Genomic DNA, 288,358 nt, shown 5'->3' with positions numbered 1-288,358 from the left:
CTTCAAAACCTGAGGTGCTTCTGGTTGGTCGGGACCCCCATAAATGGGACGACCAGTGGTGGCCCGCTGAACTGGACACTCCACCCCACCTGAAAAGTGCAGTTAAGAATCTAGGGGTCCTGATGGACAATTCCCTCTCGTTGTTGCTCCATGCCAAAAAAGTGGCAGGTACGTGCTTTGGCCACCTATGCGGTCTGAAACCCATTCTGATTTTTTTTTACTCTTCTATCCGTCAAATGATCATTCAATCTGTGGTTCTGTCACGTCTTGACTACTGTAACCGACTGCTACTGGGCGTTAATAAAATTGTCACAAAGAGACTTTAAAGGGTGCAGAATGCGGCTGCCCGTATTCTTTTTTCCCCTCCCTAAGCATTTTCATACATCCCATATCCTGTACCGCCTACACTGGCTGCCTATCGAACAGAGAATTCAGTTCAAGAATCTTTGCACCATTCACAAAATCTTACATGGTCAGGGCCCACAAATACTGCAGGGGCTCTGCACATCATTCGACCCAATGCGTGTTCTGCGCTCCGCAGAACTACATCTGGCATGCACTCCTAGGGTGCAAAGGAGCAGAGTGGGGGTCGCTCATTTAGGTCCCTGGCCACAGCCTTATGGAACTCTATTCCAATCACAGTGCGCAACACACAAGATCACTGGGCATTCCGAAAATAGATCAAAACCTGGCTGTTTTCATCCATCCAGCACCTGATTGGTGGCTTGCTGCGCTCTTGTCCCCTAGGCCTTTAGAAACAGTTAATACCTGGCTGGCTTCCATCTGGCTAGCGACACTTCACCCTGGTTACCCGTCTGTGAGCATTGGGACGCCCGGTTGCTGGGGCAGCCATGCACTATACAAGTACTCTTAACATAGCATAACATACTCAGATGCTGAAAAGTTAAGAAAATCCCGACATTATTCAACTGGCCCAAGATAATAAAACGAGAGTCACACAGGCACCTTAAATAGCTGCCCTGAAATGACCTGGTTAAGTTGGGATTGTTCCCAAAGGATGTATGTTGATGGTGCAACGAGACATGTCAGATCATGTCATGCACTGAAGGTGTCTTGAAGCTAGTACAGTTTAAAATGTGGCAATCAGACCCTTATGAGTCACACAGGCACCTTAAATAGCTGCCCTGAAATGACCTGGTTAAGTTGGGATTGTTCCCAAAGGATGTATGTTGATGGTACAACGAGACATGTCAGATCATGTCATGCACTGAAGGTGTCTTGAAGCTAGTACAGTTTAAAATGTGGCAATCAGACCCTTATCAAGGATGATCATCTGTGGGAGGATCTGGTACTCCGGAATAAGCGCGCCTAATCCCAAAGCCCTGCCTGAGAACTGCAGAGTCTAAAAATAAATGTTGACTGAAAATAAAGCTGAAGTGATGGTAATGCTACCCAGCCCTCGATAGGAGGAAGTTCAAGGTATTTTGCCACACAATGGGTTTTTGGGTTGACACTACAGTACGCAAGCACTGGCTGCAAGACACGCTGTAATCAATAAACTGACTATATTCCCTCCTGCCCCTTACCATTCGTTCATTCATGCGTCGCTCATTATTGCTCTTTTTGCTGCCACCTAAGTGGTTCAGGCAGCCCATACCTCACTTATATTACAGGCCCAGGGGGACCGGCAGAGTACAGTTTAATTATACTTACATTTTCCATCTGTAGTTTTGGGAAAATCTTTTGTTGCAATGTTCCTTTGCAAGCTGTCACTGATGTTTTTTTAGTTGCTTGTGTCTTTGGTGCGGAGCCTGCTTGTGTCAGTGATGCAGAGCCAGATTGTGTTTTTGTCTATGGTGCAGAGCCTGCTGGTGTCTTCAGTGCAGAGCTCTTTGTCTTTCCTGGGGCCTCATTTATGAGAAATGACGCATTGCTGCATGAAAGCAGCGATGCGTCACTTCTGAGTGCGCCCTCCTTGTGACATTCCTGGTGCATCATATTTAATGTATGACGCATCATGTCGCAAGGAGTTACAGATACGTCAGTATTTCTGACATATCTGTAAGCGCAAAAGTGACGCATTGCTGGAGTGTGTCACAAAAGTGACGCAACTCCAGCAATGCGTCCTTTCGCATGGGGCAAGCCCCATGTGAAAGGGCCTGTGTTAGTCTTACGCCTGCTGTGAGGCAAGCGCAAGATTTTGACGCAATGGTGTCCTAAAAGTGACTCAGTGAAATCATAGATTTCACTGCATCACTTCTACGACCCTTCCTTGCGTCAATACGTCCCCCTTGCATACATTATACCTGGCGCAGGTATAATGTCGTGCAGGGGTTTACAAAGTGACGCATCTACCTAGATGCGTCACTTTGTAAATATGGCGCAACAAGGCGCATTTTTTACGCCACTGGTGCGTCACAAAAAGTAAAGCACCGGCGGCGTAAAAGTGACACACAGCCTCATAAATGAGGCCCCTTGTACTTAGCGCAATGCTAGCGGCTGTCTTTTTTTAAAAAAACATAGTTTGCAATTTTTCACAAACGTTACTGGTTTTAATCCAGAATTCCATCATAAGGTTTGTGAAATCACTAAACCATAGTATATATGTTTCTAAACTCTTCCCCGGTCCCTCCATCCCGCTGTCTCTTTTCGGGCCCCCCTGTTATTCCAATCTGCCAGCCGACTCCAGCCTGTACCGATGTTACAGCAGAGCAGCAGAGCAAGGTGGACGAAGAAGGAGAGCTGTACTAGAGTGAAAACACAGCAACCTTCTGCCACCAACCGAGCATTCCCCCAAAAAACAGTCAGTTTTCACTGGAAAAATTTGATGTGCCCACGTTGAGTTTTGAGCCGTTTTCTGTCACGGGTACTAGGCCTACCCACATAAGTGAGGTACCATTTTCATTGGGAGACTTGGGGGAATACTGGGAGTGTGGAAGTTTGTGGATCCACACATATTCCAGAACTTTCTATAACAAAAATGTGAGTAAAATGTTTTTTTACAATGTTTGATGTTTGCAAGGGATTCTGGGTGATAGAACTTGGAGAGAGCCACACAATTCACCACAACCTGAATTTCCTTGGGCGTCTAGTTTAAAAACAAATGTATAGGTTTGCTGGGTTTCCCTAGGTGCTGGCAGAGCTAGAGTCCAAAATCCACAGCTAGGCTCATTGCAAAAGGTTTTGTTTAGTTTCAGGATGCTTCCTGTTGCTGGCACTAAGCGAACCCACAAAAATGAGGTACAATTTTTATCGGGAGACTGTGGGGAATGCGGAGTGATTGGACAATTGTGCCAACATGGTGATTCCAGACAGATTTTGTCAGCTAAATTTGAGGTTTGCTGGGGATTCGGGGTAGGAAAATATTGGGGGATCCACTCAAGCCATAACTTCCTGAACTCTCCTGGGCGTGTAGTTTTCAGAAATGTCTGGGTTTTGGTAGGTTTTCCTAGATGGCCATCAAACCCAAGACTAAAAAGGTAGGTGGCCCCCTTGCAAAACCAGGTAGTTGTGTGATAGATAATTTTTAATGTCTCCACAATATGTTTTGGGCCCTTCCCTGCCAGGGCATATCCACAGAAGTGAGGTACCATTTTTAACGGGAGACCTGGGGAAATGCTGGGTGGTAGGAAATTTGCATCAGACCAGTGATCCTACTACTTTTCCACACAGAAATGTTGTAAAATGTGTTTTTTTCCTGCTAAATTTGAGGTTTACAGGGGATAATGGGTATGAAAACGTTGGGGGATCCATGCAAGTCCCACCTCTCTAGACTCCTCTGATTGTCTAGTTTTTAGAAATGTCTGGAATTTGTAGGTTCCACCTTGGTGGCTGCAGAGCCTATAATTAAAGACGCAGATGACTCGCTCACAAAACAAGGTCTTTTTGTAATTGATACTTTTTCAGTCCCCACAGTACCTTTTGGGACATTCCCTGTTGCAGGAACTAGGACTACCCACACAAGTGAGGTACCATTTTTATAAGGAGACTTTGGGAAATGCTGGGTGGGTGGAAGTTGGTGGATTCACACAGATTCCATAACTTTCCATCAAAGAAATGTTAGAAAAATGTACACTTTTTACAAAGTTTGAAGTTTGCCAGGGATTCTGGATAAGAGATCCTGGTGAAAGCCTTACAAGTCACCATATCCTAGATTCCTCTGGGATGTTTAATTTTAAAAAATGTATAGGTTTGCTAGGTTTCCCTAGGTGTCAGCAGAGCTAGGGTCGAAAATCCACAGCTAGGCACATTGTGAAAAAAGGGTCGGTTTTCACCGGACAAACGGGATGTGTCCACATTGTGTTTTGGGCCTTTTCCTGCTGTGGGTACTAGGCCTACCCACAAAAGTGAAGTACTATTGTAATTGGGAGACTTTGGGGAATGCTGGGTGGGTGTAAGTTTGTGCCTCCTGGCAGATTCCAGAACTTTGCATCACAGAAAAATGAGGAAAATATACGTTTGCAGAGGACTTTCGGTAACAGAACAAACTGAGAACCACACAAGTTACCCCATCCTAGATTTCCCTGGATGTCTAATGTTCAACAATCTATAGGTTTGCTAGGTTTCCATAGGTACCAAATGAGTTAGGGTCCAAAATTCATAGATTGGCACATTTCAAAAAGGGGTTACGTGAAAGTCAATTGCAACTCACTCAGTATTCAATTCAGCGTCCAAAAAAGATAAGGAGTTCACAGGATCTGTTGTTCTGTTATCCGAGTCAGGGAGAGTACTCCTCACAACATCCGATCTGCGTTCAGTTCCCCTTAGGAAAATCTTCATCCGGAAAAAATGTGTTTTTGGTATATTTTGGAATTGGAGAAATATCCTGATAACCCTGAAGAAGTCAGAGATGCGGAGGCATCATTATTGACGAAACACGTGTTGGCTTTGGATGAATTGGCTTTGGATGATTTGAAGATTGCCATATATGATTGATAAGAAGATTTTATCAGATTTGAAGAATAACATCAACAGAAAAGAAGATTGATTGGACTTCTTTATACTCGATGCGAAGTTGTGCTCAGGACATTGTTTCTGAATTTTAGTTTGCTGCTGAAAACATGGCAGCTTTCAGAGTGTCAAAAGCCTTTTGACACTCTGGGGTCCAAAAACCTTTCTTGGGCCTCTTTTTAAAAATGAGTTCTGTTAGGGGCCCCACAATGGGCCCATCATTTTGAACAACCCTTCTATAGTACCCTGTCAGTCCAAGGAATGCCCTGACCTGAGTCTTGGTAACATGATCTGTCTAATACAAAACAGTATGAATTTTCACTTGGAGAGGATGTACATGGCCCACACCCACCAGGTAGCCCAGGTACACCACAGAACTCTTCCCTATTTGGCACTTGCTTGCCTTAATAGTCAGGCCTGCCTGCTGCATGGCCTGAAGCGCTTCCCTTAGGTGGCTTATGTGATCACCCCAGGTAGAACTGAATGCAGCTATATCATCCAGGTAAGCTGCACTGAACTGTTCCAACCCAGACAAGACCCTGTTTGCCAACCTTTGGAAGGTGGCAGGTACATTCTTTAAGCCAAAGGGCATTGCCTTGAACTGATAATGTCCCTCTGATGTGGAGAATGCTGACCTCTCCTTTGCTCCATCAGTGAGGGCAATCTGCCAGTAACCTGGATTCAAATCAAATGTACTCGGGTACTTAGCAGCCACTAGCCTATCAATGAGCTCATTAGCTCTAGTTATAGGGTGAGCATCAGTCTTTGTGACTGCATTCAATCCTCTGTAGTTCACACAGAGCCTTAATTCCTTGGGTCCCCCCTGAGGATTAGGTTTAGGTACAAGCTCCCCTGGATTGGCCCATGGACTCTCAGATGGTTCAATTACCCCCAGATCCAGCATTTTAGCAACCTCAGCTTTAATGCCGGCTCTGACATGGTCAGACAACCTGTACAGTTTATTTTTGACAGGTAGGCTGCCACCAGTGTCAATGTGGTGCATACACCACTCAGTGATGCATGGGGTCGAAGAGAACAGGCCAGCAAACTGCTCCAGCACTTGCTTACAGTGTCTGTGCTGCTGGTCTGTCAACTTGGGAGAGAACACAACTCCCTCCACTGACCCATCTTGCACCTTAGTGGAGAGTAGGTCGGGCCTAGGCTCAGTTTCCTCCTCCACACCCCCATCAGTGGCCAGTAATATGATCATGTCTGCCCTGTCATGGTGGGGTTTCAATCTATCCACAAGCAGTACCTGTTGAGGGTTCCTGGGGGTGCAGAGGTCAACCAAATAGGTAACCTCACCCTTCTTTTCTAAGATTGGATAGGGTCCACTCCACTTGTCATGGAGGGACACCACAGGCTCCAACACCCACACCACTTGTCCCGGAGTATACTCAAGCAAAGAGCCTTTTGATCATACCAGTGCTTAATGAGCTCCTGGCTGGCCTCCAGTTTCCTGGTTGTCTTGTACTCTGCCATTCTAGATCTCAGGCCTAGCACATATTTATTTATTTATTTTATTTACGTAATTTTTATAGCGCAACAAATACCCTGGGGTGTCTCGGCGCTGTGGAGCTACTGGGGTCAGTCATCCTCTCACTGGTTAAATAACCACGTTTTTAAGAGCCTGCGGAAGCTCATCAGGTTCGGGGCAGTTTTGATGGAATGTGGCAGAAGATTCCAGAGTTTTGGGGTGGCCACCAAGAAACGTCTATCTCCCCAGGTGGCCGTTCTTGTGCGTGGCACAGTGAGGAGGTTGGTATTGGCCGATCTTAATTGCCGTCTAGGAGTGTATGGCTGAAAGGCTTCCGTCAGGAACCTGGGTCCTATGCCGTGTACTGCCCTATATGCAATGCAGAGGGCCTTGAATTTAATGCGGCTCTCTACTCTCAGCCAGTGGAGTTGACGAATGCCAAGAGTGGTGGAGTTGCGGCGAGGAATGCTCAGGAGAATCCTGGCTGCCGCATTCTGGATGGATTGCAGCTTTGTTATAACACGCTTCTGGGTATGGAGAAAGAGAGCGTTTCCATAATCCATTTTGGAGAAGACTAAGGTAGAGACCAGAGTCTTCCCAGCTGAGGGAGGGAGATAAGGCAGCAGCTTCTTAATCTTTTTCAGAATAAAGAAAGAAGACGACACAACCTTGTTTGTATGAAGGTCAAATACCAACTTGCTGTCAAAAATGATTCCCAGGTTTCTGGCTTTTTCCACTGGGACAGGTGGATAGCCGAGCTTTTCCGGCCACCAGTTAGAAGACCATTCTGGAGAGAGTTTTCCAAAGGTCATAACCTCGGTCTTGTCCGAGTTGAGCCTAAGACAATTAGAGGCCATCCAGGTACTGACCTCAAGCATAGCTCTCTGGAAGTTGGCTGCCACAGCGCAGCCGGCCTTATGGATGCCCAGGACCAGCTGGGTATCATCTGCATAAGATGTTAGCCGTACTCCATGTGCCTTTATTACCCTCGCTAAGTCTGCTACATAAATGTTAAATAGCATGGGACTTAGCGAGGAACCTTGTGGGACTCCACAGGGGAGTACAGAGGTGGGTGAGTAGAAATCTCCCAGCCTTACAGTCTGGGTACGGTCTGCCAGGAAAGATGAAATGAGATCCTTGGCCAGATCGCTTATGCCCAGAGCTGTGACACGGTCGACTAGGATGACATGGTCGACCGTGTCAAAGGCCGCTGACAAATCCAAAAGGATGAGGACAGCCGCCCCCCCCCCCCACATAGTCAAGCACATTGTCATTTGCTTCTTTAAGAAGCTTCTCTAAAGACTCCCTCAATAGGCTCAATACCCCCCTCACACAGTGTCCAACACTAGCTCAAAGGAACTGAAAGAAAGCCGTTTCTCTTGCCCCTCCCTGTATGCAAACAGTAATCATAGGAGGCGAACATCCCATCTCCTTCTGCGTTTCTCTAACAACCCATTTTTCATGCCCTTCAGGGTTTTGTTGAATCTCTCAACAAGACCATTTGCTTGTGGGTGATAGGGGGTGGTGAACTTGTAGTTGACACCACACTCATCCCACATAGCAGTCAGATAACTGGACAGGAAGTTTGTGCGCCTATCTGACACCCCCTCGTTTGAAAAACCAACTCTGGTGAACACACCAAGCAGTGCTCTAGCCACCACAGGAGCATCAATGGTTCTAAGAGGTATGGCTTCAGGGTACCTAGTGGCATGGTCAACTACCACTAAGATATACCTATTCCCTGATGCAGTTGGTGGGTCCAGCATACCAACAATGTCCATCCCCACCCTTTCAAAAGGAACCCCCACCACTGGCAATGGTATTAGGGGAGCCTAGGTCTTGCACCAGCCTTGCCAATGGCCTGACAGGTGACACAGGAGCTGCAAAACTCCTTTTCCCTTTTCTGACATATGGTAGAAATTCAGTAGATATTCAGTAGAAATGGGTCACCAACCGGTTCCATGTCTTTGTCTGTCCCAAATGTCCTGTCAAGGGGCTATCATGACCCAAAGTCAGGATGAACTCTGTACTTCTTGGGCACCACCAACCTCCTGGTGGCCCCCTCCTTGAGGTTTTCGGCCTCAATATAAAGCAGGCCATCTTACCAGTAGAGTTTGTGAAACCCACTGTTATCCCCCTCCTCTTGCTTAGAAGCAATCCTCCTCAAGCCCTCAAGGGTGGGACAGTCCCGCTGTCCCTGACTGAACTCCTCTCTGGAGGGTCCACCTGCTCCTGTCAGTTCTGCCAAATCTGACAACTCTGGCAGGGATGGAGTATCTCCCTCAGAGGCCAGATCCTCCCCAGCAGGTTTAGATTCTTCCTGTACCTCCGGAGTTCCCTGGGCTGGCTTACCAGGCCCAGTACCTTTGTCCTTGGATGCTTGTACGTTTGTTGCAGGGTCCAAGTGTCAAGCCCCTCCCTTCTGGCTAGTCTGTGACCTAGTCACAGCACATACCCACGCAGGGAGAACCAATATTTTCATATGGAGTCCTTTCTCCACCTCAGACCACACAGAGGCTTCAAGATGATTGCCCAGTAAACACTGGACTGGGAGCATCTTTGACACAGCTACTTTCATAGGGCCTGTCACACCTTTCCATTCCAAATCCACCACAGCCATAGGATGGAGTTTGATAGTGTTGTCTGCATAAGTCACCTGATGAAACTCACCAGGTAACAACCTCTCTGAAGGCCCCATTTCATCCAGGACCATAGTTACACTAGCCCCAGTGTCTCTGATAGCCTCAACCTCAGTCCCATTTCCTGTCCAGTTATCTGACTGCTATGTGGGATGAGTGTGGTGTCAACTACAAGTTCACCACCCCCTATCACCCACAAGCAAATGGTCTTGTTGAGAGATTCAACAAAACCCTGAAGGGCATGAAAAACGGGTTGTTAGAGAAACTCAGAAGGAGATGGGATGTTCTCCTCCTATGATTACTGTTTGCATACAGGGAGGCCTCTGCCTATACTTGTCCATGTCTGGAGGTAAGGCAGCAAGGGTTGCAATATTCACCCCACCCAGGGACACTAAGGTTGCTTCCACCACCTGACTACCCCTCTCCGGGTCACCACTCTCCACTCCTACACTGACACTGGCAATCACTGTGGATGGCCCCTTAGGGGGGAGATTCTTGGCACAGACAGCATCTCCCTGCTTATGTCCTGGCTGGTTACAGTTAAAGCACTAACCCAACTTTGAGGGGTCAAAGAACCTACCAGGCCTTCCCTGATTCTCCCTCCATTTGAATTTTGGTTGGCTTGGGCCCCTCCATCCTTGTGCAGTTTTGTTTTGGGTCTTTGGAGGACTCCTTCTGGTTTTTACCTTTTTTTTCCTGGGCTTTACCCTGGGGAGGGACCTGTCCTCCTTTCTTCTGGTCACCCCCCTGGTGCTGAATGGAAACCTGGGTTCTCACCCACTCATCAGCTGCTTCTCCCAGCTCTATGGAGCCTGTCAGCTTAGAGTCCACTAGATACTGTTGTAACTTCTCTTCTGGACAATTAGTCAAACTATGTTCTTTCAAAAACAAATTATATAATCCCTCATATTTGTCAACTTTGTTACCACCAATCCAGCCTTCTAGTGCCTTTACTGAAATGACCATGAAGTCTACCACAATTTCTGGGTGCCTCTAAACTTCACCCTGTACTGCTCTGGAGTCAGACCAAATCTCTTGACTAAGCATGCCTTCATCTGCTGGTATGATTCTGCATCCTCTTCCTTCAGGGTAAGGAGCCTATCCCTCCCAGCTACTAGAATCGGTACACAGTCAAAATATCGAGTATTAAATATCGACCTACCAAAATATCGTGTTAGAAATTTCGAAGGTGCAGAATATCGATGTCAAGAATATCGTTGGACAGAATATCGACCCTAAGGTAAGTAATATCGAAATTCTTTATATCGATATAAGTAATATCGAAGTTAGTAATATCGATAGCATATATATCGATGTTACTAATTTCGATGACACTAATATCGATATTTGTATTATTTTTTAGTTTTTTATTATGTATGTGTTATATGTTTTACTTAAGTATTTAAAATAATTAATATTATATGTGTATTAATTATATATATTAATACATTTATTTATAAGCAAATTATATGTTTTAGTACTGGAGCGGGTTGTGGGTTTATAGGGGAATAGGGTGGGAAGTAATATAATTAGGTTAAATTAATTAATAATTAGTAGTTAATAATAATTAATTTTAAATAATTGGTAATTACATTTAATTAATTGGTAATTCATTTTAATTAATTGATTAATTGATAAATATGTTCTGTAGTAGCGGGTTGTGGGTTTATAGGGGAATAGGGTGGGAAGTAATTTAATTATGTTAAATAAAAAATTATTTAGTAGTTATTATTAAATAATTTTAAATAATTGGTAAATAAATTTAATTAATTTGTTTTTTATTTTAATAAATTGATTAATTGATATATATTTTCTGTAGCGGGTTGTGGGTTTATAGGGGAATAGGGTGGGAAGTTATTTAATTATGTTTAATTAATTATTAATTAGTAGGAAATATAAATTAATTTTAATTAATTGGTAATTAATTTGAATTAATTGGTAATTAATTTTAATTGATTGGTGTTGGACCTGCGATGGGCAAGCCTAGCACAAAGGGGGGTAGCTTGGCTTGAGTGACAAGGCGGTAGAAGGCTGTTGTGTTAAGCCGGCTATGACCAAATAATAACTCCCTGCACACCACACAAAAAGAAGGACACCACACCACTGTTATAGAAAAATACGTTTCGTTTATGTAAAAGTTCTCTGGGTTTGAAGGAAGTTCACTTAGGTAATCACATTCACATTTCTTACATGGGTTTGATTAGCTGTGTACTGGTTTCTCAGGAATAAATAGTTGGACTCTAATAAATAAATATACTGGATAAATATCAGGATTCAATACATTAGAATAAATATCAGCAATGACTGGAATAAATATCAGCAATGACTGGGATAAATATCAGCAATGACTGGAATAAATATCAGCAATGACTGGAATAAATATCAGCAATGACTGGAATAAATATCAGCGATGCAGTACAGTTTCCTAGCAGGTTAGATACTGATTGTTTCACATAAATATCACAGGGTCATTCTGGTATCGCTGCCACCAATTAATCACTTTCAGGGTAAACACATTACGTTTGTCATTCAATGCGGAATGTGCGCTCTTACAGTTTTTGAAGTGTTCACGGGTTCGGGCTCTCTGGGCACAAGATACGCGTGATAATCCCTTAGTTGCACTCACAACTCATTGCGCGTATATCTGGAAGATAAAGGCATAAAATGACTACGGCAATTACACTCCGCGGCCAGCCGGTTCAATGCTACTGCTGCCAGAGGAGTCTGTGCGCTTCTGTCAGCGCAGGCGGGGTTTCTGAGGGCGGCTCCAGTTCACGAGTCTTGGGACCGTCGAACGGGCTGCCGGAGGGGCCAAAACACCTGCGCGCACAGTTCAAAATGAGGCCGCATCACAGTTCCACAACAACGCGGCAACTTCAGGGGAAGAGACGGCCCACCTCACTTCGGCGGCGCCGGTAAGTGCTCCAGTCAGTATGGCACTTCTCCCAAGGGCGAAGGGGGGTTCCAGCGGCTCCGCGATCCTCCCTCCGAGCTCACTCACGGGGGGGGGCTCCCGCCCACACACCAGCTCCCAAGTCACTCGGGCAGGGCAGAGACAGTAATCTCGCCCAAATGAAGGCCAGCCTTTCCCCGCCCCAGCGCAGCACCTCACCTTCTATCCACAAACAGCGCGTCGACGGCGGTGGGTTCGGAGACGTCCGAACGCCCGCCAGGAGGCACTTAAGTTGAAGGGGGCACTTTTAAGAGTTGCAGTCGCGATCTCACCACTGGGGGGGCGGGGAGGCTCTAACTATGGCCAAAGTCTCTGAGGGGCAATTGGGCACTCGCTGACCAGGCGCTGAAGGCGAGAGGTCACTGCTCACGCTTCTGACTGGAACGCCAGTCAGGGTCCACGCCAGCAACCTCTGCTGCTCTTCTGCCTGCGCTATCAGCTGCCTCAGGGGGTTAACAGGGCAGGTGTCAATCTGGGGTCAAGTCCTCTTCTTCTTGGTGTTCTTTGATCATTCTAAAATGGCCGCCAGGGACTGGGCCTTTTATAGCCAGTGCCCTAGGATGCCAGCACAAACCAGAAGGTTCTAGCACATTCCCTGGCTATGTCAATGACATGGCCCTTTCAAGGTATCTTTTTGGTCATTAGGAGCCACCGTACAGGGCTTCCTAAGGCAGACATTTTGTGTACTTGTAACTCCTGAGGGGATTCCTGTCAGGTTTGCAGGTTACACAAAGTGCGCCAAAAGCTTCAAAGGGTCAGAGGTCAGAGGGGCTCCAATGGGAGTCACTCTCATAGGGGACAATGGTGTCCACCATTTTAGGGTTGACAACCCCAGTTTGTTATGCCACCGGTTCCGTCAGGCGCCTTGTACATAGGTGCCAGGAACTTGGTGAGCAACTGGGCATCAAGGAGCATCTAGCCCCATGGGACAACACACAAAAAGGTCCTGGTAGACAAAGAAAAAGCGACAAATTTTAGGAGGCACGGGGGAACAAAATAAATCATAGTGTGAGGGGACTCTCAGAAGCAGACAGGTCTACCAATTGGTAAATAATTTTAATTATTAATAAATAGATAAAAGTGTTATGTTGTGGGTAGTGGGTTTATAGGGGAATAGGGTGGGAAGTAATTTTAATTTAATTAAGTAATAATGTTTTTAAATTAATTGTTTTGTTAATAATATAATTGTTAAATAAATATTAATTGGTAATTAAATATTATAAAATGGTATTTTTTATATTTATTTTTGGTTAAATATATTTAGCTAATCATGTTTTTTATAATTATGTATAGGTATTGTATATGGTTTATATTTATTTAATAGTTTATATTTTTATAATTAAAAAAAGCTTTTATTTATAAGTATGTTATTTTAACCCCACGCTATCCATCACTTTCCCTACTGTTGCACTCTCTGGAGTTGGAATAGTAATTGTTACCCCTACGCTATCCAACACTTTCCCTACTGTGGCACTCTCTGGAGTTGGAATAGTAATTGTTACCCCTACGCTATCCAACACTTTCCCTACTGTTGCACTCTCAGGAGTGGGAATAGTAATTGTTACCCCTATGCTATCCAACACTTTCTATACTGTTGCACTCTTAGGAGTGGGAATAGTAATTTATACTCCTACGCTATCCAACGCTTTCCCTACTGTTGCACTCTCTGGAGTGGGAATAGTAATTTTTACCCATACGCTATCTAAAGCTTTCCCTACTGTTGCACTCTCTGGGGTGGGAATAGTAATTTTTACCCCTACGCTATCCAACGCTTTCCCTACTGTTGTACTCTCTGGAGTGGGAATAGTAATTTTTACTCCTATGCTATCCAACGCTTTCCCTACTGATGCACTCTCTGGAGTGGGAATAGTAATTTTTACTCCTACGCTATCCAACGCTTTCCCTACTGTTGCACTCTCTGGAGTGGGAATAGTAATTTTTACCCCTACGCTATCCAAAGCTTTCCCTACTGTTGCACTCTCTGGAGTGGGAATATTAATTTTTACCCCTACGCTATCCAACGCTTTCCCTACTGTTGCATTCTCTGGAGTGGGAATAGTAATTTTTTCTTCTACGCTATCCAACGCTTTCTTTACTGTTGCACTCTTTGGAGTGGGAATAGTCATTTTTACTCCTACGCTATCCAACGCTTTCCCTACTGTTGCACTCTCTGGAGTGGGAATAGTAATTTTTACCCCTATGCTATCCAACGCTTTCCCTACTGTTGCACTCTCTGGAGTGGGAATAGTAATTTTTACTCCTACGCTATCCAACGCTTTCCCTACTGTTGCACTCTCTGGAGTGGGAATAGTAATTTTTACTCCTACGCTATCCAACGCTTTCCCTACTGTTGCACTCTCTGGAGTGGGAATAGTAATTTTTACTCCTACGCTATCCAACGCTTTCCCTACTGTTGCACTCTCTGGAGTGGTAATAGTAATTTATACTCCTACGCTATCCAACGCTTTCCCTACTGTTGCACTCTCTGGAGTGGGAATAGTAATTTTTACCCATACGCTATCTAAAGCTTTCCCTACTGTTGCACTCTCTGGGGTGGGAATAGTAATTTTTACCCCTACGCTATCCAACGCTTTCCCTACTGTTGTACTCTCTGGAGTGGGAATAGTAATTTTTACCCCTATGCTATCCAACGCATTCCCTACTGATGCACTCTCTGGAGTGGGAATAGTAATTTTTACTCCTACGCTATCCAACGCTTTCCCTACTGTTGCACTCTCTGGAGTGGGAATAGTAATTTTTACCCCTACGCTATCCAAACCTTTCCCTACTGTTGCACTCTCTGGAGTGGGAATAGTAATTTTTACCCCTACGCTATCCAACGCTTTCCCTACTGTTGCATTCTCTGGAGTGGGAATAGTAATTTTTTCTTCTACGCTATCGAACGCTTTCTCTACTGTTGCACTCTTTGGAGTGGGAATAGTCATTTTTACTCCTACGCTATCCAACGCTTTCCCTACTGTTGCACTCTCTGGAGTGGGAATAGTAATTTTTACCCCTATGCTATCCAACGCTTTCCCTACTGTTGCACTCTCTGGAGTGGGAATAGTAATTTTTACTCCTACTCTATCCAACGCTTTCCCTACTGTTGCACTCTCTGGAGTGGGAATAGTAATTTTTACTCCTACGCTATCCAACGCTTTCCCTACTGTTGCACTCTCTGGAGTGGGAATAGTAATTTTTACTCCTACGCTATCCAACGCTTTCCCTACTGTTGCACTCTCTGGAGTGGGAATAGTAATTTATACTCCTACGCTATCCAACGCTTTCCCTACTGTTGCACTCTCTGGAGTGGGAATAGTAATTTGTACCCATACGCTATCTAAAGCTTTCCCTACTGTTGCACTCTCTGGGGTGGGAATAGTAATTTTTACCCCTACGCTATCCAACGCTTTCCCTACTGTTGCACTCTCTGGAGTGGGAATAGTAATTTTTACTCCTACACTATCCAACGCTTTCCCTACTGTTGCACTCTCTGGAGTGGGAATAGTCATTTTTACCCCTACGCTATTCAAAGCTTTCCCTACTGTTGCACTCTCTGGAGTGGGAATAGTAATTTTTACCCTTACGCTATCCAACGTTTTATATAATTAATTGTAAAAATATTAAAGGTATATTTAATTTTTTATATTTTTTATATTTTATTTATGTTATTGTTTTACGTTTGTAAATGTATTTGTAATTTAGAATATACTTTATTAATTTATAAATTAGTAAAATAATTATTACAACTTATTGTTCAGCACATATATATTACATATTTACTGTATATATTTAATTTATGTATTATTATTATATATGTATTATTTAATAATTTTAGGTTTAAAGTATTTTATTAAGGCACAAAAACACGGGGAGGGGAGCAGGAGGTCAAGCAAACATACAGTACAAGAAGCGGGACGTTGCAGCGAGTCAGAAGAAAAGCAGGGAGGCAGGAAGCCCCAGAGGGTAACAAGGCAAAGACATAAGGCAATAAGGCATTGTGAACGACCCCCCTGTAGACCCCCACTCCCTAGGCAAGGCCGAGCCCGAATAGCACCCCGCAACACAGTAAAGGAGAAGCATACCGTTCCACCAACTCCCCGACCCCAGAAAAGAAGAAGAAAGAAAAGCAAAGGAGGAGAAGAAAGAAAACAATACCCCAACATCCCCGTCCAAAAGTCAGCATTAGAAGCATATAACCTCTCTTCCCGCCCCCAACCCCCGGCCCCCGATCCGCACATTCACTCCGCCGCAGCTGCCGGCGGCGTCAGCCTAAGGAGGCGCAAATACCGTGGACACGTGAGCTCGTGAAATTCCGTGGACAGCAGTGCCAAAAAGGGGTGCCAAAGCTCCTCAAACTGGTCAACATTCCCAGCCACCGTTAGCGACATCTTCTCCATGCCCAGTACCTGCCAGAGCCTATGCAGCCAACCAGTGATAGAGGGGGCAGTAGGGGTGCGCCAGAGTACCAGTATGTTCTGGACGGCGGAGCCTAGCGCAATCGCAATCTGCCTGCCCCTGCGGGATTTCAGCGGGTACATCAAGTCATTGGGGAGGCCTAGCAAGACATACGCGGGGAAGCGCGGAAGCTCGATCTCAAAGTGCCTATCCACCTCATCTAAGACTTCCTTCCAATAGGCCAACAGCACCGGGCACTCCCAGAGAATGTGCGTGAGGGTGCCCTCCTGTCCGCAGCCGCGCCAGCAACCTTTATCGCCGATTTTGCGCATCTCATAGAGCCGCTCCGGGGTGTAGTACCAATAGGTGGACACTTTAGTGAAGGTTTCCGTCAGCCCAGTGTGGTACGCAGAGTGCCTCGCCCGATACGCAATCCTGTCCCACTCCTTGTGACTTAGGGTCCTGCCCAGTTCCCTGTGCCAGCGCTCCCTCCCTGGGTTATGGTAATGAAACGGCGGGGGTTGGAGAAACGTATACAAATCAGTGATGAGCTTGGCGTCCGAGGTCCGGGTTACCAACCATCGCTCGTAGGGCGTAATCGAACGGGCAGCGACGTCGCGCACTGGGGGTTGAAGAGCCCAGTGGCGGACCTGCATGTAACGCAGTCTGTCCCCTTCCGTCAGGCCAAACTCCTGTCGGAGCTGCTGGAAGGGGAGCACGCCCTCCGGCCCGTAGATCTGGAAAAGCGCCCTGCAACCCGCGCTCACCCAGTGGGAAAAGGCTCCCTGCTCCAGACCCGGGGTAAAGTCCGGATTGCCAGCAATGGGAGTGAACGGCGATGGAAAAGTGGTGAGCTCACGCAGCTCACACCCCGCGTCCCACACTCTTAGCGGGACCCGGGTGATAAAGGAGGCGTAGAGATTAGGCGGGCGGTGAGTGCGCCGCAGGAACGGGACCTCCTGGAGGGTACGGCCTGCAACTGCCTGGTCTTGAAAGAGCCAGTGTTTGTCCGATTCCCACCGGCTCCACTCCACCAAATACCGGAGCTGCGCCGCCTGAAAGTACTTCCGGAGGTCCGGGACTCCGAGACCCCCCGCCTCCGGGGCAAGCATGGAGAGGACTCGCTTCATCCGAGGTTTACGGCCCTGCCACACAAAGCGGGAGATGTCTGCCTGCGTCTGCCGTATCCAACCCACGGGGGGCTGGAGAGGCAGAGCGCGGAAAAGATACAGGATCTGAGGCAGTATCGTCATCTTCACCGCCGCGATACGGCCCAACCACGAGAGTAGGCCCTTGTTCCATCGGCCGAGTTCCTCTTTGATCTTTTTGCCCAGAGAGGAATAGTTAGCTGCGACCATGGCAGGCAGGGAGGGAGCAAGCAAAATTCCCAGGTAAGGCACCGTGGAGGAGGACCACTGCAGAGGAAAGAGACTCTGAAGGTCCCGCCTGGTGTCGGCAGAGAGCGACACATCCAGTGCAGCCGACTTAGTCATATTCATTTTAAAGCCCGCCACACGGGCAAAAGCGTCCAGTTCCTGGACGCAGGCAGGGAGCGACCGCTTGGGTTCATCCAGGGTCAGCAAGACATCGTCCGCGTATAAGCTGACAGTGTGCGTGTATTGCCCCATCTTCACCCCAATAGCGTCCGGGTTATCGCGAATCCTCTGTGCAAACGGCTCCATATAAAGGGCAAAGAGGAGCGGCGAGAGGGGGCAACCCTGTCTCGTGCCGCGCTCAATGGCAAAGCTGTTGGAGCTGTGTCCATTGACACGCACTGACGCTGATGGTCTCCTATAGCAGTTAAAGACCATAGTGCGGAACTTCTCGCCGATCCCCAGTTTCCCAAGGACCAGCTCGAGATATGGCCAATGAACCCTATCAAAGGCCTTCTCCGCGTCGACCGATAGCAGCATCCGCTCCCCCGGGACGCGTGAGGCCTTTTCCAACACGTGCGTCACCCTCTTTGTGTTGTCGACCGTCTGCCTACCGGGTACAAAACCGGCCTGGTCCGCCTCCACCAAACCTGGTAGGTGTAGACCCAATCTGGCCGCCAAGATTCCGGTGTACAGCTTGAGGTCCACATTTAGGAGCGAGATGGGTCGGTACGAGCGGCACAGGGTCCGGTCCTTCCCCGGCTTGGGGATAACCGACACCGTCGCTGAGAGAAGGTCCGGTGGGATGGCTCCCGGCTCAGAGAAGGAGTTGAACAAGCGAGCCAATAGAGGCGCGACAGTGGGACAGAAGGTCTTGTAAAACAAGGCCGTATAGCCATCCGGGCCCGGGGCCTTACCATGCTTTAGCAGTGCAATCGCGGAGATGACCTCCTCCACGTGAATGTCCCTCTCTAGGTGGTCCGCCTGGGAGGGGTCCAGGGCCGGGAGGGTCACGGATTCCAAATAGGCCTCAGCCTCTCCCGGTGGGGAAGGCTCTGCAGCGTACAGCGCCTCGTAAAAGGAACGAAAGGTATCTGCCACCTCCGCGTCACCGGAAACCGGGATCCCATCCACTCCCACCAGCTCCTTCACCACATTGCGTTGCTGCGCAGCCCTGAGCCTATGGGCCAGGAGCTTACCGCACCTGTCTCCGCCGGTGTAAAAGGCATGCTTCAGGCGCAGCGCGGCATACTCCGCCCGATCTAGATCCAACGCAGAGAGGAGTTTCCGTGCCGCCTTCAGCTGCTTCCAGACACGAGGAGCCCCTGTTCGGCGGTGAACCTGCTCAAGCTCCCTAACCTGCGCTGTCAGTTCCTCCCTCTTGCGTTGGCGTTCCCTGTTTTCCGCCGAGGAAATGGAGATAAACTCCCCCCTGACGACCGCTTTCAAAGCCGCCCACTGCGTTGCCAGGGACGTGGCAGAGTTGTTATTGTGGGTTAGGTAGTCCTGGATGACCTCCTCCACTCGCTTCACAACCGATTTCTTATGGAGAAGCGTATCCCGAAGCCGCCACATCCCCCTAGAGGGGGTGGCCGCCGGCCAAGCAAAGATCCCGGAAACCGGTGCGTGGTCGGACAGGGACAAGACCCCGATGTCTACCGCTGTGGCGGCCGAACGAAGCGGTCTGCTCACCAAGAGGTAATCCAACCGTGAATACGTGCGGTGCGCGTGGGAGAAATAGGAGTAGTCCCTTTCGGTGGGGTGCATGGCGCGCCAGAGGTCATGCAGGTCCATTTCCGCAAGCTGGTCCTGTACCGCCCTAGAAAGCTCCCCTGTCTGCGGAAAGCGCTGGGCAGACCTATCCAGGGTGGAGTCGAAGACCATATTCAGGTCTCCCCCCAAGATGATATGGCGATCGGGCGAGGCAGTAACGTCCACCAAAACAGATTCCAGGAAACGATCCTGGTGGTCATTTGGGCTGTATACCGAACCAACCGTAAAGGCAACACCTCCCAGACGCATGCGATACACTAGAAGCCTCCCCTTCTGCTCAGCATGTTTATGTAACACCTCCCCCCTAAAGGAGCTGGCTAGAAGAATGGCCACCCCAGCAGTCTTAGTCGCAGCAGAGGAAAAGAGTTGCGTGGGGAACTTGGCAGAGCGCAACCTATGGCAATCTTTGGAAAGTAAATGGGTTTCCTGCAGGAGGCAGATATCCGCCTGCGACCCCTCCAACAAGGAAAGGATCGCCCTACGCTTCACTGGGTTATTCAGACCCTTAACATTAAGGGTCACCACTTTCAGGGGCGGCATCGCCTCCAGGGAAACAACGCGCTATGCAGCGAGCGAGGGATCAGTGGAGGGGGCGCGCGGGGCAGGGGCGCAGGGAAGGCCAGAGGCAACATCGCACATGTTCGGACAACTTCGGACGGGACCCCCCCCACACCAAACCAACAGTTAAACCCCCCCAGAGCCAACCCATGGCAACCAACCAAAACAAAGAAAAACAGGAAACAACACCCCATAGTCTCAGTCTAGCCCAAGTGGTCGAGTCTGCAGAAAACAGTCAAGTGGACGTCCAGCCACATACCTCCCCCTTCGCCCCCCCAGCCCCCAGCCCCAGCCCAGCATCGTTAAAGCTAAGAGTCTCTCCCCCCGGAGAAAAGTTAGGCCGTTAGGGCCACACCAGTAGCTTCAGGCAAGTTCCTGGCCGCAGTCCTCAGGGCCTCCGCCATGTCTGCTCTGATGGTGGGCGAGTCTGGACGACTCGCCGTCGCTGACGATTGGCGCCTCCTCGATCTCCGTCGGCCCCGCCGCTCGGGGCGCCGCCATGCGGGTGTAGCCCCTTCCTCCTCCGTAGCAGTAAGGCCCAGTACTCCACAAACATCTTGTAAAGAGCGCAGCTGATGCAGCACCCCGTTCCATCGAAAGATAAGACGGAAGGGGTGACCCCAGGAATAGGGTGTCTCATGCTCTCGCAGAAAGTCCGTAGCGATGCGGAAAGACCTGCGCTTCTGCAGTGTGATGGCGGACAGGTCCTGATAGAGCGCCACAGGTCTTTCTCGGAAGGTCAGCGGCTGCTTCCTGCGGGCCTCCGTCATGATGCGCTCTTTTAGGGGGAAATCCGGCAGGAATGCCAGGATATCAGGCGGGGGTGCCGATGACTGGCGCTGGCGGCCCACCCTGTGTGCTCTGTCAATGCGGATCGGGAAATCCGCTTCTTCCTCCAAGATGTCGCGGAACAGGTCCTGCAGATAGGCCACTAGGTCCGCACCTTCATCCGCGGATGGAACACCTCGCACCCGGATGTTATTCCGCCTGGACCTGTTCTCGAGATCCTCCGAGTGGGCCTGGAGCTCAACACATTGCTCCCGGAGGCGGAGGACGTCCTGCTGGAGCTGAGTTATCTCCTCATTGCGACGTTGGGCCGCCGTCTCCACAGTATCGACCCGCTCGCCCAGGCCCTCGACTTCCCTGCGCACTTCCCGGACCTCTCCAGCCACCTCGGTCTTAAGAGTCTGAAATTCCTCCTTGAGGGAGCTGAATAAGTCCTCCATGAAGGACCTCGTGACTGGTGGCTCGCCCACGGTAGCGTCCGTTGATGCCCGGGAGGCCCCCGGGGACGGCTGTGCCCTGTCGCGTAGTTGCTGGGACCTGCCGAGCATTTCCGGCAAAGTGCGATCTCCTCGTGCCGCCCCACGTCTCCCAGTCATCTTGGCCCCCGGTGAAGCCTAGGGTCAGTTGCTGTAGGCGAGCGCCACCGCTCGCGGGCACCAGATGTGAGGCCCTCGTCGGGGACAAGGGTAGTGCGTCACAGGCGACAAAATGGCAGCCCGGGCCTGGGCAAGACGACCCCCGGGCCAGCAGGGCAGGCAGCAACGTCCAAAGTGGAGGCCTCCAGCCTCGTACCCCCAGGGAGGGCAGCAGATGAGTCGGTGCCAGGACGAACCGAGGCTCCCGTGTGAGAAGGGTGCGGGCAAGGGTCACTGGGCTCAGCTACACAAAGACAAGATGGCGGGAGGGTGGAACCCAAGGAGGCAGCCCGGGCCAGCAAGTCCGTGGGCGACTCTCAAACAGCAACGGGTCCGGAAAGTGCGAAACAGATGTCCCCCTCCACCACCAGTTGATTTGCCCGGCTCGGGCACTGCTCGAACTCCGCCATCCAGTGCCTCCAGGCGCGGAGTTCGCAAGGCGTCACCCCTCGAAGCCCAGGGTAGGGGGAAGGTCGCCGGCGCAGGGCTGGGGTTCGTCGCCCCGCAATGGTGTTTGCCACCAGGGCACCGGTCAGGAAGCCTCCTCACTCCGCGGAGTCCGTCTATTCCGCTCCCTCGGGATCTCCGGCTTTCAGCTTTTCAGCACTCGGCCCAGCCGAGGCTCGCGGACAGCGCCGCCGTACGCTCCGCCTCCAGGCTCTTCTCCTCGGGGCGACCCGGGCTCCACTCCTCGGAGCGATCTCCGAATAAACTTTTCGGGGACTTCCCCCGGGGCCACAGAAGTCAAAGTGGTATCAAAATGTGCCCCACGAACTCCGGCACAGTTCTCTCACCCACAGTGCAGCCGCGGTGGGAGAGAAGCGCGGGGATCGGGGCTCGGGCTGAGCTGGGCCGGAGGAGCTACGGGAGGAAGCGTCCGCTCACCCCGCCATCTTGGCCACGCCCCCTATTTAATAATTTTAAACATTATTAGATACTTTTAACTATGTAGATTTTATTTATTAGTGTTATATACTTTATTTTACATTTATATTTTAAAAGAAAAAAAAAACGATATTTTTAACATCGATATTTTTAACATCTATATTATTTTTTCGATATTTTTGTACTTACCATGTTGTAGATAGGATGTCGATATTCTTGCCCTCGATATTTTTGACTCGATATTCCTGTAGGTCGATATTTTGGAGGTCGATATTCTGTCAGTGATCCACTAAAATCAACTCCCAAAGGAGTGCACCCCAATACCTAGAGGGGACACTACTCATTGTAGGGGCCCTCTCAAAAGCTGCTAACCACCTGTCAATGTCATCCCCCACAGTGTACTTGGGCACTATACCCTTGGGAAGTTTAGGTACAAATGCACCTCCCCTGGAAATCTCAAAATCTTCATCATTTTCACTGCCACCATTTCTTCTCAATGCCACCATCTCCCATCTCCTCTTAGCCAATTCCAATTTCTCCTGCTCTAAAGCTATCAAATCTAATTGAGCCTGAAGCTGTCTCTCTGCAAGGAACGGTAGTAGTTCCACTTCCACCATCTGGAATCACCTGGCTAACACTAGTAATGATGGAAGAGGTCTCATACTCACCCTCCTCTTGGGTGAGGTTGGGGGAACATCCTCCAGCCCCCCCTGGATTCTCCTCCGCTTCCCGGCCCAGGCTTTTAGGGACTCAAGCAACCCTGCCTTCCTCATATTCATGGCAGCAGCAGCCCCCTATGCCTCCACTGTTCCCTAAGCTCAGAAACCTTTAACAGTGACAGTTTAGCCAGGTCCAGCTCCATGGTTCCCTAGTTTTGGGTCACAAAAAACTAGGCACAACAGACTTAGAACAATTTGGAAAAATCAAAACAATGGATTAAAAACAATTTAGTACAAATTCCAAAACTCAAGTTCAAACATTTCTAAGGCAATTTAGAGGATTTTTATCATCTTTATTCACTTTACTGAAAGGTGTACTTTTTAAACACAAGTCCTCATTCCACCGCTACCACCAAATGTTGGAAAGTGGATTATTGGTAGGGGCAAATGTAGGTCTGACACTTGCAATAAGGCCACTAACACGTGGTAGGACTCAGCATAGGTCTTGGAAAATTATTCCCATGCTCAATCCTTGGTAGCTTGACTGCGAGCAGAGAGGCTTAACTTCAAAGACAGGTATGTAAAGCATTTAAAAACACAATTTCAGTGAATAATTAAGACACAACAAATAATACAAATACAACACGAATTTATAAACATAGGAGATATTTTTATCTTCAAAATGACACCAAAACAACAAAAATCTAATGTAGGATCCGGAGATATGAATTTTCAAAGATTTAATCAAATATAGCACTTAGAAGATTATAGCATCATATTGTGATACCTGCTTGTGATACACAGGGGCAAAGTCAAAGTTTCAGGCTGATCGCAATGGAGCACTGGGAGGCTACAGCTTGGGGCAGGTCCCCGTCTCAGTTTCTACCTTCACACTTAGAAACTTTGCTGGAGCTTTTCTTTCAGAGGGCCCTCAACGCTCCCGGACAGTCCAGATCCGCTAAGAGTTTACCGGCTTGACTTGTAATGAGGTCCCGGTCAACTTCCCTGGAGGGGACTTAGAACATTTCTCAAGATTGCTTCAGCGGGGCAACCCAGGAATCCATACGGCAATCGATGGAAGGCAGGCGGCTTGGCCCTCGTGGTTGCTCCCTGTCACCTCTCTACAATCGGACTTAAAAACTTTTCTGGAGCTTTTTCTTGCAGGGCATCTTGATGCTCCTCATGTAGCGGGTTCGCCAGCTTCAGTTTTATTCTAGTCCCAAACAAACTATGGAAGTTGAACCCATGGAGCTTTTAGCGGGACGAACCTGGTTGGCTTGGCCGGCTCGCAGTTGAAGGCAGGCGGTCTGGCTGGCCAGGTATTTTTTCAAAGTTGGTCTAAAGTTCTCCAAATTCCTTGAACTTTTTCCCGAAGTTCTTCCAAGGGCCCCAAACTGTCTCAAACTTACTCCAAGGGTCTGGAAGTTCCAGGATGGTCCTTGAAAGTTGAGAATGTCAGTTACCACAATCCACTGCTACAAAACCCTTAAAAATCCACCGATTGTTCTCCAAGGTGTAGCTTTAGTTGGTGATGTTCCAGATGATCTGTTTTAACCTGTAGCTTTCAGGGAGTCCACTCTTTGGTTCTTTTTTCAGCATGATAATTCACAGGGCTGTAGTTTCAGATAATGCAGTCTTCAGAGGTCAGGCCTTAGAAAGCTTTGCACAACAAAACTTCTCAATAGGGCACTTCTTGCTTCAGTAAGTTTCAAGCAACAGATCTGAGAGGCTCTGCCCCTCTCAGATACTTATTCTAAGTTCTCTGGGTCAGGCAGGAGGTCACTTCTGACCAATAGGAGCAGGGTAACTCCTCCAATATATGACCACATCCTGTGGAGTGTTGCATTATTTTGTCCCAGAGTGCATCAAATCTTCCAAATCCATAATGGCTGATTTTCCAGCAAGGAGGTAAGAGCTGGCTAAACACCCCCCTAGGATGGCTATTTTACTTAGACTCTCCCCCTGCATCTGCTCATACCTTCCTTAATACAATCATCAGCCTAAGGTGGAAAGTTCAGAGTTGTAACGAACATGGTTCTCTGCTCTCCTCTTTGAAGCACATAGATGACAACTCCTCCTCCTGGCCTGGAATTCCTATGGAACAGCACACTGCCCTGCCTGCAGAGGTGGTTAACCCCTGGGGCTCTTTATCACCTCTTCAAGGCAGGCTGGCTAATCCAATTAACTCTGACCAATCAGGGCAGACCACTGGAAAGCTGAATTTGGACTTACAAACACGAAAGTCTTATAACTTTTTCTATGTACACTTTAGGAGAAATTCAACAGTATGATATTGTTGTATTTATTAAAGCAATCCAGAGAAGTCTTTGAATGGCATTTTTAGCCCTCTCCTATCAAGAGTTATTAATCAATAACTTCCTACCATGTTATCCCATGTAACAGGGGGTTTGCAATGAGAAAAATGCCTTGGGCCATTTTTCCAGCATCAGGACTTACAAAAACATATTTTATAAGTACTTGTCTTATATCTTCAGGAACCCCACCCCATGTGCAACTAGGGGAGACTTAAGGGGTTCTGAATCTGTAGAAATATTGCAGATCCTCCCTTCACAGTGCTCCTAGCATCAAAGTCGAATTTGAGCAGCACTTTACCGCAATGTGTCGAGTGAAATGTAAAATTTTACTTTACCGAGGCATATAAAACTCATTTTATAAGGGTGTACCTTAAAAACACGACCCCCACCGCTGGCATACATAGGGGAGACCGAGGGTCCCTAATATGCCGAAAAATTGTAGGTTATCAGTTTATAAGTGCCCCAAACAGCACTTAAACTTTACCTTTTAAAAGCAGTCCTGGCACCCAGGGCTGGTTTTAAACTGACCTCAGGCTTCAGCAGTGCACACATGCAAGTACAGAAAAAAGGCTGCTGCCCTCTAAACTGCCATGTCCCAGGGTACTGGGGACTTCTAAGTAGTTTCACTCCACCTGCCCTATTATATGTTAGGGGTCTATCGGGGAGGTCATGCCAATCACAGGGGTACCCCTCCATACCATAGTGTACCCTAGGGTATGTAGGTGTTTTAACTACATTCTTATGTGTCTCTGTCAGCATAACGCTGGCCCTGGGCCTGGTTAGGCAGAGCCCAGGGTCATTCGGAGTCTGTTACCACCAGTATCCATCAGCAAAAGTTGGTGGGGTGCCCAGGGCACAGGATGACTTTGCAACAAAGCCCCTTCATGCAAAAAGGAAACGCCCCCCACGCACTGGTACACCCAGGAGTGACTTATCCCCCGGATACAGCTGCAGCCTGTATTAAAACTATTGGTTCAACCCCAATGATTGATGCTACCCAATCTGTTTACTACCAGACTGAAGCTATACCAGAAACAGAACTGCCCCTCTTTAACGCTTTTTGCTCTAGGTTTAGTGATACTGCTTTTTAGTATGGGACTTTGTGGATTTAATGGCTAAATTGGACCTAACCACTAATTATACAAAAGCTTTTATTATGGCCTGTCAGCTTAGGAAGTATAAACAGAACACCCTTTCTGCTGGTAATGAAAGTTTACTATGCACAACCACTCTTCCTTACTTGGGATTAGTTTTTGCTGCTAACAGCCAGTGGACGGGCCACATTGTTTACTGGAGAAATAAAGAAATATGTTCTCTAAATTCATTGATACAATTGAGGAGGGTGGGGGTTATTTGTCCTATTTTACAAATAATCAAGATTCAGTGCACACCTAGAAAAGCATATGGTGTTGAGGTTTGGTTGCATCTCTAATTGTTGCAATATTTAGAATGAAGGTTCTGTCGTAAGATCTTAGGGTCCCAATTTCCTCGCCTCTATGTGTGTGTCATAGGGAACTACACTATGTTGAAGACTATGTTAGAACCCACCATGCCTTGTTCTGGCTAGCTATATGGAAAATCAGGCGATGCCTCTTGCCAGAGACATTATAGTGGACTGCCTTAATTGTGATAAAGGTATGTACATCCTATGGTTAGCAGGGGTGAGAAATAGCTTGTGTTGGGGTTGCTATGGACACACTTTTGATAAACCAGAGGACTTTGAGACAGTAAGTAAAAAGGAGGTACGGGTAGCCCTATATAAGTGATATTGTGAGGACATCGTGGCCACAGAGGCCAGTAAACCAAGTGTGGCTCTATTTTTGAATATTGAGAATAATCACTTACTAGCTGGGTATTTGACTAAACCTATGAGCCACTGGGAGTGTGACTCCCTTTTTCGCCCTAGAGCAGGTACGGTCAAGTATTTATTGTGCTTTCCTCCGGACTTTCCTGCCTACCTTGATTCCTTTCCCTGCCCATGTGATAGGCGGTTTGGCAAATCCCTATTACTGTTATTTATTTTTCTGTGGATATTATGTGCAATATACAAAGTTATTTTTACTTCCCTTTGTTAAGAGGTGTTTTAATGTAGATTACAGAGAAGCGTACAGGACTCTTCTTGAACTGAGTGATGATGAGTTAAATATCTGTGTAGGGGCTTTTCTGAAAACTGCTGTTTGAGCTCGTAACTCGATGAATAGTGTATGACTGTATCTAAATAGCCTTTAAAGTATTGTATATTTGTATGTGCTCTCCTTTTTACTTATCGTGATTTTGTATGTTTTCTTGATGTATAATATTGTTATTTTATAGATATGTTCTATCCAAATAAAGTTATGAAAACAAATTAAAAAAAATGAAAATGTGACAAACATCAAGGGTGTCACTTGCTATTACCACTTAGATTGCAAAATGAGATTTGAATAGGTGTGTTGGTGGAGGGGTATTAACTATAATTACTAATCAACATCACTCCAGTGTGTGGACAAAAATTAAAAACATAAACTTACATATATGAGTGAGCTTAAGAGATCATTTTTTTAAAATTCTTTTTATTAGGTGTCAAAAAACAAATAAGGTACAACCATTCGCAAATGGAAATACAACATAAACCAGTACATTTCTGCATTCATTGTCCCATCTTGTATGAAATACGTAAAAAGACCAAGAGAAAATCGTTATTGTCAGTACAGTTTAGGTATAAGCATTGTACCATAGTACCCACGTCAGGATGTTTTTCACCTCCACAACGAAACACTTGGCATAATCAAATTTACAGTGTGTCGGTGACATCATTGTCTTGTAAATAAGATGTTAAATAAATCCAATAGTCTTTTGGTCGAGATCTGACCGGTAATTCCTCCTCGTAAGTCTGCAGTGTAGTTTTACAGTATGCCAAGTCCTGTAGCCATTGTCTCACGTTTGGAACCCTCGTACCTCCCCAACATAGTGACACTTGCATTTTGGCCAGAAGCAGTGACACACCACAGAACCTACGCCTCCCCGCCTTGTTCGTGGGCAGAAGACCTAGTATGCACACCTTTATAGAGCATTCGACCTCCACCCCTACCATTTTCTGAAGTACCGTAACAACTTTCCCCCAGAATTCCTGTATTTTTGGACATAACCATGCCAGATGTACAAAGTCTGCGTCCTGTTCCCCACAACGTTTACACCTAGCATCCTCTCTTAACCCGAATCTATGAAGGCGTGACGGTGTGTGGTACGTTTGATGTAGAATGCGTAATTTACCATTAGGAGTGAGCAATCTAATTAGTGCGCAGGACGCGTACCATTCTTTCTCGGATAGTGGGTCTGGTAACGCCTCATTCCAGCGTGTCCACGCTTTAGTAGAAGTGAACAGTATCTCACTCTGGGCTTTTTTATACAGACGTGAAACTAGATGTGAGGTGTTGAGGGATGTAATTATGTATTGTAGTATCTCTAGGCAAGGGGGTTCCGCTGGGTAGTTTGGGTAATGATCGCGGACGGCTCGTTGCAATCTATAGTAGGTGAAGCGAAATAGTGTGGTTTGATTGCTAATGTAGGACAGATCGTCCATGTGTCTGAAGGTACCCTCACAATAAAGATCTCCAAACGTGTCTATGCCTGCTTGTTGCAGTAGATCCATACCTACTTGTTCAGCAGTGACCGAGATCTGGGGGTGATGGTGCAGAGGCAGTGCTGGTGCGTAAAGTGGTGACTTGTGTGTTAATCTGGCCAGTGATCTCCAGGCGTCAGTAGTGGTGTCAATCGTGTTAATATCCTCTGAATGTAGTGGTGGGCGTTTATGTGTAATAATAGCCGTTAGTGGAATCGGAGAGGCGTCCCCCTCCTCGACCGCTGTATGCGTCAGATAAGGGACCTTGTGGTACCAGTATGTGGCATACCGCGCCTGTGCACAAAGGTAGTACAAATAGAAGTCTGGGACACAAAGACCACCTTTTTCATAAGGTAATGTCAGCGTGCGTAGGTCCATGCGTGCCTGCTTCCCGGCCCAGATGAGTTTCAGAACCAGTGAGGTTATGTTTTTGAACACTGCCTTCGGGGGCGTTATCGGTATATTGTTGAAAAGATACAGAAGTTTGGGGAAGACATTCATTTTAACAATGGCAATGCGATCTGCCAATGATAATGGTAATTGTATCTACCTGTCAATCTGTACTGCTATTTTATCCAATACCTTACCATAATTGGTTCGGATAACCTCCTCAGGGTCTCTACTGTACCACACTCCCAAATATCTAATAGAGTCGGTTTGCCAATCAAGCGGGAAGTCTGTGCCGTGGCGTGTCGTGGTGTCGGTGAGCGGGATTATGGAGGATTTGTCCCAATTAATCTGTAAGCCCAATTAAAACGTAGCCATTTACATGGACCCTGGTCATTGGATTAGTGTAGAGGAGAGTTACCCATGAGATGAACCTAGAGGGGAAGCCCATACGTTGGAGCATTGTGAGTAAATAGGACCATTCGATTGAATCGAAAGCCTTGGCGGCATCGAGCATGACTGCTACTGCTTTAGTGTTGGGTGTTAAATAATGGGAGACAGCAAACAGCGTCCTGGTGTTATGAGACGTTGCCCTTGTAGGTATGAACCCAGCCTGGTCTGGCAGAATGAGATTAGTCATTAGGGGTTGTAATCTGACCGCTAGTAGTTTGGCAAGTATTTTGGAGTCGACATTAAGTAAGGATAGAGGTCGGTAGGACTCACAGAGATCTGGGTCTTTATTAGGCTTTAAGAGTGTTATCAGCACGGCTTCGCGCAACAATGGGGGCAGTGTACCCTGATCAAAGGCATTGCCATACATGGCGACTAAATGTGGAGCCAGTATGTCTAAGTACGTCTTGTAAAACTCACAGGTATACCCATCAGGGCCAGGTGCTTTGCCGTTTGGGAGGGACTTGATGGTATCTGTTACCTCCTCTACTGTAATAGGCATGGCTAGGTATTCGCGCTGCTGATCTGAAAGCCAAGCAATTGCAATATCTCGCAGATATTCGAACGTTTCTTCTGGGGGCGGTGTGTGTTTGGATTCATACAGTGCGCTATAGTTGTCCACAAAACATCGGAGTATGTCCTCTGGTTGAGTCAGTATCGTGCCCCCATCATCCCGTATTTGTGTGATAAATTGTTGTTTCCTTCCCTCACAGATTTTCAGTGCAAGTACTCTACCGGGCCTGCCGCTCTCTCCAAATTGTCTAGCTAGAGGTCATTTAGTGATATATTTTAACTCATCAGAGGCATGTGTCTGATATTCGGTGTATACCTGCCTAAGATCACCTATGATATTAATGTTCTGCGTCCGTTCATATTCCCTCTCAAGCGTTCTCATTCTGGCTTCGAGTTTCGTGATCTGGTGCCTAATATCCTTCAATATTCCAACTGTAGTGCCAATACAAAACCCACGTAGAGTCACCTTAAACGCTTCCCAAAGTATACCCGGGTCATCTACAGAGTCGACATTCAATTGAAAGTATTCTTTGATTGCAGTGGCCACGGTGTCTGCATAAAGAGGGTCTAGGAGTGCCTTAGCGTTGAACCTCCAACTAAAAGGTGGTGGTGTGTAATGGGGTATCTGTAATTGCAGTGTGATTGGGTTATGGTCAGAGACCGTCCTCAATAGTGTTGTTAGTGTTTTCGTCCATAATAGAACATCATCAGACCCTAACCAATAGTCTATCCTAGACCAACTGCCGTGTGTCACATTAACATGAGTAGCTACAGTTTCTACCGGGTTCCTAACTCTCCAGAAGTCCTTGAGAGGAATGTTCTCCATTATGTCCCATATTTTCCCTCTAGCACGCCTGTGTGGCTCAATGGAGGCCTCAGATCGGTCTAGTGTATCGTCTTGTTGAAAATGACTAACTAGGTATACATAAGCGGCGTTCATTTATGTTCACCACAGCCGCTGTTGAAAGTAGAGTGAAAATCGCGAAACATTGGCCACGCCACCTTGCCAGCATAGGCCCTTTTTGCGCACACGTAAACGGCAACCATTTTGGGTGCCGTGGCCATCTCACGCTCTGCAAGCCATCTGTGATTCACCCTAGATCCTGCAACCATCCCCGAACCATCCCCGGTGTCCTGAGTCAACACGACCAAATGCACTGAGGTCGTAAAACCTGCCCGCCCGACGAAGCCCCAGAGTCACTTCCTACTCTAAACACGCATTTGTTCTTTCACCCCCTGCACATGAGCCGAGCCCTCCGATAACCCCCAACTGCACTTGGCCACTCGATCCGGTCCCAGGCTGTAAATCAGGCCCTGTGGACGCACCTTCCTGCCCCCACACTACAAGACTTGTTATACAAACAGAATTACTAGATCCTATCACCCAACCCTTTGGATCCTCTCCTTCCCACACACTTTCCTGCCCTAGAGGAATGTCCGGCTGTGAGGTGACAACTGTCTGTTACATTTGGGAGGGGGGACGACGTCTGTTAGATATGGGTGGGAACAGGCTTGAAGCAGGGATCTCGAGGATGTCTGACCGTACATCAAAGTGTTATCAAGGATGTGTTTCATGCAATAAAACCATAAAGCTGTGTATAAGAGGAGAGGCTGCAGAGAAATTGGCAGAGCACCTCCCGAAGACATTCTGTGTGTGTGTGTCCGAAATGACAGGCTCTCCTCATGAGAAATAAACCCTGTTCTTGCGTTCCAGCTTCCAGCGCCTGTCTCTTTATTTTGGTAACTATTTGCTACGGAAATCAGAGGCGTCTTGCGCCGACAGCCGGGGCATGGCAGAATAATTGGCTGTTTTTCCTCAATTGGCGTCCCAACGCGGGGCCCATCAGTGACATGTGGGTTCAGTAAGAGAGGTCCTGACGACGGGGTGAACGTCTAAACGATTGGAGTATACCTGCCTTGAGAGGACCCTCGTCTGGCTGCCGATTGAGTGAACTTCACCGACTCTGAACGGACCTCTCTCGAGTGACCTGCTGTCCTGACTGCTGCGGTAAAAATTGGAGTAAGAGGACGATCGGGCGCTGGAAGGGGAAGGCAAAGAACTGTCCACATGGTCCGGGTAAGGTCGTGTAACACGACAAATTGCGAAATGATTGTTTGATTGGTCAGAAAATACTAGTATTACTCTTCGAATTGTTGGTTCTCTTTTGGAGATTCTCTGCCTGCAAACGGAGAAGAAGAGAATAGGTTCTCTCTTCCTTTGCAGGTAGTGAAGGGTAGGTAACGCAGACTTTTGTCCCCGTTGTAATCCGTCGTGCCTACTTTTCTCCCCCACTGATTGATTGTTTGCCCAAACATTGTTTGTTCGAGGATTGTTCTCTTGAGATTCTCTCTGTCTACAAACGAGGAAGAATAGAAAGATTCTCTTCCTTTGCAGATAGTGAGGGGTAGGTAGCGCAGACTTTTGTCCCCGTTGTAATCCGTCGCGCCTATTTTTATCTCCCAACTGATTGATTGATTGTCCGAACATTGACTGTTCGATATTGGTTCTTTGGAGGTATTCTCTGCTTACAAATAATGAAGAATAGAGATATTCTGTCTAGTCTTTGCAAGCAGTGAAAAGATAGGTAGTGCAGACTCTTGTCCCCGTTGTAACCCGTCATGCCTATCTTCTCCCCACTTATTGGTAATTGGTTCTTTGGTTCTATCCGGACCGTTTTATTAGAAATAGATCCTCCGGCTCCACCGGAGGACACCCCTAATAAGAAGGACAGATATATAAAACACGGATTAGCCGCTGTATCTTTCTAGCAAACTATGGCATAAAAATCGCTGAGAAAAACAAAAAGGAATTGAACAAAATCAGTAGGCCACTGATAGGATCTTTTTGACCCTGCTAAAACAAGAAACACTAGGAAATAGCCCTTCGCGATAAATATGAAACTAGGGGGAGGAACCAAACTCGCGGTCGAGATGGCCACGAGGTAGCTCGGCTCTGTCGCTCTCGCTGCCTAAAACATGTCTGCCCTACCACCCACCCCGCCCAATAAACGACAAACCCTATACAAATGGAAGTCTACTGATACCCACCATCGGCGTCGCCAGATTGGGCTAGATCACGCACAATTGGGCTATGTCTTTTTCTGGTTATGCAGTAACATCTTTGTGCTCGTTGCCAGATTACAAATATATACAACGCTCCAACAAAGTAGTATGATTAAAACACTTTAATAACTTATAGATACATACAACACTCCAACGAAGCAAACACGGTAAAACACTCTTTTAAAAACAACTATTTACATGGCAGCCTGCTGCAACATCCATCCCAAAGCATTCACCGTCCACTTGATACTGTCCCTGTCCCTCCTTCCTCGGAGTAGCAACATTGGGCTGCTTTGGGCTGTCTTTTGGTCTGCTTTGGGCTATAATAAGCCTACAAAATCCATCGGTCTGTGAGGCAGCATCAGTAGCGGACCGTTGTGCGAATAGGCCGGAGGCAACACACCGCGCCGGGATCCGGACGGCACCGAGGTGGTGTCCAGCAAGTTATTGCACTGGTCTGGCCATCCTACAATGCGGCGCCGAAAAACGGCGTGGGGTGCCCTGGGGGGAGGCGACGCGAACGGGCCTTCCCCACCTCCCCAGGTGGAGGCTTCTCAGTGGCAGTAGGGGGCCCTTTGCGTTTCACTCGCCGGCCAGCTGCTGAAGTTCGCCCTTAGCGTTTCACTCACCGACCAGCTGCAGCAGGACAGCCATTAGCATCTCACATGCTGGACGGCTGCACCAAGATTGCCGTTTACGTCCCACTCAAGTGGGCCCCCACAGTTGGTTGGCCGGGGGACCCACTCCGGTGGCCGTGGTGGAAGACTGCTGCTGCCACAAGACTCTCAAAATGGCGGCCGGCTCTTCGGATTCGGGCCTGGTCCACTAAGATGGCTCTGGGCTACCCTGGAACTCGGAAGCTTGCCTGCTCGGGCCTGGGCCCCACCCTTGAAGACGTCCTTTCAGCTTTGCAGATTCTACGGGAGTCATTGGCCCTCGACTCCCGCGGACTTCCGGTGGGGGCAACCGCCACTATTGCTCGATCATTCCACACTGACTCGTCTTTGTCCCGGACGGCAGCCGCCTTGTCCCCATTTGGTACCGCGAGAGAGGCTGATTCAGGGCGTCGGCAGATGGACACGCCTGCTGCCCGCTCTCCGGAAGGACCACGGCGTCGCTGCGAGGTGGCGGTGCCCTCATGCTGACGCCGGCTTCTGTCTGAATTACCAAGAGACACTGTAGACTGCCAACTCGATCAAATTCCTGCGGGGTCTCAGCGTGACCCAGTAGGGAAGATTTTGCTTTCGTCACCTCTGAGTCACGGTTCATGCTACCTGTTCTTTCTTTTGGCAATAATGAACTTTTCTGAACTTCCGAAAAGGGTTCTGGTCCGGCCGCTGGTTACTGGAGGTATTTGGACTATACTCTGGACCCGCCCGGCCTCGCCCCCAAAATGGCGCCGAAATAGGCGGGACTTGCGACTCCTTATGACGTCCCGGTTACTTAGCCTTGATGTTATGGGACATACATGCGGTCTATGTGTACGTGCCGGGCAGGGAAGGGCACTGACTGGGCCTGCGGGCCACCCTATTTTTATGTTGGGTTTCTTACTCATTCACGATTACTGTATTATGGTAACCTCGAAGTGGTGTTACTTGTGATACTCGCCCACGATGTGCATATGGACGATTTTGCTTGTAAATTGATCCTGCTATGGTCATTCACACTCAGTTTTTTTGATTAAATGACTTGCCCGTTACGTATTATTTTCGTTATTTATTTATATACTACAGTGTAATCCTTACCTTATGCACTTCCGGTCAGCACCGTGGCCGGCCGGTATGGTTATAGGCCCGTATTTGTGCACTGACGTTTTTCCACAATAAAGGTTTTTTAAAAAAAAAATATATATATGGAATCGGTATCCTAACGGTCGCCTGGATTGGTAAGGTTTTAATTGATGGTAGTTATTTCCAAATAATAAAGGACAGAATTAAGCACTTTTATTATAAAAAGTAAAGGGATATGGTGTACAGAAAACGATGCGAAAAATAAGGATCTGTTGTATTTTGCACCTCTGCGGCATAAGTAATCGATGAGGACCCTGATACTTAGATGTATATACTTATGAAATAGGACAATAAGATCGAACTTTTAGAAGCCCCCTCGCGGGTCAAAATCGCCCCCCCCCCCATTTTCTCAAACCAGGGACCTCTGCCAAAAAGGCCAGGAACTGCATCCAGAGAGATAGTTCAGGTACGAGGTAAATAAAACACTTTCGTGTTTACGCGCGCTGATGTGCTTTGAACGTTGCCCCCCCCTCTTTTCTTTTTCTGCAGGTTACATCGGAATTTCAGCCGAAGTATGGAAGAAGACTTGAAACGCACCGTGTTCCAAGCAGAAATGAGCTAACCCTGGGAGATGGTACATCGTATACAGGGGCTATCTCTGGGAGCGTGAAAAATTGTAGGGTATGAATGTGCGCGTGTGCCCTGATATGTACGGTATGAATGCGTATGTGTGACGCACGTCTGGACGGTATGAATGCGTATGTGTGGCGAACGCCTGGACCGATAAAAGACTGCTTTTTGTATAACTGAAGCATGTACCAAACGATTAATAGAATGAGAAGAATAGACCCGAGCATGGTATCAGCATGTGACGGATGAACGAGAGTATAGCACGTTCCTTACTCAGAAACAACGGTCTCTCTCTCTCTCTCTCTCTCTCTCTGTCTCTCTCTCTCTGGAGCTAGTGAATGAGAAAATGGTCTACGTCAGAAACTTGAAGGATCATAGCAGTGCAACGAACCCGGCCGATATCTCAAATGTATGACCAAATGAATGCGCACCGGTGAATTAGTTTATGTACTGACTAAATAGAAAAGTTAAGAGAACTCCGGGATGGGGTTCGCCCAAAATCCGCCTCCGCCCAGAAATAAGGTATATTGTCATGTTTTAGATTTACCCCTTCTTCTTCCACCGTCATAGAAAATAGGAATTGTACCCGACACGTCCGGCTGACACCCCCCCCAAATGAATTAAGTAGAATACTGAAAATACGCAACACGCATGAAAAAGTCCCTTTCACCCAAAAATAGCTCTATGTTTTGCCCTAGTTTCTCGTACTTGATGTATGTACTGTCGTACCCTGTCTGGTGTTCGTGTGTATGTAAACGGTGAATTTACGTTTTCCCTCAGCTTGTGCTTTTATACGTAAAACTGACCCGTACTGTTCTATGTTGTGTGTGCACTGAATAGCCTATTATTGTACACGTTTTTCTCTCTCTCTCTTTATGTTGTATGTGTACTAAGTAGCCTATTTGATGCGCACGACGCTCTCTCCCTCCGAGGGATCCATTGCACACTTTTGAATAAACGATAACACTGTACCTCGCCGGTACATGTATAAATTGGCCTTAAACACGACAGTGTTTGAACAAATTGACAGAAACAAAACGATCGTATTCAGCCATATTACTACCTCTCCTTTCTGTAAAATGATGGAATTTAATTGGCTAAGAAAGAAAGGACAGGTGAGACGACTAATGCCCCCTAATCTGGTCCTTAAAAGGGAGCTGTATGTCAGTGGCTCTTTGTTCTAGCACTTTATTAACACCACCTCCACCGTTCAGATCACCCCGCCCATTGCACAAAAACAGAGTGTCCGAAACGCCCCCGTCTTTCCAGAATGGTCCCAGTTCTGTATTAGCCATCCCAGAAAATTTAAGAGATATAGCTGATGACGTAGTTGATAGATATCAGACTCCTTGCAGCGTTTTACGAGTGTAATAGGGATCAACACCTAATAGACGTAATGATGAAAATCCTTAGGTATACTTGCAAACCTGCACCACAGCAATGATTTATGAGTTAACAGCATACCCCGATGTAAGGATTAATAAGCATCCACCCTATCATAACCGATGAACGTTTCCCCAGCTACTTGGGGTTGGGAGAGAAATTGAAGTGTGTAAACGTCTTCCCCTGCCAGTCCTCTAAGACTTGTGTTTTTTTTTGTACTTGTAAGGATAGCGTGCAGTTGTCGGAGGAGAGGGGCCGGACGTGACTCACAGCCTGACGGCAGATCGCGGAGCATCTATGATCTCGACCAAGGCGGAGCCGCAGAGCAAAGAGATGCGGGACGAGGCACCATTCGCAACATGGAAAGAAAAAGAAAAAGACAGGGCTGCCCAGAAGCCCTGGTTTGTTGATCAACTCGTGCCGGAAGTCCCAGCCCATCGAGCCCGATTGATGGGCCCACTTGCTTGAAAATTTCTGCTCCCCTTGGTCTATCCAGATCTGACCCCACTCCACCCTCTCTTCCCTCGGCCTACCAAAGCACGCCCCCCCACCCCCCTTTTTCCGCATGGGGTTTTTCTTTGAACTTGACTTGAACACAACCCACAGGTAGAATAGGGTTTGTCTCGGAAGAAGAACGAACTGCGGGTACCCCACCTAAGGTACCTATGATAGATTGGTTAGGGAACAGGACAGACAGGACTGTGGTCCGAAAGCAAAGAATGGCCACACCCTGCAACGTGAAATATGGACTAGAGCTGGAAGCATAGCTCCACCGCCGGTGCTCAACAGTGCCAACGAAAGAAGACGAACAATGAGAGCCTACCAGTGATGGCTCACTGTAAATAGACACTGGAAAGAAGAACCCCCCTTTTTTGAACATTACCACCCCCCTGACTGGCACTTAGATTAAATTGAATTTCTCTCCCAACCACTTTGTATTGATTCTCACCCAACCGAGCTTCTCGAACCTTTACATCGGTCACTTTCAACGGCATATGAATGACTAAGAAAGCATTAACTCTGTACAATGATGATTGTAAGACACCAGTCATGCACCTGAACATGCTGTCTAGTTTTGATCCCCAGGGAGTCTAGATCTCAAGGTAATGTATTTTAATAACGCTTATTCTGCCGGAATATTTTTTTTGTTGTATGACATTATGTTTGTATTCGAACAACCTTCTTACATCATCTGAGTAATTTCCCCATCTCCAGGTCTAACGTATGACCCAGCTAATGTAATTTTGTATGCACTGCCTCCTCGCCTATCGCATTGACTGCCTATGGTTCTGTACGATTCTGTTAGCATTTATAGCAAATTTATTTTCATCTGCCTATGATACATATAGACTACCATAGACCTTAGACATGAACAGAAATTAACTAACTTATGATAAAGACTGGGGACTGTTGAAAATGACTAACTAGGTATACATAAGCGGCGTTCATTTATGTTCACCACAGCCGCTGTTGAAAGTAGAGTGAAAATCGCGAAACATTGGCCACGCCACCTTGCCAGCATAGGCCCTTTTTGCGCACACGTAAACGGCATCCATTTTGGGTGCCGTGGCCATCTCACGCTCTGCAAGCCATCTGTGATTCACCCTAGATCCTGCAACCATCCCCGAACCATCCCCGGTGTCCTGAGTCAACACGACCAAATGCACTGAGGTCGTAAACCCTGCCCGCCCGACGAAGCCCCAGAGTCACTTCCTACTCTAAACACACATTTGTTCTTTCATCCCCTGCACATGAGCCGAGCCCTCCGATAACCCCCAACTGCACCTGGCCACTCGATCCGGTCCCAGGCTGTAAATCAGGCCCTGTGGACGCACCTTCCTGCCCCCACACTACAAGACTTGTTATACAAACAGAATTACTAGATCCTATCACCCAACCCTTTGGATCCTATCCTTCCCACACACTTTCCTGCCCTAGTGGAATGTCCGGCTGTGTGGTGACAACTGTCTGTTACATTTGGGAGGGGGGACGACATCTGTTAGATATGGGTGGGAACAGGCTTGAAGCAGGGATCTCGAGGATGTCTGACCGTACATCAAAGTGTTATCAAGGATGTGTTTCATGCAATAAAACCATAAAGCTGTGTATAAGAGGAGAGGCTGCAGAGAAATTGGCAGAGCACCTCCCGAAGACATTCTGTGTGTGTGTGTCCGAAATGACAGGCTCTCCTCATGAGAAATAAACCCTGTTCTTGCGTTCCAGCTTCCAGCGCCTGTCTCTTTATTTTGGTAACTATTTGCTACGGAAATCAGAGGCGTCTTGCGCCGACAGCCGGGGCATGGCAGAATAATTGGCTGTTTTTCCTCAATCTAATGCCACGTTGAAGTCCCCCCCCCCATATAATGTTCGTTCCTACAAATTCAAGCATATGGTTCCAGATTTCCTGATAAAAGTCGGGGGAATCTATGTTCGGGCCGTACACATTTACCAACGTCAAGCGTTGGGCTCTCAGTTCTCCAGAGATGATTACATATCTACCATTGGGATCTAGGATGGATCTGCTTATTTTGTAGTTAGTGCCTTTCCTGACCAATGTCATCACCCCTCTGGAGTAAGATGAGTATGTTGAGGAGTGACAAGATTCAGCCCATTTAGCACCAATTTTCCTGCACATCGTAGGGGCTATATGAGTCTCCTGTAACAGGGCGATGTCTATGTTTTGTCTGTCAAACCTTGCAGAAATCTGTCTGGTCTTTTGGGGATTGGTGATGCCACGTACATTCCAAGACATTAAGGTTAAGTTGCCAGTGTTAGCCATATCTGTGGGTGTGCGGGTGATATAAGTGTGACATCTGTAACGAAGGAGCAAGTAACATAGTACATTTCACTGACAGTTTGGGTAAAGAAATATATTGTACTGGGTACTCAAGTAGGGATTTAGCAATGCGTCTTAAATGCCCTGGTGATGAAAGTTGAACAATACCCCAACTGTCCCAAAACCCACCCACATCAGCACCCCAACTGTGCCAAAGCCATATTCCCCAATTAACTTCTTCGAGAACTATAACTTTGTGGGGAACTCCCATGTGGAGGACCGCTGGGGAAGCACATACACCACCCTACCAAAAGGGCGGGGGCAGATCATATATAACAATGTAAGTAGTAGGTTGAAAGGTGAGTGAAATATCCAGCAGTACACAATCGAAACGAATCCCGCTCCATCCCACCCAGCAGTGGATTTCGAACATTTCTACATGGAAAGCAAATCGTGACAGTCTCTGAAGTTCTTCCTGCCATATATGTTCCGGAATGACCCCATGTTTACCCTCACATTATAATCATACTAGCAGCCCGTCCCGACCTTGTCCGGGAGCAATCAGGCTTCGCCGACCCCCGCCTGCCCCAACATTGTCCAGCAGCCCGGGGGACCGACCCCCGCCCACCCCGACATTGTCCAGCAGCCCGGGCCCCCGTCCGCCCCGTCCCCAGCCTGCCCCGTCCCCCCCCTGCCCCGACCCACGCCTGCCCCAACATTGTCTGTGGGTCCCCCGGAGCCTTACCTCAGCCGCCGCTCCTCCCCGCGCTCTTCAGTTCACCGCTCCGTGGGTCCCCCGGAGCCTTACCTCAGCCGCTGCTCCTCCCCGCGCTCCTCAGTTCACCGCTCTGCCGGTCTTTGCCGCTCGTCATCGCTCCTCCCGCCTGTCCGCCGGTCCTCACCGCCTGTCCGCCGCTGGTCACTGCTCCTCCCCCACGCCTTGTCCGCCGCTCCTCCTCGCGCTCCTGGACACCACTGCTCCCCACGCTCCTGACGTCAGCAGCAGGTCGCGGTCGGCGCTACTTCGAAGGGACTACTTTTTTTTTAAGGTACATTTTTTAAATAGCGCATATTTTTATAATTTATATAGCCTATGTCCATCTGCACACCCTGACGATTACAATGATGTATCGGGTGTGTGGATTGGCGCTGTGGTTCCAGAGTTTACCCGCCTCAAAGGTTCAAAGTTCTTGCTTTATAATAGTAGTATAGATATGGACCGCAATGTATACAGCAAGAGCGGTGTGGTCTAACACATAATAGCGCAGAGGTATGGACTGTTCATGCAGGGATAAGTCATTTACCCGCAAATGTCGAATGTACATAATCCTGCATGACTGTCACCTCGAAGCTAAGGAGAGGGGAGACCTCTATCCTGGATGCAGCATATCATAATTCGTCGACACCTTACCGTCAATCAGAGTCCTGTTGCCTCTCCCTGCCATTTGTTTTTTTACCCTTGGACGTGATTCTTTTGATGAAATCCATTGTAGCTTTAGGTGTTGTTAGAAAGACTGGTTTCTCTTCCCAAGTAACTCTGAGTCGTGCTGGGTAAAGCATGGCGTAGGGTATTTGCATTTCATGAAGTTTGGTCTTGGCATTCGCGAATTCCCTCCTCGCTTGCTGAACGGCATATGTGTAGTCCGGATAGAAGTCCAGTTTATTTCCTTGGTGATTGATATCGCCTTTTTCCCTCGCGAGTCGCAATATGGTGTCTCTGTCCCTGTAATTCAGGACACGCGCAACTATCGGTCTGGGAGTTGCGCCCACCGGAGGTTTTGGCGTTAGCGATCTGTGCGCACGTTCAATAATAAAAATGGGTAACATGGCATCTGCACCAAAGATGTCTTTGCATAGTCGTTCGACGTATGTCTCCATAAGCCCTGTGTTGGTAGTCTCCGGCAGGCCTGCGATGCGTATGTTGTTTCTACGCGATCGCGCTTCCAACTCCTCCGCCTTCGCCTTGATAACTTCTATACCTTCTCCATGCCAGTGCAGGTGGTAGTGTTGGAACGGGCGTCATCTTCCACCGTAGAGATTCGTTTCTCTGCCTCGTCCAGTCTCTCCCCATGCTTCTCAACCGTGGCAGACATCCGATCCATACGTCCCGTTAGGCCGTCTAGCTTTCCATTAATCTCCTGCAGATTGGTTTTGATGGCTTTGAGGATGTCCACCATATTACATTCCTCTGAGCCTCCCGCAGCCGTGTCCCCCTCTAGAGGTTCGGGTTGGCCTTTAGAGGTTTTACGCGTTTCAAAGTTTATTTTTGTCTGTTGTTTGTCTGGCTTACCCATGGTTGAAAGCGTGGGCTGGTATGACAAACGCTGTCTTCGCTCAAGTGAGGTACGTCGTTAATGCTGTAGGCTGACCGCCCACTGCTCACTGACCGGTGCTTACCGATGTATGTTGGAGAGGTCGGTTTTGGTGCGAGGGACAGAAGATCAGTAGACTGGGTTTAGGCACCCTCTGATGTCCTTACCGAGTCCCTATGAGGTCCGATCACAGAGTTTGTGTGCTTGAGTTGTCCTCAGTATCAGCAGGTGTGTAGGGGCTCGCTCCGTAGCATTTTCGCTATTTATGGGTGCCGCCATTTTGTATACGCCGTGGATAGCGAACATGTGCGCTGGTGATGGTCATAGTGCCCCCCAATTGTCTATTTTGTGCACATCTGCTTCAGTAGCGTAGCGTTAGTTGATCCGATAGTGGGCATTTAGCGCGTCTGTGTTTGTGGCCGATACCTGGCGATAGCGCGATCATGGGTCTGTGGGCGCCGCCATTTTGCGCATCAGGGATACGTCCCGGTGAAACCTGCAGTCCGGCTCTCAACCAATGCTGTACCAAGATCTACGGCGCGTGGATGGCTCACCTCACACCCTGGTCTTCCGGTTGTAATCAGCCAAGGCGCTCCCGTTACCACCCGGCATGTCGCGGGTAGTGGAGCTTCAGGGTTCGGGTGCGCATCCCGCCACCATGGTGCTGCGAGGCCGCGGCTGCCTTCCGAGGTTGATTAGTCTCTGGGGACAGCTTGTGGCGACTGTCCGAGCCTGGTCATCGATGCAACAGCTGTTCACATGTATTGCCGGTGGTCGTGAACATGTTCAGCTTGCGTTATAGCAACCTAAATCGCCAGGCTTGGATCTGCCCGGCAGAGTCGCTGGTTCAGGCAACCATCCCGCTGCGCGCCCCCTAGCGCCTCCCAGCTTAAGAGATCATTTAATAGTTCATAGTTGTCAACATTTCCTAGATCTATTATTCCACTGTGGCTTTAAAATAGTTCATGTGTTCCCAGGATACTTTTTGCACCCAGAGCGTTAATTTTAGAAATTAGGTAATTCTGAAACAATGAGTTATGCCAGTAATACGAATCACCCAAAATACTGTCCCATGTGAAGCTATTACCATCATTTAATCATATTAAAGTGACACAAGAAACATCCTTTTGTCGGGTATTACTGTTATTAAAATACCTGTATGCACAGTAGAATAAGCTCTATTGACACTGTGCATTGGAATAAAATCCCACCACACTTAGCCATAGACATGTTCATCTGAAAATATTAATACCAAGACACATCACACAAGATAGAGTACCAGAGAAGATTTACAAACAGTACAAGTTTCGTCACAGGCGACCTCATGATCCCTCCTAGAATACCCAGGATAGTCCTTGCCAGAAGGCTACAATCATGCCAGGTCTTGCCTTTTTCCAATCATTGTTTCAGGTGTGTTATTCCATTAGATTATTTTACAAATAAATGAACACAAATCACAGAATGCAAAATGTAGTTAATGAAAGCCAAGAACTTGAAACATAACATCCGACCAACATGGAGTGATGGCCCCAAGCCTAAGACTGCCATACACTGGCAGATCCCTTACAGCACAGAGCTAGTGCTGAGAAGCACTCTCGCCTTATTTCCGCCAGAGTGTCCCAGACTGTGATTTAACTGCAAATAACAGCAAAAGCATCATTTAGGCTGGTGGAGATCCTTCAGTGGTAAAGTGAGGTGATCGAAACCTATTGCTGTGCAGCCCACTCACCCTTCCCATCCCCAAAGCGAATTGTGATAAACATATATTAATAGGATAATGCAACTACAAGCCACTTGTTATTTATTCATTCTTGATAACATTTGAAAAATTTGGTCACTTAAAATGTTTTTTTTGACAGAGTTACATGTTAAATTGTACACATTTAACCTCAATAAAATTAGAATGATGACACTTAATTGTTTTCTGGATTATAGCACCTAACAGTTCTACAATTTTATGGCAGATTTATTAAACACCTTATAATAATAAACAAACGTAGGCAATGGAATCACAGAGCTAAATGGGTAAATAACATATTGTTAACCAGCAGTTCATCACCATATATTAGTACAGTGAGGGACAGTCAAAAAGATATGTTAGATTTAACATAAATTAATACCATGAAACAATATGGAAAGCCAAGGATCAGGAACTTTGGGATTTACCTCCGTATTTGACTTTGTCAATGAATAGTGTGAGATTGCGTGCAGTATTGTAGTCAGTGCGTCCTTTTGCACACTAAGGGGTATAATATCAAGGGGGTTTATCTCCGCTTTTTTGGCTTTAAAAGCCAAGAAAGCAGAGATAAAATGATCTCCCTATTACCTAGCTGTCGCTAACACCAGTTAGCGACAGCTAGTAGGAGATAGCGACCATCTTGGGCCCCACTTTGCAGGTCAGCGATATTTATCACTAATGACATGCAAAGTGGGCATGCCAAGATGTTAGCGACTGGAAACAGTCGCTAACATCGCTATCTCCTATTACCAACTTTTGGAGATATTTGCGCTAAGCGCGAATATCTCCAAAAGCTAACACCTGCCCTGAGCAGTTCTTATCCATGTTATCCAACGGGAGGTGGATAACATGGCTAATTGCATTAGCTTGCTAATGCATGAATATCGCTGACTTTTCAGCGATATTCATGCATTGCGGCCGTTTTTTATCGAATTTGCAATAAACCTTGGTAATACCAAGGTTTATCTGCGATAAAAATCGCCGCAGGTCGGCGATACATTTTTTTCTCTAACCAAGCAATAGCGATAATTATCGCTATTGCTTGGTAATATGCCCCTGTGTTTTTATATTGACTACTGGTAATTTGCTGCTGAGAATAAAGAACTTCTGTGGATCTATCTGATGTGTTTTAACCTTGTGCACTTGTCTGAAGTATTTAACTGAATCAGAGCAGTCTAACTAGCTACGCGACTCCCAGCAATACGTGTTGGCTATTCTTTGATGTATCAAAACGAATGTACAGATCAAAGTTACCTGACTTCTATCTTCAATACATCACAGAGTTAATGCATTTTCGAGAATCCTTACTTTATGAACTGACAGTTCTTTTCACTTCTATTGAGTGCTTGGGTAACTTTGTCTAAAATATAATCTATCTGACATGGTTTGTTTTTATACTAATATTTATTTTTCATCATAGTTAGAAGTTAGGAGAGAAACTCTTCTTTGCCAGTTATTTTGAAATACTTGCACATTTTAGATTGCAAAGAGTGATAATATGTTCATATAAATGTGTGTTGTTAAAACTTTAACATACTTTATTGAGCCTTCTTTAACACTCTCCTGCACCAAACAAAGAGTGCAGCCAAAAAATACAAAATATACAATAGTTGGTCTGAAAACGTTGTCTGGGTTTGACACTCTTTGCACATAGGGTAAGAGTGTTTGCTACTAATTTACTATTTGCACTCCATCAATACTATCTGTGGTGAACCAATCTGTGCGCACCACTTCTCCCAGCGCCCTTGTATTCTATTGTGCCAGGCAGATTAGGCTCATAGGAAAAAGTATTTCAAGCCACTTGCATACACTGCAATTTGCATTAAACTTGCTTTATTATAAACTATACTCCCATTGACGGATGCTACAAATGTCACCGACTTATGCTTAGGGTCGAACTGGCCATAGCGGGCATCAGGCGTTTCCCCGGAAGTCTGTAAGGGTGGAGGCCAGTGTTGACATTAGGGGCAGGTTTTTTAGTAAGGATGGGCGTAGTTCGCGAAGTAGCGCTACGCGAAGCTACGCGAAGTGCACTTCGCACTACGCAAACTTCACGTAGCACTACGCGAGCTGCGTAGTAGCATGTTCGCACTGTGCAAGATGCGTTTTCAATGATTGCACAGTGCGGACAAGCATCCGGCACTGTGCAATCATTGAAAACGGCATCTTGCACAGTGCGAGCTGTAGTTTTCTGCTGCTCGAGTAGATTATTACTCGAGCTGCAGCTTTCTCAACGCGAAATGGTAGTTTCTCATTGAGAGCGGTCGCGAGCATGCGCAACCACTCACAATGAGAAACCTTACCTCCCCGCGTTGAGAATCTCGCTCGCGGTCGCGAACATGACATTCAGGACCGCGAACAAGCAAAAAATGAGCGCTGCACTACGCTACGCTGCACTACGCGTGTTCGCACTGTGCTACGTGCAGCTCGCGTAGTGCGAAGTTGCGCAAACTTCGCAAACTCCGCGAGCGTAGCGTAGTGCTTCGTCCAGGGTTACTTTTTAGTAGTGCTGCAATTTCAACCCCCAGTAACAAAGGCAACACTGCTTTACACATGCTTGGCCCCCTGACCGCTCAGAGACTGGTCCGAAAAAATTGCCAGGGCTGCTTTGGATTCACAGTCCGGCCCAGCCTATGCTGGAGCATTTATGTGCCTTTTGACAAACATTGCATTTCCTTAAATAGCACGAAGTCATTATTAGGTTGGAAAACTCCACCACACTGGCGCCTACTTCATTGTTGCGATGTCGCGTGTAGCCAATTCATAAAGTGGAAAAATATATTTAAGCAAGCAATACAAATGCAAGGGAAAGATGGGCCTAGATTGGGGAGCCAGAGTACCCCTTTGCTCAGACTTGAAATTCTGCAACGAAACCCCAGAGGTCTGACCCTCCTGTGGAATGTAATCTTGCAAGGCAGATTACAGGGGGAAACAAAAGAACATTAAGGAATGGTAAATGTGAGTAAACGCAATTTGTTTGATTTAGATTAATGCCCAGTGTTTTCAGCGTGAGGCTAAATATTTATTTAATCAGAAAGACCAACACCTCAAAAATACACCACTCTGCCTCAGTCTATTTATTATGTTGATGTTGATTACAGAGAATATGTAAAGCAGTAAGATGCTGCAAAATTATCCTATAGTAACATTGCAACAATATTTTCTACATCCACCATTACTGCTACGCTTTACCCCTTGCAATAGGTACAGTAAATGTTATATAATAATAGCATTACTGCACTAGGCGCTTGATGGCTACCGACTTCCAGCAGCATGTATGAAGGGTGTGTCTGCATGCAAAACTCCCTCATGATTGGCAGAGTTAACCCTCAGTTCTGGACAAGAATCCAGATAAAGTACTTATGGCATGTGATGAGTGGAAAATTAAAATACATACTTCTGGGTGATAATGTCCAAACAAAACGACACAAATTGAAAGGCCAGGCGTCCATGTAGCAGGAAGTTGAACAAGCAGGGGGTATCGTGGTTTGGCTGTTGGCTGAGTTATGAATGCGCCTTGCATTTTAGTTTCACTTAGAGGCACTTGTAACATCTTTGACTGACTATAGAAGCCCCATGTTTCCCCTTTGAGGTTTGTAATGCTCACAGCAAGGATTTGTCATGGTGACTGTCTGAAACATGTCTATCAACCTGAACTTTAGAAGTTTCTTGGTGGAAGTAAATGTGAATAAGTTTTAAGATGTAAATGAAGTTTAGTGAGGAAGAAGCGCCGTGCACACCTTCAGTCAACGAGTCAAGGTGCAATCATGCATAGGGGGGGAACATAGAAACATCCTTAAACATCAAGTGCAGGAATGCCCTTTGTAGATAGTGAATGAGGTGACTGCGCAGAAGCACTGAGCAGACTGTAAGTCAGTAGAATGAGAGACCTGTGCAGACAATCCGTGGGCACCATGTGAGAAAGCCATTGTGTAGGAGTGAGGAGAGTTGAGAATAATCAATTCCTTTAGAGGGGTTGTATATAACGCTGTTGATCTAACTAATTCTACAGACGCTTTCCAAGAATATTCTTTAGGCTTTTTGGAGAATTTAGCCAGACAGGAATATGCTAGAGGTTTCTCGACAATTTAACCAGAGGCTCATGGATTTTTCAGCCAGCCAAGACAATACTGGAGGCGTACATATTGCATTCAGCGTGGCTGGACAATGCAAGATGCTTATATGATTTCTTTCTTTACCCAGGATAATGGCAGATGCTTATCGGTGAATTCTACCAGCCATGACAATTCGAGGAGCTTTGATGGAGCAATCAACCAACCAAAACAAGGCTGAAGCTTTTATGGTGAATTCAGCCTGCCAGGTTAATGGCATACACGTGTAAGGTGGATTCAGCCAGCCAAGACAACGCCGGACGCTTTTATGGAGAATTCAATAATAAGCCATGCCAATGTCTCAGATGTTTTTGGCGAATCCATCCAACCAGGCTAATGCAAGATGATGTTATGATAAATTACGAAGCCAGGCTAAAGTCTGAGGGGCATATTATCAAGGGGGTTTATCTCCGCTCTTTTGGCTTTAAAAGCCAAGAAAGCGGAGATAAAATTATCTCCCTATTACCTAGCTGTCGCTAACACCATTTAGCGACAGCTAGTAGGAGATAGCGACCATCTTGGGCCCCACTTTGCATGTCAGTGATATTTATCACTAATGACATGCAAAGTGGGCGTGTCAAGATGTTAGCGACTGGAACCAGTTCCTATGGCATTTTGCTGCAAGCCCTCATATCTTATCGATAGAGGGGTTTTCTCATTGGAAGCAATATCTATGGTGGCAAACAACTCCTGCGTTAAATCTTGTAGTTGTCTTCCCGGAATGAAACCCTTCTGATCGTTGTTTATTAAGAGCCCTGCTATTTTTCCCAGTCTCTTCGCCATAATCTGCGTGAAAATTTTATAGTCGCAATTAAGGATCGAGATAGGACGATATGACTCACATTTTCTTGGATTTTTGCCCTGTTTTAAAAGGATGGTAATTATGGCTTCATTCCAAGAATCGGGAAGATTAGCTTTATCTACGAATATTTTATTCAGCAGTGATGTTATAGGTGGGATCAAGACCTCACTTAATTTTGAGTAAAATTCATTGGGAAGGGCGTCTGGCCCAGCTGCTTTACCATTCTTAAGGTTTTTTAATACTTCCTCCACTTCCTGAGTTGAGATTTCCGCATTTAGTTCCTTTCTCAATTCAGGCGTTAAACTGGGAAGATTTAGGGGGTCTAGGAAGTGATCTATTTCTTTCAAATTAGGATGGCAATCTTCATTATATAGATCAGAAAAAAAGGAGAAGAATTCTTGTTTTATTACTATATCATCGGTCCCATTCTCTACAATGTTTCTAGGGTCGACACAAACGACTTTATTCCTAGTTTGTTCTGTCTTCGTTTTCCAGGCAAGAAGTTTGCCACATCCTTCTCCATATTCGTAGTGAGCTAGTTTGCTTGCTTCCCATTTTTCTCTCACTTTATTTTCTAAAATTTCAGCTATATTTTCTTTTTGGTTCATTCTGATCGCCTCTAGATGTTCTTTAAGAGCGGAAGATGCAGCTGCATCTATTTGTATATCCAGATTTTTAATCTTATCTTCCAAGATTGAAATCGATTGTTTTAGGCCCTTCGATTTGTGCACCGCCAAGTTACGAATATAGCCTCTTATTACAGCTTTATACGCATCCCAAGTGATCTGTGCAGAAGTACCTTCTTTATTTTCCTCAAAGAAAGTGTTAGTCCGTGATTTTAACTGGTCAATAATCTGGGAATCTAAGAGGATTGTGCGGTCCAGAGTCCATCTAAAGATGTCATTATTCGGCTCTAGTTTCATGGTGATCTGGACTGCTGAGTGATCTGAGAGATGGGCGGGGATGTGTTCTACGTTGACTGTTTTTTCAATCAGACTATGGTCCACAAGAAAAAAGTCAACTCTTGATTGTACTCCAAGTTTTTTGTTTTTAAAAGTAAAGTTGTTCTGATTGTCCCCTTTTAATTTCCAGATATCAACTAACCTCAAATCTCTTTTATAAACCCCCAGCCAGTCTCTCATTTTCGGCAAAGTTGTTTGTCTTCTTATGGGGAGTCGGTCTGTTTTTGGGTCAAGGATTATATTAAAGTCACCCCCTAAAACTATTGGGGCAGGAACCGAGAGTAAGTGAGAATATAGTGATTGTAGGGGGACCGGATCATCCGAGTTAGGGCCGTAATACCCCACCACTGTTAGGGCGTTGTTTCGAATCCTTACTTTAGCCAGGGCCCATCTCCCCTTTGGGTCCGCTTCAAAAGCTTCCACTTTGACATTCAGAGATTTTTTAAAAAGGATGGCAATGCCTTTGATAACACACTCCTGGTTGGTGCAGACATATGAATCAACCCAGTGAAGTTTTTTCACGATGTCTTCCCACTCTTTTTTTAATAAGTGAGTTTCTTGAAGTATTATTATCTCGCTGTCTACCGTTTTTAAGTATTCTAGTATTCTCCTTCTTCTACTCTTGATTCTTAGTCCATTGACGTTCCAGGAAATAATTTTAACTTGAGAATTATCTTTATTCATTTTATCAGGGTTTTTTTGTCTTTGTTTTTATCTTTTGGGCGCTCCGAGTTCTCCTTTTGTTCATTCTGTTACTGCTGAGGACTATTTTTTCTTTTTTTTCCCTAGTTTGCTCCCGTATCCCGTGCATATTTTTTATATTTTTGTTTCATTAAATCAATAGTGTACCTATAAAAACGAGGCATATTAAAAGAGTCCCCCCCCCCCCTGGGGAATCCTCCCTTTCTTCTTCTTTGGGCTTACTAAAGCCCTCTTTGAGCTCCGTGCTTGACAAACGTGAAAAGAAACATGAGGCGCCAACTAGTTCCTCATCTGATCTCGCAGTTGTTCTAAGAAATTTTCGGCTTCCTTGATGTCTTTTATGTTATGCATTTTGTTTCTCCACATTATCCGTAGAGATGCAGGAAATTTCATCTGGACTGAAGCGCCCAGAGCTTTCAGCTCCGGCATCAACTGCCCCAGCTCCCACTGCCTGTCTTGGGTAGCCTTGGAGATATCTGATCTGATCCTAAAGGACCAATCGTCTTTGTTGTGAGAACCACTTTTTATTGCTTCACTTAGTAGTCTTTCCTTGATGGAGTATGTTCGAAAGTTAATCAGAATTTTTCTCGGGTTCTTCCTCTCCTTACTTCTACCAAAGGGGTCTCTGTGAACCCGCTGTATGTCCTCCTCCAGTCCTAGGTCTTTGCACCAAGGGAAATACTCCTCTAGAAGTGCGATAATAAATTTTTTGATGTCCGTACTTTCTCTGCCTTCCGGAACATTTAAGACTCTCAGGTTATTACGTCTGGAGTGGTTTTCTAGCGTCTCCAACTTATCTGCAAAGATTTTATCAGCTTCTCTTAGCTTTCTTATTTCCTTTTGGTTGGAATCCACTCTCCTGCATAGTGAGACAACCTCCGCCTCCACTGCCGTGACTCTGTCTCCAAGGGCCTTTAGTTTTGTGTCTAAGAGATCACAGGCTACCTGTATCTTGCCTTGATTTCCCTCCGAGATCTCAAATCTGGACCTCATTTCAACCATCATTTTCTCTAAAAAGACTTCAGTGGGGGATTTTGTCGGGAGCTCAGAGTGAGACTGGTCTGAGGTTAAAATAGGGGTCTCTGATTGAGACTCAGTCTGAATGGAAGGAGGGACTTGGGAGATTAGAGGTTCATCTTCCGTTAAAGACGGAGGCAGAGTAGACATCGTCAGGCCGGCTAAGGTTTGGGGGGGGCTATAGTTGATACAAGGGGGGGCTCCGACCTTGGGCTCAGCTCCAGTAGACACTTGAATGAAGTTAAGCTCACCGTCCTTCTTTCTCTTTTCTTCCTGTTTCTGTTCTTGAATTTTAAAGAAGGATCTCAATGAGGGAGTCACTTTGATTTTAGGGGGGTCAACCCCCTCTCGTAGGTCAGTAGGACCCCCGGGTTTTTTGAATGTCTTCCCACCCTTGGCCTGTACTTTACAGGCTTTCCTGGTTTTCTTTTTAGTACTTCGAGGAGGAGGGGGAACTAGGGGTTTTGTACTTATGACAGGGTTGGATTTTAGAAATTGCCTGTTCCTTAGACAGTATGTTGATCTTCCTGAGCAATCAGAGGTCTGCCCCGTCACCTCCGGGACCTCCGGGATACCAGAAGATTTTTCTACAGCACCACGACCCCCCTCTTTGATTGAAGCACAGGGGGGCGCCCCGGTACCAGTATCAGAAGAGCAATCCCACTTATGTAACTTTTCAACGCTCTCACTTTCACAATTGCTGTTTGCTGTCTGTGCCTTATCGGGACCTTTTGCGCTGCACCCCGCCTTCAGGATCCCCCCCTCGGTACCAGTATCAGAAGAGCAATCCCACTTATGTAACTTTTCAACGCTCTCACTTTCACAATTGCTGTTTGCTGTCTGTGCCTTATCGGGACCTTTTGCGCTGCACCCCGCCTTCAGGATCCCCCCCTCGCTTACCCGGATCATATGTTGTGAAGAAGAGGTCTCTGTGTCCTTCCCCTCCGTGTCTGCAATCAGGAATGAATTCACAGAGAGCTCCGAGTCACGCCCCACTGCAGTCAGACCAAGCCTTACTACTGCGCACCCAAGCCCGGGACTCTTGCGGAGACCAGCAGCATTAGCATAGGGTGTGCTGCCTCCACCTCCCTTGCCCCGGAAGAAGACGGAGATTCTCCTTGCAGCCCTCCGGCAGTTTTCTGTAGCCTCAGAGGCCGCCTCCCACCGGCTAAGGAGAGACTGGAACACAGAGCTCGGCTGCAGCAGCGGTGCCCGGCTCACACGCGAGGCAGGTAAAGAAAACAGCGTCTCTGCTCGGCTACCCCCGGTCCCAATAATCATATCCGAGAGAGCTGAGGGGAGGAGGGAGGAAAGAGAAATCCGATATGTAAAGTGCGTTTTAGACGTGAAGAGACGTGGTGAGGCCGACTAGAGACCAAGCCCGAGTCCGAGTGCGGAAATAGTGGAGCCAGTGGAAAAGGGCTGCTGAGTTTAAAGCCAGATAGGCATGTTAGCAGTTAGCGATTTAGTGCGTTTTTTTAGGCAAGTTTTCAGTTCGCCAATGTGCCGATAGCTTTCCGAAGGATGAGGCTGAAACTGCTTACATTTTCTCAGGTCTGTAAGTTGAACGCGCCATAGTTTTTAGGAGGTCAGCACGGAGCTCCCGGCCGGACTCACAGACCGGCCGCCATCTTTCTCTCGATAATTACCATCGACGCCGCAAAGGCGTTCGACAGAGTTAACTGGGTATACCTAAACAGAGTTTTGGAAAGGTTTAATTTAGGGGGAAACATACTAAACGCGGTCTCTAAAATATATACTTCTCCGAGAGCCCAAATCCTAATAAATGGCAGTCTGACCCCAAACATCCAGATAAAGAGAGGAACTAGGCAGGGATGCCCCCTTTCGCCTCTCCTCTTTAATTTCTTTATAGAACCAATGGCGGAACGTCTTAGATCAGACCCCTTAATCTCTCCTTTTACTTTTCAAGACTGGTCTAAAAAAATCGCGCTTTACGCAGATGATCTTATGATCTTTACAGATAACCTTAGGGGGACACTAACTACAGCTGAGGAGTCATTGACCAGGTTCGGGAGTATTTCTGGCTATCAAGTCAATCAAGACAAGACTGAAACCATGACCTGGAACGACAACTTTATTAGCCCCATAACAAAGATAAAATTAGATATCTTGGTATAGACCTAGTCAAAGACTTAGACAAAGTCACCCATATAAATCTCCAAAGAATAGACAAGGACGTTAAAAGATTATTGAAAGTTTGGGGGGGTCTCCCTTTGTCGTTTCAAGGCAAATCGAACTTAATTAAAATGTCAATCCTGCCAAAATTTACATTCATCTTTGGTGCTATCCCCCTTGAATTTAATAAAATAACTCTAAAAAAAATCCAGAGCGAGATCACAAGCTTCATATGGTCTTCAAAAAATCCCAGAATTGCCTGGAACAAGTTAAGAAGGAAAAAAATCCAGGGGGGCATTGCAAGCCCTGATCTCTATGATTATTGTAGAGCTTTCCAATTTAAATCTAATAGAAAGCTCCTATGTGTTTTTAATTGCTACCCTTTGTATTTCCAGACTATTACCGGTAAAACCAGCCACTTTCTATATAAATTCGGACACCCGAAGTTCTTTAAAAAAATTAAACTAAAGATGTTGAAATCTGCGGCCAAACTGTGGTTTAGCATAAGATGCACTCTAAACATTCCCTATTATAGCGACCTGGCCCCCATCTGGGATTCTCCTGGCACCCCTGAGTGCCTTAAAGATAAACTAGCTCTCCCTATAAAAGCAGCTGGTCTAACCACGTGGGGTCAACTGATGTCTGGAAACAACCTTTTGGAGTGGAATACCCTATCCTCCAAGACTTTGGGCACACTTTCTAAATTCAAGTTCTATCAACTCTCAGGTTGATCGAAATCATTAAAAGAATCTAGAACTGGGAACCCTTCCCTGGAAAGTGAAATGCAGAAAACAGACACTATTCATAAAGAAATCGCACTTTGGTATTGGGCCTTGATTCTGGGAGGAGAGGAAGATTTCAGGATTCCGGAGAGAGTATGGGGGAAAGATCTGCCGACGCCGGAGTTAAACAACCAATGGCAAGTATCGATGAGTAAATGCTGGACAATCTTGTCTTCAGCTGCCTTAAAGAGAAACCATCTTTTCACCTCTCATAGAGCCTACTGGACCCCTAAAAAGTTATCGAAGTTTGCTGGGTCAACGGTGAAGGCCTGCCCCAAATGTGGGCTGGAAAGAGCCGACGATCTACACATGTTTCAGCAGTGCCCCCTTCTCGACAGCTTCTGGAATGATGTGGGTAAGACTTTGGATGGGGTGTTAGGAAGACATCTAAATGTAAGTACTGACTTAATTATCTTTGGGGTAAGGAGCTCAAATGCATTTGACAAGCTTTCTACTCTCCAGGAAAATCTCCTTTTTTAATTAATTTTGCTTGCAAGGAGAGAAATTTGTATAAATTGGGTAAGCTCTGCTCCTCCAACTCATAGTGATTGGTTAACTTCCATACTAAGAATTTATAGACTTGATAAAAGAAAGGCCCCCAGAAAAAAGTTCTGGGAAATCTGGGAAAATTACCAGCAAGGTGCAAATTAAATAATGGAGGTATCCAAGATGTAAAACTGGCTGTGTGATAGGTACGACAAACGTTTACATAAGTCCAATGATTATGTGTAAGCAATGGAAACGCAGGAGAAGGCCTGCATGAGTAGCCATGATGGCTAGCTCCACCCCCCCGTACTCAATCCTTCTACAAAGTATTGGAAACAAGGGGACCCTCCTCTCTCTTAATTGACGCTCCAGGGGAACTGTCCAGTCACACACACCCTATGTTAGGACAGTGAAGGGTAAGATTCAATGAGAGAAAGGGGCCCCGACAACTCCTTACTTCAAATATTGCACTTATGAGGACTAAAATAAATAAAAAAAAAAAATAAAAAAAAAAAGCCCTCATATCTTCCAATGCGCTTACGCCAGCTTTGACTAGCAAAATCAAGGAGGTGGTCCTTGAGAAGCCCTAAAGGCAGTATGTGACCTTGTTCCCAATCCCTCGAAGTCCCCATAATCTGTCTCAAAAAGGAGATTTGATCTCAACATTAATAATCAAAGAGCCAGGTGTCGAATGAGTAAATGCCAGAGGAAGTGGGAAGGAAATCTGATTTTGTGTATCATCATATTGCAGCTCGTCAGTGGTGGGATCATATCATTGGGCCTGGTGAGTTTTGTTTCCAACAGGGCACAATTCTCTAGTATAACACTCTCCAGAATGTAAGAAGTAGCCCTGCCTACAAATGCAGCCAGGGAAGCACCGCAGACTCCACCAGCAGGTGTTGTAGCCATCACATCTCGGCTGGCAGTTCACCCCACAGCTTCTGTAATCACTGTTCTCAGGACAGGAATCACATTTATCTTGTGGAACACAGTATTCAGAGTCTTCATATTCCAGCACCAGGCCCTCATTGCAGAAACATCCTGTAATGCAACCATCATCCTTGCACTTCACATCTTTATTCCAGTTCTTGCAGTTTTTTGGGCATGTGGTGCCACATTCCTCATAGTGTTTGAGCAGTCCACAGGAGCCTTCTGTTGAAAAGAAAACCAGATAAGATTATCAGCACAAAGAACCGTTTTTTAACCAACCTCATAAAAAAATCCCAATAAAGACTATGCAACTGTGCTGGATCTGAGAAAAGCTCATTCAAAGTTTGTGGGTCCACTTTTTAAGTATTAAAGTCTTAAATAATGGCTTAAAAGTGCTATTGAAAAGGGATGTATAGTTTGATTGACAAGGTATTCTACCAGTAACTTAGTGGATTACCCTCTCTGTCAAACTGAGGGTCTGCCCTCTCCATTTAGAGTTGGACAGTAGCATCATGTGTATGCCTGTGGGCTTTCCACTGACTCTGCCAGTGGAAACTTTATAACAGCAGTATTGGGGTCGACAGTATAGGTATATCAGATTGATCATCTGTGGAGTAGACAGTCTAATGTACTTTCTTTTCTGGACTGGTGGAAAAAGCCTGGTCAAAAAAACAAAAATAAACATTATCTCCACACTTTGGAAGAAAACTTCCATGCTCTCAAGATTATTCACTTGTTTCTGGTTTTACCAAAACAAACACTTATTTAGAAAATTTGATTTGGGAATACATAAGTTTCCAACTAGCAGTCATCTTCAGCACACAATAGGAAATATGGAGCAGTTGTTTTCTCTTCATGTTGTTGACTTGTACTACAGCCAGCTTTTGAATTAATACACAGTTATTTATGTACTAAAAGCTACCCAAATATCTCCATGAATGTTAAAATTGTTAGATCTGGGGGTCTCTAGTTGGCAATGGTTATTACCTTTGTTCAAATAGGGACCCTTACGTCTAAGTCAGGATAAGGGGATTAATAACCCCTGCTCACCCCCTTGGTAGCTTGGCACGAGCAGACAGGCTTATCTCAGGCATATCTCAGAGGCAGTGTGTTAAGCATTTGTGAATATACACAGTAATACAGTGATAACATTACAGATGGACACAACACAGGTTTTATAAAAATAAGTATTCTTTATATATACTTAAACACAAGACCACAAATGACAAAAATCTACAAAACTACACTTAAGATTACTTAAAAGATGATTACAATCTCTTAGTTCAAGTTGTTGGTAAATTCAACAAAATTCTCCACAAAGTACCTGGATGTGTAACGCACCGTGAACAAAAGGCTCGCAAAAGGGGAGATGCGTTGGTTCCGTGACCCGGGGGAACGATTGCATCCATACTCAATGCTTGCATAGAGTAGGGGACTCGTCGTGAGACTTACCGGTGTGGAGGTGGTGTGTAGATTTTCAGCCTGCGGGCCTGTTGCGGTGCGCAAGATGGCGTCTGGATGCGATGCGACGATTCGGTTGCGATGCGAGAAGATGGCGCCCTTGATGCGGCGATGCGATGACGATACGATGACGCCCTGGCAGCCTGGCGATGACTTTGTACTTTGGAGCCGTGACAGGCCCTGCGACGCTCTTCTCCGGTGATGCGATGGCGACTCTCACGATGGCGTCACGCTTCTCCGGTGATGCGACATCAGATAGCTTTGATGAAAACACGCTTCCAGGGAGATGCAACAAAGGCTTGCTTCTCCGGCATTGCAATAATTTCAGCTGCGGCGGCGACACGCTTCTTCTTGATCTGTCACGCTTCCAGCTCCCAGCGGCACGCAAGTGACTGGAGTCAGAATTCCCAGCAAGGAAATTCAGGAGGGAGCTGGAGGTGAAGTCTTTTCCCCCTGAGACTTCAGCAGGAGGCAAGCACAGTTCAAGGCCTTGGAGAATATTCTGTAGATGAAAGTCCTTACAAATTTCCTTCCTCTTTCTCTTGGCAATGAAGCAACCACTGCAGGCCAACCCAGCAAATAGCACACTGGCAGAGGGGCAGTCCAAACTCATGCAGCTTCCTTAGTTCTTCTCCTTGGCAGAAAGTTTTCTTGTTCCAGAAGTGATCTAATTTCTTGGGATCAGGGTCCCAATATTTATACCTCAAAATCATTTGTTCTCTGAAGGCAGAGAGGCCTCTGCCTAGTCCAAACCAGTTCCTGAGCACTTTGTTTACATGACTCTCTTCTTCCTTTCACTGTGCAGGGCAGAGACATCAGCTGCCCCACAGGAGGAGGAGCCAGTACAGGGGAGGAAAGATACATCTCTGGAGCACTCTGTTGACATGATTCCTCCTCTCTCTTCAAGGGCAGAGACATCAGACAAGCCACAAGGGGTGGAGCAAGCATTGTATAGGGAAGGCCCAGCCCTATTCAGGTCCCAGGTGCACTCCTCCCTCCTATCTGGATGTAAATCTCTCTTTTTACCACTGGGCTGTCCCAGCCTGTCTCCTGGAATTCCCCAGCCCTGCCACTCACAAACCCGGACAAGAAATACACAACTCAGCAGAGGCAGGCTCAACTGGTTAGGCAAGCAAATACTTGCTTTCTAAAAGCGGTATTTGTAAACACAGAATATTAAAATAAACTTTACTAAAAGATGTATTTCATTATTCTGGGTTCAGGCATACTAAACTCTAATTTCTACCATGTTCCCTGAGTCAGTTAGGATTATAAAAATGTAATATTCTAACTGCCCATTCTAGCGTATGAGAACAGGTAGCCTTCAATAGTGAAACACGAAAATGGCTGTAATTCACTATTAGAACATGCTACACACATCAGAGCATGTCCTACCTTATACTTACAATGCACCCTGCCCTTGGGCCTACCATAGGGGTGTCTAATATGAATCAAAGGGAATGTTTAGGGACTGGCAAGTGGGCGCACTGGGCCAAGTCGACATGGCAGTGCTAGACTGCATACAGGCCTTGCAATGGCAGGCCTGAGACACACTTTACAAGCTGCTTCTGTGGGTGGCAGAACCAGTGCTGCAATCCCACTAGCAGCACTGTAACTCTTTCCTTCCTCCTTCCACTTACCCTCCATCAATCAGACAACCAGGCCACCCTGGCTCCTCCTCACCTTCTCTGCTGACTCCTAGGAGGGAACATCTCCCTCCAGCTCAGCCCACCCACAGCCCCCCGCTCCTGAATCACTCAGGATCCGTCTCCGTTCACGAGGCAGCATCCCTGTCAATCAGACAGCCTGCCCATCCATGCCCCTCCTCCCCTCCTCTATTAACCCCCAAGTGGGAACATCATCTTCCAGCTCAGCCCACTCACACCCCTCCGTCCCCTCTTCACTCGGGACCTGTCACATGCCTTGAGGCAGCATTCCCCTCACCTTTGACTCATAATATAGATTATCCAGGCAGCCCCTTTCACAAGAATCAGACTCTCTTCCCTCATTAAACCACCTTCTGGTCAGAGACCCATGCCCCGTCATCAAGGGCAATGCGGCCTGTGACACCCTTTCTTACCCCTTGGTCCCTCCTCCCTTGGTCCCTTCTCCCTCATCCAAGATTACTACGGATTCAAACACCTATCCTGCCTACAGAGACAGCATGACACATCGCCTCTCCCTACTAGAAACTCAGCGGGAAATCCTGGTTCAAGGCTTGAGTGAAATTCTCTCCTCCCTAACCCTAACCCGAAAGTCCTCCTATCTACCCTCAGAGCAAGTCTATCTCATCCAACCTAGCCTAGGCAAGGAAACACCCCCCCCCCCCCCCAGAGAGCCACAATCCCACTCAGACCTAAAGTCGGGTCCCCTAGTAAAGGGGAGATCAGCTCCTTGGAAACACTCACAAGAACACCCTCCTCACTTTCCCCATAGGTAATGACACTCCCTGAGTCACCCTCCGACCTTCTGCTGAACTCTTCCCCAAAATCCACGATCCAAGTAATCACGAGATTCAGAAGCAAACACATTCCTCAGAGAGCCCCAAGACCCCGTTTCACCTTGCCCTCCTTCCAAAAGCCCAACCGAACGAATACAAAGAAGAACCCCCATCAGCTGAATGCTCATAAACTGCAGATCAGCCTCTAAACATACATCCAAACTAGGGGAAGCCTTACTCTCCCAAGACATAGACATAGCATTCATAACAGAAACCTGGCTCAAAAACCTCTCCTTCCCTATTATGGACATGTTAGTTTCCCCATGGATTCACGATGATCAACAAGGACAGGCAAGGGAATGGGGCATTGCAATCATCTACAAGAGCAACATCGCCATCACGGAAACCTCCTCTTGTGCTTACAGCTCCCTTGAATGCCTCTCAGTCAACATCAAAACTTAGGATTCCAGACCCACACTCTGCCATCTTCTATACCATCCCCCAGGCAATTCTTCTGAATTTGGGGTTCACCTTTCCGACTTGATTGGCCACTGCACACTAGGCAACTCTAACTACATAATTCTGGGCGACCTCAATCTAAGTTGGAATGAAACTAAGAACCCACTCATTCAAACCTTAAATAACCTACTCCTAGCGAACAATCTGACTCAACACTGCTTAGAAGAAACTCATCACAGAGGAGCTATCCTTGACGCCATTATAGCCGAAAGCAAGACTATCACCATCGATCACATCCTCCCCGCCGACTGGTCTGACCATCACATAGTCCTCTTTCACATCAACCTTTCAATCCTGACCAATATAATTCCAAAACAATTCACTCACAAACGGGTTAGGAACACAGCCCAAATTCCACGAGCGATCCTAGAAGAAAGAATCAGCTTGCTGCTCCCCTTCGCCACCGACCACCTCTCAACCAACGATAACACCTATCTCTACAACACTAATTTGACGCTTACCCTAGACCAAATTGCTCCCTTGAAATTAAAGAAAGCTAGGAACATTCCCTCTAGAACATGGTTCACTACTGACATCAATGAGGAAAGAAGACAATTAAGAGCCATAGAAAGAACCTGGAGGAACAATCCCTCAACCCTCCACCGTGATCAACTCCAAGCAGCCCACAGGATGTACAAAAATCACATCAAGAAAAAAAAGTCAGCTTTCTTCTGCTCAGCATTAGATAACGCAAAAAAACAACCCAAAGAACTTTTCAACATTATGAGGAATCAGACCTCCAAACCCATTCCTCCCTTAACTCAGGCATCCAAAGCTCGGTGCGACAGCTTCGCAACCTTTTTCAACGACAAATTTGTCAATATCGACCTCGCATTGGGATTAAACCCAATCTCTCTCAATGAGATCAATATGTCCAAAACCCTTGTCAACGCTTCCATGACATCTCCACAACAGTGGTCATCATTCATTCCCATCCAGGAAGCAGAGATAGTCAATCTAATCTCCAACGCCAAGCACTCAGCTCATGCCCTGAACCATCTACCACCTCTCCTGACCAAAGACCTAAAGCGAGTCCTAGCTCCAATATCTAAGATCATCAATAGCTCCTAGAGCTCTGGATCTGTTCCAGGTTGCCTCAAGGTAGGGCAAGTCACACCACTATTAAAAAAAAAAACGGTCTAGACACAGAAGATCTGAACAATTTCAGACCGGTCTCAAATCTTCCATTTTTGGCTAAAATCATGGAAAGATGTGTACTCCCTCAGCTAACCCTTCACATTGAAAACATCAAACTTCTAGATCTCCTCCAATCGGGATTCAGAAAGGGATGTAGTACTGAATCTGCAATCCTCAACATCATAGACGACCTACTCAAGTCACTCGACTCAGATCAATGCTGCGTTCTCATCCTCCTAGACCTATCGGCTGCATTCGATACAGTCAACCACAATCTGCTCCTAAGGGTTCTTCAAGATAGATCTGGTCTAAAAGAGACAGTCCTTCAATGGTTCTCTTCCTTTCTTCACAACCGATCACAGAGAATAAAAATCAAAAACTTTGAATCCGACCTTCGCCCAGTCATCAGAGGTGTTCCACAAGTGTCTGTACTCTCCCCACAGCTCTTCAACATCTACATCGAACCCCTCACCTCTCTACTCAGAAAATCCAACGTCCCCTTTCATCTTTATGCGGACGACACGCAGCTTTATCTGGAAATGACCTCAATTGATGACATCCAGAGACTAAACAACATGCTCAAGGAGGTACAAGACTGGCTCACAACCAATCACTTGAAACTAAACCAAGATAAAACAGAAATACTACTCATTTCTAACAAAGATGATAACCTTCAAATCAAAGAATGGCTCAAAGCCATCGATCCCCTCAATGGTAACCTCTCCCTAGCAGACTCAGTGAAATCTCTAGGGATCCCCCTAGACCCAAAACTTGACATGAAGAAACACATCTCAAGATCTGCTAAAAGTGCGAAGATTACAATACAAAATAAAACCCTTCCTCCTACCCAAGGACCTTCAACAAGCCACCCAAGCATTAGTCCTCTCCAGAATAGACTACGGGATCGCGACCCTGACAGGGACAGCAAAATCTCACCTTGCCCGCTTGAAGACGACACTCAACGCAGTAGCAAGCATGGTCTCCGGAATTAAGAAATTTGAGCACATCTCTCCAGCCCACAGAGAACACAGATGGCTCCCAGTGGAGTTGCAAGCCAGTTTCAGAGCAGCCTGCATCACCCACAAAGCCTTGCACACAGGCAAACCAGAATACCTGGCCGCCAAGCTCAACAGGGCAGGCCAGTCCAGGAACCTCAGGAGCTCCATCTCTCTACTGCGGATTGAGCGAAGTAGCGTATTTGTGTTTTCCTGAGGTGGAAGCCGGGAAAAAGAACGGCATATATTTTATTCTTTTAAACCTGCCTTTTTGCACATTGAAAACTTGTTCCCCTCACCTCCATACCGCGCTAGTCCCCCCTCCCACACAGACGATTGGAGCTGCTGTGGACGTCCTGTGTGCTGATTGCTAGGCACAGGACCCTGTCCTCACCGCTATATAAGCCGCGACCCTTCACGAACACAGGTTGATTGAGCGAAGTAGCGTATTTGTGTTTTCCTGAGGCGGAAGCCAGGAAAAATAACTGCATATATTTTATTCATTTAAACTTGCCTTTTTGCACATTGAAAACTTGTTCCCGTTGCCTCCATACCGCGCTAGTCCCTCCGCCCACACAGACGTTTGGTGCTGCTGTGGACGTCCTGTGTGCTGATTGCTATGCACAGGACCCCGCCCTCACCGCTATATAACCCGCGACCCTTCACGAACACAGGTTGATTGAACGAAGTAGCGTATTTGTGTTTTCCTGAGGCGGAAGCCAGGAAAAATAACTGCATATATTTTATTCATTTAAACTTGCCTTTTTGCACATTGAAAACCTGTTCCCGTTGCCTCCATACCGCGCTAGTCCCTCCGCCCACACAGACGTTTGGTGCTGCTGTGGACGTCCTGTGTGCTGATTGCTATGCACAGGACCCCGCCCTCACCGCTATATAACCCGCGACCCTTCACGAACACAGGTTGATTGAGCGAAGTAGCGTATTTGTGTTTTCCTGAGGCAGAAGCCAGGAAAAAGAACTGCATATATTTTATTCTTTTAAACTTGCCTTTTTGCACATTGAAAACTTGTTCCCCTCGCCTCCATACCGCGCTATTTCCCTTGCCCAAACAGACGATTGGAGCTGCTGTGGATGTCCTGTGTGCTGATTGGGAGACACCAGGGGTATGGACCAGTTGTTATCCTGATCCCGCCCACCTCTACGTACATATGGCAGCGTCATCTCGGCCGCGCAGCGGACGAGCGCAGCGGGCGTGCCAAAGGCAAGCCCGTCTGCGCCCAGACGGGGCCAGGGGCTAGCCCCCCTGCTCAACATATAAACACTGTGACTGGATACTCGAGGGCTCAATTAATTATCCTCAGACGAGCCTTGAAGGAAGCTTGTACTGTTTTCTTTCTGGATGACAGTGTCCCTAGAGCATGTCGAACGTGTCCTTTTGGATTAGATGCTGCATATCCTTGTATGAGCTGTGCGCCTCGTATTCGGCCTACACGCGACATGGTGTTTAAGTTCGGCAGCCTTAACTGCAGATCTCTAGCCAAGCACAGACGTGAGATCTTTGATCTTCTCATCGACCATTCTCCTGATGCACTATTCCTTACGGAAACTTGGCTGCACGACAGTTCCGGGCCTGACCTCGCCGAAGCCTTGCCAGCAAACTACATTATATCCAGGCAAGATAGGGTTAGTGGAAAAGGAGGAGGCATTGCAATTATCACCAAGAGCAATGTTCAATGTCTGCTCGAACCCGCAAAACTTAAAGATTGCGAGGCACTCCACTTTAAGCTTGAGCTCCATCCCAAATGTACTCTTTCTTGCCTGTTAATTTATCGCCCCCCTGGGCCAGCAAATGCATGGCCCACAATTATCAGATGTTAGAAACGGGACCCTGTACGGCCAAGACTCGCGTCGAGGTCAGTCAGGGATCGCCGTTTCTAAAGTCAGGGCAAGGGAGTTACACGCCAAGATAACCCCTACTCGCCCTCTAGGTAACGTGGCGCGAGCAGTCAAGGCTAAACTTGGAGGTGATGTAAGTTAAGTATCTGCGCACGCACCCCAGCAACAACACCCAAGGCCCACCACAAAGAAACACTCCACACAAGGTTATGTAAAAATAGCCTTTGTATTATAATAAATATACATCAGATAAAACACACATCTTGTTACACTGTGCCAACAGGCACGGGCGGAATTTACAAGGGATATTTGTACAGGACAGGGCCACCTGGGCCACTGTCAAGGGTATCAGCACTTTTAGAAATAACACTTTCAGAAAGTAAAATCAGTGTAGCACACAATATAAAAGTAGAGCATACAACCAGTAACCACTGGTAACAGGACCTCTCTAGCACCACCTGTACTAGGGAGAAAACAACCACCTACATGTCACACTACCTGTAGGGGTGTAAAAGCAAAACACATGATGCAATGCATGACATTCATTCAGAGGTGTAAAGGCACATGACGCATAAACAATACATTCAGAGGTGCAGAGAAAATACCATTGCGCCAAACTCACAAGTCACCACCTGTGACTGTCCCGGTGTCCCAATGTCAGGGCCTAAACGTGGCAGTTGCCCACAAAGTGCTGGGCAACTGAAGCAGGGCAAGTTAGGGCAACATTGGAGCCTCTCTGGGCTCGAAGAACCACCACTGTGGCACTGGTGAGCCTCTCTCAGGCTCTCAAACAAGGAAGGGTGCTGCTGAGCCTCTCAGGGCTCCAGCAACAAAAGGTGCAGCCTCGCTGGGCGGTGGGGTCCCTCTCTCTGGGGACCCAAAGCAATGATGCTTGCCAAGAGCCTCACTGGGCTCTAACTCAACTGGTGCCCCCGGGGCACCTCGTGGCTAAAAAGGAATGCTGAACGGGCTCCTCTCAGGGGAGCGGCCCTCCCTCACTGGGGCCACTCGCAGGACACACCGAACCCGCCCTCGCACTCACCGGCTGATCAGCTGGGCTGCGGGCGGGGCTCCTCTCCTCTCGTCCCGGTGTCCCAGGCATGACGTGGCAGGCTCTGCTCTTCGAGAGCTCCCGCTCCTCGGGACTCTCTGGACGCTTCTCCCTGGGCTCTCCCTCACTTTGGGAGCCTGGGGAGGGATCGGGAAGACGCCGGCTTCTCTCCTTCCACCGGAGCGCGGGGTGGCCTCCTGTCCGCTTCCGGTTGCTTCTCTGTCTTGCCCCCGGCCTGCCTGACTTCCGGGTCGCGGCAGCGGGGCGGGACTTCCGGTCGGCCTCTCCGAGGCCGCACTGTGATTGGTCGGCCTCCTCACCACTTCCGGGTCGGACAAAATACACCGCTCACAGCGCTCGGGCAAAATCCAGCGCTTCCAAGCGCTAGGCAGGGATTTCAGCGCTCCCAGCGCTGAAGGGCAGAGAGCAGCGCTCTCAGGCTGCAGGCAAAGAGTCCTCAGTGCTCCCCAGCACTGGTGGACAGGACAGGGCTCCAGCAGGGCTGGAGGCAGGCAGGGGGGCAAGGCTGGGCCAGAGCCAGCACACTGGGTCTCCAGATCTCAAGATCTGCTAAAAGTGCGAAGATTACTATACAAAATAAAACCCTTCCTCCTACCCAAGGACCTTCAACAAGCCACCCAAGCATTAGTCCTCTCCAGAATAGACTACGGGATCGCGACCCTGACAGGGACAGCAAAATCTCACCTTGCCCGCTTGAAGACGACACTCAACGCAGTAGCAAGCATGGTCTCCGGAATTAAGAAATTTGAGCACATCTCTCCAGCCCACAGAGAACACAGATGGCTCCCAGTGGAGTTGCAAGCCAGTTTCAGAGCAGCCTGCATCACCCACAAAGCCTTGCACACAGGCAAACCAGAATACCTGGCCGCCAAGCTCAACAGGGCAGGCCAGTCCAGGAACCTCAGGAGCTCCATCTCTCTACTGCGGATTGAGCGAAGTAGCGTATTTGTGTTTTCCTGAGGTGGAAGCCGGGAAAAAGAACGGCATATATTTTATTATTTTAAACCTGCCTTTTTGCACATTGAAAACTTGTTCCCCTCACCTCCATACCGCGCTAGTCCCCCCGCCCACACAGACGATTGGAGCTGCTGTGGACGTCCTGTGTGCTGATTGCTAGGCACAGGACCCTGTCCTCACCGCTATATAAGCCGCGACCCTTCACGAACACAGGTTGATTGAGCGAAGTAGCGTATTTGTGTTTTCCTGAGGCGGAAGCCAGGAAAAATAACTGCATATATTTTATTCATTTAAACTTGCCTTTTTGCACATTGAAAACTTGTTCCCGTTGCCTCCATACCGCGCTAGTCCCTCCGCCCACACAGACGTTTGGTGCTGCTGTGGACGTCCTGTGTGCTGATTGCTATGCACCGGACCCCGCCCTCACCGCTATATAACCCGCGACCCTTCATGAACACAGGTTGATTGAGCGAAGTAGCGTATTTGTGTTTTCCTGAGGCAGAAGCCAGGAAAAAGAACTGCATATATTTTATTCTTTTAAACTTGCCTTTTTGCACATTGAAAACTTGTTCCCCTCGCCTCCATACCGCGCTATTTCCCTTGCCCAAACAGACGATTGGAGCTGCTGTGGACGTCCTGTGTGCTGATTGGGAGACACCAGGGGTATGGACCAGTTGTTATCCTGATCCCGCCCACCTCTACGTACATATGGCAGCGTCATCTCGGCCGCGCAGCGGACGAGCGCAGCGGGCGTGCCAAAGGCAAGCCCGTCTGCGCCCAGACGGGGCCAGGGGCTAGCCCCCCTGCTCAACATATAAACACTGTGACTGGATACTCGAGGGCTCAATTAATTATCCTCAGACGAGCCTTGAAGGAAGCTTGTACTGTTTTCTTTCTGGATGACAGTGTCCCTAGAGCATGTCGAACGTGTCCTTTTGGATTAGATGCTGCATATCCTTGTATGAGCTGTGCGCCTCGTATTCGGCCTACACGCGACATGGTGTTTAAGTTCGGCAGCCTTAACTGCAGATCTCTAGCCAAGCACAGGCGTGAGATCTTTGATCTTCTCATCGACCATTCTCCTGATGCACTATTCCTTACGGAAACTTGGCTGCACGACAGTTCCGGGCCTGACCTCGCCGAAGCCTTGCCAGCAAACTACATTATATCCAGGCAAGATAGGGTTAGTGGAAAAGGAGGAGGCATTGCAATTATCACCAAGAGCAATGTTCAATGTCTGCTCGAACCCGCAAAACTTAAAGATTGCGAGGCACTCCACTTTAAGCTTGAGCTCCATCCCAAATGTACTCTTTCTTGCCTGTTAATTTATCGCCCCCCTGGGCCAGCAAATGCATGGCCCACAATTATCAGATGTTAGAAACGGGACCCTGTACGGCCAAGACTCGCGTCGAGGTCAGTCAGGGATCGCCATTTCTAAAGTCAGGGCAAGGGAGTTACACGCCAAGATAACCCCTACTCGCCCTCTAGGTAACGTGGCGCGAGCAGTCAAGGCTAAACTTGGAGGCGATGTAAGTTAAGTATCTGCGCACGCACCCCAGCAACAACACCCAAGGCCCACCACAAAGAAACACTCCACACAAGGTTATGTAAAAATAGCCTTTGTATTATAATAAATATACATCAGATAAAACACACATCTTGTTACACTGTGCCAACAGGCACGGGCGGAATTTACAAGGGATATTTGTACAGGACAGGGCCACCTGGGCCACTGTCAAGGGTATCAGCACTTTTAGAAATAACACTTTCAGAAAGTAAAATCAGTGTAGCACACAATATAAAAGTAGAGCATACAACCAGTAACCACTGGTAACAGGACCTCTCTAGCACCACCTGTACTAGGGAGAAAACAACCACCTACATGTCACACTACCTGTAGGGGTGTAAAAGCAAAACACATGATGCAATGCATGACATTCATTCAGAGGTGTAAAGGCACATGACGCATAAACAATACATTCAGAGGTGCAGAGAAAATACCATTGCGCCAAACTCACAAGTCACCACCTGTGACTGTCCCGGTGTCCCAATGTCAGGGCCTAAACGTGGCAGTTGCCCACAAAGTGCTGGGCAACTGAAGCAGGGCAAGTTAGGGCAACGTTGGAGCCTCTCTGGGCTCGAAGAACCACCACTGTGGCACTGGTGAGCCTCTCTCAGGCTCTCAAACAAGGAAGGGTGCTGCTGAGCCTCTCAGGGCTCCAGCAACAAAAGGTGCAGCCTCGCTGGGCGGTGGGGTCCCTCTCTCTGGGGACCCAAAGCAATGATGCTTGCCAAGAGCCTCACTGGGCTCTAACTCAACTGGTGCCCCCGGGGCACCTCGTGGCTAAAAAGGAATGCTGAACGGGCTCCTCTCAGGGGAGCGGCCCTCCCTCACTGGGGCCACTCGCAGGACACACCGAACCCGCCCTCGCACTCACCGGCTGATCAGCTGGGCTGCGGGCGGGGCTCCTCTCCTCTCGTCCCGGTGTCCCAGGCACGACGTGGCAGGCTCTGCTCTTCGAGAGCTCCCGCTCCTCGGGACTCTCTGGACGCTTCTCCCTGGGCTCTCCCTCACTTTGGGAGCCTGGGGAGGGATCGGGAAGACGCCGGCTTCTCTCCTTCCACCGGAGCGCGGGGTGGCCTCCTGTCCGCTTCCGGTTGCTTCTCTGTCTTGCCCCCGGCCTGCCTGACTTCCGGGTCGCGGCAGCGGGGCGGGACTTCCGGTCGGCCTCTCCAGGGCCGCGCTGTGATTGGTTGGCCTCCTCACCACTTCCGGGTCGGACAAAATACACCGCTCACAGCGCTCGGGCAAAATCCAGCGCTTCCAAGCGCTAGGCAGGGATTTCAGCGCTCCCAGCGCTGAAGGGCAGAGAGCAGCGCTCTCAGGCTGCAGGCAAAGAGTCCTCAGTGCTCCCCAGCACTGGTGGACAGGACAGGGCTCCAGCAGGGCTGGAGGCAGGCAGGGGGGCAAGGCTGGGCCAGAGCCAGCACACTGGGTCTCCAGACAGGGAGACTCCCCAAGTGGCGGTCCTCCTGGCCCCAGCAGCAGCAAAAGCCCCCTCTGGCAGGATTCAAAAGTAGAACCTTTTCCAAGGGGACACAGCCCCTTTTTATACAGTAAATCCTTTGTTACAATGTGCAGGGTGGGGGGAAAACCAGTCGCAGCTGGTTCTGGAGCACTCTTGATGGCCCAACCACCCATTTCATTCACTGGGGAGGCTAGGGTCGTTAGACACACCACAGTGGGGCGGAGCCAGCATTGTGTGGGGAAAACCCAGCCCAATCAGGACCCAGGTGCACTCCTCCCACACATCACTCATGCTAATCTCCCACTCACCACCGGGCAGACCCATCCAGACTTCCTGGAGCCTGGCATGCCAGCCAGCTCCAGCCAATCACGCTCCAGCACCCTCACTGCACACATATCTCAATGTCCAGAAGTAGCACTTCCCAACTAGACACACACATGCCGCAGACACCATCTTGCAGCATTCACTCTCACGAGTTTACACATACCAAACTCGAGCCTGTACTCCCAACGCATCAGGAACTACTAGGGACACACACATTCCCCATGCATTCCTATGGGAGGGCAGGCCAGCCACACTACACACACGCACTTTCACTCTGGGACTCAGGGGAAAGTGCGCAGAGACCCAAAAATCACTAACACAGGGTCATAAATAAGGCAAAAAGTCTAGGGGTGAACCTGCCCTGCGGGCCAAGTCCAACACAACCCCCTTCCAGCCAAAACGCAGGGGAGAACAATCATCACCGTGATGGACTTCCCTGCTTGGGGCGATAGAACACGGACACAGGCCCGCCAATGCCGGGACACCCTCCTGTTCTATGCCACGGTGAACCCCTAGGGTTCCTTCTAAAGCTACTGTAAGGACCAACTGGGCTACCCCACTGGTACTCCTCAGCTGTCCGCGGCCAGGACCAGGCCCTGGGCCACCCAGGTGCCACCGGTCCTTGCCAATTCACAGAGCGGGGGTAGTAACCCCTGGCACATAGTACCCATTCTCCACTCTCCCTGTCTGCAAGACAGGACTAGACTGCCACTGGTTCACCAGCCTTTGGTCTACAACCTCAGGCGGACCAGGAGTCTCAGGGAAGGCTCTCCTCCCCTTACCTCTTCTTCCAGGGTTCCTCCTCCTCCTGCGAGGGGTACCCTTACAACGCCACTCCAACCCAGGGTTTAACCCCTCAGGTTGCACCGGGGTCAGAGGTGGGCTTTCCCACCCTCTGCACCCCCTTCCAGAGGTCTGCCCTCTCCCAACTGGAGAAGTTCCTCTGGAAGAACCGGTCAGGACACTGGTTACAGTCGTCCTACCCTTCAGGTCAGGCAGAACCTGAACCTGGCCTCCCAACCTCCGGTCTAAAACCTTTGGTGGAATAATTGCCTGGCACTCCAGGACTTCTGGGGACTCACACGCAATCCCCCTGAGGCTGACACATGACCCATGTGTCGTGTGACCGTCTGTCTGGCACAGATCTCCCGCCTCATGTCCACCTGACAGTGCGCAAAGATCCCCCAGACCAGAAGTGGCGCCACCCGGGTCCACCCAAAAAGATCTAGCCCAACTGGCTAGTCTCTGGTCCACTGGTGCATCCACTGGGAAATTCATCCCCCAATCACTCCTCGCTTCGGACTTCTGTGCCCTCCCAACTGGAGCGACACTGCCGGACACTGGAACCCCTGGAGCTCTAGTTACAGACGCTCCAGGTTCCCTAGACACTAGGAGATCCTCCTCAAGTGTACTAACAGGACAGCCTAGGTCCCTAACCTGGTGTTCCCTCAAGGAACCACCCAAGTTCTGAGACAGGGCTTCGGGCCTCTGGGTGCTCTCAGCCACCCACTGACTCCTGCTCCACTGAGCCAGGCAGTCAGCCCTTCCACCCTTCTCACTATACTGGGACCTAGCTGGGCTACACTGAGCCTCTTCCACCACGCTGGGCTGGAAGCTCCCTGTACCACTACTGTTGGACTCACTCTCTAATGACTGTACAGCACCTCTGGCCCTCTCCCAGCGGTCTGCTTCCACTGCAAGCTCACATGGATCAAACAATCCACACCCCAAAAGGTGTTGCCGCAACCCTGGGGAACAACAACTGAGCAACTGCTCTCTGAGAAACATATCGAACAATATGTCCCAATCACATTTCGTGGGCTCCTGTACCCAATCACACAGGGCTCCACAACAGTCCTCCTCAAATTCCTCCCACGACTGGTGAGGCAGCTTCCTATTGCCCCTGAATTTCAACCTTTTCTCCTCCTCTGGAGAAACAGGAACCATACTCTGGGAACTGGGAGTGGGACTGTCAACACCAACACTTAAAAAGCTGCCACCACTGGACTCCACCCTCCCTGGGGAATCCAGAAAATTCTGACTGCGGTCAGGGGATAACCTACACTCTAGGGCTATTTTCTCCCTGGCCAAGGCCCTCTCAGCCTCTGCAATCCGCTCATTCACACCCAGCTGCGCCATCTTCCAGGCATGCTCTAACCTGAGCTTCTTCATGGCCAGCTGGTGCTCCCTCTCTTCTCTCCTATCCACCCACTCTTCTGGGGACAGGGAAAGGGCTGGGGGGCTACATCTGACCCGGGACCCAGCAAGGGACTCCCTATCTAGGGGGTACTCGCTCTCTGCTGGCGCCCATTCACTGTCAAACTCACTCTCCACATCAGACGCTTCAGGGCTCCCCTCATACCCACCACCCTCATGGTGTGCGGTCCGGTCCCTCTCCCTCTCACTGTGCTCACGCTCCCAGTCACTGTTCTGCCACAGGATCATGTTATCCCTAAGCTTGGACTGGGTGTCTGACTCACTCACTGGGATGTCTCTCTCCTTACATAACCGTACCAACTCATGCACACTGTACTTAGACAGGCCACACAGGTTAAAAGGAGATTCCATCTTGACAGGATGCTCACAGACACGTGCAACACAAGGGACCTAGCAATCTGAAGTAAAAGTACACAATTCCAAAACTTCCACTCTCCTTAAGAAAAGAACTCACTCATGCGTCCAGGGAAACACACCATTCATCCACACACACCCTCCCCTCGGATCGGTAAGGCAGTTTCTACCACCCCTGACTTCTCAACCTGACCACATGTGACACAGGTACCAAACTCTGGAAGCAGGGCGGGGGACAAATGTACTGAACACAATTATCAAATGGCACTCTTCAGGAGAAGCAATAATGGAACTTCACCAAAAACGCAATACTCCCCAAAAATGTGGTCATCTAAAATGCAGAGCTTTGAAGTGGCCTGTTGCCACTGTGGTACAACGCAAACACAAATTCTTATCCTCACCGCTTGCCGCCAATGTTAGAAACGGGACCCTGGCCGGCCAAGACTCGCGTCGAGGTCAGTCAGGGATCGCCATTTCTAAAGTCAGGGCAAGGGAGTTACACGCCAAGATAACCCCTACTCGCCATCTAGGTAACGTGGCGCGAGCAGTCAAGGCTAAACTTGGAGGCGATGTAAGTTAAGTATCTGCGCATGCACCCCAGCAACAACACCCAAGGCCCACCACAAAGAAACACTCCACACAAGGTTATGTAAAAATAGCCTTTGTATTATAATAAATATACATCAGATAAAACACACATCTTGTTACACTGTGCCAACAGGCACGGGCGAAATTTACAAGGGATATTTGTACAGGACAGGGCCACCTGGGCCACTGTCAAGGGTATCAGCACTTTTAGAAATAACACTTTCAGAAAGTAAAATCAGTGTAGCACACAATATAAAAGTAGAGCATACAACCAGTAACCACTGGTAAAAGGACCTCTCTAGCACCACCTGTACTAGGGAGAAAAGAACCACCTACATGTCACACTACCTGTAGGGGTGTAAAAGCAAAACACATGATGCAATGCATGGCATTCATTCAGAGGTGTAAAGGCACATGACGCATAAACAATACATTCAGAGGTGCAGAGAAAATACCATTGCGCCAAACTCACAAGTCATCACCTGTGACTGTCCCGGTGTCCCAATGTCAGGGCCTAAACGTGGCAGTTGCCCACAAAGTGCTGGGCAACTGAAGCAGGGCAAGTTAGGGCAACGTTGGAGCCTCTCTGGGCTCGAAGAACCACCACTGTGGCACTGGTGAGCCTCTCTCAGGCTCTCAAACAAGGAAGGGTGCTGCTGAGCCTCTCAGGGCTCCAGCAACAAAAGGTGCAGCCTCGCTGGGCGGTGGGGTCCCTCTCTCTGGGGACCCAAAGCAATGATGCTTGCCAAGAGCCTCACTGGGCTCTAACTCAACTGGTGCCCCCGGGGCACCTCGTGGCTAAAAAGGAATGCTGAACGGGCTCCTCTCAGGGGAGCGGCCCTCCCTCACTGGGGCCACTCGCAGGACACACCGAACCCGCCCTCGCACTCACCGGCTGATCAGCTGGGCTGCGGGCGGGGCTCCTCTCCTCTCGTCCCGGTGTCCCAGGCACGACGTGGCAGGCTCTGCTCTTCGAGAGCTCCCGCTCCTCGGGACTCTCTGGACGCTTCTCCCTGGGCTCTCCCTCACTTTGGGAGCCTGGGGAGGGATCGGGAAGACGCCGGCTTCTCTCCTTCCACCGGAGCGCGGGGTGGCCTCCCGTCCGCTTCCGGTTGCTTCTCTGTCTTGCCCCCGGCCTGCCTGACTTCCGGGTCGCGGCAGCGGGGCGGGACTTCCAGTCGGCCTCTCCGGGGCCGCGCTGTGATTGGTCGGCCGCCTCACCACTTCCGGGTCGGACAAAATACAGCGCTCACAGCGCTCGGGCAAAATCCAGCGCTTCCAAGCGCTAGGCAGGGATTTCAGCGCTCCCAGCGCTGAAGGGCAGAGAGCAGCGCTCTCAGGCTGCAGGCAAAGAGTCCTCAGTGCTCCCCAGCACTGGAGGACAGGACAGGGCTCCAGCAGGGCTGGAGGCAGGCAGGGGGGCAAGGCTGGGCCAGAGCCAGCACACTGGGTCTCCAGGCAGGGAGACTCCCCAAGTGGCGGTCCTCCTGGCCCCAGCAGCAGCAAAAGCCCCCTCTGGCAGGATTCAAAAGTAGAACCTTTTCCAAGGGGACACAGCCCCTTTTTATACAGTAAATCCTTTGTTACAATGTGCAGGGTGGGGGGAAAACCAGTCGCAGCTGGTTCTGGAGCACTCTTGATGGCCCAACCACCCATTTCATTCACTGGGGAGGCTAGGGTCGTTAGACACACCACAGGGGGGCGGAGCCAGCATTGTGTGGGGAAAACCCAGCCCATCCAGGACCCAGGTGCACTCCTCCCACACATCACTCATGCTAATCTCCCACTCACCACCGGGCAGACCCATCCAGACTTCCTGGAGCCTGGCATGCCAGCCAGCTCCAGCCAATCACGCTCCAGCACCCTCACTGCACACATATCTCAATGTCCAGAAGTAGCACTTCCCAACTAGACACACACATGCCGCAGACACCATCTTGCAGCATTCACTCTCACGAGTTTACACATACCAAACTCGAGCCTGTACTCCCAACGCATCAGGAACTACTAGGGACACACACATTCCCCATGCATTCCTATGGGAGGGCAGGCCAGCCATACTACACACACGCACTTTCACTCTGGGACTCAGGGGAAAGTGCGCAGAGACCCAAAAATCACTAACACAGGGTCATAAATAAGGCAAAAAGTCTAGGGGTGAACCTGCCCTGCGGGCCAAGTCCAACATCAGACTTTGTTGCCTCCACACTACTACACTCTAACAATTTGTTGATCCTGGGTGACCTCAACATCCATTTGGAAGATCCTACTTGCAGCGTCAGCACCAATCTATTGTCGGACCTGGAAACCCTAAATGTGATAATACACAATCAGGGCCCTACACACAAAGGGGGCCATTTATTGGACCCTATCTTCTCCAACTTGAACAATATACAATGCCATCCAGCACTTTTCACTGGTTCGATATTTTCTTAAGGGATCTCCAGGCTCAACCGCAATTCTCTACAACCACTTTAATGAGAAACTGGAAAAATCTTGATGCTGCCGCTTTTAAGCAGCATCTCAATTCCCATCTGCCCAAGGATAATACCCTCAGGGACAGGGTAGACACAGTAGCTGCTAGTACTAATTCCTGGCTCATCGAAGCCATTGATAGTTGCCTGACATCGTCCAGTAAAAAACAAATTATCCACAAACCTCCTGCCCCTTGGTTTAATGACCAATTAAAGACTCTAAAATCACATTGTAAATAATTAGAGAGAGTGTGGCGCAAGGATTATTCTCCCATTGCTGACTCGGCTTATAAAAAGGATCTAAAGAACTATCATAAAGCCTGACGTCAGGAAAGAACCATCTACGTTGCTAAAATAATAAACGACGCTACAAACAAATCAAAAGTGCTTTTTGGGTTAGTCAAGGACTTAGCAGGATCCGGCACAGTTGCTGGACCTCCACCACTAGATAGTTCCCAGTGTAAGGAGCTGGCCCAATACTTAACAACAAAGATAGAGAAAATCTATCTAAACATAGCTTAACAATGCCAAGATCAAAGGCCCCATTTTATTGACATCAGCGGGAGCCCTACGAGCTCGCTGCCGGTTTCATATGCCCTATTGGAGGAATGGCCGGACCTTAATCCTTCGTCGTTAGCGTTACATCTGGCTAAGATTAAATCAGGCTCCCCAAAGGACCCTCTACCAGTCCCTGTGCTCAGACTCTTGGAAGAGCCTCAACTTGGTAGAATTTGTTCCACTCTTAATGCCTCAATACATCAGGCCGGTGTCCTGGCAAGTTGGAAGCACGCCATGATTTCTCCCTTGCTAAAGAAACCTATGGCGGATCCGAAAATCCCTGCCAACTTCAGGCCGATTTTGTTACTCCCCATCTTTTCCAAAGTCTTGGAAAGGCATATTTACCAGCACCTGGCTGGATTCGTTGAGAATAACAACTTGCTGCACGATTCACAGTCAGGGTTTCGTCCAGGTTTCTCAACGGATACTACTTTCTTGGGTGTCACCGAGAATCTCACAGCCGCACTGATTCTATTAGATCTCAGTACGGCCTTCGATACCATCTCCCACGCCATTCTACATAGAGCATTGGGCTCTCTAGGTATCGGTGGAAAGTCCCTGAAATGGATTGAATCTTTCCTGACGGACAGGTCTTTCCAAGTTTTCTCCCATTCCTCGACATCTAAGGTCCACGTCTCTCCATTCGGAGTCCCTCAGGGCTCTATTCTCAGCCCTCTTCTTTTTAATCTGTATGTTACCCCGCTAGCTCTTATTGCGAAACGTGCTGGGCTCACGTTTTTTTCCTACGCAGATGATTCTCAGATAGTTTTTTCCCTCACACAATCAGATATGTCCCCCACCTCCCTTCTTCAATCAGGGCTCAGCGAAATTGCCTCCTGGATGAGCCAAAATCTGTTGAAACTCAACGGGGAAAAAACAGAGATTCTCATTCTTGGGAGCAAACCCGACCTGTGGGGCACTAAGCATTGGCCGGCGGAAATGGGGCCCATCCCTTCGGCATCAGCACACGTCCGCAACCTGGGGGTGATTATAGATCAGGGCCTTACAATGCAGACGCAAGTGACGAAAGTTGCGGCCAGCTGCTTTTCTATCTTGCGCTGGGTGCATAAGATATTGTGGATGCTGACACCGGATACTCAGAGGTCCATGGTCAACGCCCTGGTGGCCTCCCGGTTGGACTACGGCAATGTGCTCTACCTGGGGGTCGCTAAGGCGGTTACCCGTCGCCTTCAAATGGTCCAAAACGCTGCGGCGCGTCTACTCTGTGGCCGCAGGAGGAATGAACCCATGACACGACACCTCAGGGAACTACACTGGCTCCGAGTGGAGAATCGTGTGAAGTTCAAAGCTTTATGCTATATGCATAAGATAAAAGCAGGCACAGCGCCAAGATATTGTCAATCCTTGGTGTCGACGTACTCCCCAACCCGTATACTGAGATCATCCACCCAAGAATTTTTCTGTGTACCCAAGGTTAGACTAGCCAGGATGGGTGGGAGGTCCTTCGCCTTCATGGGTCCTAGGCTCTGGAACTCCCTCCCTCTAGTCATTGTTTCTGCTGTTTCAGGAAAGCAGTCAAGGCTTGGTTATTTGACCAATAATTTTCCTTCTACTATATGCTACGTTAGTCTTCATGTTAGCGCCGGGAAACCCTGTCTGGGTAGCTGTCGTGCTCTACAAGCTAAATAAATAAATAAATAAATAAATAAATAATGAATTCCTCCTAAAACTCGCAAGCACAGAACCATAGCCAAATCTTTTGCTGGTAACGCTCCTAAAATCTGGAACTCCATTCCATCCCACATTAGAACAATCCCCTCATTTTCAAAATTCAAGAGGCTACTCAAAGACCTCTTCCTCGACCGCACTCGAGGGAACTGAAGACCTCGGACTGCCCGCAACAGTCACTTATGCTTTACTAAAATTTGGAATCTGACAACACGCTCGCATCTCAAGATATCCTCTGGAGACAAACATTTTGATGACCGATTCTGTATGGTTGAATATCTGCTCACTATTGTATATGATGTATATGTTGTGAAGCGCTCTGCTACCCTTGGGTCTAGCTAGCGCTATACAAAACTACTAAAATAAAAAAATACAAAAATAAATACTGCAGACTATCATAATCTAAACCTAGGGGCAGGAGTGCTATGTGCATTGTTTTTATTAGAGAGGCCACAATGAGCTCCAAAGCTGTGGTTTATAAAGTGGAATATAGAGATGTTAGCCCCTAACACAATACATAAGACTCAATACCACTGTATCATTCACATATGGCCCAGGTGAAAGCACTAACAAATATAATATTTTTGTTGTTTTGTGAATAAATTAGTGACTGAGGAGAGAGACACTCCCCAACTCATGTAATAATATACTGTGGATTTAAATGTATGACGTTTGCCATTCTTTAAACTATACCAACAAAGACTGTGTCAGGTTATTTGATCTGAAAAGGTGCATATTAAGTACATTGGGATTTATGTTTTTAACTATTCCTGCCTGAAACTCATAAACAACGTCATGTCAGAATATTGAGCTAAAATATCATGCTACAAAATTTTTATAATCAAAATATTGACTACAACAATATTGTATAGGTAAGTATAGTTTTATTATTAACTCGACATCTGCACAACTTGAAAACATATTTGTATCATCAAACTGTATATGTAGGGAGTTAAGTATAGTAAATATATACTAACCGAGATATGCTTCCCTTCACTAATTTTGTGGATGTCAATATTTTGGCTACAATACTTTTCAAAGTATATTTTCGATTCAGGCTGTATATCATAATAAAAATACCAAAAATGTGTGGTAAAAATAATATCCTAACCAAAATAGTGGCTACACCACTGTTAAAATGATAAGAATGGATGGATCTACAACTCTTAACTCCATATCTATCAGTTGGTCTGTCTGTGGGTCAGTAGGTCATCTGTCTGTTCATCTGACAGTCTGTCTATCTTCTATCTACCTTACACTGTCCTTTTCACCTACTTTGTTTCTTATTAATATGCATATCACAGCATTAACATACTCTTGTACCATCATGGTTGACAACCAGTGCCTAAGCTTTGGTGATGATGTAGTCACCAACATTCTGAAGACACAATTCTTATTAGGGGCAGACGGCTGCACAGCAACGTGGAGCACTCAAGATGATTGAAATTCCATTACTTCTGTGAAGAAACAACAGGTCAAGATAGCTATGCTGCCCCGTCATGGCCGAGTAACTTAGAGGAAGCATGGCACCAAACGGGTTAACAGTAACTATGACACTGTGCTTTTTTCTGGAGGATATAGTATTCTGATGGGAATGGAGCCAGATGGCAACAAAGAGAAGGTATCCCCTTACACAAGGCAAGATTTCAGACCACCTTGTGGTGAATTTTCATCATATCAACTCAATCTCGTAGGACACACTACTCCTCAAGCAGCAATTTGAGCAATGACAGCTTGGGCAGTAACTACAGAAACCAAAGACTGGTTCACCCACCACCTATAAACGGGTATCAGATTCCTCATTTTCCAGACATACGCAGATGTGGCACCTCGGATTTCAGATGCCCCATCAACCACAACAGCCCTCCTTCCAGCAACCCCTTTCCACCTTTTTTAGGCAGAGGAAGAAGAGTCACACAAAAAACAGGTGCATTGGCAACAACAAAACACCCAGGGACAGAACTGACCTAACAGGACTGTAACTGCGTTCTGTTATTTGATAGTCACCATCCAAAATCTTAATGGGAGTATCTGCCATCTGGACAGTTTCTCTGCCTTCGACGGAGCTGCCATCTAAAGGATTGCGACACACAAACCAAGACACTTATCAGGAACTTATTAACCAGGAGCTATCAAACTAGAGTCATCCAATAAGCTGAGAAGAGAGCACTGAACAACCACCGGGATGACCTCCAGGATACCAATACAAGACCCACAGAGGATGTCATGACATGTGTAACTACCTTCACCCCAAACTCTAATAAAAATCAAACATATCATTATGAAACATTGGGGCATTCTGAACACTGGCTACATGCGGGCTTCATGGCTGGGGTTTGCCTTTAGGTGAACCCAAATCTGAAGAATCTCCTGGTGTATCCAGACTATGCACAAACAGGCCCACATGGAAAATCAATCAATCAATCAATCAATCAATCAATCAATCAATCAATCAGGGAACTTTTAAGGGCGCTACTCACCCATGAGAGTCTCAAGGCACTGAGGGAGGGTGGGAGCAGCTCCGGTCAGTCGAAGAGCCAGGTCTTGGTCTTCCTTCCAGGGCGGGGTGCGTCTGATGTCGATTGGCAGCTTGTTCCAAGTCTTGGCCCTGATGTCTGAGAAGGTTCTTCCACCTGTTCTTGGATTATGGATGCACGGTGATTTGGTGAGGGTGAGGTCTGCAGATCGGAGGTTCCTGTTGGGTACGTGGAAGGAGATTCTGTCATTGAGGTATTGAGGTCCGGTATTGTGGAGGCATTTGTAGGCATGGGTGAGTATATTGAAGGTTACTTGCTTCTCAATGGGGAGCCAGTGGAGGTTACGCAGGTTTTGGCTGATGTGTTAGCGTCGAGGGATGCCAAGGACGAGTCTGACTGCAGTGTTCTGTACGGTCTGGAGTTTGCGGAGCAACAACTTGTTGATCTAGGCCAGGGGCCTCCAAACCGGTCCTGGGTGGCCGGATCCATGCCAGATTTTTTGGATATCCCCATTGAGATACATGTAGGTATTTTAAAAATCTGGCAATGATCTGGCCCTCCAGGACCCGTTTGGAGACCCCTGATCTAGGTGTTTCCGTAGTTCAGTCTGCTGGTTTTGAGTGTGTGGGTGACAGTCTTCCTTAATTCGGGGGGATCCATTTTAAGGTTTTGCGGAGGATGTGGAGAGTTTTAAAGCAGGTGGATGCGATAGACTCGGCCTGTCGGGTCATGGAGTGGGAGGAGTCAATACAACGCTGAGGTTTTGGTTGTGGTCCATGGGGGAGGAGGGCGGCCGAGGGCGGTGGGCCACCGGGTGCTGTCCCATGCAGAGGGGGAGGGTCCAAGGACCAGTACCTCTGTGTTCTCCAAGTTGAGCTTCAGGCAGCTGCTGGTCATCCAGGATGCAACGTCTTTCATTCCTTCCTGGAAGTCGAGTCTGGTGGTGATTGTGCCCTTGGTGAGGGAGAGGATGAGCTGGGTGTCATTGGAATAAAATACAATGCTGAGTCCGTGCGGTCTGACGATGGCCTCGAGTGGGGCCAGGTAGACCTCGAAGAGCATTGGGCTGAGCGATGTTCCTTGGGTTACTCGGTATTTTATTTCCCGTAGTCCGGAGAGGAAAGGCGGCAGTCTGATTCTTCGGGTACTGCAGGCGAGGAAGGAGCAGAGCCAGTCTAGGACGGTTCCATGTACGTCCGCGTGGAGTCTGGTGGTGAGTGTGCAGTGGGAGAGGATGTTGAATGCTGCAGAGAAGTCGAGTAGGATTAGGGCCGTGGTGTCGAGGAGGATGCAAATTTAATCTGCGGCAGCGAGTAGAGTGGTCTTAGTGCTGTGGTTGCTGCAGAATCCGGATTTGGAGTGATCAAGTTTTCTACGATGAATTTTCTTAGTTGGGCATTGACGGTCTCTTCTGTGACTTTGGCCGCCAAGGGGAGGAGGGAGATGTGCCGGTAGTTCTTGAGGTCCGTGGGATCTGCTGAGGGCTTCTTGAGTATGGGTCTGACATCTGCACATTTCCAGTCGTCCGGAAAGATGCTGTTTTTGAACGTGGCATTGATGGTGTGTTGTAGTTTCAGAGCTACGGAGACTCGTGGGAATTGTGCAGGGGAAGGATTCTGTGGGGGCTTCTAAATGGATGCCTTTCATGATTGATGCAGTGTCTTCGGTGGTGACTGGGGTCCAGTAGGCGATAGTGGGCTGGCTGGTGTTGCTGGAGGAGGAAGAGGTGTCGGAGTCAGGTGTCTCGTCATTGAAGTTGTCTTAGAGGCCCTTGATTTTCAGATGGAAGTTGGAGCCAAGCTTGTCGCAGAGGTCCTGGGAGGGGATGTTGTCCATGGACTCACTGGGGGGTTTGGTGAATTCCTGAATGACGCTGAGAAGTTCTTTGGAGTTGCTGGAGTTTGTGAGGATCTTGTTCTAGATGAAGGTCCTTTTGGTGGATCTGATGCATTGGTGGTATCCCATCATGGCGATCCTGTAGGCGGTGCGATCTTCTGAGGATTTGCTGTTTCTCCAGTTCTTTTCGAGACATATACAGGTGGATCTGGATTCTTGGGGGTTGGCGGTGAACCAGGCTGCCTTCCTGGGCCCTGTCTGTCGGGGATGCATAGGGGTGCTAGCTCTTCTGTGCAGTTAGTGATCCATCTGTGGAGTCCTTTGGCTGCAAGGTTGGCATTGGTTAGGGTGGCGTGGGCATTGCGGATGAGGGTGGAGTTGAGTTGCCCCTCTGACTTTGCTCCAGTTTCTTTGTGGAGGGCGGTGTGCAGGTCTGGGCAGCATGGGTTTGCTGACGAGGAAGTGTGCACAGTGGTGGTCTGTCCATGGTGGTTGCATGGTGTGGATGAAGCAGGTGTTGTTCCTACCTGCGAAGATGGGGTCGAGGGTGTGTCCTGCCTTGCGGGTAGGGGCAGTGATGAGCTGCTTCAGTCTAATTTTAGTGAGGCTGTCCAGGAGGGTGGTGCAGTTGGTCGCTGGGGTTGTCGAAGTTGAAGTCAGGTCTCCGATGAGCATGTAGTCCATGGAGGCGATGGCGTGGGGTGCAATGAGGTCAGCGATGGTTGTGGCGAATATAAGCGCTAGTTCCTGGGTGTCTGTATGCGGAGGTGCCATGAAGTGTGGTTCTAGGGCTAGTCCAGATCTGGTAGTGAAGGTGTTCCTTGATGGAGAAGGGACCGATTGTGATGAAGGAAGAGGGTCAGAGGGAGCTCGATAGCGAGTCCTCCTCTGGGCGGTTGGGGCGGTCCTTCCTCTAGTTTTTGCATCCGTCATGGATGGCTGTGGCGATGTCTGGGGTGGAGGAGGCATTGTCCCGGTTTCTGTGAAGTAGGCGACGTCTGCAATAGGATGTCGAGGAGGTCCCAGATTTCAATGGCATGTCCGTGCAGGGAGCATACGTTGAGGAGGATGCACTTCAGGGCTTCGGTGGTGTTGGCATCCGTCATTGGGGGCAGCAGTTGTGATGGTGCGTGGGTGGTGAGGTTTCAGCAGCAGTGGCGGCAGGGGAACTGGCCATGGGTGGTTTTCAGTGTGGGTAGCTGGCAGTTGTTGTTCCTTCTGGGGTTGAGGGGGCGAGGAGGGTAGCTGAGTCATAGCGTTGAGTGGCCAGAGTCCCTGACCCTGGTCACTGTTGAGTCACGGACAAGCAGAGACGAGCGTGCCTTTGGCGCCCCCTTTGGCGCACCAGCCTCGCAGCAGCGCCATCAAATAGGAAAGGGGGAGGGAAGCGCAGCTGGAAGGCGGGAGCAGGGACTAGTTGAGGAGGGTCGGCGGGGGCAGCAGAGGCAGGAAAGATAAAACAGGAAGGATGCAAACTAAAGAAAACTAACAGGGAGTGACAAGGCCGCAAAAATGAGAAAACTGATTACCAATTCCAGAAGACAAGAAAAACAAGTACAATGACACAATAGCAAATACAGGGAAAAACGAATGAAAAGACCGGAAAATGACAGAAAGATAGTCACAATAGAGCACAAGCAGTGCTCGAACCCTCACCTGCTCAGAGTACTGCACAGAGCAGCGCCACTAACAGTGGAGCCCCAGGGGAGAGAGCTGGTCTTTGACCAGGGGGTCAGAGGTCTTGCTTGCACTCCCTCGCAGCAGCCGTCATTAAATAGGGAAGGGGGAGGGAAGTGCAGCTGGGAGTGGGGACTGGCAGCAGGGAGGGGCCGCAAGGGCAGCAGCAATGGGATAAGGTAAATGGGCAGAATGAAAACTAAAGAAAACTAACAGAGAGAGACAAGGCAACAAAACTGAGAAAAGAGAGGCTCCATCCCAGAAGACAAGAAAAAACAGGTAGAATGACACAATAGTAAATACAGAGCAAAACTGAATGGAAAATGGGCACAATAGCAAGACAGGAAAATGCTAGGAACGCAGGCACAAAGGAGCACTGGCAGCTTTCGAAATCCGCCTGCTTAGAGTACTGCACAGAAGAGCGGCACTAACAGCAGGGCTGCAGGGTAGAGGGCAGGACACTGTGGGCTCGTCCACCCTTCACAGAACCCTATGAATGTTGGTCCTGTGGCACGTGTCCATTCATCTAACATTCTAAAGAACTCAGATTGAACCCTTGTTTCACCTGGACACAGAAACATCACACTAACAGCAATAAAAAAACTGCATATAGCTGATCCAATGTCCATGCAGCCTCCATTGACCATGAGGGCAGTGAACATAAGGATTGTCCTTGTGAATACTGGAGAACAGTCCGCTGTGGACACAATGCCACTAAAATGTGCGAACATTTTAATGATCTAAAGCAATCTCCTAATGACCTAAGGTGGCTCAGACTGGAAGGTTACCACATAAGGAGTCCTGAGATTCTCTTCAGGAATCAGCAGCACTGTATTTTCCATCCTTGCACTAACAGCATGGGCCTAAACGATGAGATCCCATGGTGTGAAGTAGAACCCCATTACTCAGAATTTCTTGACACAGAGTTGAGTCAACCAGGGGTGTATTCAGAATCTCCCCCCACATGTGGGATCGTCTTATAGCATGGATGCAGTACCCCTTTCGGATGACCAACATGTATTTATTTCTCCCCTAAACACTTAAGGTTTCTCCATTTGATTGACACATGAGAGTGTCTACACTTTCTATCTTTACAAGAATCCATTCTCAATTTATGTGTCACCTTTGGCTATGACCATAAATAATCCTCTGATTTCACCTCAGGAGCATGTGTTTCTAGTGTATTTTCTACTAGGGAGACGCCTTGCTTCTTGTTGAGGCCTTACTTTAACCTCTGTCCCCTGGATTTTCAAGGTCTAATATGGTTGCCGCCCTAATATGATAACTGTACCACACTAACATGCGGTACTGTATTAGCATGTGGTACTCCCCTCAAACAACTTCGGTATGTTCTGTTTGAAGTCTCCCACTTTGAGCCAGGTCCACAAATTGCAGGGTCATTTCACAGTCTGAAGTCATAACACAACCTACTACACTAGCTATCAGCAACACTACTCATGCCACTTGTTGACAAGCAATATTAATAAATTACCTCTCTGTCTTGGTGCACCATACGTGTTTTCAATCAATCAGTGGCTTTTAAAGCATGAATACTCACCCATAAAGGTCGCAAGTCATGAGGGGCTGCTTTTTCAAGCACCACTACATGTCACATCATCACACATTGTATGTACGAGGGCCTGTGTAGCTTACATGCTCACTCAATGATAACAGAATCAGATGGCCTCCAATTGACGGATTGATTTGAATTGGATACTGCAGTTGATGCTAAACAGGATCTACCTCTGGTCCCATGACTGCATGAACTACCCAACCATGATCCCCCCTTTAGGCTGCACCCTCAACACCTTAGGACATTTTCACTATCAGCCGTCCTTTAAAAGCGGGGAGACAGCAACGAGGGTTTAGGCTTGAGCGAAGTAAGGCTACGCCAATATTATAGTAAACAAACAAGATGCCAGTACTGCGCAACTAATCAAGAACTAACAAGGAAAATGAGTTATAAATCTCTCATTCTCACAGACCACTCTTTCAGTCACGATGTTATCAAATCGAATGAGTTTATTTTTAAATGTTCACTTATTCTTTTGAGGAAAGATTTTTGTAGTTTGTAAAAGCCGGAACAGTAAATATGTGGCTTCACTTAGTCCAACATATGTATCATGAATAAAATTGGGGGATGAAGAAGGGACCTTTGTGCTAGAAATTTTTAACAAAAGCAGGAGTTATTTAGGAGCGAGGATGAGTGAGGAAAAAAGTAAGAGCTTTAGTCTGGGAATGTTCTATAAGGTGCGTGGGCGAGTAAAGTGTTCATACGTGCCGGTAGGTGAGTGTTATTGCTCCCAGGTGTGGAGGTTTCAGGGTGGAGGTGGATGCGCATAGTATGAGCGTGTGCAGCGTAGAATATTGGCATCCAGTTTCGTGTATGAGAGGACGAGTCAGATCCGCTCATTTGTGCCATATGGTCAGCACCATGTACCTTGGACATATCTTGTCTCTGGCTACTGGGATCAAAGTTCCCCCCTCAGGTGCGTTATTCTTCCCATCGTGTGGTGTCTTGTATTTTAAGCGTCTATGTGATTCCCTGTTCGAGGCATGCCTGGTGAAAGGATTTTAAAATATCATCCCAGGGCTATGCTATTGGAATGGCCCTGAGTCCTGCCGTCTCCTCCCTGCGTAGAGTGGCACCTTCTGCTACCGCCCAGTTATTAAAGGAGGTGCGCCAATGTTGCATGTGCGGTTGGTCTGTACCCTTCCAATGTTTGGTGATGAGCCTCTTGGCAGTGACCAGCCCTAGATCCCAAAACCTGGCATGTACTTAGTTGTGCTTCGTGCTTTTAAATAAGCCTAACAAACATGTCTCCCACGTATGTGGTAGCTCTGCACCAGTCCTCTGCACTAACAGTGATGTTATGTTGTGCCAGTATGCTGACAGTCTAGGGCAGGCCCAGAGCATATGTAGGAGGTTTGCATGCACTAGGGAGCATCTCGGGCACATTGACGTGTCAATTGTAAAATATTGATTTATTTTATCCGGTGACAAGTATGCTCTGTGTATTATGTAAAATTGAATGATTTTGAAACGCGAGTTGCGTGGAATGTTGGTGGGCCCTTCCAGTATCCTTTCCCATTCCTTGTCCATCCAGTCTCTGCCCCTGTCCATTGCTCATTTGTCTCTCAGTGGTTGGAGGGTGCAGGTCGTGTGTGACAATAGTGCTTGCGCTAACCAGTGGATCACATGTGACCCATTCCCCATAACGTGCAGATATTGCATTAATAAATAAGTCTGCGGTTCCTCAGTCATATCTCCCCAAGCCTTAGCATACGTGCGCATCATTGATGTGTGTAATAGAAATTGCCCCGCTGGCTGGTCAGTGGTTACTGCTAATCTATCAAATGGGAGCAGAGCACCGTCTGCGTACAGCTCAGCCATTGTTTCTATCCCGGCTTGCACCCATCTTTCCAGCATGAGCGTGGTTATTACTCCTCCATCTCTAGGAGTGCCCAGCAGTGGGAGTGCGGGGGCGTAGGGCGTCACCGTTCACGTGAGCTGCAGGCTACGTGTATAGCACTTGTGGGCTACCGCTAATTGTAGTTGTGTTGGGCGAGGGAGTTTGGCCAGGGGATGAAACAGTGTAAGTATCCGCGTATGGGTTAGAGTCATGGTATCCGAGGTGGTGTCAGTCAGGCACTTCCCGCTCAGCCATCCAACCACCCACTGCAGTTGCGCTGCCAGGTAGTATAATTCCTGGTTGGGAACCGCCAGACCTCCTGCGGCTACCGGTGCATATAGTTTTGTCAGCGCCACTCGGGGTCTACCAGCGTTCCAGATGAGAGCTCTGATCATGGATTCCAATTCTCGGAAGATGCGGTTTGGAACATAGACTGGTATGTTAGAGTAATAGTATAGTAGCCTTGGTAGCACAATCATTTTCGTCAGGGTTACTCGGCTGGGGACATTCAGGGGGAGCGTTTTCCAGAAGGTTATTTGCGCTTGTAGGAGGAGATGGCTCTGACCAGGTTACCCTCCAGCACATCCAAGGGGGATCGGTAAACATGGATACCTAGTAATAATGTAGCAGTGTGCCAGGCTAGCTGTACTCCGCCCATCCGCACCTCACACTCCGGCAGATCCGGGCTGAAGGAATACACCCCGGATTTACCCCATTTAACCCTGAGTCTTGAGTCTTGAATGGGCTGCAAAGGTACAAAAGGTGTCCGTTAGCATTTGTGGCACTTGAGTGAGGTCTTTAATGTACAGAAGCAGGTCGTCTGCATATAGGGAGACTGCGTGGATACCGTCCACCAGGGGGATACCCCAATCTGCACTTTGCCCTCGCAGCAGTTCTGCTAGTGGCTCTATTGCTAACGAGAAGAGCAGCGGCGACAGGGGGCAACCCTGTCTTGTGCCTCTCCGAACTCTGATGGCATCGGCCCGGAGGCCGCCGGTGCGGACCCACACTGTGGGCGTTTGATACAGTAGGTTGACCATAGCTATGAAGGCGTCTCCCAGGTCATATTTCTGTAACACGCTCTCAGGTAAGGCCACTCCACCGAATCGAAGGCTTTCTCTAGGTCTAGCACTAAGCACCCCGACCTTGGCCATTGTTGTACAGCATACTCCTGTACTCTGAACAGTCGGCGGCTATTATGGGAGGTGCTTCTCGTGGGTACAAAACCATTCTGATCGGCGTGTACTAGTGTAGGTGTGAAGGGGGCTAGTCTCTGCACTTAAGTGGATGCCATGAGCCTAATTGTTTGCCATCTCTGCCTGGTTTGGGGAGGGAGATAAGGGTGGCTTCATTGAGCGTGGGTGGGAGGGAGGAGTCCTCTATTGCCGCTTCATACATCCGGATCGGTTCCGGGATCAGCAGATCCGGGTAAACCTTATAAAATTCCGCCGGCAATCCATCTACACCTGGAGATTTGTAATTGGAAAGCACAGCTATGACCACACGGAGGTCCTCAGGCGTTATTGGTGCTTCCAGGTCTCAGTGCTGGTTTTCCCTCAATGACAATAAGGGTATGTGTGTGAGATGTTCGGCAGTGTCCAGAAGAAGAGTCCGCAGTTGGGAGCGGTACAGCGCTGAAGGCGTTGTGTATCTCGTTTTGTGTGTATAACATGTCGCCTCGGCCGTTACTTATCGCCGTTACCGGCTTCGTTCGGTCTTCTCGGCTGATCAACCATGTCAAAAGCTTGCCAGGTTTATCACCCTTTCTATGCGTGCGAGCTGAGTGGGCCGCATAGTTGAGGCATTGCAGTCTTTCCAGCAACCGCTCATGTTCCGCCCGGGACTCTAATTTGCTCTCATCCCCGTTTTCAGCCGGTCCCTGTTCTGTCTGCATGAGGGTAACCTCAAGCCATGTCAGATCTGTCTCTAACTGCCGTTGTATGTTGGCATGTGTACCCAGGCAGTGGCCTCTAATCAAAACTTTGAAAGCATCCCATTCTATTTGGGGGGCAGACGCCGTGCCTGTGTTGTCCTCAAAGTAGTGTACGATTTGTGCAAATAGTGAATCCCAGAATGGGGTGTCTAGAAGTAGATCAGGTTGCAATCTCCAGGTGGGGATAGGGGGATGTGTGTGTGTCCATGTAAGTTCCAAAATATGGGGATTGTGGTCTGAGTGCATACGGCCCATGTAATAGGTGTCAGTTACATGTGGGAGTAAGTCGCTAGTCAACATGTACCTTTCCAAGCATACGTGCAGATCATGGGCGCCTGAATAGAGTGAATAGATCCGGGCATCCGGGTTACGGAACCGCCATGCATCGCGCAGATCCCATTGTGTGGCCCAGGTGATAAGGGCTTTCATGGCTCTCATCATAGGTGCAACTGGTAAAGGTGGAAAGGAGCGATCCAGTGCGGTGTCAAGGATGCAATTATAATCGCCACCCACTATCCAAGGGAGCCCATGCCAGGGGGACAGGACGGCGGTGACCTGTGCAAGGAACCCCTGATTGTCTGTGTTAGGGGCATACATCGAGGCCAGTACTACTGGGCGCCCATCCAGTCGCCCTCTCATCACCACCAGCCTGCCTTCCCTCCCAATGTGGGAGTGTTCCACCTCAAAGGGAGTCCCCAGTCTCACCCATATTAAGGCGCCGCGGGCATAGGAGGAATAACCCGTGGCATAGAGCTGTCCACTCCACCTACGACGCAATGTGTGCACCTCTGTGTCATTTAAATGGGTCTCCTGCAGGAGCGCTATTTGGATCCGGTGCCTTTTCGGGTATGAATAAATTTGATATTTACGTGAGGGAGTATGGATTTCACATACATTCCATGTACAAAATTTGAGTGCCACCTTTACGTTAGTTTAGGCGATCCCCATCCCCCATCTCCCCGACTTTGCCATGCCAATTGTGACAGCATTGCCACCCAGCAGTTACCACACCTGTACATCAAACACCCTGTTATGGTTACCTGCACTGTAGGGGTATGAACACGAGGTAGCGATAAGCAATCCAGATAGCTCGTTAAACCTAAATAATAATCGACATGGGGATAATACCAAAAGGTTGGCTGCAAACCGTGCAGACGTCCAAACACTCTATCGAGATAGTCAACATTCAAGTCTATGGGGGTTGCTGCTTGCGAAGCAAGGTTGAACAGTCAAAGTCAATGGGTAAATGACATTGTATATTCTCCCTTCCGGGGAGTAAAATGCATAGACAGTGTGGCTTGTGATTCAGATGTTTTTATTACATGGCAACCTGTATGTAGTACACCCTCAGTGTGGCGTCCGCCAGTGCAAGCGATATAGTCTCATTAAGCCCATTGGACTAGAGGGCAGCCAGTCGGGCCGCGTCAGCTGGGGCAATGATCCGCCTATGTGTTTCTGACCACCTGCCATCAGCCATACAGACATGAGCGATACTCACTGTGTCTCTCGGTTGATAGCCAAGCTTCCCAGTAGCGGCCTCTCTTTTTCGATGGTTTGGTGCTAGCAATCAACTGGAGTCAGAAGTGATCAGGTGTTTCAGTTCTTCCGGAACATTATCAGTGGAGGAGGGGAGAAAAGGTGCGACAGGGTTCTTCATCCGAACAGATCAACTGTTTGCGGCGTAACATCCGGTAGTTCTGAGGAGAGCTGAGAGTCCCATAGCCCATATATCGCCTCATCGTCACTGGGCAGGGCCCGAGGGCTGGTGGTCGAGAGCGACTGTGCAATCGGTGAATTACTGTTTTTGGCGACTATGCGCAGGGCGTCTTGATGTTCCTGGTGCATTACGTCCTCAGGTGGTCCAGTGCTCATCTGCGCTTGGTATTCTGGGGCTGGCAATGACTTATTCCAACGCCTCCTCCCCGGGCCTCGGTTCCGTTTCAAATGAGGATTTCCCGCAATTTGTCTGGGAGCCCTATCCATGCCACTGTCCAACCACACCTCCACTTCTTCAGAGCTCGTGAAAAAATGTGTTTTATCGTGCGCCACCACCCGGAGCTTGGCAGGGAACAGGAGAGAATATTTGAGGCCGAATTGGCGCAATCGCTGTTTTATCACCAGGAAAGAGTGTCTTTGGCGCTGCACCTGGATCGTGTAGTCAGGGAAAAACATGATTTTGGCGTTGTCAATCTGGATGTCCTGGAGTTTACGTGTTTCCCTCAGAATGGAGTCTCGGTCTCTGTAATTCAGAATGCGGAGGAGGAGCGGCCGGGGATTAGAGCCTGTTGGGAGAGGCGCGTTGGTACTCGATGCGCCCGTTCCACCACGAAGTGTGGTGACAGTGTCCCTTCTGGCAACAACGTACGGAACCAGTCCTCCATGTTCGCCGTGGGATCCCTCCCGTCCCATCGTTCCGGTACTCCTACTATCCGTACGTTGTTCCGCCTCGCACGTCCTTCCGCATCCTCTGCCTGATCTTCTAGAAATTCAACTCTGTTGAGCAGGTCCCTCATTAACTTGTCCGACTGGGTGACACTGGGTTCAAGGTCCGATATTGAGCTCTCAAGTGCCGTGGTGCGGTCTGCAAGTTTCTTGTGATTCACTCGCAAGTGGGTTAGATCGATGGCTACTCCATCTATTTTCGTTTCAAGTAATGTGCGTGTGGATTGCATCGACTCCTCCAGCCTCTCCATGGCCGCTAGCACAGTGTCGAGTTTAGTCGTCACCAGGTCAGCCTCTGTTTGTTTTGCGAATTTATCCATTTTGCCCCTCAGTTGCGCTCCGCGGGAGCCAGTGCACGTTCTGGTGCCCCCAGACTTGGGCAGCGCCGAAGTTGTGTGCTTTATAATCTTGTGTTCTGCAACCGACGGCTCACTCAATAGCAGGCGTATCCGCAGCGAGTACGGGCACGGCAGTGTCCATGTGTGGAGGGTGAGCAGAGAGATTGGTGGCGCCTGGTGCTTCTTTGTCGTATTGTTGACCTTTTATACTATATTGTCCCTTGGCTGTGTAGGGCCTATCAGCTGTGAACCGGCGAGTGAGGACGTGGTTTCCGCTATTAGGATGTGCCTGCCAGTCCGTCCCAGGCCAGTTCGATGGTCCCTATTTCTTATGTCCAGCGGTGACGCTAAGCTCCCGTCACCAGGTTCTCCTGTACTGTAGCGCTATCCGTTTCTGCGTCCAATGTTTGCTCCCTGTGCGTTTTCCCTTTATTTCCCGTGGTCTCCGGCAGCTTTGCCCCGAGGGTGTTTCTGACGCTACTATGTGGTGTGCGCCCTTGGTAAGTCCCAGCCGCTATATGATGTAGGCCCCCACTGAGTGTTACCGGGCCTAGTCCTTCAAATGCCCGCAATCGCCGCCTTAGCTCCTCTCCGCCTCGGGAAGTGTGCCCCCACCGGTGGTCAGTCCCTGGTAACGCACTCACTGTTCTGGTGCACGGCAATGGCGCCTTCCAGCCTCTGCACCCCGTTCTGCCAGTTCCTTCTTTATGGCCAATGTTCGCGCCTTCTGTCGGGCGTCATCTGCTGCAGCCGTGCTGTGAGTATGCCATTCGTATTTCCTGGCCGGGAAATTGCCAGGAGGTCGATGGTGTGGATGCGGATCACCTACAGAGAGCAGTGCGTTGGGGCCTTGGTGTCCCGGCCTGTTTCCGCCGCTTTCGCCTACTGCTTTAGGCCTCGGTTTGCGGCCTTGTCCTTCGTGACAGTCCCTGGCCTTGCGTAGTTGTTGCCGCCGACACAGCTCTCAGCAGTGCGGCTGCTCTTTGGTCTGGGACCCCGGTGCGGTCAGAAACGTCCCAACGACCTGTAATTCAACAGGGCGATGGCCAGTGGGTCTGGGCTGCAGGTGCCAGAGTATGGACCAGCTATATTTAGTTTTTACGGATAGTTTTCCCGGTAAAGGGGAGCTCACGCCGGAGCTCTATCCAAAGACGTCCGATCCCGCTGCGTGCATAGCCACTCCCCCATATTCCATGCATGCATGCCAGGAAAAATAGGTGAATGCCTGAAAGAGGCACACGTGCATCCTAGAAAAACTTTCCCTGAACCTGCTCCCCGCTTTACCAGAAGAAAGGAGACACACTGTCAGAGAAATCCACTTGGCCCATCAAAGGTGCCTGTGGACAAAAGAGGGAAAGTACTAAAACTGGCACATGGGAACAGGCAACAAGCAAAGAGCCGAGCTGGTAAACAAAACGCTGTCTGAATGGAACAGAAACAATTGTTAAAGCCATCACTAACAAACTGTATTTTCTAATATTTGTTCAAAGGTATGCCCATTATAGGGTGTATAAAATTAGGGCAGTGTAGGACTCTAGGAGCTCTATGTTTGTGCATCTGCCAGGGGAACCGCTGTCTGCGATGCTCCTCCTACTGTGATACCAAAATAAATGCACACATTTATATTCTACCTAAACAAGTATGGGTTGTTCTTCTTCCACAGCATCCAAGGTGCACCCAGAACTAATGTTTCTATAAATCTAGAAGAATATAGTGACTGAAATGTTACATACCAGAATGCTGCTGATAACATACAACAGTCTATTGTGTATTCCAACCACAACTACCAGAGAAGGCTGTGTATCCAGATAGAGAAAGTGGCACTCCGACTTGTCGCCTCACAGCATTTAGTATATGAGATAATCTCCTGAGATTGTGAGAGTTTGGGCTCTGACTCTAAAAATAATGATCCCATGAGAGGAAAAGTATTATATAAGGGTTCTCGAGTAGATTTTTCAAGTCCTGGGCCCAGCTAACAAGTACATCATCTGGTTGACAAAACACCTGCAAAGCCTGGGAAGTTTTGGGAACCTTCCAGTGTGGGTAAAGGACCCTTCTGACACCCATGTCTAGAGACTGATGATAGGTCTTTCCTTTTACTACTAAGAACTGCATTTTAGCGGAATAACCAGAATTTAGCAATTTCATTATTATTTGCCCTGGAATGGGAGCTCTAAATACTATTTTCCAACTTATGGAAAGGTCAAAAAGTGGTATGGTGTGGCAAAAATCTCCATACAGAGCTAAGAAAGGAAGGTGAATTTTATTACTTTATGAACATCAATGCCACATTTAAGAAATCTACCTGACTCCATCATGTTTTAATCTGGTGCCACATCACTACGATACATGAGCACACAGTAGGGTTAACACTAGAATTTGTTAAAGTTGTATTTTGCAGAGTTCGACTTTCTTGTGTTGTGGGAAATAATAGCAAGCATGTCCACGGTATTCTTTCTAGCAAGGATTCCCTCAGTGATCTCACTAGCGCGCATGCCCACGGTGCCCTTACTAGAGAGGATGCCCACAGTGCTCTTACTAGCAAGCATGCCCATGGTGTTCCTGAATAAAACATTTCTCTCTTTGTTCACTTTTTCGTTCAAAGAGTAATTGAATGTGTAGCTTCTGATAGTGCTGTAATATCCCTCAGGGAGGGCTCTTAGCACTTTATCAATACTGCTAAATAAATAAATGATACATAGGAAATCCATATGACTACATTCCTGAGACACCTGAGCACCGTACTGCACTGCACCGTTCCTAAATGTGACCTTCAAATATTTCACATCATGACATCCATTTTAACAATTTTCAGTGCATTGTAATCATTAACTGGACGTAGGCATCCACACCATCAAACCAGTCATCTGTCTACAAAGGCACCCGAATTATACATTTCAAATTAATTGTTATGGGACGACAGGTTGTGGAAGGATATCTCTGTTTAATGGGTTGATTGCTCCAAAGTTCTTGGCCCATGTGAGAAGGAATGTTTGGCTGCAGCTGATCCAGAAATTCAATGGAGTTGCTTCTCACACCTGACAGTGGAATGTTGCAAGAAGCGGTTTTAGGACCTTACATCTCCTACTAAGAACCAACTTTCAAACTTCAGATCTGGGAGACTTGCAACTGAGGGAGAAGCTGCAACAGAGCTATACTTGACACCCTTGGAGGCAAAAGATCACAGCTCTATAAGCCTGACAAGTACTAAGGACATACAGGGTGGGCTGAACATGAAAAATAAGGATCTATGTGAGTGCCTGGCACCAAAACACTATGGGGCATATTCACAAGGAGCTATTGCCGAATTAACAGCACTTTAGCACAGCCAAAGACATGATAAATTTACCCCTCTATTCACAAGCCGGTAGTAACAGCCTACAGCACCAATTTACCCGCGATAGCGGCTGCAAAAAACATCACCACAGAGGACCCCTGCAACTATCGCTAATGAGATGCAGAGTAGCCGTTTCTGTGCCAAAAGCTGCGACAACACCACACCACAACATTCACAATGACCAGACAGAACCGCAATAAGAACACAAAACAGGCGATAAGGCACGTTAGCAGCAGGAAATTAACACCTGCTCTGACCTGGGATAAAGTCGGACCACAGTCTGCACCACAAAAGGGAGCACAGCCCAGAGCCACACATGAAGAACAACAGATGCCTCCAAGCAACTGAACATGCAGCACGGACATCCAAGAGGGCCACAACACCCACCAACACCACACCCAGGCCCGCAACAACGCCCCCGCCCCTTGGGCCCACCGCCAACGACACAAATCCCAAAACAAATATCTTGACTGATGTTGCAGAAGTAGGAAAATCAACATACATGCGTGGCCAGAAAATGGAGAATCAGTCATACAGCAATGCAATCACCAACACAAAACACCATACAAACAAAAGCCAAAACAACCATTCAGATGAGTTCTGGCGATACAGCCTGGAAGACTAAATCCAAGAGAAGAAAGTATGCCATGCGCCCAAAAAAGGAAAGAGAGGGAGAGACCGAGGGAGAGCGACGGAGCAAGATTGCACAAGCAGCGCAGAACTTTGCTGTGCACCAGGCTCCACATGCCAACACATGGGTGTGTATCGCCATCCATACACCACAAGCCTAAGGCCATATCCCAATCTCAGTGCCAACGCCACATCACATTCCGAAAATGCAAGTAGTAGTCAGACAAACAAAAGGGATGAAAGCTTCTTTGTTCTAATACAAAAGGCGGGAGGACACCTGCTCCTCTGACCTTGGTCCAGACGCCATGGCAGATGTGGAGGACTCCCACACCACGCATTGCGCTAATAAACTATGCGACTTATCCACACCACACACACAGAAGTCCCTGCCTGAGGTACCCCAGCAACAGCAACCCATTCAACCCAAAGTTGCACACACATTTGAATCATTGGCCAGCGCTGTGGCATATCCTCCACACAACTGACGCAGTTCAGAAGAGTGCGGGTTGTACGAGACGCACCAAGGCAATAGCAGGCCATACCGGGCACATGCACAACCCCCATCACGTGGAACACTACCGTGCATGTATGCTACATTTACTGGGTGCAGTGCCACTGGCAGTGCTGCAGATCAGTTAACGGCTTAGCTTCCGAATTGCACACATCACCTGCGTCCAGCCCTGGTTCCACTGCCTAACATGCACATTTGAGTGTCCCATGAAAGTCTGCCTATCCAACACAACCGTAGATGAATTGGACTATGACTTGTGCCTGCGCCCCCTGTTGGATTCCGAACAGGAGTGTAACTGAGACAGCCGTGCATGGGATGCCTTGGCATACTGCTTATGTATTGGCAGTTGTGCATTGGAGATTGCACAGTTCCTCTTGTGCAGTGACCACATCGAGGCACTCCCCTATTGGGCTGTGCTGCAGATTGGTAAACTGGCGTGGGCAGAGCCCGGACTAGTTAATGGATTGGCTCACCTTGGTGTTCTTTGAACACGACAATGACGTACTATTGGAACACATTGCACATGAAGCTGCGCAGGCATTCATGTATGAGTAACTACGTTCCTGCAGCCACATCTGATTGTTTCCCACATCACAGGTCCCAACAACTTGTTGCATTGTGGGAATTGCTCACATATCCCACCACAAAAGTGGACACGTCTGCCATCGTCCAGACCCTGGATGCATGTGTGTGGAATAACGCATGTGTACAAACACCTGTGCAAGGTGATGCAGGTCCATGGTCGGAACAACACACTGTCGTTTTGCAATGTTGCCAATTCGGACACAATGCTGGAGGAGAACACACACATGGCAATGTAGCATGACATGTGAACCTGTCGAACCCTTTCACCTGATCACTGTCAGCAGAGCAGACAATCGGTACACTCCGGTGGCGGAGCATATTTGCAGATACCATGGGCAGTGAGCCATGCCTCCTCACACGGGGCAATGAGCAGACGCCAAACAACACATGACTCATCCAGCAAGGCAAGGTGGGGTGGGGCATTTCCATCTGTGATGATTGGCGTGTACCCAAACTGCGTGTAAGTGTCTAAAGCATGTCCCTGCCTGTTGTGGCCTTTGCCTCGTCCATACTGTCACGCACATGCAATAAAGTCTATGCTACCCCACTGGTGTCTAAATGTGAAGTGTGTTGATTAGATTGACCACTCTTGTGCCACAATGAGCATCGTCCCTACACAGGGAGGAACTGACTGACACATGTGTAATGGGGTTGTGTCCCTTTTGCAAGCTCAATCTCTGTGAGCTAGACATGGTTTTGGGATAGGTGCTGGCCGACATGTACACTTACGTGACTTCAGCAATATGAGTATGGTGTCCAACCTCTGATCATGTAGAGAAATGTCATACATCATAACAGAATGTGTCTACACAGATGTGTAAAAGTAGGTAAGCGTCGTGAAATTCTGTTGTCACATGTGATGTAGGACACCACTCCTGGCCTGCTACCGATTTGGTCACTCCTACACACAGCCCTATTTATCACATGGACGTGGGCTTAGGTTGGGGGTTGTGAGATTGTTGTGGATGTGCCTTCATGTGCAATCATTGTCCCTTCATCCAGCCATACTACGATACATGAGTGAACATAGTAATGACACATATGTGTGATTTAGAATGTTTAATTCACATTCAGGTGATTGACAGAGCTGGAGCTGTACATGGCCGTCCAAACCCACAACACAAGAAAGCCCAGTGGTGGGACAACTAGAGACCTTTGGGGACTGTGATCAGGCAGTGTGAGAGTGCAGTCTGCAGCAGGATTGCTCTGTTATTGGCCTGCATTGATGAAGCAGGAGTCCGTGTCAGGGTCCGGATGAATGTCGCAGAGTGTTCAGGGGGTCAGCAGGAGGTATTCGTGACATTATCAGGGTTCAATGAGTGATGTCACTGACCATGTCATGAGTGATGTAATATGTGACGTCATCAGCAGTGCATTACACGCGCAAGTTATAGTGAGTCCAACTAACTATAACGTTGAATTTCAATGGTTTTATGTCAGTAAAATTTCCAGCTAACTATAACTGATGTGAAACCTATGGTTTTTTTAGTGAATTTAATAGGTTTTTTTAAATGCTAATTCCTAACTATAACTGGTGTGAAACCTATGGTTTTTTCAGTGAATTTCATTGGTTTTTTAAATGCTAATTCCTAACTATAACTGGTCTGAAACCTATGGTTTTTTCAGTGAATTTCATAGGTTTTTTTAATGCTAATTCCTAACTATAAGTCTCACTTTATAAGTAAGACTGTTAGCGCTCTAGTTGTTTAGAACACTCTGATACATTCTGTCATTGGGCTACAGTTGGGCTGTATTTGAGCTATATATTTTTTTTGTCTCTGGTGGCCATCTTTGGGCTACATTGGGCTACATTGGGCTACATTTGGGCTACATTTTTGCTCTAACATATATAAAGCCCAATGTAGCACAATACATATTTTTCCAAAGTGAATTTTCGTAAAAAGCACTTCAGAATAGGGCTACCTGTCCCTACAATTTTCCCTTTTTTTTTTTTTTTTTGAGCGCTCCAGGTGCGCGCCCCGAGGAGCGCCCCGAAAAGCGTACTTCTATAAAGCGTCCCGGGGCGCGCTCCGGGGAGCGTCCCGAGAGCGCCAATATCGCGAACGAAAACATGATCGTGACGTATCGCGTAGCCGCGTCCGCGTGATACGCATGGCGTAAGCGCACCCGGAAGCACTCGAGCGAATACGATCGCGCAACGTAGGCGTCTGACACGCTTACGCGGCGCGCCCCTGGCCGCGCCCCGGGGCGCGTCGCGTAAGCGCGTCGGGTCATGTGACCAGAAAATAACACTTTTCATTGCTTCATAACAGTTTTGGTTTCATAATGATGAAGCCCATGGTCATGTGACCTGTAAATAACACTTTTCATTGGTTCAATAATTATTTTTTTCTAAATTTAGAGAAACCCACCCATTTCTCTCACTATTGATTTGCACTTGGAGAGAGCAAGAGGTGTTTTGTGAATTTTCAACTCATTACTTTCCTAAACTACAGCAATGGCTGCAAGGGAGTCATCCAGCAGTGATTCAGATGGATTTGTGCAAGAGGACCCTCCTCACCAGAAAACAAAGAACCACTTCATCTGGAAATTTTATGACATCCCTGAAGGACAAAAAAAAGTTAATGCAAGTAAAGTAACTTGTAAAATATGTGGAAGTATTTTATCCAGAGGCAATCCTCTAAAAAAATACAGCTTGGAAATGCCAATTTAATTAGGCATGTCAAAAGAAGACACCCAAAAAATTATTCCAGGGAGAGTGTCAGGGAGCTGGCAGAGAAGGCACGAAGAGATGGCAGCAGCACCTCCACTGGTGGAGCAACACCTTCAGGTTCAACACGTGCAAGAATGGTCCCTAACGTCCAGCCGGTTTTTGCAGGCATAACATTTTTATGCAAGGACTGTGACGAACTACTCTGTTATGGGGAGCAGAGCGTTGAACTCATTGCAATAAAGAAACAGGAACACCAATGCTCTCCCCGTCCCTAAATTTTCTCATTTTTTTGCTCCTGTTGAGCATTTTTGGAATCCCTGTTTTTGTTTTTCCCCTGTAAAAAATCCAAAAAATATATAAAATCGTTTCAAAAAGAATAAAAAAATATAAAACAACAAAAACAAAAAAAAGTTCTTTTCAGAACTTCCTCCAATTTATAAAAAAATGCTATTTTTTTTTAAAAAAAGTGTCATTCTTTTTCTCAATCGTACGCTCCCCGGTAAGCGTACCGGGCGCTCCCCCGGCGCAAATCAAAAAAATTTTTTTTTTTTTGCCCCGTATGGCCCTTTTATGACCCCCACATCAAACCTAGGGGGTCAGGGGGGGTGTATCAGTGATGTCACTGACCATGTCATGAATGATGTAATATGTGACATCATTAGCAGTGGATTGCGGGTCCGCGATATATAGTTAGTGCAACTAACTATATATGGAATTTCAATGGTTTTGTGCAAATAAAATAAGGTTTTTTAAATGCTAATCCCTAACTATATATGGTCTATAACCTATGGTTTTTTCAGTGAATTTTCAAGGTTTTGTAAATGCAAATTCCTAACTATATATGGTCTATAACCTATGGTTTTTTCTGTGAATTTCATTGGTTTTTTAAAAGCTAATATCTATAGCTGTAAAATATATTCTTTATTAAGTGACGTATCACGTAGCCCGTGAGACGCCTCATGATGCATCGCATAACCGTGACGTATCGTCTCTGCAGCGCAAACCAAACCCAAAACGTAAGCGCGCCAGAACACGCTTAAAGATATATATATATTTTTTTAACCTTAATTAGACAAAATCCACACGTGCACATATCACAAACGTTCAAAAAACACAATATGTCGACTCCCGTTACGCTGCCGGTTAGCTGCCCGGTTAACGTACCAGGAAGCACCTTTACCGCGAAAAATCGCAATTTTTTTTTCTTTTGCCCCGCAGGGAACTTTAATAGCCCCCTCATCAATCCTAGGGGTTCAGGAGGGGTCTGCCTTACCCCTTTCATTCATTTACACCTTTTTTTTTCCACCTCTTGTCTCTCGATCCTACCGAGAGACAAGATGGCGGCCGCTCCGGACTGTTTACAATGTTGACAGCCAATCAGCTACTCCTCAGACTCCCGTTACACTGCCGGTTAGCTTCCCAATTAGCTGTCCGGTTAGCTGCCCGGTTCGCGTACCAAGACGCGTCTCTACGGCGAAAAAATCGGATTTTTTTTTTTTTTGGCCCCGCGTGGCTCTATAATATCCCCCTCATCAATCCTAGGGGGTCAGAAGGGGTCTACCTTGCCCCCTTTCCTTCATTTCCCCCTTTGTTTTGGCCTCCTCTTGTCTCTCGATCCTACCGAGAGACAAGATGGCGGCCGCTCCGGACTGTTTAGAATGTTGACAGACACCGGAGAGCCAATCAGCTTCGCTTCGCAAAGTTCCGATACGCGAAAAGTTCGCTAACCGGAGCGCTACCCCGAGCGCTGTTACAGATATATATCTTGTTTTAAACGTTAATTTCTCAAAATCCACTGAAGCACATATATTGAGACCTAGCAAAGGCACATCGGGCTAACAGTCCCTACAATTTTGCCAAGTTTCGTGGAAATCCATTCAGCCGTTCGCGCTAAAAGTGAGGCCAACCGCCCTATGGAAATTAACATGGGAAAAACGTGTTTTGGGACCCCCCTTTTTTCTCGGCCCCCCCTTGACGAACCCCCCCCAAATTTCCAGGAGCTGCTCAGAAACAAAATGTGCCATTTTCCTGAAAATTTCAGCAAATTCCGTCCACAAACGCCAAAGTTATTAGGCATAGAATTTTCAAAAGTTCCATAGAGAAAAAATCCTAACTATATATACCTACTGGCTATCGCCAGTAGGTAATGTATTTATATATATATATATGCAGCTCGCACTCGTTTCCACACGGGCCAGCGCACCACCGCAGTTGAACAGGCACACCAGTCCAGAAACGAAAGTCGACCCAGGCTGAGGTGAAACGAAGTTTTTATTTAATCAAGAATATCGCCACCAGCATATATATATATATCCTGAACACTCGATCAACTTCCTGTTAGCACACACTCAGCGGCTCCTGCGAGGAAGGAGACACAGACCTCGTAGCTTTTGGGTAGCGATGGTATTTTTATTCAGGTGAGACCCACACACAACCCGTTTCGAGCTAGAAAGCCCTTGCTCACGTGTAATTTGGTAAAATCGCCATCTAGCATTCAAAGAGTCCTAAACCACACCTCTTGCAGGACTTGATGGGTCACATGACAGTCTTAATGAAAAACAGACTCGGTAGTTTAAACATTTTTCACAGTGTCAGGGGATCCATTAGCACACATAGATAATAACTATGTACAAGATATATTGCTGCTGAATATAAGCATAAAAATGAATATTTCATCATAGCAATTCATATCACGTTCAAAAAAACATAAATGCAATTTTTAGATAAAAGTTACATATTATTGGATAAATCCAATTGTACTCCTCGACAATACCAGGTCATACCGTCTGTTAATAATACTCTAACCGGATAAATCCATATTGCGGTCCTGCGACATGTACAAAATCCTATCTGGATTATAGTGCAAATAAGCAAAAACATTTTTTTCTCAATTTTTTCTTTTATAAAAGTGCAAACTATTTGCCTAGTGTGCAAGCTGGTGCATATGTGAATATAAAGTGTAAAAGATGGATGATATAAAAACGTCGCGATCTGTCATGTCAATTACTCTATCCACAGTGTTCACCCATATTACTATATAGGTTTGAAAACAAACTGTAATACTGTTATGGACTGGCAATGTACAACAAGGATAATTTTTGATTCAATTATATACCGTAATAAATAATTTTTTACAGATCACTAGAGTGAAGAAAGTAAGAGAGCAGGCTAAAATTACCACTGACTGGGAACCAAAGCAATTAATCCTCATCTATATTCAAATTTACAAATATGTAGTCATCAGACTGGAAACAGGATGTTGTTACAATAAACATCATCTTCTGGGAGCATAGTATTACGCCAAACTGCAGGTTCTTATAAAAAATGGCACATATCTTCCGTCGTATTTAACCGTTCAGCCATTTACAGTCAAACTCCAAGATATATTTAGTTTCCAACTGCCAAAGAGAACGCTCCCTGTTTCCGCCACATCTCTGTTTGGCTACAGAGTCCACAACGTAATACGAGAGGCAGTTAATATCATTGGCATGAGTTTTTTTAAAATGTCTCGCCACAGGATATGTCACATCACTGTGGAGAATGGCCCTTATGTGCTGCACGATCCTGACGTGCACCTGCAGCTTGGTACTATCAACGTAGTTGAGCCCACAGGTGCACGTCAGGACATATACAGCACACTCGGTCTTGCAGCTGAATGTTCCCTCAATTTTTTTTAGGAATGACACTAAATGGGGTTGTGTATGTGGACATGTTCCGACCAAATTTACAGGCCTGACAGGTGGAGCACTTGCTGAACCCGTTCGCAGGTTGCAGCCAAATAGTGGCCTTCTTGATCTCTGGTGAGGCCTTATCTAAAACTGAACCCATTGTGCTACTGCGCCTGAACGTGATGTTGGTTTGTATATATATATATATATATATATATATATATATATATATATATATATATATATATTCACTGAAAAACCATAGGTTTCAGGGGTGTTATAGTGAGCTGGACATTCCACTCGTACAAAACCATAGAAATTCCTCTGTTATAGTTAGTTCTGCTAACTATAACTTGCACACCCGCAATACGCAGCTGATGATGTCACATATTACATCATTCATGACATGGTCAGTGACATCACTGATGACATCACTGATGACATCATCCAGTGCATGTAGTTTAGTTTGAAATTTAAATATGTATTATATATATATATCAATCTGTATTGAAGATTGAGTGCAATTTTTTTTCAGAGTCGAGCACCCATACCGTATACATCACTTCAACCAGGAAAGCTTAATTCTAACCCTGGGCGTAGTATGCGTAGTCGCAAAGTGGTCGAGAAACTACGGCCACCTACGCACTTCGCGTAGCCCCACAACGCGCCGCCTGCCCCCCTCCCCTACATACCTAATTTGTGTTAGATAGTCTTAGAAAAGTAAATAAAAAGCAATTACCTTGTCCGCCGCATCCCGGGGCTCTCTCTTCTAATTGCTCCGCCGTCTTGGATACCAATGCGCAAGCGTGGCCACCAGCGCATGCACATTTCTTGCGACAAAATGCGCATGCGCGGGCGGCCGCGCATGTGCATTGGTATCCAAGACAGCAGCGTGATTAGAAGAGGGAGCCCCAGGACGCAGCGGACAAGGTATGTCCTTTTTATTTACTTTTCAAGACTATTTAACACAAATTAGGTATGTAGGGGAGGGTGGGGGGGAGGAGGGTGGCGGGCAACTTCGCTACGCCCACGGAGTGGGCGTAGTGTTGCCTGCTACACCTACTTTGCAAAGGGTGAAGTAGGCAACACTACGCCCACTCCGTGGGCGTAGCAAAGTCCTTTTCCCAGGGTTACTTAATTCCAGTGGCACAGTGAGCCCAGGACCCACGTTTGAGCATACCTGGCGGATTTAGGGCGAGAAAGAAAAAGACACACAATCGATGTATGGAATGCAGAACAAATCAGAACATTCACCCCCAGTCAAGAGATCTGGGTTAAAACTATCATTCTATTGCTCAACATGCCACCCCAGTTTAGACCTGGCCATATGCAAATCAGTCTTGACCCTGTGCCTCATGGGAACAGTCCAGCCCGAACTGCCATGCCAGGTCCTCCCAGTCATAGATGAAAAGACCTCCATCAAGGATCACAGCTAATTTTCAACAGTAGAAATGGGGAGAAAGCACACCTGCCCAACGTCGACCGTGCACACACAGTTTTTGGCTGATTCATGCGCTACTGAATTTGAACTTCAACTCGTGCACCTGCTTTATTTATATCTGTAAGTGCTTCCTGTTATTGTTTAGTTTTTGTGACAAGAGCATCATGCCAGAATGAATCCTGCCCTGCATGCCACCATTTTGTGCTCTACTCAACTGGAGTACTTCCTATTGGCTAATAAGTAAGTGCTACCTCGTTGGGTAAATGTATAGTGCTTTTCCTACAATACAGCTGTGTAAAAGGCCAGAAGAGTTGTCCCCAGTGACCATGTGTGTCTGTAACTTTGCCACCGTGCTGAAAGGCGCTGGGGTCCCTCGAGTGAGCTGTCCATCATTGTGGGTAAAGGGTGGGCAGACGTTGCATATCTCTAGTGTGTGTGAGGCGGGGTCAAACGGGCAGGGTTCTATGCGAGTTCACATGCCTCTCGTTTATAAAAGGTCAGAGACAGATGAGAGCTGCAGATGAGGAGAAAGAACGTCCTGGTCACAGGAACTACACAGGGATTGCGATCTAAAAAGTTATGAATGCAAAGACCTTGATCAAGGATCACAGCTAATTTTTAACGGAAGATATGGGGAGAAAGAACACCTGCCCAGCCTCGACCGTCCTCGCAAATTTTTTGGGCCGATTAATGCGTTACTGAATTTGACCTTCAACTCCGGCACCTGCTTTATTTATATCTGTAAGTGCTTCCTGTTGAGGTTTCATTTTTGTGACCGGAGCATCGAGTCAGAATCAATCCTGCATATTTATCCAATTAGATGCCACCGTTTTGTGCAATATCTCACCAATGCCATGCCCACGAATTCCGGTACGCCACGGATTTGGGAATTTTCAGCAATTCCGCATTCCGCATGGAAAGCAGAATTGCGGAAATTTCGCAAATCCCTCAAGAGGAACGGAATTTACCGCCAACCCTTACAGATTACCTTGTCCCGATCTTCACATGCTCCCTGACCCTTCATTTTAAAGGCAGTCATATTAATTTCAACATGAGTCATATTCGTTCCAAATGGATCATATTCATTTCAAAACCAGTCATAATTAATTGTTAATTGTGTCTTGTTCATTTCAAGGTGTATAATATTCTTCTAAACTTGTATTCATTTCATAATAAAATACATTTATCATAAGGTGTCAATTCATTTCACTGAAGATTATATTCATTAAGCACATTATATCCATTTGACATGTCATATTTGTCTTTACACATCAATCACTTCAGCAAGTATATCCTTTTCAATGCTATTCATATTCATTTCACTGGTTGCTATATTCTCTTCTGTAAAGAAAAGGTTATTTTCAGTACAGTTGACATATATTTTAGTTTATGTTTATTTAATTTGGAGCATGTGTTATCGATATCATTCACTAAGTAAAGTTATTGGATTGGGTTTGCTACACAGTATATTGATTCTACCATGTATCACATTACTTTTGAAATATGCAATATTCATTCTAAATTGTGTTATATTCATTCTGCTTTGTGCTGTGTATTTCAGTGGGAGGCTTGTTTATAGAGATGTAATGTTGACATGAACAGCTTCCCCTAGTAAAGGCAATGAACATGTAGAAAACCTTCAAGCGTTCTAAAAGGTATCTTTAAATAACTAAAGTAAAATTATTTTGTATATTGCATATGTTTGGAGATTATTTTAGTCAGTTGTTTTATTATTTGATGAGTACAGCAGGTCAATACAATTAGAAAAATAAATATAATAAAAATGGTCATTTTGCCAGAAAGTATATTTATTAATGTGGGGTGATTGAATTTATATTCAACCATGATAAAAAGCAGGGAGAAATATGAAGAATCTAATGATGGAAGGCAAGGTTATGATGAAGAACAAACTTTGAAGAGATATTGAGAAAAATGAGCATGCTTTTCCGACTTTATTGGTGGGAAATTAAGAGAAAAACATTAGATGAGTCAGACATGGTTCGCCTAGAGATTAACGGAGGACGGAGTTCGCTGAATTCTTCTCTGCCATTCTTGTGAAGTTGTCTAAAAACTCTGAAATTCCACGGAGTTTCACCTGCAGTGAATTTGCAATGCAGAGCAATAGAAATCCTTCATCTATGCTCATTTCCAGATGTATCCCTAATTCTGGGCATGTGCATTCCCGAAACCTGTACAAGAAGCTGGTGCAACTCTATTTTGACAACTAAGAAGGCTTATTTCTCGTCCAGGATCCACACAGCCGAAAATCGTCCCAGAGAAATTTTCACTATTGTGCATGACCTTGCATATTCTGATAGGGCCACGCTCAAATTCTCCCCATCACAACTCCTCTGTGATTCCCTCAACTCCTTCTTTCTTGATAAAATAGCTGCCATCAAAGTGAACATCCCCCCTCCTTCCCCTTCCTTTGTTAGCCCTCAGTGCCCCCCAGCTGCAGCTCGCCTTGAATCCATCCCTCTTCTTACAGAAGACTCCTTCTTATCTCTTCTGCCGTTGGTTAAATCTGGTTCCCCCCTAGATCCTTGTCCAGCACATATCCTTAAACAAATTTACTCTACCTGTGCTCTGCCACCCCTCACCTTTCTTAACAGCTCCCTCTCACAGGGCATTGTCATCTCTTCTCTAAAATAGGCCGTTATCCTACCCATTCTAAAAAAACCTGTTGCTGACCCCTCGCTGTCCATCAACTACCGCCCCATTTCACTCTTACCATTCCTGGCGAAGGTACTGGAACGTCATGTAACCAGTACACAGAGCACCTTTGTGGAGATGAACAACGTATTGGCCCCTAGGCAGGCCGGGTTCCGCCTGCTCACTCCACAGAATCCGTAGTCATATCGGTCCTTGACAATCCCAGAGAGGGCATGGACACCAACCATCCCCTGGCCTTGGTCCTCCTTGATCTCTCCGCCGCTTTTGACACGGTTGATCATACCATCTTACTTTCCCATGTCAGAGCGGCGGGAATCGAGGGCTCGGCCTTGGTCTGGTTGTCCTCCTTCCTGCACGACCGCTCCCAAGCTGTGCAATTGGGTGACTATTCTGCGGATTTACAGGCAGTTCAATGCGGGGTACCCCAGGGATCTTCCCTCTCCCCTCTGCTATTTAATTTATACATTGCCCCTCTTATTTTTGCCCTCCAACAGCTGGAGGTCTCCGTTTATATCTATGCGGACGACCTCCAGCTCATTTTCTCCCTTTCTTCCTCCCCCCAGTCAATATCCAATTTCCACTCAGTCATGACGTTTATCCAAGACTGGATGAATCACAACCACCTGAAGCTAAACCCCAACAAAACGGAGTTGGTGCTGACGGGTGGTTGCTCCAGTCCTTGGTCTTCTCGCTTCTGGCCCCCTTCCCTAGGTCCCCCCCCCCCACCCCATCTTCCTCTGTAAAAACCCTTGGTTTCAAACTCAATGACCAACTCTCTCTTCATTCCCAAGTCAGTTGTGTTGTTTCCTCATCGTTCCTTTCCCTCAGTACCATCCGCAAAGTCTCTCGCTTTTTCTCTTTCTCCGCACTCAAACTCATAGTCCTGGCGATGGTTATCTCCCGCCTGGACTATGGCAATGCCCTATATAGTGGCATGCCTGCGTACATCGCGAGACGTCTTCAGCTGGTCCAAAACCAGGCGGCTCGCCTGGTTTTCAATCTACCCAAATCACACCACGTCACTCCTCTCCTCAAGTCCCTACACTGGCTCCCTATACCGGAACGAGCCCAGTTTAAGCTGGGTTGCATTATTTTAAATACCCGATCTGGGTCAGCCCCCGCCTTTATCACATCTGAAATTCAATCATATGTCCCTTCCAGGGAGCTGCGCTCTTCTACTCAACATTGCTCGCAGTTCCCCGTTTTAGAAGGAAAAAATGGGGCGGCTCCAAATTTTCTACAATCGCTCCCATATTTTGGAATTCCCTCCGGGCTCACTTGAGATCTTGCACCCAGTATTATCTTTTTCGCAAGGCACTCAAAACCTTTCTTTTTACCCAAGCTTTCCCTTCCTAACTGCACCTTAGGCGCCCCCGTTTCTACTGTCCCTCAGGATCTGTAGTACTCCATAGCGCCATGAAACCGCTCGGTGTACGTGCGCTCAAGAAATATTTTAAACTCAAACTCAACCCATCCTGCCACATAAAAAGTGAATGCATCTACAGCTTGCAGCAGAAAACATATCAGTCGTTTACAGTCCATAGCTCTAGGTTCCCAAAACCCTCACGGGTTCAGCCCTTATCAAAACCAGGGATCTGCGTATTTCTCCAAATCTACTCATGCTGCAAGCATTTTTGAACAGTTCTCTGGGGCAGTTGTGTCAAAGTCTAGCCTCTGATTACTACAACACCCATCCAATACACTTAGGTCAGTCTCGGGACACATGCAGGAGCTTAGGGATCTATGGGGCAAAAAAGGACCAGGGTAACTCCATGTGCTTGGGAGACTAATCACAGGGCTAGAGATCTCAGATTGCCAGATGTCAGCAGAGATACATATGACACCATATGCCTAGAAAGCAGTGATTCCAGATGGATCTCGATTTCAATATCATCATTCATACTAGTCATCCATACAATGTACACATATCTGCTTGACGCTAAAAGAATACGTATTATACAGTGCATTACTCCAAATACTCTGTAATTTAGAGACACAATTTTAGATGTATCCAATCTAACAAAATAACCAAACAAGCAATTTTAAGTAAAAGGACCACTTCATGTTTTCACTTTAAAGTTACCTTAAGTACTACACAGCCAAACCGTTGGCACAGAGATTAATCCTTTCTGAGCACAATCGGCAGATGCAGGTGGCTACTTCGAGGCTGCCGCTGTTGCCTCTATTATGCTGCACTGATCCCTCCGAAAGGCTGGCATGCAGCTGCAAACACCAGCTAAAAGTTCAAAGAAGCATGGATCCTCGGGAACTGAAAGGATAACTGTTCTTGGGTCACAACAACACAGAAGAGCAAAAACTAGACCTTGTTTGTTCCAAATCGATGCATGAAACAGCAAGGAGCTGCCTTGGATGAGATTCCTCAGAACATCTTAGAGGAATCAAAGTTGCCTGGTACACATCCTTGAAGGGTGAATAACCAATAGCCATCATGAAGCCGAAGGCTGCGCATCCCCCATGGAGCTGCCTTCAGCACATTACACAAGGCTGAATGAGCTGGCCCTGGACATTTAATCATTTCCCTGACACATCCACGTGGGTGGAGGGAGGCTGCCATGAGCACAGAGGGTAAACACCTGCAAGCTTATCCATGGTGCTTCCTCATTTAATGAATTCTCTTGGGGTGGGTAGCAATTTCAGCCATGTGGTGGATGGTGAAGTTTTTTACGGAACTCCTCACTCCAAGCAGAGCATGGGGTGGAAAAATTCCGCAAACTCCACAGGAGGAGCCTAAGTAGAGACATAAGAAAACCTATTTGTGCCAGATTCATAGTTTAATAGAAAACATTGCGCACGTAATACAAAAAATATGTTTTTTTACCATATATGTGATAAAAACTGAGAGTAGTGTTACAATATATGCAGAGAATTATTCTGTGAACATTGCTAATTTTGCAAACCTTTAGCTGTATAAAAAAACTGCCCACTCCTTATATGAATTGATGTGTTATACCTCTAAATGCACTATATGTATCTTACATCACAAGAAGGCTAAAATCGTAGCTCATCAAGGGCTTAATGTAGGTAAATGGGATTTACCGATTCTAAAATACAGAATATTACCAATTCGGTATTTTAGAATCGGTAAATGCTATGTAGGTAATAATTCGGTAAAAATTACCGAATCGTTAAGATCATTACCGATTCGGTAATTGGCATTCATTCCTATGGGCCTGGAGGCCCATGGGAATGAATGCCAATTACTGAATCGGTAAATACCGATTCACTAAAATAGGGAAATAGTCACGGGTGGCAGGGTGTCACTTTGACACCCTGTTGCACCCCTGATTAGTGCTTGTGTGCACATGTGGCACACATACATGCCCTGTCTCTCACATGGCACAGGTGTAAATGCACAGATTTCCATTTACAGAGGTATTCATTATTTACCAACAACTAATAGTTGGTGGTAAATAACGAATCCTTAAAGCACAGAAGCACTCTTTAAAGTTCTTCCTACATGTCATTTACCGATTTTGTAAATGCCGAATCGGTAAATGAAGATTCAGTAAATACCGAATCGGTAAATAACGATTTGTTATTTACCGAATTGGTAAATTTGCCACCTACATAGGAAAAGCCTATTACTGGTCGTAACGGCCAATTTAGGCCGCTTCTGACCGGTAATAGCCTTCCTACATCTGGCCCCTAATTAGAAACTTTACTTATTATTTAATTCAATCAGTGAAAATAGACTTGAAATCCCAACATTAGAAGTAAGACTTGTTGAACTATATGACCATCAAATGAGCTAATATTTCAGTTAAGGCTTGGTTCTCTTTCCTAATACAACATAATATTGATAATGAAGTGGGGAATCACAAAAAACACAATTTAACTGAGCCGGATCGCTTTGTATAAGAGAGAACAGGGACTATGTCACAAAATACTTTTGGCTGATGACATTTCATTCTGCTTAATTCAGAGACTTTGTCCCTCACCACCGCTTGTTGTAAATATTTCTGTCCACCCTAAGCGTGGAAGGGTATTCTCAGATGTGAGACCCTTGCTCATTGCACCATCAGGATTCAAGCAAACCGGGCCGAAGACGGCTGTAATGCCAGAAACCGGTCCCCGGGAGCTTGTTTCCTTCCCAGTGTAAGAATTGGCTTTTGTAGTTTGGTTTGCCCTGTTCCCATCATGCACTGGGACAGGAACAGACTAATTTGCATACAGCCAGGTTCTGAAACTGGGATGGTGCAGTGAGCTAAAAAACGGTGTTGGATCTAGCCCTGATCTCTTGACTGGGTGAGAGCTTTCTGCTTAATTCAGAGACTTTGTCCCTCACCACCGCTTGTTGTAAATATTTTTGTCCACCCTAAGCGTGGAAGGGTATTCTCAGATGTGAGACCCTTGCTCATTGCACCATCAGGATTCAAGCAAACCGGGCCGAAGACGGCTGTAATGCCAGAAACCGGTCCCCGGGAGCTTGTTTCCTTCCCAGTGTAAGAATTGGCTTTTGTAGTTTGGTTTGCCCTGTTCCCATCATGCACTGGGACAGGAACAGACTAATTTGCATACAGCCAGGTTCTGAAACTGGGATGGTGCAGTGAGCTAAAAAACGGTGTTGGATCTAGCCCTGATCTCTTGACTGGGTGAGAGCTTTCTGCTTAATTCAGAGACTTTGTCCCTCACCACCGCTTGTTGTAAATATTTTTGTCCACCCTAAGCGTGGAAGGGTATTCTCAGATGTGAGACCCTTGCTCATTGCACCATCAGGATTCAAGCAAACCGGGCCGAAGACGGCTGTAATGCCAGAAACCGGTCCCCGGGAGCTTGTTTCCTTCCCAGTGTAAGAATTGGCTTTTGTAGTTTGGTTTGCCCTGTTCCCATCATGCACTGGGACAGGAACAGACTAATTTGCATACAGCCAGGTTCTGAAACTGGGATGGTGCAGTGAGCTAAAAAACGGTGTTGGATCTAGCCCTGATCTCTTGACTGGGTGAGAGCTTTCTGCTTAATTCAGAGACTTTGTCCCTCACCACCGCTTGTTGTAAATATTTTTGTCCACCCTAAGCGTGGAAGGGTATTCTCAGATGTGAGACCCTTGCTCATTGCACCATCAGGATTCAAGCAAACCGGGCCGAAGACGGCTGTAATGCCAGAAACCGGTCCCCGGGAGCTTGTTTCCTTCCCAGTGTAAGAATTGGCCTTTGTAGTTTGGTTTGCCCTGTTCCCATCATGCACTGGGACAGGAACAGACTAATTTGCATACAGCCAGGTTCTGAAACTGGGATGGTGCAGTGAGCTAAAAAACGGTGTTGGATCTAGCCCTGATCTCTTGACTGGGTGAGAGCTTTCTGCTTAATTCAGAGACTTTGTCCCTCACCACCGCTTGTTGTAAATATTTTTGTCCACCCTAAGCGTGGAAGGGTATTCTCAGATGTGAGACCCTTGCTCATTGCACCATCAGGATTCAAGCAAACCGGGCCGAAGACGGCTGTAATGCCAGAAACCGGTCCCCGGGAGCTTGTTTCCTTCCCAGTGTAAGAATTGGCTTTTGTAGTTTGGTTTGCCCTGTTCCCATCATGCACTGGGACAGGAACAGACTAATTTGCATACAGCCAGGTTCTGAAACTGGGATGGTGCAGTGAGCTAAAAAACGGTGTTGGATCTAGCCCTGATCTCTTGACTTGGTGAGAGCTTTCTGCTTAATTCAGAGACTTTGTCCCTAACCCCCGCTTGTTGTAAATATTTTTGTCCACCCTAAGCGTGGAAGGGTATTCTCAGATGTGAGACCCTTGCTCATTGCACCATCAGGATTCAAGCAAACCGGGCCGAAGACGGCTGTAATGCCAGAAACCGGTCCCCGGGAGCTTGTTTCCTTCCCAGTGTAAGAATTGGCTTTTGTAGTTTGGTTTGCCCTGTTCCCATCATGCACTGGGACAGGAACAGACTAATTTGCATACAGCCAGGTTCTGAAACTGGGATGGTGCAGTGAGCTAAAAAACGGTGTTGGATCTAGCCCTGATCTCTTGACTGGGTGAGAGCTTTCTGCTTAATTCAGAGACTTTGTCCCTCACCACCGCTTGTTGTAAATATTTTTGTCCACCCTAAGCGTGGAAGGGTATTCTCAGATGTGAGACCCTTGCTCATTGCACCATCAGGATTCAAGCAAACCGGGCCGAAGACGGCTGTAATGCCAGAAACCGGTCCCCGGGAGCTTGTTTCCTTCCCAGTGTAAGAATTGGCTTTTGTAGTTTGGTTTGCCCTGTTCCCATCATGCACTGGGACAGGAACAGACTAATTTGCATACAGCCAGGTTCTGAAACTGGGATGGTGCAGTGAGCTAAAAAACGGTGTTGGATCTAGCCCTGATCTCTTGACTGGGTGAGAGCTTTCTGCTTAATTCAGAGACTTTGTCCCTCACCACCGCTTGTTGTAAATATTTTTGTCCACCCTAAGCGTGGAAGGGTATTCTCAGATGTGAGACCCTTGCTCATTGCACCATCAGGATTCAAGCAAACCGGGCCGAAGACGGCTGTAATGCCAGAAACCGGTCCCCGGGAGCTTGTTTCCTTCCCAGTGTAAGAATTGGCTTTTGTAGTTTGGTTTGCCCTGTTCCCATCATGCACTGGGACAGGAACAGACTAATTTGCATACAGCCAGGTTCTGAAACTGGGATGGTGCAGTGAGCTAAAAAACGGTGTTGGATCTAGCCCTGATCTCTTGACTGGGTGAGAGCTTTCTGCTTAATTCAGAGACTTTGTCCCTCACCACCGCTTGTTGTAAATATTTTTGTCCACCCTAAGCGTGGAAGGGTATTCTCAGATGTGAGACCCTTGCTCATTGCACCATCAGGATTCAAGCAAACCGGGCCGAAGACGGCTGTAATGCCAGAAACCGGTCCCCGGGAGCTTGTTTCCTTCCCAGTGTAAGAATTGGCTTTTGTAGTTTGGTTTGCCCTGTTCCCATCATGCACTGGGACAGGAACAGACTAATTTGCATACAGCCAGGTTCTGAAACTGGGATGGTGCAGTGAGCTAAAAAACGGTGTTGGATCTAGCCCTGATATCTTGACTGGGTGAGAGCTTTCTGCTTAATTTAGAGACTTTGTCCCTCACCACCGCTTGTTGTAAATATTTTTGTCCACCCTAAGCGTGGAAGGGTATTCTCAGATGTGAGACCCTTGCTCATTGCACCATCAGGATTCAAGCAAACCGGGCCGAAGACGGCTGTAAGGCCAGAAACCGGTCCCCGGGAGCTTGTTTCCTTCCCAGTGTAAGAATTGGCTTTTGTAGTTTGGTTTGCCCTGTTCCCATCATGCACTGGGACAGGAACAGACTAATTTGCATACAGCCAGGTTCTGAAACTGGGATGGTGCAGTGAGCTAAAAAACGGTGTTGGATCTAGCCCTGATCTCTTGACTGGGTGAGAGCTTTCTGCTTAATTCAGAGACTTTGTCCATCACCACCGCTTGTTGTAAATATTTTTGTCCACCCTAAGCGTGGAAGGGTATTCTCAGATGTGAGACCCTTGCTCATTGCACCATCAGGATTCAAGCAAACCGGGCCGAAGACGGCTGTAATGCCAGAAACCGGTCCCCGGGAGCTTGTTTCCTTCCCAGTGTAAGAATTGGCTTTTGTAGTTTGGTTTGCCCTGTTCCAATCATGCACTGGGACAGGAACAGACTAATTTGCATACAGCCAGGTTCTGAAACTGGGATGGTGCAGTGAGCTAAAAAACGGTGTTGGATCTAGCCCTGATCTCTTGACTGGGTGAGAGCTTTCTGCTTAATTCAGAGACTTTGTCCCTCACCACCGCTTGTTGTAAATATTTTTGTCCACCCTAAGCGTGGAAGGGTATTCTCAGATGTGAGACCCTTGCTCATTGCACCATCAGGATTCAAGCAAACCGGGCCGAAGACGGCTGTAATGCCAGAAACCGGTCCCCGGGAGCTTGTTTCCTTCCCAGTGTAAGAATTGGCTTTTGTAGTTTGGTTTGCCCTGTTCCCATCATGCACTGGGACAGGAACAGACTAATTTGCATACAGCCAGGTTCTGAAACTGGGATGGTGCAGTGAGCTAAAAAACGGTGTTGGATCTAGCCCTGATCTCTTGACTGGGTGAGAGCTTTCTGCTTAATTCAGAGACTTTGTCCCTCACCACCGCTTGTTGTAAATATTTTTGTCCACCCTAAGCGTGGAAGGGTATTCTCAGATGTGAGACCCTTGCTCATTGCACCATCAGGATTCAAGCAAACCGGGCCGAAGACGGCTGTAATGCCAGAAACCGGTCCCCGGGAGCTTGTTTCCTTCCCAGTGTAAGAATTGGCTTTTGTAGTTTGGTTTGCCCTTTTCCCATCATGCACTGGGAAAGGAACAGACTAATTTGCATACAGCCAGGTTCTGAAACTGGGATGGTGCAGTGAGCTAAAAAACGGTGTTGGATCTAGCCCTGATCTCTTGACTGGGTGAGAGCTTTCTGCTTAATTCAGAGACTTTGTCCCTCACCACCGCTTGTTGTAAATATTTTTGTCCACCCTAAGCGTGGAAGGGTATTCTCAGATGTGAGACCCTTGCTCATTGCACCATCAGGATTCAAGCAAACCGGGCCGAAGACGGCTGTAATGCCAGAAACCGGTCCCCGGGAGCTTGTTTCCTTCCCAGTGTAAGAATTGGCTTTTGTAGTTTGGTTTGCCCTGTTCCCATCATGCACTGGGACAGGAACAGACTAATTTGCATACAGCCAGGTTCTGAAACTGGGATGGTGCAGTGAGCTAAAAAACGGTGTTGGATCTAGCCCTGATCTCTTGACTGGGTGAGAGCTTTCTGCTTAATTCAGAGACTTTGTCCCTCACCACCGCTTGTTGTGAATATTTGGTTGTAAGATAGACAGTACTTGGTCAGAGCTTATGGAATTATGCATCATGGAAGGGCTACATTATGCAGCAGGGATTAGTAAATTATGCAGCAGGAAAAGGCAAGCTATGCAGCACAATGAGGCACATGTCATGACAGTATTATTTAATTGTTTTGTCATTTTTTAAACTTGTTACCACTGTCTGGGCATCGGTTGCATCACACTAGGACCACATTTAACTCCCAAATATAGCAATAAGGAACAGAAAAGTGACAGGTCAAGCTTTGCAAAGGTCCTACTGCTGTGCAGCAACACATCACTGTGTTTTTAGTTACTGTTTAAATGTTTAAGCTAGAAACAACATTGATTTTGGGGCTGAAATCTGCAGTTTATGCATCAGATAAAGGATTATGTGGAAAATGCAGCAAATCTATAATTATGTGAAAAATGCCACACAGTTGCACAATCACATTATTCCAGGGGCCTTGTACTTGGTAAAATACATTTTGTGACTATTATGAAAGCAGGTTCCTGAAGGTAACAATGTGTGATAAGAATGTTTTGCATACTTGTTGCATGACAATTTGCTGTGATGCTGATTGTTCTGTTGTTTTTCTGTCAAAAGATTTTCAGATAATTCAGAACTTATTTCAAAATCAGTATGATAACTTCTCTACCCATTGTCCTCTCAATCACCCCTTTAGACTACATGCACAATAGTTTCCTTACCATGTTCTTTTCCGATGACGGACATTAAAGGCAGTACTGTGAAAAACAATCAATACATTTTAGTTATGGCACACAGAGATTACAAACACACACATTATGTCCTGCAATAACATTTATGAGGAAGGTCAAAATAGATATGTATATATAAATGTACATTTTGTGGCGACTTTAAGTCCTGTAAAAATTGCCAGCTGAGCCCTGAAATATACAGCCTACCAGGCATTTCCATTTTGTATTGACTCATTTAGTGACAGTTTGACATACAAATGTAATAAAATTGAGAAAAAAAGTGTTTACGAACAATAAATACAATGACTCTTGGAACTTGAAATTTAGGAGAGTGATGCAAACATGGTTACATTCAGACCAATACATTATCTGTGGTTCAGATAAAGGTGCAAATGTAGTTATCTGGCAGAAAGATATGTATTTGGCTGAAGCATACATACAGGCAAGTGATAGGACAAAATAGCCAGCAATGATTATGTAAAGCTCAAAGAAGGTTTTTACATAGCTTTGAATGGGTGGTTAGAGTACAGATGAATGCATTTTTTGAGATTCCTACACTGGAAATTACCAGGCCTGTACCTATTACCCAAAGTACATAAGAACAATACTCATCACCCTGGCAGAACAATAATCTCTGCAATAGGAAGCTGACTGGAGAACGTATTGAAATTTGTAGACTTTTGTCTACAGCCATTGGTTCTGGAACTACCCTCATATATTAGGGATTTCACTGAATTCCTGAAGAGAATGTGAACTCACGCTATACCAGTGTTAGGCATGAGGATTGGTTAAAGGTAGTGAGCCATTTTTTGAAGTTGAGACTAGGGAGCTAACTTGAACAGAATGAGATTCTGCTTAATATGATTGTATGCTGCCTTAAGAGTAACATCTCATTATTGAGCAATGTAATCTACAAGAAACTGCGGAGAACTGCAATGGGCACCTTCTTTGTCCCCAGTTATGCTAATTTGCATATGGGCTGGAGGGAGAAGTAGGTGCTCTGTAGTACAGATTTAAAGGAATGGGCTCTGCACATTATAATGTGGACTAGGTACATTGATGACCTTTTCCTATTATGGAAGGGGAGCCAGAAATCTGCTGATGATGTTATGTTATGTTATATGGACTTCTAAAGCACACGTATACCCAGAGGTGTCTTGGCGCTGTGGACGCTTGGGGTATGGGCTTGCATCTAGTTCTGAAACAGCCAGGTCTTCAGGCCCTTCCTGAAGGAGATGAGAGTAGGTGCACTCCTGAGATCAAGAGGAAGGGAATTCCAGAGCTTAGTAGTGTAAAAGTGAAAGCAGTGGCCGCCCCATTGTAAGGTGCAGATTTTAGGCACCTGAAGAAGTTTGGTGCCAGAGGAACGAAGATGCCTGGTGGGTTCATACCAGGTGAGCAGGTTCTGTAAGAAGACCAGGTCTTTTTGGTTAAAGGCTTTATAGGCTAGGGAGAGGGCCTTGAATTTGATCCGCTGCTCCCCTGGGAACCAGTGCAATCTGCGAATTTCAGCAGAAATCAAGTCATATCTGGGGATGCTAGATAGAAATTGTGCTGCTTTCTTTTGAACGGTTTGCAGTTTTTTCAAGAATTGTTTTTGTACATTTCCCAGCAGTCCGTTACAGTAGTCTAGTTTTGACTGGATTAAGGATGTCACTACAGTTTTTTTTGTGTCCATCGGGAGGTATCGAAGTATCTTCCTAACTTTCTTTATAAGGAAGTGGCTGGCCGAGACTGTGGCGTTTGTGTGGTGGATGAAGGAAAGTTTGTGATCCAGCCACACCCCCAGGTTCTTAACTTTTAATACCGGTTTAGAGGGTTCACTAAGTTCTGGAGGCAACCATAGATTTCCCCAACTGGGCAGTAGGTTGCCAAAAATCAGAACTTCAGTCTTTTCAGAGTTTAGTTTGAGGCAGTGTGAGTTCATCCATTGGTTGATGGAGCGCATACAGTTTAAAAATTGTGGGGAGGGGGGGCTTCATTCTTGTAAGCTGTCACTACGATCTGGGTATTGTCAGCGTAGGAAGTAAGGCGAAAGCCACAGCTCTGAATCAGTCGACCCAGCTCCGAGACATATATGTTGAAGAGTGAAGGGCTCAGCGAGGAGCCCTTCACTTCCATGATTCTTTATGGAAACTAAACGTCAATGACCTAATGTTACATTTGCAAGCCATATTAGTAACAGCTGCATTGAAGGGTTTGATGTAAGATTACAAGTAGTAGGCACCAGCTCACATCAACAGTATTCAGAAAGGAGACATCAGGCAATACTACACTCCATGCCATGAGTTGCCATCCGACAGCACTTAAAAATAGCATACCCTATGAGGAATTCCCTCGGGTGAAGAGAATCTCTAGCTCACAATTACTCTTTGATTGAGTAGAGGGTGTTATGACAGGAAGACTGTAGGAGAGGGGGTGCAGTAAAGATATTCTGAGTAAAGCAACACCTATAGTTAAAACACATTCAAGAGCTGAGCTACTGTTCAAGAAATCACCGGAGTGGTTTACAGTTGAGAAAGAGTGTACGTTTAATACCATTTGCAGTGAGCATCATAATTCAGTTGGACAGGCTCTATTGAAGTACTTGCATACTGATCAACAAGATATGATAGTCGGACAAGATATTAACTCTAAGCCCTCTTTCACTTACAGAAAGCCTCAAACTATCAGTGATACTTTAGTGAGATATCAGATTGGCATGGATGGTTGTTGGCTGAAATCTATGGAAGTCTTCAAGAAATACAGCAGATGCAAAGCCTGTTTACATGGAGTGAGTATCAGCAACATCAAAACTGAGAATTGAGAGAATAATGATCCAGAAACCATTGGACTGGATATCTGATTAGGCAATCTATCTGCTTGGATGTCCTTGTCTTAAATGTCATATAGACAGCACTAAGCATCAGGTCCATGAGCGTATTTTGCTGCATATAAGGGCATTTCAAGATCCAGCCCAGCCCCAGAACGAGTCTACGTGGCACCCTCGCCTACAGACCCCTTGACCTCGAACTGGCTTCACCACCACCATCACCGACCTCTTCACACCCCACCCTATCATTTTCATGGACTACATACTCATCGGAGACCTCAGCTTTTACCTTGACAACCTCAGCGACCCCAAATCCGCTACCTTCCTGGACAACCTCGCCAACCTCGGAACGAAACAACTCATCACCACCATTACCCACATGGCAGGTCACACCCTCAACCCCATCTTCAGAGGAGGTAACAATATCCACTTCAGCCACACCATGCAACCCACCTGGACTGGCCACCACTGTGTAAACTTCCGGGTCAACAAACACACTGCCCCCAAACTTGCACCTCGCCCTCTACAAAGGAACTAGCGCAAGGTCAGGAGGGGCACCTCAAGTCCACCCTCAACCATGATGCACCCCACCTCAACCAATGACAAATCCACAGCCAAACAACTTCACAGATGGATCAACAACTGCGCAGACCAGCTCACCCCTTCCACAACCACGACAGACAGGGACCCAGGAAGGCCACCTGGTTCCCAGCCGACCTCCAAAATTCAAAACACACCTGCCGATGTCTCAAGAAAATCTGGAGAAATAGCAAAACTTCAGAAGACCACACCATTTGCAAGTACGCCATGACAGAATACTACCAACCTATCATATCCACCAAAGGAACCTTCATCCGAAACAAAATCCATGCCAATGCCAGCAACTCGAAAGAACTCTTCAGCATCATTTAGGAATTCACCAAGTCCCCCAGCAAAGCCACAGACATCACACCCTCTCAGAACAAACTCGCCTTCTCCTGAAAATAAGATCCCTCTATGACAACTTCAACAAACAGACAACGTACACCGAACCCACTCCTCCCTCCCAAGCAACGGAAGTCAGCCTACCATCTCCTTCTGGACCTCAGTCACCGCAGAAGACACCACATCCACCATGAAAGGCATTGACTCAGGAGCCCAAAAAATACCCCTACCCTCCGTACATCTTCCACAGAGCCACCTCCACCATTACACCTGAGCTACGACGCACCTTCATCGCAACCTTTGAAGCTGGCACATTCCCTGATGACTGGAAATGCACAGAAATCAAACCCACCCTCAAGAAGCCCACAGCAGACCCTACGGACCTCAAGAACTACTGACCAATCTCTCTCTTCCCTTTCACGACCAAAATTACAGAGGAAATTGTCAACGCTCGACTAACAAAATTCATTGAAGAGAACTCCATCCTCAACCCCTCCCAATCTGAATCCCCAGCAACCACAGCACTGAGACCACCCTATTCACAGCTATAGACAACATTCACATCCTCCTTGACCAAGGCCACGCCGTGGCCCTGATCCTACTCAACCTATCTGCAGCCTTTGACAACTTCTCCCACTGCACTCTCACCAGCAGAATCCATGTTTTCTGGCATTTAGGGAACCGCCCTCGAATGGATCCGCTCCTTCCTCACCGGCAAAACCCAAAAGAGTCAGACTTCACCCCTTCCTCTCTGAACCAATAGAGATCAACTGTGGAGTACCTCAAGGATGGTCGCTCAACCCCATGCTCTTCAACATCTACATGGGCCACCTCGCCACCATCATCAGACACCATGGACTCAGCATAGTATCCTATAGTATCCTATACCGATGACACCCAGCTCATCCTCTCACTCACTGAGGACTCCCTCACTGACAGACTCAGCTTGCAGGAAGAAATGAAGGACATCGCTTCCTGGATGAGCAGCAGCTGCCTGAGGCTTAACTCAGATAAAACAGAAGTCCTTGTCCTCAAACCCTCCCCCTCTGCATTGGACAACATTTGGTGGCCCACTGCCCTCAGTTGCTCCTGATCCCCCAGAGACCACATCCCGAACCTCAGCATATATATATATATGGTGGATGATTCTTTGCAAAATTCTCCAAGAAAATGGCCTGCTCCACTCCGCTCCTTCCCTGAAAGTTGGGGGGTGATTCGTTAAATGTGTGCAGAGAAAAAAGGGGGGTCCCAAAACGTGTTTTCCCCATGCAGTTTTCCATAGGACCTTTTGCCAGGGCTACAGCCCGAACGGCTGAACGGAATTACACTAAATTTGGCAAAAAGGTAGAGTTTGGTTCGCAGATTGTGCTTTTTGTTAAATGGTGTAAATCCGTTCAGTAGTTCCTGAGAAATTAAAAAAGTAAAATCATAGTGATATCTAGAGACAAAGTACTGTACTCTGTACCTTCCCGAGCACGAGCTGCATGGTCATTAGCTGTCAACTGTCTGTCAACACTCCTAACCAGGAAGTGTTGGCAGCCATCTTGTGCCTCACTAGAACCGAGGCACAAAAAAGCAGGGAAACAAACGTGCTAAACACGAAAAGGGGGCAGGGTAGAAACACCCTGACCCCATAGGCCTGGTCAGGGGGTCCCACAAGGACCCCCAAGGCCAAGAAATAAATGTATATTTTTTTTAAATCACGGGTTGCGAACTACTGTACTCTGTACTGTACTCTGTACTATATATATATATATATATATATATATATATATATATATATATATATATATATATATATATATATATATATATATATATATTACCTACTGGTGGTCACGAGTAGGGAGATATTGTTAGGACCTAGTTTCCATAGGAAATCCACAACATTCTATTTGGAATAACTTTGGCGCTGGTGGATGAATCTTCGTGACATTCTCCAGAAAAATGGCCTGCTCCACTCAGCTCCTTCCCTGAAACTTTGGGGGTAATTTGTCAAGTGGGAGTTGAGAAAAAAGTGGGGACCCAAAACGTGATTCCCCATGCAATTTTCAATAGGACCTTTAGCCAGAGCTACAGCCCAAACGGCTGAACGGAATTACACCAAATTTAGCAAAAAGGTAGAGTTTGGTTCGCAGATTGTACGTTTTGTTAAATGGTGTAACTCGGTTCAGTAGTTCCTAAGAAATTCAACAGTAAAATCATAGTGAAATCTAGAAACAAAGTACCGTACTCTGTACTGTACTCTGTACCTTCCCGAGCACGAGCTGCATGGCCATTGGCTGTCAACTGTCTGTCAACACTCCAAACCAGGAAGTGTTGGCAGCCATCTTGTGGCTCGGTAGAACTGAGGCACAAGAAAGCAGTGACCAAACATGAAAACCACGAAAAGGGGGCAGGCTAGAAACACCCTGACCCCCTATGCCTGCTCAGGGGGTCCCACAAGAACCCCCAAGGCCAAAAAAATGTTTTAGTTTTTCTGTCAATTTCTAAGGTTTTTTAAGTGCTAATTTCTAACTATAACGTCTGTGAAACCTATAGTATTTTCTGTGAATTTCAAAGGTTTTTTAAAAGCTAATTTCTAACTGAAACGTCCCTGAAGACTGTTTTTCTCTGTGAATTTCTAAGGTTTTCTAAATGCTACTTTCTAACTATTTCTACAGAGGTAGAACATGTGCAGAAAGAGGAAGAGAGGTGCAGAAAGAAGCAAGGGAAATGCAGAAAGAGGCAACAGAAGTCCAGAAAGGTGCAGAAAGAAGTAAGAGATATGCAGAAAGAAACAACAGAGGTGCAGAAAGAGGTCTTGTTGCAAAGTCATCCTGTGCCCTGGGCACCCCCTAACTTTTTTGCTGACCGGTACTGGTGGTAACTAACTCTGACTGACCCTGGACTCTGCTTAACTAGGCCCGGATCCGGTGCTATGCTGGAAGACACTTAGAATACAGTGAAAACTCCTACATACACTAGCGTACACTATGGGTTGGGGTACCCCTGTGCATGACCTCTCCTGTAAGGCCATAGTACATAATAGGGCAGGGGGATTAAAACTGCATCTAAGTCCCCAGCATATAAAAGGGCATGGCAGTTTAGAGGCCAGCAGCACTTTTCTGCACTTGCATGTGTGCAAAAAAAGCAAGAGAGGTACAGAAAGAAGCAAGAAAGTTGTGAAAAGAAGCATGAGAGGTGCAGAAAGAAGCTAGAGCAGTGCAGTAAGAAACAACATAGATGCAGAAGGAGGCAAGAGGGTACAAAAAGTGGCAAAAGAAGAGCAGAGACAAGCAAACAAGAGGCAGAAGAAGGCAAGAAGTGTGCAGAAAGAAATAAAAGAAGTGCCGGAAGAAGGAATAGAGGTGCAGAAAGAGGGATGAGGGGTGCAGAAAGAAGCATGAGTGGTGCAGAAAGAAACAAAATAGGTGTGAAAAAAAGCAAGAGAGGTGCAGTAAGAAGCAAGAGCAGTGCAGTAAGAAACAACAGAGGTGCGGAAGGATGCAAGAGGGGTACAGAAAGAGGCAGAAGGGTTGCAGAAAGAAGGAACAAAGGTACAGAAAGAAGCAAGAGAAGAGCAGAAAGAAGCAAAAGAGGTGCAGGAAGAGGGATGAGGGATGGAGGAAGAGGCAAGAGAAGTACAGAAAGAAGCAACAGAGATACAACAAGGGGGGACAAGGGAGGAGAAAGTAGCAACAGGGGTGTAGAAAGAAGCAAGAGAAGTGCAGAAAGAAACAAAAGAAGTGCAGAAAGAAGGAACAGAGGTGCAGAAAGAGGGATGAGGGGTGCAGAAAGAAGCATGAGTGTGCAGAAAGAATCTTAGAGGTGTGAAAAGAAGCACGAGAGGTGCAGAAAGAAGCAACAGAGGTGCCGAAGGAGGCAATAGGGGTACAGAAAGAGGCAAAATAAGAACAGAAACAAGCAAAAGAGATGCAAAAAGAGGCAAGAAGGTTGCAGAAAGAGGGGTGCAAAAAGAGGCAAAATGTGTGCAGAAAGAAGTGCGAGGTGCAGAAAGAGACAAAATAAGTGTAGAAAGAACAGAGGTGCAGCAAGAGGCAAGAGGGGTGCAGAAAGAGGGAAGAGGGGTGCAGAAAGAGGAATATGGGGTACGGAAATACGCAAGAGATGTGCAGAAAGAAACAAAAGAAGAGCCTGGAAGCAAGAGGTTTTGCGCTCTTGTATCCATGTACAAAGCAGAAGTTTGCTTTGACAGGGTGGGAACCATGCACCCGTCTCTCATAGCCAATTGCAATGTCCTGAGTTTGGGCACCCAGGGACATTGCAGGAGCCAGCCTTGGGGGGTGGCGGTCCCCAGGGCCATGAAGGGCACCTGGAGGGGGACATAGCGGCCCACTTCCCATCATTTGCACATCCCCAGGGAGGTGGTGGTCAACGTACCTGCAGTTCATTTACGTATGCCATGGGGAGCTGGGGGAGCTGGTGGTCCCTTGGGCTGTGTACGGAGGCTGGAGCCCCCCCACATTTTTGAAAAACATCAGATCCCTGGGTGGTTCCTGGGATTGTAGGGGGGCCATATCCCTCGCGTGTATTTATTAAAGCCCCGGGGAGGTGGCATCCTCAGGGCTGTGCGGGGAGCCGCAGATATCATAAACTAAGCCCCGGGCAGGCTACATAATTTGGTATTGTCCCCGAGACCTGACCCGTCCGGGGGCTCATAGAAAATGAAACGCCGGAGTCTGTGCTTAATTTTTTTATCTTTTTCGGCTGGATTCGCACACCCTGCGCAATTACTTTTTTGGGCCCTCGGTATCCTTGTGGAACCCCCTGAGCAGGCCTACGGCCTATGTTTCTACCATACCCCCTTTTCCTGGTTTTATAATTTTTTTACTGATTTATTTAAGATGTCTGCCAACACTTCCTGCTTTGGAGGAAGTGTTGGCAGCCAATCAGAATGAAGCTCGTGATCCACAGGGTTTGTGTTTTATTTTTTCAATTTCTCACCAACTACTGAACATATTTACACCATTTAAAAAGAAGCACACTTTCGGAATCAAGTCCTACTGTTTTGCCAAATTTGGTGCAAGTAAGTTCAGCAGTTTGGGCTGTAGCTTTGCCTATAGTGCCTACGGAAATTAACATTGGCAAAACTAATTTTGGGACCCACCTTTTTTCTTGTCCTCCACTTGATGAATTACCCCAAAACATTTCAAGACAGGAGCTGACTTGAGAAAACCATTAGTTTTGAAAATGTTGCGAAGATTCGTCAAAAGGCGCCAAAGATATTGGCTAAAGAAAAAAAAGCTTATTGAATAGTTAAAGGTCCTAACTACAGCTACCTACTGGTGACCGCCAGTGGGTAATATAGATTTATAAAGACATGTATAGATATACATACATAAATATATTTTATGTTTTGTTTTTAGACCTGACACTTAATTGACTGCTCTATATATTGTACATTTGACAATTTGCGGCGACTTTAAGTCCAGTAAGAATTGCCAGCCGAGCCCTGAAATATATAGCTTACCAGGCATTTCCATGTTAGATGCCAGTGAAATGCAAAAGTAAGTGTTTCAACCACACCATTGTAGTAAAGGCCTTACCCAAGCCACATCTCTGATATGCTCCACCACTGACGTTCTGATTAATGCATGGACGATTGTTCAAGGTGTACCTAAAATGTCTGTTAAATTCATCATTACTTATAATAGAACAAACATTAACATAGGTTATGCCTTATCCTTACAGTTTATCCTCATTCTGGGCCAGTCAATTCACACTGGTTGCACGCCCTTCCGGTGGCACAGAAATGTATCATATACTGAGAACCTTATATCTGATATACATGTTTTTTTCACAGAATTCAACTCTGATCCATCGTGCCTTCATTTCCTGACGAAGGCGCTGTCTGGTGCCGAAATGAGCATAGAACAAACTCAACAGTTTATCATCATTATGCCACATTTTCTTTCATTTACAATGACTGTGAGCAAAAGCTATTGATTATCATCATTGTCCTTATTGAAAAATATTGTGAATTATTGTGCGTGTTGTTTGTACACTGTATGAATGATATGAATGAAGATATGAATGAATTAGTATAAATGAGGTATTGTTTTAGCATTAAATGACATTTTCAGTATATAATGGATCATCAAGAAAATATATTTTTTACATTATAAAATATCAGATGTTATGTTTCTTTTTTTGTGTATACATTGTTAAAATTGTGTTTTGTTGGTACCTTTTGTTTCCTTAAGTATTTACACTACATGTTCTCAATATAGACATGTTGTGGGATATTTTCGAGTTATGTATTTTCTACATACTTGATCAGTCCGCATAAACCGCAAAATCTACCTACAACTTCCTATCACAACACACTGGTTTGCTCTTTCTCTGGTTGACCTTTTTGTCATCTCTTTATTTCATTCTTGTCAGGTTTGTTCTGTTCCCATAAGATTTTGCTTCATTTTTGAGATGCCATCAGGTGAATGGCAGTGGTAGTAGGAGTGGATTCATTTTTTTAAGGATAGCCAACATGTGTTTAAAGTAAGTTCGGACTGGGGTATGGTGCAATCTGGTGGCACCCAAAGGACCTGTAGGTGTGGTAAGACATTCTTTTCCTCTGCATTAGAACAAGCATTGGCTGAAGTTCGCACAATTGTATGCAGAAGCCCATATCTTGCAAAAGTCAGGCATAACCTGTCTTTATAAGTTAAAAACTACTCTGATTTGCAAATGTTCACCACCATTTTAGTTATCCTGTTTGAAAATGGGGTCTAGCGTTTATTGTCAGTAATGCTTGGTCATGGGGTAGTAGTTATTATGATGCATTGTAGGTTTGGCAGCAGTTTTCTGTTCTTTTTATAGTGTTTGTGATATGCAGGACAAGGGAGTCCTGAGAAAATCCTAATGAAAAAAATCTAGTTTAGTGTTATTAGGTTTGCCATGTATAAGAAAGGAGCTTGGATCGAGATCATGGTAAATCTGAAAGTTGGGTATTTATTTAAGCTCATGTTACAAATTTGAACTCTAATTTCCTCACTTACTGATGGGTCTTCGTTTAATTTTTTTCCTTGATTTTGTTTTCTCTCAGGTTGAAGGTCTACATTTTAAGTGTTGTTTGGGTTTGAAAATTTCTCAATGGTTTTATATGTGTTCTGAACTCACCTAGCACTATCAGCAGAGCTGCTGGGCTGCAGAGAACCATGATGGAATCACTGTTGATTGTAGAATGCTGGCTCCGACCCTAAAAGAATATCAACATTTTAAAATAGCAGCAAATTTATAAGTTAGAAAACCGACTCAATCTACTGTTTTATTACATAAACTGTTCAATATAGTCTCTGGACCAACTCTGAGTTACGGTTAGTATGGATAGTAATTAACTGCTTCTGACCATGAACATTTTTTTGAATGCATTAGGCAAATCCTCTAAAGAAAAGTTTAATTTCAAAGAAACACATGCCCGTCATAAGATAAATTCCCAAAATGTATATAACTATAAATCAAAAATGTTGGCTGTGGTATATAGTCTATAAGTTTACATTTTGTGAACACATAACAGAAAAAATTCTCTTAGATACTCACAGGCTCTAAAATATTGGTTTGCACTCTCAAAAGAGCAAGTCTATAACTGGCAGTAATATATCACCTATTTATAATATTTTCTATCATTTACACCTATGCAGTAAGAAAACCATTGTGAAATACCTTAAGCTACTCATGCAGTGAGCTACTCAAAGCCACCTAGCTCTGTGAATATTCACCTAAGTTTTGGTTGGGCACATTAACATAGAGTAATCAACTTTCTGCTGACCATCTATGATTTAAAAAATACTGTTTTTGCAAAATGTATTAATGCTTCCTTGAAAAAACAAAGAGTCCAGCAGAAGATATTAGAATTATATCTTTCAACTTGGCACAGAAGTCCTGTTGTATGGGGAACTGATGAAATAAAATTCACGACTTTTAACCCCCAGGGCCTCATTGACTTTCAACCGCCATAATATGAATATGGCTGTCAGAAGTCATACTGGCTCAAGGAGCCTGTTGGGAAGCCAGAAACCGCAACAAAATTCCCTTACGGATGACGTTTATGCCATACAAATTACGATGTTGGTTTCCAACAGGCTTTTCATGTTGGAATTCCTCCTGTTAGGGGCTTGGTGGGGCACCTATCCCTGCAACATGTGGCAGGCCCAGGAGGGGCCTGCCATTCGGTGCGAGGATTTACAGGAACTCCCTTTTCTCTATGGAAGCTTGTGCTATGGCCGGTTAAGACCACTGCACAAGCTCCCATAGGGAAATGGGAGGTTGTGACTACACCATATGCGGTCGCATTGTAATAGTGTATTCAGAACCACTGATCTGTGGTTCCCACACCAAAATGGAGAGCAGTAGACTGAAGTCAGCTCGAAATCATAATTTGAGTCTAAGTCATTATAGCACACTGAGACCTAAAGAAACGAATGGCTGGAATTTTGTTAACAAAATAAAGATTTGAAGTCTGACATGAATTTTAGAATACAACCATGCCGGCCTGAATTAATATTCAGATGCATCCAGTGCTTAAATTAAGGTGGTGGTTTCTACAGGGAGAGAAATGGAAGGAAAACGCCCAAAGGAGGAAGAATAAGAAAGAGTTTTATAGAAAAATTGTCAGAAAGAGAGAAAGCAGGAGCCTGCAAGAGTGAGGTAAATGGGCAAGGAGTGTTTGATATTCGTTTAAAGAGTCATGAGGTGAATTCCAGGCTATTGGCCTCATTACCAGTTTGGGGGTGCCCAACCACCCCCCGAACTCCCAAACCTGTGTTTGAGCACCTCCGGGTTAGAATCTTTCTCCTGCCTGGCTGGCAGTCTTTAGCATTCTCAAGGTGGTGCCTATTAAATAGGTATCGCACCAGAAACATCAAAATGAGTACCTGCACAGCATGGACTCCCGCAATCTATGCTGTGCAGGTACTGGAGTGCAAGCACACAGGGGGTCACAAAATATGCCCACCTGCATGCACCACATGAGCCCCTTTGATTCGTCATCACCACACTGTTCCTGGCATTGCAATGCCATGACAAGTGAAGGGTTAGGACACTCATAATATGCTTTGCAGGGCCACAGGAACCACACCAAGCATACTGTGCTCTCAAAACTGCTGTGTCACCAACAGGGATTTCTCCTCCCTGCCTGTTATGGTGCTCCTAGCTTGGCTCAACTGCCTTAGTCATAATAGGGGGGTTTAAGACTGACAGTGCTGCCCCCCATGAGTGTGGTTGTCCATGGACCACCAGAGTCTTGATAAGCGTTAGTATGCAGTCTTAATGCAGCGTTAGTATGCAGACATCTGGTGCTGGCCACAGGCTTCTGAGCAGAGGTTTGGGCAGGGGTACAAATTAAACACTGGAGGCCTGGTTCAAGCCCTGTCTTTTCATCAGAATGGAGACAATCCCATACTCAACACAGCCACTGAAAGGCATTGTGCATGCTTGGCTAAAATGGAAACATTCAGTCTGTGGAACATGATCTTTTAGAGGTGGACTCCGAGTGTTTGGATAAATATTGAGTTCTTTTATATCATAATACATAAATATTGAATTCAAAAATCATATATTGTTTATTTTGTATCTTTTACCTAAATATGATTGTTAAATATAGTTTTTATTGCAATAATGTATATCTGTTAAAACATACATTGTAGGCATTAGTATTGTTAGTATAATTGGTATTATTTTTTATACTATAGTTTGTAATAGAAAATATTTTATATATTTCTTTACTTAATTAGTAATTTATTATGTAGCAGTGGGGTACCAGGTATGTAGGGAAATATGGGAAGTAAGTTAAATTATGTGTAATTGAATAATATTGTATTCCTTTGATCAATAATTATTTAAGTAATGTATTTGTTTGTTATTTTATGTTTTCAAGATTAGTGTGCTACTCTCCAAATTACCTACTGGTAGTCGCCAGTAGGTATATATAGTTAGGATTTTTTTCCTATGGGATTTCTGAAAATTCTATGTCGAATAACTTTGGCGTTTGTGGACGGAATTGGCTGAAATTTTCAGGAAAATGGCACATTTTGTTTCTGAGCAGCCCCTGAAAATGTGGGGGGGTTTTGTCAAGAAGGGGCCAAGAAAAAAGGGGGGTCCCAAAACGCGTTTTTCCCATTCATTTTTCCATAGGGCGGTTGGAATCACTTTTAGCGCGAACGGCTGAATGGATTTACACGAAACTTGGCAAAATTGTAGATATGGTTTGCCCGACGTGCCTTTGCTATGTCTCAATATATGTGCTCCAGTGGATTTTGAGAAATTAACGTTTTAAAAAACAGATATATCTGTGACAGCGCTCCGGTTAGCGCCCCGGTTCGCGTACCTGACGCGTAACGGAACTTCGCGAAGCGAAGCTGATTGGCTCTCCGTTGTCTGTCAACATTCTAAACAGTCCGGACCGGCCGCCATCTTGTCTCTCGGTAGGATCGAGAGACAAGAGGTGGAGAAAAACGAATGGGTGATTTAATGAAAGGGGGCAAGGTAGACCCCTCCTGACCCCCTAGGAATGATGTGGGGGTTATTAAAGGGTCTCGTGGGGCAAATAAAAAAAAATCAATTTTTCGCGGTAGAAGCGCTACCCGGTACGCGAACCGGGTAGCGTTCCGGATAGCGTATCGGGAAACTAACCGGCAGCGTAACGGGAGTCCGCCATCTTGTGTTTCGGATGAATTTAGACACAAGATGGAGGATAAAGAATGTTGGGATAGGGTATAAGGGGGCACAGGAGATGTATCCTGACCCCCTAGGTTTTCTGAGGGTGGCTGAGGAGGCTCATATATGTCAAAAAATGTTTTTTATTTTTTGCGCGGTTAGCTGCCGGTACGCGAACTGGGTAGCGAACCGGGAAGCGAACATAAGTGAAAATTAGTGAAAAAAGGTACATTCGAAATTTTAAAGGAGTAATTATAGTTAAGGTAGCTCTGAAAAGAGCTTTTGGGTTCTGTGTAAGTTCTAGGTACTTATAAGTAGGTACCAATACACAGTCTTAAATTTTGTATGAAAACTCTGTTTCCCTCATCTGAGAAGTGCACACCATCTCCTCTGTAGATATCTTGCATGTAGTAACGCAAGTTATTGTTGTAGATGGTGCCCATTCCATGTTCTCTCATATAAGCTGAAACAGACTTATTTACATGCTTCCTCGAAGTGTCATTAATTGCTCAAAGGTGTCCTTTAAGAGCATTTCCAGACCTACCCCAGTCAAAGTGCCCAAATCATTTCCTCCACAGTGCACTATTATGAGGTCAGGGTTTGGCAAATGTAAAAAGGTTTTCACCAATGGTATCAATTGGTGACATCTCAATCCTCTTTGGCCAATCCATTTGATTTCCACATTTTGTAAATTGAGGTTGTGTAAATTTCTGTTATCAGCATACCTGTGAGCCCAGTGGATGTAGCTATGTCCAAGAATCCAGACAGAAAACATGGTGAGAGGAGGTCCGGCTGCAGTCAGATGAAGTGTGGGAATGAAATGGCAGTTGAAACAGTAGGAGTTTGTAAAGAAAAAAAATGTGGAGTTTCAGTGTTAATGATTCACTAGCAGTGATTGGTGGATTTCCATTTCTGAAAACAGAAAGTTAGGAGGAATGGATGTGTTCTTTGAAAGATGTAATTTGAATGGTTAAGAAAAAATGATTTTAAGAAACATTGCAGTGGATTAGCAGGTGTACTGAGAGTTGAGAGTTCATTTGAAACATTGTTGTGTGAGCTTGTAAACATGAGAGGTCTTTCAGGAGGTAGCTGCTACGGAAAAAGGGCAGAAAGGGCAGAGGGGGGTAGGCTGTTGATTTGAAAAAAATGAGGGAAGAGTTTTGATTGGGTGACATGAGAGATATGTGTGATGAAATACAGCATTTCTGTGCCTTTGTTGGTTGCAGCCTCTGGAGTGCATACCCTTTGCTCTGCTAAAGAAAAATTGGTGTGTGTCTGAGACGGTTTTGAAATTCAAAAAGCATTTGCTAAGTGAGAAAAGATTCATTTAATTTAGATAGAGACTAGTATAGTTTATGGAGAAAATAAGGAAGCCAGCTGTGCATTTAAAATGTTGTTTTGTGTCAAGTGTTTTCATTATTTTTTCCAAAAAGATTTTGCTTATTTGATAAATTATAATTATAGATAATGTGAAGTATTAGTACTGACAGGGTGTGCTTGTAGATAGGAGGTGTGCTGTGTTTTCAAATTATGACCAGAAAATCATTTTTTAACAAAAAGACATGCTTTTTACATTTATGAGAAGGACAACATGGGGTGTGCTTTTTTAAATAAATATTTCACTTCCCAACATGAATATGGGAGAATAATTTGCTTGTTTGTTGGTTTAAAAACTCGTTTCTTGAAGTTATTTAAGTTTCACAATATGTTCTGCAAGAGTTACATAGTCAACATGGGGGCACATTTACAAGGCTTATGAGGCACATTCACGTCATTTTCCCCATTTTAAAAGTGACTTTAAATGTGGTGCAAGGTCCTTGTAAATACACCCTCATGAGTGCTTTGCAAATTTAAGTAATTTTTCCCTGGTGCATGTGCCTTGTAAATACGCCCCTATGTGTGCTAGACAATTTTAAAGTACTTCTCCCATGAATCTGGGAGACTAATTTGCTTACATGATGTGTTTAAAAATCGTGCTAAGGTGAGAAAAGATTTTTTTAATTTAGAAAGAGATTAATATGCTTTTGGAGAAAATAAGGAAGCCAGCTAGGGTGTGCTTGTACATAGGAGCTGTGCTGTGTTTTCAAATTATGACCAGAAAATCGTTTTTAAAAAAAATAAAAATACTTTTCACATTTATGAGAAGGACAACATGGGGTTTGCTTTTTTAGGTTGAAAGTATTTTATTCGGCATAACACGTTGGGACAAACACACATCTTCAAAAAGCAATACGACAGGGCAGAAATAACCCCCAAATCTCAGGTGCACCATCAGCAAAGATTATCATGACGGGTTATGCCCCCATAGAAAAACATGATATGGTCTGTCACAGCATGAAATGACTTTCCCTGCGCAACCCTTCCCTAAACCCCAACAACTCAACTCCTTTCCCCCAACCCCCCTCCCCCTCCATCCCCACCCCGTCCAGTGCACAGTCCCCAACCAAAAAGAAAATACATCAATGCCACGTTCCTCCAGGAGAAGAAGTCCAGTAACAAATCACTGGGCTGGCTCTATCGGGCTTGGAAGCCGCAGAAGGCGGAGGTGCCTAGGGCAGGTGAATTCCCTAAATTCCGTGAGCAATAGGGAATGGAATGGTTGCCAGATCTCCCTGAATTGTTCCACATCTCCCGCCACTGTGAGGGACATTCTCTCCATACCCAACACATGCCACAGCCTATGGAGCCAACCTGTGATGGAGGGTATCGTAGCAGTGTGCCAGTGTATTAAAATGTTTTGGACTGCAGAGCCTAGAGCAATCGCTATCTGTCTGCCCCTACGGGATCTAAGGGGGTACATCAGTCCGTTTGGAAGCCCCAACAAGGTATAAGCCGAGAAGCGTGGCAATTCAATGTTGAAGTGTGCGTCAATTTCATCCAACACTTCCTTCCAGTAAGGCTCCAGTAACGGGCAGTCCCATAGAATGTGCGTGAGTGTCCCCCGGTGCCCGCACCCCCGCCAACATGTGTCCTCCTTGCTATGATCAAATTTGTGGACTCGTTCAGGTGTGTAGTACCAGTAGGTGGAGACCTTGGTCGGAGTATCAGTGAGCCCCATGTGATATGCCGAGTGCCTCGGCCTATAAGATATGTGCTCCCATTCCTTAGGGCTCAGTGTCCTCCCCAGTTCCCTTTCCCAGCGCTCCCTCCCAGGATGATAACTGTGTGTCGCAGGTGGTTGCAGTAGCTTGTAGAGATCTGTAATCAGTTTGGCATCCGATGTGTGCGATAAGAGCCACTTTTCGTAAGGGAGAAAAAGCCTGTCGGCTGACTCCCTCACTTGCGGCTGGAGGGCCCAGTGGCGAGCCTGCATATAGCGGTGTCGGTCACTCTCCGGGAGTGAAAACTCCTGACGGAGTTGGGAGAAGGGGATAACCCCCTCAGGGCTATATAAATGGCAGAGGGCTCGGCACCCCGCCTGCCTCCAATGCGTGAATGCTCCTCTCTCCAGTCCCGGGGTAAAGTCTGGATTGTCCACCAGCGGTGTGAGCGGTGACAGGAACGTGGTGAGACCGTGTGGGAGGTTAGTAGCGTCCCACACCCGCAGGGGGAGTCTCGTAACAAAGGAGGCGTAGAGGTTTTTGGACCTATGTGGACGACGCAGGTAAGGAATCTCCTGCAAAGGTCTCCCTGCCACCGCCTGGTCTTGGAAGACCCAATGTTTATCGGACTCCCATCTACTCCATTCCACGAGATAACGTAGCTGCGCAGCCTGGAAGTATTTGCGGAAATCGGGTATCCCCAGACCGCCCGCTTCAGGAGCCAGCAGAGAGAGGGCTCTGCACATTCTAGCCTTCTTACCCTGCCAGACAAAGCGTGAAACATCCGCTTGTAGTTGCGGTATCCACCCGACCGGCGGTTGGAGCGGTAAGGCCCGAAAAAGATAAATTACTTGGGGCAAGACCATCATTTTGACAGCAGCTATCCAGCCCAGCCAAGAGAGAGTTCCGCGATTCAATCGCCCCAGTTCCTCCCTAATCTTTGCACCTAGGGCGTGATAGTTGGCCGAGACCATGGCTGACAAAGTGGGAGCAATCTGAATCCCCAGGTAAGGTACTGCACCTGAAGACCAAAGCATTGCAAACCTGTGTTGCAAATAGGCCCTAGTAGCCGGCTTGAGGGAGACGTCTAAAGCCACCAACTTCCCCATATTCATTTTAAACCCCGCTACCGTGCCGAAGGAGTCCAATTCCTCTATACACGCCGGGAGGGCCGCCCGGGGTCCGTCAATTGACAGGATGACATTGTCTGCATAGAGGCTGATAGCGTGCGTGAAACCCCCCATCCGAATTCCGGTCACCGCAGGATTATCACGCACCCGTTGAGTGAACGGCTCCATATAAAGAGCAAAGAGTAAGGGCGAGAGCGGGCAGCCCTGCCGGGTGCCACGTTCAATGTCAAAGGTCGCAGATGTAAGCCCGTTAACCCGGACCACTGCTAATGGTTGTTTGTAACAGTTAAGAATCATGGATCGGAACTTGTCCCCTATCCCCGCTTTCACTAGAACCAGCTCCAGATAAGGCCAGTGGACTCGGTCAAAGGCCTTCTCGGCATCTACCGCCAGCATCATTCCTTCTCCCGGAATCCGGGAAGCCTTCTCCAGAAGGTGGACAATCTGTTTCGTATTGTCCACTGTCTGTCTCCCTGGGACAAAACCTGCTTGGTCAGGGTCGATGAGGCTGGGCAAGTGAAGAGCTAGGCGCGCGGCTAAAATCCCTTTATACAACTTCAAATCAATATTTAAAAGAGAGATCAGTCGATAAGACCCACAGTGCTTCGGATCCTTACCAGGCTTAGGGATAACCGTAACAGAGGCCCGGAGAAGATCAGGTGTGATAGCTCCGGGATCAGCAAAGGAATTGAAGAGGTGCGTAAGCATGGGGGCTAAAGATGTGCAGAAAGTTTTATAATAGAGGACCGTAAATCCATCCGGCCCAGGTGCCTTGCCATGTTTAAGTCTGGCAATAGCAGAGACCACTTCCTCTATCCGGATGTCTCTATCCAAATATTCCGCCTGCAAAGGATCCAGCGATGGCAACGTGACCAAATCCAAGTAAGCAGCCATAGCCATCTCGTCCGGGGGCTCTCTTGTGTAGAGGTCCTTGTAAAAGTCGCGGAAAATGGCCGCGACCGAGCGTCTTCTGTCTCTACGTTCCCTGCCTGATCGGAAATTTCCTTAACCAGTTGATTCTGATGTGTCACCCGGAGCCGGTGGGCCAGCAGTTTACCATAGTGGTCTCCTCCAGTATAAAAAGTGTGACGCACCCGGAGTGCCGCATACTCCGCCCGGTCGAGATCCAGGGCTGCCAGGAGCTTCCTTGCTTCCTTGAGCTGCCTCCAGATCCTGGGAGCCCCAGTCCTATGATGTATCTGCTCAAGTTCTCTAACCCGACCCGTAAGTTCTTCTCTCTTGGCCTGCCGTTCTTTGTTGTCAGCCAAGGAAATCGCCAAAAATTACCCTCGAATCACCGCCTTTAGCGCCGCCCATTGCGTAGCCCGGCTAGTGTCAGCGTTGTCATTATGGGATTGATAGTCTCGGATCCCGTCCTCAATGTGGACCACCACCTCCTTCCTATGTAACAGCGTGTCACATAGACGCCACGTCCTGGGCCGAGAAATGGCCGGTGGCAAACACAACGTAGCGTCAACTGGGGCATGGCCCGAAAGGGAAATCACATCTATCTCTGACCCCGAGGTCAGCGCCCGCACCGGGGAGGTAACTAAAAGGTGGTCCAACCTCGCATACGTCTTGTGCGCATGGGAGCAGTACAAGTAGTCCCTGTCCGCGGGGTGCATGTGTCGCCACAGATCCAGGAGGTCAACCTCCTCCAACTGAGCCCTGCGGTCAGCGGAGAATTCCCCGACCTGCGGGGAGCGTTTCGCTGATCTATCCAGTGCAGAGTTAAAGACCATGTTGAAGTCACCACTGAGTATGATATGTCGGTCCTGGGAAGAAGTAATGTCCTCGATCGCGGTCTGCAGGAAACGATCCTGCCTTTCATTAGGACTATATAGGGACCCAATCGTAAACAGAAGGCCCTCGATCTTAAACCGGTATGCGAGTAGCCTGCCCTTTTGTTCGGCGAACTTGTGGAGGACCTCTCCCCTAAAGTGTCGGGCCACCAGTATCGCCACCCCAGCCGTTTTAGTAGTACAAGAGGAAAAGAACTGTGATGGGAACTTATGAGAACGAAGTCTGTGCGTGTCTTGTGACAGTAGGTGCTTCTCCTGGAGAAGACAAATGTCTGCCTGGGTATTTTCCAGAAGTGAGGGCACAGCCCTTCTCTTGACCGGATTATTCAGTCCCCGGACATTCAGGGTCACAACCTTGCAAGTGTCAGGAGGCATGCGAAAGGGTGTAGCAGAAAACAATGGGGCCCCATAGCAACAGGGCAACAAGGGCACAAATGCTGCCGTGTAGTAGAGAAGACACAATAATGAACAAAGTGCTATCATGTGTGGGGCAAAAATGACCGGTCAAAGCCAGAGGCCTAATCAAAGTCCAGAAAGCTATAGACCACAACATGTACTGGACAGCCCACCCTTTCCCTCCCCTACTCTCCAGCAAATCAAAAAAAAAAGTCAAATCTGTAATTGCAGCAGTCAATTCTGAGCAAACCAGAAAGCACATGCATTGCCTGAATAACAAGGAACCTCATTGTGCACTGGACGACCCTCCCCCTTTCCCGCCAACACCCGGATCCCCCCTCTTTGCCTGTCCCACCCCTTCCCAATCCCCCAAGAACTGCTTCCCCCCCTCCAACTGCCCAACCGACCCCAGTCCCCACCAGCAACTGGGACTGACACAACAACCCCGACCCCACCCCCCCGGTCCCCCAACAACCCACCAAAAACCATTGTCCAAGTCCGGTCCGTAGTGGACAAGCCTGTGGAGAGTCAGAAAAGTGGACGTCCAGCCACTACGCACTTCCCCGCCCCCCCGCACCCCTCCGAACCCCCAAGCCTGCATTACAGTCATGGCGATGTCGATCTCCCCCCGGAATTCATTCAGGCTGTCAACGCGACTTCACTGGTCGCCGTGACGGTGGCTGCATCTCGCGTTGCATCGTCCAGGTCCACCGCTGCAACAGGCGAACCCGGTCTCGTTGAGGAGGCCGAGGACCGCTGGCCAGGGATCGTCTGCCAGCCATCCCTGGTGATACGGCGCTGGCGAGGTGTGAATGTTCCGTCATCCGTAGCAGTGATACCCAGCACCCCACATGTATCCTGAAGGGAACGCAGCTGATGTAGAGTCCCATTCCACCGGAAAATAAGGCGGAAAGGGTGCCCCCAGGAGTATTGAGTGCCATGCTCTCGAAGAAAATCAGTCGCAATTTTAAAGGCCTTGCGTTTCTGCAGGATGGATGCTGCGAGATCCTGCTAGAGTGCCACCCTGTGGCCCCTAAATTCCAAGGACGATCTCTTCCCTGCCTCGCGAAGTATTCATTCCTTCAGGGGATAATCCGGCAGGAAGGCCAAAATGTCAGGGGGGGGTGCCGAGGCCCGGCGCTGTAAGCCCACTCTGTGCACCCTATCGATCCGAATGGGGAAGTCGGCCGATTCACCCAGCACCTCTCTGAATAAGTCCCGCAGGTACGCAGCCACGTCCTCCCCCTCTTCTCGGGAAGGAACTCCCCGGACTCGGATGTTGTTCCTCCGGGAACGGTTTTCAAGGTCTTCGGTATGTGACTGAAGATCAAGATGCTGGTCCCGGAGCCGTATAACCTCCTGCTGCAGCTGCGTGATCTCTTCGTCCCTGGCATGGCCAGCGCTTTCCACCGTTATCTCTCTCCTAGGCCATCCACCTCCCGTCGTATCTCCCGGACCTCACCCGCCACCTCCTGCTTGAGTGTTTGGAAATCGTCCCGCAACGTGCTGAAGAGGGACTCAAGAAAGGATCTCGTGACCGGGGGCTCCCCTCCACTCGCTCCCTGGGAGCCACCCGAGAGACTCGGAGACAGCTGTCCCCTATCCTGTCTCGCGGCGTTCCTGCCTAACATGTCCGGAAGGGTGCGATCCCCTTTCTTGGACCCTTTGTTGTTTACCATTGAGTCTGCTAGGGCACCTTCTGGAACGTTCGGTGGGGCCTTGTCCAAGCCACTGGTCGACACTCAGGCCAGGCCGCTACTGCCCTGCACCCTACCACCAACAACCTAGGGGGCCGGTCCGTCCTGCCAGCAGGCCTCCTCCGATGAGCAATGGAGCGGCCCGCGATCCGTTCAACCCGGGGACTGGCATCCCACCCGAGTCTCCACGCCCGACCGGCCTAAACCTGTTCCCTCGTCCACCACGGCCAACACCACAGGCGTGTTTCTCCGCTCTCTTGCTCCTCAGATGGCCCCCCTCAAACCGGTCCGGTATATCCTTCTCAGGTGCGTCAGCAGGGGGGACCGCGCCAACTTTCAGCTTGCTACCACAAGTCCGTGCAGGTCATATCACACCAAACGCCTCCCTGCCAGCCTCTCAAAGGCGATGAGTCAGCGTAGGGTGAGGGGCCGACCCCGGGGGGATACAGGCAGCCGAGTCCCGCCACAGCCAGCCGCTAGAACACCCACCGCTGCACCTCCAGAACTCCCGGAAAGGTAGGCCGCAGTCTCGGCGCCACGTGCGGGATCTTCCTGGGCAGCAACACTAAGTCTCTCGACCCCCTTCTCGGCACTTGCGAATCTGGGAATGCAGTCCCGCACCCAGGGGGTCCTCCCGATGGGCTGTTGGGTGAGCGCCACACCTCGCGACCTCTAGTGCCTCCGCAGTCCAGGGGCACAGGCCAAAGCCACGGCCTCGCGTAGTGCCCGGCACCGCGGCTCCCTCCTCCGATGCTCCGCCTCCGGGCGCCAAGCTGCGCAGCTCCTCGGGGTTCGCCACAGGGCGGGTTGCCGTGATGATGGTCGGGGTCGAGTGGGAAGAAACAGCGGCCCCTCTGCAGTTACCAAGGTAGACGGCCGCCAAAACCAAGCTCCGGCTCCACCTCCGCTCTGGGCCTAGGCCCTCCTTGTTTCCGGCGAGGACTTCGGGACCGTTCAACCTCCAATCCCGGCAGATTCTGCCCTCACAGCCACCACTCCGATGTCCGGCGCTTATATCTCGCCAAGTGCTGCGTCCCGGGGGGGAGACCAGCGCTAGATTAGTAGGTTAAGGGCCCAGGGCCGGCGGAGCTCACAGCGAGTGTGACCACTCAGCCCGCCATCTTGGCCACGCCCCGTCGGGTTTGCTTTTTTAAATAAATATTTCATTTCCCAACATGAATACGGGAGAATGATTTGCTTGTTTGATGGTTTAAAAACTCATTTCTTGAAGTCATTTAAGTTTCACAATATGTACTGCTAGAGTTTCATAGTCACTATGATAATAATGATATACATTTAGGACTGTTTAGGGGGCATGGATATGCTGATGCTTCTCTAATTGTCAAAGGAGGAGAATTATGTACATTGCACTGCTGCATACAGTCCTCACCTTCTGCGTACTCTTGGATATGCTAGACTATATCTGCTCAATGAGATACCTAAGCTGAGGAAACACAGGTGATGTGATTGTGAAATGAGCAAAAATATTTGCACGTTTTTCAATTACATCACCTGTGTTTCCAAACATTACTAATCACATTGTGCAGATGAGGTTTAGGCCTGTCCAGGGAGACAGAGGAGGTCTGGCCTTTGTTCAAGTGTGCAGTGGACATGACTCACTTCATCTGTTGGCCTGCACATGTATTATGTCCTCTGTACTCTTCAACAAGCCAAAATTTAATCTGCAACTCTGAGTAGGCCTCACCTCAAACAAACTTTTGTGACCGCAAGACCTGCCTTTTTGCTCCGAGATATTTTTTGGTTTTACCATGGCTGCCAGACAATCCAGCATAGCTCTGGATAGGCCACACCTTATGCTGGTGCAAGGGCCTTGTAAATACGCCCTCATGTTTGCTTGGTAATTTTAAGTCACTTCCCCCTGGTGCAAGGGTCTTGTAAATACACCCTCATGTGTGCTTGGCCATTTCAAGTCACTTCCTCCTGGTGCAAGGGCCTTGTAAATACGCCCTCATGTGTGCTTGGCAATTTTAATTCACTTCCCCCTGGTGCATGGGTGTGGTAAATACGCCCTCATGTCTGCTTGGCAATTTTAAGTCACTTTCCCCTGGTGCAAGGGCCTTGTAAATACGACCCCATGTGTGCTTGGAATTTTAACTCACTTCCCCCATGGTGCAAGGGCCTTGTAAATACGCCCCCTTTGTCTATGTTGTTAAATTACTGTAGGTAGAATTGACAACTAGTGTGTTAATTGTTTGCCTACTGTTATTGGTTTACTGTTTGGTGATAGTGGTTAATATCAATTTTTTAATAATTTTTCCACAGATTTAACTGAAGATCTTTTGAAAACTTTAAAAATGCCCTCAAGGCAGAGAAAACAAAAAGAAGCAAAGCGACTTACACTCCACTTTGGTAAAGATTTGCAGCAGTCCTGTACCATGAAATCGTTTCAAGTCGCCAAAAAAGCTCCGGGTAAGAAAATGAAATCATTTTTAAAAAGAAATTGCAGACAAAAAAATACCAGTATTGAACATGTTTTAGTGCAGAAGAAGAGAGACAATTTAAAGGAAAAGGAAAGGCCCGTCAAAAAAGTTTCTGCTAGAGCAGGAGATAAGTCTGTGCATGGCAGTAGAAGGGAAAATCAATTCAGGGACATTCGTAGGCGAATGTTCCGCAACAGGATAATTGTCAATTTGTTAAAAAAATTTAAGAAAGGCCAACAGAAAGTGGCATTTTATAAGAAAAAGAAAAATGTAGAGAAAATTATTGATCATGCTTTCGAAATTAAGCGAAAGTTATTTATTTTGGTAATCAATAGAATTAGGAAACTAAACAAGGTAATTTCTGATTTCAAATCAAATAGTAGATGGAAGAGAGTAGTTAATCGTAGTAATTTTTGTGAAGTTTTCTCAGGAGAATGGATGCATAGTTCAAGTTGTGAGGCATTTTTCAATGAGGAGAGTTACTTCCAGGAAAATGATTTGGTGCATGCAGTTGACACCAGTGGTCGAGCATATTAGGTAAAAGATGGTTGTCCGGTTGAAAAAGAAAAACTTATGTCTGCAGATGCAGAAGAGGTGTTAGGTGATGAGGTTTTAGGAAGACGTCCTAAGGGTCCAGTGTACACCTGGAAATGTAGTAGTATTTGTAGTGTGCGACAGGATTCCATCAATTTGCTTTGTGATTTTGTTCGTACATTTAATAAGAAAAGTTTAAAACAGAAAATGAAGTTGTTGCAAGAATTAGATCCTTGCACAGTGAGAGAAGTAACAGGTTTGCATGGGCATTCATTGGCTTGTCTTTCCAGAAGAGTATGCGAGAGTGTTTTTCATCATTTCAGGATGCTTGCAGTGCATCATAATAAAGTGAGGAAATTAGTGAAAATGTTCTATTATGCTAAAAGTCCAGCAATTATGCTTAAACAATTGAACAGTGCTCTTGTGCATGGTTCAGAACTACATGTGAAGAATATTTGTGAAGAAATTGAGTTCTGTTACTTTGCTAGTAAAGAGAACAATGTTGAAACTGACCCAGTAGAAGAAGGTAATGTGGAAGAGAGTGTACAGATTTCTAATATAGATAAGTTTCACAAGGAAATTTCCATCTTTCAGGTGAAATCAAGTGAGAGGCCTAATTTCACTTGTGTGTGTTGTCGACGGACTTATTATAAGAATCAGACTAAGTTAGTGGATTTATATGCAAAAAGTGAAATGGAAAACAATAGTGAATGGAAGGATTTTGCCACATACTTGATGGTAGAAAATTGTTTTGATTTGGGATCGGACCAACGTATGTGTACTTGTTGTTTTAACAAATTAAACCAAAACCGGATGCCTGCTAGAGCGGTTTATAATAATCTCGAATTGGTTGACATTCCTTCTGAATTGAAGGATTTAAATACTTATGAATCTATTTTGATTCTAAGTGTGCATCCCTTTCAGGCTATTGTACGAATGGAGCCAAAGACAGGGAAATTGCCTCCATCAGATTTACAGAGAGGATTAAAGGGAAGAGTTGTTTATTTGCCTTTAGATTTAAAGAAAAACATTATTACAATTGGAGTAGAGAAAGTGGAAGAGGAACCTCTGGTTATCCTAGTTAATGGGGTTCCGACAAAGAGCAAGAAAATCTGGCAAGATTTAGTGGATGTTAGGAAAGTCAAAAAGGCAACATTGTATTTGATAAAAAACAATGAGTGCTACAAGAATGTATGTGTTGCAGAAGAGGAAGTAAGTGAAGAAGAAGACAGCAAATTGTGTGTTGGACAAATTGAGAAAGTAGAAGCCTCTAAAAATGAAGAAATATATGAACATTATAGTGTTCATCCTTTGCATTCCAAGGAAGTCATGGGGAATGCTATTGAGTTGTTTCAAATGAAACAAGCCAAAGGGAGTCCCATTAGTGTTTGGGAGGAAGGTTTGGAAGCTCTGTGTTTTCCACAGTTATTTCCCACAGGTCGAGGAGGACGATATGATGAGCGACCTGATAAAATTCCTGCTTCTGAATACCGGACTTTACGATTGTATGCAGAAGATCCTAGGTTTCGTCAATGCATTCCCTATTTGTTTCATCTATTGTTTGAAAGTGATCTGTCTGGGCTGTCTTATGCAGTGAACCACATCCTGAAAAGTGGTGTACAACTGCGAAATATCTCAGCAAGGGACTTTATGGATAAAGTCAATGTGCAAGACAGTATTTTGGATTCTCACCTGATTAATCTGATGGCATGTCAGCGTGGTACTAATGAGTATTGGTACCGTCGTCATGGTGACTTAAAATGTATGCTGAGGAACTTAGGAACTCCCACATGGTTCCTCACTCTCAGCTGTGCTGAGTATGGCTGGGAAGACTTACTTGAATTTCTACGAGAGGCAAATGGAAACATTGAAAATATTGAATTCAAGACACCCGGAGAACTGTGCTCTTTGGATCCAGTGAATGTATGCAGGTACTTCAATCATAGATTTGAAGCTATGATGTCTTTCATCATGAACAAGAAAAATCCACCTCTTGGAGAGGTGTTGGATTTCTTCTGGAAAAAGGAGTATCAAGCAAGAGGTGCTCCTCATATACATATGCTGCTATGGATCAAAGATACATCCAAATTTGGAACAGATCCGGATGACTTAGTGATGAATTTCATAGAACAGTATTCTAAATGTGCTGTTCCAAAGACAAAGGAAGACAAAAGTCTAAGAGAACAAGTTTTACGTTTTCAAAGCCATCGTTGTGGAAAGTACTGTCGTCGTAAATTCAGAAACAAGAACAAGTACTATACAAAATGTCGTTTTGGATTTCCACGATCGGTGATATCTAAAGGAAGAGTGAACAATTTGATGTCTTCGCTGCGACATAATGTGAGGAGGAAATCACCCAAAAATACATACAATTTGAAAAGAAACGAAGAGTCCAAGAACATCAATGACTACAACCCAGTGATTTTGTCCATGTGGAATGCTAACATGGATATACAGTTTGTGGCTGACAACTGTATGGCTGTGACTCGGTATGTGACATCATACATCACAAAAAAAGAAAAGACAGAACTCAAGGATATGTGGGAGGACATTTCCCATGAAAAGAGCCTCAGTAAGAAGTTGTACAGTTTCAGTCTGAAGATGTTGTCGCATCGAGAAATTGGAGCTTACGAATGTTCTGACCGGTTATCTTCAGCAAGTCTCTATGCCAAATCTAGGAGTATCATTTGGGCAAGTCTTGGTCTTGCTGCAACGCGTAATCGAGTTCTGAAACCTGTACGGGAAATTGAGTGTTTGGCGGAGAAGGAGCCAAGCAGTACAGATATTTTGAAGACCAACATGTTGGAAACGTATTATCCAAATAGAAGCAGTCACCTGGAGAATGTTTGTCTGTATGAGGTTCTACAAAATTACATTTTCAAGAGGAACATCACAGAAGATATTGATAAAGGAGTGTATGCTGTAATTGGAAGTGAGGGATGTCTGGTCAAGCAAAAAAAATGTCTATTGGTAAATCATCGAAAATTGGATTGCGAATCTCCAGAAAGAAAACAGTTTTTCTATTTAGCTCTTTTGCAACTTTTCAAGCCTTGGCGTGCAGAAGAGGAACTGCTTGGAGATTTCCTCTGTTATGAAGGCTCTTTCAATGCAGCCAAGGAGTCGATAGAATGTCCTGTTTTTCCAAAAAATTGCTAGAGACAGTTCTCAGGACAGTCAGAGTTCTGTTTCATTGAGTCAGGATCCACTAGGAGGACCAGTTATCGAAAATGAAGCTTCCACTGCCATGATTGAAGTGGAAAGAGCCATGGCACATGCTCAGGAGGATGCGGTTAACTTAGAAGATTTGGAAAGACAACTCAACGTTGAGCAGAGGAAAATATATGACGAAGTTACCAGCCAAATTGATCATGGATTAAGTCATGAGAAGTAAGAGTGCTCATGTACGTCGTTGAAGCCTGTCCGACTGTACGTGAGTGGAGAAGCAGGAACTGGAAAAAGTTTTCTCATTAAAGCAATTTCATGTTATCTGCAGAAAAGGACTGAGTCATCACTGTCTTGTGTTGTCACTGCTCCAACTGGACTGGCAGAACATAATATTAAAGGTATTTCTTTGCATCGGCTACTGATGCTGCCAGTGGAGCATGATAACAAATTACAATACCACAAGTTATCGGGAGATGCTTGTTGTGAAGTATCTAGAGTCCTGAAGAAGATGAAACTTCTTATCATTGACGAAGTAAGCATGGGTTCCAATGTCATGCTTGCCTTTGTGCATTTGAGAATGCAGGAAGTTCTTAAAACAGAGTATGATGTGTTATTTGGTGGCAAACACATCATTGTTTTCGGTGATCTTCTGCAGCTGACACCAGTGAAAGGACAACCAGTGTTTAAACTGCTTACGCATGAAGATACCAGGAAGTGCCTAGGAAGCATTGGCAACGTTAACATATGGTTAAACTTCAATTATGCTGAGCTGCGTGAAAATATGTGTCAGGCGAAGGATGAAGATTACAAGAATATTCTACAAGATGTTAGAATCGGGAAAGTGACTGAGCTTGGGAAAGAATCTTTACATGCACGATTACTGTCAAATTTGTATCCAGAAGAAGACGTTCTGCCAGAGAATATTTTTCATAAAATTACTGAGAAGAAATCGGGAATATGTTTGATGCCAACTCTTGCAGAATGTTCCATCTTCAACAACAAAATGTTGAATTTAGAAAACCAAGAGATTGTGAAACTGGAAGCTATTGACAGAATAGAGCATATGGGTGCAACAATTGTTTTGTCTGAGAATTTGAAATCTAAATTGGATTCATTAGAGAAGACTATATCTTAAACTGCTGGTTTTGAAAAGACTCTGAATGTGTGCTTAAATTGCCGTATTATTTTGAGAAGGAATTTACATGTTGAAAGAGGTCTGGTAAATGGATCAATGGGTAATGTTGTTGATTTTGAGAAATACAGAAATAGAGATGGAATTGAATTTTTAAAAATTAAGTTTGATGGCATTGAGGAAGTACAGCTAATTGGTTGTTGCACAGCTAGGTTTTTGCTAGTAAAAGACTTATATGTTCGCCGTAAGCAATTTCCTGTTTGCTTGGCATATGCGGTGACAATCCATAAATCACAAGGTTTAAGTGTAGACAGTGCTTTGGTGAATATTGGCAGTTCTGTGTTCAAAGAGGGTATGGCTTATGTAGCATTGTCACGAGTCAGAACTTTATCGGGTTTGTACTTGATTGAGTGTGATGTCACAAACATTTGTGCGGATCTAGATTGTGTTAAGGAATACAATAGGTTAAGAAGAGAGTATGCGCCACATTTGCCTCAATATCCTTTGTTTGAGAAACATGTGGTAGGCCGGAAACAAAGAAATATCACTAATAGTTGGGAGGTTGTAGCAAAAAGACCAAAAGTTGATGAACCCAAAATTGTAAGCAGAAAGAAAATTAATTCTGTTGAAGATGTTGTTGGTTGTCAATTTGAAAATAGTTCTGGTGTCAACTGCTATGCTAATGTAGTGGTTAATGTTGTCTTTTCTCTAGAAAAGAAACTTTAAAAGAACAGATTGTGATCAATTTGGATCAAAGTTTTTGCTGTTTGTTGAATTCTGTGTTAGAGAAATGTAGCGCTGATAGAACAAGAGTAGAAAGTGTGTCTGAAATTCGAAATCTGTTAGACAAATGTTCAGGTCAAACACAATTCTCTTAAAATATTCAGCAAGATTGTCAGGAGTTTTTAATGTATATGCTTAATGTATTGCAAGATGAAGGTGTAGATGTAGATCATCTGTTTGGCCTTTCTTATCAATGGCAGCATGACTGCGAGAATTGTACGTTATCAAGTACTACTAGTGTAGACTCAGAAAGATTTATATATTTAACTTTGACAGACAGTAAATCAGTATCCTTTAATAAGCTAGTAAAAGCAGCCTATCAAAACATGGAGTATAGCCAATGTAAGTCTGCAATGCTGTCCACATTATTTATACGAAGATATGGCCAGTATGTCATTTTAATGTTCCAACGATGTAGGCCTGATGGAACAAAATTGACAACTTTAATTAAAAATGTTGTGGCTTCTCAGTTGTCAATATCAGGAAGGACTTTTCTAACTGCAGCAATTATATATCATGAGGGTCCTTCAACAACATCAGGACATTAGAAAACTTATTTGAAGTCTGGAAACGGCTGGTCATTCTGCAATGATTCTGTTTTTACTTTCAAAAAAAGATTGCCTTTTCACCTTAAAAATTCTTACCTGGTGTTCTTACAACCAAAATTTTAGGGAAGGAATCTCGGGATTTGTTCTGAGGAATTTCAAGAGGTTCTAATGGCTCCTACACTATATAGCCTTGTGGATAAGTGTAGCACAGAGCGAAAATTGTTTGTTTTAATAAGCTAATTCAAGCAGCAGATCAAAACAAGGAGTAGAGGTAATGTAAGTCTGCAATGCTGTCCACATTATTTATAGAAACTTATGGGTGAAATGTCATTTTACAATTCCAACTATATAAACCGGATGTAAATAAGTTGTCAAGTCTAATTAAAAATGTTTTGGCTACACAGTCATCGATTTCAGGAAGAACATTTGTAACTGCAGCTATTATATGATAAGATGGTCCTTTGACAATATCAGCATATTACACAGCTTATTTGAAATGTAAAAAAGGCTGGTCTTTCGGCAATGATTACTATTTGACTATGAAGCAATGTTGCCTTTTGACTTGTTTTCAGAAGTGAAAATTTAGGGTGGTAACTGGACTATAATGATTCTAGGTGTTGCTGTAATTTAGTGTGCTGTTTTAAATTGCTTTGTATGTCACTTTTTTGTTAAAACGATGGAGCTTATATTTCAGAAAGTGGCGGGCCGAAAATAATAACAGCACAACTGGAAAGGGGCGACCACTCGGTCCCCCCGAACAGATGGTAGGGTGCCCCGATCCCCCCGGGAAACCATTTTGGGCGGGAGGCGTGGCTCGGCTGGTATGCCCGAAGTGGCGTAGCCGGGGCGTGCCTTTTCCCGCCCAGGAGGGGTTGTCCTAGACACCCGCACGGAAGACCACGCCCAGTAGGCGTACCGGAGGAGGGTCCCCGCCCTCCCGCAGAAGGATAAATAGAGCGGGAATCCGAAGAAGCGTCCTCTTGTTCCTGTGCTCTGAAGGCTGCACACACTCGTTGCTCGTGAGCCCTCGACGGAACAAGAGGCAATATTGAGAACTTGTAATCTTGTTGTTTCTCTTTCAGTTATTTGGAGTGCGAAGGATCCAGGACCTCGTTGATCAACTAGAGCAGAGTACTCGAAGCCATGGCCGGCAAGAAAGCAGGAAAGGGCTCCGAGATGGAGAAGGTATTGCGCCATTTGTCGAACCGAATGGCGAGCATGGACCGAAAGCTCGGAAAAGTTGACCCAATCGGCCGGGGTTTGGCCGAAGTTAAGAAACAGTTAGCGGCCCAGAACTGCTCAGGCCGCCCTAAAAAGGTAATAGGCCCGGCCTTGCCGGGAGTAGTCCCTGAGTGTAGGGGGAAGCGTGTGAAGAGGAGGGCGGTTTCTGGGGAAGATCCGGTTCCTGAGGTACCCCCAGTCGCCCCCATTACACCGGCGGTCACCCCGGTACCAAACCCAGATATAGGTTTACCAATCCCGGTTGCAATTACCCCTGTTAATGACGAGGAGATGCCCCCGGAACTGGCCATCCAGTTAGCGGCAGTGCTGCCCTGGCTCAAGAAGAAAGCGGGGGGGGCAGTGGCCGCGGGAGACCCGGCCGAGGAAGCTAGGCTAATAATCGAGCAGTTACGGCAGTCGAGAGAGGCCGCGACGGCGAATGTTCCTCTTGTTCCTCCACAGGTGGCGCCGGGAGGACCTGCAGTTAGCCGGGAAAAGGCGGCAGACACGACGGTCGAACCTGGTAAGCACACATTGCCAATGGCAGGGGAGGGTTCCTTACCTTCAAGGCGTGAAAGGGTGGCCCAGCACATCCCTGCGGCCACGAAGGAACTGATATGGGGGGAGAAATATGTGAATATGTTTTCCTTGTTGACTGACCATCCCGAGATGGAATATGCAAAATCCCAGAAGGTTTTATGGCACCCCAGTGTATGGCGGGCCAAGATGGCGGAATTTAGGGTCGATGAGACTGTAGCAAATTGGGTCAAGGCCTTTTCGATATTTACGGCAGTCATGGGGGAACGCAAACCAGAAGTCATGACCGAGTTAACCTGTTATCAGAATAGGATTATGGATTTTTATACCATGTATGAGGGGGATGAGTGGAAAGGATATGATATGAAATTCCGAAAAGCGAAAGAGCTTGATGCGACTTTGACCTGGGATTGCCTCGACTCGGTGTCATGGCACAAGCAGCTCTTGCCTGGGGCAGCAGGTACGTCTTCGCCAGGCAGGAGCGGGTCAGGGTCAGTCCGCCAAAAACCCACGGTGCCCTTTCGAGCGGGCGCCGGTGGGGAATATCAGCCCAAGACCGGCGGGAATGGCGGCAAGCGGGGGGTTTGTTGGGGCTTCAATAGAGGCAACTGTAGCAAGCCCCAGGGAACATGTAGGTTCCGGCATACGTGTGCGGGCTGTGGGAACTCCTCACACCTGGAGAGTAGCTGTGGATCAAAAAACAGCGGAACGGGCGGAAAAGGGGGGTCTAAGCAGGAGTGAGGTGGTACTTTGTACCCGGTTGCCTACATCTGTCGATATCATGGCACTGACTCCCTGGTTGAACAAATACCCTGATCATGTGTCCGCCGGGGTTTTGAGGAATGGATTCCTATATGGCTTCAACGTCCCGGCGGGGGATTTTCGGGGTGACTCTTTTTGTAAAAATCAGTTATCTGTCCAACATAACCCAAGTGTAGCTGCAAGAAAAATCTCCAAAGAAGTCAGCTTGGGGCGGGTGGCGGGGCCTTTTCATCGCCCGCCGGTGGTGGATTTCGTGTGTTCTCCGCTAGGGGTGGTACCAAAGAAAGACCCGGGGGAGTTTAGACTCATTCACAACTTGTCTGCCCCAAAAGGTTCTTCGGTGAACGAAGCCATCGACCCGGATATTTGTTCAGTGCGGTACGCATCGTTCGACGATGCCGTGGCCATGTTAAATCACCTGGGCCCCGGAGCGCTGATGGCGAAATCAGACATCGAATCGGCATTCCGGTTGCTCCCGGTACACCCGCGCGATCAGCGATTGCTAGGTTTTGCTTTTCAGGGGAGTTATTACATGGATAAATGCATGCCTATGGGTTGCTCTATTTCTTGTGCCTATTTTGAAATGTTCAGCTGTTTTTTGGAGTGGGCATTCACCGAGGCCACAGGGCATAGGCATGTTATGCACTATCTGGATGACTTCCTGTTCTTGGGAGCAGCAGGCGATACGAAATGTGCGCAGGCGCTGCAGGACTTCTGCATCCTCATGCGGGAGTTTGGAGTCCCATTGGCACCAGGTAGGACGGTCGGACCATCTACTTCACTGGAGTTTCTGGGAATTGAGCTCGATTCTGTGGAGGGATGTTTCCGTTTACCAATCGAAAAAGTGGCCAAGTTTAGGGCTTCCTTGACACAATGCCTGGGCAAGGAGAAGGGGACCCTGCACCAGTTACAGCAAACAGTGGGTCAGCTTAACTTTGCCTTGAGGGTGATACCAATGGCCCGCCCCTTCTCACGCTCTATTGCACAAGCTATGGTTGGTCTCAAGGAGGGACACCACCGTACGAGACTGTCGGCAGAGGTTCGCCAGGATATGCGCATTTGGTTGGCATTTCTGGCGGACTTCAACGGTCGAGTTGTGTGGAACAAGCCACCAGCGTCTTCAGAGGAACTAGGTCTGTGGACTGACTCAGCTGGGAACGTGGGATTTGGCGCCATCTTTGGTAACCGATGGTCGGCGCAAGTATGGCCGACGTGGTGGCACTCCAGCGGTCTGACAGGTAACATTGGGTTCTTGGAACTGTTTCCCATTTGGGTTGCTCTGATGGCATGGCCAGACCATTTCAGGGACCGCTCAGTGGTGTTTTGGTCTGATAATATGACTGTGGTTGAGTGCATTAACCAGCAGGCAGCCCGCTGCAAGTGGATCTTGAGATTGTTGAAAGAAATTGTACTACTTTGCATGAGATTGAATGTACAGTTCAGGGCAAAACATGTGCCAGGCGTACTGAATCATGCAGCTGATGCACTCTCTCGTTCACATATGCAGGCGTTCAGGGGCTATCTGCCCACAGCGGACCTAGTGGCGGCACCGTTCCCCGAAGCACTATGGCTAATCGGTGCCCCGGATTACAAGACCTCGTGGCAGCCAGTTAAGCCCCCAGGACAAGGAAGGCATACGAAGGAGCGTTTCGTTCCTACTGCACATTTTTGGGTCCAACAGGGAGACAGAGCTGGGGTCAGGAGGAATCCTTCCTGGGGTTCCTGGTAGCGCTGCACAGAGAAGGCCGATCAGCGGCAATGGCCAATAGGCATAGGGCGGCCATTTCATTCATGGCGCAGGTGCATGGCATAAGAGACTCGACGGGTTCCTTTTTGGTTAAGAAGGCGCTCCGCGGTTGGCAACGCCTCGAGGGTCGCAAGCAGGATGCGAGGCGCCCGATTGGTTTAGACAGGTTGTCTCTACTTGTAGCAAAGCTGGATGAGACGTGCTCCTCCCCTTTCGAAGCAGTTCTGTTCCGGGCAGCTTTCGCCTTGGCATTCCATGGGGCTATGCGGGTGAGCGAACTCGTCGCAAGGAACAAGAAAGATATGGAGGGAGGCTTGTGCAGGGATCACGTCCAAATAAGGGTGATTCGATGGTGATCTCGATAGCCACGTCCAAGACTGACCAGGGAGCTATGGGAAATAGTGTTATCGTGCAGCGCGCGCGAGGGTCCCCCATGTGCCGGATAAAGTGTTTAGAGGAATATTTGGCACCAAGGACGGCTACATGGGGGGGGAGTTTGCTTAGGCACAAGGATGGCATCCCACCGACGAGATTTCAGTTTCAGAGGGTGCTAGCACTGTCAATCGCTGCCGCGGGCATGGACCCGTGCGATTTTGGGACCCACTCCTTTAGGATATGGGCTGCTACTGAGGCTACAGCCAGGGGTCAGAGTGCGGAGGAAGTAAAACAGCTGGGCCGTTGGTCCTCGAATTGCTTCAAAAGGTATATGCGATTGCACATGTTGTAAAGATCAATTGACATGCACTCACGCTTCTTGTCTTTTGTTTGAATTACAGTTTCGCGAGCCTGTCACGCGGGGCGGAATTTGAAGTCGACCCAACATCAGGAGACCAGCGGTCAAGGATCACCGACTGGAGAGAGAGTGGTATGGGTCGTGGGCCACTCATATGTGAGGCGCGCCGGGGACGTATTCAAGGCAGGTGACGCGACTCACGCATCTGGGGAATATGGGTACAGAGTGACCTTCCATGGGAAGGGCGGGCTCTGTTTTGACCAATTCCAATCGTTTTTTGAGGGTCTTTTAGGGCGGCAAAGGTCACCGCCATCTGTAGTCATAGTACACCTCGGGGGCAATGACTTGGTGACACTGGGTAGACGAGTGTTATTAGAATACATCCTGTCGGCTGTTAGCTGGTTGGCTAAAAAAGTCCCGGGGTGCACGATTGCCTGGTCCCACATGATCCCCAGGAAGGTATGGCGGGGGGGCCTTTCGGTGTCAGCGCTGAACCACTCAGTGAAAAGGGTTAACAATAAAATTGGTAAATTGTTTCGCTCTTCGCAGTTGCATAGCATTCCTCACGGGTGTATTCGAGGTGATCACATGTATCTGAATGATGGGGTTCACCTGTCCAGGGAGGGGAATGATTACTCATAGGAGACTTCATAGCATGGCTAAGGGGTTTGAGGAAGCATGACCTTTAGGAGGAGTAGGGGGGGCCGGATAGTCGGTCAACTATCCGGCCGGTGGCGGTAAGGTCATGATCGGTGAGCAGTAATTTCAAGGTCCCTAGAGGGGGGCGCCACCCAGAATGGATGGGAGCGCCCGGGGGGAGGCGGCCATTGGCCCCTTCCACGGGGAGGCGGCACCCACTAAGGATGGGTTGCCTAGGGGGAGACGGCCATAGGCCCCTCCCAGGGGGGAGGCGGCTAAATGCCCCTCCTACGAATTTCCCGGGGGCCGGATATCCGCGACGGCGGATAGAGAGTGTGAGGATGGGGGGGAGTCCACGCTGTCCTTCCTACAGATACCTCACAAGGGAACTCGGACGACCTTTAAGATTAAGATGGCGTCGAGTGGAAAGGGGGCCCCCATGACAAGGGAAGTTACAGTTGGCAATGAGGGTAGAGTCCTCTGCACATGCGCCACTCACACCGCGAGGGCGAGATTTTGGTAGTAGGGATCTGACACCGGTTAAGACCTTGCTGTTGGCCCTTAATGCTAGGATGTACAATTTTAATTTAGAATGTATGGATTTTCAGGATGCTAGACTCGGCTAGGAAACCTTTGTATTAGAGATCTGTTAAGGTTAGCCAAAGAACATGTCTTCATCGAAATGTAATAAATGTAAAATTGTACATAATTCATGAAACTTTTATTTAATGTTTTAAATTTTTGTTTCATATTTTAATAAATACGGCCGGGGGGGTAACTCCCCCCCGCCTTCCAAAAGTTCAAATCCATTGGGGATTGGTGTTGGGAGGTGGTGGCGGGCATCCCGGCCATAAGAATATAAGCTGTTCATAGGACATCCTTTGACGTCATGGAAAGTAAGTTACTTTTGAGGAGTTCTGATTTCTGATTGGTTATATTATATGGGTTTTTTAAACACAATCATTTTGATTGTGTTTTTTTTCCCCGGCTGTTATATGATGAATACCTTCAACTCACTGTTTTTAGTGAAATTTTATATATTCTGAGAACAGCAAAAATAAACCATTTAATATGTATAATTAATTCTGTACTTTGAATTGTGATTTTTAATATGTACTCATCTTGTCTCATGCTCACTCATCTTTTACTACCTTCTATCAATTTTAAAATTTCTGTTCTTTCATTCACAGATTGAAAGTATAAAAATAACAAGTGACTAAGTTAAAGAAAATTATAAGGTATGTGTTTAGTACTCATTCCGTTACATCTCTATCACATTTAACTTTTATTAGTTCCACTGCTTCATTTCTTTAACCCTCAGTTTCCTGCCTTTGCTACTTCCCTCATTCCTTTTCTATTATCTATTATACAGTATCTCTGTGTTACTCCCTCTAGCTATCTTTTAACATTATTCTCTCTGTCTTCTTCCCTTATACTCACTCTTCCTTTTTTTTTAATTTTATTTTTTTGTTTCGCTTCCGGTTCGCGTACCGGGGCGCGAACCAGGAAGCAAACTTTTTTTTAAAAAAAGGTTGCCAGAGTGCTCAACATTCTAGCATTTTTTTATAAATGGGAGGTAGTTCTGAAAAGAACTTTTTTTTAAATTGTTTTTATGAACATTTTTTGTCTTTTTTTGTATTTTAAGAACGGTTTTATATTCTTTTTTATTTTTTTGGGGAGGGAAACAAAAAACAGTCATTATGAAGGGCTCAACAGGAGCAACAAAAAAAAAGATAATTTACTTTCGGGGCCGTTTTGAACATTTATGGTTTTCATAAGCTGTGTTTATGAGAGTTATACTTTTTTCCCCATAGGAAATTAACTCGCCGCAAAAAATACAGTTATGTTTCATCTCACCAAAGTTCATCTGTATGTTTGGGACCGTCTCCCTCGCCTCTGGTCCCGCTACTGTCTGTTCAGCTGATGTACTGGCCACAGGAGGGGGGTTTTCTTGTAGGTCACGTACCTGTGCAGCACTGTAATTATTAGGATGCCACCTCTCCATGTGGCGATGCATGGTGTAATTCCCATAGCTGTATTTTTTATCTGTTCCTCTGGATAGTTCTTTGTCACAGATCAAACATGTGACATAACGGGCATTCACTTTTTTTTGGCCCTGGGGATATGTAAAGAATTGCCAGATGTAGTTTACTTTGACATGGGACCTCCTTGGTTCTTCTTGCAAAAACGGCCTTCTCACTTGCTGATCTTCCTCTTCTTCCTCTTCTTCTTCCTCTTGATTAATGAGGACCTGAGGAGGTGGTCCATCCTTTTTTGGTGGTGGTGGTGGTGGAGGGGCTCCAGCAGCTGCAGCTACAACCCTTGCCATTTTTGCAAATTTCCAAAGTAGGTCTTTCTCTCATAAAAATGAAAGTCAGAGTGAGGAAAAAAGGTGGGGCTTTCATCATTTGGGAAAAAAAATGTTCTAAACCAATGAAAAGTGTTATTTTTAGGTCATATGACATAGCCTTACATCATTAGGAAACCAAAAGTAAAATGAACCAATGAAAAGTTTTATGAACAAGTCACATGACCTGGTATGCTTACGTTACGCGTCCCACTACGCACCCGGAGCGCTTCCGGGGCGCTGCGCTTCGCGCCTCGGTTCGCGCTCCGGAGCACTTCCGGGTGCGCTAACTCGGCGCGTCATAAGACGCATTACGCGGCAATGCGATACGTCGCGTTTACGCAACGCGTCACGATGTTGTTTTCTTGCGCGGCAGTTGCGCTAACGGAACATTTCCCAGTTCGCGGACCGGGTCGCGGCACCAAATTGAGCTAACGGGAAGCTACCCGGTGCGCGGACCGGTAGCGAAACAAAAAAAAAATAAACAAAATATATACATAAAAAAATTATATTACAAACATAAAATATATTTTTCCATTAAAATAAGAATACATTTTACAGCTTTTGATATTTGCTATTACAAAACCATTGAAATTCACTGAAAAAACCATAGGTTATAGACCATATATAGTTAGGAATTAGCATTTACAAAACCTTAAAAATTCACTGAAAAAAACATAGGTTATAGACCATATATAGTTAGGGATTAGCATTTACAAAACCTTATTTTACTCACACAAAACCATTGAAATTCGCATATATAGTTAGTTGCACTAACTATATATCGCGCACCCGCAATCCACTGCTGATGATGTCAATTATTACATCATTCATGACATGATCAGTGACATCACTGATGACATCACTGATGACATCACCCAGTGACTGTATTTTTCTTTAAAGTTAAAATATGTCTTACATATTGAAGAATGAGTGGATGTATAAGTGTCTGGATGAAGGATTTAGTAGGTGCATGACTGACTGTATGAGAGAGTGCTTAAATGTGTCTCACTGAGTGCATGTGTTAGTGACTAAACTGTCTTATTTGTGCATCATTATATCTGTTGTTCTGTAAACTGCTGCTTGTGTTGATCATTTGCTATATGAGTAACTATATGGGTTATTGATTGGTTGGCCAAGTATTTGTATGGGAGAGTGAGTGTGTGTGTGGGGGTGGCTGGGAGGTGTGTGACTCTGTGCATAGATGTGTGAGCAGTTGATTCACTAGATGTATGGGTTCAAAACTGCATGTGAAAACAGCTGTATGGGTGGTTGACTGTGTGTATGAGTGTATTGGTGAGTGAATGGATATCTCAGTGCTACATGTCAAAGTAAGTACATATGTAAAACACAGTACATGTGAGAGTTGACATATATACATTACTGTGTATAAGAGCCAGTGAATGTGTGAGTGGTTGCATGGATCATCGAAAATTTGTATCAGTGATTGTATAAGAGAGTAAATATGTGTTAGAATATGTTTGAATAAGTAAGGTGTGTATAACTGTATAGTTGAGGAAATAGAGGAGTGATTGATTCTTTGCATGACTGACTAGATGTATGAGTAACTCCATGGATGAGTGACAATCTGTGAGTGTCTGCTTACCATGAGTGTATCTAAGGTTATATTAGAGTCTGAAGAGGTTCATCGTATTATCACATGAATGATGTCATCAGTGATGTTGTCAGTGATGTCATTTGAGTTGTCATCAGTGATGTCATCAGTGATGTCACTGACCATGTCATGAATGATGTAATATGTAACATCATCAGCAGTGGATTGTGGGTGCGCGATATATAGTTAGTGCAACTAACTATATATGCGAATTTCAATGGTTTTGTGTGAGTAAAATAAGGTTTTGTAAATGCTAATCCCTAACTATATATGGTCTATAACCTATGGTTTTTTCAGTGAATATATATATGTATATATCTCAGAATAACAGACTCCGGTGACTGGTAGCTAGTTTCAGCATCCGTTGCAGGTGGATGCTGGGACTTGCAGTTTCCACGGACCATCTGGTTCCTCCAATCGGAGAGATGCACACAGCATTCAAAACGGGAGCTGCAGTAAAGCGCCAATAAATTTGTTTGGCATCTGAGGAAGGCAGTAGCTGAAATGCGTCATGCCAAGGATTAAATAAACCTACCTGAGCAAAGGCCGTTGTTGTTCCCTGTTGTTTCTTAGCGAGGCGACTTTGGTGGATATATATATATCAGTATACAGTAACAGTAAATAAAGACCGAAACAATGCTGTCGCAAGCACATGGAACAATTACATAATGCAGATTGGACCCACTCTCTGCACGCCGTCGATTCTCAGCACGGCTCCCCACCCTCGCAAGCATCTCCCCCACGCACTGGTCACCCCCGCTCTCTCTCTCATGCATGGGCCATAAACCTCCCCCCATCTGCGCTGTTCTTCTCTGAGAATCAAACCCTGTGCCCGCCCGACACCTCCCTTTCACCCTATTCACTACCGCACCCTCTGACACTTCTCTTCCTCTGTGTCCGATTGTCCAGGCCGGTCCCAGGCTATCACCTAGCCCTGCGGATGTAGTTTATGGCCCCAGCTGTAGAGAATCCAGACATGCCAACCCTCCCGATTCAGGCGTGAGACTACCGATTTCAGTGCTAGTCTCCCGCCTCCCGATTCCTGCAAGCAAAAACCCGATTCCTCGGGGGTTTCAGCTGACAGGGCTTGGTATTGTGTTACGTGCTAATTCTTCCAGGAAACGTCAGAGGGCCGATGCAGGGGCTCTAGAAGGGGTGATAAACCATTTAAGCCTCATTAACAAGCGAATGGTCTTTTAAAGATCTGTGAAGTACTCGGGGCGGCGGTGTGTGTGCCCTGTTTCAGGAGCGGGCGGGGGGGGCACTGCCAGCAACTTGCCAGGCCAGGCAGTGTTCAACACTTGCATCACCCTTTCTCTGCCTGCTATTGCGCTCCATGCTTCGGAAAGGTAAGAAAAAGAACGTGCATTTGAGTTTGAAATATCCGATCCTGCAGCAGCACACTTCCAAAGCCCACACATGACAATAACCCGATTAAAGGCCCCATTCTCCCGATTTTCTTTTTTTAAATCTCCCACTTTGCTCTTCTGAAATGTTGGCATGTATGAGAATCATCCCTCTTCAAAGGAGTTACAGTAGATGAAGGCCCCCACCCAATGAGATCCGTCACACCATACGGGTTCCTACTATCTGATAACCATCCTGTATTGTGCTTGGGGAGGGGATTCTCACTGTGAGAGTGTGTGGGTCCGAGCCTGAAGCGGAAGATTCCAGGGATGCCTCTTTGTACATCAAAGTTTTTACAATTATGTGTCACATTAAAAATATACTCCAACAAAGTAGTAGGATTATAACACTTTAATAACTTATAAATATATAGAACGCAACAAAAACAGTAAATACATTTAAACATTTTTTTGAAAAAAGAAGCAACAATGGTCATTAGCTGTGTTTTGTGCGAATAGTCCCAAGGCAGCACAACGTGCTGAGTTCTGGACGGCACCCAGGTGATGTTACCTGGGTGCCGCACTGGTTTTTGGTATCCTACAATGCAGCTCCGAAAAACGGCGTGGGGCGTCCCGGGGGGTGCGCGGGGAGGCTTTGTCAGTAGCGGTCTGTTGTGCGAATAGTCCCAAGGCAGCAGAACGCGCTGAGATGTGGATGGCACCCAGGTGATGTCCAGTAAGTTGCCGCACTGGTTTTGGCATCCTACAATGCTGCTCCGAAAAACGGCGTGGGGCGCCCCGGGGGCGTGGGGGGGAAGAGGCGGCGTGAACGGGCCTCCCCAGGTGGCGGCTCGTGTGCTGTAGTGGGGCGCCCCTTTACCGTTTCAGTTGCCATTCCGCCCGCTTTTGGTACACTGTGCCTCATCCGCCATTCAGCTGTTTCTCGCCCGCTCTTGTGGCTTCAGCGTCTCGCTCACCATGTAGTTGAGTTGCGCCCACTCTTGCGGTGCAGCGATAGGCGGCTGCCACAGGAGTCTTAAAATGGCAGACGGCTCTTCGGATTTGGGCCTGGTCCACTAACATGGCCCTGGGACACCTTGGAACTCGGACGTCCCCTGAGCCTTGAAGATTTTACAAAAGTCTTGGGGGCCCTCGACTCCTGCAGGCTTCCGGTGGGGAGCGGCTGCCATGATTGCTCGCGGAATGACCACGACGGAGCCACGAGATGGTGGTGCTTTCATGCTGACGCCAGCTTTAGTCTGAAACATCCAGAAACAAGGTGGGGCTTTCATCGTTTGGGAAAAAAAATGTTCTAAACCAATGAAAAGTGTTATTTTTAGGTCATATGACCAAGCCTTCTATCATAAGGAAACCAAAAGTAAAATGAACCAATGAAAAGTTTTATAAACAAGTCACATGACCTGTTATGCGGCATAGGGCTATAAAAAGCGTAGAAAATCCGTTGGCATGTGAGGCGGCGTCAGTAGCGGACAGCGACGGCTCGTGGAGGGAGTTACGGTGGGGCAGGAGGGCGGGGAGGGGGAGGGGCAGGGCGGAGGTTGCTAAAAACCGGCATATGGATAATTGCAGGTAAGTAAACAATTTAATTAATAAAACGAATTTCGTAGCTCGCACTGCATTGCATTTTGCGATGCAAGGCGCACTACGAAATTCGTTTTATTAATTAAATTGTTTACTTACCTGCAATTATCCATATGCCTGTTTTTAGCAACCTCCGTCCTGCCCCTCCCCCTCCCCGCCCTCCTGCCCCACCGTAACTCCCTCCACGAGCCGTCGCTGGTAGCGGACCGATGTGCGAATAGGCCGAAGGCAGCACAACGCGCCGAGATCCAGATGGCACCGAGGTGGTGTCCAGCAAGTTGCTGCACTGGTATGGCTATCCTACAATGCTGCGCCGAAAGTCGGCGTGGGGCGCCCCGTTGGCCTGTGAGGTCGCGTCAGTCAGTGGGGGCTGTGCGTCTCCCCCAAGATGGAGGCTCCTCGGCTGCAGTGGGGCGCCCCTTATCTTTTCACTCGCCGTCCAACTGAGTTGCGTCCGCACTTGCGGCTACAGTAGGCCGAAGGCAGCACAACGCGCCAAGATCCGGATGGCACCGAGGTGGTGTCCAGCAAGTTGCCGCACTGGTGTGGCCATCCTACAATGCTGCGCCGAAAGACGGCGTGTCCAGCTGAGTTTCTCCCGCTCTTGCGGTACAGTGACTCGAACGCGCCGAGATCCGGATGGCACCGAGGTGGTGTCCAGCAAGTTGCCGCACTGGTGTGGCCATCCTACAATGCTGCGCCGAAAGTCGGCGTGGGGCGCCCCGTTGGCCTGTGAGGTCGTGTCAGTCAGTGGGGGCTGTTTGAGGATCTGACTGCATTGGTGATGCTGTGCGTCGCCCCCAAGATGGAGGCTCCTCGGTTGCAGTGGGGCGCCCCTTGGTGTTTCACTCGTTATCCAGTTGAGTTGCGTCCGCACTTGCGGCTACAGTAGGCCGAAGGCAGCACAACGCGCCGAGATCTGGATGGCATCGAGGTGGTGTTTAGCAAGTTGCTGCTCTGGTGTGGCCATCCTACAATGCTGCGCCGAAAGTCGGCGTGGGGTGCCCCGTTGGCCTGTGAGGTGGTGTCAGTAGCGGACCGATGTGTGAATAGGCCGGAACCAGCACAAGGCGCCAAGATCCGGATGGCACCGAGGTGGTGTCATAGTTGAGAGTTCTGAGCAGTGCTTGTAACACTGTCTGAAGCTTATTTGCACCTGCTGCAGCTTCACTATCGCCCTGGTGTGGCCAAAGATCGCCCATGACATAGGCGGCCGGCTCCCGGGGTCCGGCGGAACTTTTTTCCTTTTCCTTTCTGCATCTTGTCCCACAATCCGTTTGACCTGAAGACACGACCAGGTCCCTGAATGTGTGCAGGGGGACGTTATTGATTGAATCAAAATGGCGGCTTCACACAAAGCTGAGTCAAGCGTTGCTGTTGATGCTGTACAGACAAAAATTGGTTTTCAGTTTGTACATTCTTCAGGATTTTTTTTTCCATCCAAGGTTGGTTGAGAGTTTGTAGAACAATGGCTTCAGATTTTCAACATACTACTCTTCAACATTCTTCCTAAATGTAACACTGTGAGACTCACTAGGAGAACGGCTGTTTATCTTTCCTTTCAAAATGCTGCCAACACTATTTTCTGAATGGAAGACATCATCTTGTAGCATAAAGGGCCGAAAGGGGTTCTGGTCTGGCCGATGGTTGGTGGAGAAATTTTGACTATATCCTGGACCTGCCCGGCCTCGCCCAAAATGGCGCCGGTATAAATGGGACTCGTAACTCCTTGTTGTGTACTGGTTGAACAACTTTGATATCACGAGATATGAATGCAGTTTTGATGCTCATGGCATGCGGGGACGAGAATTGATTGAATATTTCGACATCCCTATTGATATTAAGTTCTGATGTGTTATTGATTACTGTACTATTGAAAGTTCGAATTAACGTCACCCATGGTACTTGCCCGCAAATGTATATCTAGATAATTTTATTGAAAGTGGCCCTGTCGTATTTTAATTACAAAATGTACGTCCACCGATTCCGCAACTGTTTGACACCTTAGTTCTTGCAACCTAATGGCCCGCTCGTTACGTTCCTCTACAATGTAAATGTCTCCTCATCATATACGATTTCAGTTTGCTCCGTGGCCGGCCCACGTGGTTATAGGCCCGTATTTGTATACTGACATTTTCACAATAAAGGTTTTTAAAACAAAACGTGGTAGTAGTATTTACATTGGTAAAGTTTTTAATTTTAGTCACTGTTTTCGAATCAGTAAAAGGCAAGTGAAATAAAGCAGTCCAATTACATGACGGATAAAAGGTATAATACGCAGGAACGCAGTAAAGATAAATGGTCAAGGGCAGTTGTGTTTTCCACTCCTGCAACATAAAGTGATCGATAAGAATCTGATAATCAGGCGTATCGGCGACTAAGACAGCAGGCCGAGCCTCTTTTACTCAATGGCTCCGTCATGGGACGAAGAAACGCCCTTTTTCTCGAAAAAGGAATATATTTTACTTGCAGGACAGTTGTAAATTTTCCGGGAAAGTACATTAGCCTGGAACATTATAACATATATGTTTAAGAAAAAATAATGTTCGAAACCAATAAAAAGCGTAATTTTTAGGTCATATAACCAAGCTTTTCATCATTCAAATAACAAAAGTAAAATGAACCAATGAAAAGTTTTATTAACAAGTCACATCACCTGTTATGCTTACGTTACGCGCTGCGCGCCGCGCCCCGGATCGCTTCCGGGAAGCTGCGCTTCACGCACCGGAGCACTTCCGGGTGCACTAACGCGGCGTGTCATATAACGCATTACGCGACAACGTAGGTCCAGAATATAGTCAAAATGTCTCCACCAACCAGCGTTCGGAACACAACCCCTTTCAGCTTTCTAAAAAGTTCTGTTAAATGACAACAGAAGAGACAGGCAACAAGAACCATCAGTCAAAGAGGGGAGGGCAAGTTCTTCTCTACCGGGTCATGTTGGGGCGCTACCGGAACTGATCGAATTGGTAGTCTACAGTGTTTCTGGATGTTTCAGACTGAAGCTGGCGTCAGCATGAGAGCACCACCATCTCGTAGCTCAGTCGTGGCCATTCCACGAGCAATCATGGCAGCCGCTCCCCACCAGAAGCCTGCGGGAGTCGGGGGCCCCCAAGACTTTTGTAGAATCTTCAAGGCTGAGGGGACGCTTTCGAGAATGGGACCCAAGCCCTATCAGGCAAGCGTCCAAGTTCCAAGGTGTCCCAGGGCCATTTTAGTGGACCACGCTCAAATCTGAAGAGCCGGTCGCCATTTTGAGAGTCCTGTGGCAGCCGCCTATCGTTGCATCGCAAGAGCGGGAGCAACTCAACTACATGTTGAGTGAGACGCTGTAGTCGCAAGAGCGGGCGGTAAACAGCTGAATGGCGGAAGAGGCACAGTGTAGCAAAAGCGGGCGGAATGGCAACTGAAACGGTAAAGGGGCGCCCCACTACAGCGTGTCTTCAGGTCAAACGGATTGTGGGACAAGGTCCAGAATGGAAGAGTCATCAAAAGGCAAAAAGTTCCGCCGGACCCCGGGAGCCGGCCGCCTATGTCGGGGGCGATCTCAGGCTACACCAATGCTATAAGACTTGGGGAGGGGGTCGGAGCCAAGCATCTTCTCCGAGTCCGTGCCATCACACCGCCCCTCGGGGGCCTCCGTCAAGCGGTTTAGGGAGGTACCATATCACATTGTTTTCAAATGCAGTCAGGTCCACAAACGGCCCTCACTTACTTTGAGAATAGTGAAGCTGCAGTAGGTTCAAATAAGCTTCAGACAGTGTTACAAGCGCTGCTCAGAACTCTGAACTATGGCACCCAACATCCAGAACTTATGCCATTTGAGCATGGCAGTGACATCGAAGCAACTCAGGGACCAAAACCATGAACGTACACTCACGTATGAAAATCTTACTTGGGGAGGGGGTAGGAGCCATGCGCCCCCTCCCAGTCCGCGCCACCACACCGTATGTTGAAAATCTGAAGCCATCGTTCTACAAACTCAACCAGCCTTGGATGGAAAAATCTAGAAGAATGTACAAACTGAAAACCAGTTTTGGTCTGCATAGCATCAGCAGCAACGCTTGCTATCAGAGTGCATGAGTTTCATGCTCGATCGATTGAGCTAGCCGGATCGGGCAACAAAAAGTATAAAATAGTTATGTAAATAGTTATTTAATAAAATGTTTTACCCTGTTACTTTGCTGGTGTGTTGTATATATTTATAATATTTGCATAGGGTTTGTCGTTATTTTGGGTGGGGTGGGCGGCGGAGTCGAGCTGTCTTGCAGCCATCATGGTGTGGAGCTAAGTTCATCTTACTAGTTTCGTATTTCTCATGAGGGGTTGTTCTTAATATTTCTATTTTAGCGAGGTCAAAAACAGATCCCATTAGTGGCCTACTGATTTTGCTTGATTCCTTTTGGTTTTTTTTAACTATTTTTCACTATCTGCAAAGACTAAACAGAGTATTGCGACTCTGTGCTTGTTTGTAAATACAGAATGAACCAAAGAGAACCAATTCTAAAACAGTAAATGCTTGGATAGCAATCAATCAAATAGAGAGAGAAGCAGGCACGACGGATTACAACGGGGGCAAAGGCCTGCGTTAACTACCCTTCACTATCTGCAAAGAGAGAGTACTGCTAAGAGAAAAGAGGGGGGGGGAAGGGGGGGCAGCGTTCAAAGCACATCAGCGTGCATAAACACGAAAATGTTTATACCTATCATGTACTTGACATTTGACAGCATTTGATATTTGGTATTAAAAAACCATTGAAATTCACAGAAAAAAACATAGGTTTTAGGCCATATATAGTTAGGAATTTGCATTTACAAAACCTTGAAAATTCACTGAAAAAACCATAGATTATAGACCATATATAGTTAGGAATTAGCATTTACAAAACCTTATTTTACTCACACAAAACCATTGAAATTCCATATATAGTTAGTTGCACTAACTATATATCGTGCACCCGCAATCCACTGCTGATGATGTCACATATTACATAATTCATGACATGGTCAGTGACATCACTGATGACATCACTGATGACAACCCAAATGACATCACTGATGACAACTCTAATGACATCACTGACAACATCACTGATGACATCAATCATGTGATAATACAATCAACCTCTTCAGACTCTAATATAACCTTAGATACACTCAGAGTAAACAGACACTCACAGACTGTCACTCATCCATGGAGTTACTCACACACCTAGTCAGTCATGCACTGAATCAATCACATCTCCATTTCCTCAACTATGCAGTTATACACACCTTACTTATTGAAACATATTCTAACACATATTTACTCTCCTATACAATCACTGATACAAGTTTTCAATGATCCATTCAGCCACCCACACATTCACTGGTTCTTATACACAGTAATTTATATATGTGAACTCTCACATGTACTGTGTTTTACATATGTACTTACTTTGACATGTAGCACTGAGATATCCATTCACTCACCAATACACTCGTACACAGTCAACCACCCATACAGCTGTTTCCACATGCAGTTTTGAACCCATAGATCTAGTGAATCAACTGTTCACACATGTATGCACAGAGTCACACACCCCCCAGCCACCCCCACACACACACTTACTCTCCCATACGAATACTTGGACAACCAATCAATAACCCATATAGTTACTCATATAGCTACTGATCAACACATGCAGCAGTTCATAGAACAACAGATATAATAATGCACAAATTAAGACAGTTTAGTTACTAACCCATGCACTCAGTGAGACACATTTAATCACTCTCTCATACAGTCAGTCATGCACCTACTAAATCCTTCATCCAGATACTTATACATCCACTCATTCTTCAATATGTAAGACATATTTTAACTTTACAGAAACATACAGTCACTGGATGATGTCATCAGTGATGTCATCAGTGATGTCACTGACCATGTCATGAATGATGTAATATGTGACATCATCAGCAGTGGATTGCGGGTGCGCGATATATAGTTAGTGCAACTAACTATATATGGAATTTCAATGGTTTTGTGTGAGTAAAATAAGGTTTTGTAAATGCTAATTCCTAACTATATATGGTCTATAACCTATGGTTTTTTCAGTGAATATATATATATATATATGTATATATATATATATATCCACACGGGTTCTCACAAAACAGCGCCGAAGTATCGATATCACAGCAGCGCCATCAGAAAACAGCAGACCCAGAAGTTTCCGTGAGTAAATTAGTTTATTCTGCAACACACGGACAGCATAACGTTTCAGCCTCCCAGAGATATATATATATATGTATATATATATATATATAAATATATGTATTATATACACAAAAATCTTTGTGTTCGTGTTCTTCTCCTAAGGGTGGTACCAGCACTGGAGTGGTAATTGGATATATATATATATATATATATATGCACAGGAACCCTTCAGCAAAACAGCAAAAGGAAGAGGCCACACGGGGAATCCAATTTAGGAGGCTTTAATGTAGACAGCATGCAGGCATAATGCATTTCGGCCAACGGCCTTCCTCAGACGCCCTCTGCTAATCAAACAGCACCACCAACTTTGCGCCTCATAATGCTCCTGCTGTTCCCTCATTGGAGAAACAGAAATCCCTCTCCAATCACGTGGACGCCCTTCAGATGGAGCACTGTGAGCACTGCATCTCCCAGATTGCATCAGTGCTGGGCAGGTATTGCGTGGAGACAACGAAAATTCAGTCCATGTGGGCAGGAGTCCTGCAGGGCAAGGCGCTGTGTGCCTGATTAAATCACAGTCCCAAAAAGCCTCCTCGGGTCCCCGCATCCGTTTTCCACCCCTTGGCAGTGAGCATGCCAGGCCGTGAGCTCCAATTAAAGTTAATCACAGCTCCTTGTGAAGTCACAAGCCGCCCCTGGCGGCGGCCCCTTGCTGTACTCACACGTCGAGGTGGGCTGGCACCGATCCAATACCTTGGACGAACAGGGAACTGCAGATGCAGGAACCAGAATGGCAGCCAGCCACTTAGTGAAAACGAGGCCTCTTGGCGCGCCTCTGGCAGACGCGAAGAAATGCACAGGAACCCTTCAGCAAAACAGCAAAAGGAAGAGGCCACACGGGGAATCCAATTTAGGAGGCTTTAATGTAGACAGCATGCAGGCATAATGCATTTCGGCCAACGGCCTTCCTCAGACGCCCTCTGCTAATCAAACAGCACCACCAACTTTGCGCCTCATAATGCTCCTGCTGTTCCCTCATTGGAGAAACAGAAATCCCTCTCCAATCACGTGGACGCCCTTCAGATGGAGCACTGTGAGCACTGCATCTCCCAGATTGCATCAGTGCTGGGCAGGTATTGCGTGGAGACAACGAAAATTCAGTCCATGTGGGCAGGAGTCCTGCAGGGCAAGGCGCTGTGTGCCTGATTAAATCACAGTCCCAAAAAGCCTCCTCGGGTCCCCGCATCCGTTTTCCACCCCTTGGCAGTGAGCATGCCAGGCCGTGAGCTCCAATTAAAGTTAATCACAGCTCCTTGTGAAGTCACAATGGTTTTGTGTGAGTAAAATAAGGTTTTGTAAATGCTAATTCCTAACTATATATGGTCTATAACCTATGGTTTTTTCAGTGAATATATATATATATATATGTATATATATATATATATCCACACGGGTTCTCACAAAACAGCGCCGAAGTATCGATATCACAGCAGCGCCATCAGAAAACAGCAGACCCAGAAGTTTCCGTGAGTAAATTAGTTTATTCTGCAACACACGGACAGCATAACGTTTCAGCCTCCCAGAGATATATATATATATATGTATATATATATATATATATATAAATATATGTATTATATACACAAAAATCTTTGTGTTCGTGTTCTTCTCCTAAGGGTGGTACCAGCACTGGAGTGGTAATTGGATATATATATATATATCAGCACAATCTTCAAATCTCCACAGGCAGCGGCGAGAGAAGAAACAGACCCCACGTAATCCAGGCAAGATGTTATTTATTAATCCAAGTGCCTTCCAAAATGCAACGTTTCGACTACAAACCATATACATATATGCACCACACGATTTCTACACCATCGTTTAAAAAACGTAAATGTGTGCAGTTAAAATTGTTCAGGTGCACACTCCGCATCAATGAACTCCTCTCCCCAGCCTGCCAAACGCCATACCGCAACAGTGGGACCTACGTGGCTAGGGATACTGCCTAAGTAAGCAAGTCCCTCTGTGAAGTCACGGACCGCATTTCCTTGCAGCAGTCCACGTTGTCCTCAGTTGCAGGGACTTCAGCACAACTAATACCTTGGTAGAATACAAATGAAGCTGGAAGCTCATGCCCTTGGAGCTGCGGCCAACTTGACAGGCGGGTCCCTCAACAGTGCCCGGGGCCAGCACGCACAAAATGCACAACACGATTTCTACACCATCAAGAAACCAGAGGGACACAGCAGGAGTACCAGGAAGAGGTTGTTTATTAAGAGCAGAGTCGGCATGACGCGTTTCGGCAGATTGCCTTAATCATATGCCATAGTCACCAGCATTCTGCATCAGTCCGCTTTTAAACTGTGTAATCACGCTCCCGGTTGGTGGGAGCCCAGCTGTGCCAAATTCGGTGAAACGTCATGGCAGCCCCGTTGGAGGACTGCAAGTCCCAGAAAGCACCATTTTGGCTGTCAGGAGGCGTCTTCACTGGACACATGGAAACTCATGGTGAGTGCTGGTATAGTTTAAAAAACGTAAATGTGTGCAGTTAAAATTGTTCAGGTGCACACTCCGCATCAATGAACTCCTCTCCCCAGCCTGCCAAACGCCATACCGCAACAGTGGGACCTACGTGGCTAGGGATACTGCCTAAGTAAGCAAGGCCCTTCTGTGAAGTCACGGATCGCATTTCCTTGCAGCAGTCCACGTTGTCCTCAGTTGCAGGGCCCGCGCACAACCAATACCTTGGTAGAATACAAATGAAGCTGAAAGCTCATGCCCTTGGAGCTGCGGCCAACTTGACAGGCGGGTCCCTCAAGCGTGCCCGGGGCCAGCACGCACAAAATGCACCACACGATTTCTACACCATCAAGAAACCAGAGGGACACAGCAGGAGTACCAGGAAGAGGTTGTTTATTGAGAGCAGGGTCGGCATGACGCGTTTCGGCGGATTGCCTTAATCTTATGCCATAGTCACCAGCATTCTGCATCAGTCCGCTTTTAAACTGTGTAATCACGCTCCCGGTTGGTGGGAGCCCAGGTCTGATTGGTAGGGTCTGTGACAATACACTGTCAGTGAGTACAATCGGCCACTGCTCATTTATAATGCTTTTAATGGCCTTAGCTTGTCTATTGTAAGTTGATATAAAATGACAAGGTAATTTGTCTCCTGTATTGACCTCTTGATCATGCTCGTTCCTGAGGGGGGCTGATGGTTCACTTTCTACAGAGACCGGATTTGTCTTTAAAAGTTCCTTCCTATCTTTTGCATTAGCTCTAACTAATGCATAATCAAGTAACTTGGACCTATATATATATATATATATATATATATATATATATATATATATATATATATATATATATATATATATATATATATATATATGTATGAACAAATGTATGTCTATCTGTTTGTCCTTTATGCATTACTACACCATTCATCCGAAAATTTGGGAAGTTGTTGAGTACACTCCCACAAACGTTTCTGGCATAACAATTTATTATTATTATTTTCAGCGAATTTGCGAGCATCGTCAACAGTTATGCCCCCAAACGGAAATCTATTGGTCAATCTAGATCTGAAGCACGAAAGAAAAAGGCATTACGAGCTTCAGAAACAGGCAAGCAACGGGAAGCAAGATTAGAAGCTGTTCGAATACAAACTGGTCAAGCCCGTTCTTCACAAACGAACGAGCAACGAGAATCAAGAATGGAAACCGATCGATTACGCACTGTTCAAACCTGCTCGATTGAAACAGGAGAGCAACGAGAATCAAGATTGGAAACCAATAGATTACGCACTGCTTAAACCCGCTCGAATGAAACAGGAGAGCAACGAGAATCAAGATTGGAAACCGAAAGATTATGCACTGCTCAAACCCGCTCGAATGAAACAGGAGAGCAATGAGAATGAAGATTGAAAGCGTCGGAAAACCTTCTGATTTATTCATGTACTCAAAAACAAAAAATATCATGTATCCGCAAGCATTAGAATAAATAAACAGAAATAAAACAACACTTTGAAATGTTTTTCATAGTAAAATGAATAAGTTTTAATAAAATGACGCAATGTAAATTGAATGTTATCATAACAAGTTCCCTTAAGTTTCCTTTCTTCTGAGATCGCAGCAACGCGTGACGGGTAACATATATAAATATATATATATATGTATATATAAATATATATATGTATGTATATGTATATATGTATATGTATATATATAGCCAAACAATCCTGTAGATTTAGCCGTCACATAGTAATTCAGGCGCTGCCGCCAGCAAACAGGACACGACCCGGTGTCAGTGCTTCAACTATTTATTCCCCAAAAAGTCAGAGATGCGTTTCGCGGCTTTCGCCCTTTGTTCACTCGACAAATCTTGTGCATTCGGGAAACATTTTTAAAGTGGCAGTGCATCATTCAAATGTGTCACGTGATTAACATTTTTAATCTCAATGGAAAAAATACTTTCACATAGTTTCTTCACAATCTTATGTGCATTTGTTTTACGTTGTATGTGTGCAAATTAGCAAAAATAAATATACACATACTTATATCAGTAAAATACTGTTTGTCATTTAACCCAAAAGCACGTCATGATTTTTTTACTTTTTAACCAAGAGTGAATTTAAATTGGACTTACTCTACTTCCAATCACTGTATAAGTCTAACTCAGTAAAATACTGTTTTATAGCGTGTCACCCGTTTTAAATAATTACAATCCTACTTAAATAGTAAAGTGCAATTAAAGGCAGTGGCATGATCAATTGGGTCTCAATATTTTTGCACAAATCAATGTTTTGGAAAAATACGTAAACACATTATTTGCTGTGAATTAAACTCACATTGTTTTAGAAAAAAATCCTAGAATGTGGCTAAAGTGCTGTGTAAAAATTTTAGAAATAGTAATTAATTACTTTCATAAACTTCTATAAACCCATGGTGCAGTCAAATTGTGTCTATATATTGTATCACATGCTTAGATTAATACAATTCTTCCCTAGAAATCATCATCTCTCTCATGTAATATTTTTTAAATCCATAATTTGGTTCTTGTCTTCAATTATGCAACATTAAATGATCACTCAAATTCCTTTCCACAAGTTAATGAATTTAGATAGATCTAATCATGATGGAATTTTGTTATAAAATATTGTCTTAGCTATCTTCACATTTTCTGTTTAATATGCATATATTATTAACATTTGATACTTGATATCGCATTTTAATATATCAATCTGTCCAATAAATACTAAAAAATATAAATATGATTAGAATCATCCTTAATATCTTGATCTTAAAATTCATTCTATTTGCAAGATACTTATAAAATTACATAGCTGATGTTTTAGACAAAGTATCATTATTCTCCCTAATTCATTTTCTAAGGACATACAAGTGTGATTATGTTATTAAAGTTAGCACATAGTTACTCTAAGCAAGTGTACATGTCCTCTGTTATGTTCAGGCCTTGTGGATGTTTAGAATCCAATAATAAAATATACCTAGTCTCCAACTTGCGTAGTTTACTTTCTCTATCTCCTCCACGTCTACTTGGAGAAATTGTATCTATTAAATAATAGGACAACCCTTTGTTGTTGGATCCATGGCGTTCCTTAAAATGTCTTGCCACCGGATAGGTGTTGTCCATATTGGTAATTGCGCGGAGATGTTGGAGTATTCTCACATTGGCTTGTAACTTTGTACTGCCAACGTATAAAACCGACACAGACAAGTTAGGACGTACACTGTATATTCAGTCTTGCATGTTAGCATTTTCATTATTTTATATGATTTGGTCCTAAAAGGGCTAACAACGGTCGTGGTATTGGATCCGTGGGTACAGGCCTTGCAAGTTTTGCATTTTCTGAACCCTTTGAGATTCTGGTATCAAGCAGGATTGGATAACATTTCTGGGTTAAATACCACCAGGCAATCTCTCATTGAGGGAGCCCTGCTGTAAGTAATGGACGCCCTCTGCGGCAGTGAGAGATTGCCTACTGTAGATACACTGGTTAGGCCTAAATGTGATTGCTGCGTAATGTGCTTTATGCTTGTGTTATACTTCTAAATACGTTCATGCTCAGAAGTTTGCTTTGCTTAGTATGTTATACAAGAGAGGTTATGTGTCCATGCGTGATCTAGGCCTATGGTTATTAGTATTTCGCAGTGTGTACCTACCTGTTACCAGTGGTTACTGGTTGTGATCTATAATTGTTATTTGGTGTTACAGTTATTCTAAGTGCTAGTTCTACTAAGTGCTGATACTGACAGTGGACCACATGGCCCTGTCCTGGTGTAAATAATCCCTTGTGAATATTGCCCGTGCCAGTTGGCACAATGTATATTGTGTGATTACTATCTGATGTGTTTTCACAATACAGAAGTTATTTTTATATAACCTTGTGTGGAGTTCCTTTTGTTGTTATTGTTATTGTTAATTTCGATTTATAGCGCGCCCAATCACCTACAGGCCTCTAGGCGCTTGGAAATCGATGTCATACAATAACTTGGTTCACTCCTAAGAAAGATGCAGCTACAGGACTACACTGTGGTCAAGGCTCTTCTAAACAGCAAGGTTTTCAGAGAGGTTTTGTGGTGTGCCTAGGATGTTGTTGCTGTTGTGTGCGTGCGCAAATGCTTTACACATTGCCTCCGGGATAAGCCTGTCTGCTCGTGCCAAGCTACCAAGGGGGTGAGCAGGGGTTATCTTTGCGTGTGACTCCCTTGCCCTGACTAGAATGGTGGTCTCTGCCTGGCTTTGGCATAAGCCTTAGCCAACCAGAAATCCCAGTTCTAACAACCTCCATCTAAACGTGCACCAAGTTCTTTCAAACAAATACAACGCAGCCCAAATTGCATTTCACAAGTGTTTTTCAAAATAGCAAAGACAACTCCACGCCTTTTGGAGCACTAGGTTCCTTGTTCACGAGTGGACAAGGAGCCTAGCGCCAGATGCACAACGAACAGTTTTGCGATTCCCAATAGGGTCGCAAATTTTGAGGCTCATGAATATTAATGAGTCACTTGCAATTTTTGACACCATTGAGAATGGCAGGCCCTCCCAGGTATGGTGGCCTGCTGAGACTTTTAAATAAAGCAGTTCATTTTTGGAATGCAGCCAATTTTCCTTAAATGAAAACGGGATGCATTTTTATTTTAAATGAAACTTTTTCATTTCATATTTTAAGGGCAGGTAGTGGTCCCTGGGACCACTGCCTGTTCTTACAAAAATAGTTACAGAGCATGTCACAAAGGGGAAGGGGTCCCCTGGGGACCCCTTTTCATTTGCGACTCCATTATGACCCTCTTCAAGAGGTTGGTAATTTGCGAGTGTTTTGCGACCGCAATGGCGGTCGCAAAACATTGATACATAGCTTTGCAGTCGCTATTACGAAGGGAATGCCCCTTCCTTAAAGCGAGTCACAAAACCTATTTAGTGAGTTGCAAATACATTTTGACTTGCTAAATAGGCTCTGTATATGTCCCATGAGGTTTTTACATGCGCAAACGTCACGCAAACATGTTTGTGCATGCAAAAAAGGGTCATACATCTGGCCCCTAGTGCTCCATAGCGCGTAGGGGTCCAGCGGGGCTGACAAAAAACATGCTTTCTGGATAGAGATAAAGGCCCTGATTACAGCTTTGGTGCAAATGCACCAGCTCACTGCCACTATAACTGCACAAAAACCACCCAAAGACCATCCACCTGAATATGAGTGTAACTTGTGGAGGTGGATGGTCTTTTTGCTGTTCCCACAGCAGTGCCAGAAAAAAAGACACTGCAAAAGGAATGGCAAAAATGGTCCAGCAAGGCATGGTCTGTGAAGTCCATGCCCTGCTGGAACTTGGGGTGTAAGCAGACAGACAGGGGGGCCCATGTTGTGCCTCCCCCCCCAAATGCATCCCTCTGGCATTGGAAGCATAGCGGCCGTGTAGGGCCTCCTTTGTTTTCCCACCACCAGCCGTTTTCATGGTGTGCTCACTGCCATGAAAAGGTTGGCAGTGGAGGAGCTCAAAATATGCTCAGCGAGAATGCACCAGTCATACTCTGCATATTGTATTGGTCTTCCACTGTGCAAGCATAAGGGAGCTGAGGTTCCCTGGCGGCGGTCCATCATTGGTGCGATGGTGAAAGTCATACTCCGGCAGAAGGTGGACTGCAAATGCTGCGCCACTGTGAGTGTAGCTGGTGGAAGACCTCCACACTTGTAATCAGGCCCTTAGCTCTCTGCCAATTATGCTGTCATTTGGTGTATTTCTGTTCAGTTTTTTTGTATCATTATCCTTATGGCAGTTGCATGTGGAAAAGTATTTCGGGGTCCCCTTTTTCTCAGTGCCTCCTTAATGATCAGCCCCCATGTAGGGGCTGAGGTAGATGAACCTTTTTTCCCCTCTAAAACATTTTTCAAATGGCACCAGTTATTAGTGAAACAAGAAACATTATTTTTAGCAAGATACCTCGAGAATGTGAAGCTTCCACCAAGTGTTGGTCTACTGGGTGGGTGATACTAGTGTCTCCAAAGCCAAGCCACTTGAGTCTGCGAAGTTGCACCCAGTGATAGTCTACCAGGCAGGATGTAGCAGTGCCTCCTTTCAGTCTATGAAGCTTGTTTCCAGTAGTGGCGATTTAGGTGGTTAGTTCTAGCGCATCTACAGCCTGACCCTTCTGTAAGTCTTTTACCAGGTGGTGGTGTACTGGCCAGGCAGTACTAGAGTCTATGCAGCCCAACCTTTTGAGTGTTTAAAGCTTTCACCTGCAGCCGAACTCCTTAACTTCATAAACGCAGCTGGCAGTGTACCAGGCGGTTGATACAACTACTCCCAAATCAGGCTCCCTCAGGCTGTGAAGCTTGTACACAGTAATCGAAAACCTGATTCACAGTACCAGCCACTCTGCAGCGATGCCCCTTTTGCCCATTAAGTTTGCACCTTTTGGTGGTTCATTATATGGGTGGTGCTAGCATATCTGCACCTGAGACCCCAGCATCTGTGAAGCTTGCACCCAGTGGGAGTGTACCAGGCAGGAGGTACTAACCTCTCTATAGCCAGGCCCCTTCAATTTTTGAAGCTTCCACATGGGCGGTACTTTCACCTGTATTGTATTCAGTCTTTGAAACTTGCACCTGATATCTTTGTAAAAGCCTGGCAGTACTATACCCTCCGAAACCTTGAGTCAATGATGCTTCCATCTTCTTGTGATATAACGAGCAGTCTGTACTAGCCCCCCCCCCACACAGTTAGGACCTTGAGTGTACAAAGTTTGCACCTTGTAGTGGTGTACTGTAAGAAAAAGGGTTACCGGTTGATGGGGTTTAACAACTCAAGCAGCAACTACAATCCTTGTCAGAGTGAAGTAACAAACACACCCCAAAAAAGCCTGTGCTTAACCCTCTGTTAGCTTGGCACAAAAGCAATCAGGCTTAGCTTAGAGATAATATGTAAAGTATTTATGCACAATTTCAAACAGTAATGTAGTAAAGCACGGAACAAAAAAATCATATACCACGTTACAAAAATAGATTCCATAAATAAGAACAAAATGACAACAATCCAATCAGTAGAACCGGAGTTATGAAATTTTAAAGATTTAAGTAAATATGTCGCAAAAAGTGTAAAGCACCAACTGCAGTTATCTGGGGGACCAGGACCAGGACAAAGTTACTAGTTCAAGGCCGACTGAAATGGAGCACGGGTAGACTGTTATAGAGTCCCACGTCAAGGATGCATCCTGCAGTAGTGATTTCCAGGAGCTGTAGAGCTGCAATTCAAGACCCTGCACAGTCTTCAAGGATGTCGTTGACGAGGGTGGGAGCTTGTGATATGAAGCTCTGCGTCAAGATGTGTTGCACACTGGCTGATTCTGAAAAATATAAATAGCTTTCAACGCAGAGTCCTCCATCATCATCGGGGAGGCCATCAACAAGGGATTTGCAATGTAAAGGCTTGCATTAAGGGTGCATATTGCAGTGGCGATTCCTGGAAGACAGCGGGTGGTGATGCAAAGTTCTGCACTGGAGATTAACCATGCAGCAATCTAGATGCCGAGTTTTGTGAGCCGATACATCATGCAGCAACTCTGATGCAGGGTTTCTAGTCAGTGATGTATCAAGCAACAGCTCTGATGCATCAGTTCTGCTGGGACCACAGCTAGAAAAAGAACAGTTGATGGACGGACTTCTGGAAAAACCAAACATTCACCCTCAGTCACAGGTCTGGGTTAAATCCATTACTTTTTTGCCAGCCATATGCAAATGAGTATTCTCCATGCTTCCTATGGGGACAGGCCAGCCCAAACTGCCAGGCCTGGTCCTCCACGGACCAGAAATAGGCATCCTCGAACCAGTTTCAGAGTATCACCTCTCATCAGCCAGGCTAGCTTGAATCCAGTGGCATAGTAAGCACAAGAACTACATCTGGAAATACCCCTCCCACTCAGGCTGACAAATGCAAAAAGAACAGATGATGGACGGAATGAGGCACAAATCAACATTCACATTGGATTACAGCTATGGTTTTTTTTGGAGCACCATGCCACCCCAGTTTGGACCCACCGTATGGAAACCATTCTTGGCCCTGCTCTCTATTTGGGTAGTTGAGCCTAACCTGCAAGGACCTCTCCTGACCAGACACAAGCACCCTGGGACATAGTGTCTTTATTGTGTTGGCAACTCTTAGTATAAGCCTTAGTTCATAGAGATTCAGACTGTGGAATGTTGAACCCTGCTCTGAGAAGCTTGCTAGGGTTGGAATATCAGTGAGCGAGTTGGTAGGCCCTCATGGATGGGGCATTTCTCTGTGTACCTCTTTATTAAATAAACTATTGTGATACATCTATTGCCAACTCAAATAGTGCTTCTATACAATGGCGACAAGGATGGGATACGAACCAACACATGCAAAGCACAATGGAATGGTTTTTGTTTTCTCCTTGTGAACCAACTATCAAATATTCAAAGTGGATGTTTTTACCCTTCATTATGCCTGTGTTTGTGGTGTGTTGCTATGTGTGAAGAAAAAAGCTTCATTGCTGTTGTATAGTTTAGGGCCCGAAGGCCAGGAGGTCTTTGAACATTTTCATGAGCTTGTGGGTAGTAAATCATAGGATTTGAATGACTTTGAAGTGTGTTTGTGCAAGTTTGACAAACATTATCTTCCAAAGTAGAGCTTGATATTTGAGCATTACCATTTCAGTAAGAGAGTTCAGAAACTGCAGGAGTCTGTTGAAACATATGGTATAGATCTGCGTACATCTAGGGCAACTTGCACTTTTGCAGGTGCCCTTGAACAGTGAATACATTTATGCTTGAATTCAGTACTGAGAAGATCAAAGACAAGCTTTGGTAGAAAGTCTTAGCAGTGTCCAGATGCATTGAGCACTCCCTAGCCTGTGTGGAAGTCATAAGAAATGATAATGTCACAGTGGTAGGTGAGAAAGTGAAGTCTTTAAACGAAGCAGTTAATACATGCTTTTAGGGTCCTTCTGCAACGTATGTGCAGAAAATGTGCAAGCAGTTCACATCTAGCCAACAAGACTTACCCAGCAAATTATGTTGAGTGTGGCAGTTGCAGAAAGAAGGGCCACAATGCTAAATAATGCAAGACCGAACAAAAAAGTAAGTGAGTGAAGGAAGTGAACTTGGAGGAAGATGAAAGCAATTGTGATTATGATGATTGGCATTGCAGGGAGGTAGTTATCCATGTAGAACAAAACAAGGATAAGGACCCATTGACACTGACCTAATCAATGGTGAGTCTATTTAGATGATTTTTTTTTGGTCCAGGGCTAAGATTTCATTAGTTGTAAAGGACCTTTACTGGGCAAAGTTAGAGGGCACATTTAAACTTTTTAGGCTGGATATCAGACTTTTGACTTAAAGTGACCCACCCATAAAGCAATTAGAGGATTTCTTGGGTGAGTTTGATTATAAAGGTCACTTAACTGACGGGAAAATGTACGTCTCATGCAAAGTGGGCAGTATATTAGGCTGGTCCCATCAGAAAGATCTCAATGTCCTGCTTGACTCTAAAAATGGGCCTGATTCATTGAAATAACTTAAGCCAAAATCCTAAACTTACTACCATTTTGGTAGTCACAGAAGGCACTTACTCGTTTAGTATTTACAGAAACCACTTACTCATTTGGATATTCACAGAAGTTAGGAGTCCTAACTTTAGGACTCCTAAATCCCTTCTGTGAATACCGAAAGTCTTAAAGTTAGGATATTTCTCAGTTTAGGAGTAGTAAAGTTAGAACTCTTAACTTTAGGACTCCTAAACTGAGAAAAAACCTAACTTTAAGACTTTCTGTATTCGCAGAAGGCATTTAGGAGTCCTAAAGTTAAGAGTCCTAACTTTACTACTCCTTAACTGCGAAAAATACTAACTTTAAGACTTTCAGTATTCACAGAAGGCATTTAAGAGTCCTAAAGTTAGGAGTCCTAACTTTACTATCCCTGAACTGAGAAAAATCCTAACTTTGAGACTTTTGTATTCACAGAAGTCATTTAGGAGTCCTAAAGTTAGGACTCCTAACTTCTGTGAATAACAAAATGAGTAAGTGCCTTCTGTGAATACCAAAATGGTAGTAAGTTTAGGATTTTGTCTTAAGTTAGTTCTGTTAATTGGGCCCTTCGAGCCTAGCTTTATCCTAAAAGAAATGATGCCATACAAAGAGGTGAAGCTTATTAGGAGACATATTGAGGGGAGCATGTGGTTGATGTGTACAACCTGAGTAAAGAAGGGAATCAGTTGGAAGAATGTTTGCGGAAGGAATTCAAGTGACAAATTGGGGTATCTCTCTGATTATACTCATACGATTGTGCGCTTAAAGCCAACGCCACACCCGAAGCATGCAAAATGAGAGGAGTGCTGTTGGCTCTGAAGGAGCCCAAAATCAGAAAGTAATGAAAAATAACATTATTTTTGTGTTAGACATGCCACCTCAATAACTAAGGTGAAGGTGGGGGATACAGTGAAGATAAATATCCTCAAAAGGGTGGCATCACAAAGTACTCCTCACCGTACAAGGTTGTCAAGTTGTTTTTCAATACAGTTAAACTGGAGGAAAACCGCATTTGGAACCAAAGCAGGATCGCTTTCATTACCCCTGTTTCCTGTCACCGCATTTCTGAAAGGGAGAATATGCATTGCCCGTTTTTAAGCGAAAGTAAAAGATGGTGGTGCATCCTAGTTTTATGAAGGATTATGTTATGGTATGTATGATATATAACTTTTCTGTATATATTCCTTTTCTCTCTATGTTTAGTATTGGGGTGAAAATGTGTGGTCTTTTAGTGTCCCTGCTGTGTAAGAAACTCTTAGTATCAGCCTTAGTTTGTAGAGACTCAGAATGTAGAATGTGGAATCCTGCCTTATGAAGGTTGCTAGGGTTAGAATGTCAGTGAGTGTGTTATCATTTGGCAGCCTTCATGGGTGGGACGTCTCTCTGTGCCCCTCTGTATTAAATAAACTATTGTAGTACATCTACTGATGTCTTTAGTCATGCTTCTCTTCACACCCCTCATAAGAAGGTTTAGCCTGACTCTAGTGGCATAGGGAATACAGTCTCGAAGTCTGGGCATACCCTTCCCACTAAGGGCGACCATAGCAACACAAAAGGGTTATGGACGGAATACTGGCCATTGTGAAATATTCACCACCGTCACAGATCTGGGTTAAATCCATCATTTTTCTGCTCACTATGCCACCCCAGTTTGGATCCAGATTTATGCAAATCAGTCTTGACCCCGTTCCCCATGGGAACAGTCCAGCCTGAAGTTGCAGGCCAGGTCCTCCCTGGACCAGAATTGATTTTATAGTGAACTTCCTGTATGAGTGTTACAACATGGGTTTTAAACAGGACATAACATTAGCAGTGCAGTGCCTGTACATCTTAAAGTAACATAGTAATTAAAAAAATAAAAAATGCATTAATAAATCAATACTTGAAGACATTCCTTTCTAAAGATAAATGGAATTCCAAACATGTGGCAAACACATTGCAATTCCACATTATTGGAGATGACCATCATGTGCATGATATTCCCCCAGATTTGTTCCCCTTTCTTCTGAACCTTTTTTTGCTGCCCATAGGCATCTGTGCCCTGCTCCCCTGCTTGTGGTTTTTCATGGTTAAATTGGCATACACCTATTTGGCACATTTTATTTACATATAAGTCCCAAATATATGCTACCAGGTGTATGTCGGGCCTGTATACTAAATGCTTCAAGTGGTCAACAAAATTCATTGAAAGACTTGCTATAGTAGCACAGTAAAACACGTCTCTAGGCCTGCGCTTTTAAACAACCATTTATACCTAGCAAAATAAAACCTTAACCCTTTAATATTTTTAAGTCACCTCTGAGGTAGACCTTGAAAGCGGCTTATGACGGAGTGCCTGGCATTTAAAAAGAAGGACATATATATTTAATATATTACATATCCTGGCAGTGAAAAACCTACAAAGTCATTTTGTGACAAGGCTAGCAGTCCGATAGGAAAACACAGCGTCACATTATAAAAAATTACTATGCTTTACTTCACTTTGGGTACTAAAATTACAACAGAAACAACCAACATACCTAGAGAGGATAGGGTATATAATAATCAAGAATCTCATTAGGTTTCATTTTTTTGTAACATACATCATAAACTATTTTTGATTGTCAGTTTGTACAATCACACAAAAATCAATATGGAAAGAGACCTAAATCCAGTGCTTAAAATCTATAATCAATATATTCATATATTTATATATGAATATATGTATATGTGATTTATAGGAAAATGTGTACATGGATTTGCAAGAACTAACAATGGTGCTCTGTGAAATAAAGCGATCACACAGTGCAAGTGGGTGCAGTGATTAGAAAAACATAAAAGGTGATCGTAGAAAGAGCAGTACATAGTCCAGTGACTTGTTACAGAGTTGATACAACAACTTATTTTTATAACAAATTAGAAAAAAATCAAACAATCTCTTATTATCTCTTACTCAACTAACGCTGTAATAGAATGTTTTATGCCCACAAACATTAAAGGTGTTCCGACCCACTTGCACTGTGTGATCACTTAATTGTACCTTTCTGTAGTAGATACAGGTCTCTTTCTCCATTGATATATATGTGACTGTGCAAAATGACAATAAAAAAGCACTAGTTTCCCTAAACCCATTGAATATGCATGAGGGTATTTTATTTGAGGCCTAAAGATATTTGAGCTTATCACTTTAATCCTGTTGAAACTACATTGGCTCCTCCTCCAAGCCCACATCACTAGTTTCACACCAAAACCATTTTCAAAATAAGAAGCCAGACAAGTAGGCTTCGTTTCCAGCATCAATCCCATGTAAAATACATCTCTAGATTTCTCAGACTTCATATCAACAGATAGCAGCATCACTGCATTTACAAGCCTTCATATGTACAGGAAATGACATCACTGCATTTTAACACCTCATCTGCCTTCATTGGCCTATCCATCAGGGCATTCTTCACCAGGGCAATCCCATCCAAGGTCCAATAAGACAAAACATAGCCTGTTTGGAGTTTGTTTAGACCTGAATGTCTTATGGATAGATGTTGTATATTGATTCTTCTAGTAATATGGCTGACTGTAGTCTTTAGCCCTTCCTTAGTGTTCTTACCTTCTTAGCTTCGCTGTCTCCCATACTTTAAGCTTTATTTTCTGTTTGTTTCACTTCTTTTTGTAAAGAAGGAAGATGTTTTGTATATTGATTCTTCTTGTAATATGGCTGACTGTAGTCTTTAGCCCTTCCTTAGTGTTCTTACCTTGTTAGCTTCCCAGAATACATGTGAGTGTTCTAATCTGTACCAGAGTGTTCTACCAGTTTCAGTTGATGGTCTGGTCAGCTGGCGAAGTTTATGTACTCAGCTGTGTCTTACAATAAATCTACGTGTAATCAACTAGAAGTATCCTGTCATCTATCTCCATCTTATTTACAACAATAGAACCACTGCACTGATAAGGCAACCATCATCATGTGTTTTTCAAACACATCTATAAACACCTTTCTCATTTCTTATACTTTGTAGTCCTGATAACATACTCTGTACTTGCACACATAACTCATCCAAAGTCCACCACCCTTTCTCTTTACTTCAGTTCAGTACTACACTAATCATCTTGACATCACCTTTCCCACCAGACATGCCACTCCTCCACATGAAGGGTAACAGAAAGTAACCTTCTGCTCCTTCATGAAAATCCATCTAGAAGGAATCCAAGAAGAACTAATCAGCCTATTCAGACGCTTCGAGCAGAAACAAACATTAACACCCTTCTCAACATCTACAATATCACAAAGTTTGCTATTTTCCTCAGAAAATGTGAGCCTCCATGCCTAAGTGCTACACAAAGACTGGAGCACCATCATTCAGCCACAACAAGATCACAATCAGCTGAGCATTTACAGAAGAAAGGCACTCTTTACGGCTGTCAAAAAGTGTGGCTTATACACCAAGTGCCTGCATGGAGAATCGCTCATACTCTTCTCTACTTACTAAATATCTTGTTTATCAATTGACCCTTCCCAGATTTCCTCAAGACCCTTCTGTTGAAACTTGTTCCTGCTGGCCATGACAGCCTCTGTCCTATAATCCGCCTTCCATTTGTTGAAAAAATCCTCACAAAGGCACATCTGCAAGAATAACTTACATTAAGACTATTAAAGGGGGTTCAGATGACACTACAGTATTGAAACAGCCACGCTCTAAGTAGTCAACAACACCCTCTTCCTCAACAACAAAAAATACTCTTGCGGCTAGGTCCTTATAGATCGTTTCCCATTGATTTGGCTATTCAGCCACACCCTGAAAACCCAAATGGGCTCCACTGGCGCAATTCTACAGTGGTGCACATCCTACCTCACCAACCATTAGATTGTTCAGATAGGAACTACCAGATCCTGGATTTTCTCTGTCACCTGCAGTGTGCAGGGGTCAATCCAGGTAACTCCAATGTTTAACTTTTATATGGAACTTTAGGTTTTCATAATTGCATACATCAACATCAGGATTCAGCAGTATGGTGAATGGCACCCAACTCCATTTTACAATCTCCTGAACCAACTATATGCAGAGATTCAACGTCTGTCTCAAATGCACCTAAACCTGGATTCCAACAAACTATCTCATACTAAACCCCACAAAGTTTGAATTGCACCAGTTTGCCAACAGTGCCAAACAGTGTCTGGTTCAGCAATCGTTCAACAACTTAAAACAGGCTTCATTCTTCAACTGCACACCAGGCTATAACAATTAGATGTACCCTCGACTGTTGCCTCTCACTCGAAGAAAACATTATCAAGAAAACTGATACAGCCTGGTTCCAACTTTTTCTGAAAATATTTCTCTGAGGATAAGTTATCAGAAAAACAGTTCAAGTTCACCAATCTAGATGTAGGCAACACCCTCCCCACTAGCACAAAGACACCACCCTTTCTGGAAAAAACATCCTTTATTTAGCAGCATGGCCCATCTAGAAGGTGAAGAAATCTGATCACATGACACACTCGTAGTAAAGCCTCTGTTAGAACTAGGGGTCTCTAGTTAGCTGAGGCAGTGATCTTAGTCCAAATAGGGACCTTTGCTTCTAGTCAGGGAAAGGAGTGACACCCTCTTTGATAACCCCTGCTCACCTCCTGGTAGCTTGGCACCAGCATCCAGGTTATCTTTGAGGCAATGTGTAAAGTATTTGCAGCCACATTCCCAGTGACACAGTGATAACACCACAAATGGACACTACACTAATGTATGAAAATAGCGGTATCATTATCAAGAAAAAAAAAAGGTAAGACCACACAATAAAAATCCAACATATGTGTATTTGTAATATTTCACTTTTCCGATTATTAGGCCAACAAACACTTGTAGGCTCTTGTGGCATTGATGAACAGTTCAAAATATTCAAATTCAGTCCTAATGCAATGTAATTTTGTAATGCAGTTCGGATCATCCGACTAATGCAGTGAGTAATGCAGGAATAATGCAATCCGCAAAGCAAATAATCAAGCAGTTCGTAATGCTAGAATAATGCAATCCTCAATGCACATAATCAGGCAATTCGTAATTTAAAAATATTGCAATTCTCAATGCACGTAATCAGGGAGTTGGTAATTGTAATGGCTGCCCTTTTCTGGCTCTTTTGAGAGGGAGAATGATGGAGAGTGACTCCAGCCTATCACCCCCATAGCATAGGGATTAGGACTATAGACAGGACCCCTGCCTTCCATATATTAGAGCATTTTCGTGTCACTTTCCTTAGTGTAGGGCTTATGAATTTAAGTTAGGGGATAGATACATAAGTATTAATCATGATTTGCCCATTTGCAAACGTGTTAGGATATTTTCCATGGAGTTACGCATATTGCGGGCCCTGTAGGCCTTAAACGAGACAGACTCCATTTTGCTTTCTGCCTGGTAGCTCGAGAAGGCTTTCTAGGTCAAGTGTAGTGTTTTAGTTTCAAGCTGTTGTTCGCTTGGAGAGAACCGGCTCAGGCTGGCCCTTATCAAAGGAATGTATTTTTCTCCACTCCGAAGACACAACTTCAGGCCGGCCGGCTGGGAACGTGTCCTTGGTACGGGGAGGTACAAGAATTTGGTGGGCGGCAGGTGGCTGGCCGTAACTTTCCATGAAGGAACGGGCTTTGATATTAGCGAAGGTGTTAGTCAGTTGTTAGTCAGTCCGTAGGCGGCATCTAGCCGTTAGCATCTCTGCCATTAATTATTTCATGGCGGACAGTCGCCATCTTTGAAGTCCGAGAAAGATTTAAGACCGAAACTCTCTGAGAAAGACTGAAGGAGAATTAGCGCGGAGCGCACTGGCACAGAGAGAGAGAGAGAGATGGTAGCTAATAACCACCAAGGTTCCGGTGGCCTGGAGGGAAGCAGACGAGGTTGAGCCTAGCGGTGCAGACGTGTACTTGTGACGGCTAGGGCGTGACTGCGAGGCGAGCCAGGACACAGAGACGAGAAGGGAACCTAGATGACTGCCGAGTCCAGACTTCATGTTAACAAGGTGATCTCCGCCCTTTTCCCAATTAGCGCGCATTCTAATCTTTACCTTTTGTTTACAGAAATTATGTTGCATAGTAATGTGATATGTGTTTATTGTTAATAAATACCCTAGTTCTTAAAGAACGAACGTGTGCCTTGTGTTCCTGTTCAATCTTGGTAAATGGACCTCCTAGTCGAAAGTTGTTTATGTGAACGGATGTGAAATCCCGATCAGGTAAATAGTGATCGAACAAAGAGGGAGTGAGTGGACCTTTGATGCCAAGAATAGGAGGTACATCATATAATTTGGGAACCATATTAAAAGTCATTATTATAGTTTTATCCCAAGTAGATAACTGAGACATTGTCCCGATAATTGCTCATAGGAATGTGGTCGTCGTTGATATGCGGCGTTAGTGAGAACGTTGGGTAGGATACCAGCGTGGATACCCACAGGATTGTGGCTAATAAGTGAGAGAGTCAGGGAGGATACTGGCGTGTAGATCTACCGGATTGTGGATCGTTTGGAAAGGGGAGCATTGGGTTCTGCAGGCCCATGTGTAGATGCACCGGATTGTGTGTCATATCTGCCCTAGGGTAGACCGGTCTGGGTCGGGGTGGCCGCGAGACCAACTGATGTGAATAAGACATTGTAGAGAATCTATGCATGTGCATTGCTATTCCCCATCCTTAGATGCGACCTGTATATACCTATATATATATATCTATCTATCCATATTCATTGTGAATACTTTCTAAGGAGGGAGGTGAGTACGTTTTGGCTGGGTTATAGGGGCCCCTGGGGGCTGATCCCATCTAAGCGGAAAATCCGGCCATTACATCTGGCGTCACGAACTGTTTACGAAGCCTGTGTGCACTGTGTTGTTTTAATCTTGTTGGTTTGCGCTCGGCTCGTACGTATAATATTTTGTTTATAATTGTGTATATAACTTTTTTGTGTCAGTATGTTTGCTAAAAAATCACCGTCGGTTTTCAAGTTACCGATTCAGATTCCCGGCTGGGAGTGTACGCCTTATGAGGCTTTGGCTCGTGAATGGGCTGATTCTACTGGTTTAAGTGAAAATTGGTCTTCTTGCTTGGAGCAGGCGGAGCCTGCCGATGTGGTATCGTGCTTACAGAAAGCACCAGTAGTGAAGGGTGATGAGCTTCCTATTTTAGGACGCAGAGGTTGGATTGTTCTTAATGCATACAGAATACTGCATGAGAGGTTTGTTCAGCTACAGAAGCAGTTTAAGGACATGGAAGGACAGTGTGTTGAGTTGCAAAATGCGCATACTCTTTTGCGTTGTCAAAATAAATTGCTTGCCGACAAACTTGAAACATATCAGACCATAGCCGAAAGAGCTGCGGTCCGCATTGCACGATATAAGTACAAACATCGTCGTGGTCGTGTATCTACACGTAAAGTGCGTCTGGTTGTAGCAAAAGCCGGAATGGATTGGAACCCCGATGAGTGGGACGGTAATATCTGGGATTCACATACTTCTGACTCCTCGGCGGAGGAGGGTGACAAGCGCGAGTCTTCTCGCTCCGGACGTGATTGTAAATCTGCTTCATGTACTGATACGGGTCCTCACAGCGACCGTGCTCGTTCTTCCCGTTCGGATGACGTATCTTGCCCCGATTGTTCTGTTAAATCTAAGATGCGGGCTTCCTCGGAAGCTCTTCCTGAGGTTTCTGCTCACCCTGTGTTTCGACGCAAATTACAACAAGCCCCTGGTAATCCGGCTGGTATAGCTTTAGACTGTATTGAAGATTTTACTCAGCAGGATGTTAGTGACATTTTACAACGATTTCGACAACGGCCTGGTGAGGCCTTGCTTACCTGGATGGTGCGCCTTTATGAACTTGGCGCTGCCGGTATTATGCTCGATGCTGTTGATTGCTTACGGTTTTGCTCTTTGAGTTCTGATTCTACGATTCAAGATCATTTTCGAAACTATAATGGTGCTGGTCAAATTACTTTGCTCCAGCTTGCGTCTGACGGCTGTAATCATAAATATCCAACTGATTCTGATTGGCCCACTGATGACAAACCATGGTACACTTTGCGCGATGCGTCGCAACGTTTAAAGGAGGAAGTCATGAAAACGGCTATCTTTCTTAGTACTGCTGATAGATTGCTGGATGGTCTTTTAACATCTTCTGTGCGCAATCGCATTATCCGTTCTTCGCCTGTTGCTTACAAGCAGGTTATGATGACTTTGTTGATTAATCAAACTGGCAATCCTTTGTCTGCTGTGCTCGAGTCTGTTCGTCAACTTGGTGAGCTGGGTGAGTGGTTTAAACCTGAGAGACAATCTCGACCTGAGGGCCGTACTGGTGGGGACTATAAGTTCTCCAGACGTGACATGTTTCTTGCTCTTGTTGCTGATGGTGTCAAAAGGGAGGACATTGACGGTGAGCCTAATAATCGCTTATGGGACATGTTTCGTAAGCGTGGTTTGGATCGGAAAGAGGGTGCCCGTCGTGTGCGTAAGAATGAGTATGACCGTGGTTCGGATGACAGTGGTGATGAGAGGCGACGTGTGAATTCTGATCGCCGTGATGATCGGCGTTATGAACGTGATGCGTCTCCCCGTCGTAATGGCGGGAGGGAGAGAGAGGATGACCGTGAGAGGGGGAGAGATGATCGTGTTTCCAACCGACAAAAAGAGGAAAGGAATTATTCCCCTGAGACGAGAAGAAGAGAAGATCGTAACAGACTTTCTGACCGTAATTCACAATTTTTTGAACATGACAATAATCCGTTTCGTACTGGAGACGGATATGAACAAGATATTTTGATACCAAAGAAAACTGAGAGCATTTACCCTGATTTGTCTTGGTTGACGGAACGCAGGAAAAATGACTAGGAAATAGGTCAAGCTCCGGTACACAAGTGGGCTCACAGAGACAACAGACCCTATGTAGATATTGAGATTTTTTGGAAACATCGTAATATCCAAAGGGCCCGAGCATTAGTTGATACTGGGGCGGAGGCCACTTTAATTCATGGTAAATCAAAGAAATTTAATGGACAGTCTTTCACAATTACTGGTTTGGGTGGTAAAGAGACACCCGCAGTTCAAACTGCACTTGAAATTAAAATTGGTAGGATTCCTCGTAGAGAATACTCTGTGTTAGTTGTACCACTTTTGGAATATATAATTGGAATTGACATTTTAAAAGGAATGACTTTGCATTTGGATGATGGTTGTTATCAATTTGGAACTAGACGGTATATTTCGACCAGACCCGTTCGGGTTGGCCGTTTGCGAATGCCACCTATTAGGATTCCTTTGGCCACGAAAGTGATTTCTCAAAAGCAATATCGTATCCCAGGTGGTCATGAAGAAATTACTGCTACAATTCAGGATTTGGTTGACGCGGGAGTCATAACTCCGGTCACGTCTGCTTGGAATAATCCCGTTTGGCCCGTGCGCAAAAGTGACAATTCTTGGCGCATGACTGTTGATTATCGAGAATTGAATAAAAACACACCTAAATTGACTGTTGCAGGCCTGACATTGTCACGCTGATTCAGAGAATTCAAAAGCATCCAGGTACGTGGTATGCTTCTATTGATATTGCTAATGCTTTCTTTTCAATTCCGATTGCCCCCGAATGTCAGGAACAGTTCAGTTTTACATGGAATGGACGTCAAATGACGTTCCGGAGTCTTCCTCAAGGCTATGTACACAGTCCTACGATCTGTCACCGGCTGGTGGCAGAGCATTTGTCTGAAGTGCCCACGAATCCACGAGTTCAGGTCTGTCACTATATTGACGACATTTTGATTCAAGGTGAAACGCAAGGCCAGGTACAGTCCCATTTAGATCAGATTCTTGACTGTTTGCGAGCGAAAGGTTGGGAAATTAATCCTGACAAATTACAAACTCCATCCCAAAATGTGAAATTTTTAGGGATTAATTGGCATGAAGGTCACAGAGAAGTGATCCCACAGGTGAAGCGAAAAATACTTGATTTTGCAGTTCCTAGGAACAGGAAAGAGGCTCAATGTTTTATTGGTTTGTTTGGCTTTTGGCGTCAGCATATTCCCCATCTGAGTCAGATTTTGGCTCCATTATATCGAATCACTCGTAAAAAGAATGCGTTTGAATGGGGTGAGTCTCAACAGAATGCTTTTAATTTGGCTAAGGAAGCTATTCAGTATGCTTTGGATTTGTGGCCTGTGAGTGAAGGTGATGTGGACTTGAATGTGTCCGTGGAAGGTCTGTATGCCAATTGGAGCCTGTGGCAAAAGCAGGGCAGACAAAAAGTGCCATTAGGTTTTTGGACCCAAATGTTACCTGAGGCTGGTGAGCGTTACTCACCCTTTGAGAAACAATTACTTGCTTGCTATTGGGCTTTGGTGGATACCGAGCAACTGACCCTAGGCCATGCTGTGATTTTGAGGCCTGAAATTCCCATTATGCAGTGGGTTTTGAGTTCATCGAAGTCCTATCGAATTGGACATGCTCAGGAGGCGAGTGTGATTAAATGGAAATGGTACATTCAGGACAGGGCACGTGTAGGTCCGAAAGGTGTGGCGGTTTTACATGAGCGAGTGGCGCAGGCGCCCTCCAATGAGACTGAAAACGATTGTTCGGTACCCGTGGTGCAGGAGTCTCCCGTTAAGTGGGGTAAATCATTTGATGATCTGTCCGTGGGGGATAGAAAACATGTGTGGTTTACGGATGGTTCAGCGAAGTTCATCGGTGACAAAAGACATTGGAAAGCTGTTTCTTATAACCCGATCACGCAGAAATTATTGAGTACGACTGGAGATGGTAAGAGTAGTCAGTATGCTGAACTCTATGCAGTTTACCAAGTTTTGAAACAGGAATTGCCTGGCACATGTCATATTTTCACTGATTCCTGGTCCACTGCGAATGGACTGGCGGTATGGTTACCAACATGGCATTCTCATAATTGGGAATTGCATTCAAAAGTGTTGTGGGGAAAGGAATTATGGCAAGAAATTTGGGAGTTGCTCCCGCAGAGTACTGTAACAATCTTTCACGTGGATGCTCACACTCCAATTGACTCCCTTGATAAATTCTTCCATAACATTGCAGATGAAAAATCTAAAATTGCTGAGGCAGTGGTGGACATGCAAGATTCTGATTTGGCGGGATTGGCGAAGTGGGCCCACCAGAAAGCAGGACATTTTGGAGAGAAAGCCACTAGCAGGTGGGCTGCCGATAGAGGAATTCATATTCCTTTTTCTCTAATAAAAGATGTCATTCTACATTGTCCCATTTGTCAGCATTCTAGGAAAAAGGAGGTGCCTCAAATTGTTCGAGGCCACTTGCATCGAGGTAAATTGCCCGCTCAAATTTGGCAGATTGACTATATCGGTCCGCTCCCTATGAGCAGAAATTGTCAATATATTTGTACAGTTGTTGACACTTATAGTGGCCTTCTGGTCGCTTTCCCTTGCAAGAATGCTACCCAAGTGAATACCATTAAAACCCTGGAGCTGCTTATTCTGTACTATGGTGTCCCATTCCAAATTCAATCAGATAACGCATCCCACTTTCGTGGAAGATTGGTGCAGGAATTCTGTGCAGAAAATAATATCGATTGGGTGTTTCACATTCCATATTACCCACAAGCTTCAGGTCTGATTGAGAGAATGAATGATTTGTTAAAAGAACAATTGCGTAAATTGACTGATGACCGGTACAAGAACTGGAAGGATGTTTTGTTTCAAGCTATATTGATTTTGAATAATCGCCCTTTGTTACATGCTGAATCCCCGTTGATGCGTTTGTTTCCTCCAAATGTTGATGTAAAGCCTAATTCTCTATCCAACACTGTCATGTATTGGGAAATTACCCCTGGAGCTTTGGCTCCATGTAGAGCGACCCCAGGTTCCGCAGGCCTAGACCTGCATGCTTTAAAGGATGCAAACTTACCAGGAAAAGACCGAATCATTGTTGAAACTGGCATTGGTGTCTGTATACCTGCCGGTAGTTTTGGATTAATTGCCCCCAGATCTGGCCTGGCCCTGAAAGGCGTACAAGTGCTCGGCGGAGTAATTGACAGTGACTATCAGGGAGAGATTAAGGTTCTCCTGCTTAATAGCAGTGAGACTGACATTGATTAAAAAGTCTGACCGTGTTGCTCAGTTATTGATTATGCCTGTCTTCAGTGGTGAGATCAAAAAAGGCTCTGCCCCAACGTTGCTAACTGTGCGAGGACAAAAAGGCTTCGGATCATCTGATCTTCCTGGAGCTAAAATATGGGTGCAATCGCCTAAAAATCCTCCTGAACAGGCTGATATTATTGCGACCGGTCATGACAACACCGTTTTGGTGATGAAGCCAGGGAAAGATGGCTGGGATGCTGTCCCAGCTGATAAATGTTATTTACGAGAATGATTAAGGCCTGTGTTTGTATTCTTTCAGATCATTCTCTGGACTGCTGCTGCAGGATGTGTCGGCGTTGGACTCCTTTTGGCCTGCTACGCCGGGAGAGGAGAGGATCCACCGACGCCGGTTGATGGGAGAATCCGAGTTCCACGGTCTGCGTGGATGACTTCCTCTAACTTTTGGATTACACTCGCAAAGCGAGTGACGAACTCTCCACATTTCTGTCTTACCCCGATGAGGTCTGTCACTGACATCTTAGCGACCTGTTTGGTTGCCGTTCCTGCATCTACTGAGACTTTGCGACATATTTTTAATATCTCGAATGCCCGACCAAATGTTATTTTGGGCGACTTTGCGGCCCATGAATTTTGTCCCTCATGTACTGCTCTTCCAGACCTCGATATCCCTATTCATTCCCGGATTACTACTTTTAATATTACCCCTGGGGACCTATGTTTTATAATGACGTGTGATCCTAAAGCTATCACCGAATGTGTCAAGCTAAAAATACAGGCTGCAACTTCTTTTTCAGCTCATCAACGATTGCTGTGTTTAAAGAGACTTCCGAATTCATGTCTTTCTGTGAAGAATAATATGACATGTAAACGTTTATTAGTTGCCCCTAGTTATTATCGTTCCATGTTATTGCCAGCTGGATGGCTCTTTTCTTGCGGGAATTCATCTTGGCCCTATATTCCTGCAAATATTTCTGGTGGCCCATGTGCCATCACTAGATTGAGTTTATTAATGTTTTCCTCACATCCTAATTCACATTCCCGTATTGTACGTAATTCAATGTCATTGCATGAGGACTGTGATTCCTCTGTCCACCTTTATTCTAAATCAGAATATCTTGGTTTAGCTTTTTCTATTATTGGAGTGCCTGCATTGGCCGTTTATAATGCCAAAACGATCGGCAAGATGGCCTGCTGGATGGTTAAGTCCATCAATCAAACCTCTACTGTTTTATCTGACCTTTTATTAGACGCCCAAGGCGAACGTAGAGCTATTTTACAGAATCGCGCTGCTATTGATTATCTTTTGTTAAAACATGGACATGAATGTTCTGATTTCGAGGGTCTATGCTGTTTTAATTTGTCTGACCATTCCAAATCAATCCAAGCCCATATTGACAAACTCCACGACTTGACTACAGAAATTAGACAACACATAGATCAGGGTTTCTTTGACTGGCTCTTTAATTGGTTACCTGACTTGCATTCTTTACGACAGATTTTAGGGGGAGTTATCGTTGCCATTTGTGTTTTAATAGCTATTTGTTGCTTTATTCAGTGCGTCCCTTCCCTGCTCCAATTTTTCAGACTTAGTAAGAGACATAGATCAGTTAATTTTGTTTCCTATTATTCTTCTACTGATGTTAGTTCTATTTAGTTTGTGGTTAATAGACTGGAGTCAAGGGGTGTAATGTAATGGCTGCCCTTTTCTGGCTCTTTTGAGAGGGAGAATGATGGAGAGTGACTCCAGCCTATCACCCCCATAGCATAGGGATTAGGACTATAGACAGGACCCTTGCCTTCCATATATTAGAGCATTTTCGTGTCACTTTCCTTAGTGTAGGGCTTATGAATTTAAGTTAGGGGATAGATACATAAGTATTAATCATGATTTGCCCATTTGCTAACGTGTTAGGATATTTTCCATGGAGTTACGCATATTGCGGGCCCTGTAGGCCTTAAACGAGACAGACTCCATTTTGCTTTCTGCCTGGTAGCTCGAGAAGGCTTTCTAGGTCAAGTGTAGTGCTTTAGTTTCAAGCTGTTGTTCGCTTGGAGAGAACCGGCTCAGGCTGGCCCTTATCGAAGGAATGTATTTTTCTCCACTCCGAAGACACAACTTCAGGCCGGCCGGCTGGGAACGTGTCCTTGGTACGGGGAGGTACAAGAATTTGGTGGGCGGCAGGTGGCTGGCCGTAACTTTCCATGAAGGAACGGGCTTTGATATTAGCGAAGGTGTTAGTCAGTTGTTAGTCAGTCCGTAGGCGGCATCTAGCCGTTAGCATCTCTGCCATTAATTATTTCATGGCGGACAGTCGCCATCTTTGAAGTCCGAGAAAGATTTAAGACCGAAACTCTCTGAGAAAGACTGAAGGAGAATTAGCGCGGAGCGCACTGGCACAGAGAGAGAGAGAGAGACGGTAGCTAATAACCAGCAAGGTTCCGGTGGCCTGGAGGGAAGCAGACGAGGTTGAGCCTAGCGGTGCAGACGTGTACTTGTGACGGCTGGGGCGTGACTGCGAGGCGAGCCAGGACACAGAGACGAGAAGGGAACCTAGATGACTGCCGAGTCCAGACTTCATGTTAACAAGGTGATCTCCGCCCTTTTCCCAATTAGCGCGCATTCTAATCTTTACCTTTTGTTTACAGAAATTATGTTGCATAGTAATGTGATATGTGTTTATTGTTAATAAATACCCTAGTTCTTATAGAACGAACGTGTGCCTTGTGTTCCTGTTCAATCTTGGTAAATGGACCTCCTAGTCGAAAGTTGTTTATGTGAACGGATGTGAAATCCCGATCAGGTAAATAGTGATCGAACAAAGAGGGAGTGAGTGGACCTTTGATGCCAAGAATAGGAGGTACATCATATAATTTGGGAACCATATTAAAAGTCATTATTATAGTTTTATCCCAAGTAGATAACTGAGACATTGTCCCGATAATTGCTCATAGGAATGTGGTCGTCGTTGATATGCGGCGTTAGTGAGAACGTTGGGTAGGATACCAGCGTGGATACCCACAGGATTGTGGCTTGCATAAGTGAGAGCGTCAGGGAGGATACTGGCGTTTAGATCTACCGGATTGTGGATTGTTTGGAAAGGGGAGCATTGGGTTCTGCAGGCCCATGTGTAGATGCACCGGATTGTGTGTCATAGCTGCCCTAGGGTAGACTGGTCTGGGTCGGGGTGGCCGCGAGACCAACTGATGTGAATAAGACATTGTGGAGAATCTATGCATGTGTATTGCTATTCCCCATCCTTAGATGCGACCTGTATATACCTATATATATATATCTATCCATATTCATTGTGAATACGTTCTAAGGAGGGAGGTGAGTACGTTTTGGCTGGGTTATAGGGGCCCCTGGGGGCTGATCCCATCTAAGCGGAAAATCCGGCCATTACAGTAATGCAAGTATAACGCACTCCAAAATGCAAGTAATAAGGCAGTTTGTAATGCGAGAATAATTCAATACTCAATGCACATAATCAGGCAGTTCGTCATGCAGGAATACTACAATCCTCAATGCAAAAACGACAACAGTTCGTAATTCAAGTATAACGCACTCCTTAATGCAAATAATAAGGCAGTTCGTAATGCAAGAATAATTCAACCCTCAATGCACATAATAAAGCAGTTTGTCAAGCAAGAATAGTTCAATCCTCAATGCAAGTAATCAGGCAGTTCGTAATGCAAGAATAATACAATCCCTAAGTAAAGTAATAAGGCAGTTCATAATGCAGGAAAAATACCAGGCCAATCGACGAGATTAGTGCGGGCGCGGGTTTGGCCCTAACCACAAGCAACATTCCTGAACTTTCGAGGGCGGCCCCGGTGGTCACAGGCAAGTCTTGGCAGCTGAAGGACTCAGTGCCTCTAACACAATGAAGCAGGAGAGAGACGGGAGCACTCCAATACTCCTCCAGCGTCTCCCCTGGCCACACACGCTTGAGGCTCCCAACTGGAGTCCAAGCCTTACCTGGGGGATGCACTTCCTCTCTCTCTCTCCCCGGTCATCAGATGTCCTGCTGGTCGCTTCCGATATTGACGTGGTTCCGTGCAGGTGACGCTGTAGCCGTACAAGTTACAGCGCTGCCTTCTATGTTGCTGACTATCTTGGGCAGATTAAACTTGGAACAATGATCGCGACTACCTCACAACTTCCTTAGCTTGACGAAATTTATCAGCACGAGCGGCTCAGGCTAGCGGTGGCGATCTGGATTCGCAGCCTTTGTTACTATGACGGTCCGGGACACACATTGCTACACAGCTGCTTGGATGATGATTCATGCTGTGGGGTCACTGCAGTCAAGTGGCACTTTCCAACCAGCACCATGGACTACCACTGCATTCTCAGGCTGCACATGCACGAAGCGTCGCTGAAACTCGGACAATGCTTACGAAGGTCTCAGGCTGCAAAAAGCACACACACACAATGCCGCTGAGAAACACTTGGAAACTTTGATATTCCTGAGATTCCACAACAGGGAGCCAGCTCTCCTCAGTCCCTTGGGAACCAGTTACTTCGGGACACAGCACACAGCGAAGTCCTTTCAAGCAGGGGGACACAGCACACAGCAAAGTCCCTTAGCCTCTCCTTAGTTAAAGCATCAAACTGCAGGCCAGCCCCAAAACACACAGCAAGGGTTAGTCCTTTTCATTAGTCTCTTCAGCTGTTCTTCCTTAATAGAGGTTCCTCTTGACTACAAAGTAGTTTCAATCCTTTTAAGTCTTAATCAGTCCAACGCTCAGGGGTTTCAGCTCTCCTAGTTATACCCCTAAATGTCTTTGAAGTCTTTGTGTTCAGGGGACACTGACCCCTGTCTAAATCAGTTCTGGGAGTCTCCCTGGGAGTGGCACCTTCTTCCTTTGATAGAGGGGGTCTGGTTCCTCAATCACGCAGCAGGAGATGGAGCCATTGTTTTATGTCGGAAGGCGAGACCTCTTAACCTCCAGGGGCCTCTCCCCCCACTACACTCCAGATGCAGGTCAGCCTGTTGCTGTCTCACCTACCCCTCCCCTGGGTCAAGTCACTTCCCAGATCCTATCACATTCATTTCAGACAGTCAATCCACAACCAGGCAGAGACACACAGAATTGTTAGAACAAGAAAACCAGGCCCTTCTAAAAAGCATGGTTTCTAAACACACAATTCAAAAACCACCTTCACAAAGAGATGTGTTATTAAATTTTGAGTTCAGGCACACTAAACTTCCCCTCGCCATCTTAAGCCTATGGCAAGATAGGCTGAAAGCATATTAAACAGCCTTCCCCATTCTGTCCTATGGGCAAGATGGCCTTGCAACAAGGAAAAACAAAATGAAGAGTATTTCACTGTTAAGACATGGTACACATCTCAGTACATGTCCTACCTTTCACAGACACTGCACTTTACTAGGGACTTTACTAGTAAAACAAATATACCAATCATGGAATCACTAATCCTCACTACTTTATACAGGGAGCACTTGCACTTTGACACTGATCAGCAGTGCCCAAAGCATCTAAGTTGGCAACACCAGGTAAAGGTCTAAGGAGAAGGCAAAAAGTTTAGGGAACTTTAGACAAAAAGAGCCAAGTCTAACAGACTTCATTGTCACTCTGCCCTGCAAGCTGGGAGTATCTTCAAGATCAGCACAAAATCACTTACCAGGGCAAACCTGGTAGTACATTAGACCGGGGTTCCATTGCTTTCAGCTTTAAATCATAGCTACGACCCAGTCTCCTGTGGCCATTGATTACCAATGGCCTATTTTACCTTTTTGAGACTTTCTTTTACTGAAATCATTAAAAATGTATATTTATGGCTCCTCTTATTGGGTTTTTGTTGTTTTGGTGTCGTTTTTCTCATTACACTATTGTCTATTGGTGGATGTACCATGTTACAACGCATACCATTACAACTACCTACCGTTACAACGCGACCATTACAACGCATACCATTACAACGCATAGCGCTTTGAGGTGCTGGATAGTGGTAAGTATAATTTACTATTCTAACTCCAGTCCCCGTGGACCCTAGGGAAGGTGTTGGATAGTAAATTATACTTATTCCCTATCCTAGAGCGCCCCCCAGCGCAATGCATAGTAATGGTATGCGTTGTAAAAGTCGCGTTGTAACAGTAGTGCGTTGTAAGAAATGCATTGTAACAGGTGTATACCTCTATTGGTATACCATGCATTGAGACATTTATTGTGCTATGATTTTACGGTATTTTTACTACTTTGGAACTGAGAAACTTTATAGACAAGAATGTCTGCTCTGTGTTCTGTGCGTGTAAATTGTGGTTGGGATGGTTATGAATGAAATGTGTGCTGTTGATATGTTATGTTATGTTATGCTAAACAAAATTTATTAAACGCACTAACACCGATTGGTTTCATGGCGCTGTAAAAGACAGGGAGCGGGATCCAGAAGATTGTAATTATGTGCTTGAGTTAATGAAATGCTTGTTGATAGAGCCAGGTCTTGAGTGCTCTTCTGAATTTCGTGAGGTCCGGACAAATCCAGATCTCAAGAGGTAAAGAATTCCACAGGCGAGGGGCCAGTGTTGCAAATCGACAGCCACTGGTGTGCTTCCGTTTGAATTAGGGTGTAAGCAGGAGGCCAAGATGGGCGGACCGCAAATTGCGGGAAGGGGTATGCTGTATTATAAGTTTGTCAATGAATATGGGACTATTGCAGTGTAAGGATTTGAAAATCGTGCAGCCTATTTTAAAGGTGCAGCACTGGGCCATGGGGAGCCAATGAAGTTTCATAAGCAACGGGGTGGCAGGTTGCCATCTAGGTTGGCTCAAGATCAGTCTGGCCGCATAGTTCAGCACCATCTGGAGTCGCTTCAGCAAGTAGAGAGGTAAACCAAGGTAAATAGAATTAGCATAGTCCAGGTGGGACAGCACTGTAGCTATCACCACCTAGGTCATGGCCTCCGATGTAAGGAGGCGCCGAACCTTCCTAATTGTTCTGAGTTGGAAAAAGCAATTGGAGACCACCTGGCCCACTTGTGTTTTTAGTGGGAGATCACTATTTAAGGTGACTCCAAGTGTCTTTGCCGATGAGGAGGGAGTCGGGGCTGGGCCCATATCTAGCGGCCAGTAATGCGGGCCCCAATGTTTGACACTGTCTCCTGTCAGTACCAGCTAGGTCTTACCCAGGTTCAGCTTCAGATGATTTTTGTCCATCCAACCATGGTCGATTGAAAACTGGAGATGGAGATTTCAGAGTTATCTATTGTAAAAAGCAGTTGCAAATCATCTGCATAATTGAAAACCGTCACTTGTCTATCTCTAAGAGACTGAATTAAGGGGGAGATATAGAGAATAAACAGGTGGGGGGACAGGGAGGAGCCCTGTGGAACACCGCAGGTGATGGTCTGTTTATGGGCAACCAGATCTCCAAGATGGACTGCCTGAGATCTGTTCTCCAGGAAGGATTTTAACCAGCTGACCGCAGTGCCCTGGATGCCGGCCTGGATGACACGGTCAATCAGGATGGTATGATCGACCGTGGCAAACGCGGCTGAAAGATCCAGGAGCACCAGGGCCTGGGGGGAGCGGTTGTCTGCACAGTCATGGAGTGTATCCAGAACCGTAAGTACCACCGCCTCAGTCGAATGGGCGGGTCGGAACCCTGCCTGATGGGGCTCAAAGTAATTTGATTCCTCCAGAACGTATGTACGTGGTTGTTGGTTGAGTGACAGATCAAGACATATGTTAAAAAAAAATTCCTTATGATTGTATAATGTCAAAAAATCTACTTTAGGAGGCCTTTATTCAATCTATAGTAAATGTATTATATTGTAAAATAAGTGTGCACTCTACAAGGATGAAAAGCATTTTATATGTACTAAAAGATGATTTGTATATGACCACATTCTTTTTTCCAAAACAAAAATAAAGAAACATTTATGTTTGTTTATAAATCTGATGTGCATGTAGTAAAATAAGTTTGGGTCAGCCCATGAGAGCTTTACAAGCCAGTAGAGAAGAAATACTGGCCAACTGCGAATCAGTCTTGTAGTCAAAATGAAAGTGCCATACATTTTTGTGTTTGTGCAGGAAGGTGTCTCTTCCTTCACGAAAACAATCTTCCCCGCAACGCAGCACCATTGGGTCATGATGCAAGGGTGTCTGCGTTGGCTTACTGTTGCTGTTTGAGCACCGGTATAAGGGAGAAGGACGGGAATGCATTGTATCTTGTTGATACAGCACATTCCTGCTCTTTTATTTTGACGCATGGCAGCGCAGCAGGAAGGCTTGCTGTGCTGCCGTGTGTCAAAATATAGCAAATGAGGCACAAAAATCCAGTTTTTTGGGTGAAGTACCTGCTCCATCTATTGATGCTAAGTGAACGGGCAGTTACCCCTGACCATTAACTTTACTCCTTGCATGCTCATGACGGCCTCTGGCCATCACGCGTCACAGTGGGCGTGTGCGGAGGACGGCCAAATGCTGTCCGATTCCCACCCACTAATTAAAATGCCCGCACAACGCGAAAATTAGTGCCGCGTGCAAGGGGTTAAGCATCTGGTCTCAGCAGTGGGTCCTTACTTTTGGATTTTTTCAATTAACCTACTTTGGACTCTCCACTGCCTCCTCTCATTGTGGTCTTTCAGCCATACCCCATTACTGCAGGAGGTCACCGGGTGGCGTTTCCCTGAAATGTTTGGAAATGTTCTCAAGCCCAAGAGCTTGTGTATATTCTCAACATTTTTCTAAGACCCATGCACATGATGGAGATGATTTAATGTGTACTTCCTAATGGCAGGATACATTTCTTGAGATACCGGACCTTCGTCAAAAGTCCCCACAGTGCAATATTATATATATCATCTCTTTCGATACAGACTTCGGGGCAGATTTACAAGAAAGTGGATCAGTGCGGAACGCAAGCCATTTGGCAGTGCCGCACTGAATCACTTTCAAAAACACAATGATGCAACATATTTACAACAATTTGTCGCATCTCTGTGCTTCCCCCTGCGCTGGCACTGAAACTGCTGCCCTGCGCCGGGGCAGGAACCTTTGCACCATGGTGCAAGGATGCCTGCGTCCTGGGGAGATTGTTTCTGTTTAGGGAGGGTTCCCTTCCTGCACAAAAACAATCTTAAATGCCATTTTACAACTTCTATGTGTGATGCATTAGCACACATAGAAGTTGAAAAAGTAATTGTTTCAATGATTGTTTATGTGCAGGCAGGGACCCTTCCTGTACATAAACACTCAATATAGGGGATTTCATTTTTTAATGCATGCTACAGAATGCAGCAATCAAAGAAAGAGGAAATGAAAACGAGGGGAAATGAAAACATTTGTCCTAGTTGCACCTCCCTATGCCTCCACTGGGGTGGTGTAGCATTCACACAAATTTCCAGATTTATGATGCATCTTAAATCTGGAAATGTGGCTGGTTCTATTGGTGTTGCATGGGAACACCCAAGACAACACCCATGCAGAGGTCTTCAAACTTTTGGATGCCGAGACCCCCTTGTCAACATTGTCAAACGTAAGGACCCCCTCCTGACAAAAATTTCTAAATCTCTAGGTTATGAGGAAGGTGAGGACCATATTATGCTACAGGCTTGACTAAACTGTGTGAGTAGAAAATGTAAATAATGTTCTGTGATGCTGTGTATTTTGGGGTAGCATTGCTTTATTATTTAGAATTTATTTAAACACAGTAATACTGAGGAAAGATTTCACTCCATCAGTACCAGTTTATAACCAAAATACAGCAATTAATATCAGAAAGATGTCTAGTCAACCTCTGTGAAGGGCCTCCCAATCCACAGGGATACGCGCTGCCACATTAGAAGCTCACCTGGCCATGGCCGGGAGCAGCAAGGGTGCATTCAAACCGTGGCGGTCTTGTGCAGAGTTAAGCAGTTTACCCATGCCCCTGCCCTCTCACCCCCTTCCTTCCATCACTCTCTTCTCTCCTCTCCCAACCGCGGATCCCTCTCTCACATTGCACGCAGATGGTTTTTAGCCCCAGGACACCTTTTGGTAATAGTAGATCACTACAAATGTAAATAATAGGCAGAAGCAGGGGATCCACTAGACTCGAACTTCGGGGGTGGGGGGTTAACACTCCCAGCCAGGGCTTGTCCAAGCACTGGTCGCACACGGTGCAACAGTCTTTCCACCTTCTCCATGAATTCCCTCACTACCACTCACCAACAATACACCTCATCTCTCTATAGCACCTGTCTGACAAACATTTCATTTTTTTAGAGCGCTACTCATAGTTTACTCACACTCAGTTCTGTGATGTGCATGGTACATCTTCTTTGTACAAGGCACTTTAACCTTCTGCACTGTGAGGGTGACAAGAGTGCCCATGTGACTGCACGGTGAGCAAAGCAACAGTGTGAGAGTAGGGTAAAAGGAGTGACTGCAAGGGGAGTGAGGTGACCATATGAATTTGGGTTCGACTGTAAGTGCAGAGTGGGACGAATTAGTGCATGGTTAGTGATGGCCTTGTTTGAGTGAGCTACAGTTTGAGCAGTAAGGAGGGGACAGGTGAGTGGAGTGTGTTGTGACGTCATTCCGCTCCACGCACCGCCGTGGAATGCTGGAATGCCGAAGGTTCTATGCTGAGCGCCGGATGACAGCTGTCAGTTCTCACATGCTGACAGCAGGCGGCGGGCGCGCTGATGTCCTGTTGCTTATGTTCAATAAATCTTGTTATCAACACACCACTCTCCGTCTCATGTTGTGGCTACAACATGTTCTTGGCGACGAGGGTGGGATGGTTGACTCGGGGTCACTATATACTATCTTACCAAAAAAAATGTTCAAACAGGAGTGGCCAAATAGGAAGCTGTTGCCAAAATATATAAATCCAGGGGGTTATCAGGGTAAAAAGATAGACATACTTGGTTACATGGCAACAGTGATTGTTTTTAAAGGAAGATCTGTGAGGGGTAAGGTTTATGTAGCAGAATCAGGACCTCCAATCTTAGGGTGGTATCACCAGTTTGACCTCCATATCAAAATTGACCCACATGCAGTAGAACAGGTCATGGTGGTAGATGATCTCTCTGTGGTAGACATCCTGGAAGGGGGTAAGGGTGTTTTTAGAGATCAGCTGGGTAATCTGGAGGGATACGTACCTAAGATAAGGATGAAGAGTAATGCGGTCCCAGTGCAACACAAACTGAGAAAGGTTCCCATCATGGTAAGGGGGGAAGTGAAGAAAATGTTGGATGAGATGCTAGCCAATGGGGTCATAGAACCTATTGAGTGCTCATCATGGATTTCCCCAGTTGTTATTTCACAACGAGCCGATGGTAAATTACGTTTTTGTGTTGACCTCAGAAGTTTAAACCAGAATGTAATCCCTGACACCTTTCCCTTGCCCAACATAAATGAACTGATGGTGATGCTAAAAGGGGCAAAATACTTTTCTAAACTTGACCTTCGTCATGCTTACCATCAGATACGCTTGCATGAGTCATCAAAACACCTCACAGCCTTCATCACCAATGAGGGGATATTTCAATTCACGAGGATGCCCTTTGGTTTATGTTCGGCTGCGAGCGTGTTCCAGAGAATGGTCACGGAGATTTTCAAAGGTGTAAAAAATGTAATTTACTTCCAGGATGACATTTTGGTATTTGGTGAGAGTGTGAGTGACCATAACTCTGCATTGAAAGATGCCCTAGCACGAATCCTAGAATCTGGTCTGACATTACGCAGGGAAAAATGTACATTTTTGGCAACCGAGGTAGAATATCTGGGGCATTCCATCTCGTCAGATGGTGTAAAACCAAAGAGAGACTTACTAGCTTCTATAAAATTGGCTCCAGTCCCCACCAACAGAGACCAGCTACGCTCATTTATTGGGCTAATCGAGTACTATTCCAAGTTCGTTAAGAACTTTGCCAGTAAGACTGAACCCCTAAAAGTGCTCATGAGAAAAGGGATCAAGGCATTTTGGTTCCATTTAATGTAGATGGGAAAACCATCATTACTGTGGATGCAAGTGATACTGGTATAGGAGCTGTGTTGTCGCAGTGTGACGGCACCAATGAGAAAACAGTGGCGTTCGCTTCTCGTACTCTGACTACCACTGAGCGCTGTTACTCTGTGATAGAAAAGGAGACCCTGGCAGCCGTTTGGGGTGTGGAGTATTTCAGGAAGTATGTGTGGGGGCGTAGATTCAAACTCCACACTGACCATAAACCATTGTTGAAGATACTCTCACCAGGTGGAACAGGAAAGGGGTCAGCCAGACTAGCAAGGTTGGCCTCTAGACTACAAGAATACAATTTTGATGTCGAGTTTATTTCAGGTTGGCACAATGTACAGGCCGACTGCATGTCACGACTGTCCTTGAATTGGGAGGATGTAGACAGGACAGGTGTATCTAAAAAAGAAAGTGAAGGGGCCATCGCCAGTGTCGAAGATGTAGCTCAGTGGAGTAGCGGCGCAGTCAGTAAGAAAGAGTAGGTGGAAGCTATGTCTAAGGATGAAGTACTAAAGAATGTTATGAATCTCATTTCCAAAGGTAGACGTAGGGAGAGCACTTTGCCCATCAGCATTAGACCTTTTAATGCAGTCATTGACAAATTGTCAATCGTTGCTGGTCAGGTCATCGTGCGTGGAGACAAAATAATTCCCCCAATTGAAATTCGGAAAAGACTCTATGACTTGGCGCATGAAGGGCATCTGGGCCAAACCATTACGAGGAAACGGTTGAGGAATGAATTTTGGTGGCCTGGTATGGATGGTGAGGTGGTCGATTGGGTAGAGAGGTGCAGTGAGTGCTGCGAAAGTGAGAAGCGACTCAAGGTGGGACCCCAATCTGTCCCAAATTCCATCCACGACCCAGGTGTAGTGTGGCACAGAATATGCCTTGATTTCATTGGGCCTATGCCGGGTGTTCACCCCAGCAAAAGATTTGGTTTAGTAGTAATGGATGTTCACACTCGGTGGCTCAATGTCTACCTACTCCCTGAAATAACCACTCGAACTACCATTAAGGTTTTGCGTATGATTTTCAAAGAGGAGGGTCCTCCCGCTGTCCTTATCAGGGACAACGGGACTCAGCTAATTTCTGGTGAGATGAGAGAATTTCTGAGTGAGTGTGGCATTAAACACACGTTCACGACTTTGTACAACCCACAATCCAATGGGATTGTCGAGAGAGCCAATTGCATGATCAAGGGCGCGATAAGTTTGGCAATAACCAATAATCTTGACATTGAGGAGAGTCTGAGCGAGTTGGTATGGGCCTATTGCACGACAGAAAATGCAAAAACAGGAGCTATTCCCTTTGTCGCCATGCGACAAAGGGAAACCGGCTTCCAAACTGGTGCCTCCGTGGATCAGAGAATTGGTTGAAGGAAAGAAAGAGAATGGATGTGATGTGAGCATTCCTGAGCATGCCTCCTGTAGAGTGCACGACAAGGAAAAGAATGTGTCCAGCATAATTGCTGGTGACTGGGTCAAGGTCCGTTCTGGACACTTGGTAAGAGGCTTATGCAAATATCGAGGACCCTTCCAGGTAAAGGAAGCACACCCATTCTATGTTGTGTTAGAGAATGGTGAAAAGTGGAACCTACGTAGGGTAGCAAAGTACTGCTCACGAGATCATGTTCCCAAAAGCGTGGTTAGTAAAGTGGTTACCAAGAATTCATGTTCTGGGTACATGTTGGATCATGACAGTCAATTGCTCAACAGTGCTCGCACAGGTGTAGGAGTGAGGGCACCAGTCCCTGGTGGGGATAACCTGAGCAATAGTCAAAGGCCATTTAACACAAATGATGACTCACCTGATCTCCATAGAGCTCAATCCTATCAGAGACCCTTACGGTCCAGGAGAACCCCTCAGCATTTGCATGACTTCATTGTCGGATGATTTATTGTTATGTTCTATGCTTCTGACATTTATATGCCTTTCCTTCCTAGTGTTTTCCTTTTTATTCCCTACCTGCGTGTAGAGGAAAGAGGGGTATGTTGTGACGTCATTCCGTTCCACACACCGCCGTGGAATGCTGGAATGCCGAAGGTTCTATGCTGAGCGCCGGATGCCAGCTGTCAGTTCTCACAGGCTGACTGCAGGCGGCGGGCGCGCTGATGTCCTGTTGCTTATGTTCAATAAATCTTTTTATCAACACACCACTCTCCGTCTCATGTTGTGGCTACAACAGAGTGTCACATGAGTGCAGGGTGAGAAGTGTGCTTGTGTGACTGCAGGGTGAGTTACAGAGTGAACAATGCAAGTGAATTTTTAGTGCAGAGTGATCACTGTGAGAGCAGGGTGAGCGGGTGAATGTTGTGAGTGCATGGTGATCAGTGTGAGTGCATGATGATCAGTGTGAGTGCATTGTGATCACTGTGAGTACATTATGATCACTGTGAGTGCAGGGTGAGCGGGTGAATGGTGTGAGTGCATGGTGTGAGTGCATGGTGATCAGTGTGAGTGCATTGTGATGAGTGTGAGTGCATTGTGATCGCTGGGAGTGCAGGGTGAAAGTGAAAGTGGAGGCGAGAATGAGAAGTGAGTAGTCTGAAAGCAGGGTGTATTCCCACAAACTTGAAGCGTAGGGTTTCAGATATAAGTTAAACTATTGCTATAATGGCATTATTCAGGGTTCGAGGGTGGAGGAAATAAATAATGTGCAACAAACTTCCAGTCTAATGATTAGGGTTACCAGCTCATTATTTTGATGGCCCAGAAATGAGCAGTCACCTACAGCTGTATTTTTTGCACTTATCTGTGAATACTTAGAACAGCAAATATAAATAGAAAGCACTTTTAATTGTGTTCTAGGGATGCCTCAATGATCCATGACTAATATTTAAAGAGAATAAAGACAGAAAAGTCACATAACTAATTAATACATACTTTTTTTATTTATAACTCAATTTAGTGTCAAGAGCAGGTCTCTGCAGGATCTTTAAACAACATACAGCAGGCATGTTTCTTTTGGCAACCCAACTTTATATTTCTTTTCATTAAATGCATTCTCACACTACAGCAGTAAGTGTAAAAATACAAATGTAAGGAATAGGCAGAGTGGGGGCCCAGGGGGTACTGGAACCATAAAAAAAACTAAGCCTTGGTAATCAGTTAACAAAGGCATGTAAATATGCTAATGGTCTTTAAAGACCTGTGAAAAACTGGGGCAGGAGATAAGACTCCAGACACTGGCCCCAGGAGCGAGAGCTGCACTGCAGCAGCCCGGGCTGAGACACAGGATGGGGGAGGAGGGGGGCTGAAGCCCTGGAGGCCAGGGCAGAAGGGACACTGTGAAGGCGCGACCCCCTTTGCATCGCTCCACGGCCCCCCTGGGGGTCGCGCCCCACAGGTGAACGGTAATTGTAAGCCTGTAACGGTAAGCCGGATCAATTGGTTTTTACCATGCTTATTATCCTCTAATTCATTTCATAGAGGCGTACAGATCTTGCCTTCCATGCAGCTAGACAGCGCCCCCAACGTCTCCCCTGTCCAGGGATACAAAGATGGTTACCTACCCACAGCTCGCGTTCACAGCTGCAAATAATGGATTGGGTACAAATTGACAGATCACAAAAAACGGTTTTAGAATTCCAGCATGCCTTGTTACCTGTCGCTGTTTTTAGGTCTCGCCTGTCGATGCGCATGCGCATCGAGCAAGCGAGAGTATTGGGACTTATCCACTCTTTACCCAACTTGCAAGGAATCGTGGCGATTCCTTGCAGTGCCCGTGACTTTTAAGCTCAATGCGCATGCGCATTGAGCTTAAAAGCGCATGCACATGGCCCCAGCCGCCTGCCTTGCCTACTCTCCCCCCCCTCACTTCTTGATTGCACGGCCGCTAGGCCGTGCCTCCCCTACTCCTCCTCCTACTCTCCACCCCTCCCGTCTGTTCCCGCACTCCTCCCACACCCCCGCTCCGCCCCCTCACTCTCTCTGCCCGCCCGCTCTCCACTCTATCAGGCAGCCAGCCGCACTCCTCCCACACCCCCGCTCCGCCCCCTCACTCTCTCTGCCCGCCCGCTCTCCACTCCATCAGGCAGCCAGCTTCAGGAGAGCAATCTGGAGAGCAATCTGCGGGGTGCCGCCATTTTTGGGATTCCTAACTTTCACCAAGTTTTCCTGCCTCCCACGCTAGACGCGGAATTGCAGGAGTTAAGTTTTTTTTGGGCTGGTCTCACTTTTTCCCCCTGCTGTGGTTTCCTTAGTGACGCAGCGATGACCAATGGAATCGCCGCTCCCCCCTCCGCCCCCTCGTCTATACAGTACCGGGCAATGCATGGGAGCGACGAGAGGTAAGCCCGCTGCGACCCGAAACTTAAAGGCTTGTTTGAAAGAAGTGATGTGGGATGGGGTTCAACAGCTGGAGCAGCGTCTCTCAGATAACGTTGCTGAAATGCGTGCAATTCTTTCCTGGTAGTTCCCCGTCCCTGTGCCTGTCCCGCCAGGAACGGGGGTTGGACAGTAAAGCGGAGCTTGCATTCTGTGCTTGTTCCGCTGTACGGTTTATTCCGTGGAATGCGCAGATGTGTTGTTCTGTCCTCCCTGATGTAGCGGTAGGAACATAGGCACGCGTTGACATGGGGCTTGGAGCATAAACGGACCGTCTCCCCGGCCCCCATAACAACCAGTGCTAGAGGTCGGAATCCACCCCCAATAAAAACAGCTGGAGTTGGAGGAGACTTGCCCCCGCGCGAACTGCATAGTGTAATAATGTGCGAGGGGCGTGTGTGTGTGTGTGTGTGTGTTGGGGTAGGTCGTGGTGGTGCCGTGCTTGTGATGGCTGCTCACGTGTATTACCTAATATCGTTTAATTCCCCTGCTATGTTGTATCGTTTTTGTATAGCGCTGTGATGCTTGCGGGCGGTGCAAGCGCTATATAACAACTCTCAATCAGATTTTTTTTTAAAAAGTGGGGATTATGATCATCCCTGCACCCTTCTCCTTCGATAACATACATGCCTCCACCGTCTTTGACCTCACCGGGGTCGGGTCGCCCTACAAAGTCTTCTGACGTCGCCCGCTTGGGGGCTCCAGAGTTTGGCGGGGGTGGAGACTGGAGTGTGGCTGTGCGACCAGGCACAGCTGCTTCCTTCCTTCACCTGTACTAGTGTGCCCTCATGGAAACTATCAGCACAGCAGCCTGGCCACCCCTCACGTCTTCTCGCCTCCACATGCACGCGCTGTCACACGGCAGTACAGGGTCGCACACGTGCCCCGTCACCACGGGCTCCCGCCCGCCCGGCTGCAGTGTTTGCAACTGTGAGGAGCCCTCATGGGGCGGCGGGCTCCGCCCAGGTAATTGCTTTTCCCACAAGCACCCCATTCATGTCGCTGGTCATTATAACAGAGTCAAAAGCAACATGTTTCAAAAATACGGGACATTTGCTATTTGCGCTCCTACAGATTCTAAACATAGGTTTCAGCCAATAGTGAGCTGTTTCTCACTCACCCTCAACCCCTCACTCACCCTCACCCTCACTCACCCTCAACACCTCACAATGACTCACACACCCTCACCCTCACACACCGTCACACACCCTCTGCATAACAACACCTCTCACACCCTCACTCACCCTCACACACACTCACACTCACGCAACGTCACACACCCGAAGCCTCACACCCCCTCACTCACACTCACCCTCACACCCCCTAACCCGCACACCGCCTAACGCTCACACCCCCTAACGCTCACACCCCCTAACAATCACCCCCTAACCCTCACCCCCTCACTCTCACCCCACACCCTCACCCCCACCCCTCACCCTCACCCCCTCACCCTCACCCCCTCACCCTCACCCCCTCTCCCCCCCACCCTCACCCCCTCACCCTCCACCCTCACTCACCCTCAACCCCTCCCCCTCACACCCTCAACCCTTCACCCTCAACCTCTCACTCACCCTCACTCACCCTCAACACCTCAGCCTCACCCTCACTCACCCTCACTCACCCTCACCCTCACTCACCCTCAACCCCTCACACTCACTCACCCTCACCCTCACTCACCCTCAACTCCTCACCCTCACTCACCCTCACCCTCACCCTCACTCACCCTCACCCACACTCACCCTCCCTCATCCCCTCACCCTCATTCACCCTCAACCCCTCACCCTTACCCTCAAACCTTCACCCTCAACCCCTCACTCACCCTCACTCTCACTCTCCCTCACTCAGCCTCAACTACTCCCCCTCACCCTCACTCACCCTCAACCCCTCACCCTAACTCACCCTCACCCTCACTCACCCTCAACACCTCACTCACCCTCACCCTCACTCACCCTCAACACCTCACCCTCAACCTCAACCCCTTGTTGTGACATCTTCACAAAGGGGACGAACTCCTTGAGATGGTATTCAGGTATTTATTCGAGATGAACTTCAGGAGAAGCAAAGTGCATGCAGTAACACAAACAGGAACAGCATAAATGAGATCATAGCATTCCTATTCAGTACAGAGCAATGCAGTAGATTCCATTACACATAACAATTCTAACAGCTCTTAAAGTAACATGCAATCACCACACATCCCCCTTCCTTAAAACACAAAAGAAGGAAAAATAAATAATAATCACTGAAGAACAAAATCATCAAATTTGCCAGGAGTTCGAATAGGTCTACCAAAACTGCTAGACTTAACAACACCAGCATTGAGTGAGTCCTGTGCAGACGGAAGGTCGGAAACAACATCTGCAGGATTCTCAAGATGAGGACAAGGATCACCCCTAGTATTTGCATCAGGACAGAGAGGTGCGAGAGAACGATTGAGACACTCAGGAACAGAAGAACTAGTTCCAGGCACAACCGCATCATCAAAAGATTCAACAACATCCCGCACATCCCCCTCCTTTAGATTTGAAAAGACATTCAACCACCAATAATCCCTACATACATGCTCACAGCTTTTTGCAGTAACACCCTGCTTGGCTAAAGCTATGCGACTCATGTGGTGAATGCTTCCATCCTCAAACTGAACGGTGTTCCTCATAACCCTAGTGATACGCATAGGATCTGAGAACCTGGATTCCAATTTCCCAGATCTTCTTCCAGACTTCACTCTGGCCCACTGTCCAACTTTCACAGACACTTCTCTAGTACCATGTTTGCTATCAAAAAACTCCTTATTCTTATCCTGTGAGGCAGTAATGGAGTGTTTAACACGATCAGTATCCCAATGATACCTTTGGCTCCTGCCCATCCAACCTGGATTGATTTTACAATGGGGAAATCTCCCACGCATCAAACCGAAAGGGCTCTCACCAACAGTGTCATGAATGGTAATCCTATATGACCAAATAAGTTTGTTCAATTCATCCTCAAAATTCTTATTAGCTCTTTTTGCCAATTGCAAAACCCCTTTTATAACTCTGTTGACTCTTTCAACGACAGAATTACCCCTAGGGTGATACAAAGCTGTAAACTTCTGTTCAATTCCAATATTGTCCAAAAATACCTTCATAGCCTCAGACTTAAATTGGACGCCATTGTCCGTTAAAATTGAGGCTGGAAAACCCTCTTTCAAGAAACATCCTTCCAGAAATCTAATTACTGCTTTAGTATCCACAACATGAACAATGTCCACTTCCAACCATCTAGAAAAAAGATCAACTAAAACTAAAATATACTTCAAAGAACCATCCTGCCAACAAACAGGTCCAAGAATGTCTAATGCAACACATTCCCAAGGTAAATTAGGACACCCTAAAGACGACAAAGGAGGATTCAAAGTCTTCTGAGTCTTGTCTGCCTGCTCACAACTGAAACATTCACGAACTTTTCTCTCTATATCGATGTCAATTTTAGGCCACCAATACAAAATGTTAATGTTTCTTTTGGTACGAGCTATACCAGGGTGTCCTTCATGGCCAATATCGATAATCTTGTTCCTGATGCCAGATGGGGGAACAATTCTTCCTGCTCTGCAGACAAAATCGCTTTCAACACTTAACTCGTCTCTGACCTCCCAAAATGGCCTTAAATTAGGATCGGCCTTAGATTCATTAGACCATCCACTAACAATTCTCTGCTTGACCTCATGCAAAACTGCGTCATCTTGGTACTCCTTCTGCCAGACTTGTTTAGAAAGACCAGGAACATCATCAAAAACACCAGCCACACAGTAATCCTTCCATGGATCATTGTCTAATTCTCTTAGCGGTAAAGAAAACCGGCTCAAAAAATCAGCTATGACATTTTTGGTACCAGGCACATACTTCACATCGTATACATAATCCTGTAATCTCATTGACAATCTAGCAATCCTGGTAGAAGCTCTGGAAAGACCATCAGTGGTTAGTAGTTTCGTTAAAGGTTTGTGATCAGACCTTAGTAAAAATTTCTTCCCCCATACATATTTTCTGTAATGCTCCATGGCCCACACACATGCCAATGCCTCTCGCTCTATTACCGAATACTTTACTTCGGAAGGTGACAATGAACGAGAAGCAAAAGCTATAATTACTTCATTTCCTGAACTAGTTACTTGTGTGAGAACACCACCAATGCCAGTAGCACTTGCATCCGTGGTTATAATGGATTCGGCATGAGGATCAAAACCTTGTAGTGATGGTGCCTGTGCAATGTCTCTCTTTATGTTTTCAAACGCTTGTTGGCAAACATCAGTCCATTCAAACACAACCTTGTTTTTCATCAAAAGACGCATATCGTACGTCTTCTGGGAAAAATTATTTACAAACTTCGCATAGAATTCTGCTAAACCCAAAAAGGATCGCAGATCGTCCTTGGATTTGGGTGCAGAAGCTTCAAGAATGGCCTCAACTAATTCTGTCTTGGGTCTGATACCGAAAGTGCCAATCTCATGTCCCAAGTATGTAAGGGACTCTTCTGAGAACTTACATTTGGTTCCTTCAGCCACCAGACCATTGCTTCTAAGTATTTCTAGGACTTCTCTAAGGATAGAGTCATGATGCGTTTTATCTCTCCCCATGATTAAAATATCGTCCTGGAAAAATACGACCTCAGGGATATGGCTGAAGAGATTAGACATCAAACGCTGAAATACTGCAGCGGCTGACGCTAGGCCAAAAGGCATTCGCTTAAATCTATAACAGCCAAAAGGTGTGCAGAAGGATGTCAAATGCCTACTGTTTTTGTCTAAGACTACCTGATGATACGCAGCTGATAAGTCCAGCGTAGAAAACCATTTTGCGTTTCGTGTCAAGGAGAGCATTTCATCAATCCTTGGTAAGGGAAATTGGTCCACCAAAATGTTATTGTTGAGGTATCTTAAATCTACACAGAGACGGGCCTTGCCATTGGACTTGCGAGCTACGACCAAGGGCGAAACCCACTCAGCTGCTTCAACGGGCTCAATAACTTCATTGTCTAACATTTTGTCCAATTCCCCTTTAACTTCATCACGTATTATAAAAGGTATATTTCTAGCTTTATGCACTTTCGGGATTGCACCTTCTTTTAAATGGATACAATGAGTAAAACCTTTGAGTTTTCCCATATGACCCGAAAATACCTCAGGAAACTCCTTAAGTACCCACTTCTTTGTATCTTCAGACTCACATGAAATCAAGACTTGTTCTTTGCTATTGGGGTTAAGAATGATATCTAGGGATTTCTGGTCCTTCCAGCCTACAACGGATGGACCAACTCTAGCCACATACAACTTTCCGATTGCTTTCCTTTCTTTAAAACGGAAAATTAGTGTTCTAAAACCTAAAAAATCAATGTCATTCCCAGTATAGCTTTCAGCGGAAACATCATTGGTTTCTAACCAAGGGCCTATTTTGTCCACAAACTGATCCCTCCAAACATCTTGTGAAACAATTGTGTAAGGAGATCCGGAATCTGCAGCCACCTGGATGACAATACCTCCTACTGATATTAAACACAACGGTTTAGATGAGGAAGAACCTGTAATGTTTACTACCACATCTTTTCTTTTTATCAGATTAACATGTGAATCATTCTCTGAGGAAGATGAATTGTTATCACTATCTTCTTGAACACAAGCTATTTTGCTTTTGGGTTTTTGTTTAGATTTGCGATTACAAACCCTTGAAAAGTGTCCAATTAAACCACACTCTAAACACTTAGCCGCTTTGGCTGGACATCTCTCATACGTGGCGGAATGCGCATAACTACCACACCTGTAACATACTACACTGCTAAAGGTTTTCTGTTCCTTGTTTTCATACTTTTTTTTGTCAAAACGATTCGGTTTTTTCCTTTCGAATTTTTTCTGACTGGTATAAAAATTACTTTTCTCCACAATCTTACCAACCACTTCTTCCTTTTTATCTTGTGACAAAGTAACTTTAGCACACCTTTCTGATAGTTCAGCTTTTTTCACTAAAGCAATAATATCTTTCAAGCAATTATCACCCTCCACCCACAATTTCTCTTGCAATGTTCTATTTTTAGAGTACATAACAATCTGATCTCTAATCAGATCGTCATGCAACTGCGCAAATTTGCATTTTGCAGCTAACTTTTTCAAACTAGAAACATACTCTTCAATGGACTCATGTTTTTGCTGCTTCCTATGGAAAAAAGAATGTCTGGTGACAGCAATACATACTACAGGAGAAAAATGGTCATCAAGATCTACAATGGCTGCTTTAAACACATCCAAATCTCCATCTGCATTTTGATGTTTGTGCATTTCATTAAAAATACGAAGTCCCTCAGGACCTAAAGAGTACAATAACATTCTTTTTTTCCTTTCAGGAGTAAAGACCCCATTGACGTCTTCTAAGTTCGCTATATAGTTCAAAAAGTACTCCTTCCAGTCTAACCATGACACGACTGGTTCTCCTGGAATTGATAAAAATTCTTTAGGAGAATTAATTTGTAGGTAAGGTAGATGGGTGTCTCTGTTTAAGTTGGTATCTCCTGTTGGATTGGACCTCGAAGGTGTAGCTTCAACAGACATGTTGAAAAAAAATAATGTCACAGAATACTGCAAATATTTGTAGGTTGCAGGAAAAATAATGTGGTCTTTTATTGATTTTGAAAGAGAACGAAAAGAATGGACTTCAAGTATAAGCTTCACGCTGCATGCACTTTACAGATAATAACAGGAAAAATAAGCTTCTTGAAACACAAATGCGCAATCAAATTGTTGAGGAAAGCGCTTGAACGATCAATTGAAATAAAGTCATAAATACCCACACGAAGACCGGAGAAAATGTTCCTCGTTTCAGTGGTCGCGTTGCCCTAGCAACCACAAGATGGCGGTGGAGAGCGTGATGACGCTTGTGACGTGGAGGAAAGCACGTAGATGCGCGCTGATGCACTGAGTGTGTGCGCGTGTAGAGCTCAATTGTTCACGGAGACGCTGCTGCGTGCGTGAGAGCGAGGAGCTGTGAAGCCGGTAAGCGTTAATCCTTTTGAAAAAATGCAAAACGCTAATAAACCGAATCACACACTAAAGCCAGTAAAAGTAGCACACATTTCCCAAAAACGATGAGGTTTTCACCAAAACACATCGTGGTTCTTCTCCCTCGCGTCTTTTAGGTCTTTTAGGTGCTTTCCCCTTCAGAACAATTAGAAGTAGAAGTACACGCGAGAGGTTCACTGACGGGAAACGCTGGAGCCACAACGTTGTGATAATCCCCACACGAAAAAAGAGTCAAAAGGAACATAAAAAAATATATAAATGTTCCCTTGAGTTACTCACGATTGTAGTTGAGTAGCAAAACGAAGGTGAACGTTAAAAGAGAAGAAATCGCTGTGGAGGTTGAAATCACAAGTTGTGCCCATCTCGTCGCCAATTCTGACGAACTCCCCTTTGTGAAGATGTCACAACAGAATTGGCGACGAGGATGGGATGGTATTCAGGTATTTATTCGAGATGAACTTCAGGAGAAGCAAAGTGCATGCAGTAACACAAACAGGAACAGCATAAATGAGATCATAGCATTCCTATTCAGTACAGAGCAATGCAGTAGATTCCATTACACATAACAATTCTAACAGCTCTTAAAGTAACATGCAATCACCACACCCCTCACCCTCACTCACCCTCACCCTCACTCACCCTCACCCTCACTCACCCTCACTCTCACTCACCCTCAACCCCTCACCCTCACTCACCCTCACCCTCACTCACCCTCACCCACCCTCACCCTCACCCTCACTCACCCTCAACCCCTCACCCTCACACAGTGCAATAGGTCTCAGACAATTTCAGTTAGAGCTTTTAGAAATGTTTATGGCTTTTTTTATTTGTAATACTTTAGCATTGGCTACAGGAAACAAAAATGCTAAACATTTACAAAAAAAAACCATAAACAATTCTAAAAGCACTAACTCTAATGGTGCGAGACCTATTGCATTTCCAATGCTTGTTTACTCTGGGCACTGATGAAAGAAGTATCTAACACATGTTCCGAGGCCATTGTACACGGGTTCATTTATTCAATCTGCTCCAAGTTGTGCCTTTTTATATTGCAAGCACTTGCAAAAACCTCATTTTTACACTATACTGGTGTTTGGAATGTAGAAAACATGATGTTAGTGCCAGGAATTTTCAGCATTATTAGATTACCCGTAGTACTTATATTGTTAATGCATATTTACATCACACATATTTCGATTACACCATTACACCAATCATGCAGGAGAAGTAAACACCAGGAGCAAAGATATGTAGGTAATGTGTGCGAGGATTAGTGAATATACAGACAACCTACCTGTCTATTAAACGTCCAGAGCCCGACTTCCAGATAATGTGACTACTCTTCATTCGGTCTGTGAAGCTGTGCAGAATTGTTTCAGGGACTGATTCAGGGAGGGGCTGCAATAATGCACTTCGCAGTGCCAGGCAACGCCTCGGAGGGTTCTATCAGCTAGATTGTTTGCTCACAATGCAGAACAGAACACCCGCAGACCTTAGAGAATGACAAATAGAGGTCATAGTTGTGCTGGCGTGCACTGTTTGATCTACAGGGGAGGAGAACACACGCCTTTTGTGGCACTTAGATAACATCAGAAAAGCATTAATGTTTACCCCAGGACATTTTTTCCTGAATACACAGCAGTCAAATGATTAGTTAAAAGGTTACTTCGTTTTAAACAAGGCACTAGACACACACTATTGAAATAACTGGAGGGGGAGAAAGACATAGAAGATTTGGCACGTTAGAATTTCTTTGGTATTCTGTTAAGGATCACAAACATTTCTACCACCCAGGGATCCCACACTTCTCTCCGTAAAAACTGTCCCCCACTTCTCTCAATATGTCTAACACCAGCAACAGGAAAGGTTGAGACATTAAATGTTGTCATCTAAAATGTCCATTTCGGCATTGTTGCTAGCTGCAGTACTTGGCCTGCCCTCTGTTGCCACCCAGGGATACCTACTAAACCTAGAAACGTCAGAAAAATATACACACTTTGACGGAGATTTACCAAATCTACATGCAACGCAGCGCATCACCCACAAGGCTGCGCTGCGTGACAGGGAGGGAGCAGGAGAGCGCCATATTTTAAAGATATGGGGCCTTATTTATGAAGGTCTTGCGCCGCTGGTGCGTCACTTTTAACATGGGAAAAAGTGACGCACCGGTGGCGCAAGGCCTTCATAAATAAGGCCCATGGCTCTTCCTCCCCTTTCCCTTGCGCTGGCGCTGATTACAGCTGCAGTGCGCCACCCACACACTTTAGGTCCATAAACGCTAGGGTGTGTGTGAGTCCAGCACAGATTTTGTACAGGAAGGATACCCTTCCTGTACAAAATACTATGCCTAGACAAAAGGGAAAGCTTTTCCCACTTTGTATGCCTGCTGCACAGTCCAGCACGCATGCAAAGTCAGAAAAGGAAGGAGAAATGAAAGCATTTGTCCTTCCTTGCGCCTAGTTTAAAAGGGTGCATTTTTCTCACGCTAAACCCAATCTACTGCATAAGGTAAATTTTGCTTGGCATGACAAACCTTGGGCAGTTGCAGGGGGACGCCCATGCACCACCCTTGGCACACCCCCATGGCGCAAAGTAAAGTGAAGTAGCGCCATGCGCTGCTTCACATTAGTTTTACATAAATTTAGAAAAACAAATTATGCCCCATTTTTTGCCACTTGTGTGATGTAAAAACGGTGCCAAATCCTAGTAAATCTCCCCAAAACTGCTCTAAAACGCACAGTGGCAACATCAAATCCCCACTACCAAAATGTAAATGTGGGTAGCACCGATATTTGGCCCCACAGCAGCTGATACCCAAGGAAACGTACTCAACTCAGATACTTCTGAAAAGTAGATAAACAGGGAAATTCAGGATGAGCAACTTGCATGCATCCCACAAGATTTTCTTGCCCAGAGGTCATGTAAACCTCAAACTTTGGCTCAAATCGTGCACTTCTTCTTATTCCTCATATTTCTGTAAGGGGTCATTTCAGAATCTACAGGAATCTGAAAACTTCCTGTCACTCAGTTTTCCTACATTTCCCCAGATAAAAGTGTATCCCACTGGCTGGCTGAGCCTACACCCCATGATAGAAAAAGAACAACATAATCTTTTTTTAGAAATCACTGGCATCCAGTAGGCTTTGCCTGTGGGAAAATCCTTCAATCTTCTAATTTTCCCTGGAAAGGATAGGGCGTGCAGAGAGACTGTGAGGCTGTAGGGGTTGGGGTTCGGCCTAATGCAGTGCCAGGCCACCCTCACACCTTCTGTTTTTTCATCCTGGTGCCTAACGGGGCTTAAACCCCTATCCCAGGGAGGCTGCCAGAATTGGATGACAAACTCTACAAAATTATGTTGTGCACTGTTAGATCAGGCCTCCTGTTTTTGACCCTGTTTTAGGACACTGGGCACTTTACCGCTGCTAATCATTGCTACATGCCCTCCCTGTAAATTGTGAATATGGATTGATGTTTCCATTTTTGGCTTTTTGGCTTGTTGAACTGTATATAGTCCCTAGTACAGTGAACTGTGTGTGCATGTAAGTCAAATGCTGCTAGAGGGCCTGCAGCACTGATTGTGCCACCCACACAATCAGGCTCACCAAAGGAGTCTCGGACCTGCCACTGCAGTGTCTGCACGTGCAGGTGCTACTGTCATGCCCACCGGGCAAGTTCACCTACCTTACAGGCCCTACCGAACCCCTTTATTACATGTGAGCTACCCCTATGGTAGGCAAAAAGTACCCCTGTAGGCAGAGTGCTGTGTATGTGCAAGGTAGCAGTGATGTCATTGAGATGTCATCAGTGATGTCACTGACCATGTCATGAATGTTGTAATATGTGACATCATCAGCAGTGGATTGCGGGTGCGCGAAATATAGTTAGTACAACTAACTATATAGGAGCAATTTCAATGGTTTTGTATGAGTGAAATGTCCAACTAACTATAACACCCCTAAAACTTATAGTTTTTATTTTAAAGGTTTTTTAAATGCTAATTCCTAGCTATATAAGGCCTGAAACCTATGTTTTTTTCAGTGAATTTCAAAAGTTTTTTAAATGCTAATTCCTAACTATATAAGGCCTGAAACCTATGTTTTTTTCAGTGAATTTGCAAGGTTTTTTAAATGCTAATTCCTAACTATATAAGGCCTGAAACCTATGTTTTTTTCAGTGAATTTCAAAGGTTTATTTAATGCTAATTCCTAACTATATAAGACCTGAAAGCCCACCAGGAATCTCCAGTATGCGCCAGGGGACCGCATTGCAGAGAGGTGTAATGAAGCCATCCCCCTTTTTACACCTCTCTGCAACGCAGCCCCTGGGCGTGTTCGCGGAGGGGGAACTAATTCCCCTTGCATACTGGGGGTCCCTGGGGGCCAACTAGCCCACCTTGAACCTGCAGGATGCGCCAGGGGCTGCATTGCAGAGAGGTGGAATGGGCCCACACCCTTTTTTACACCTCTCTTCAATGCAGCTCCGTGCATGTTTGAAGAGGGGGAACTAATTTCCCTTGCATACTGGGGGTCCCATGGGGCCAACTAGCCCACCAGGAGCCTCCAGTATGTGCCAGGGGGCTGTGTTGCTTTGCCCCGGAGGGCGGCAGTCCCCGGGGCAGTGTGGGGGGATTGGGCACCCCCACACTTCTTTATCACTATGCCCTCGCGATTCGGTCCCCCTGGGAGGTAATTTTCAAAAAAACATACCGGGTTTTAAAAAAAAAAGAAAATTGACCTTGCGGGTCTTTGTGGGACCACCTTAACAGGCCTAGGGGGTCACAGTGTTTATACCCTGCCCATAGGTCAATTTGGGGGAATGGTTGAAATTATTTCAAGCTGCTATAATGGCTGACAGTGAAGCAACTTTATAATGTTTCCTAACATTGGATTCAGAATGACAAACCCTCTCCTGTGGGAAAGAGTGATTTGTCATTAATAGTGTAGAAATGCCACTTCTTTCTCTGCTCTCAACTCTTTTTGTGCCTTTTAGTTTGACTCCAGTCCATGCTGAGGGAACACATCTGTGTGGTCCCCAGAGACAGCTATAAACATAGGGCATGCAACTGGAACAACAGACTTCTGCCATTTGAGGGCCTGCCTTGATAGATTGGAGGGAGATATTTTGACACTTGATCTTTGGAAGTCAGATCATGGCTCCACTGAAGATTAAGATCTGCATTCAATGGCCTCCATGAAGACAGGGTTAAAATGTATGGGAAATGTTAGAACTGGGAGTCTCTAGTTGGCAGAGGTAGGTACCACTGTCCAAATAGGGACCCTTGCTTCTAATCAGGGCAAGGAGATAACCCTCTTAGATAACCCCTGCTCGCCCTCTAGGTAGCTTGGCCTGAGCAGTCTAGTCTAACCAGAGGCAATGCGTAAAGTATTTGTACCAACACTCACAGTAACACAGTGAAAACACCACAAACTGATTCCACAAAAGTTTAGGAAAATAAAGATATTTATTCCTAAGTACACAAGACCAAAATGGCAAAAATCCAACATACACAGTTCAAGAATATGGTTTCAAAAGAGTTCTTAAGGTTTGCATTAAAGTTCTTCAGGTTGCGGTAAAATAAACCACAGATGCGTGAAAAGTTCACTGTTGCGTCACGTTTACTCACAGTACCTTTTAGATGCAACAAAGTTCCACAAGAAGGAAGCTGGTGCGGTGGAAACAAGCGATGCGTTACTCCTGAGACCCTGGGGAGGCGATGCGACAGCCCCGCTGCAGCAGCGGGCGTGTTGCGACGAATCCGGTCTGTATGGGGAGGAAGGCCACTTGCGTGGATTCCGGTGCGTAGGTTCCGTAGGAAGTCTGTTCTCGCAAAGGCACGATGCGATGATCTCGTAGGGGCTGCGACGATCTCCGGGGTGACGATGCGCGGTCCAGCGGTGATCCTCTCTCTCGCAGCTCCTCGATGCGATGGTTCTGCGACGATGCTCGCAGCGACGTGATGCGGTCCGCAAGCAAGCGGTGCGGCGATCTCACCCAGCGACGACAGGCTCTGCGACGACACTCGCAGCGATGTTCGATTCTCCCGCACCGGTCTGGTGCATCCCGCAAACGAAGGATGCGACGGCTCTGGCAGCGGCGTCAGGCGCTGCGCCGATCTCGACCTTCGTAGCGGCGGGAAACTTCTCGCACTGTCGGGGATGCGCTCCACAAGCGAGCGATGCGACACTTTTCAGATTCAAAAGTCTCTCAAGCTTAGTTTCAAGCTTCCCAGCTCAGGGTCAACTTCCAGAGGCCCAACAACTGGATCAAGCACTCTAGGAAGGACAGAACTCTCTCAGCAGAGTTCGGAGAAACTGGGGGTGAAGTCCTTTTGTTCCTGGGACATCAAAAACAGGGAGCCAGCTCTTCTCAGGCCCTTGGAGATTCCTTCAAGACAGGGGACACGCTCACAGCAAAGTCCTTCCCCTCTCCTTGGCAGCAAAGCAACAGCAGGTCAGTCCAGCAGAGCAACAGCAGGACAGTCTTCCTTCTTCAGAGTCAGCTTTCTCCTTGGCAGAGGTTCCTTTTTGATTTCCAGGATGATCTAATTTTCTGTTGTCAGGGGTCCTGTACTTATACCCCTAAAGTCTTTGTTCTCTCTGTGCATGTGGGCCCTGAGCCCGGTCTGAACCAGTTCTGGGTGGATCCTGAGCACTTTGTTTTGCTGGCTGCATCTTCCCTTTCAGAGTGAGGGGCAGGGTCCTCAGCCGCCCAGCAGGAGGTGGAGCCAGCATTGTGGCAGGCAGGCACAGCCCTATTCAGCCCAGGTGCTAACTCCTCCCACCACTCAGGTTGTAATTGCTTCATTCAGCCTAGTGCTGACTCATCCAGCCTCTGGGGGAATTCCCCAGCCCCTGTCACTCACAAACCAGACAGTCAATACACAAACAGGCCCAGGCACACAGAAGGGTCAGACAAGAGAACAGCAACTTTCTAAAAGTGCTGTTCTCAAACACAGGATTTAAAAACCATCTTTCCTAAAAGATGTATTATTAAATTCTGAGTTCAGGGATACTAGATACTTATGTCAACCCAAAGGGCATGACACGGAACTGGAAGTGCCCCTCTGGCGTTGAAAATGCCGACCTCTCTTTGGCCCCATCAGTTAAGGCAATCTGCCAGTACCCCGAAGTCAAATCAAATGTACTGAGGTACTGGGCAGCTCCCAACCGATCCACGAGCTCATCAGCTCTGGGGATGGGGTGTGTGTCATTCTTCGTGACCGCATTGAGCCCACGGTAGTCTACGCAAAACCGGAGTTCTGGAGGGCCACCGGGGGTAGCAGCTTTCTTGGGAACCAAGACCACTGGGGTAGCCCAGGGGCTGCTGGAGGGCTCAATCACCCCTAGCGCCAACATCTTGGAAACCTCTTCCTTGATGCTGGCCCTGACCTTGTCAGCTACCCTGTAAAATTTTCGCTTCACAGGCAGACTGTCTCCAGCGTCCACATCGTGGACGCACCAGTTGGTGACTCCTGGGGTCAGGGAGAACAGAGAGGAGAACTGACCCAACACTTGGCAACAGTCACTCTGCTGCTCCGGGGTCAGGGTGGGCGAGAGGACCACACCATCCACTGACCCATCTTGCTCTTTAACACCTTCGACGCTCATGACGAGCTCAGCTCGTCATGAGGTACACCTCTCGTACACTCATGACGAGCTGAGCTCGTCATGAACAATGGGAAACTCAATAAATCAGCACAGGGGGGGGAAAGCCTTAGCAGCCATGGTGTTAACTGCCAGGAGGTCAGGGAGAGGATCACTATCCTCTTCCATTCCTGCATCTGTAGCCATGAGCATCGTTACTTCAGACCTCTCAAAGTGTGGTTTGAGGCGGTTCACATGCAAGACTCTCACAGGCTGCCTGGGAGTCTTCAGGTTAACCAGGTAGGTTACCTCGCTCTTCCTTTCCACCACCTCATATGGCCCAGACCACTTGTCTTGGAGCGCGCAAGGCTCCACTGGCGCCATCACCCATACTTTCTGCCCAGGTTGAAATTCGACCAGAGTGGTATTCTGGTCGTACCATCTTTTCATTTCTTCCTGGCTTGCTTCCAGGTTCGCCTGAGCGAGTTTCCTGAAGTGTTGTGTCTGGTTGCGGATGGCCAGCACATAGCTGAACACATCCTGGGGGGTTTTCCCACTGGACTTTTCCCAACCCTCCTTCACCAGTGAGAGAGGTCTACTAACTGGGTGGCCATACAGGAGTTCAAAGGGACTGAACCCTAAGGACTTCTGAGGCACCTCCCTGTAGGCAAACAACAGGCATGGTAACAAGACGTCCCACTTCCGTCTCATGGGCTCCGCTAGGCCCATAATCATACCTTTCAGGGTCCGGTTGAACCTTTCAACCAACCCATTTCCTTGAGGGTGGTAAGGAGTGGTGAACTTATAAGTTACTCCACACTCCTCCCACAGAGACTTCATGTACCTAGAGATGAAGTTGGTACCCCGGTCGGAGACCACCTCTCTGGGAAACCCCACACGGGAAAAGATCCCCATCAATGCACGGCCCACCACGGGTGCTGTGATTGTCCTGAGAGGGACTGCTTCCGGGTACCGGGTGGCATGGTCCACCAAGACCAGGATGAACCTGTTGCCTAAGGCTGTCTTGGGGTCCAGGGGCCCTATGATATCTATGTCTACCCGCTCGAAAGGGGTGCTCACCACTGGGAAGGGTTGAAGGGGGGCCTTCAACTTCATTCCAGTCTTGCCACTAGCTTGACAGGTTTGGCAAGATCTGCAAAAGGAACCAACGTGCTTTCTCATCTGGGGCCAGTGGAAGTGGGTCACAAGCCGGTTCAGGGTCTTGTCTTGCTCCAGATGTCCTGCAAGAGGCACGTCATGAGCCAGACCCATTAGGAAGTTTCTGAAGCGCTCGGGTACCACCAGCACAAGGGCTGCACCGGGCTCAGCAAACCTAGGCTCGCTATAAAGTAGGTCACCTTCCCAGTAGACATAGTGATCTTTGACTGCTCCACCTGCTGCCTGATCTTCAGCCTGTTGCCGCAGACCAATGAGGGAAGGGCATTCCTTCTGCCCCTGGCAGAACTCCTCCCTGGAGGGACCACCTTCTTGCTGCCAATGGGTCAGCTCAGGTAGGTCTCCCAGTTCGGCCACCTGTTCCCCTGTAGGTTCCAGGGCATCCCCCTCAGGTTCTGCTTCCTCCTGGACCGTGCGAACGGCTGGGGCTGGTTTCCCGCGCCCTCTGCCTCTTCCTCTCCTGGCAGGTCTCTGGGCCACTGTTTCAGGCTCCAGTTCTGCTGATTCACCCTTACTGGCTGCCATAGCACGCGTGGTCACGCAGATCCACGCAGGCAGACCCAACATCTCCAAGTGAGTTCGGTGTTCTATGTCCTTCCATGGAGAACTCTCCAGGTCGTTGCCTAACAGACAGTCCACAGGCAAGGCATCACTGACAACTACTTCCAAAAGACCAGAGACTCCTCCCCATTCAAGGAAACCTTCACCAGCTTGCAGAGGCGCACTGAGCTGTCAGCTGCCACTACAGGGCGGAGTACACCAGGGATGATTTGCTCATCAGACACCCACTGACTCCTCACGGACGTCACGCTGGCTCCTGTGTCTCTTAGAGCCTCAACCTCCCTCCCATTGATGGTCACCTTCTGCCCATATTTCTTAGTGTTAGAGGGCAGTAAGGTTTCCTGGACCATCTCTTGGTCTCCTAGAGAGACAAGGGTCATGACTGCTAGCTTCCCCCGTCACTAAAAACCAAATCCCCACCCAAAGCTACACTAGCTAACGCTGGGGCGGGAGCACCAGTGGGTGCAGGCTTTCCTCTTGGGACATTTTGGAGCAATATGGCCCACCTCATTGCAGTGATAGCAGGTAGGAGGACCCTGGTTATTCCTCCTGTCTCTATTGTCCCGCCTGCCCTTAGAGGGCCATGGCTGTTTAGATTTGGGGGGTTGGGAATCCTTTTCCTGGGAACTATTTTGGGGCCCTTGTGAGAACTCCTTTTGGTTACCCTTGTCTCCCCCACTCTTCTGCTGGGGACCCTGCCCACCTTTGGCTGTGGTACCCACAATTCCTCTGTGGACCCTGGTACTGGTCCAGCGGTCCGCCTCCTTGGCAAGCTCAATGGGGTCTGTCAGCTTGCTGTCTAAAAGATGCTGGCGCAGCTCTGGAACACAAAGACTACTCAAGTGCTCCCAACTGATTAAATGCAACAACCCCTTCAAATCAGTTACTTTACTGCCCTTCATCCAACCTTCCAGTGCACGCGAGTACCCATTCACACACTCCATCCAAGTCTCAGACTCTTTCTTCTTGGAGTTTCTAAACTGCAGTCTATACTGCTCTGGAGTGAGGCCATACCTGAGACATAAGGCCTCCTTCATATTGGGGTAGGTCATGGCACCTGCCAATTCTAAGGGCTCTAGAGCACTCCTCCCAGAAGCCTCAAAATGTTTCCACAGGCCCGCCCCCCAATGCTGATCAGGCACACCATTCATCTTCAATGCAATTTAATACGAAGTGAACCAGGCATAAGTATCCTCACTCCTATGGTAATTCTGTACCAGGTCTTTGGGAATATATACTTTACCCCCATGCACTGGCTGCGCGCTGCCACCATTTGAACTGGCATCCACCTCCTTGGCTTTCAGATCCAGCTCTCTCATGCTCAACTCATGAGCCAAAAGCAATTTCTTTTCCTCTAAGGCGCGGGCATTTTTGCTCTCCTCCACCGCCTTCTCTAATTCCAATTGCTTCATTTTCATTTTCATGACCTCCAAGTCATATTCTCTTATTCCTTGATTTTCCTGTAACTCTTCTGGGGAGAGTCTCCTGCCGGAATGAATGCTGCCAGCTCCTGCACCTACTTTGCCCAGTGGTAGATCTGTGCCTTGAACACTGTTCTCTGTATCCACAACATTATTTCCTTCTTGTGCCTCCCAATGGGTTTTCAAGATTTCTCGCAGCTCATCCCTTCTGTAGGCGCTCTTTATGGGGCACTCAAACTTCTTGCAGAAGTACCTAAGATGCTTTACCGGGTAGGAGTACAGATCTCCAATGGAAAATTCCAAATCTAGTTCTGCCTCCTCACTGGGTGCCTTCCCATTCAGAGACATGATGCTTCAGAAGAGTTACTCAAAAATAGAATTCAAAAACTCAAAAACCAATAGTATGCGGTGGCGTAGTGGTCTGCACTCACTAGTGATGTACACCAATTACTGTGGGTCAAGTACAAATACAAGTTCAAATCCCACCGCCTGACCACCAATGTTAGAACTGGGAGTCTCTAGTTGGCAGAGGTAGGTACCACTGTCCAAATAGGGACCCTTGCTTCTAGTCAGGGCAAGGAGATAACCCTCTTAGATAACCCCTGCTCGCCCTCTAGGTAGCTTGGCCTGAGCAGTCTAGGCTAACCAGAGGCAATGCGTAAAGTATTTGTACCAACACTCACAGTAACACAGTGAAAACACCACAAACTGATTCCACAACAGTTTAGGAAAATAAAGATATTTATTCTAAACTACACAAGACCAAAACTGCAAAAATCCAACATACACAGTTCAAGAATATGGTTTCAAAAGAGTTTTTAAGGTTTGCATTAAAGTTCTTCAGGTTGCGGTAAAATAAACCACAGATGCGTGAAAAGTTCACAGTTGCGTCACGTTTACTCACAGTACCTTTTAGATGCAACAAAGTTCCACAAGCAGGAAGCTGGTGCGGTGGAAACAAGCAATGCGTTACTCCTGAGACCCTGGGGAGGCGATGCGACAGCCCCGCTGCAGCAGCGGGCGTGTTGCGACGAATCCGGTCTGTATGGGGAGGAAGGCCACTTGCGTGGATTCCAGTGCGTAGGTTCCGTAGGAAGTCTGTTCTCGCAAAGGCACGATGCGATGATCTCGTAGGGGCTGCGACGATCTCCGGGGCGACGATGTGCGGTCCAGCGGTGATCCTCTCTCTCGCAGCTCCTCGATGCGATGCTTCTGCGACAATGCTCGCAGCGACGTGATGCGGTCCGCAAGCAAGCGGTGCGGCGATCTCACCCAGCGATGACAGGCTCTGCGACGACACTCGCAGCGATGTTCGATTCTCCTGCACCGGTCTAGTGCGTCCCGCAAATGAAGGATGCGACGGCTCTGGCAGCGGCATCAGGCGCTGCGCATATCTCGACCTTCGTAGCGGCGGGAAACTTCTCGCACTGTCGGGGATGCGCTCCGCAAGCGAGCGATGCAACACTTTTCAGATTCAAAAGTCTCTCAAGCTTAGTTTCAAGCTTCCAAGCTCAGGGTCAACTTCCAGAGGCCCCACAACTGGATCAAGCACTCTAGGAAGGACAGAACTCTCTCAGCAGAGTTTGGGGAAACTGGGGGTGAAGTCCTTTTGTTCCTGGGACTTCAAAAACAGGGAGCCAGCTCTTCTCGGGCCCTTGGAGATTCCTTCAAGACAGGGGACACGCTCACAGCAAAGTCCTTCCCCTCTCCTTGGCAGCAAAGCAACAGCAGGTCAGTCCAGCAGAGCAACAGCAGGACAGTCTTCCTTCTTCAGAGTCAGCTTTCTCCTTGGCAGAGGTTCCTTCTTGATTTCCAGGATGATCTAATTTTCTGTTGTCAGGGGTCCTGTACTTATACCCCTAAAGGCTTTGTTCTCTCTGTGCATGTGGGCCCTGAGCCCGGGCTGAACCAGTTCTGGGTAGATCCTGAGCACTTTGTTTTGCTGGCTGCATCTTCCCTTTCAGAGTGAGGGGCAGGGTCCTCAGTCTCCCAGCAGGAGGTGGAGCCAGCATTGTGGCAGGCAGGCACAGCCCTATTCAGCCCAGGTGCTAACTCCTCCCACCACTCAGGTTGCAATTGCTTCATTCAGCCTAGTGCTGACTCATCCAGCCTCTGGGGGAATTCCCCAGCCCCTGTCACTCACAAACCAGACAGTCAATACACAAACAGGCCCAGGCACACAGAAGGGTCAGACAAGAGAACAGCAACTTTCTAAAAGTGCTGTTCTCAAACACAGGATTTAAAAACCATCTTTCCTAAAAGATGTATTATTAAATTCTGAGTTCAGGGATACTAGATACTTATGTCCTATCTTGTTCCTATGGGAAGAAATGCAGTTAACCACTGTAAATATTTTTGTCCACCCTAAGCGTGGAAGGGTATACTCAGATGTGAGTCCCTTGCTCATTGCACCATCAGGATTCAAGCAAGCCGGGCCGAAGACGGCTGAAATGCCAGAAACCGGTCCTCGGTAGCTTGTTTCCTTCCCAGTGTAAGAATTGGCTTTTGTAGTTTGGTTTGCCCTGTTCCCATCATGCACTGGGACAGGAACAGACTAATTTGCATACAGCCAGGTTCTGAAACTGGGATGGTGCAGTGAGCTAAAAAACGGTGTTGGATCTAGCCCTGATCTTTTGACTGGGTGAGAGTATTCTGTTTAATTCAGAGACTCTGTTCCTCACCACCCCTTGTTGTAAATATTTTTGTCCACCCTAAGCGTGGAAGGGTATACTCAGATGTGAGTCCCTTGCTCATTGCACCATCAGGATTCAAGCAAGCCGGGCCGAAGACGGCTGAAATGCCAGAAACCGGTCCCCGGTAGCTTGTTTCCTTCCCAGTGTAAGAATTGGCTTTTGTAGTTTGGTTTGCCCTGTTCCCATCATGCACTGGGACAGGAACAAACTAATTTGCATACAGCCAGGTTCTGAAACTGGGATGGTGCAGTGAGCTAAAAAACGGTGTTGGATCTTGCCCTGATCTTTTGACTGGGTGAGAGTATTCTGTTTAATTCAGAGACTCTGTTCCTCACCACCCCTTGTTGTAAATATTTTTGTCCACCCTAAGCGTGGAAGGGCATACTCAGATGTGAGTCCCTTGCTCATTGCACCATCAGGATTCAAGCAAGCCGGGCCGAAGACGGCTGAAATGCCAGAAACCGGTCCCCGGTAGCTTGTTTCCTTCCCAGTGTAAGAATTGGCTTTTGTAGTTTGGTTTGCCCTGTTCCCATCATGCACTGGGACAGGAACAGACTAATTTGCATACAGCCAGGTTCTAAAACTGGGATGGTGCAGTGAGCTAAAAAACGGTGTTGGATCTAGCCCTGATCTTTTGACTGGGTGAGAGTATTCTGTTTAATTCAGAGACTCTGTTCCTCACCACCCCTTGTTGTAAATATTTTTGTCCACCCTAAGCGTGGAAGGGTATACTCAGATGTGAGTCCCTTGCTCATTGCACCATCAGGATTCAAGCAAGCCGGGCCGAAGACGGCTGAAATGCCAGAAACCGGTCCCCGGTAGCTTGTTTCCTTCCCAGTGTAAGAATTGGCTTTTGTAGTTTGGTTTGCCCTGTTCCCATCATGCACTGGGACAGGAACAGACTAATTTGCATACAGCCAGGTTCTGAAACTGGGATGGTGCAGTGAGCTAAAAAACGGTGTTGGATCTAGCCCTGATCTTTTGACTGGGTGAGAGTATTCTGTTTAATTCAAAGACTCTGTTCCTCACCACCCCTTGTTGTAAATATTTTTGTCCACCCTAAGCGTGGAAGGGTATACTCAGATGTGAGTCCCTTGCTCATTGCACCATCAGGATTCAAGCAAGCCGGGTCGAAGACGGCTGAAATGACAGAAACCGGTCCCCGGTAGCTTGTTTCCTTCCCAGTGTAAGAATTGGTTTTTGTAGTTTGGTTTGCCCTGTTCCCATCATGCACTGGGACAGGAACAGACTAATTTGCATACAGCCAGGTTCTGAAACTGGGATGGTGCAGTGAGCTAAAAACCGGTGTTGGATCTAGCCCTGATCTTTTGACTGGGTGAGAGTATTCTGTTTAATTCAGAGACTCTGTTCCTCACCACCCCTTGTTGTAAATATTTTTGTCCACCCTAAGCGTGGAAGGGTATACTCAGATGTGAGTCCCTTGCTCATTGCACCATCAGGATTCAAGCAAGCCGGGCCGAAGACGGCTGAAATGCCAGAAACCGGTCCCCGGTAGCTTGTTTCCTTCCCAGTGTAAGAAATGGCTTTTGTAGTTTGGTTTGCCCTGTTCCCATCATGCACTGGGACAGGAACAGACTAATTTGCATACAGCCAGGTTCTGAAACTGGGATGGTGCACTGAGCTAAAAAACGGTGTTGGATCTAGCCCTGATCTTTTGACTGGGTGAGAGTATTCTGTTTAATTCAGAGACTCTGTTCCTCACCACCCCTTGTTGTAAATATTTTTGTCCACCCTAAGCGTGGAAGGGCATACTCAGATGTGAGTCCCTTGCTCATTGCACCATCAGGATTCAAGCAAGCCGGGCCGAAGACGGCTGAAATGCCAGAAACCGGTCCCCGGTAGCTTGTTTCCTTCCCAGTGTAAGAATTGGCTTTTGTAGTTTGGTTTGCCCTGTTCCCATCATGCACTGGGACAGGAACAGACTAATTTGCATACAGCCAGGTTCTAAAACTGGGATGGTGCAGTGAGCTAAAAAACGGTGTTGGATCTAGCCCTGATCTTTTGACTGGGTGAGAGTATTCTGTTTAATTCAGAGACTCTGTTCCTCACCACCCCTTGTTGTAAATATTTTTGTCCACCCTAAGCGTGGAAGGGTATACTCAGATGTGAGTCCCTTGCTCATTGCACCATCAGGATTCAAGCAAGCCGGGCCGAAGACGGCTGAAATGCCAGAAACCGGTCCCCGGTAGCTTGTTTCCTTCCCAGTGTAAGAATTGGCTTTTGTAGTTTGGTTTGCCCTGTTCCCATCATGCACTGGGACAGGAACAGACTAATTTGCATACAGCCAGGTTCTGAAACTGGGATGGTGCAGTGAGCTAAAAAACGGTGTTGGATCTAGCCCTGATCTTTTGACTGGGTGAGAGTATTCTGTTTAATTCAGAGACTCTGTTCCTCACCACCCCTTGTTGTAAATATTTTTGTCCACCCTAAGCGTGGAAGGGTATACTCAGATGTGAGTCCCTTGCTCATTGCACCATCAGGATTCAAGCAAGCCGGGTCGAAGACGGCTGAAATGCCAGAAACCGGTCCCCGGTAGCTTGTTTCCTTCCCAGTGTAAGAATTGGTTTTTGTAGTTTGGTTTGCCCTGTTCCCATCATGCACTGGGACAGGAACAGACTAATTTGCATACAGCCAGGTTCTGAAACTGGGATGGTGCAGTGAGCTAAAAACCGGTGTTGGATCTAGCCCTGATCTTTTGACTGGGTGAGAGTATTCTGTTTAATTCAGAGACTCTGTTCCTCACCACCCCTTGTTGTAAATATTTTTGTCCACCCTAAGCGTGGAAGGGTATACTCAGATGTGAGTCCCTTGCTCATTGCACCATCAGGATTCAAGCAAGCCGGGCCGAAGACGGCTGAAATGCCAGAAACCGGTCCCCGGTAGCTTGTTTCCTTCCCAGTGTAAGAAATGGCTTTTGTAGTTTGGTTTGCCCTGTTCCCATCATGCACTGGGACAGGAACAGACTAATTTGCATACAGCCAGGTTCTGAAACTGGGATGGTGCACTGAGCTAAAAAACGGTGTTGGATCTAGCCCTGATCTTTTGACTGGGTGAGAGTATTCTGTTTAATTCAGAGACTCTGTTCCTCACCACCCCTTGTTGTAAATAACCACTGTAGCCAGCATCCCCCATGTTAACCTATGGAGCAAGATAGCCTTCCAATAGTGAAAAACGAAAATGGCTGTAATTCACTACCAGAGCATGTCACCTGCACTAGTACATGCTCTACCTTTCACATACACTGCACCCTGCCCAGGGGGGTACCTTGGGCCTTCCATAGGGGTGACTGATGTGCACGAAAAGGGAAGGGTTAGACCTGGTCAGTGGGGACACTGACCAGGAGGACATGGCAGTTCTAAACTGCCCATAGGCGCTGCAGTGGCAGGCCTGAGACATCATTTTTAGAGCTACTCCTGTGGGTGGCACAATCAGTGCTGCAGGCCCACTAGTAGCATTTGTCATCACCAGCCCTGGCACACCCAGTGCACTTTACTAGAGACTTCATGGTGATACAAATATGCCAAACATGTATATCCAATCAGAATAACAATTTACATATGGAGCACTTACACTCTGGCACTGATCAGCAGTGGCAGAGTGTCCAAAGCATCTAAACCAGCAAAAACGAAATCCAGCACAGCATCAAAAATACAGGAGGTAGAGGCAAAAAGGTAGGGGTAATCACGCCAAAGATGCCAGGTCTAACAGGAAACATCTGCGGTTTAAAGGGAAAACCTTTAAACCACCCCTCCAACTTTGAAGGCACACTACAGTATAACTACTGGTGCCATACTTCAGCAGGGGAGAGATGCACTGTAAGAGGAATCTGTTGTGAATAAGTAGGATCACTGCTATTGGAATGCACCACACATCCTTCCTGAATAGTGGTTGGCCTGGGCTGACTACCTGCTGCTGTGTGGCACCCTGAATTGTGCTCTCAAGGGCTTGTTGGCTTGCCCCCTGTTCTCTTGTGGATGTCTCAGGGACATCTAAGACCTCCCAGGAGGGACCTACACCATCTACTTCTGACACCTGGCGAGCGGTGCACTCTTAACTGCCCACAACATCTGCTGGATCCCATCCGAATTTTTGAACTGAGTATTGTACTTGGAGCACCAAAAATGAATGCCCACATCTGAAGTGTGTGGTCCCTGCATCATGGGGCCTCAGCATGCATAAAGCGTCTTGTTGGTGGTGAGCGGATTCACCGGTTGCAGGACCTCACAGGGTCCGCTTTGTTGATCATGCCACATCTCTCTTGTGTGACACACCAACTGCATCCTCAAAAGACTATTTGACCCTCCCTCGTCTTTTCAAAATTGGGCCGGTGCCAGAAGGCACAGAGTGGAATCCTCAGCCTGCTTCTGCTCCACAAACTGTGGGTGAACTTCCCAAGGAGTGGCCAACCCCCTATTTGCTGAGTGTTGCCTATCTGGCCCAGTTATCAACCCCCAACACTCTTCTGTGGAACCCTGACCAAGTGTGACTCTAGACGCGATTGGTCTATAATCAGGGTGGAACGTTTTCTTTATCTCCAGCCCTTGGGTGTAGGGTAGTGAGGTTTAGGTGAATGGGGAAGGAGGGCTTGGGCCACAGGGTCTGCATGTGCATTATCAACTCATCTGATAAATATCAGTAGCACTTCATTATGGTGCTGTGTGCTTGTGTGAGAGTTTGCTCCAAATCGACCTGCCTGATATCCGTGGCACCCCGTATCGTTGCTGAGTGAGTGTGTGGGACTGACTGCCTATTATTAATTACACTGCATGACAGAGTTGCCTTACACATTAATTCTCTGCCAAAAGGATATTATGTTTGACATTGTTTTTTATCCATGAGGCCTTGGCCCATGATGCTGTTTAAAAGTGTTTCAGTTACCTGTGTGTACACATTACTGACCTCATTGTAATCTGGGTTGAACCCTATAACTGCGTGGAATGGAATTATAATATTTGCCTGGGTGGGCCTTTTTCTGACAAAGTTTCGCATCTCGTAGGGGTGCTGGGGGGAGGGTAAAACATGATCTTTTCCAAGTGTGCTTATTACTAATGTAAATTTAACATGTTTGGGTGTATTGCTGCTAGTGATATTTTCAAATGTGATTTATACCCAGAAATACATCATGTTCATGTCATGTTAGTTAAAGTGTGTGTTGAACACAAACTTTATTTACATACCCATGTGTGAAGTCCCTTTTGTGACCCTCATTGTATTTATTGTGTGATAGTGCTGTGCCAATGCTTTACACATTGCCTCTACGATACGCCTGACTGATCTGTGCCAAGCTACTCAAGGGTAAGCGCGTGTTAAACAGTGAGTGTAATCGCCCACTCCGACGTGAATAGCAGATACTGTCTTGGTAAAGCCTTACCACAACCAATCAGAATGTGGCAGTTCCAACAGTTGATCTATTCGAAATTTCAGAACAACCTAATAGTTTATATAATCATCATTTGGTCCATGTGCATCTATTGTTACTCGTCATTCTTCCACCTTATGATGATATACTGACCTTGTTTGTGGCAAAAGGTAAAATGTGGCATCTGTGGATGTTTCACTGTTTCCTAATGGTAATGTTTTATTAATATATTGTGTTTTTGGGGGTGAGAGATGGAATTTCCTCGCATAATGTGCCTTTAACCACAGCAACACTGAAGCAAGTGCAGATGCTACTTGAGAAACCTCTTCAAATAGACCAAAGAATTACTCCTCCTGGACACAAGGTGGCACTGAAGCCTCATTGGACCGATACGACGGAAAGGGCACACTGACCTGATATGCAGTGCTTTACACCTTTAACTGGGTATGCCACACGCAGATCAGAATAGTGCACCATACAAAAATGAATGGGATGTTCCCACTGCAGGTCTGAACTCTCCCCTGTCCTCGGAGCAGTACAACAGAGAGAAGAGGACTGCTATTTGAAGCACCTCGCCCTCACTGTGCAGGTTGGAATCCGGTCTGCATTTGAAAGGAAAGCTAAGATCCCCCTGCAGGTGGGTGCAGTGAGTGACTGTACCTGCCCGCTTGAGCGTGTCCACAGGACCGTATTTCTCATCTTGAAGGGGTACCCTTCGGGGGTGCACTGCCTGAGTGAGATCTCTTTATTTGCAAACTGCCAATGCATTGCTTAATATCTCCATGAGCTCTGTGCTAATAACTGCAATAAGGCACAGAAGCAACTAGGCAAATAAAGGGTCTTTCCTCCAAGTCTCCAATATTACCAAAGTGCCTTTGAGCACCGTAGGCAGACTTGCATGTCCATCGCTACGCTGCTGCACTCAGTCTATTATCGCCATTTGTGATCGTTTACATTCCCTCCACGTTGACATGGAGCCAACAGTCAGAAGCAAAAATGTTGCTTTCAAACATTTGTATGATTGAAAGTGTAGGTGAACGCAGTATTTGTTTCTCTTTGTTTTTTGTGCTCATCTTTTTCATAGCAGTTGACACTACCTATTATAAAAAGGTATGCTATAACAGATCATTACACATGTGCACTCACCGAGGGCCAGTAGGAGGAAGAAAGACGTAGTTTTAATCATCATGAAATCATGTTGTTCTGGCGGCTTGCTGGTATAAATCTGAACCTGGAGGAACAAAATGCTTCATTATTCAATTGTCTTAGTGCTGAGTGACATTGGTCTAGGCTAGACAATTTAGATACAAACAAAACACAATAGATGCATTTTTTGGCAAATAATTTGTCATGTTATTTTTGGCTCACTAAAGCTTCCCTTTAAAAGGAAAATCTTAAATATTGAAGTTTAGGAATTAATTTATTTCTACCTTCCAGATATACAACTATTCTAATTATCTTGATGTGCATAAGTAACCAAAGGACCCATGATACCAGTTGTAGGCATGTGTCTAATTTTTATGCACTTGTGACCAATTAAGGATAATAGGGCAAATTTGCATATTGGTAACTTGCACATATATGGAAAAGATATATTAAATATTAAGGCCCTTTTTACGATGTCTGACCAACATCGGTTTGGGAGGGGCACTGCCCGACAAGTAGTTGGCAGTTCCACTCCCGATAGTATGATGTGACCACCAGGATGGTGATCAGAAACACAGCCTTTACCATTGCGGCTTGTGCTGTAGCCCGGAAAAGGGCTGCATTACAAGCTACAATGGTAAAGTGTTTGTTTCTAAACATCTATGCACCGTGTGCCAGGCACCATGTTTGAGCATAGATGCTTGGGGGGAAGCACATGTGTCACCATGCCAAACAGGGGAGGTCTGGTCGCGGGGGACCTGCTAGGGGCCTCCAAAGTCCCTTTCCAACAGCCTTTCCACATCGGAAAGACCAAACTTTGACAAGTTGTTGGATTTAATGTGCCCATTAATTTGATACCTCGAATGATATAAAAGTTAGACTGTATTAAGTTTAATAACGCCTCCCATGTTAGCCTAAGGGGCTAGCAGGACTACAATAGGGCATATAAAACATATTTTAAATTATCCCTGCTTTTTGTGCCAATGAGCCCTACCCTTGGGGTACCTAGTCTGGATCTTAGGGGTGACCTATTAGTTATGGAAGTACTTTTGATTCAAAAGTCGAATTTGGACATGGTTTTGTTTTAAAACAAATCTGAAAGGCAGTCCTGGCTTTAAAATGACACCAGACACCACATCAGTGCACACTAAGTGCATTAAGTCCACTGGGGTCCTAAACGAGCATGTCATACCATATACTATGGATTTCAGGTAGGTTTTCCTGGCCAATTAGAATTAGACCAATTATCATACACCCTTAGAGGAACGAGAATCAGCCCTGGGCCTGGTTAGAAAAGTGCAAGACACTTTCAGAGTCAGTAACCACCAACTTTAGCAAAACAAAGTGGGGTGATCAGGGTGAAAATGCTGACTTTCAAAAATGTGTAGGTATCCAAACACTATATGAAATGGCAAAATTGGCCACCAGTAAGACTGCATAATTAGCCCACCATTGGTGATATACCATTTTTATAAATGATTTAATATGTTTTTTTCTTGATAATAGAAGTAGCATAAACGATAATACTTTGTGTACAAATGTATCAAACTTAATTTATTAAATCCCATGCTTTTAAACGAAACATTTAGGGATTACTCTTATGGAGAACCCTATTCCCAGTTCTGCAATCTTTTTAATTTTTGCCTGAATCTTGTTTTCAAAGACCTTTAAGATAGTAGGCCTGTAAACCATGGTAATGATGTATATTTAACTGACACCGGTTGGTTTAAATGAGTGTCTCCAGCTTCCAGAAGATCCCCATCACCTGCAGCATCCGCCAAGGTTCCATTTTGTCCCCTGTCATCTTAAACCGTTATGTGGGATAACATCATTAGAATGTGTCAATGCACTGAAGACATTTAGGAGACTCCACTGATCCAGACATTCACTCTTGTAAACTTTGCTTGCACCTCATCTTCACCTGAATAACCAGTACCTAGTTGAAGCTCATCCTGACTAACAAAGAATCCCTGCCATATGTAAAGAACAACATTAATGCTTAGGCAAAACATTTGCTTAATTACATGACTTGAATTCCACCCAAATGTTACCCAATTGCAAGTCGACCTGAACCACAAGTGTCCCATTACTGAGAAAAACAAGAGAGCCTGGTACAAGCCATCTCCACTGAAGAAAGTTAACAGGCTCTTCCCACAAAGAGACTTTAGAACTGCTGTTATAAACTTCATGCATCTGGATGGTGGCAATGCCCTTCAGGCAAACTACTGGCCAAGGAATACCTTATATAGGGCCTAAATAAATATGGGCATATAATTCCCACCCTGAATGAATACATCTGGATCCCCATGATGGCCAGTCCATTTTGAAAACTAGCTGTATCATCTACAAAGCATTCAAAGCCTGTAAGCATTCGTATCTGACTGACAAGCTCACCCCCTCTGCTGGGTCACGAAACAACTGCAACCTGGACAATATCAGACCAGAGATGAAGAATGAGGGCAAAATGTCTTATCCATCTATGCACCAAGGGGGATGCCTCAATCTGGATCCAGTTTAAGGAACAGCTGAAGATTCACCTTTATAAAGAACACTTTACGCAGCAGCAGTTCGTTCCACTCTTTGAATCAGGCCAACACCCTGGCCAAACTCATGCATAGAATTAATATTTGCTGCAGCACTGTATAGCTCTCTGCTGCACCTCGTGTAGGATTAAGCTTCTCAAAAAACTAACACATGAATACACAGATTCATACAAATTCGTTATTTGGGTGTTCATTTTCCACAACCAGGACCGGCTTTAGCACTGGTGGTTCCCAGTGAGACAATATTTGTTGGCCCTCACCAATGACCACCTCCGCTATGGATTCTCTCACTGCCACCCTTTAATAGTGCCCCTCAAGTCTCCATAACCACTCTCTCTCACAGATGCATTCAATTAGGTTTTTAGTGTCAGGGTTTCAGAGAAACTTACATCACACATTACATAACACACACATAACCAGTGTATAGGAAATGTTACATAAGACAGAACCTACCAGGTGTAGAATTAATGGTGGGCAGTATACTTTAGGAGTTCTTGGTCTGGGAAAGCACAAACTCAGAATTTAAAATGTAACATCATGGTTGGGGGTTCTTTATAATAGTAGGAATTCATTTCTACCCAAATGAACAGTGTTTGCAGTATAAAGATAATGAAAGACTGGGAAAAAACTGTAATGCTTTAATCTATCCCTTGCAGTTTTCATGCAGCACTTTGAAGACAGTTAATACGTTTAACAGTTACAAATCTCACTGTGCTATGTTAGGATCTTAATTTATAAACTGCAGGTAACAAAATGATCTCTCTGATAAAAACACTAACTCACTGACCTATTTACATTATATGCACTTTGTAATCTGCATAGCATACATTCTTTGCCGCAGGCATATTAACCATTGGTGCTATTTTATGATGAGTCAAAACTTCCACCAGCCAAAAACTCCGATCTCATTCCATGAAGAACATTAATCTCATGAAATATCTTGACATTTTTATTGTTGACTGAAAATTGCTAGAGGCCAGGATGAGGCAGCAAGGGATTTATAACCATAATGTGCTAGGCCTGCCCACTGCAGAGCAAGGAACCTGTCATGATGAGGGAGGGCCGCTGTGCAGAAAGGTCTATTAGGAAAGCAGTTTTTTTAAAGAAATGTACATTCATAGTTTATTTTTTAACACATCCGAACCAATTCTAAAATGAACATATAGCATTAAACAGAAGCCTTGCAAGAGCAGATGTTAGAATAGCAAATTGAGGAGGAAAAACCTTTATTTCTCCTTGTTTTTGCTTTTTCTGTGTGCCGAGTTCTGCAGCACACACAGCATGAGCAAAACACCAATAATGATTGATAATTTGCAGGAAGGTGTCCCTTTCTGCCCATTAACAACAATTAAATAATGACAATTTGCTATTTGTATGTGTGCTCCATTCTCAGATGGAAGTAACATATTTACATTAGTGATTGTTTATGTGCAGGAAGAGACTGTTGGATAGGGGATATGAGAATCCCATAAATGCCCCGGGTGCTCAAGACACAAACCCTATCCTGTTATATTGTTACACCCTTTCACAGAGGAAGAAGTATTACAGTTGACATTAAGTGCAGAGTGTAGTACGCGCTCTTCATGCAAGCTCATGAAAAACATTGTGTGGCATATTTATGAGCCCCTTTGCATTATTCTTGCAATGCTACTGTGGTGGAAGAGTGATGCAAATAAAAAAAAACTGGTTTATGAAGCCATGCAAGGCCACTTTGCATGGGCTTGTGTGTCTTCAATCAATGTCAAGTTATGTAACGCATCGTATATAACTGCGTTGAGTTACTATGTGCCAGGAAAGCATTTACATGGGTGTTCCGTGGGCATTCCCACACAACATCCATGGATTTTGACGTATTCCCAGATTTACAAGAACAGATAAACCTGCTAATGAATCAAAAAGATAAAATTCCCCAGGAGTTGTGCAAGGAGGAGAAATAGCTTTATTTGTAATGGAGAAATTCCTCACAGGATTGTTTTTGTGGTATTTGTACAAAATATTGGAAACACAAATATCCTAAGACTAGATATTGTGTCAAAAATATCATGGACAAGAATATTGAGGAGGTCATTTGCTGTAGGAAAGTAATGTTATGCTATATATATCTCCACATATATTTACATTGATGATATTACCTACTGGCGGTCGCCAGTAGGTAGTTATAGTTAGGACCTAGTTTCGATAGGAAATCCTCAACATTCTATTTGGATTAACTTTGGCCCTGGTGGATGAATCTTTATGAATTTCTCAAAGAAGATGGCTCGGTCCGCTGCGCTCCTTCCCTGAAAGTTTGGGGGGGATTCGTCAAGTGGGGGCTGAGATAAAAGGGGGGTCCCAAAACGTGTTTTCTCCATGTTATTTTCCATAGGACGTTTAGACACGGCTACAGCTCGAACGGGTAAATGGATTTATAAGAAATTTGGCAAAACGGTAGAGTCCGGCTCGCAGATTACGCTTTTTTTGGAATGGTGTAAATCCATTCAGTATTTGCTGAGAAAATTAAAGTTGAAGTCAATTATATATCTATACGCGCGCACGGGTGCGCGCACTCAAGCGGCTGCGCGTGAGCAGAATTTTTCTTTTGCTGCGTGACGTCTGTTAACGTTCGATTAGAAGGAAATCAGGAAGTGTTGACCGCCATTTTGTCACTGCGAGTAAATATATTGTTCATTTCAAAGCGTTGGAACATGGAAAGGGGAGAAGGTAGAGATTGTCTTTCCGGGTAGGTTTTCTCACTGTGTGCAGTAAGGCCCTTAAATGCGAAAATATATATATATTTTTTAAAACAAAGTTGCGGGGAGCGCGCACCCGGTCACGCACACCTATTTACAAGAGTGTGAAAATGGGGATAAATCAGAAGTTTGAGTGCTTAGATATAAGGTGGCTCTGAAAAGAGCCCTTGTGTTAATTGAGTTTTTTTCTGCATTTATAAGTAAGTACCGATGCAGAGCCTGATGTTGCAGAGGAAGATTCTGTTTCCCTCATCCGTGAAATGAACACCATCTCTCCTATAGATGCCTTGCATGTGGTAACACAAGTTGTTGTGGTAAATAGAACCGATGCTATAATCTCTGAGGAAAGCAGAAACAGATTTATTTGCATGTCTCCTTGCTTTCTCAATTTGTGCACAATGTTGATTGGACCAATTCCATTTCTGTCTTTGGCATATATTGGAATATACCAAGGCAGTTCGAGGAAAAAGTGTCATCAATTGTCAAAAGGTGTCTTTTAGAAGCATTTCCAGACCTACCCCAGTCAATGTGCCTAGATCGTTCCCACCACAGTGCACAATGATAAGGTCTGGTTCTGGGAGATGCATAAAAGTTTTCACCAATCGTATCAATTGGTGACATCTCAATCCTCTTTGGCCAATCCACGTTATCTGCACATTTGGTAAATCAAGGTTGGAAATTCATCTGTTTGCTGCATATTTTCCACTCCAGTGAATATATAACTGTGTCCTAAAAGCCAAACCTTCATTTTCAAGGCAGATGCACTCGTACTCCGATGGGTTCTGGAAGTGGAATGGTAGTTAGAAGCTGAAAGTCAGGATAAAAAAATGGATGAGGCTTGGTGTGGTTGAAAAAATAAAAATGATTGGTTGATTGTAATACCTCAAGATTGAAGACTACGTTGCATGTTAATGTTGATGTAAAACGAAAAGTACTATTGGGTGTGAAAAAAATGACATGTAACAGAGCTGTGGATAGGCAGGCGTTTCTGGAGGGAAAACAGTCTTCTTAGTTTGCTGTAGAACGTTGAGATATGAACTTTTGACCTGTGCCTTCAGCCAGGTGCAGAATGAGGTGTTACCATGGAAACAGCCAGAGATGGCAGTGGGTGATGGGTGACTTTTATGTGACATTAAAAATATTGTGAGGGACAACCAACTGAAATGTAAATTTGATTTCAAAATTTTGCGGGAAGAAATATGATTGGCTGAAGAGACATATATGAGTCTGTATTTACTGGATATCTGTGCCATTGAATTTTGGTTGCAGTCATACAAGCATTATTAAGAGTTCCGTCAAACGAATATCTGTTTTGCGACTGTCACTGTTCTACATCGTACAATGCATTGGTAAAGGTAAGTCTGTAACTGTTTGTTTTGTCATGTACCGTAAAATGTGGTTTAGTCACAAACATTGATTGATTTTCCTCATAGTCTGAAACTAAACTCATTTTTGGCTGTCATAATGTCTTGTATTTCTAAAACTATTTTTCCATTTCGTTTCATCACTCTTTATCGACATTATTTGTTTAAAAATTATTAGTTTTACATTTTGGATATTAAATTTCAATAAGGTAAATGGTGTTCACTCATATTTTTATGTAATGTTTTACTGTTAGTTTTTTAAAATCACTGTGAGTCAGACGAAACTGGAACAAAATTTTATGGGGGGGGACAAATTAAAAAAAGTTTGATAGGTGAACTTGAAGGTTTAATTAGTTGGCAGAGTAAAGGTGCAGGGGCTTTTAGGAGGGGTAAAATAATTGCAAGGCCTACTTAACATTCAAATGGATGTTTATAGAGATGTGAACCGTTGAGGTGCGGCGGTGTGTGTAGCTAGAATATATATGTTATCTTGGGCTGGTACAGCAGACGGGAGGGGCGTGTGGGCCTTAAGTCCTGTGAATGTAATGGGGGTTGCGCGCCTTTTCTTCAAATTTGTATTATAAATTATAGTTTTGCATATATTTTTGGTGAACAGTGAAATATGGAGTATAAAATATGTTTAATATAGAGAGTAATTATTTGTGTGATTTTGAAGCGTTTACATATAATGAGAGAAGTAGTTTATGAAGTGAAAAAATGGTATTAGCAGAGAGACAGATAATGCAGATAGAGAGAAAAATGGTAAATTACATGTGATACCGTCGTCAAAAAATGCTAATGGTTAATGAATTCGTAAACTTTCTGTCAGACGACAAAATTACAGTGCGGTTTGTGGCCGCAGCCTGTATTGGTGGGGGTAGGGTGAGAAGGGCAGGTGGTTGAGTGAAATAAAATGAAAAGTTGGTACATTACATGTGATACCGTCTTGAAAAAGTGGTAATGCTTAATGAATTCCTAAACTTTCTGACAGACGACAAAATTACAGTGTGGTTTGTGGCCGTGGCGTACACTGGTGGGGGTGGGGTGAGAGGGGGGGGGAGGGGGCCAAAGTGGTAATGATTAAGGTATTCATAAACTTTCTGTCAGACGACAAAATTATAGTGCGGTTTGTGGCCGCGGCTTGTATTGGTGGGGGTAGGGCGAGAGGGGCAGGTGGTCGAGTAAAATAAAATGAAAAGTTGGTACATTACATGTGATATCGTCTTGAAAAAGTGGTAATGCTTAATGAATTCCTAAACTTTCTGACAGTGGACAAAATTACACTGTGGTTTGTGGCCGCGGCCTGCACTGGTGGGGGTGGGGTGAGAGGGGGAGGTTGTCGAGTAAAATAAAATGAAAAGTTCTGACCATGAGGTTGTACACAGGTTTGTGCAGTACATGTGTTCATACATTGAGGTAGCAAACCGAGTATTAAAATATCTCTCTCACTCCTGCTGTTTGAGTGCATCTTAATCTCCCTTCTGTTTTCCGTCTCCGTTGCTCTGTGTTATCTTATTGTGTGTGTGTCTGTCTGTGTCTGCCTTCAGTCCGGGCTGGGGAAGTTTGCTGTGGAGGCACACACAGATAGTCCCATAAAGTAGTTGGAACGTTTTCAAAAAAATATTTATATAATTGAGATGCTTATTTGAAGCGCTAGTGAATGTCTTCTTTCACAATTACCGCTCGGTTGCTTCCATAGAGCAGAGGGTATGTCGTATTTCACTACTTAATGCCTCTGCATCTGCACTCTGTTCTCTGGTGGCTGGCGGAGAAGTGTTTGTTATTGTGGAGATGAAAGGGTGATAAGGAGTGAAATACGACATAGCGTCTGGTCTGTAGAAGCGTGGGAGCAGTGATTAACTCTGAGTCAAGCGGAACTGCGGCGGTGCTTCGTAACATTAATAAATTATTTTTTTACAGAGGTACAACTGTTTGCATGGTGCGCGACCCACTAAGAAAGGGTTGACGGGCCGGGCGGGTTCTAGTATGAGTAAGTCAGGTTGACAAAAGAAAACATTAAGTTAGTACAACTGAGGTTACGTGGAACATATGAATATTCTTTTAGTATACAATTATTTCAGTTGAGATTATGGATTAAAAGAGAGAACGTGTATATTTGAAATGTTTATTCAGAAATGCACTATTTTCAAGGCAAGTCTCTTATCTAATACGAGTACAGACATTGCAAGAAACAAAGTAATCGGTATAGTCACTAGTACATAGAATACAAACGGTATAGTTGATGTAAAATGAATATGGTTTAGCAAAATTAATTGTACACTGTTATGAGGAAGTACATTATATTTTAATAAATGTAAGAAGGTCTCTGGCCTTTCAGTTTAAGAACGATACATGAAAATGCCAGTGGTTAGACATCATCTCATTAAAAATCAGCTCTCTGCATGCGAAGCACTATCAAGTCTGTGTTATGCTGTTGTGTAAGGAAAAAAAAGGCGCCAAAAGGGACAAGTGTTGAGAATATTGAGAAAAATATATATATGCCTCAGTGTTGAGAAGAACTACTGTATTGACATATCTTTTGAAGTTTGCAGTATTGCATTTGAAATACAGCACGAAAAGCAATGGAAATATTAGTGAAAGAACATATTTTTCTCTTATGTATTAAAAAATATTTTAGTTTATGGAAAATTAAAGGAGCAGAGGTGTGTGAGGCGGAAATAAGCAGTTCAAAGGCGAAATGGCGTTTACAGTTATAAAAAACTTATGCTAAATTTACACATTAATCAGGGCACATGTAGCATATATTAGCGAGTTTTGCTTCGCGTACGTTTGAAATAACATAAGATAAGATATGCAATAGAATTGTTGAGATTAGAGTTTAATAAAAAATAAAGTTCGAAATCGAGTAGCTGAAGAAAAAAAATTTAGTCCACATAAAAGAGAAAAATTTAAACAGCAGGAAATCATAATGTCCACTGTTAGTAAAGCCAATAGGTCTGTTGATGTAAAAAAATATCCAAGAAAACGTGAAAAAGATAGGGAGGCAAAACGAAATGTGGACGTCAATGGCTTGCATAAGAGTCGTCCTACTATTGTGAGGGCGAAGTAGGCAGCAACTGCTTCTAAAAGGAAGTCACTGTTATCATCCGAAAACATGTCAGCCATCCAATTGAAAAGAGGAAAGCAGCATTCATGGTCTTCTATTACCGGAGCCTCTATTACCATCAGAGGACAACTCGGTGGGTTTTCACTGTAGCTGTCTGTCAGGAAATCTTGCGCCGCTGCGAATATATTCCAATGACCCAGAACTCCTTGTATCACTGTAAAGGCCATAATCCCACAGTTGCAACAAAGCTGTTCATGATCAATTAACGGATTCATGAGATGATTGTAATTCACTTCGGGAGGTACCAAGTTGCAGAGACATAAGTCCAGGGCCCACATGAAATCACAGCTCAGGCAATGAAATACAGGCTGCACACAGGTGAAATAGGAATATCGAAATGATAATCGATATGATGCATTCAAAGTCGAGAGTGCTAAGATGCCGTAGTAGTCAAGCATCCTCTGACGAAATAGTTCTAAGTGTTCCGGCTCGTTTGCGAAGACAGGAGGGACATCCATTTTGAAATAAACCAGATGGGAACACAAAAGTCGCAGCACTGGCAGTTCAACAGGAAGTCAAGAGAAATAGGTCGCCGACTATGGAGTAAAGAGTAGCAGAATGACTTGATATAATTTCTGGCAGAGTAGTCACTAAACCATTGCTTAGTAGTTATAAATAAAATACCCAGTCCAGAAGTGGAGGATGCGGTAAAAATTAAGGGAGTCACCTCAGCAAATTGTAAAGGAAGGTCAATATTTTATAAGGAATGCTTTTCTCTGTGAATATTAGCTAAGTGAAAGATATGTGTGCGAACAGATGCTACGGTAACTTGTTTTTGTGACAATAAGACTGTTGTTCATGTCTTGTGATTCATGGCCGGAATTCGCTGCCAGATGGAAACATCAAGGTTCACATGCGGGGGTAGATAAACTAAATTCTTAAAGGGAAGCAAATGCAGAGTGATTTTTACCGCGTAAGCTTTGTCGTTTAAAAAGTCATAGTAATTTTCATTATATGTAAAAACAAATATCACTGATGAATGAAGAAAAAGTCGTCATAATATCAGGCACTGGTGTATATTTGAAAAGATATGCAACATTACAGGGATTCGAGTTAAATAAGTTATGTGATTGAAAGTGCCTGCATGTGGACGACTAATTACATGTTTGAGTACAGTCATTTGTATAAACATTTAGGGGCAGATTAACATGCTCGGTGCGGCAGTTTTGCTTCACTTGTCACATGTTAAAAGTGATGCTAAAGTGGCGTAAGGGGATTGTAAATCTGCCCAACATTTTTCACCCGTCTCAAAGGCATTTGTAAGTGAAAGGGAGTGACTTAGTTTTATGACTGTAGGAGGTACTGAGCCGGTGGTATCCATTTATGTGAAGAAAGTTATAGAATTTAATGAGTGAAAAAACGGGAAAGGTACACTAATTAATTTGTGCATTAGTCATGTTGCAGTTGTGGCTTCGGATTCTAAAAAGGGAAAAGTGTTGTTTAGGCGTTTAATGTGCAGCTTTGAAAAAAAACGTGTGTATGGTTTGAAATTGAAATGTAACGGTTTAAAGCAGGGGTTTCCAAAGCGGTCCTAGAGGGCCAGATGCATGGCAGATTAAAAAAATGACTACATGTTTTTCAATGGGGTTATCTAAAAAATATGTTTCTTTGTCTACTGTGCAGTTTTTCTGCATGTTGCCTATTCTTTGATTTTTACTGTTGCTGTGTCTTATACATTTTCCAGGGGCGGCTCTAGGCTCATGGCGGCCCTGGGCAGGGTGCGTAGGTAGGGGGCCCCGTAAGATGGGTCCGGGCGGGGCTGAGCCCAGTGAAGAGGGGGGGGGGGTCAGGGTGTTTGGAAGTGGAACAGAGCCAGAGGCCGCCAAATCCCTGGCAGGGGCCGCCACGCAAATATGTATCCATCCTCAGAGGATTATTATATTAAGGATATATATTGGCGTGGTGGCCCCTGGGGTTTGGTGGCCCTGTGCAGGTGTACAGCTTGCATATGCCTAAGGCCGGCCCTGCATTTTCTGTCTATGCACTTGTTCTCCGTCACATGGGCTTTTAATTATGAAGGCCTTGTGCCGCTGGTGCATCACTTTTAACATGGGAAAAAGTGACATATCTGTGGCGCAACGCTTTCATAAATGAGACGTTTCTTATCTTATTCTAATGATAGAGAATCTTGGGGAATTTATCTGTTATGCTTGTTCTTTGCTACAATGGCTCTATGTTGTGTAACAAATAAGTCTGTAATATGTTAATTGAATGTTATTATTTTCTTTTTTATAGTGTTTGGTGCTGAAAAGCAACAACCTGCCTTCCGAATCACACAATTTCAGGAATTATATTCTTTTTTTCAGGTGAGTTGGTATTTTTGCATAGGCAATTTTTTGGGGTGCACATTAAAATAATAAAGAAGATTTTTAAAAATGTTTGTAAAATTTCGGTTTGGAACATAATTTTATCTTGAATTTTTCCCATGGTTGTATCTGCTTATACTGAATACGTATTTTGAGATATTTCTCCACTGACAGTTGAAATTATCTTTTAATGGGCTTGGTGCATGTGTTCTTTTTGATGGATTTCAGATTTACAAATCATTTGAGTATAATTCTTTCCGGTTTCCATCAAATAATTCTTGTGAAGTGCTCATTATTTTTGAAATCTTGTTGTATTATGTTTGGCAGTCTTTCTCCTTTATTTACAGAGGGGTATTATGATATGGTTCTTGGTGTGATGGGCATCTTTCCTGCATATCTGTGATTATACTATCAATAGGCACTGTTTTACATATATTTGCAGAGCTTTATTATGATGTGGTTCTTCATGGTTAGCATGACATTTTGTATATGCTATGACATTTACATAGTGAGTATGCTGTTGAAACATAAAAGCAACTGTCTCTGTGGGAAGTAGTAATCTGTTTAGTGAATGTTATGGTTTGTATAATGTTAGCCTTCTCTTTAGAGTGTATATAGTTTGCATAGCTCTCTGTACTGGTGAGCTCTGAAAATGGATCTCTAAAAATTAATTCTAAAGTTTATCAATATTTCTGATATCTAGAAAATCTAAAAAGAACTTTTACAGTAAAATGTCTTTTTACAACAGTAATTATTTAATGCAAAAAAAGGATCACTGTTAATGTTTAGGGTTATACTGCCAATTTCTTTTCAAAACAAGAGGAACGTGCTATCTTAAAATATATAGAGTTAATAAGTTAGAAATTATAAAAATATATGTAGTTTAAAAATTAGTAAAGGTAGTTTTAAGTTATATATTTATGAAAAAGATATAATTTAGTCTTTATATTTTTTTAAAGGATACAGAAGAACGAAAACTAAATAGAGATGGAGAATTATTCAGAACAAAAGGAAATTAATTTTGAAATTATTAATGATCTGATGGAGGACTTATTAGAAGCAGTGTTTGAGGAGGAAAAAAACAATGAAAATGAGGACTTTATGGACATTTAATTGGACACTGCTTATTTAGAGATGGTGGAAGGGGAAGAGGAGTTTTTGGAGGATGAAGGCTATGAATTGGAAGAAGTACCTGATGACATTATGCTTCAAGTTCTTTTAGATTATGAACTTTTAAATGAATACAATTATTTTTGATAGTAAAGCATTCTTGAAGACAGTTTTCTTGTCCTATTCATCGTTGATCTGCTTTATGAGAGTGATAAGACATGTTCTCATGAAGTGTAAAAGAGATTGTAGAAAAAAGATTAAAACATCTACGATGACCGATAGTTCAGTGGAAAAAGTGTACTGTTTGTATGCTTTAAAAAATTAGAATTAGAAAATACGTCTATAATGTTAAAACAGCTATGGACTGTGATACATTTAGAACCAACATTCACTACAGGATTTCCTACTCTGTTCACAGACTTTCTGTTATTCTCTTTATTCTACTTAGAAAATGAATCTGTGGTTTTAATTTGTACGTTATATGCTAGTAGTCAACTATAATATTTGTTATGTTTGTGTTTTCCAGATTGACATTTTCATCAAAATCTTAAATTAAGATGCCGACCAGAATTGAAAAAAGAAAGCTTTATAAACGGACTTACAATTTGAAGAAGAAAGGAATTCAAGAATTATCAAAAGAACAAAGGACGGATAAAAAGAAGAGTGTTCCTGGTAAGAAAACCAAAACCTTTTTGAAAAGAATATGTCAAAGGAAAAATGTTAGTATTAACGTCCACAAGGAAAAAGATTTACCAGTATCGAGAAGGAGACATGGAACCATAGATAAAAATGTTTCTGGAATCAGCAGAGAGGAAAATGTATACAGTAAAACGCGGATGAATCAATTTACCCAAATCAGCAAGCGTATGTTTTAGAACAGAGTAGTTTCGAATTTATTAAAAAAGGAGAAAGTTTGTAAAAGTTTATCTGCTTTTCTTAAGAAGAAACAACATATAGAGGGTATTGTTCAGCGCGCGTTTGAGACAAAAAGAAAATCATTTATTTTAGTACTTAATAGAATAAATACACTAATTAAGGCAATACGAGTTTTAAAAGCTAAAAGTAAATGGAAGAGACATATAAATTGGAGTAATTTTTGTAAAGTGTTTTCTGGTAAGTGGATGCATACTTCAATTTCTGAACCATTTTTTAATGAAGAGAGTTACTTTCAAAGTAATGATTTGTTGCATGCAGTTGACACCAGTGGTCGAGCATATGAGGTGAAGGATGGTTGTGTAATTGAGAAAGAGAAAATTGCGGTTAGAAATGCAGAAGAGGTGATGGCTGGAGAAGCTTTAGAGGGACGTCCTAATGTTCCTGTTTACAGTTGGAATTGTAGTAGTATTCATAGTGTACGACAGGATTCAAATGATTTCTTTCGCAATTTCTTACCTAAGTACACTAAAGAAAGTCTTAAAAAAAAAATTGTAATGTTGCAAGAATTCGATCATTGCAGAGTGCGAGAAAAAATAGGTCTGCAAGGCCATTCTCTGGCTTGTATTTCTAAAAAAATATGCCAGAGTGTGTTTCATCACTTCAGGATGTTAGCAGTGCATCATACTAAAATGAGAAAATTAGTGAGAATGTTGTATTATGCAAAAAGTCCAGCACTTAAACTTAAACAGTTAAATAGTGCTCTTTTGCATGGATGTGAATTAGATGTTAAAAAATGCCTGCTAGAGGTGTTCATAATAATCTAGAGTTGATAAATATTCCATCAGAATTGATGGATTTAAATGCTTATGAGACTATTCTGATTCAATGTGTACATCCTTTTCAGGCTATTGTTTGCATGGAGCCTAAGACTGGCAAATTAAATCCTTCAGATTTACAAAGAGGATTAAAGGGTAGAGTTGTATATGTGCCACTTGATTTAAACAAAAATATGGAAACAATTGGTGTTGAAAATGTAGAAGAGGAACCTCTAGTTATTCTAGTTAATGGTGTACCTACAAAGAGTAAGAAAATCTGGCAAGATTTAGTGGATGTTAGAAAAGTCAAAAAGGCAACGTTGTATTTAGTCCAAAACAATAAGTACTATAAAGATGTATACGTAGAAGAAGAAGATGTAAGTGAAGAAGAGGACAATGATTTGTCTATTGGACAAATTGAAAAAATTGACGTATCCAGAAGTGAAGAAATTTATGAACATTACAGTGTTCATCCACTGCATTCCAAAGAAGCAATAGGGAATGCTATTGAATTATTTCAGATGAAAAAAGCGAAAGGAAATCCTATTAGTGTGTGGGAAGAAAGTTTGGAAGGTCGTTGTTTTCCACAGTTATTCCCTACAGGTGAAGGTACACGATATGATGATCGACCTATGCAGATTTCTGCATCTGAATACCGGACAACAAGATTATATGCAGAAGATCCAAGGTTTCGCCAATGCATTCCATATTTGTTTCATCTTCTGTTTGAGAGTGACTTATCTGGTCGGTCTTATGCAGTAAACCATATCTTAAAAAGTGGAGTTCATCTGCAAAATATTTCAGCAAAGGAATTTATGGATAAAGTGCAACAGAAAGATAGTGTTTTGGATTCACACCTAATTAATTTAATGGCTTGTCAGCGTGGTACTAATGAGTATTGGTACCGTCCTCATGCAGATTTGAAGTGCATGCTTAGAAACTTAGGAGCACCAACATGGTTTTTAACTCTAAGCTGTGCAGAGTATGCTTGGGAAGATTTACTTGAATTTCTTCGGGAGGCGAATGCAAACATAGAAAATATAAACTACAAGACACCCGGAGATCCAGTTAATGTTTGCAGATATTTTAATCATAGATTTGAAGCTATGATGTCTTTTATTACAAACAAGAAAAATCCGCCTCTTGGTGAAGTACTGGATTTCTTTTGGAGAAAAGAATATCAAGCAAGAGGTGCTCCTCATATTCATATGCTCTTATGGATCAAGGATTCTCCTAAATTTGGAACAGACTCGGATGAGACTGTACTGTCTTTTATTGAAGAGTATGCCACTTGTGACATACCTAATAGTACAACTGATAAGGACTTAAGAGGAAAAGTGTTACGTTTTCTAAGTCATCGTTGTGGAAAATATTGTCGGCGAAAATTCAAATCAAAGAGTAAATTCTACACCAAATGTCGGTTTGGATTTGCACGACCGGTACTTTCAAAAGGAAGAATTTGATGTCATGTTTGCGACATAATATCAGAAGAAGGTCACCTAAAAATATGTACAATTTAAGAAGAGGTGAAGAATCCAAATATTTAAATGACTATAACCCAGTCATTTTGTCCATGTGGAATGCTAACATGGACATACAATATGTTGCAGACAACTCTATTGCTGTGGCTCGATATGTAACGTCTTACATCACGAAATCTGAAAAGACGGAACTGAAGGAGATATGGGAACACATTTCTCATGAAAAGAGCCTAAGCAAGAAATTGTATACGTACAGTTTGAAGATGTTGTCTCATTGAGAAATTGGAGCATATGAATGTTGTGATTGGTTATCATCAGCAAGTCTTTATGCAAAATCAAGGACTATTCTCTGGGTGAGTTTGGGTCTTGCAGAAACACGGAACCGTGTCCTGAAACCTGTGCAAGAAATTGAATATTTAGCCCAGAAAGAACCAAACAGTACAGACATTCTGAAAACAAATATGTTGGATACATACTATCCAAATAGAAGTACTCTGCTTGAAAACATTTGTCTGTATGAAATACTTCAAAACTACACTTTTAAAAGGAATTTTACAGAGAATATTGATAAAGGTGAACACGCTGTAATTGGACATGAAGGATGTCTGGTGAAACAAAGAAAAGGACACTTGATTAATCATCGGAAACTGAGTTGCGATACACCTGACAAAAGAGAATTTTACTATTTTGCTCTTTTGCAACTCTTTAAACCATGGTGTAGAGAAGAGGAACTACTTGGTGACTTTGATAGTTATGAAGATTCATTCAACGCATCTAAAAGTAGTATCGAATGTCCTGTTTTTAGTAATTATCTCCAAATGTTGAATGATGAAATAGAGCAAGAAGCGACAATTGCAGCGGAGATTGCTAGAGATAGTTCACAAGGTAGTCAAAGTTCGGCTTCATTAAGTCAAGATCCACTGGGACAACCAATTATCCAAAATGAAACAGCCACCGCATTGGATGAGGTGGAAAGAGCAATGCAGCAAGGTCAAGAGGAAGTAATCAACTTAGAAGAATTAAAGAAGCAATTTAATCTTGAGCAAAGACAGATATATGATGAAGTGACAGAGCACATTGAGCATGGCTTTCGTCATGAGAGAAAAGATTGCTCATGTATGTCATTTGAACGTATTCGACTATATATAAGTGGAGAAGCTGGAACTGGTAAAAGTTTCCTAATTAAAGGAATTACTACATATCTACAGCAAAGAACTCAGTCAATACTGTTGTGTGTTGTTACTGCTCCAACTGGATTGGCAGCACATAATATTAAAGGTTTTACTTTACATCGTTTACTGATGCTGCCAGTTGAACATGAAAATAAATTACAATATCACAAGCTATCTGGAGAAGCTTGTTTTTAAGTTTCTAGAGTCCTTAAAAAAATGAAACTTCTTATTATTGGTGAAGTAAGCATGGTATCCAATTTAACGCTTGCTTTTGTGCATTTAAGAATGCAACAGATACTTAAGACAGAGTATGATGTGTTATTTGGAGGTAAACATGTCATAGTTTTTGGAGATCTTTTGCAGCTAACTCCTGTGAAAGGACAACCTGTATTTGAAACTGTTATGCATGAGGAGACCAGAAAGTGCCTGGGCAGTATTGGAAATGTTAATATATGGTCACATTTCAAATATACTGAACTGATTCAAAATATGCGACAGGCAAAGGATACTAAATATTGAATTATATCTTCAAGATATAAGGATTGGAAAACTAACTGAAGATGCGAAAGGCACTCTACGAACACGATTACTTTCCAAGCTGTTTCCTAATGAAGATAATGTACCTGAGAAAATATATAGAAAAGAGGTAGCAGATAAGTCAGTGATATGCTTGATGCCAACTCTCAAAGAGTTTTCAGTTTTTAATGAGAAAATGTTGAATTTAGAAAATCAAGAAATTAAGACACTGGAAGCTAAAGATACAATAGAGCATGAAGGTAGTACTATTGTTTTGTCTGAAAAGTTGAAGTTAAAATTGGATTCTCTTCAAAAAACTATATCTAAAACTGCTGGTTTAGAGAAAAATCTGTATCTATGTTTAAATTGTCGGATAATTTTAAGGAGAAATTTACATGTAGAAAGAGGATTGGTAAATGGAGTAATGGGTAATGTTGTTGGTTTTGTCAATTACACAAACAGAGATGAGATTGAATTTTTAAGAATAAAATTTGATGGAATTGAGGAAGTTCAACAAATTAGTCGCTGTTCAACTTGTTTTCTGCTTGTGAAAGACTTATATGTCCGTCGGAAGCAATTTCCAATTTGTTTGGCATATGCAGTGACTATTCACAAATCTCAAGGTTTAAGTGTAGATTGAGCTTTGGTAAATATTGGAAGCACTGTATTCAAAGAAGGTATGGCGTATGCTGCTTTATCGCGAGTTAGAACTTTATGTGGACTTTATCTAATTGATTATGATGAGACAAAGATTAGTGCAGATTTAAATTGTGTGAAGGAGTAGTAGCTGTTGTTGGTAGGCGTCAGAAAATGGTTAGTATTGAAGAGATTGTTGGATTTAAGTTTGAAAACAGGTCTGGTGTCAACTGCTATGCAAATGTAGTAGTTAATGTTGTTTTTTTCTAAAAAATGTTAAGGAACAGATTGTAGAACATCAGGAGCAAACATTTTGCTATTCATTAAATTCTGTATTTGAAAAATGTAGTAGTGGTGATAGTGAAGTAGCAAGTGTTTCAGAACTAAGGAATGTTTTAGACATATGTGCAGGACTAAATCAATTTTCTCAGAATATTCAGCAAGATTGTCAGGAATTTATTATGTATATGTTTACAGTTTTGGAAGATGAAGGTGTAGATATGGATAGTCTTTTTGGCCTTTCTTATAAATGGGAACATAATTATGATAATTGCTCATTTTCAAGTATTACTGAAATACACAGTGAAAGATTTATATATTTAACATTACCAGACTGTAAAGAAGTGTCTTTTAATAAACTAGTTAAAGATGCGCATCAGAACATGGTCTGTTCTCAATGTAAGTCTGAAATGTTATCAACTTTATTTATCCACAGATATGGACAATATGTAATTTTAATGTTTCAACGATGCAGAGATGATGGGAGTAAATTGTCAACTTTAATTAAAGATTTTGTGGCTTCTCAAGTATCTATTTCTAGAAGAACATTTGTAACTGTAGCCTTTATTTTTCATGAAGGGCCTTCAACATCATCAGGACATTATACAGCTTATTTGAAGTGTGCAAGCAGCTGGACGCTTTGCAATGATAGTCAACTGACTTTTAGGAAACGTTTGCCTTTTGCCTTAACTAACTCCTATCTGCTATTTTTGGAACCCAAATTTCAGTAGAATGACTTGCTGTAGGAAGATTAATACTGTAAAGATATGAAACTTTGTTGTTTACAAATATCATGTGACTGAGGGTGTACAAATCTAGAAATGAAATTTGTGTTTGGCATAGTGATAACATCAGGTACAAGTTTACTTAATGTTTGATGGTATAGAACATGTTACAAATTTTAACTGTAAAGATTCAGAAAAGAATAGATAAGACTAAGATTAAGAAATTTCAGAAAAAAACTACTTAACTCATAGTATTTGGCCACGTGGAAAAATATGAGACAACAAAATTAGTATTTTAGATAATTATTTTAGAACATATATAGACGCAAGTTTTTTGGAGAGGTATTTAAAAGATAATGAGTTAACTTATACAATTTGGCCACGCGGAAAGGTATGAGAGAAGAAAATGTGTACTTAAGATAGATTTTTATAGAAGATACTTGCACGGGGCTTTGTTGATATATATTTAAAAATAGGTCGTATAGTTTAATTAGTTTGTAACTGTGGAAGATGTAGTGTGCTTACTCAAGAAATTGCGAATTTGAGAAAAACATTTAAGACATGTTTTTTTCAGGTATTTATATTATGTATGGAGATTTTGTATGGGTTTTTTAAACACAATCATTTTGATTGTGTTTTTTCCCCCGCTGTTATATGATGATAAATATTGAAATCACTGTTTATAGTGAAAATCAATGTATTCTGAGGACAGCAAACATAAACCATTTATTATGTTGTTTAAGTTATTTTGTTACATTGAATTTAGAAATATGTATTATAACAGATTTTTTTACTGTCTTCCACAGATATTACATTTATAAGGTAAGTACAACTAATAACATCCGAGAGTTTTCTCTGCCTCTCTCTTATTGACTCCTACTTTTTTTCTTTTATGAAATGTACATTATAATCTTATTTTTACTTTTCTTCCACAGATACTACGTTTTTAAAATAAATTTACTTTACTTTTTTACTATTTTTTAGGTAAGTATAGAAAATAGAGAAACTTTTACATCACTGTGTCATTTCTTTGTCTATCCTGGTTATAGCAATGTCATGTTTAATATAAGCACTTCCACATAGGATTGGGTTCATTGTTATAAGGCATGCTTTAAAAGTGATTTAATGAAATGAGCGACATTTCACTGAGTGAGTTCAGCAACACTGATATATGAAAACATTGGTGGTAAATGATATTAAATGTTACATGGTGTTCTTTCCAGGACTTTAAGTCCTTTGCTGCAGTGGCAATTCTGCCTCAGCATTAGGAGGGCGGGGGGCTGAGTGGTACTCGTATGCCCATGATGGAGCCACTCCTTCACGAGCCACGGTTGAGATGTGTTCAATGTTCAATGTGTTCAATGTATATATGGCCCCACTGGAGGAAGTAGTCACCCCCTTTGGGATTAAAACAGTCACCTATGCGGACGACACCCAATTAGTCGTCTCGCTAACCCAACAGGAAGGATGTTTGGAAAATCTCTCCGCCTGCCTTGTTGAGATATTTTCTTGGATGTCCAGTTCGCGGCTCAAACTCAATGGAGCGAAAACTGAGATTATGCTCCTCGGTCATCATCTTACATCTTTCCCTAAAGCCGCCTGGCCTTCCTGCCTAGGTGAGCTGCCCACTCCAATAGAAAAAATCAAAAGCTTAGGGGTGTGGCTTGAGCCCGATCTGACTTTTAAGGCCCATGCCCAGAAAGTTGCAGGGACCTGCTTCGGACTGCTCCGCTCAGTGCGGAAAGTTCTCCCTCTTCTTCCTCTCCAGTCAAGGACACTTCTGATTCAGGGGTTAATACTATCGAGACTTGACTATAGTAATGCCCTGTTTCTGGCTGCCCCGGAAGCCACCCTTAACATTCTTCAACGGGTGCAGAATGCAGCAGCCAGGATGCTTGCAGGCACATCAAGAAGATCTTCGGCCAGACCAGCCCTGAGAGCACTCCATTGGCTGCCAATACGCGAAAGAGTCATCTTTAAAGCGCTATGTGTCACCCACAGGGCTCTGCAGGGCAAAGGACCCCCGATTCTCAGGAGTTTGATATGCCCTTATAAACCATCCCGGGCTCTCCGGTCGGAGCGTGGCAATCTTGCAAGGGTCCCCAGAGTTAGGAAGGCTCGTACTGGGGGCCGCCGGTTTTCTCTAAATGCAGCAAAAAACTGGAATTCTCTCCCCAACTGGATCCGTGCTGAACCTTGTCATCTGAAGTTTCGAAAGGCACTTAAAACTTTTCTTTTTCCCAAGGACCCTTAATTTTTGGTTTCTTCCTCAGTCTGCTTTTGGTTCTATTTTCTGTTAGCGCTGGGACGCTTTCGGGCAGCCATGGGCTTTATAAATATAATTTCATTTCATTTCATTTCATTTCATAGAGTGGTTCTGTCATAGCTCCGCTTAGTCAATAGAACGTGTCATGGAGGCGTAATATCAGTGCTGCACAAGCACAGTGGCAAGGCCATGACAAAACCGGTCCGTCATGAGGACAGCTCAGGGGATGCTCGTGACGGAGCGGCTCTGTCATGAGCATGGAAGGACTTAACAGGTGTTAAAAAAACTGGGGGTCTCTTTAAAGAGAGTGTTGGTTGTAATTTAGAGGGCACTTTAAAACACATTGGGGGAGATTTATGTTGGAAAGGGGCGACCACTCGGTCCCCCCGAATGTATGGTTGGGTGCCCCGATCCTCCTGGGAAACCATTTTGGGCGGGGGGGCGTGTCTCGGCTGGTATGCCCGAAGCGGCGTAGCCGGGGCGCGCCTTTTTCCCGCCCAAGAGGGGTTGTCCTAGACACCTACACCGAAGACCACGCCCAGTAGGCGTACCGGAGGAGGGTACACGCCCTCCCGCAGAAGAATAAATAGAGCGGGAATCCGAAGAAGCGTCCTCTTGTTCCTGTGCTCTGAAGGCTGCACCCACTCGTTGCTCGGGAGCCCTCGACGGAACAAGCAGCAATTTTGAGAACTTGTAATTCTTGTGTTTCTCTTTCAGTGATTGGGAGTCGAAGAGTCCAGGACCTCGTTGATCATCTAGGAGCGGACACTCTAAACCATGGCTGGCAAGAAAGCAGAAAAGGGTTCCGAGACGGATAAGGTGCTACGCCTGTTGTCAAACCGGATGGCTTGCATGGACCGAAAACTCGGACAAGTCCAATCGATCGGCCGAGGATTGGCGGAGGTCAAAAAACAACTGGCTGCACTGAGCAATCCCGGTAACCCTAAGAAGGTAATAGGCCCGGCCTTGCCGGGAGTCGTCCCCAAGGGTAGAGGGAAGCGGGTCAAGAAGAGGGCGGTTTCAGGGGAGGTTCCGGTCTCAGAAGTACCCCCATTCGCCCCTATCACACCGGCAGACAACCCGGTACCGATCCCAGATGCGGGTCAGCCTATCCCGGTAGTGATTACCCCCGCTAACGATGAAGAAATCCCTCTTGAATTGGCCATCCAGTTGGCTGCATGGCTCGATAAAAAGGCAGGGGGTGCAGTGGCACCTGGAGACACGGCCGAAGAGGCCAAGCGACTAATCGAGCAATTGCGGCAGTCGAGAGATGCCGCAAAGGCGAATCTTCCTCTTGTTTCCCCACAGGTGGCACCAGTGGTACCTGCAGTTGGTCACGAGAAAATGGCGGGAACAACGACCGAACCGGGTAAGCTCGCTTTGCCAATGGCAGGGGAGGGTTCATTACCCTCAAGGCGGGAGAAGGTGGCACAGCACATCCCTATGGCCACAAAAGAGTTAATATGGGCAGACAAATATGTCAATATGTTTTCATTATTAACTGACCATCGCGAGATGGAATATGCCAAGACCCAGAAAGATTTGTGGCACCCGAGCGTGTGGCGCGCCAAGATGGCGGAATTCAGGGTGGATGAGACGGTAACAAATTGGGTTAAGGCCTTTTCTAAATTTACTGCAGTTATGGGGGAACGTAAACCCGAGGTGTTAACTGAATTGTCTTGCTATCAAAATCGTATTATGGATTTTTATGCAATGTATGAGGGAGAGGAATGGAAAGGTTATGACATGAAATTCCGAAAAGCAAAAGAATATGATGCTTCTCTGACTTGGGACTGCCTCGACTCGGTGTCATGGCACAAGCAGCTCATGCCAGGGGCGGCAGGTACGTCCTCGCCAGGCGGGAGTAGGTCAGGGGTCGTCCGCCAAAAGCCCGCGGTCCCATTTCGAGCGGGCGCCGGTGGGGATTACCAGCCGAAAACTGGCGTGAATGGCGGGGGGTCTGTTGGGGCTTCAATCGAGGCAACTGTAACAGACTGCAAGGAACATGTAGGTTCAAGCATGTGTGTGCAGGCTGTGGGAATTCCTCACACCCGGAGAGTTCATGTAGATCAAAAAATAGCGGGACGGGAGGTAAAGGAGGGTCCAAGCAGGAGTGAGGTAGAACGCTGTGACCGATTGCCTACACCCGTTGATATCATGGCTATGACTCCTTGGTTGAACAAATACCCTGATCATGTCTCCGCCGGGGTGTTGAGGAAGGGATTCCTACACGGCTTCCACATCCCGGCGGGGGATTTTCGAGGGGACTCCTTTTGTAAAAACCAGTTATCGGTACAACACAACCCAAGCGTGGCTGAGAGAAAAATTGCAAAGGAAGTCAGCTTAGGGCGAGTGGCAGGGCCCTTTCATCACCCGCCGGTGGCGGAGTTCATCTGTTCTCCGTTAGGGGTTGTCCCGAAAAAGGACCCAGGGGACTTTAGGCTTATTCATAACCTGTCTGCCCCAAGGGGTTCCTCGGTGAACGAGGCCATTGACCCAGAAGTTTGTTCGGTGCGGTACGCATCGTTCGATGAGGCCGTGGCCATGCTGAATCGCCTGGGCCCCGGGGCGCTGATGGCGAAATCAGATATCGAGTCAGCGTTCCGGTTGCTCCCGGTACACCCGAAGGATCAGCGCTTGCTAGGTTTTGCATTCCAAGGGAGGTATTACATGGATTAATGCATGCCTATGGGTTGCTCCATTTCTTGTGCCTATTTTGAAATGTTCAGTTGTTTTTTAGAGTGGGCATTCACCGAGGCCACAGGACATAGGCATGTTATGCATTATCTTGATGACTTCCTGTTCTTGGGAGCAGCCGGCGATACGGAATGTGCACAGGCGCTGCACAACTTCTGCATCCTTATGAGGGAGTTTGGAGTCCCATTGGCACCAGGTAAGACGGTTGAACCATCTACTTCACTGGAGTTTCTGGGAATTGAGCTCGATTCTGTGGAGGGATGTTTCCGTTTACCGATGGTAAAGGTGGCCAAGTTTAGGGCTTCCTTGACGCTATGCTTGGGTAAGGAGAAAGTGACCCTGCACCAATTGCAACAAGCAGTGGGTCAGCTTAACTTTGCCCTGAGAGTGATGCCAATGGCCCGCCCCTTCTCACGCTCTATTGCACAAGCTATGGTTGGTCTCAAAGAAGGACACCACCGTACGAGACTGTCTGCAGAGGTTCGCCAGGATATGCGCATTTGGTTGGCATTCCTGGCGGACTTCAACGGTCGAGTCGTGTGGAACAAGCCGCCAGCGTCTTCGGGTGAACTAGGTCTGTGGACTGACTCAGCGGGGAGTGTGGGATTTGGCGCCATCTTTGGTAATCGATGGTCGGCGCAAACATGGCCGACGTGGTGGCACTCCAGCGGTCTCACAGGTAACATTGGGTTCCTGGAGTTATTCCCCATTTGGGTTGCTCTGATGGCATGGCCAGACGATTTCAGGGACCGCTCTGTGGTGTTTTGGTCAGATAATATGACTGTTGTCGAATGCATTAACCAACAGGCAGCACGCTGCAAATGGATCTTGAGATTGTTGAAAGAAATTGTGCTGCTTTGCATGAGACTGAATGTACAGTTCAGGTCGAAACATGTGCCGGGTGTACTGAATCATGCGGCTCATGCACTCTCTCGTTCACATATGCAGGCGTTCAGGGGTTATCTACCTACAGCGGACCTAGTGGCGGCACCATTCCCCGTAGCACTTTGGCTAATCGGTGCCCCGGATTACAGGACCTCGTGGCAGCAAGCTTAGCCCCCAGGACAAGGAAGGCATACGAAGGAGCGTTTCGTTCCTATTGCACATTTTTGGGTCCGACAGGGAGTCAGAACTGGGGTCAGGAGGAATCCTTCCTGAGGTTCCTGGTAGCACTGCACAGAGAAGGCCGATCAGCGGCAACGGCCAGTAGGCATAGGGCGGCCATTTCATTCATGGCGCAGGTGCATGGCATAGAAGACCCAACGGGTTCCTTTTTGGTGAAGAAAGCCCTTCGCGGCTGGCAGCGCCTTGAGGGTCGTAAGCAAGATGCGAGGCGCCCGATTGGCTTACATAGGTTGTCTCTACTCGTAGCGAAGCTAGACGAGACATGCTCCTCCCATTTAGAAGCAGTTCTGTTCCGGGCGGCTTTCGCATTAGCGTTCCATGGGGCTATGCGGGTGAGCGAACTGGTCGCAAGGAATAAGAAAGACGTTGAGGGAGGCTGGTGCAGGGATTACGTCCAAATTAGGGGTGATTCGATGTCGGTCTCGATAGCCAGGTCCAAGACCGACCAGGGGGCTATGGGAAATAGTGTTGTCATGCAGCGCGCGCAAGGGTCCCCAACATGCCCAATAAAGTGTATAGAGGAGTACTTGGCACTAAGGGTGGCTACATGGGGGGGAGTTTGCTGCGGCACAAGGATGGCACCCCACTGACGAGGTTTCAGTTCCAGAGGGTGCTAGCACTGACAATCGCTGCCGCGGGCATGGACCCGTGCGATTTTGGGACGCACTCCTTTAGGATAGGGGCTGCTACTGAGGCTACAGCCAGGGGTCAGAGTGCGGAGGAAGTGAAACAGTTGGGACGATGGTCCTTGAATTGCTTCAAAAGGTATGTGCGATTGCACATGTTGTAAAGATCAATTGACATGCACTCACGCTTCTTGTCTTTTGTTTGAATTACAGTTTCGCGAGCCTGTAACGCGGGGTGGAATTTGCAGTCGACCCAGCACCAGGAGACCAGCGGTCGAGGATCACCGTCTGGGGAGAGAGTGGTATGGGTCGTGGGCCACTCATATGTGAGGCGCGCCGGGGACGTATTCAAAGCAGGTGACGCGACTCACGCAGCTGGGGAATACGAGTACAGAATGGCCTTCCATGGGAAGGGCGGGCTCTGTTTTGACCAATTCGAGTCATTTTTTGAGGGTCTCTTAGGGCGGCAAAGGTCACCGCCATCTGTAGTCATAGTACACCTGGGGGGCAATGACTTGGTGACACTGGGTAGACGAGTGTTGATGGAACAAGTTTTGTCTGCTGTTAGCTGGTTGGCTAAAAGAATCCCGGGGTGCACGATTGCCTGGTCCCACATGATTCCCAGGAAGGTATGGCGGGGGGGCCTTTCGGTGTCAGCACTGAACCATTCGGTAGAGAGGGTTAACAATAACATTGGTAGATTGTTTCGCTCTTCGCAGTTGCATAGCATTCCTCACGGGTGTATTCGGGGTGATCACATGTATCTGAATGATGGGGTTCACCTGTCCAGGGAGGGGAATGATTTACTCATAGGAGACTTCATAGCATGGCTAAGGGGTTTGAGGAAGCATGACCTTTAGGAGGAGTAGGGGGGGCCGGATAGTCGGTCAACTTTCCGGCCTGTGGCGGTATGGTCATGATCGTTGAGCAGTAATTTCAAGGTCCCTAGAGGGGGGCGCCACCCAGAATGGATGGGAGCGCCCGGGGGGAGGCGGCCATTGGCCCCTCCCACGGGGAGGCGGCACCCACTAAGGATGGGTCGCCTAAGGGGAGACGGCCATAGGCCCCTCCCAGGGGAGGAGGCAGCTATATGCCCCTCCTACTAATTTCCCAGGGGACGGATATCCGCGACGGCGGATAGAGAGTGTGGGGATGGGGGGGAGTCCACGCTGTCCTTCCTACAGATACCTCACACGGGAACTCGGACGACCTTTAAGATGGCGTAGAGTGGAAAGGGGGCCCCCACCACAACAAGGGAAGTTACAGTTGGCAATGAGGGTAGAGTCCTCTGCGCATGCGCCACTCACACCGTGAGGGCGAGAGTTTTGGTAGTAGGGATCTGACACCGGTTAAGACCTTGCCGTTGTCCTTAATGCTAGGATATACAATTTTAATTTAGAATGGTTGCATTTGCAGGATGTTAGACTCGGCTAGGAAACCTTTGTATTAGAGATCTGTTAAGGTTAGCCAAAGAACATGTCTTCATTGAAATGTAATAAATGTAAAATTGTACATGATTATGAAACTTTTATTTAATGTTTTAAATTTTGTTTCATATTTTAATAAATACGTCCGGGAGGGTGACTCCCTCCCGCCTTCCAAAAGTTCAAGCCTGTGTCCGACTTCCCATCCTTGGGGATTGTGTTGGGAGGGGGTGACGGGCATCCCGGCCATATGACCTTGCGTCTCTTTGCGCCACAATTTCGTCACTTTATTTAATACAATGACAGTGCAAATAATGTACCATATTTACAACGTTATGGATCTAGGAGATATGTCACATTCTAAAGCCCTGCACCATAAGGAAGTGTTCCTCTGAAGGAATGCGTCTTGAAAGTGGCTGATTGTAATCCATGAGATTTCACTCAGTGACTTTCAGGCCCATGCTGTTTCAAAACTGTGCATGTGCTTGAAGCAGGCATAGGTATTGACGCAGCATTGTGAATATAGTGCACTGGTGAGCCTTGCTGGAGCTGCATCACACTTGCGACGCAACTGTAGCAATGTATTACTTTTTCGGCACAGATGTGTTACGCATCTATGCTGTTTTTGTACCGTGGTGCGCCACATTATAAATGTGGCACACCATGGGTGACGGAGCAGTAGCATACTGTGGTGCACATTAACTGGTGCATATCTGGGTATGAACCAGTTAACATAAATCTGCCCTATAGGTTACAAATATGCGTTTAGTAGAGTGTTTGGCCTTTGTAGTGTTATGTTTTTTCTGTTATTCTATGTAGATATGTAATATTGCAAGTTTTTTGTCATGAAAAAGAAGCCATGAGTATTGGCTTTGCGAATGATTGCAAGATTCTTAAAATTAAAAAGCAACAACCATGGCATTGTTTAATATAGTATTGTAAATACTTATCTTTAAGAATGATGAGAGAGTAAAAAAAGGTTAACCTGATCTTTTAAAGTTATTCACAGGCTTCTTTAGAGGAAGTGTTCTATATGATTGTAGTGTGGGTGTTTTACTTTTTTATACCTAACAGAATGCATTCTGTATGCTGTAGCAGGAGGAGTACTACATACTTGAATATCCTTCAGTGCTTATTTTCATTTAGTAAGTGGTAATGAGACCGACACAGAACTCCAATGGATGGGAGGGGCTGTTCCTCTGCTCCTAGAGAACTGCGAGGCCGCTGCAGCAGTGGGAGTGAGGTCTCTCAGAGGGGAGCAGCGCAGCTCTTTTTGATGGCCACAATTACAGATAACAGGGTAGGGATGTCCGTGGAATTTATGGACGGTTAGTCACTCTAGAGTGTGCGCGGCGCCCCTGGCACCTCATTACGGCGCACAGGGGAGCCGCTTTGCACAGTTTGAGAATCAAAGACTTAGGAGATAAACCTTCATAGTAGCAAGGCCTCTAAGCGATAAAAATCGCCGGTGCTCGGCGTTAAAAATATCGCCGCTATCGGTGGATTTTTCCACGGTGTTAGTGCTTTAACATCAATGGGAACACATATGTGATAGTAAATCCTGTAACAGCCTCGGTATTTAACATTATCGCATGAAAACAAAAGTTGTTTTCACACAGTAATGTGCGCCTTGTAATTAGGGACGGGTGGATTCAGTTTTATTTACTACACTGTTATGTTAACAATGTCGAATGTTTGATTAGAGGAGGCTTTAACAGTTTTGCGATAAACTTTTTCTCGCAACGCCTCTTTTTGTGATAGGGTGTTTTGTCCTCCAACCACATTTTGAATGTGCTTTGACCTACGCCCACTTTGCATGTCACTTTCTTAGTATACGTAACATATGCAAAGTGGTCTTACGGCAGGCGATGTAATGCCGTTTTCAAGAAGGTGCAGCAGAATCTTTCAAGGATAGGTAAAACGTTAACGCTGTTTTTATCGGCAGAAAACTGCAGATATAGTGGCGATAACGGCGTTGATAATATGCTTTATGAATTGCAATCGAATCTAATGTTAGATGTAAAGACAAGTAACGTAGGTTTCGGTTGCAATTCATAGATCATATTATGAAGGCTATTATCGTCGTTTTATCGGCAGTGTCCTGTGGATGAAATCGACGATAATGTATTACGTCTCCTTCATAATATTCAGAAGTATCGTCGCTTTTTTGCATAATTGTCCTGAAAAAAAGCGTCGATACTTCAGCTTGTGAATAGAGCTCTTTTTGGTACAATGAGTTAGTTCTGAAAAGAACTTTTTTTTTTTTTTTAAAACAAGTGTTATGTTGTTTTAGATTTTTTAAACTTGCACCGACATTTTCAACTGTGACACAGGATGAAAATGAAATGAAAAAATGTATCTTTTCTAAGAGCATTGATGACTCTCAATTTTTAGTTTAATAAGATTGAGGCTCTGCTCTCGGTACAGAAGAATTTCTCCACAGTCGTTGCATTTCATGTGCACCATCGCTAAATATGGTCTCAAGTCCATCTATGCACTCGATGGAGATACAGGCCGTCGACCAGAAGATGTGCTGGCTACCTCTGATGGTAATAGCGTGGCCAGGGCTCTTGTCGATGCTTTGCAAATTGCACAGGTTGCACTTGTTTGACATGCCGCACCATGGTATGTATGGAAAAGGAATATTTTTTTGTCGGATTTCCTCTTGAGAGAACCAAGTTACATATCGTGCAGGTTACTTTTGGCGCATCCACTTTCTTTTGATCTTCAGGATAAGTGAAAAATTGCCGGATGAAAGATTCTTTTTTTCTTCTTAAAGGTAGTCGATCATTTTCTTCAGATTCGGAAGATGAATATGGAACGGCAGCCATTTCAGCAAAGTCTTCCGAAAGATGTTGGATGTTGTCCTCTCTAGAGAGTAAAAAAGATAGTGAGGGAAGTGGGTGGAGTGCTCCGTGTAAATTCCAGAATAGAAACTACTAAGAACCAATTGGAAGTGTTGTTTCCAAGTCACATGACTTCACATGCGCGTCTCAGGACCGTATCTAGTCACGTACGTTATTTGTAAGTAGTGGTCTAATTCAGCGAAGTTTCAAAACGTGAAAAGGAGTAAATCCAAACACTTCCGGATTTTGTATATCTTCTGAGCTGGATTCAAGCATACAATTGTTAAAGTATAAAACCTTTTATATTTCTATAAAAATACCAAGGTGTGTAAATCCGGTCACGCACGAAAGTTTAAAAAGACATTCGGCTCCATTTAATGAAAAGTTTCATTACAATAAAAAAGAAGCCTAGGTACAGTCTCTTTGACGTATTATAAGTTCTTTTAGGGGTCTATGAAGAAATTCAATAAGTTTAAATTGCAAAGTTTTCCCGAAATATATGGGAGGGTGTGCGCACTCGGTCGCGCACGAAAGTTTGGAAAGGCGATGTCCATTTATTGACAACTGGTGCCGAGAGTGCGCGCACCGGGTCGCGCACGAAAGTTTAGAAAGGCTATTTCTATTTACAGACAAATTTCAATACGTTCAAAATAACACAAGGTAGAGACTTTCTAATTCAGTACCGCTTTACAAGGAGTCTCTATACAACCTGAACTGCCAAGAAAACGGTTTGTTTCCGGAACAAATATTGCCAGAACTTTATTGACAAAAGTATAGGTTGCATTCACGATATAGTTCTGAATTAGCATTTTAAAAACTTCCTAACTATAACGTGTGTAAAACCTATGGTTTTTTCAGTGAATTTCATAGGTTTTTTAAATGCTACTTCCTAACTATAACATGTGTAAAACCTATGGTTTTTTCAGTGAATATATATATGTATATCTTCAAGGTATGTAGATCTGGAATTAGGAATAGTAAATTGTTTACTTATCTATTTGCACTTACCTACCCGATATTCTTGTCCTTGATATTTTTGACACAATATTCAGTCCACACGATATTTGGATTCCACTAATTTGTCAGTGCACAAAAACAACCCTGCATGAAATGCAGACACCCTTGCAACAGGGTGCAGTGGTGCCTGCTTCAACGCTTGGCAGCCTATTGTGCGCCAGCGCTGGGGAAACGACAAAAATGTGCTGTATTGCCTTAAATACAGCAGATTCCAGCCCTTTCCCAATGACTCAGTGCTGCATGGTGAATTTCTTTCCAAAACAGAACAAAATAGCCAGTCAGGATTACTTATCTAATGATTTGGAGGACACCCAGCCTGCCTGCACTGAGTGATACACAGGGTTTGTTAGAAAAACTTTTTTATTATTTTTTGTCAAAATTTGGTTGTCTTATCAGCATGTTTTCAAGGGCACATTTATCAAAACAATCAAGTAAACATTCAGACAAAAATGTGTGCACAATATATACAAGTTTTGAAACTGTACACAATAAGTACTCAAAATTCAGAAACACCAAAAGCTGGACTATACACAAATCAATTAAAGCATGAAAACATTTAACATACAAGCCAGTCCTTGCAATTATGAACCAGAAAGACAAGCGGACAAGAAGAATGAGTAATACTGCCTGCCTGTCTCATTAAACCTGTGATTGGGTAATTTTAGGATTGCAAAACTAGGGGGAAAAAAATAGTATTGTTGATTCCGTAGCTGCACCCTTCTTCCTTTACACAGGATGGTGTCCTCCAAATCATTAGATAAGTAATCCTGACTGGCTATTTTGTTCTGTTTTTGAAAGATAGTTGAGCTCCAAACCGGTCAGAGACAGGACCCAAACCTTTCCGCTCCCCGCAAGGTGACTTTCTGCATTACTTTTTCATGATTATGGCCTCATATTATTTGATGCAGTCCTTACTGACATGAAAAATTAAGTTAAAATAATTGTTAAAGAATGAATTCAACTAAACTATTGAATTAAAGAAAAGGAAGCTACTTTGCGGAGAGGTTACACAAATGAAAATAATACATTAGTGGATAAAACTCACCTCCGCTGTCTACGCTTCCAGAAGCACAACTGATGAAATCTATTGCTGCTAGGAGCCACTTACAGCTTATATGGCTCATGAGGATTTTTTTTATAGATTGTCATATTGAAGATCACTTGACAATCTTATGTCAAGAATTGCAGAGCCAAACTGGATAGAAGAAGCAACATCCTGCTGGTGGAGTCCGAGAAGCACGCACAAGAATGCACACATATTTTGTCTCATGGTTATAAATCATGATGCCTATATTATGTGTCTTAATATTTGCATGGACGCTTACATTTTGGGTCTTATGATTAGCAAACGCAAGACCTGTTTTGAAGCCATAAAAAGTGACTTGATTCATTTTACTTATCTTATATCTAACATTGATTATGAAATGTTGATTATGATAAAGTTAGTTTAACACAACCATTTACACCGTGTTTCAATAAAACGCTCTATAATCGAGGTGTTCTTAAAGTGGGTTTTGTACTATTTTGGCAAAGTAGTCTAGTATAAAAACTGCAGGCTGAGGAACTGGGAAAGATCTAATATTCTCTACACAAATGTTGTTGTCTCCTAGCTTCTTGGGCCAATTTACACAGGCTTGTAGAAGTGTTTGTGTCCATGTCATCACTGGTCTGTTCTGTCTGGGGCTCATACTGAATCCTTGCACCTCGGGCGACCACATCCAGCATGTGGGTGTTGGTTCTTCAATTGGTATGTGGGTCTTGCAATTACACCTTCACTTCCGGGGTCTATCATCAGTATTCACAGAAGGTCCACCATAGCACAATTGCATGGCAGAACTTGTGCCACAGTTTGTTAAAAAATGTCTGCCACAATACCAGCGTTCAATTATTGAAAAACTGTGACAGTAAGATGTTTTTATTTAACGGTAGGCCCTGAAACAGTGCACAATTCCTTTTTTAAGGAAAAGCTGTAAAGTCTTAAAGAAATATGCATTGCTTTTCTAAATTGTTAAGAGTCTGCATGGAAGTTTTCACTAGGACCTTGATCATAAGGCAGGCAGAGTAGTGAGCAGAACTCACTCTATTTTCTTGTGCTCACATTTGTCATGTGACTGTTATTATTCAGCAAACTTAATTGGGCCCAATATGAGTTGCAGATCCAATGCTAGAATTCGAATAGGGATGAAAAATTTCTGAGAATGGTGATCAGGACAATTAATTGTACCCTAGAATGAATGGTGTGTATAACTCTCCGAAAATGTTTTGTAAACCTTACACTCCCCCTACTGTATTTTTTCAGCACATAATAGACTTTGCAGACACTGAATATCCAGATTGTAGGTCTATGACACTTTTTAGAACCATACATTGAAGGAAAAAATGCCTATATGCATGTGTGGTGGTTTTCAAGATGGCCACTTGATCTTGTAACTCCGCATCACATTGAGAAATGCAGCGTCAGTTCTAGAGGTTCCAAAACTGTTTATCTTTTTAAAGGGGGAAATTCATGTTGCGGAATAGCATCTGCACATGAGGCTATGTTGACTTTTTTTCTCTACTGCTTCAGGCTCTTATAAGGGCGTGGGACCCTGGCTGCTGCAGACTCTATGCCATTTTGAATTCCTTTCTGACTGAAGGAATTCCTTTCCGCTAAGGTACTGTTTATTCACTCTTCTTCTATTGATGCTGGGCATGGTCTCAGTAATCTTTGGATTCCTTTTACTCTTAAAACTGAACATTTACATCACTGAGCTATTTATTTCACTTGGAGGAGACTTTTACTGATTTCTTATGCTCATACCGGATGAGTGTTTCATTTAACACATGGGCAGAAGTAACCAGTTACTACATTGAAGTAGAAGACCTACTGTTGGTTTACCTGCATTGCATGATTCTGTCAAGATTACTCCATCTGGTTCTTCTAGATCAGCGTCTGTGTCCAAAATGCAATCACCGTCTTCTGCTAACAAAAGGCTCAAGCAAGACCCTCCTTTTCTGCCGAAATCTGTTTTGCCTGTATCTTTGGAGACTGTTTTGGAGGAGATACGTGCTTTGAAACCTTTTATTGAGGAAAGTAATACACGTCCACAGGTTCCACATATGAAGTGGCCCTCACTTGAGTCAAAAGTATTCACAGTGGAACATGTAATTGATATACAGGATGTCTCGGCAAAGGTTTTTTCTCTATTGAAGGAGGTTTTGCTCTTAAAAAAGTTGGCTGAACATCTTATAAATAGAAACAGTCCCAACAACCTTCGGTTGTGTTACATCCTCATAATATATGGTGTTAGGCAATCTTTGAGTATTCTATATTAACCTGCATTCCATTGAACATTGGTGTTCAGGGTTCTTATGGAATATGTCATTTTTTCACTGTTGAGTTATTCCTGTGCACAGCAGCTGTTGTGTCTCAGGGGTTTTGTACAATAAAACTTTTCTTTAAAACTATATACCTGTGGGGAACTCCACTTTGTCAAAGGTGGTGCAGCCTTCCAGAAGAAATTGAGGAAGATGACCCTGTGTCCTTCTTCACTGCCTTTCTTAGGAACTTCTGGACCTTCCCATATCAGCAGCTTTGAATATTCAGCATACTAACAAACTGGGCCTCATTTTGTCCTCTTCATCTGCTTCTTTAAAACCCTGTAGCGTACTTCTCTTATTTTGGAAGTTTACTGATCTTTTACAAGTCTTAAATGCATCTAAAGCTAATAAACAATTAATTTGGTCCGGAGCTAAATTGTTTTTATCTCAAGATGTCTCCACAGTATTTATTTATTTATTTTATTTATTCATTAAAAAGTTTTGTATAGTGCAGACATGACCCCAGCGGGTATCGGAGGGCTTTAAATGAGGGTTGAAGAGGATGCAGGTTGATAGCAGTAACTGTCAAATCACAAAAATAATTTCTTGACTTTTGACCAGTCTTGAGTAACATGGGTGGACATATGGGGTATTTCACCCTTACTTGTTTAAGGTGACTTTCCAGAACTGCACCTCTTCATTTAAAAATCCTGCAGACCTTCCGAAATGTCTTCATTTACATTCCACGACTTCCATGAATACTGGTGGTCCTTCCTTTATAACGTGACCTTTATGTAACTGGCTGAAATAATTTATTTTTCTCCTCATTCCCATTTGTGCTTTATTTACAGGTTTTTTTTGTTGTCATCTGAATTTCACACATATCTCTCTCCTGTTTCGTCTAGCTCTCCCATCGTGGTGCGTTTTTTCTCTCTGTTGGCTCTACTGTCTCCTTTTTCTCTTCTATAATTTTTCTCTCATTGTTCTTACTGTATTTTTTCTCCTTAACATCTTTCTCCTTACTATTTTTTTCCTATTTCTTCATCACTATAAATCGTGTTCTTTCTCATCTAATTTGTATTTTCTGCATTCAGAGTGCTTTTATGAAAAGTGTACGGTTTTATTAACCCTATAAAGAGGCAGAGAATATTATTCCATTTAGCCTCATATAATCCTGACTTAGTTCTGTTGCAAGAAACCCATTTGTCGGAAACAGAAGCTTTGAAACTCAAACAAAATTGGGTCGGTTGAGTCTTAGTGTCTCCTATGACCACTAAAAAAATTGTATAATTATTTTATGTCATAATAGCTGAAATGTTCTGTTATCTCTCAAGATATGGACTCGGAGGGTCGATGGTTATTGGTTAAGTTACTTATTAATAATATCTTTACCTGTATGTTTATGGCCCGATTCAACCACTTCATTCTTTTTGGGCTAAAAAATATATTTTTTGTTCCAGGAGGTGATTGTAACCAGATTATTGACCCGTGTATTGCCTACCAATCCCAAATTCGCTTTTCCCTCACAAGACTCATAAGCAATTGCATAGTACAATCATGCAGCCTCACTTGGTGGATGCCTGGAGACTATATAATCCAGATAAAGTTCTCTGTCCAAATTAGATTACATCTTTCTCTCTAAATATTTATCGCAGAACCTCTTTTATTCCTCAATTGAACCAATTGTGATATCTGATCATGCCCCCGTTATTGCCCATCTCAATTTGACTCTTCCGTTAGCCAAATCCTCTAGATAGAGATTTATTAACTCTCTTTTAAGAGAGTTAATAAATCTCTTTTTCTTCCTCTTTTATTGCTGAGGAATTTCTTTCTTTGAATGCAAATCCAGATGTCTACCCTGCATTGATATAGGATGCATTTAAGGCCACTGCTTGTGGCTTCATTATAGACTTTGGCTACCAAAAAAAGAGGCATTCACTTAATCATCACTGAACTTTATTAGCTAACATTAAACGCCTAGAACATCAGTTTTACTCTTCTATATCTGATTCCGCCTTACAGGTTCTTGTTTGCGCAAAGTTAGATTTTAACCAAGTCAATATGGATAATGCCTCATCTACTCTCCTTTGTAATAGTGCTAGTTACAATTGTGGACGCTAATAAGTTGGGAAACTTCTGGATAATTATCTAAAATCTCAGAAAGAGTGGGTACTGATTGACTCTAGCCACTCATTTGGTAGGAAACATCTTTCAAAGACCAGGTCATCCTAGGTGACTTTAAGAAAAACAAATCTATACACTACCGAATCTCCTACATCCAACTCCTCTATTGATTCTTAGCTTGGACGGGTTTCCCCTGCTTCTCATGCTAATCTTGATTTTGCATCTCTTAAATCTGATATATCGATTCTGGAATTATCTAAATATTTAAGTCGACTTAAAAAACCCGGGCCCAGATGTGTTTACGGTAGAATTTTATCTTAATTTATCAAACTTACTACTTCCGAAACTCTTGCATGTTTTTCAATACTTTGGTAGTACTGGCAAGGTGGATGGCACATTTTTAGAAGCTACAATATGTCTAATTCATAAGATGGTTGTGATCCTAAGCAATGTAGGAAATATCACCCTATATCCCTTGTAAATGTTGATTATAACATTTTTGACAAATTACTAGATCTATGTCTTGAACCTCTCCTGCCAAATTTTATTGGTCTAGAGCAGTGTAGCTTTGTCTAAGGTAGACTAACATCAGAAAATTCACGGTTGCTACTTAATGTTTTAAATAAAGCTCCTACCCTATTTTACTCTTTAGATGCAGTTTCTATTGATGTGGAGAAAGCTTTTGATAGAGTAGATTGGTTATTTAAAGCTCTTCATTGGCACAGTTTTGGTCCCAAATTTATTTCTCTTGTCACTTTACTTTGTACGATTCCTAAAGCTTCTGTAACAGTTTATGGCCTTCTTTCTCAATTTATTCCATTGAAACATTTTGTGTATCAAGTTTGCCCTTTATCTTCCCTTTTATTTATTTTATTGCTTGAGCCTTTTCCATTCATATCCGCCAGCAGGGATTTTTTTACAGTATCAACATTTGAAAATGTCAAACTATATGGATGATATTTTGCTTTTTCTATCTAATCCTGAAACTTCTATTCCTCATTTATTGCAAGAAATGTCAAATTTTTCCTAGTTTCAGGTTATGAAATCAATTCTGACAAGACAGAAATTCTCCCCATTACCAAATTCGGTTTAAAACATCACTTGGGAAGTGCTTGGCCAGGATGTTAGCCGAGTAGATGCTTCTACGAGTCTCTCCAGCACCATCGTCAATTCGCTTCTACATAGCAGCCAGGTGCCGGCCATTATGATTGTGGAAGACTAGTCACAAGCACAAGGAAACATTTCAGTCTGGTCCATAGGCTCGGAGTGGAGGTTAGTGAAACTGCTGCGGCGTGTGAAGGGTGATAGAAGCTGGGCCAGCATCTTGAACCCTGAACCCGAGAGGGAGAAAGAGGCTGACTCCGGCGGGCGGCCTTGCGTGACTCACCGCCTCGGTCAATAGCCATAACGAGGGCAGCGGGAGCCTGTCAGGCAAATAGAAAGGCTCAGGCTTGCTGCTTGATAACACAAGATGCTCTAAAAGAAGGTGAGGTTGCATAGCGAAAGAAGCCTGAGAGATACGGCGGCTTTGCCCCATGCAGGACCCAAATTAGCAACCGGTGATAGGCAGAGTGGGGGCTGCTGCAGCGGACTGAGAGGGAATTTAGCCAGGCGGTGCACATACACCGGTGTCATCTAGGGGGGATGATCTTGCGGCGATTCTGGCCCCAGCTGAATGCCCCCTGTGGACGCCTGGTGTGGCCTAGAGACATCAGATACCCCTGCTGCAGAAAACCAACTTGTGTAATCTGACACTGAAGAGGCATCTCCCTGGGCCCCTGAGAGTGGTGAGCTCTGCAAGGAGAGACCAGAGCAAGTTGACGGATGGTTGAGCAGCGGCCACAGTGAGGCACTAGTGGTCGCACGGACCGTCGGACCGGTGAGTCTCCCCCTGGTGGGGTGCCCAGCGCAGGGGTGCAGTTATGAGCACTCCCCCAGGTTGGCGGGATTGCAGGCTATGTGCGGGAGTAACAAGTGACATCTCCCTGGTCATGGAGCTAAGGTGCAAGGCCGAAGAGTCAGTCCCTGAGGCCCGGCAGGCCATGTACTTATGGATAGGGGCCTTGGAGGCGAGGTATCGGGCCACAGGTGGAGATCTGTATGCTGACATTGACAAGCTGCAGGTGCTTAGGCGAGAGCCAGGAGAGAGGACTGGCAATTAAAATGGCCTGCTGGGACCCTATGTAACTGGGGGGCGATTACTGAGTGAACCAAGGAGCCTAAGAGGACACAATTGGGCCTATAGCTGATTGCTTGGTCTGCACTGACCCGGGTTGCGGCAGACTTCTCCTGCGCGGCCCATATGCAAAGCTCAGTGGTTCATCAAGATTTAAAATGCAGAGACCCAGACAGTGCTCAGAGGGGGCCTCTGGAAGTAGTACTCTCCCACGGACATGGCTTTTGCTCCCACCCCTGCCATAGTATTGCACACACCAACTGCGGGAATAGACACGGACAGCCCCAGGAGGCCTAGACTAGAAAAGATCTTTGTGACCTGCCCAGCGCCAGCACTCAGAGAGGCTGTGAAAGATGATACCAATTAGGGCTTCCAGACCAAGCCACATCGCTGATTTCCTCCCTCCGTACAGCCGCCACCCTCCATTGCTCCAATGGCCACTGCCAGGAATAAAAAAGACAGGTCTGTTAAAGACATGCTACTGAAGCAACCTCCTGTGCCCTCCATATTAAGTGTGCCAGTGGATGACAAAGTTCTGGAGGGAGATCTGGAGGCCCCAGACGCTCCTGCAACCCAGGTCTATATGTCCAAGCTCTTCACATCTCTCAGAGAAGACCTGCTCGCCATGCGAAAGTAACTCTCGGCAGACCTGAAAGATATTAGAAAGGACTTGGAAGAGGTTGGGGAATGCGGCGTATCCCTGAAAGAGCGAGAAACCGGTAGGGACGAAGAGCTGAAAGCAGCAAGAAACATTGCAGCATATTTAACTAAAAGCGGCCACAGAGGAACTAGAAAAAAAATTTCTCCACAACAATGTGCACATCAGAGGCATGCCTTCCCAGGCCAAAAGAGATGACATCTTCCAATACGTCCTAGCTCTCTTCAAACAAGTACTAGGTGATGAGAGCCTACAGAGATCCAAACGGACAGAGTGCACTGAGTGGGTCTGCCCAAAGGCAACAAAGCCCCCCCTTAGACATCCTTGTGTGTGTACATGATTCTCAGCCTAAAGAAACCATCCTCCATCAAGCTAGAAAGGCACACCTGGTACAGTTCAGGGGGCACACGTTGGCCCTCTTCCAGGACCTCTCCTTGATCACACTCTTCAAAAGGGAGGAGTTCTGGGCTGTCACCACACATTTGCGAGAAAAGGGGATAGTCTATTTCTGGGCCCCCCTTTTCGCATCATCTTTCGGCTTGAGAACAAGCTATGGCAAATAAAATCTCTAAAGGAAGCCTCTGAGGTATTGGGCTGCCCAGAAGAGTCTCCTCATGAAGATATTATGAGGCGCAGGAGGACGATGAAACCCATCAATTTCAAGTGGTGGTGGGTGAGGGGCCCCTCCGCTAGCCAGAAGCCTGACTCGGAGACAAAAGCGAGTGACAGAATGGCAGTGATCAACGCCTGGCCAAAATCGCCTGAATGTGTCTCTCCTTGAACTGCGTCTCCTAGGCACCGGATGGCGTGACTCCAGATGGCACCGGGGAACTCTCGACCATTGGACTTCTCCTTCCTTAGTGCCAACGAAGAGACTCCACTATTCTCAAAACTGAAAAAACATCCGGAGGGACTGATGTCTCCTGTTGAGATAAGATAGATTTTTTGATCTTTTGTGGAGGGAATATTTTGGGCCTATTCAGGATTCTAATATTGTTCTTGTTTCCCCTGTCTTTGCACCTCTTCTTCTCACCGATACCTGACTATAACACTGTTCTGGCAGGTTGAGAGTGGCTATGGGACAGGCGGACTAGGCACAGCAGTAGATACATGCACACTAACGCTCAACCCCTTTGCACCTTGACATGAAGAGCAAAGGTTTAAAAATTGTAAGCCTAAATGTCTGTGGTCTGAATCACCCAGTAAAAGGAGCAGCGATCTTGTCCCTCCTGGATAGCTCCCGGGGGGACATCTGCCTCCTGCAGGAAACTCACCTTTTGCAGCTCAATGTAATCTGCATGCATGCTCTGAGCTACCCCTTCAAATTATGGTCATCTTATACGGCTCAAAAGACCAGTAGGGTCGCTATTGTCTTTAGCAGGAAGTTTAGCGGCCAGCTCCTAGCCACCATTGCGGTAATAAAGGGATGGTTACTGGCTGTCAGGATTCAGTGGGAGACCTTGCAGGTCATGCTCCCCAACATCTACACCCCAAATAAACAGCAAGAACAAATCATCCGCAAAGCCCTGGGTGAGATCTTATTGCCCACGGATGCAGAAATCTTCATGGGTGGAGATCTTAATCTGGTAATGGACTCAAATCTAGATCGCTCAGGACAAAGACACATGCAGACGGGGCTCCCTGTCGGGTGATGGTCTGCCATGGCTAGGGGAACATGGTTTGGCACAATCATCACCCGGACATCAGGGACTACACACACGATTCAGCAGCACACACAACATATGCACACATAGACCACATCCTGGCCTCTCTGTTGCTCACCTGGACTCTATCGGATCCCATCATGGAACCCCACTCTCTGTCAGACCACGCTGTGATCATGGTCGCCTTACAGAAGAAAATGCATACCCCACTCCTGGCAGGATGGAGCTTGAGGGATACCCTCCTGCAATCCAAGTCGGTGGTATAGGAGGTTCATGCCCTTATCATAGACTATTTGCAGATCAATTAAACAGGGACTACTTTCCTTGCGACTCTGTGGGAATCACTGAAACTGGTGGTCAGGCGGGGCTGCATATTGATCTCTGCAGGTGATAAGAAATCGTACCGGGAGAAAAGGCATAGCATAGAGCAGGAAGTGAGGGAGATGAAGGCAATACACAAGAGGACTGGGGCACCCAGAATATGGAGGGAACTGAAAAGACTGTTGTTGTCCCAACTAGATCTTAATAGAGCAGAATATGCACTTTAATGAATCAGAAATAAAAATGTTATTAGCGGCGACAAGTTTGGCAAAATGCTGGTGCAAAGTCTCAGAGCAAAGACCTTAACAACTATGATCCGCTCAATTAGAACAGAGTCAGGGGATGCGGTGCAAAGAGATAGAGACACAACAAGGGAATGTCCTAATTTCTATCAGCCAATATATGCGGAGGAAGACACGCCTCGGATGTCCCCGCACTTGTTTTTGCGGGACATACATGTCACCAGGCTGACCGGGACTATTGCAGAACAATTAGACCAAGCTATCCGTACAGACGAAGTGATCGCGGCCCTTGCACACCTCCAAAGACACAAAGCGCCGGGACTGGACGGGACCACGGCCCAATTTGATCAATTATGCTGCCTAGAACTGGCACCACTTCTGACCCAAGTCTTAAACTCTTTCCAAGAAACCGGCTCTCTGACAGACTCGATGCTGGAAGCTTTGATCTCTGTTATCCTAAAACCAATAAAAGACCCAGCTGATTGACCTCTTATTGAACATCAATGCTAAGATATTCACTGATACTAGTGACCTGGCTCAACCCGCTGATGGTGGGATTAATCGATGCGGGCCAATCGGAATTTATACCTACCCGGCAGAGCGGAAAAACACGAAAACACTGTTACACCTTACAGATGTTATACATAGAACGGGCGGGGAGGCAGCAGTCCTTGCAATTGACGCTGAAAAAGTATTTGACCGGGTGAGGCCGTCCTATCTGTTTGACACTTTGTGACATTTTGGCTTCATTGATGGCTTTATCAAATGGGTTTCTTGTATCTATAGCGCCCCTAGAGCTTTTGTTAGGGTAAACAGAGAGTACTCAAATCGGTTTCTTATAGCTAGAGGCACTTGACAAGGATGCCGTCATTGACCAAACAATTGCAGGGGTCAGCATCTGGAGAGAAATCTGGCTTCCACGTAAGCACAGAGATTGGGGACTATATTCCTCCCCTGCCCAGTGACCAACAAATATTTGGGACAGTGTTTTGTGTGCCAAATACCTGACTACATTTCCCTCACCGTTGGCTCCACTCACGGGAAACCCTGACTTTCTGCAGGGGCATGACTCAACGATCTTCGGTTAATGGCGAAAGCTGGCCTGTAAGCTGGTCTGTTCGCTTTTTGACCAGGACTGCCTAATTCCCTTTGACCAACTGAAACAGACTATGGACTCTCTCAGGCAGATGCCTTCCAATACCACCAGCGTCACTGAGTTACAGGACCCACTTATCAAAAGTCGGCATTGCGAAAGCTGACTGTCTTTGAGAAGTGAATAGTTTGCAAACCAGACGATAAGCACTTCATCTCGATGTTAACAAATTGTGTGGGGTGGTTGCTTTAAGGGTCAATAACGGTGGGAGGAAGAATTGGAGCGGACTCTCTCAGACACGAATGGGAGGACATACATTACAGGGCCACACACACAGTGCAGAGCACTGCAGGAGCCGAATGCACGTACAAAGTGCTTTACTACAAAGGGCTATATTACTTCCCTCCCACTGTTCAAACATACTTGTTCAATATTAAGGCCTCACTGCCAATTGAGGATCACTTCTAGGGACTCCTTCTTACAGTCTCCTCTTTGGTACAATCATCTCATTACCATTAACATTAGACCTCTTTATTGGAAATCCCATAGATCTAGGGAATTATTTGGGTCCTAGATGTTTTCCATTGTATGACTCTTTCCTCTTTCCCTCAATTTCAGGTTACCTTTATGTGTCCTCGCTTGTTTTGGCACAAATTCTCAATCCTTATGGGAATAATTCTAGATGTATTTTATACTCTTCCTTCAAATGTTGTTACACCCGCAGAGGATACGCTTCATAGAATTTTAGGGGTACTTCCCAAAGCATCCCTGATCTACAAACATCTACTTACCCATCCTCTAGTCGTCCTAAATCTAAATTGCAACTCATCTGGGAGACAGATTTGGGTTGTTTTTGGAGCACCGATTTCTGGAATGAGATCTGGGATAGATCTTTGAAGTTTTCATGATCCGCATCCCTCACTCAATCTGTGTTTTTCTTATATCATAGATTATATTATACTCCACTTTCCATAGATATCTTTACTCACACTAATAATAAGACTTGTTGGTCATGTGACTTTACTTTGGCTGATTTGATGCATCTCTTTTTCTCCTGCCTTACTGTAACATTGTGGAAGAATATCTGGTCTCGAAATTCAATTAAATTTACTTACCCCTCAATTCAATGTTATTCTATTTATAGGAAATTTATCAGAGTCTTTGGGATTACTTCTACATGAAATGGGATTGTTTGACCTAATTTCAGCTTTAGCCTTTCAGAAAATTACACTACACTGGAAAAGTTCCACTGATTTCTCAGTTAAGTCTTAGTGAAATATTTGTCACTATCACAGACTGGATATTGCTTTTGCCTCCTCTTTTAAACCAGCTTTAAACAGGGATGTATTTTGGTCACCTTTAACTAAATATTTAAATAAGATTACAACGATTTGTGTATCATGTACTAGTTCTGAAAATTTTCAACCTCAATAGAGTATTATTTATTATCTCAGCTTTTTTCCTTTATATTATTCCCCATCATTGAATAGTTTTTTAGGTATTTTGATTATTTCCTTATTGTTCAGTAGCTTGTATTGTTATGGACACTCGATCTTCAGTTGTTGACTTCTATTATGTTCCCTTTCCCTACTCATGATATTGTCAAAATGAAAATAGCTTTCTACTCTGTTTTGGCCACTACTTTAACTTTTTGCCATTTCAATTGTAATATGATAGGTTCTTGGCTTATGCTTTGTAATTTTCATCAGCAATAAAGTTTATTAAACATAAAAGAAAAAGAAAAAATGCCAATGGGCAATATTAGTTTAGAACAATGCATTTTGTGGTTTGGAATCACTACCCTGAAACTTTCCTTGGTTCCCCTTTCTAATGACCAATTCTACCTATTGTATGAACAGTTGAGCAGATTGATAAATAGTGCAGAAGGTGAAGTTGCACGAATTTGAGGGCCCCAATCCACACCAGGTGCTCACAAATCAAGCTCTGTGGGGAGGCAGAACTTTGCTTGCATTTAAGGCACATGGCACCCTTGCAACTTCACTCGGAACAAAGGAGTGCTGGTAGTTTGTAAGCATCTCTCAGAACTGACAGAATACACCTTGGTTGATAGTTTAAAAATACACCATAAAGGGGCGTGGCTAGCCATCTAAGATGGCAGTTGTGGTCCGATAGAGCTCTGGACCCTTCCAGGGGGTAACTGATAAATACACGCCATACACTCGGCTGAGGACTATAGGGGAGTGCGGATGAAGAAGTACTGAGGCCCCCGCAGTAGCGGAGAGACTCGACCAGTGCCGAGAACAGCCCTGAACCTGCTGCCACAGACCGGGCCCTACCCGACGCCCATTGATGCCAGAAGCCACGGCCTGGGGTAGAGCGGAGGCACGTTTGCGGTGCACCTAGCTGTGTGGGCTGTGGTCCGGGCTCTCCCCGCGGACCGGCAGACATCGACCCCTTACCAGGGTCTTGGCCCCGAGCCCATCCGGAAGACTTGGAGATGGGCTGAAGAGCTGACTGGCGGGATGTACAGCCCGGCCGGGAAACGGCCTGGTGACTTGCAGCATTCAGGCGGAGGTGGTGTGTTTTAGGAGTGAGTTTAGGACCGCCACGGTGTGCTGGGAGACCACGCGGTCCTGCATTGATGTAGGTGGCCCACCCTGCTTCCTGTAACCCAGCGCGGACACTGCGGCTGGAGGTACAGTGATCCTGGGAACCTGGTCCCATTACTGGAATTGTCACAGTACAGAGCTTGCGGCGGTGTGGGGCACGCATGTGGTAAGACTGCTTGGCCGCGTTGGGATGTGCAACCAGCCGGGGCCTATATTCGGCCCAAATTCTCCAACTTGTACACTCGGTGCCCCGTCTGTATCCTACCGTGTCCCTGGGTGATGCCTGTACCCAAGATCGCACAACAGTACCTGCTAGACCCGGGAGCAAGGCCGTACTGGGAATAAAAGGTGGAGCTGGGTGGGAGGCGCCCAGCGGGACAGCGGAGGTGAATGGTGGCAGATCACAGGCCTCCCACACAACGCACTGTTATTTGTCCCAAAGCCTGACACGCCGGGGGGTGCAGCTGGAGACCGCTGCTTTGGACAGACCACCAGCGGGACAGCGCTGACGGGTAAGGCCCGAGAGCCCGAGCAGCAACCTGCATACACCGTGACCCATTAACACTGGACTCACTGCATTTGCTTAACCTCACGCAGAGGGGCACAAGCTCATCTAACCATTACCCCCCTTGCTGAGGCCTGCCCGGGTACACTGCAAAGCAATGGGACTGCGCAGCACCACTACCGCAGGCACCACCGGCATCCTTTTGAACTGACCAGAGGTACTGCCTAATGGGGGGACTGGAGGCGACAGCGATGTCCGCCGGGCCGTAGGGATTTGGACCACGACGTGTGTGTGAGGCGTCGACGAGGTGAGAGAACTCCTGCAGGAAAGGGGGAGGAAGAGGTAACACCATAGCCCCCAGACATAGCACCGTAATTTACCGGCTCCATGCCACAGGGAGCGCTGCTGCCCACTGGTGCCACACTCCACAGGTCTGCCTGGGCCCACACCCCCCTCCCCATCAGGGCTCATCTGAGGTACATTGCTGTGCCCTACTAATACATGTGGCATTACCAGCACCCTTCTGAGACTGATCACAGGGGCGGCCCGGCACTTGACCTGGTGGAGACATTGAGCTATTGGCAGGATTCAGGAAAAGACATTAGAAGGGCATCAAGGCCCTGACCCTCCTTCTGCCATGTCGGGCCACGCTAGTAGGCCCCCCTCGCATGGGGTGGATCTGACTGGCCATGCAGAGGGGACACCAGATAACCTGGACCTCATCCTCAAGGAGATTCGGGACTCTAGAACGGCAATGGAACTACAGATGGGCGCGCTTACCACGGGACTAACGCTGCTGAAGGCAAACCATACCAAACTGGCAGACACAGTTCAGGAACATGACCAATCTCTTGCTAACCTCACCCCTAGAGTGGCGGAACACTCTTCCTCCTTTCAACAGCTCCAACAACAGGTAACTATGCTCAAGGACCAGGTGGAGGATGTGGAGGGTAGAAATAGACACAATAACATCCGCGTTATCGGTCTGCCGGAATGCTGTGAGGGGAGCAGAGCGGCTGACTTCATGGAAACATGGTTCAGGGAACATGTGACATCTGAGGGACTCTCCCCGTACATTTGCGTGGAAAGGGCTCATAGGATCCCAAGGGAACAACCCAGACTAGGCACGCCGCCCTGCACTCTGATCGTGAAAATCCTCAACTATAGAGATTAGAGATCGTGACATCTTGCTACAGAAAGCTAGAGTAAGGGCACTAATCCAGTGCGAAAACCACTGCATATCCTTATACACTGACTATGCAGTGTTGGTGCAGAGATAGAGATCGTCCTACCAGGATGTTAAGAAAAAGCTACAGACTGCACAACTCAAATACACCCTCTTGTATCCTGCCCGATTGAAGGTAAATACATGATAAGAAGACTCACTTTTTCACAAGCCCGGCAGATGTTGAGGAGTGGATGGGGAGGATGGGCATTGGCTCTAGTCAAATAAGTCACCTGGGTGTCTCCTCGCAGGACTCGGAAGCACTCCCGAAGTGGTCCTCTCGATGAACTCAGAACCCCAACCGGGGCAAAGGATGTGCAGGCCCATCGTGGGAACAGCAACAATGGGACCAGGAGGGACTGCTTGCGGTGGGCAATTCTTTCCACGAAGATTCAAACAAAATTGCTACAGACTCGGAGGACAGTACTCTCCATTCGGATTATGACCATAGTGCAATCCTTTTCCCCACCATCGCATGGAGAGCAGTGATTGACAAGTGAATGAGGCGGATCGGTCAAGGACACTTGAGACTGCTGCTGCGGGGATATTTTGCCCTTGCAGTGGGCACGAACCCGACGCCGGACAGACTATCGTATTCTTTTATTGGTATAGATCAATGTGTAAACTGGCAAACTCCTATATACAGTTGGTGATGTGTGGGGCACTGCTCGCACGTTCTATCACTACACTTGCAGCGCCACGAGACACGTAGGATATGCCGTACTTGCTGGGGGGCTCTGCAATTTTCACTGTTGTAATTGAATATACTAATAACATTGTTCCCACCACGCCGATGTATAATCCCCCCGGGAGATGGGGAACCATTGAGCCATTAGGTCACAGACCATTCTAGGACCATGTTCGGACATAAGGTTGGCTACCTCCCTATTGGCGTGCGCACCGTTATTTGTTCTGTACCATTTGTACACCATTGTTGGGCCCAACACAGTTTAGGCGATGTGCCCAGTTATGTTAAAGTTGTTGGGGAAAGGGGACTCCTGGTCAGATCTTCCCTGCTGGCTCCACGCAGAGATGAGTATCACTTACACACAGGAACATGGCAGGGGCCGCTAATACAATAGGGTCATACAACCTGCTCACATGGAAAGTTCAGGGAATAGGAGCAATCCAGAAAAGACACCGCATACATGCATTTCTTCTCATACGTAAGACACAGGTGGCGTTCCTTCAGGAATCCTATCTAACTCACTCCTAAACACAAAAGATATAGAAAAATGGAGAGGACATATTTACTCCACTAACTATTCTGCTTTCGCTTGGGGGGCGACTATTTGGGGGCGACATGGAGTCCCATTTGTTGAACTTGAGCCCCGAGTAGATGACCAGGGTCAATACATACTAGTGAAGGGCACTCTTGACGGCTCTCTGATGCTCCTTGGGAGAATTTATACCCCTAACTTCGAACAAGATCGCTTCCTGAGTAAGCTGAGTGTGGTCTTGGCGGATTGGGATGGGATCCCCTGGCTGTTGGGAGGGGATTGGAATGTGGTACTGGACACTGGACTAGACAGGTCACAACCCCCTACACAGTGCAACAGCTGGCAAGCTAGCGGACCAATTCACTATGTGAGCAAGCGGGTGGACACGTTCTGACGCTTGTCGATACCTTTACCCAACCCACAAGGAATATTCCTTTTACTCTCCAGTGCACAGCCTCCATACCAGAATTGACAGGTTCCTCTGCGCAGGCACCATCTTGGCGAAGGTCCACAGCTCCACATACCTGGCCAAGACTTTTTCCGACTATAACCCACTAGAGCACACACTTTGTTGGGGTATAGTGCCCACTCCAGTGTCCACTAGGAAATTGCACCCACAATTGCTTGAGGATGCCCCCTTTTGCATGACTCTGTCAAACACTATTACCAATTACCTGGCTCAAAACTGGAATATAGCGTCCTCTAACTTGATCAAATGGGATGCTTTGAAGGTGGTGGTGAGGGGGGTGACGATCGGACAATTGGTGAGGGCCTGACAAGAGACGCACCAATGGTTACTAGACTTTGAGCACTGGTTACATGCACTATAGAGGGAGGAACTATCAGATCCAGACAAATGGGAGGTATTACAATCCACCCACATAGATCACGCGGAGACATTGGAGACATTTCGGACAATAGACAACAGGGTGTTTCTCCAAAGAAAATACACCGAGATGGATGGATCAGGTACACTGCTTGCCCCCATTGTCAGAGAAAGACCTGACTCACCAATCATATACAGCATCCAAACACTGGCAAGACATGTAGTCCATACACAAGCCAAAATAAATGCTGCCTTTCATGATCACTTAGAGACGCTCTATGCACCCCCACTCCAGTAGAAAGCTCTTTGATTACCGAATTCTTGCAAGATCTTCCCTTCCCGGTACTACCAGAGGAAGTGCAGAAAGATATTGACGGCCCTATTAATCAACAAGAAATCCGCGCTGCGATTAAGGGTCTAACCCGTAACAAGACGCCTGGAATGGATGGGCACTCCGTTGAATTTTATCTTACATACTTGGAGTCCTTAGTGCCTACACTGGAGGCTGTCTACAAGACGGCTTTTGAGACTGGCCGCCTGCCGGATTCCACCATGCAGGCACTGGTCATGTCAATACCCAAACCAGGGCGGGACGGTTTAGAGATGTCAAATTACAGACCCCTCTATATGATAGCCACTAAATTCAAAATCCTAAGCAAGGCCCATGCTAACCGTATACAACCGCACTGCGCTTATTCACATGCTTATTAATGCGCTTATTCACAGCGATCAGTGTGGCTTCCTCCGAAACTGCTGCACCTCTCTAAACACCAGACCTTAATGCGCTTATTCACAGCGATCAGTGTGGCTTCCTCCGAAACTGCTGCACCTCTCTAAACACCAGACGGTTAAATTCTGTAATGACAGCCACCCCTAGAGCTTACCACCACGCAGGATGCATTGCACTAGACCTTAGACAGGCACTCGATTCCCTATCCTGGGACTTCATGTTCGTGACGTTGCAACGGATTGGGTTTTCGTACACATACCTTAAATGGGTTCGCTTATTATACACGTCCACTACAGCTAGGGCCGGTACGGGCTGCTATATTTCTGACCAATATAATATTTTCAGAGGCACAAGGCAGGGGTGCCCTCTGTCTCCCCTGCTGTTTGTATTGGCAGAGAAATCCCTGGCTCTGGCTCTTCGGAGATCGGCAGACCAGCTTGGCAGCCACATTGACGGTGTACATCACCTAATATCTATCTATGCGGATGACATACTCCTGTACCTACGGGACCTGGCGGCTGATAATGCCCCTCTCCCGGGTATATTCACCATCTTTGAATGCTTATCAGGCCTGGCCATAAACCCGGAGAAATCGACCTGCTATTTCTTTCAAGAAACACCACACATAACCCACCTGCAATTCGGCACTTACATCCTGCCAGTGACCCCCGCCACCTTTAAATACCTAGGCATTCACGTATACAGATCACAAGCGGACAAAAAAGAGGGCAATATCCTGCGGGCAATAACAGGGCTTGTGCTAGTGTTGGCCTTTGGTCTTCCCTACCCTTATCAGTAATGGGGCGGATCTCCATCTCAAAAATTATGATGCTGCCTCGCCTCTTATACTTCTTTGGGAATCTTCCTGTGGTCCTCCCACAATCCATTTTTAATACACTGAACACCATACTGACTACTCTCATTGGAGACGAATATGTCTTTGAAAGATCAAGCTGGCGACACAGAACGGTGGCCTGGGAGTCCCTGACTTCCAAGGTCATTATTATGCTAGTCAATTACAGTGGCTTTCCTACTGGACTGCAGGAAGGAACTTACATGAAATTAGGTTCACGCCACAGAGGCTGGACCGAGGTGAGCTGCACTCTGTGCTACTGCCGAGGCCTAAGATCCCCCCAGATTGCCCCCCATGTTATGGACGGCCCTACTCTGTTGGAGGAAGACTCTATCATGCACGTCCACAGTGACCCCATACGCCACGAACATCCCCATACTAGGTATCCCTACACCACAAGGGAGACTCACGCGGACCAGAATACAGGCCTGGACGGACAATGGTGGAGAGGAGGTAGTAGCTTTCTTTGGTGATGGCACTATGTTGGATCACAACTCCTTTTTGCAGGCCACTGAAGCGTCACCACGCCTGTACCTTTTACACGCTACCATGAAACACTATATCAGAACCACATGGGCCCCACAGAGGACTGAACCCCCACGGCATACCTTGGCATGCCTCTTATACTCCAGGAGACCTGGAGGGCATTTGGTGAGTTGGCTATGTACTGGAGTACGGGCACATGCAGCAATCACACTTACCTCCTTTAGGGCACAATAGGCGGAGGACCCCGGAGCAGAGATCACAGACCAAGCATGGAAACGTATGCTGGAATACCCCAAAAAAGTGTTGCGTAATGCAAGGCTCAAATTTATACAGGAGATGATACTCCATAGGTCATACCTTACACCGAAAAGAATACACCATATGTTCCTAGACTCCCCCCACTACTGCCCCTGTTGTAAAGGGGATGAGGTGGACTTTACCCACATGTTGTGGTCTTGCCCTCACCTACGGGGTTACTGGGGAGGAGTGCGCCACTCTCTAACCATAGTGAAACAACTCCCGGTCCCGTACGAGGCCCTAAGCTGCCTGGTGGGACTTCGTAGACGCTCAAAGGTCCAAAAGGTGCTGCTAAAGTTCTTAGACCTAGCACTCATCTTGGCGATCAGGATGCTCACAATGAGGTGGAAGTCCCCCAGATATCCGATGGTCACTGTCTGGCAGACTGACATGCTTCAATGGGGGAGGGCAGAGGGTGCAGCTCTCCGAAGGGAGGAAGAGAAAGGGCTGAGGAAGCAACCCATCTCGCTGGTTTGGGAGGCCATGTTAATCAATCTGGAAGCACTTGATTTGGCTCCCACACAAGATACCGAGACCCAGTAACATACAAGGACGCCTAGATGTTCCTCGACATTAGGCTCTGTAGATCAAGACATTATGATTCTACCTTGTACACTGCATCTTACAGAAGGATGCCTATATGTTTACTCCCTGCAACCATCGTAGATGCTAAGATGCAACTGACCAGGAGAGAGTTGGGGAGGGTTGGGGGGTGGAAGACGGGGTTTGTATAAGTTCTCACTAGTTGAATATAAATATGCACAACTTTGAAATGATGCCGAGGATACAACATGTCTATTGCTCGTTTGGTTGCATTTCCAGTGCCAAAAATTATCTTTGTTAGCCTGCTCTACCATACAGGATGATGAGAGACAAACTGATATGCAATGCATGTAATGAGATTGTTGACATGGGGGAAAAAGACTGTATCTAGAGGAGTATTTTCCTAATGCACGTGATATACTGCAGTCATCCATAAAGTGTGTTAAAAAAATAAAAAAATACATTCTAAACATACAGAGAAATATATTAGGGCATATTATCAAGGGATTTATCTCCACTTTTTTGGGTTTAAAAGCTGAGAAAGCAGAGATAAAAGTATCTCCCTATCAGCAACAGGGTGCTAACACGCAAATTCGCATGTTAGCACCCTTTTTCTTTACGCTTCCCCTTGCATCTCTAATGAGATGCAAAGGGGGCGTTCCAGAGAAAAATAATAGGAGAAATGTTGTTAAGCGGCATTTCTCCTATTATCAATGATTTTGCTAACCCTGTTAGTGATAGAAAAAGCAGCGCTAACCACGGTTAGCACTGCTTTTTTTACACCTGGTATTTTCCTGACTTAGCCATGATATCCTATAGAAGGTGCATATCATGGCTAAGTTTGTGAGCCCCTATCATCA

The 288,358-nt window shown here is 45.6% G+C and overlaps 1 protein-coding gene across 1 annotated transcript; it reads right to left on the bottom strand.

Moving 5' to 3' along the window:
- Window positions 1-55,468: 55,468 nt before the first annotated feature.
- On the bottom strand, window positions 55,469-216,414 carry LOC147701372 (mucin-5B-like). Its single transcript, XM_086928636.1, has 4 exons — window positions 216,320-216,414; window positions 127,593-127,671; window positions 116,729-116,764; window positions 55,469-56,096 (listed from the first exon to the last, which is right to left on the bottom strand). The coding sequence occupies exons 2-4, from the start codon at window positions 127,630-127,632 to the stop codon at window positions 55,717-55,719; spliced, it is 456 nt and encodes a 151-aa protein (XP_086784762.1). The 5' UTR covers window positions 127,633-127,671; window positions 216,320-216,414; the 3' UTR covers window positions 55,469-55,716.
- Window positions 216,415-288,358: the final 71,944 nt, after the last annotated feature.

Source organism: Lissotriton vulgaris, chromosome 7 (assembly GCF_964263255.1).
Source record: "Lissotriton vulgaris chromosome 7, aLisVul1.2, whole genome shotgun sequence".
Taxonomy (NCBI): domain Eukaryota; kingdom Metazoa; phylum Chordata; class Amphibia; order Caudata; family Salamandridae; genus Lissotriton; species Lissotriton vulgaris.
The sequence above is the reverse complement of the archived record's forward strand: the minus strand, read 5'-3'. Positions and strand labels throughout refer to the sequence as shown.

Excerpts from the sequence above, each read along its gene's own strand:
- LOC147701372 (XM_086928636.1), bottom strand. The coding sequence starts at position 127,632 with ATGGTTCTCTGCAGCCCAGCAGCTCTGCTGATAGTGCTAG. Across the intron at positions 116,765-127,592 it reads AGCTCTGCTGATAGTGCTAG|TACTGCCTTTAATGTCCGTC; the intron begins GTGAGTTCAGAA and ends TGTTTTTCACAG. Across the intron at positions 56,097-116,728 it reads CGTCATCGGAAAAGAACATG|AAGGCTCCTGTGGACTGCTC; the intron begins GTAAGGAAACTA and ends TCTTTTCAACAG.